This window comes from Paramormyrops kingsleyae, chromosome 8, assembly GCF_048594095.1.
Source record: "Paramormyrops kingsleyae isolate MSU_618 chromosome 8, PKINGS_0.4, whole genome shotgun sequence".
Classification (NCBI taxonomy): domain Eukaryota; kingdom Metazoa; phylum Chordata; class Actinopteri; order Osteoglossiformes; family Mormyridae; genus Paramormyrops; species Paramormyrops kingsleyae.
This window is the reverse complement of record NC_132804.1, coordinates 37,591,828-37,880,185: the sequence shown is the minus strand read 5'-3', so window position 1 is coordinate 37,880,185 and position 288,358 is coordinate 37,591,828. Positions and strand designations below refer to the sequence as shown.

At 44.1% G+C, this 288,358-nt stretch overlaps 3 protein-coding genes and 2 long non-coding RNA genes across 7 annotated transcripts; 1 reads left to right on the top strand and 4 right to left on the bottom strand.

The window, feature by feature from the left end:
• Positions 1-94,779: 94,779 nt before the first annotated feature.
• On the top strand, positions 94,780-99,623 carry LOC111838754 (uncharacterized). Of its 2 annotated transcripts, none has more exons than XR_002836952.2 (3): positions 94,780-94,909; positions 95,084-95,207; positions 98,511-99,623. It is a non-coding gene; the product is annotated as an uncharacterized lncRNA (long non-coding RNA). The 2 variants fall into 2 exon arrangements; XR_002836953.2 differs by having other exon boundaries at positions 98,089-99,623.
• On the bottom strand, positions 95,396-259,842 carry klhdc8a (kelch domain containing 8A). 2 transcript variants are annotated; one of them, XM_072715778.1, is made up of 10 exons: positions 259,243-259,842; positions 258,780-258,836; positions 175,773-176,249; positions 169,956-170,120; positions 141,933-142,151; positions 103,982-104,083; positions 100,231-103,712; positions 99,968-100,122; positions 97,387-97,479; positions 95,396-95,512 (listed from the first exon to the last, which is right to left on the bottom strand). In XM_072715778.1, exons 3-7 carry the CDS (start codon positions 176,146-176,148, stop codon positions 103,510-103,512), a joined length of 1,065 nt encoding a protein of 354 aa, XP_072571879.1. In that variant the 5' UTR covers positions 176,149-176,249; positions 258,780-258,836; positions 259,243-259,842; the 3' UTR covers positions 95,396-95,512; positions 97,387-97,479; positions 99,968-100,122; positions 100,231-103,509. The 2 variants fall into 2 exon arrangements, with proteins under 2 accessions (XP_072571879.1, XP_072571880.1); XM_072715779.1 differs by lacking the exons at positions 258,780-258,836; positions 259,243-259,842 and adding an exon at positions 212,487-212,608.
• On the bottom strand, positions 225,328-231,513 carry LOC140592341 (uncharacterized). Its single transcript, XM_072715776.1, has 2 exons — positions 231,471-231,513; positions 225,328-231,376 (listed from the first exon to the last, which is right to left on the bottom strand). Exon 2 carries the CDS (start codon positions 231,370-231,372, stop codon positions 229,909-229,911), a length of 1,464 nt encoding a protein of 487 aa, XP_072571877.1. The 5' UTR covers positions 231,373-231,376; positions 231,471-231,513; the 3' UTR covers positions 225,328-229,908.
• An 8,047-nt stretch (positions 259,843-267,889) lies between the features above and the next one.
• Positions 267,890-270,573, bottom strand: LOC111833182 (uncharacterized). The gene is made up of 6 exons (XM_072714932.1): positions 270,381-270,573; positions 269,941-270,072; positions 269,188-269,340; positions 268,488-268,616; positions 268,250-268,381; positions 267,890-267,915 (listed from the first exon to the last, which is right to left on the bottom strand). The coding sequence occupies exons 1-6, from the start codon at positions 270,468-270,470 to the stop codon at positions 267,907-267,909; spliced, it is 645 nt and encodes a 214-aa protein (XP_072571033.1). The 5' UTR covers positions 270,471-270,573; the 3' UTR covers positions 267,890-267,906.
• A 4,647-nt stretch (positions 270,574-275,220) lies between these two features.
• On the bottom strand, positions 275,221-276,356 carry LOC111839998 (uncharacterized). The gene is made up of 3 exons (XR_011992497.1): positions 276,079-276,356; positions 275,821-275,951; positions 275,221-275,370 (listed from the first exon to the last, which is right to left on the bottom strand). It is a non-coding gene; the product is annotated as an uncharacterized lncRNA (long non-coding RNA).
• Between the last annotated feature and the right edge of the window lie 12,002 nt (positions 276,357-288,358).

Below are 288,358 nucleotides of genomic sequence, written 5' to 3'. Positions count from 1 at the left end.
GCACCCAGCGGCGCCCCTAGAGGCGCCTGTGCCTCCAGGTCCTGCGGCGCCCCCAGAGGCACCTGTGCTGACGGCGCCTGCAGAACCCCCTGTTGGTCTGGAGCCTGTGGCGCCTGCAGTGCCCCCTGTTGGTCCGCCCCCCGAGGCTCCTGTGGTGCCCCCTGCTGGCGCGCCGCTCGAGACCATTCCCGTGACTCCTGTGCTCCCCGCTCTGGCCCCCGTGACTCTTGTGCCTTTTGCGCCGTCCACAGGTCCCGGCTCCCTCGGCCTCAGTCCCCGTGCCTCCAGTTCCCATGACCCCAATCCCCGAGGAGGTTCCCGAATTCCAGACTACTGCTCCTCCCTCCGTAGTGGAGTTGGAGGAGGAGCTTGAGTGGGACCCCTCGGGGATCTCCTTGACGTCCCCGGCAACTCCCCCTGTGGACCCCTTCAGGACCCCTTCACATCAGCGCGGTGTTTCGCGGCCAGGCTGCCGCCTTTCGGGCTCCCGGAAAGGGAGGGGGCACCAATGCCGGTGTAGGCTCCCGGAGTCCCCCTTCCTTCCCCAAACTCCGGCTAGGCGGTTGGCCCCGGCTTCATCTGGGGCACCTGGGGCCTCATGTATAAACGGTGCTTACGCACAAAAATGTTGCGCACGCCCGTTTCCATGCTCACGTCGAGATGTATAAAAACTAAACTTGGCGTACCGCCACGCACATTCTCACGGCAACCCCAGACAAGGCGTACGCAAGTTTCTGCTCGATTTGGCAAAATGGAGGCACCTACTGGCAAAAGAGTGCTACTGCAGTTTCACTGTGTCAGACTCGCATTCATGACGCGGTCTGCATTAAATACACCAAAATTAATTGGCCATCGGTCACCTGATCGTAATCAATCTGTGACAATAAAACGGTGCAGGGAAAGACAAAAAATATTCCAACCATGGCTGCTCTTGCATTGTTAGAGGACATTGCAAATGGAAGAGTCAGAAGAGAGCGCGTATTCAGGGATCACAGTGATTTCTTGGCTCATGATGATGACTGGCTACTAAGTCGATTCAGATTTCCGAGAGCTATCCTCTTGGAGCTGTGTGCGGACTGGAGCCAGCTTTACGGAGGAAGACTGCAAGAAATTGCGCCTTACCGGTACCTGTACAAGTTCTCTCCACCCTCGGATTTTTAGCCACAGGTGCTTTTCAGCGTGAACTTGCGGACCGATCAGGCATTTCTCAGTCATCACTGAGTCGTGCCATGCCAGCTGTATGGGATGGCATAATCCGCTTGTCATCGAGATATATAAATTTTCCCTACACTGTGGGTGAACAGGCAAACATTAAAGCGCAATTCGCAGCGATGTCCGGTTTTCCAAATGTAATCGGAGCGATCGACTGCACGCACATTGCTATAAAAGCGCCTTCAGAGAATGAAGTTGCATATGTGAATAGAAAGAACTTCCACTCCATCAATGTGCAGATCATATGCAACGTGAAAATGTGTCTCATTAATGTTGTGGCAAGATGGCCTGGCTCAACCCATGATTCCTTCATTCTCAGAAATAGTAGTGTTGGAATCAAACTTGACAATGCTGTGGTGCGTGATGGCTGGCTTCTTGGTAAGAAGACATTTCATATTCTGGGACCAAAATTGTAGGTTGTCTGTACGTTTTAACTATATGACAATTCCTTAGGGGACAGTGGGTACCCACTAAAGACGTGGCTTCTCACTCCGCTCGCACACCCACAGAGTGAACAATAGCGACGTTACAACGACGTTCATTCTCGGGCTCGAGCGGTGGTGGAGCGCACTATAGGGCAGCTTAAAGGTCGTTGGCGCTGCCTGGACAAGACCGGCGGGGTGCTGCTCTATAGTCCACAGAAAGTATGCCGCATTGTGCACGCATGTAGCGTGCTGCATAATGTGGCACAACATCGTGGCTTGCCTGTACCAGAAGAGCTGAGAAATGATGAACCTGACCTCGACCCACCAAATGATCCGGCAAATGGGGCAGCATTACAACTTCGTTTTAATGTAATAGAAAGAATGTAACAACAGGTAATCAAACGCAGAATTTATTTTTTCACTAATTCTTTTAACGTGTGGTTAATGTCACATAGCACAGCATGAATGTTTTTTAGTTCATTTGCAACATCTGTTACAGAGTTTACCATTGCATTTTGTGACTGCAGCACAGCTTCTGTGAGCACACGGCTGGATGGTCGCCCCTCGGTTTCTGAGGCACGGGGGTGTGTGTGGCCAGTGCCCGACGATGTGCTCGGCACAGCAGCGCCTTCCGCGCCAGAAGTGTCATCCACAGCACAGGGGTCACTTCTTGTACTATTCTCTGAAACAGAATAAACATGAGTACTGACGCATGTGATGCCTGCTTGTTCAACTTAACCATGCAAATAAATCAAACAAGTATAGTACGATAGATAGATAAATAAAAACTCACCCGCGCTGATGTCGGAGTCCCCTTCACCCGCTGGCAAGATTCCCGTTAAAACTGTGTCCCCAATAATAGCAGCAACACGCTGCTCAAAAGGTGTGAGCCCCGGAATTCCGCTACCTCCTCCAGTGGTGTTCAGACTCTTACGGTGAGCCGCTACTCGCTTTTTAACGTCGACTTTAATATCCGACCATTTCTTTTTAATTTCAGGAGCTGTGCGACTTTCCAAACTTACATTTTTAAGTGTCTCCACAACGCTGTGCCACTCCATCAGTTTTCTTTTGTTACTGATGCCACTACTTAATCCACCCCGATCGTCCGCTCCTCTTGTGTGCCACGCCCCCTCGTTAACCGCATGTGGACTCCCCGTGTTTACCAGCTGTTCCTGATCGTTGTCAATTAGTCCATTGTATTTAGTCCGCGTTTCTGTTTGTTTCCCCAGTCCGGTCATTGTATTGTCATTATGTTTTATTGCCTGTTGTGGGGGCGGCAGGCAGGAGAGCTGACAGAGTGCGCGACAGGAAATATGTCTGCAAAACATTGAGCTGCTGCAAAAAGCATAGAACAGTCTCACACCTATAACCACGAATGTTCTGCTTGCCCCTTATATGGAATCTTGTTCCGAGAAGTATGTCTGCACCTGTGAACAACAAAGATTCTGAGAACCCAGTAGATATGAGAGACTGCGTAATGGAAATATACCAGCTTGACTTTTATTCTTTTGCTTGTGTGCTACAATGTAACAAGGAAGTAACCCAGAATAATGTAAGTATATAAGACTGCGTAAAGCTTTACCACCCAGAACACGCTGAGCTGACACACTGGGGGTGTGTAGGCAGTCTGTTCCCGAGCCGGCTCGCATTAAAGCAATAAGAGGCATTAACAATAGAATGCCTTACTAAATAAAAGCATCATTTATAATCAAACTGAGAGTCTCCTTTGCGTGTTCCCTTCTCATCCGGACCCGGTGGAGCGGCGTACTCCAACAATTTGGGGGCTCGTCCGGGATGAGAAGGACACCATTATTCGGTTAAACTGGACGAGATTTGACTGGACACGGAAGGATATATGGGCCCAAATATAAAGGTAAGCAGAGCCTGTTTATCGAAATCTGTATATTGAACATACTAAACAAAGTATTCCGAAGTGTCCATTCAGTCTGTCCGTCAGAATTTACGGAGACGTAAAGGGAAGTATTGGAGACGCGGTCATAGACAGTCTCAGAAATAAAAGTGTTGATATCCTTGGTGTGGCAACCCCCCTATTAGTCGACGGGCGGTAGGAACACTGGACGAGGTCCAGTGAGCTGGGTCAGAAGTCCCGGGGGTAGGATCCCCGAAAAGTTTAGGGTTTGAGGCCCTGGTTTAAAGTCTCAAAAGTACTCGGGGGAAGGATCCCCGAAAAGTTTAGGGTTTGAGGCCCTACTTTAAAGTCTCAAAAGTACCAACCGGGTTGGGCTGTCGAACTTTATGAGCAAAGAGACTTGGTAAGTCCAGACAGATTGTGTTGTCGGACTACAGTATAGAACATAGTCGACTGAAAAACGGTGTAAGACTTACAGGTACAATACGTAAGGAAGGAAAATACAGGATTACCAGAAGGGTCAGAAAGAGTAAAATGGACGGTGAATTCGACAGAGAATTAGATGATGGAGGCTGGGGAAATAGCCCCAAACGTCCATGGAAAACTCTGTCAGATCAAATAAAAGTCATGGAGATGACAATATCGAAAGAGGTAGATAAGAAGGGAAGAGAGAAGGCGGTGACAGAGGCTAGAGAAAGAATGTTCGGACTAATTAAATGTGCAGGTTACAATTTGGAAGACAGGCGATCTTTAGGAGAATTGTTCTGGCGAAAAGAGAAAGAACACGGAAGTCAGGCAAAAGAGGCAGCGCGTCAGAAAAATGAAGCAGGGAGACTTAAGAAAGGTAAATGGGAAAAACAGGAGAAAAAACAGGAAGAAGACAGGAGAATATGGTGGAAATTGGCAGTGTTGTGGCAGGGAATAGATCATTTACACAGGGAACCGATCAAAAAGAAAGGGTCGTCAGAGAACGAAACTAAAACGTGTCTGGACGCACCTCCCGCTTACTCTTCTGGGGGAACGGTGCCCACCGCCCCGGTGGCACCGGTCACACATATGTGTCCCCAATTTACCGGGAACTGTCTTGATAGAGTCAGACAGACGGGGACAGGGGCAAATGCATGATGTCTCCCGGAATGGAGAATCAGTAGCAAAGGAAAGAGATGATGTTACAAGGTCACATTCGGGGGAGGAAGAGATAATGAGCGAAGGTCAGGAAACGGACTCTGAGGGAGAGGAGGAGTGTCCAGCATCCACGCCGTTCGGGGCGCGAGTGAAGAGGGCTCAGTTAAAGAAACGTGGGGCCCGGATGTCAGGGAGAGAGAGACTATACCCGCTATTAAACAGACAAGAAAGTTCCAGAGTGGAAGTAGCGGGGGCATTGACGGGGGTCTGGGAAACAGACCCCTCAGCAGACTGCCGCGAAGGGCTAGAGAGGGCCAGAGTCGACATAACAGGCACGTTGTCAGGGATACTGGAGGAAGACCCTCCTTTCAGAGACGATGACCTAGTGAGAGCATGTGAGGCAGAACTCCAGAGACTGCAGGATCAGATCGAACAAAAAGAACGGGCCAGTATAGGTAGGAGAGACACGCGTCAGGAAGGAGGGAGGAAACACCATATGACAACTAGATCTAAGACTCTGGAGGCCATGCAGCTCCCTCTCCTGCGGGAAGCAGGTCAGATGCACGATAGATACAAGCCATTCTCCATAGGGGATGTCCAGGCGCTTACGGATAAATTACCTCCACCCGCAGAGGGGGGACGACAATGGTTAGAGAAATTGGACCAGTTAACAACAGGACAGAACTTAGCCTTAGGAGACTTTCGTGCTGTGGCTGCCAGGTCCATGGGCAAACACACTCTGTTAGAAATAGAGGCAAGAGCAGGAGTTCTTAGGCGAGAGGATAACATAGAACTAACCAGAGTGATAATGAAATTGGGTGACGTCCTGCGCGAGATGTTCCCCGCTCCAAGTGGAGCGGTGGTCCCAAAATTCTTCTGGGACTCCAAATTGCACCCGAGAGAGTATTTGGATGACTGTAAGGAGGACTGGACCCGGCGGACGGGGTGCCATCCGGGACAAAAGGGATATCAGCGAGAGTGGTTCAGGCATGCAGTTCTGGAGGGAGTTCCCGAGGGAGTGAGGAATGCAATGTTAGATAGTCCCGACCTCCCAGGGGCCGAGTCCCAGGTGTGGGACAGACACCTGGTCCACCACTTACAGAGAGCAAAGGAGGAAGTACATAAGGAGGAGAGTGAAGTGAAACAGTTACAGTCGCAGTTATTAAAACTGCAGGTGGGTGAGGCTAGGAAAAAGGCGACGGAGGAGAAAAAGAAGGGACAGAGTAAACAAATGGTGGCGGGGGTACAACCAGAGGGACCCCCATTACAACCTCCCGGCCCGTGGTATGGGCCCCCCACCTACCAACAAGGCGGGTGGGGCCAACAATGGGGTCGAGGCCGAGGGGCTTGGGGCCGGGGATACAGGGGCCGGGGCGGGAGAAGGGGTGCGTTGCAAGGTGGACAGCGGCCCGGAGCCTGTTACAGGTGTGGGGGAACAGGACACTGGTCCCGTGATTGTCTGGTTCCGGCGGGGACTGCAGGTCAGAACGGAAGTGTCCTTCCCGGAGGTCAGGGGCCGGCCGTGGCTCCACAGGTGATAGCACCACACGCACAGGCAGCCCCTACAGCACAGGGCGTGATCACTGCGGGGCAATTCCCTTTCCTGGCCAGTGATGACTGGGATGGGCCTAATCAGGCCTGACGGTGCCCACGGGTGGCCCAGGGAGCGGGGGAGGCAGACCCCATGCTCCCTCTCTTGGTCATGGACAAAGAACTGCTGTTCCTAGTGGACACCGGAGCCACGTATTCCACCCTGATCGTGGCCCCAGGACAACAGTTCCTGTCTACATCTACGGTGACCGTTGTGGGCTTCTCGGGGGAGAAACAGAACCTGCCAGTGACTAAGCCAGTCAAAGTGGTTGTGGGGAAACAGACATTACTCCATCCTTTTCTCGTGTCTCCCTCTGTACCTGTGAATTTGTTGGGGAGAGACATGCTGGTGAAGTTGGGAGCATCAATCCTGTGCAGTGCTGATGGACTGGTTGTCACCTTGCCTGGGGGCACACACATCCGCTGCAGTTCATGGACATGGGGCAAGGGACAGTGTCTGATGCGGCCCGTCCAGGACCAGGCACTAGCTGACATTTACTGGGCACTGATAGAACCCAGCCTGGCGGGCATAGTGGCAGCTTACTCCGCGTGGCGGCCCTGGATCTCGCTCCTAGAGCCCTATGTGCCCCCTCCCGACCCCCTCCATGTGACCCTTTTCTATGACAGGGAGGACACGGAGTGGTATGGAGACCTCTTCGCAGAGCAGCTGGAAGGCCATCAGTGGCAAGTTGTCTCTGAAAATATATATGTGGGTCCTGAAGGGGTCGCCTCAGCCACCAGGTTAACTGCAGAACAGCTTTCCTGGTACCGAATGGACCAGGAGGCCGTCCCTCATGTCTCCCTGGCCCTTCACCCTAAACATCAGGCTAAAGACTTAGGACCGATGGTGAAGAGAGCCAGGGGCGCCGGGGACTGGGTTCCAACCCAGGTCCCACACGTTTCCTTCTCACCCTCCTGCAGCACGTACTGCATTCAGGTTACTGCACAAGACACTGCTCTCCTCCAACACGAACAAATAACTAGGGATCACGGGCGTGAAAAGATGGACCATCCAGAGGCAGCGGCCCTGCTAGCTGCACTGCCCGAGTCCCTATGGTCCACTAGTCCCACGGACGTTGGCCTCATTGCCTGTACCCCGGTGCAGTTTCAGCTGCGCCCTGGGGAAGGTCCCCTGTGGATTAGACAATACCCTCACAAACCAGCGGCAGAGGAGGGGATAGCCGAGACAATAGAAGGCCTGCTGAGAGGAGGGGTGCTGGAGGCGTCCACATCGCAGTGGAACACGCCCATCCTCCCGGTACAGAAAGCAGGCACAGGGAAGTACCGTATGGCACATGACCTGCGCGCCGTGAACGACCTCTTGCTCACTCCCACAGTTCCGGTCCCAAATCCTTATGTGGCCCTTACTAACCTGACCCCGCGGCAGACATGGTTTACATGCATTGATCTGGCTAACGCTTTTTTCTGTCTGCCGCTCGCTGAAGAGTGCAGAGACATTTTCTCCTTTACGTACAGGGGTAGGCAACTGCGCTACACTCGTCTGCCGCAGGGGTTTGCTCTCTCTCCGGGTGTCTTCAATCAGGTGTTGAGACGAGCACTGGAGGGCTGCCCCCTCCCAGAAGGCGTCACCCTGGTACAGTACGTAGATGACCTCCTCATCGCGGACGAGAGCTGTGTTGCTCCAGTTGTCAGACAGAGGATTTAAGGTCAGTAAGGACAAGTTGCAGGTCGCACGGACAATTGTCTCATTTCTAGGTCGAGTGTTGTCCAGCACAGGGACAGGTCTCTCTCCAGCCCATCGGTCCAGTATCCTACAGCACCCACAGCCCACCACAGTGAAGGACATGCTGTCCTTCCTAGGACTTACAGGGTACAGCCGCACATATATACCTGACTACACGGGGCTCACACAGCCCCTCCGACGCCTGGTCCGGGAACACGGCCTTCGCCGTCTTGGGGCTCTCCTCAACTGGGACCAGGCTGCGGAAGAAGCTTTCATTACCCTGAAACAACGCCTCGCCCAGGCAACGGACCTAGCCTTGCCAGACTATTCCCTCCCATTCTACCTTGATGTTTCTGAAACAGGAGAGCTCGTCAACGCCATCCTGTTTCAGAAAAAAGGGGGAGAGAGGAGAGTACTGATGTACCTGAGCATAAAACTCGACACCACAGAAAAGAGACACCCCGCATGCACAAGACACGCAGCAGGAATTGCGAAAATCATTCAAAAAACAGCACACATAGTGATGGGACATGCACTTCATGTCCTAACCTTGCACAGTGTGGTGGCTTACGTGAACTCACAGACCTTCACCATGAAATCGCTCAGACAGCAGAGGCTCAGTAGACTATTGGAAGCACCAAATTTACACTTCTCCCATGAAGGAATTAACATGGCAGACCGAATGGGAGGGGGAGAACCTCACGAGTGCGAACGGAGGGTACAGAAGGAGGAAAAAGTCAGAGGAGATTTGGAAGCAGAAAAGATAGAGGGAACAGAGGAATGGTTCACAGACGGTTGTTGTTTCAGGACAGAGACAGGAAGTTTGCAAGCAGGATATGCGGTAGTAGCAAGACAAGATCAGACATATGTCACCTTAAAAGCCGAAAAGCTAACAGGGGCGCAGTCTGCTCAGAGAGCAGAGGTGGTGACAGTAATTGAAGCTTTGAAACTAGCAGAGGGAAAGGAAGTTACTATTTACTCAGACTCAGCCTACGCAGTAGGAGCGGTGCACGTAGAACTGAGCCAGTGGCTGAGAGCAGGGTTTTTGACAGCAGGAAACAAACCGATCAAGCATGAAACGGAAATGAGAGAACTTGCAGAAGCACTGCTGCTGCCTGCTCGAGTGGCAGTGGTGAAGTGCAAGGGTCACGAGGGTACGGGGACAGCGATCGCCCGAGGTAATCAAGTAGCAGATGCGGAAGCAAAGCGAGTTACAGGATATACAGTGGCCAAACAACTGGTTACGGTGGAAGAAGAGGTTCAGCCGGGACTCCGACTGAACTTGGAGATAGTGAAAGGTGAACAAAAGAAAGCTTCCCCAGAGGAACTGACAATGTGGAAGGAAAAAGGGGGACAGCAGACAGACGGTGTGTGGCAGAACAAAGAGGGAAAGCTAGCGCTCCCAAGCAACCTCCGCCAGGCAGTGTTGGAGGAGGCCCATGGGATGGGGCATGCTGGAGTGAGACAGATGTTGAGTAATTTGGCAGGCTGGTGGCACCCATTCATGAAAGACATGGTAAGAGAGTATGTGAAAAATTGTGCCATTTGCGTGATGTACAACCCGCATCCCACAGTCAAACCGGGACAGGGACAATTTCCCAGGTGTGTCAAATCAGGGGATGAGATAGTCATAGACTACACAGACATGGTGATGGCAGTGAGAGGGTTGAAGTACGTGCTAATGTGCGTGGACGCGTTCTCTGGGTGGCCGGAAGCATGGCCCACCAGAAAGGAGGATGGGGCCTCCGTGGTGAAATTTCTGATCAATCAGTACATACCACGGCACGGATTCCCCAACAGAATCCGGTCGGATAACGGGTCGCACTTTAAAAATGAGGACCTGAGGCGGGTAGAGAAGGCACTGGGGTTAAAACACGCGTTCGGAACGGTATATCACCCACAGTCCCAGGGGAAGGTGGAGCGAATGAACCAAACTATCAAACAGAAATTGGCTAAAATCTGTGCACAGACCAAAATGAATTGGGTCGACGCTTTGCTACTGGCATTGATGTCTGCAAGGTGTTCTGTGAATCGGGGGACTGGTTTCACACCATATGAGCTGCAGACAGGCAGACAGTTTCCGGGCCCGCCGAGAGAGCTGGCCTGGAACCCTGATGAGAAAAGGGGGCCGGGATACAGAGCATACTATGATGGGTTGCAAGTTATCGTTTCAGATTTCTCCCGACAAGTCCAGGCAGCTGCACCAGAGACAGCCGCGGCCAAACCACACACTGGCGAGTGGGTTCTACTGAAAGTCATCAAACGGAAGTGGTCCGAGCCCAGGTGGACCGGCCCCTTCCAGGTCATCGAGAGGACGTCCCACGCCGTGCGGCTGAAAGGAAAAGGAGACACGTGGTTCCATTGGAGCCAGTGCGCCGCGGCTCAGGAGCCAGGACGAACCGTGGGGGAGATCCAGGAGAACCTCACGAAAGGAGAAGAACCGCCTGATTCGGACGAACCAGGCTCAACTCAGGTCACACAAGGGGCAGAATACTCCCCGACCTGAAAAACCGGCAGGGTAGTCTACCCCTGGCCGGTTGAAAAATCAGCAGTCCCCAGCAGTGCAGATCACGATGGGAAGACGGCAGATGAAAAGGGGGACTCTGGGGGGAATGTTATATAGCATATTTAGAACGCTTGTAGTTATATGTGTATGGCTTTCCATGGTCCAAACATGGGGCCCCCGTAAATCATGTGAAGAAAGGTGGGGAATTCTGACGTTGCGGTATATCAAAGGCACCAGTGCCACATTTCTGTTTGATCTCTGTGACGTGATTGATTGCGGAGGCCACAACGCCTCGTATCAAGGGTACAACGTCTGGCTCTGCGTTGAGGCTGAATTCAACAAAGCCTGTAACGGGCGCCAATACCCCGGAACACCGACGTGTGGTTGGCACATGGTGGCTAAGTATACCGGGGCATGGCAGCCGCACGGCCCAGTCTGGGGGGATAATGAGTGGGGGAGGCCCTGGAAGGAGTGGTGGCGCAACGTCACCTTCTCCCGAGAAGGCCACACAGGGGCATTAGGTTGGAATCCACTGGCCCTGTCTTTGGGGCGGTACCTCTCAGGCCCTGATAGGATGCCTTCCCTCTACTTAAGACTGGGAGCGGAGGTTTCCGGGAAAGATCCATGGGGAGTGATCAGGATTGATTTTGTGGATCCTCCCAGAACGGCCGACAGATCTTCTGGGTATTCCGTAAAGGGCCCAGGTCAAACCACAAACGACACCCGAGTAGTGCAGGTAGACTACACCACGTTAAATCCCCTAGACATTTTAGAACTAGCCACAGGATATAAGGACAGTAATCTCTGGTTGAATTGGATGGCCGAGACAGCCCGCGAACAGAATATGGAAGGGTGTGTAGCCTGCGCTTCAGCTCGTCCTCAACTTCTCACAGAGCCAGCCCCAATATTCCCTTTAGACAAGTGGGGGTACGGCTGCATGCTCGGTCTCACCCGGGAGGCCAGTCCTCCTAACTGTACCACTCTGGCGTCTATTTACCCTCCCATAGAAAATAGGACAAAACCAGGACCATTCACCCCTCACAAAGGGGAAGGCAACTACACCTGTTACAACTTCACTGGCGGTATTGAGGTGGGGGACATACCGGTGGACTGGTGTGGTTCCGTCTTCAGTAATGGGACGGCTGGTCACGTAATCGGCCACTGGGCCAGAGCAGGGCTCTATTATTACTGCGGCCAGCAAAGCCTTCGAACAAGGCTCCCACGGGAGGCAAGGGGTCTCTGTGCCCTGGTGCGCCTGGGGGCGCCGCTGATGTTAATAGGAGAATGGGTGGTCCGACCCAGGGCCAGTACCACCTCACCAAGCGCTCTGACCAGGCGGCGTAGGAGACACGTCCTGCGGAAGCGAGACCTTCCGTCTTTTGATCCCACAGTGAATTCCCCCACCTACATAGACGCCATAGGAGTGCCCAGGGGTGTTCCCGATGAATTCAAATTGGCAAACCAGGTAGCAGGGGGGTTTGAGAATATTCCCATACTGTCAGCACTTTTTCCGATCACCCCCAATAAAAACGTGGACCGAATCAATTACGTCCACTGTAACGTGTTAAGTTTATCTAACCTTACCAGAGACGCGATAGAGGGCCTGGCAGAACAGCTGGGGCCTACCTCCTTGATGGCCGTTCAAAACCGATTGGCACTAGATATGTTACTGGCCGAGAAAGGAGGTGTTTGCGCTATGTTTGGAGATGTTTGTTGTACCTACATTCCCAACAATACTGCCCCTGACGGGTCCGTCACCAAAGCTTTAGAGGGGTTGCGAACACTCTCAAAAACCATGCACGAGCAGTCTGGGATTCACAATGTCTGGGATGATTGGCTGACCTCCATGTTTGGACAGTGGAAAGATGTGGTGGCTTCGCTTCTCATATCTATGGCTACATTTGCTGCAATATTAGTCACTTGCGGGTGCTGCTGCATCCCCTGCCTACGTGCTCTGTCAGTCCGCCTGATCTCCTCCGCCATAGAGAAGCTTGAACCCCCAGGATTTCACATGATGCCCCTCCTCGGCTTCGGGCCCGACGAGGACCAGGATGAGACGGTGTTCCAAAAGTGATCTCCTAGCGGAGATCAAAAGGGGGATACCCAAAAATCCCGTAGTCCTAGGGTGATCTCTGGTCAGAGATCAAAAGGGGGAATTGTGGGGGCGGCAGGCAGGAGAGCTGACAGAGTGCGCGACAGGAAATATGTCTGCAAAACATTGAGCTGCTGCAAAAAGCATAGAACAGTCTCACACCTATAACCACGAATGTTCTGCTTGCCCCTTATATGGAATCTTGTTCCGAGAAGTATGTCTGCACCTGTGAACAACAAAGATTCTGAGAACCCAGTAGATATGAGAGACTGCGTAATGGAAATATACCAGCTTGACTTTTATTCTTTTGCTTGTGTGCTACAATGTAACAAGGAAGTAACCCAGAATAATGTAAGTATATAAGACTGCGTAAAGCTTTACCACCCAGAACACGCTGAGCTGACACACTGGGGGTGTGTAGGCAGTCTGTTCCCGAGCCGGCTCGCATTAAAGCAATAAGAGGCATTAACAATAGAATGCCTTACTAAATAAAAGCATCATTTATAATCAAACTGAGAGTCTCCTTTGCGTGTTCCCTTCTCATCCGGACCCGGTGGAGCGGCGTACTCCAACACTGTTGTTCATTGAATTAAACCCAGTGTTCCCCTATTCACGGCTCATCTTGCCTGCTTCCCCGTTTGCCCGCACGATCGCCGTGACATACAGTGCTTTGTGACTGCTTTGTCTGCAAAAGGTGCTTAAGAAATAAAGTTTACTTATTTGCTTACTTACATACTTTATGAGGAAAAACTCACATTCACCTGTATTATCTAATATAAAAAAGTAATGGCTCCACAGACATAATTTTAGAAATGGTGAGGGTAGAATATCTTTTATTTTGCATCCTTATGGTTGTTGAAGTAATCTGAAAGTACTTTTTTATTACTCTTTAACATCAGAAACAAAAGTGAAAATTAAAAGCAGTATTTAGTTTCTGAAGCCTTCATAATGTGCACAACATTACCCACAAACACCCTTGCTTCGTTTGACCCCAGCATGACCAAGTTCAGTACTGCACATCAGTACCAGACCGGCGGTTGAACAAGCACAGGTGCTCCGTAGGATGAATACAGTCATAACAGATGGTAAGGTATCGTTTCTCCGTTTGCGTCCACGCTGTTTGAACAAAAGTAAAAGTTGAAAATCAGTCAAAGGTTTTGTGAGTTTACTGTTTAAAGGGATGTAGTTTGAACACAAACTGCATTCATATCATGCTATTGGTTAATTTATCTGTTAGTGAAAAGGTGGTTTTAGTCATCAGAACAGTTATAAGTATATAAGAATCAGTGAGCTGTAGACATGGACATGTCAGTCAAGTCTTGAAAATCAGTCCGTCATTTCATGGCTTTCTCTGCGCAAGTCAGAGGTTGTGATTGGTCAAGAGACAGATGAAGGCGATTCTAAAGCTATGGCGGTTATACCGTTAGGCTTATGGGCAGGTTTGAAGGGAACTTGTCGTGGTACATGTTTGTTTGTTCCATGTATAGAGAACTTAAAATGACCTTTTACTCCTATTGGATCTACATTTTTAAACTAACATTTCAGGCTGTTAACCTCTTCGTTCCCGAATCCCTTAAAAAAAAGTTCTATTAATATTAGGCTAACCTTAGATAGTTCAGCCCGCAAACAAGCTAGGCTTAAGCGAGCACGACTAATATTTAGGGACCTATCTAGACCCAAACATTTAAGGGAACAAACTGACATTTCTGGAGCATCCAAAACACAAGAAAATTAAAAGCCGACATCATCATTGATTTCTGAACTAGGAAAAAGCCCATCTACAGGCGTGGGGTCAAATATGGTTGCAAATTGGAACTTGGTAGCGTTATTTTGCTAATGTCAATTGTTTAAGGTACAGCTGAGCACAATGACTTTGATGTTACTTTGTTTTAGTAGTGACAACGTTACTAATCGCCTGATTACATCACATTACGTATATTAGTTATAACTAAGCTATTAAGCTACCAGAGGCATTCATGGCCCTCTTACCTATCACAGAGTAATAATGCTCTGTAAATTGAATTCTAAATTAAGAATAGTAACCTAGGATACTAACCTTTCAGCATAGCGAGCTCAAATTTCAAGTTCAAGTACTGGTTTCAGACATTGCTGACTGTCTGACAACTGCCATTTCAGATTTGGAATTCTTTGGGACAAGCTGCCATCTGCATTCATGAAAAAGCTAGAAAAAGGGAAGCAACCAGCCAAGAGAGAGAAACTTGAAATAATCTGACATTGTCTGAAGTGGAGTGTACCTTCCGAGTACACCATGCATTATCCTGTGTGGTAAGTTGGTTTGATGAAGTTTCTTTTTTTCTTATGTTATTATATTACTATCATTGTAGAGTACTGGTAATTTTCAGGCATGTATGGACATCATCTCATGCTATAATCTGATTTATAAAGTAAAATTATTTTAGTAACTGGACAACTGGTCTCAGCTTGACTCAGAAGGTGGTGATACCATCTTGTATTTACTACAGGAATGTCTCATGGCAAAGCAGAGGACTTCATGCTATTTGTGAATGGCCAAATCCCTGTCTTCAGTGATGCTGTTGTTTTGATGTTTGCCTCCTGCTACTGTCTAAACATCTCTTGCCCAGCAGTCCATGGAACAATGTTGGAGTTCTTGCAGAGGTAAGAAAGCAGAAGTCAATTTGATAACATTTTAACCTTATATAGAAATAACAGAAAAATCGTGACTCCTGTACAATGTAATGAAAACTGCCCTGCAATAAACCATAGTTATCAGATTATATAAGAGAGATGTTGATTAATTCTTTGGCAGTTTTAAGCTGTGATTGTGGAAGTAAAATTGGACATTGGTAGGCCCGGGAGGGGAGGAATATTGGGTCTGTTATTTCTTAGGCCTTAGGCAAGAAGAGAGTGTTTTGAATACTGTGTGACCTGGCTTCGTGATAGCTGCCTGTGGTTAGTTCTGCAGACCCTGAAGAGAGATCGGACCTTGGAGAGGCAGACAGCGGAGCAAAGTGGGGGAGAAACCACCTGCAGGAAGAGATTCGAAGCTGCCCCAACTGGTGCACAAAGAGTTATAGCTTTATAAAATAGTTGCAGTAGACAATATATAATATGTTACGCGGTAGTGCAAAAGTATAAGTAATCATGTTAATCATACTAATCATATGTTAATCATGTATTTGCAGTGATTCAGTAACAATACATCAGTGTGTTAATCATTAATCAATGGAACACCCAAACATTAACAGTGATTCAATGCCATATAATCAATATCTATATACATATCTCAAGTAGAGTCTAGAAGCCGAGCCAGATTCCGGTAAATTGAGCAAAATGGGTGAACTTTACCTTGCTACCAATGAGAACCAATGGGGCAGGAGAATTGAGTTTGTTATATGTTTCAGCTAGGTTTGTTGGTGTTTTGTGACCAATCAGGACTTATAAGTCCTTATTGGTAATTGGGAGTTATGATTTATCAACTGGTTGCTCTGTGTGCTGGGTGTGACTTGGTACCGAGTGCCAGAGTGTAATTGGAGCGCTTTGCTGAAATTAGAGATTTTCTTTACTCAGGTCCAGACTTTCATTCTAAGTGACTCTCTGTGAGGTTGATTTATAATTTTTCTACCACAGTTTGGCACCCAACGTGGGGCAGCTGAGTTCTCTGCTTGTTCCAGATGGAGGGATCCTGCAAGAGAAGTGGGTACGGCGTAGCATAGCTTAGAGCCAGACGGGACCAGATCCAGCTGAGATTGAGGACTGGCCCAGTCCCTTATTGAGGAACAATGGAGATCAGGCTGTCCCAGACCTGAACATTCCTGAGACTGATTTAGCCAGACATGTTTTGGTGAGGTAAAGGCTTCTCTGTTTATTCATTTTTTCTGCTGCTTTGCTTGTTGCTGAAGGTTATGTTTTTGGTAGCGTTTGAGTGTGATATGTGAGAGTCTGCTGTGACTGTGGGAATCCAAGCATGGGGAAGCGCTGACCACGGTTAGGAAGGCTGTTGGGAGAGCGCTCATCCACCTGTGATAGGGAAAGGGTGTGGTACAAGTGGAGACTTGAGTGACCTATTACATGATAGGTGGATGCACAGGACCTTGGGAAAGTCTGTGATTTTGGTGGCGCCATTGTATGTTGTACGACGGGGCACCAGGCGGCAGGCAAGCTGTCAACCACAGGGGGGCCAGACACGATGGTGAAGGCTTGGCGCATCAGGGGCAGAGGGCAGGGTGGTGTGTGCACTGTGTGGCGCGGCATGGTATGGTGAAGGCTGAACAGTGAATGCATTGCATGCGGTAGCACAGCACTGCATAACAGGCCAATGACAGGTAAGATTCCTGTGTGAGGACAGGAAAAACCTAAGACAGGCACTGTCGTAGACCCCTGGCACTGGGCTGAGGGACTGTTCGTGGTTTGGCATACTCTCGGTCCCATGGGAGTATAAAGGTGTATGTGATAGGGTATGCATGGAAGGCAAAAGGTGGATGAGTGGGGATGGACAGGTGCAAAGGTACAGTACAAAATAGATCAGTGTGTAGAGGTAAAGAGAAAGGGGGATGTAGAAGGACATAAGGAGAAAGGTGTTGATCCACTCCCAGACTGGTTAGAGGAAGTACCAAATTGCTTGTGGGCAGAAGGAAAAAAATGATTTTGGCAGAATGGTGTCAGCAAATCCTTTAGTTAGTCTGACTTTCGGCCTTACAAGGCCCAGTATCCCTCATTTAGAGAAGCAGAGGAGGAAGCGAGAGAAGTTCATGCAGATCTGGTGAAAAGGAGGGCTATTAAGGAAATAGCCTATTCTCCAGTGAATTCTCCTGTCTTACACTGTGAAAAAGGCAAATGGAGGTTTGTACAAGATTGGAGGGGTGTCACTGCAGCCATACACCCCAGAGCTCCTATTGTACCCAATCCAATTATGATTCTGGCTTCCATACCAGCGGAGGGTAAATGGTTCTATGTCATTGGCTTGGATATGGTACAGTATGTTGGTGATTTGCTGCTTTGCTCTCACATTTGTGAGTCCTGTAAACAGGACACCATAGCTATGTTAGACTTCCTGGCAAAAAATGGGCACAAAGCCTCCAAAGAAAAGTTGCAGCTGGTGTCACAAAGGGTTAAATACCTTGGACATGTGTTGACAAGCGAGGGAAAGTCATTCCGCCAGTGTGGGGAAGCAATAAAAAAGGCGAACAGAATGTTGGGTTATATCTCTAGATGTGTGGAGTTTAAGTCAAGGGAGGTGATGTTACACTTATATAATTCCTTGGTAAGACCCCACCTAGAATACTGTGTGCAGGTTTGGTCACCATACCTCAAGAAGGACATTGCTGCCTTAGAAAAGGTGCAACGAAGAGCTACGAAAATGATTCCTGGTCTTAGAGGAATGTCTTATGAGGAGAGGTTAGCGGAACTGAATCTGTTTAGCCTTGAGCAAGGGAGACTAAGGGGGGATATGATTCAGGTCTATAAGATTCTAACGGGTCTGGATGCTGTTCAGCCAAATGACTATTTCAATATTAGTCTAAATACTAGAACTCGTGGCCATAAGTGGAAATTAGCGGGAGAACATTTTAAAACAAATTTGAGGAAGCACTTCTTTACACAGCGTGTAGTTAGAGTATGGAATAGTCTTCCTGCTAGTGTAGTGGAAGCTAAAACCCTGGGTTCCTTTAAATCAGAGCTAGATAAGATTTTAACAACTCTGAGCTATTAGTTAAGTTCTCCCCAAACGAGCTTGATGGGCCGAATGGCCTCCTCTCGTTTGTAAATTTCTTATGTTCTTATGTTCTTATTAGGACCAGACCAAGAGGCCTCCATACAGGAGATGCTCAAACCATAGACTAAACAGCAATTGCTTTCAGTCCAAGGCATGATTGGCTATTGCAGGCCTTGGATTCAGGACTATGCTTGATTGATTTGACAATTGTGTTAGGTCTGACAGACAGACTGACGTGGATGCCTGAAGCTGAAGACACCCTGATTGATTTAAAACAGGTGTTAATGTCAGCCCCAGCTTTGGGGGTGCCTGACTATAGAAAACCATTTGTGCAGTATGTGGACGAAAAAAAAGGGCTGAGCTAATCCATCCCTCTCCTGTACTATTCATGCCTACTAGCAAATGAATTGTAGTGAAACCCCAGTGATTGGACTCATCTGCCTGAGTTAGATAGAGGATTGGATTGTTCTCAGCAAATTCTTGTCAGCAGCCCAGCCATAATAGACAAGGGTCTAGAGCATGTTTGATTTAGGACTGCCATATCATGATAGGTGTACGGAATCCCGTAGAAGGGCCATGCCGCAGAAGTGTGGGGCATATAATGACAAACCCAGCAGTCTGAAACATTCAGCTCAGCAGTCACTGCTCGGGCCAAAAGCTCCACAGTATTGGATCCAGAACCTGTTGTGGGTTTGGCACTGTTGGAGTACAGCTGGTGACACAGCTGGAAAAAGCAGTTCTCCACCACAATATAGCATTGATCCCAAATATAACTGTCACAATAAAAATGGTTATTATAAAAAGGCAACACAGTTGTGACCCTCTTCGGGGGCCAGTCTCAAAAGAGCCACCAGGGTCGGACACGCGTCCGCAGTGGATTCGATGGACCCAGGCATCGATCCCCTCCACTTTCACTGCTTGAGGGGTCACCATCAGGACCTGATGTGGTCCCCTCCATCTCGGCGTGTTCCATCTCTTCCTCCTCAAGTCATGAACCAACACCCAGCTCCCTAGGTCGAGCGGTGTCACAGCTTGTAGTGGTTCTCCCTCTGGATTCCTCCTATTGGCACGAACCTGGTCCCAGGCTGCAACTATGGCTTGCCGCAAACCTGTAAGATAATTCAGCTAATCCCCATCCACATTCTCCAGTGTAACATATCATAAAGGAGACAAAACACGCATCAGCCTTCCTGTCAACACTTCAAAAGGAGCCAACCCTGTTTGGTGATGTGTCCTGACCCATATGAATAACAAAGCCAGGGTCAGTGCATCAACCCAAGGCAGGCCAGTCGTCTCTGAAATTTTTGCCAATTTCAGTATCAGTCCTCTCCACCATCCCTCCACTCGAGGGGTGATAGGCGCAATAATGCTTCAAATCAATTTGCATCCACTGGGACAATTTAGCCAGGGTCTCTGCAACAAACGCAGGACCATTGTCTGTGGTGATTTTAGATGGAATGCCCCATCGAGGAATCACCTCCTTTAGCAGACATTTAGCCACACTCAGAGCATCAGGGTGGTGGCAAGGGAATGCCTCCACCCATCTGAAAAACATATCTACAATCACCAAACAATACTTGTATCCCCTGCATGGCGTTAGCTCAATGAAATCCATCTGCAGGTGATTGAATGGGCTTTGGGGACTCTGGGTCACTGCAGGGTTGGTTGGAATGCCCTTTCCCATATTGAATTTCATGCACACCATACACTTCCCGCAGAATAGGGCTGCAGCTGCGCCAAACCCAGGGGCATGCCACACCCGAGTCACAGCTGCCATCATCCCATCACGAGACACATGATCCAGGCTATGAACGGCTTTGGCCATCCCTGGATACGCAGATCTAGGGAGACAAGTTCGGTTAGTCCCAGAATGTCGCCACACACCTTCCCCATCACACCGTGCTCCATTCCTTTTCCATCCGCAGAGCTCACCCCTCCGTTGCACCTGTTTGAATCAAAATAAGGTCATTTTCAGCACATAGTTTATCAACATCCTTTGCCAGCAAAACCTTATTCCCAAACCCAGTCCAGTTTAGCCCACTGGTCTGCGAGGTCATTCCCCTGACTGATTTCATCAGTCTGCTTTGTGTGGGCCTGGCACTTCACTATTGCCACCTGTTCGGGTAGCATGAGAGCATCCAGCAATTGTTCCACTAACTGATGATGCGTTTTCCAGTGCTGGTGCAAAAACCTCTTTGCTTCCACAACGCACCATGATCGTGACACACCCCAAAGGTGTATCTTGAGTCTGTGTAGATAGTGTCTTTCAGCCAGTTTGCAGGCCTGTTGCAGTGCAAACAGCTCAGCTGACTGTGTGGACCAATGTCTGGGCAGATGCCCTCCGTCCACAAGTGATCCATATTGCAGCACCACAGCATAGGAGGTCACCGGTGATCCATCCTGTGCTGGTGTTTAATTGTAATGTTTCTTTTTAATATTACAAATTTATCCTGTTCTGCTTTTATTGGTAATATGAAGAGAGTATATTACAGGATATTTCATATTATTGTTGAAATTGTTTTTTTTTATTCACCGGATGCATTTTTAAGTTAAAACCAGATAAGAGATGGAAGAAGTGGAGAAGAAGACTATCAAAAAGCAACTAGCCATCAGTCCAAAGGTCCTTTTCCTGATTACATAAAATGCAGATTATGAATGGAGGGAGTAAAAAGAAATGTTTTGTAAGAGAAAAAAAAAATAACTGAAGCAGGTCTGATGTCTGTTTTAAGTTGTTTACTATGCAGTTTATCAGTCCACAAGTGGTCAGTTGTTCAAGGTCTCTGGCATCAGGCCTTTCTGTGATAATTGTGGTTGTAACTCGAGGGATATGGAAAAAAAAATTTCTTTCCCATATTCATTCATTTTGTATGTATACATCCTTAAAGTCACACAATACATTGAGAGAGAGGCTTGTTTAATTTTAAGACTGAATTTGGCATATTGGAAAATATACTTGCTAGCCAGGGTTGGCCAAAGTTTTTTTTCTGCTTTTCTAGAACCTGCAAATATACTAAAAGCTTGATGGGGCACATTTCTCTGTACAGAAAGTAGTGCTATTGTCATGAACTACTTGTTCATGAGTGGGTCTTTATAATTCTTCACCCCTCTCTCCTTCATATATATACACACACGCACACCTCATGGCTGTGCTTCACGTCCGTTTTGTGGCAATATTTGTAATGGCTGTGTAGTTCAAATTCATCTGATGTCAGTGGCACCAGCTGGCCTTTGCCATTTTCATCATGGTTGTGGCTTAATTTTTGTTATTTTTATTTATGACAATTTCATGTTGATATTTCACTTTAATATTTTGACATAGGCCTATATATTGTATGCAAAAATAGGTATAGGTAAAAAAATGGAGAATGTTAAGGATGTTTTCTTTTCATGTCAATTTAATTCACGTGTGATTGTCACGTCGAAACCACAACACAGACCACATTAGTTCAATGAGATAACATTACAACAACCGGACTGGGGAAACAAACTGAAACACAGACTAAATACATTGAACTAATGACAGCAACAAGAAACAGCTGATAAACACGGGGATTCCACATGGGGTTAAAGAGGGGGCGTGGTACATGGAAGGACCAGACGATTGGGTCATGACAGAACTCCCCCCCTAAGGTGCGCATTCCGGGGAGCGAAGCGACAAGACCGGGGATATGACCGGGGACTCCACGGGACCTGGGAAGACAAAAACAAAAACATTAATGGGGCACTGGGAACAGAACCGACACACAGAACATGCACAAGGACAACAACTGACAAACCGCGGGGAACGCTGACAAACACAGGGGCACCAAAAAAGGACACACAGGGGGAACACCAACTGGAGGAATGAAGGGACCAGGCATGAACACATGAGAAAACAGAGGGACGAGGAGGAAACACAGGGGACAGACAGAACCCCGGCTGGTGAAACGCGGAAGCCGTAGGGGCGACAGGCGACCGCGAGAGCGGAGCCGGCAGGTATGCCGAAGGGGGCGACGAGGAAGGCAGAGGGACAGACGGAGTGGGCTAGGAGGAAGATGGAGGGGACACTACAGGAGGCGAGGAGGGAGGTGAAGCCACGGCAGGCGAAGTCATAGCCACAGCCGGCCAAGGTGCTGGCGATCGAGGAACCGGAGCAGGGGGACCCACAGGCAACCGACGAGTCGTAGCGGGGGGACCCACAGAAGACCGACGAGGCGTAGGAGGTGGAGGACCTGCAGGCATCCGCAGAGCCAGAGCCAGGGGAGACGAAGGCAAGCCAGGGGGCTGGGTGGGTGGGACCTGACCTCTGCGTACGTGTCCCCTCCCTTTGTGGGACACAGAGAGGCGGAGACCCGGCCAGGATCTGCCATGTGGGGGTGTTGGAGGAGGAGTCACTGGTGAAATTAGGGTGATCCTCTCCACTAGGGGAGGAGGAGCGATTGTCTGATAGTCATGGACCTCCTCAGGGACAGGAGTTATGGGAGCAGGGTCATGAGCCAGAGGAACTGAAGCCAGAGGATCTGGAACCACGGGGGCCCAAGCAGGAGGGTCAGGAACCACAGGGGGCGGAGCAGGAACCACAGGCACAGGAACCTCGGCAGCGGCGACGCAGGAACCTCAGACGGACAGGTGGAGCAGGAGCCTCAGGGACAGGTGGAGCAGGAGCCTCAGGGACAGGCGGAGCAGGAACCGCCGGCGCAGGAACCACGGGGGTTGCAGCTGGGGTTTGTGCCTTGGCAGCAAGTGCTGCCCGTTTAAGGAACTTGGGGACCCGCGGGATAGCATCCCCAACAGACCTGGCCCCTTTCAGAGCAAGGTGCATCTCGGTAAAAAGGCAAGCTGCTGATCCCAGCAGTCAAGCGGCAGCAATGTGGACGTTGGGAGCTCACTGGGGTGAAGCGGCGGCAGTAGCGGCGCCAGGCGTGAACACCACCGGATTATGATTTGGGAGGGGTTCTTCCTGATTCCCTGCAGGGGAAGCAGCAGAGATCGTGACAGCCCTCTAGAGGACATCTGGCGCTTCCTCCTGTCATTGGCTCTTCTGCTTCTTTTTTCTTTCCGCTTTTGGCGGAGGCAGGGGCACCTCAGACAGCTGGCCAAAAGGCCATCCGCTGTCCAAAGCTACCCGCCGCATCATTGACTCCGCCACGCCCCTTCGAATGCCGCAGCATGTTTTCTCCTCCAGGATGTCCCTGCTCCAGTTGGCTATAGCCCTAAGGACAGGACTTCGGGATCATTAAGCCAGTGGATGACCTCGTCTGTAATGCTGAGGTATTCTTCCTCCAACAAACGAGGCATCTTCTCTAGGAGTCTGGTCATTCTTTCACGTCGGAACCGGGGAAGCAAGAGCAGGGAGACGAACTGGGGAAACAAACTGAAAAGTGGACTAAATACAATAGCAACAAACAACAGCCGATAAACACGGGGATTGCGCACAGGGTTAACGAGGGGGTGTGGCACACGGAAGGAGCAGACGATCGGGTCATGACAGTGATTGCATAAATAAAGTTTTTCTTTGATCGTCTCATTGGCAGTATATTGTAATTATACTTACCTTTTTATAGCACCATTTGGACATCTCTTTACAGATAAATCTGTTTTTATTATAGGTTTAATCTTTTTCAACCAGAATATTAAATACACAACATTCTATGTTAAATTGTACTTTATATTTATAAACCTACCTCATTATAACAGTATTTTGACTTTTTTTTTTAAAGGTAAATCAAATGCCTTATGATAGCATACAATTTTACTGCATTAAGTATTCATTAAATATAGAAGGTTCTCATTAAATTATTAGTTAATTAAATTTTCTAGTAATATGCAAGGTCATTTTAAGTAAGATTATTGTATTATTGCAGTATTAGTGCAATTTTATGTACTGTATTTTAGGAAATACCTTTAAGCATTTAAGCATACCTTTAAGAGACATAAAATTGGCACAATTTAATGTAAAATTACTGGGAATACTATTTTAATTATGGAAAAATATTGTATTTTTATCAGTCAGTTAATTTCTGTTATTTTACAGTATTTTATTGCCACCCCTGCTTCCAGAATATTTCTGGTTTTTTTTACAGCGTACACTCAGGTTCACTCCCCTGCACAGATTTGTTGTTTTAGTTCTTAGAAATGTGATTTGAAAGCTGCTTCCCTCCTAGGCTATGGACAGTGAGAACCAGTGAGGAATGTAAAGGCATGCTGTCAGCAAGCATATGATTGGCTGGAAATTAAAAGTGAGACTGAATGTACAGTATATGCCCCAAAAGAACAAACGAGAACTGTGAATGAGAGACTCCCTCGCCCAATCCCAAGTCCCTCCTAAGACCTAAGCCCCAAACCCTCAGAGACTTAACTGACATCACATGGTAAATGACTGAGTGTGAGAGGCTGCAAGGGCCAAAACATGTTCCTTACTATTGTGAGTTTGTGATTTTTTTTATTTTAAAATGTGCACTTCATGGCCAAGTCACTTACGAGACCAGCTGCTCTAGTTCAACATGTTCCTGGATCTTGCATTACAGAGAGGTAATTGGATGAGAGGTAATTGTCAAATAATCAATTTACTCCTTTTTGTCAAAACAGCATCATTTAAGCACTCAAGGACTCAAGCGAAGGGGTCAGAGAGGCTTCCAATGGGAAATAGTGTCAGAATCAGGGGCAAGACAAAATTCGAGAAAACCAGTAAACAAACTAGGGTCATACACAGATTGGCAGAAATCACAATAATCAGACAGCAAATGCAAGAGAGAAAGTAAGCAAGCGCTGGTAGTATTGGCGTCGTCAATCCTTTCCTGTGTAGCAGCTCAGAGTAACAACTTCCGCCGAAGGAGACACAGGGGCAGATCATTGGGGCAGAGCTGACAAATCACTGAACCTTACAGCATGTAACCCAAAACCTTACAGCACATACACACAACCTTACAGTATGTGACAATTATTTGACAGTGGGACAGCCTAAGACCCCAATGACTTAGGGGGAACATGGCTTAAAATCTGAGGTTGTGGGTGTGGACGTTGGGATTGGGCCCCACTTTTGCTGACATAATGAATGAGTGGGTGAAGAAGAGACTCTGATAGGCTCTTGGTCATAACTGAGCAAGAGACCCAAAGGACTGAATGAGTTGGTGAGTGAGTGTATGAATGATAGAGTCTCTCAGTCACTCCTTCAGGTCTTCGGGTGTACTGAATAAGACACATGAAGGAATGAAAGAATTACTGAGTGAGTGGGTGAAGGAGAGAGTCTTTCGGTCACTCCTTAGGGTCTTTGGGAAAGAATGAGTTGGTTACATAATCTACTGGTGTAGTATATGCTTGCATGTGCAGCAACTTCCCGTATGCTGCAAATGAATTTTATGGATGCAGCATGTTCACAAGAATTATTTCAACCAAGGCTCATTAGCTGACCAGTCAGCAAAGACTCTCTGCTTGCTAACTGAGAGGAGCAATGCAATCCCAGCTGTGAGCACGCCCCAGGCAGTAGGCTGAGGCTGCTCTCCTTAGTCACAAGGAGGCATGCCGCATGCTGGAGGCATGGCTGGCTCAGGAGTGGCGGGAGTTAGAAGAGCAGTGGTGGTAGAGCCAGCAGGACTGTGAACAGCTGCCCAAAGAGTGGGACAGCTGGGAATGTGAGTGTGGCTGCCAGAAGCAGGAGGCCAAGGCAGTGGAGGTGGCACTACTTGGCTGCGAGACAGCGCTGTTCGGCAGGGAGGAGGCATACTACGCTCTGGAGACCCAGCTGGCCCAGGAGTGCAGCGAGCTGGCGGCACAATGGGAGCAGGGTGAGTGGCTGCGTGAGTCCTTGGAGCGGGGGCGGTGCATCATGGAGAAGCTGCGAGAGCGGCTCCCAGAGTGCGAGCACTTGGGCGAGGCCACTCAAGGCGTGGAGTAAGAGGCTCTCCGGGAGAACCAGCCTTGTAATCAATAGGACCCCCCAAAGTTACAGAATAAGATGAGCCAAGGCCGGGGGAACCTGCACTGTCAGAGTCTGCTGGCAGCGCAGTGCCAGCTAGCAGCCCAGCTCCACCAGCACTCCATAGCTGCTCCGTGCATTGGCTGTCTCCGAGGAGGAGAGATTGGCTGTGGAAGTCGCTGGGTGTGGTGTTCCCTGGGACAGATGACCATTGTGGGGGGGACCTGTCACACCAGCGCCCACCAGCAGCTCAGCCTCGACAGCACTTGGGAGCTGATGGCTTATCCCTGCCCCCTTGTCATTGGAGGTGATGCACCGACGGCTGCCACCAGACCACTTGGATATACTTCAGACCTGAGGTGGGGACTGGGGGTGGTGACAGTCGACCTTTGAAGTGTGCATGTCCCAGCATGCCCCATAAGTAATATAACAATAACCATGTCCCTGTACTTTTTTCCATATAGTATACATGGTGTCACAACTCTAGGATGCCTTCTAGTAGTATTACCATTTGTGGCATGCTTGAGTAATTGACTGAAACTTAATCCACTGTATACATCTGTCATCCTGAATGACTATATGTATTATGTTTTTTATGGTACAGTTCTATGCACTAAGATGTCCCTTCTGCAGCTTATTATTAATCCTATATTATTATATATAGAAAATATTTTGTCTGAAGCACCAAAATAATGCACATCCCTTATTTGTATTCACCGACCTTTAGTACCAGTCTGTCACCACAGACACTTTTGGTATGTGAGCCATTAACTCAGAACCTGTTTGATGGATCTTTTTCAAACTTTGTACAGGCATTGCTTGGGTGAGGAATTAATGAGAAAATATTGAGACATATTGCCCCAAACCTTGAAGCAGTATCACTTAGTGGCAGCAAAGGCAGACATTTAACCACATTAGTGCAATAACTCAAAAAGTATTTGACATCTTTTTTAAAGTTTCTAGACATGTTGAAGATCTTTACCTGTGGCCTGTACTACGAAGCGGGGTTACTGGCTTATCGGGGTATCTTTGCGAGTAACTTGATGACGTGTGGTGTAACTTCGCGATTAACCCGTACTACGAAAGGTGGGTAGGTTTTAGTCGAGACATGTTGCTATGGCAATTTACCCTAAGTCTCAAAACTGCTCGGAGCAGTTTTTGTTCTTGTTTAAGTCAAGGTTTCTGCATAAGCCAGCCCTATATGAGCACTGCCCCTCCCACTACAATTTCTCCGAAAACAATGCCGGCGTACCTGGATGATCCGTACCACATTGGCGTGCGAATCGTGAGGGGCTCTCTCTGTTAATATGTATGAAATGGAGCAATGGCATATAATATGCATTCAATGTATTCATTAATAACTGTTACAGAGAAAGTTATTCTGAAAACCCAAGGGGTGTGCATTGTTCCCTGTTGTCCACTGATCAAAGCACACTTCACTTCACTTCACTTCACTATATGTGCCTGTCTTGTCTAGTTTTAAAGTTATTAACCCATTCATGTATTGTCGACTGCACAGTATACGGATACAAAAATTAATTAAAATTTGCATGTAAAGCAATCTGGGAAACAAAGGGGTGTGCAACAGTCGCCATGAGCCCAAAATACTAAACCACCATATATCATTACAGCTGAAAGGACCTATATTATATTAGCGATTAACATGATTTGGCACAAATCACAAAATGTTTTGAAGCAGAAAAATAATCGGTGTGCATCGATGTCTGTGTACTGGACATCACAATTCTGTCATTAAAAACGGCCACCTTACTTAATTCCGTAAAGATATTAAAGCCAGAAAACTGAATATCGAATATGAGGCTAACTTAACCGTGGTGACAGGTTCCAAGTCGTTTTCTCACTACACATATGCTTCTTTTTTTCGTTTTGTCCTGTTGTAAATCATTTAATTGTTTGTTAAACAGTGGCTCACCTTCTATTAAGTGTCATATTAACAGACACCTTTTATTATTAGCTGTAAAACATAGAAACACGCTATTAGTGAAGGCTAGACACAACAAATCTTTCATAATGAGTAGAAATATAAATACATAGCCCTACCACTTGACATGATGTTTCTATATTGCTGCGACGAATGCTTTCCACTACTATTGCATTTGAAATCGGATCAGTTATTGTTAACATTAGGTTTCATTATGAGTAACATATAGTAATGGAACTTCAGGGAGCATTATATTACTTAGCAGCATATAATAGGTGACTTCTGAATTGTGTCGCATCTGTTAGCCTCTGTATTTATTAACAGTATTTCAATTCTTTTCAGAAAACACTACATTGTCTAATACTCGGTTGTGGGATATTTTAGACCACGTTTTATGACCGTGAAAATGTACGTATGCATTTTCTTCATCGTCAATACATTGCCAACAAGCCTGCCTGCTTTTGTTACCTGCAGTGGTATTGGACTTTCTTTAAAGGGTTGATTTAAACTCCTCATAACGCTGCATAATTAGCATGCAGTCTTCCTCCGTGAAACATATGGAGATCGCGCTATGACTCAAACGGTGCCTTGCGTTGCCGAACGTGCTCCATATATGTGAACGCGCACAAACTCCAATGCAGTTAACACCGATTTAACAAATCAACTTCTTAACTGGCGTCGTAGTACTGATTAGCCCCGATGGAGTCAACATGATTTTGTTAACCTCGCGTTCGCAAATTACCTCGGGGTTAAGTCTGATTTGGTTAAACCCCCTTCGTAGTACAGGCCACTGATCTCATTACACTAAAACATAAGAAGTATTTGCCATGACCTGCTCGTACGATCCTCGTGTGTGCCACGCCCCCCTCGTTACCTCGTGTTAATTCCTGATTGTGTGCACCTGTTTCCTGTGAATCCTGGCTTTTCTTGTATATTTAGTTCGCGTCTCTGTCAGTATCCCTAGATCCGTCATTAACATTAGTCTCCATGTTGTCCTGTCTGCCCTTAATAAAACCCGTTTCTTGGATCTTCAGCTATCTGCCTTGTCATTCCCCGTACCCTGCCTGCTTGCCGGACAGCGCGGCATAACAGAATGACGGATCTCCACAGCGCACCTCCGCAGATCGAGGACCAACGCCTCAATCTGCTCAGCGAGGTGCTTTACTGGCTGAACCTGCCAGAGGTCCATGAGGACCCTGGACTACGGGACCTAGCCAGCAAGAGCGGGACCCTCCTTCAGGAGATGACCTCGCTCACGGGCGCGCATGTAAATCTCTGACGGCTGGTGGAAGGGGAGACAGAGAAGCGGCTCCAACCGCTCGCTCTCTCTGGGGCTTCTCCATCGCAGTCAACCCCAGGTCAGAGAAAAAAGAAGAGCCAGAAGGAGTGGGCACCAGAGGAAGCCCCAACTATCCGCCTGGGAGCCACCTCTCTCTGCCCCGCTTCTCTCCTGGCCAGTGATCCGAGGGAATCCCCGATCACCTCGGACATCAGAGCCGCTTGCGCCCCGCAGGTATTGAAACCCCGCCTCATCGCCACGGAGCAACCACCGCTAGCTGCGTACCGCTTTCGGGTGGCACACCTGGCTAATAAGGGGGCCAGGGCAGTGTGGGATGCTATCCCGCGAGTCGTGGGGACTTTTAAAGGGGCAGCGCCTGCTTGCCCGGTGTTGGAGTACGCCGCTCCACCGGGTCCGGATGAGAAGGGATCACACAGAGAGACTCTCAGTTTAATTCTGAATGATGCTTTTTATTCAGTAATGCCTTCTATTGTTTAATGCCTGTTATTTGACTTTATGCGAACCGGTTCGGGAACAGACTGCCTACACAACCCAGTGTGTCTGCTCAGCATGTTCCGTGTGGTAAAGCTTTACACCGTCTTATATACCTGCATTATTCTTAGTTACTTCCTTGTTATGTTGCCGCACACAAGCAAGAGCAGAAAAGCCGAGCTGGTATATTTCCATCACGCAGTTTCTCGTATCTACTGGGTTCTCGGAATCTTTGTTGTTCAGAGGTGCAGGAGTACTTCTCGGAACAAGATTCCATATATGGTGCAAGCAGAACATTCGTGGTTATATGTGTGAGACTGTTCTATGCTTCTTGCAGCTGCTCAATGTTTTGCAGATATATTTTCCTGTCACGCACTCTGTCAGTTCTCCTGCCCCCCACCCCCACAAATTCCCCCTTTTGATCTCTGACCAGAGATCACCGAAGGACTACGGAAATTTTGGGTATCCCCTTTTGATCTCCGCTAGGAGATCACTTTTGGAACACTGTCTCATCCTGGTCCTTGTCGGGCCCTACGCTGAGGAGGGGCATCATGTGAAGTCCTGGGGGTTCACGCTTCTCTATGGTGGAGGAGATCAGGCGGACCGACAGAGCACAGAGGCAGGGGATGCAGCAACACCCGCAAGTGACTAATATTGCAGCAAATGTAGCCATAGAGATGAGAAGCGAAGCCACTACTGTCCAAACATGGAGGTTACCAAACATTGTTGTGTCCAAACATGGAGGTTACCCAGTCGTCCCAGACGTTGTGAATCCCGGAATGCTCGTGCATGGTCTTTGAGAGTGTTCTCAACAGGTCTAAGGCTTTGGTGACTGACCTGTCGGGGGCAGTATTGTTGGGAATGTAAGTACAACAAACGTCTCCAAACATAGCGCAGACACCTCCTTTCTCGGCCAGCAACATATCTAGTGCCAATCGATTTTGAACGGCCATCAGGGAGGTAGGTCCTAACTGTTCTGCAAGGCCCTCTATAGCGTCTCTGGTAAGGTTAGATAATCGTAATACGTTATAGTGGACGTAATTGATTCGATCAATGTTTTTATTGGGGGTGACCGGAAAGAGGGCTGACAGTATAGGAATATTCTCAAACCCTCCTGCCACCTGGTCTGCCAATTTGAATTCATCGGGGACGCCCCTTGGCACCCCTATGGCGTCTATGTAAGTGGGGGAGTTCACTGTGGGATCGAAAGACGGAAGGTCCCGCCTCCGCGGTACATGTCTCCTACGTCTCCTGGCCAGAGAGCCCGGTGAGGTGGTACTGGGTCGAACCGCCCTTTCTCCTATTAACATTAACGGTGCCCCCAGGCGCACCAGGGCACAGAGGCCCCTGGCCTTCCGTGGGAGCCTTGTCCGAAGGCTTTGCTGACCGCAGTACAAGTAGAGCCCTGCTCTGGCCCAGTGGCCGATTATATGACCCGCCGTCCCATTAATGAAGACGGACCCACACCAGTCCACCGGTATGTTCCCCACCTCAATGTTGCCAGTGAAGTTGTAGTAGGTGTGGTTGCCTTCCCCCTTATGAGGGGTGAAGGGTCCTGGTTTAGTCCTATTGTCTATGGAAGGGTAAATAGACGCCAGAGTGGTACAGTTAGGAGGGCTGGCCTCCCGGATGAGACCGAGCATGCAGCGGTACCCCCACTTGTCTAAAGGGAACAGTGGGGCTGGCTCTGTGAGAAGTTGAGGACGAGCCGAAGCGCAGGCCACACACCCTTCCATATTCTGTTCGCGGGCCGTCTCGGCCATCCAGTTCAACCAGAGGTTACTGTCTTTATACCCTGTGGCTAGTTCTAAAATGTCTAGGGGATTTAGCGTGGTGTAGTCCACCTGCACTACTCGGGTGTCGTTTGTGGTTCGGCCTGGGCCCTTTACAGGAGACTCAGAAGGTTTGTCGGTCGTTCTGGGAGGATCCACAAAATCGATCCTGATCACTCCCGTTGGATCTCTCCCAGAAATCTCAGCTCCCAATTCTAAATATAGGAACGGCTTCCCATCGGGGCCTGAGAAGTTCTGCGCCAACGACAGGGCCAGTGGGTTCAGGCCTGATGTCCCCGTGTACCCTTCTCGGGAGAGAGTGACGTTGTGCCACCACTCCTTCCACACCTTTCCTCTCTGCCCCGTGAATTGTATTGGACCCCACGGCTCCCATGGTCCAGTGTACTTAGCAACCTGATCCCAACCGCACACCGGTACGCTGGAGGGGACTCGGCCCGCATTACAGGCTTCGTTGAACCCGGCTTGGATGCAGAGCCAGACGTCATATCCTCGGTAGGAGGCGTTACGACCTCCGCAGTCAATCGCGTCACATAGGTCGAACAGAAATGTGGTACTGGTGTCTTTGGTGTATCGCAGCTTCAGAACCCCCCACCTTTTTTCACATGGGATAGCGGCGCCGAGGGATGCGGCGCCCCCTACCTGGACAGTGGAAAGCAATACACACATAACTGTAAGCATTCTAACCATTGCGTATACCCCACTCGTTCCCCCTTTTCATCTGCCATTTTCTCATCGTGATCTGCGCTGCTGTGGACTGCTGATTCTTCAACCGGCCAGGGGTAGACTACCCTGACAGTTTTTCAGGTCGGGGAGTATTCTGCCCCTGTTGTGACCTGAGTTGGTCCTGGCTCATCCGAATCAGGCGGTTCTTCTCCTTTCGTGAGGTTCTCCTGGATCTCCCCCACGGTCCGTCCTGGCTCCTGAGCCGCGGCGCACTGGCTCCAATGGAACCACGTGTCTCCTTTTCCTTTCAACCGCACTGCGTGGGACGTCCTCTCGGTGACTTGGAAGGGACCGGTACACCTGGGCTCTGACCACTTTCGTTTGATGACTTTCAGCAGGACCCACTCGCCAGTGTGTGGGGTGACCGCGGCTGTCTCTGGTGCGGCTCCCTGGACTTGTCGGGAGAAATCTGAAACGAGAACTTGCAACCCATCATAGTATGCCCTGTATCCCTGCCCCCCTTTCTCATCAGGGGTCCAGGCCAGCTCTCTCGGCGGGCCCGGAAACTGTCTGCCTGTCTGCAGCTCAAATGGTGTGAACCCAGTCCCCCGGTTCACGGAACACCTTGCAGACATCAATGCCAGTGGCAAAGCGTCGACCCAATTAATTTTGGTCTGTGCACAGATTTTAGCCAATTTCTGTTTGATAGTTTGGTTCATTCGCTCCACCTTCCCCTAGGACTGTGGGTGATAAACCATTCGGAACGCATGTTTTAACCCCAGGGCCTTCTCTACCCGCCTCAGGTCCTCATTTTTAAAGTGTGACCCGTTGTCCGACCGGATTCTGTTGGGGAATCCGTGCCGTGGTATGTACTGGTTGATCAGAAATTTCACCACGGAGGCTCCATCCTCCTTTTTGGTGGGCCATGCTTCTGGTCACCCAGAGAACGTGTCCACGCACATTAGCACGTACTTGAATCCTCTCACTGACATCACCATGTCTGTGTAGTCTATGACTATCTCTTCCCCTGATTTGACACACCTGGGGAATTGTCCCTGTCCCGGTTTGACCGTGGGATGCGGGTTGTACATTACGCAAATGGTACAATTTTTCACATACTCTCTTACCATGTCTTTCATGAATGGGTGCCACCACCCTGCCAAGTTACTCAACATCTGTCTCACTCCCGCATGCCCCATCCCGTGGGCCTCCTCCAACACTGCCTGGCAGAGGTTGCTTGGGAGAGCTAGCTTTCCCTCTTTGTTCTGCCACACACCGTCCTCCTGCTGTCCCCCTCTTTCCTTCCACATTGTCAGTTCCTCTGGGGAAGCTTTCTTTTGTTCGCTTACGGGTAGCAGATACTAATCTAGCAGCAGAGAGGCTCCAACGGGATCTGGATTTAATTAGCGAATGGGCTGATACTTGGCAGATGAAATTTAACACAGATAAATGTAAGGTAATCCATGCAGGGAGCAGAAATATACAGTACAGATATTTTATGGGTTCCACTGAAATAAAGGTAGCTGATTACGAGAAAGATCTCGGTATGTATGTTGATGCTTCCATGTCCCACTCTCGCCAATGTGGGGAAGCAATAAAAAAGGCGAACAGAATGTTGGGTTATATCTCTAGATGTGTGGAGTTTAAGTCAAGGGAGGTGATGTTACACTTATATAATTCCTTGGTAAGACCCCACCTAGAATACTGTGTGCAGGTTTGGTCACCATACCTCAAGAAGGACATTGCTGCCTTAGAAAAGGTGCAACGAAGAGCTACGAGAACTATCTCCAAGTTCAGTCGGAGCCTCGGCTGAACCTCTTCCTCCACCGTGACCAGTTGTTTGGCCACTGTGTATCCTGTAACTGGCTTTGCTTCCGCATCTGCTACTTGATTGCCTCGGGCGATCGCTGTCCCCGTGCCCTCATGACCCTTGCATTTCACCACTGCCACTCGAGCAGGCAGCAACAACGCTTCTGCAAGTTCGCTCATTTCCGTTTCATGCTTGATCGGTTTGTTTCCTGCTGTCAAAAACCCCGCTCTCAGCTCTACGTGCACAGCTCCTACTGCGTAGGCTGAGTCTGAGTAAATGGTAACTTCCTTTCCCTTCAAAGCTTCAATACTGCCACCACCTCTGCTCTCTGGGCAGACTGCGCCCCTGTTAGCTTTTTGGCCTTTAAAGTGACGTATGTCTGATCTTGCCTTGCTACTACCGCATATCCTGCTTGCAAACTTCCTGTTTCTGTCCTGAAACAACAACCGTCTGTGAACCACTCCTCTGTTCCCTCTATCTTTTCTGCTTCCAAATCTCCTCGGACTTTTTCCTCCTTCTGTACCCTTCGTTCGCACACATGAGGTTCTCCCCCTCCCATTCGGTCTGCCATATTAATTCCTTCATGGGAGAAGTGTAAATTTGGTGCTTCCAATAGTCTGCTGAGCCTCTGCTGTCTGAGTGATGTCATGGTGAAGGTCTGTGAGTTCACGTATGCCACCACGCTATGTGAGGTTAGGACATGTAGTGCGTGTCCCATCACTATGTGTGCTGTTTTTTGAATGATTTTCGCAATTCCTGCTGCGTGTCTAGTGCATGCGGGGTGTCTTTTTTCTGTGGTGTCGAGTTTTATGCTCAGGTACATCAGTACTCTCCTCTCTCCCCCTTTTTTCTGAAACAGGATGCCGTTGACGAGCTCTCCTGTTTCAGAAACATCAAGGTAGAAGGGGAGGGAGTAGTCTGGCAGGGCTAGGTCCGTTGCCTGGGCATTGTTTCAGGGTGATGAAAGCCTCTTCCGCAGCCTGGTCCCAGGTGAGGAGGGCCCCAAGACGGCAGAGGCCGTGTTCCCGGACCAGGCGTCGGAGGGGCTGAGTAAGCCCCGTGTAGTCAGGTACGTATGTGTGGCTGTACCCTGTAAGTCCTAGGAAGGACAGCATGTCCTTCATTGTGGTGGGCTTCGGGTGCTGTAGGATACTGGACCGATGGGCTGGAGAGAGACCTGTCCCTGTGCTAGACAGCACTTGACCTAGGAGTGAGACAATTGTCCGTGCGACTTGCAGCTTGTCCTTACTGACCTTAAATCCTCTGTCTGACAACTGGAGCAACACAGCTCTCGTCCCCTGCAGGGCCGCCTCCGCGGACGGCGCCGCGATGAGAAGGTCATCTACGTACCAGGGTGACGCCGTCCGGGAGGGGGCAGCCCTCCAGGGCCCGTCTCAAAACCTGATTGAAGACACCGGGAGAGAGAGCAAACCCCTGTGGCAGGCGAGTGTAGCGCAGTTGCCTTCCCCTGAATGTAAAGGATAAAATGTCTCTGCACTCTTCAGTGAGCGGCAGACAGAAAAAAGCGTTAGCTAGATCAATGCACGTAAACCATGTCTGGTGCGGGGTCAGGTTAGTAAGGGCCACATAAGGATTTGGGACCGGGACGGTGGGAGTGAGCAGGAGGTCGTTCACGGCGCGCAGATCGTGTGCCATACGGTACTTCCCTGTACCTGCTTTTTGTACCGGGAGGATGGGCGTGTTCCATTGCGACGTGGACGCCTCCAACACCCCTCCCCTCAGCAGGCCTTCTATTGTTTCGGCTATCCCCTCCTCTGCCGCTGGTTTGTGAGGGTATTGTGTAATCCACAGGGGGCCTTCCCCAGGGCGCAGTTGAAACTGCACCGGGGTACAGGCGATCAGGCCGACATCCGTGGGACTGGTGGACCATAGGGAATCGGGCAGTGCAGCTAGCAGGGCCGCTGCCTCTGGATGGTCCATCTTTTCACGCCCGTGATCCCTAGTTATTTGTTCGTGTTGCAGGAGAGCAGTGTCTTGGGCAGTAACCTGAATGCAGTACGTGCTGCAGGAGGGCGAGAAGGAAACGTGTGGGACCTGGGTCGGAACCCAGCCCCCGGCTCTTTTCACCATCGGTCCTAAGTCTTTATCCTGATGCTTAGGGTGAAGGGCCAGGGACAAATGATGGACGGCTTCCTGGCCCATTCGGTACCAGGAAAGCTGTTCTGCAGTTAGATTGGTGGCAGAGGCGACCCCTTCAGGACCCACGTATATATTTTCAGAGGCAACTTGCCACTGGCGGCCTTCCAGTTGCTCTGCAAAGAGGTCTCCGTACCACTCTGTGTCATCCCTGTCATAGAAAAGGGTCACATGGGGGGGGTCGGGAGGGGGCACATAGGGCTCTAGGAGCGAGATCCAGGGCCGCCACGCAGAGTAAGCCGCCAATATGCCCGCCAGGCTGGGTCCTATCAGGGCCCAGTAAATGTCAGCCAGTGCCTGGCCTCGGACGGGCCACATCAGACACTGTCCCATGCCCCATGTCCGCGAGCTGCAGCGGATGTGTGTGCCCCCAGGCAAGGTGACAACCAGTCCATCAGCACTGCACAGGATTGATGCTCCCAGCTTCACCAACATGTCTCTCCCCAACAAATTCAGAGGTACAGAGGGAGACACGAGAAAGGGGTGGAGTAACGTGTTTCCCCACGACCACCTTGACTTTCTTAGTCACTGGCAGTCTCTGTTCCTCCCCCGAGAAGCCCACAATGGTCACTGTAGATGTAGACAGGAACTGTTGTCCTGGGGCCACGATGAGGGTGGAATACGTGGCTCCGGTGTCCACTAGGAACGGCAGTTCTTTGTCCATGACCAAGAGAGGGAGCATGGGGTCTGCCCTCCCGGCTCCCTGGGCCGCCCGTGGGTACCGTCAGTCCTGATTGGGCCCCCAGTCCCAGTCGTCGCTGGCCAGGAACGGGAATTGCCCCGCAGTGATCACGCCCTGTGCTGTAGGCGCTGCCTGCGCATGTGGTGCTATCGCCTGTGAGGCCACGGCCGGCCCCTGACCTCCGGGACGGGCACCTCCGTTCTGACCTGCAGTCACCGCAGGAGCAAGACAATCGTGGGCCCAGTGTCCTGTTCCCCCACACTTGTAACAGGCCCCTGGCCGCTGTCCACCTTGCAACGCACCCCTTCTCCCGGCCCCTGTATCCCTGGCTCCAACCCCCTTGGCCTCGACCCCATTGTTGGCCCCACCCGCCTTGTTGGTAGGTGGGGGGCCCATACCACGGGCCGGGTGGTTGGGATTGGGGTCCCTCTGGTTGTACCCCCGCCACCATTTGTTTACTCTGTCCCTTCTTTTTCTCGTCATTCACCTTTTTCCAAGCCTCGCCCACCTGCAGTTTCAATAACTGCGACTGTAACTGTTTTAGTTCACTCTCCTCCTTATGTACTTCCTCCTTTGCTCTCTGTAAGTGATGGACCAGGTGTCTATCCCACACCTGGGACTCGGCCCCTGGGAGGTCGGGACTATCTAACATTATGGTCCTCACTCCCTCAGGAACTCCTTCCAGAACTGCGCGCCTGAACCACTCTCGCTGATATCCCTCTCGTCCCGGATGGCACCACATCCGCCGGGTCCAGTCCTCCTTACACTTATCCAAATTCTCTCTCGGGTGCAATTTGGGGTCCCAGAAAAACTTTGGGACCACCGCTCTACTTGGTGCGGGGAACATCTCTCGCAGGGCGTCACCCAATTTCATTATCACTCTAGTTAGTTCTACGTTATCCTCTCGCCTAAGAATTCCTGCTCTTGCCTCTATCTCTAACAAAGTGTGCTTGCCCATGGACCTGGCAGCCATGGCATGAAAATCTCCTAGGGCCAATTTGAGTTGTCAGCTGGTCCAGTTTCTCTAACCATTGTCCTCCCCCCTCTGCGGGTGGAGGTAATTTATCCGTAAGCGCCTGGACATCCCCTATGGAGAATGGCTTGTATCTATCGCACACCTGACCTGCTTCCCGCAGGAGGGGGAGCTGCGTGGCCTTCAGAGTCTGAGATCTAGTTGTCATATGGTGTTTCCCCCCTCCTTCCTGATCCCGCGTTCTCATGCCTGCACGGACCTGTTGTTCTTGCTCAATCTGTTCCTGCAGTTTCTGGATTTCTTCCTTACATGCTCTCAGTTGACTTTCGCAATATCCTAAAGGAGGGTCCTCCTCCAAAACCCCTGACAGCGTTCCTGCTATCTCGACTCTGTTACCTTCCTGACCTTCGCTGCAGTCTACAGAAGGGTCTGTTTCCCAAACCCCTTTTAATGCCCCCACTAATTCAACCCTGGTGCTTTCCTGTCCGTTTGCTCGTGGGTACAGTGTCTGTTCCCCTGACGTCCGGGCCCTTCGTCTCTCTAACTGAGCCCTTTTCACTCGTGTTCCGATCGGCTTGGATGCTGGACATTCGTCCTCCCCCTCAGAGTCCGTTACCTGACCGTCGCTCACTACCTTTGTTTCCCCCAAATCTGACCTCGCAGAGTCGCCTCTTTCCTTTCCTCCTGATCCTCCGGTTCGGGAGACGTCCTACATTTGTCCCTGTCCCCGCCTCTCTGATTCTATTAAGACTGTTCCCGACGTTATGGTAAATTGAGGACACATATGTGTGACCGGTGCCACTGGGGCGGAGGGCACCGTCCCTCCAGAAGAGTAAGCGGGAGGGGCGTCCAGACACGTTTTAGTTTCCTTTTCTGATGACCCCTTCTGTTCCATCGGCTCCCTGTGTAAATGATCTATCCCCTGCCACAACATTGCCAATTTCCACCATATTCTCCTGTCTTCCTCCTCCATTTTCTCCTGTTTTTCCCATTTCCCTTTCTTAAGTCTCCCCACTTCATTTTTCTGACGTGCTGCCTCCTTTGCCTGACATCCGTGTTCTTTCTCTTTTCGCCAGAACAACTCTCCTAAAGATCGTCTGTCCTCCGGCTTGTACCCTGCACATTTAATTACTCTGAACATTCTTTCTCTGACATCTGTCACCGCCTTCTGTCTTCCCTTTTTATCTACTTCTTTCGATATTGTCGCCTCCATTAGTTTCATTTGATCTGACAGAGTTTTCCATGGACGTTTGGGACTATTCCCCCAGCCTCCATGATCCAATTCTCTGTCGAATTCACCGTCCATTTGACTTTTTCTGACCCCTCCGATAATTCTGTATTTTCTCCCTTACGTTTTTCCACCTGTACTTCTTACTCTGTTTTCCGGTCAACCATGTCCTATATTCCGACACCGCAATCTGTCCGGACTTACCACTTTTTCTCTACTCATAGATATACCTTTCGGGAATTCTTCCACCCGGTTCTTTTGGGATTTTAGCCTCGGGACTCCAACCCACTTGGTACTTTTGGGACTTTAACCCAGGGTCTCCAACCCTATGCCTTTCGGGGATCCTACCCCCGGGACTTTAACCCAGCTCACTGGACCCCGTCCAATGTTACTACCGCCCGTTGACTAGTAGGGGGGTTGCCACACCAAGGATATCACCGTTTTTATTCCTGAGACTGTCTATAACCGCGTCTCGAACACTTTAAGTCTCTGTGAATTCTGACGGACAGACTGAATGGACACATCAGAATACTTTGTTTAGTGTGTTCAATATACAGATTTTGATAAACAGGCTCTGCTTACCTTTTTATTTGGGCTCTTATATCCTTCCGTGTCTAGTCAAATCTCGTCCTGTTTAGCCGAATACTGGTGTCCTTCTCATCCCGGACGAGCCCCCAAATTGTTGGAGTATGCCGCTCCACCGGGTCCGGATGAAAAGGGATCACACAGGGAGACTCTCAGTTTAATTCTGAATGATGCTTTTTATTCAGTAAAGCCTTCTATTGTTTAATGCCTTTTATTTGACTTTATGCGAACCGGTTCGGGAACAGACTGCCTACACAACCCAGTGTGTCCGCTCAGCATGTTCCGTGTGGTAAAGCTTCACACCGTCTTATATACCTGCATTATTCTTAGTTACTTCCTTGTTATGTTGCCGCACACAAGCAAGAGCAGAAAAGCCGAGCTGGTATATTTCCATCACGCAGTTTCTCATATCTACTGGGTTCTCGGAATCTTTGTTGTTCAGAGGTGCAGAAGTACTTCTCGGAACAAGATTCCATATATGGTGCAAGCAGAACATTCGTGGTTATATGTGTGAGACTGTTCTATGCTTCTTGCAGCCGCTCAATGTTTTGCAGATATATTTTCCTGTCGCGCACTCTGTCAGTTCTCCTGCCCCCCACCCCCACACCGGTGCCAACCCTGGCACCAATTTCTGACCTGCCCGTCGTTCCTGACCTGCCCGTCGTTCCTGACCTGCCCGTCGTTCCTGACCTGCCCGTCGTTCCTGACCTGCCTGTGCCTGCTGCCGCGCCTCCTGCTGCCATGAACGAGGCTCCTGCTGGAGCAGTTGCTGCTGTGGCGCACCCTGCTGGTCACGTGTTGGCGGCGCTCGCTGAGGCGCCCCCTGCTGGATCCAAGTTGGCTGTTGCCGCCACGCCAATCCAGCCTACCTTGCCTGTCCCGCCTGTCTTACCGGCGCCCCCTGCTGGCCATGAGGTGACAGTGCCCGCTGTTGCCGCTACGCCTGCTGCAGCCGCGGCGCCCAAGGTCCCGGCGCCGCTTGCTGCAGTGACCCCTGCCACATCCAAAGTAGCTGTGCCTGCCTCCACTCTGCCCGTCCTGCCTGTCGCGGTGGTTGACGCTCCACCGCCGGCTGCGCCTGAGGCTCCTGCTACGGCTCCGCCGGCTGCGGCACCCGTGACCCACTTCTCTGCTGCTGCCGCTACGCCAGCAGCAGTCCCTGCTGAGGCCCTGCCTGCGGCTCCGCCTGTCCTGCCTGTCTCGCCGGCTACGCTTGTCCTGCCTGTCCTGCTTGTTTTGCTGGCTACGCCTGCCGCTCTGCCCGCGGCCCCGCCTGACGCAGCCGCTCTGCCCGTGGCCCCTCCTGTCCTGCCCGCCTGTCCTGCCTGTCCAGCCCTCGGCTCCGCCTGTCTTGCCTGTCTCGTCCGCAGCCCACCTGCCTGCAGCTGTCCCAGCTCTGCCCGCAGCTACGCCTGCCGTCCCAGCTCCGTCCCGCAGCTACGCCTGCTGTCCCAGCTCCGCCCTCGCCAGAAATCCCTACCCAGTCTCTACCTGTCCCAGTCCTAGATGGCTGCGCCGTTGCCTGCTGGGGCTTCCCCTCCCTCCTTGCCATCACCGTGTTCCCCTTCTGCTCCATCCTCGCCTTCACTGGTGCCCCCTCCGGCTCCTGCCTCGCGGTCGCCCGGGGGCCCTCCGGCTTCGGCCGCTCGGTCACCTGCGGCTCCTCCTGCTACCGCCTTTCGCCCCCTGGGCTTCCCTCGGGCTTCCCTGGTTCCTCCTCCATTTCCCTTTCTGCCTCCGGTCTCTGCTCCTTGTCCGTCTGTGCCTCCCGTGTTCTCTCCTTGTCCTTCTGTTCCTCGGTTCTCTGTTCCCCCTGTGTCTCCTTTCCTGGTCTGTCTGCGTTTCCTGTTCTTTGTCAGGTTATGTCTTACTTCCTGTCCTTGTGCTTGTTCTGTGTTTCTGTTCTGTTCCCGGTCCCTCGTTAATGTTTTTGCTTTTGTCTTCCAGGTCCCGTGTCCCCGTTCTCGTCTCGTCCGTCGCCTCCCCTGAGGCGCCCCCGGAGTGCGCGCTTTTTGGGGGGGGGGGGTTCTGTCATGACCTGCTCGTACGATCCTCATGTGTGCCACGCCCCCCTCGTTACCTTGTGTTAATTCCTGATTGTGTGCACCTGTTTCCTGTGAATCCTGGCTTTTCTTGTGTATTTAGTCCGCGTCTGTGTCAGTATCCCTAGATCCGTCATTAACGTTAGTCTACATGTTTTCCTGTCCGCCCTTAATAAAACCTGTTTCTTGGATCTTCAGCTATCTGCCTTGTCATTACCCGCGGCATAACAGTATTTCTTTATGATAGAAAAGTTAATGCCAGTTCAGACACTTGATCTTGTCAGTATAATAGCTAAAAAAATTATTTGGCTGATATTTTCCAAACTGTGCAAGCACATTGTATAATAATAATAATAATAATAATAATAATAATAAATTTAATTTATAATGCACTTTACATTTTACAGAGAAAATCTCAAAGTACATACAGACAATGAGAGAACATTACGTTAAAAACAGCATTAAAAAGAGGAATAAAACATTTAAATAGTTAAGCAATTATTAAAAACATTGGTTAAAAGTGAATTTCCACGCGAAGTTTAATCAACTAGAAACTAGTCTCTGAAAGTGACTATTGTCTGCCTGTGAGAAGCGGCTAGAGTATTTGTGGAAAGTCCTCGGAAAAGAACACTCAGTGGAGAGACTGAGCATAGAAGGGTGCACCTGGCCTCTGGATCAACCCGGCACTGCACTGGGCGACAGTGGGATTCCTTGACCCCAGTACCGGCTGAGAGTAGGAGTGGAGACAACACACCCCAGGGAAATCGTGAGTGTGGTGGTAGTTGATTTTCCTGTGCGCTTGTAGCAGACAAGCGCGAAGCAGCCGTTTTTATTTTTTGGCTACACTGAGCCCACGCTTCAGTACAGGCCTGCAACTTATAGGAGCATTGATTTAATTTATTCAAATCTGCCTTCTTGTGTTTATTTTAGTTTTTTTAAACTTTTAAGGACTTTCTCCCTTTCGGGTTAAAAGGATGGATGAGACTAATATTTGCTCCTGGGATGAAATGTTTTGTACAAAATGGTAAAAATGAGTAAATAGTTGCATTTACTTCTCATTGCATTGCTGTGTTGTATATGTTCTTTAAGGAGAACCGACGGGATAAGTGTATGATGTGTCAAGTACATGTCTGGTACGGTAAATGTGTATACATGGTAAGTTAATTTGGAAGAATTACTTTAATAGCCAACAGCTTTAGAATTAACTGGGTGAGGAGAAGCATTGATAGGTAACCCTAATTATAAAAAAGTACTGAGGAGAAAAGAATTCAGGGTAGCTCCCATGTTGCTATTAGTGCACAAAGGGGCGCTACACCTATATATAATATTCCTGTGCTTGCCCTATTTGTGATGGACGGTAGGGAAATGAGGATTCAAATACGGTGATAGGAGACTGAAGCTTTAATTGGAGCAAGCAAAAATCAGGGTCATATCGACCAGATCTAAAACCAGCCCAGGCACACAGAATCCAAGTCAAAAGGCAAGTCAGAGATCAATGAGACAGGCAGGGGTAAGGCAAAGCACAAACAACAATCAGAACGGGGCAAGGCTACAGAATGGTATCAGGAACCAGAATACAGAACTCAGACTAAACACTTGAATGCTCACACTTGGAAGATCATGCACCACACAGAAGTCTAAGGCACACTAAAATATACTGACTGATTGGGAACTCAATCACAGCTGTAAGGGGGCATGGCTGTAAATGGAAAACCAGTATTTTCCAGTAGCGTCTGGCAACAGAGGAGGGACTGGTGATAGGAACCAGTTGAACAGGTTTTTCAGGTTGGTGTCTTTGTCTCTACTAGTTAGTTTTCACCAAAATGGAGCTGTTGCTGGACTGGTTATCACTTGCTGCATTTTGAAAACCAGTCAGCGTGTCCATCGGTTTCAAAAAAGAAGGTAACAGAGATGTTATGTAGGCGTAAGTGAAAGTAAAGGTTAATCGGTATTTAGTTTTTTGGATTTATTTTGCCGAACCGAAAAAAAAGTTTCCAGAGTATGACTTGTTGCGACCTGTCTCTTGCCTGTATCCACTTTTGTCTCCATAAAGGCCGTATGTGTGTAAGTGAGTTTAATCTTGCTAGCTGTTTTACCTCTGTCGTTTTAGGAATCACACAATAAGAGTGCTAAAAACTAAACTTTGCAGTCTGCCTCATGATCTCTGTCATGCCCCGATCGTCCGCTCCTCTTGTGTGCCACGCCCCCTCGTTAACTGCATGTGGATTCCCCGTGTTTACCAGCTGTTCCTGATCGTTGTCAATTAGTCCATTGTATTTAGTCCGCGTTTCCGTTTGTTTCCCCAGTCCGGTCATTGTATTGTCATTCTGTGTTTTTGCCTACCATTCCTTTAATTAAACCTCGTGTTCCCGATCCCTGGCTTCCTGCCTATTTGTCTGCGCTCCGGGCACTTATGCGTCATGACAGAATGACCGGACTCCCAAACAAGACGCCTCGATTCAACGAAGCGGAATACCTCGACCTTGCGGACAAGGTACTGTATTGGTTAAAACAGCCCGAGGTCCGGGAGGACCCCGGTGCTTATGCCTTGGCTGCTAACGCACGGGAGACCCTGGAGGCGATCACCCCGTCTACAGATCTGCACTTCGCGGAGGAGGTGCGGCACACGCTGCGCAAGCTACGGAGTGGAGTGGGCGAGGTACTGCTGGGACAGATCGCCTTGGACTCCGGCTTACCTCCCGCCCTACCAGCTGACTCAGCCCCGACTCCAACAAAAGCGGCTGGCGCAAAAAAAAGCGGAAGAAATGCAGAGGAACAGATCCCTTGAGGAATTCCCCTCTGCCGGCAGATCCCACTTGCTTCCCCAGGGCCCTTAAAGGGACGGTGCTAAACCCCGCTGTTTTTGTCGCGCCTGAGTCCCCAACCTCCAGTCCCAGCGGGCTGGCTACCAAGGCACCTGATCCTGCTGCACTGGCTCCAGAGAAGCCCCTCCTCCAACCTGCTCCAGAGGCAGAGTTCCAGGTAGGCTCTATTTCCCTCGCCCCAGTTCCCACAGCCCATGCCTTTGTGGGCACACGTCTGACCCGGAAGGGTGCCAGGGCTATAGAGGAGGGGATTCCCCGGGTCCCCAAGTACCCTAAGACGAGGGTACCAGCTCCAACCCCCGTGGTCCCCGCGCCTGATGCTCGCCCGCCTGCAGCTTCACCGTCGTCCACACCTGAGACCCTGGCCAGACGGTTTTTCACCCTCCAGGGTCTGTACTGACGGGTCATGGGGAAACCAGCAGTGCAAGACTCCCCAGGGGCTGCCATGCTCCTGGAGCAGCTGCGGGAGGAGTTCGCTGCGGTCACCCCAGCGTCCCCTTCCCAGCAGCTAGAAAGGGCAGAGGAGATCTTGAAGAGGCTGCTCTGCTTGAGAACAAAGCAGACCACCCCAGCAGAGGATACGACGCCCACACCTGAGGCACACCCCCCTGCTCAGGCCCCCCTGGTTCCTATGGCTTCAGTTGCTGCTGCAGTGCCAGAGATGCCTCTGTGTGCGGCTTCTGCAGTGCCCCCTGTTGGCCCAGAGTCGGTGGTTCCCGTGGTGCCTGCAGCGCCCCCCCAGGTTCCTGCTTTCACCCCCGTTGTTCCTGTGCCTCCTGTTTCGGCGGCTCTGCCCCCTGTGTCTCTGGCTGCGGCAGTGCCCCCTGTTGGCCCGGAGCCTGAGGCGCCTGCTGCGCCCCCTAAGGCTCCTGAGGCGCCTGCTGCGCCTCCCGAGGTGCCGGTGGTTTCGGTTGCTGTAGCGCCCCCTGTTGGCCCGGAGTCGATGGTGCTGGCGGCGGCCCCCGAGGTTCCTGTGGTGCCGGCGGCGCCCCCAAGGTTCCTGTGCCTCCTGCTCCAGTTGCACCACCCCCTGCTGCCCTGGAGTGGGCGCCCCCTGCCCAGTCCCCTGTGCAGCCCCCTCAGCTCCCGGTGACTGCAGTGCTCCCCGTGACTCCAATGCCTGAGCTCCCAGCTCAGTCCCCTGCTGCTGCTGCTACGGCGCCCGCAGCCCCTGCTCAGCCCCCAGAGGTCCCCGTACTGGCCCCTGCTGGCCGTGTGTCGGCGGCGCCCCCTGCTGGCCACACGCCCGAGGTGCCCGCGGTCCTGCCTGAGGCCGCTGCTCTGCCCGCGGCACCGTCTCTGCCCCCTTCCTTCCCCAAACTCCAGCTAGGCGGTTGGCCCCGGCTTCATCTGGGGCACCTGCTCAGTCGGCCACGGCCCGCTTGCTGGCGTCCCCTCCACAGCCTTAGGGTCCCTTGCCCGTGGCTCTCCCCTCAGCTCCCTCCTTGCCACGTCCACCAACCCCATCACCTGCATCCTCACTACCCTCAGCCCCTGTTCCAGTCCCGCAGAGGCCTGCTGCCCCAGAGTGCCCTACTGCCCAAGCCCCGAAAGTCCCCTCTGCTTCCTGTTGCCCCTTGCCCTTAGATCCCTTGACTCCTGTGTTCACTCCCCGTCCTTTGTCACCGTCATTCTCTTCTGGTTCCTTTGTGCCCTCCATGTTTGCTCCTCGTCCTTCCATGTCATTGCTCTCCTCTGGTCCCTTCGGGCCCTCCATGTTTCCCCTTCATCCCTCAGTGCCTTCGTCTTTGGTTGGTCCCTTTGTGCCCCCTGTGGTTCCCCCTCGTCCCTCGGTGTCCTCTAGTCCCTTTGTGGCCCCCACATGTTCTCCTCGTCCTTCTGTGCCTTTGTCCCCTTTCGGTTCCTTTGTGTCTCCTGAGTGTCCTTTTGGTCCATTTGTGCCCATGCCCCCTGTTCGTCCCTGTGTGCCCCCTGGTGTGGTCCCTCCATTGTCCCCTTTAGCGTCCCCGGGTCCCATGTTTCCGTCGTTGGTGTCTTTGTGTTTGTCTGCGTTCCCTGTGGTTTGTGGCTTATTGTTTGAGTTGTCCACCTTGTGCCAGTTCTGTGTGTCCATACTGTTCCCTGTGCCCCGTTGAGGATATTCTTTTTTTTTGTCTCTCCAGGTCCCGTGTTCCCGGTCTTGTCGCGTCCGTCACCTCCTTTGGGGGGGGGGGGGTTCTGTCATGCCCCGATCGTCCGCTCCTCTTGTGTGCCACGCCCCCTCGTTAACACTAGAAAGACTGACTGGGTCAATTGACCCAAATCAAACAAAATCACTGCTATTTCTCATTGAAGTTCTTGCTACAAAAATCTGAAAAAATCTGACTTTTATTTTTTTATCATTCTTGAACAGAACATGGTAACACAAATGAAGTTGCTGGTGAAATTAGTATTTTACAGCAGTATATACCTAGAAAGACTGACTGGGTCAATTGACGTAGTGTCATGCAAATGAATTAGATAACCAAGTCATAATAACAATAACATAATAGTCATAACACCATCACCGACAGGGCAACTTGAGAGAAGAGTCAGCTGTCAAGTCACGGTCGCTTGTAAACGCAACAAAACTGTCACTACCTGTGACACGTGCAAGCATCCTGTTTGCGGCAAATGCTTGGCCAAAATATGCATGAGCTGTCAAACGAAAGCTAACTGAAGCTAACTTTTTTCAGATTTTTGTAGCAAGAACTTCAATGAGAAATAGCAGTGATCGAGCTTCGACGCACGTATGTCCCTATTAGAAATTCTCCATAGGGAATTCCAGGCGATGCGTGAGTCTCTGGAGTTCAGCCAGAAACAGGTGGAGACGCTCGCTAAGGAGAACGCGGCTCTCAGAGAGTCCGTGAAATCCCTCACAGAGGGCCTGGGCCAGCTCTCGTTAGAAAACAAGAAAATCAAAGAAGCGGTTTTGGATCTCCAGGCGAGAAGCATGAGGGACAACCTCGTTTTTGCAGGCATCCCAGAAGCAGCGGACGAAAATCCCGAAACCACGGTGAAGAACTTCATCCATAATCAGCTCAAACTTCCAGCGGAGACCACAAGTAACATCACCTTCCATCGTGTGCACCGCCTTGGAGGTAAAAGACCCGACGGCCATAGACCACGACCCATCGTGGCAAAATTCGAGCACTTCAAGCAAAAGGAGCTGGTTAAAAGCCGAGGCAGGGAACTGAAGGGGACGAACTTCAGTGTCAACGACCAGTTCCCTAAGGAGATCCTGGAGCGACGCCGGGTCCTGTTTCCCGTAAGGAAGCGTCTCATAGACGGAGGTTCCCGAGCGGTCATCACCGTGGACAGGTTGTATGTCAACGGACAACTTTATCGCGATCGGGATACTACCCCCTGGCTATACTAGAGTAAAATAATCCTGGGGACAAAAAAAAAAAAAACCGCTAACTTTTCCAAGGTATGTCTCCGTTAATATAATAACTGCTGGTCTCATAGTATAGCCTGAGGTAAGATGTGCCCACGTCTTACTAGTGACTGCACCCCGCTTTTTCTCTTTCTGTTCTTTAATTTAGCTGTTATTTTCTCTCCTCTTTTCTTCTTCTCTCTTCTCCTATATATAACGTATAACACCATGATTATGCATAAATGCATCACACATAACGTACGCACACAAGCAGCACATAAACAGACCATACACATAGACACATCACACACATATGTACTTCACACGCACATAGAGGTACATAGGCACTTATGCGCACATATAAGCACAGGTGAGCATAGGCACGCACAGACACACACACCTAGCAAGCTCCTCACACCCGGTGAGTTAGTTTAAACATGAGCACAATAAGGTTTGTCACATGGAATGTACGTGGTGTCGGCTCCAGAGTAAAGAGGCTAAAAGTTTTTAATCACCTGAAAGATTTACAAGCAGACATTGTCCTCCTACAAGAGACACATCTGTCCAAAACAGCAGCAGATGCACTCACCTCACCACAGTTCCCTCATGTATATTCAGCTGGATACAACTCAAAACAGAGAGGAGTGGCCATACTGATTAATAAAAAAATACACTTTACTACCATTAACACTATTACAGACCCAGAAGGTAGATTCATTATAGTTAACTTATCTATCCAAAACATGAACATATGTATCGCTAGTATATATGGCCCAAATGTTGACGACTCCTCCTTTTTTCACACTCTTTTCACCTCACTTTCTGATCATTCTGACACCACACTTCTTATAGGAGGGGACTTCAACCTGATTTTTAACCCTGAAATTGATAGGTTTAGTAACGCAGGTAGCTATAGGAACTGGCAATCCCCAGAAATCCTGAAACAATATATGAGGGACCTTGGTCTATGTGATGCTTGGCGTTCTCATCATCCCACTCTTAGAGAATATACTTTTTTCTCGTCTGTACACCGATCATACTCCCGCCTAGACCACTTTCTAATCAGTAGCTCCAAAATGAGGGACACTTCAGCGGTTCAGATCCACCCTATCACTATCAGCGACCACGCCCCAGTCTCCCTCACTCTGACTAACACAAAGGTCACTCCGCCAATCAAACACTGGAGATTTAATACATCATTACTTAAAGATCAAAATTTTATTAATTATTTCAACCAGGAGTGGGCACTATACTTGGAGGACAATGACACACCAGGAATCTCAGCTTGTGTTCTTTGGGAGGCAGGGAAAGCAGTCATGCGAGGTAAGATAATTTCTTATTCCTCACATAAGAAAAGAGTAGAAAATTCACTAATATTAGAACTAGAGCAAAAGATTAAAACTTTAGAAAGTGAATATGTAGCCGCAACCCAGGAATGCATTCTGAATGAATTAAGGAAAACAAAACTTAAATTAAACGAGATTAATGAGAAAAAAACACAGTTCTTGGTACAAAGGCTTAGACTGGAAAATTTCGAACAAATCAACAAATCAGGTAGATTTTTAGCCAACCAATTAAAGCTGAACAAGGAAAAAACAACAATCTCTTCCGTAAAAGACCTATTAGGTAACATTACACATGACCCAGATGAAATAAACAACACCTTTAGAAATTTCTATGAAAATTTATATAAGTCACAGATTGATCCACCACAGGCTGATATTGATGAATTCCTTAACAATATAAATCTTCCAAAATTACAGGAAGATCAGGTAATGGCACTGGAGGCACCCATTTCAGTGGCAGAACTCCATGATGCCCTTCAGCATATGGCCAACAATAAGGCTCCGGGACCAGATGGTTTTCCAGCAGAATTCTATAAAGAATTTTGGACTACGTTAGAGCCCACTTTCCATAGAATGGTATGTCATATTAGAGAAAGCGGCAAATTACCTTTAACTATGAACTCGGCCAATATTAGTTTACTCCTAAAACCAGGTAAGGACCCCACGCTCCCATCTAGTTATCGTCCCATATCACTAATAAACACAGATCTTAAATTAATATGTAAAGCTTTAGCAAAAAAACTGGAGAAAGTCACCCCTTTCATAATACACCCTGATCAAACAGGCTTCATCAAAGGTAGACAGTCGGCAGCCAACACACGCAGGTTAATTAACTTAATGGATTACTCTACCATCAACAAACTAGAAACTACAATTATTTCTTTAGATGCAGAAAAGGCTTTTGACAGGGTAAATTGGAAATTTCTTATAGCAGCACTAAATAAATTTGTGTTTGGATCATCTTTTATTAACTGGATTAAAATTCTATACAGCTCTCCTAATGCATCAGTCAGGACAAACGACCAAACTTCACCAAGCTTTCTTCTCCAGAGGGGTACTAGACAAGGCTGCCCACTCTCCCCCTCTCTCTTCGCTATTTTTATTGAACCTCTAGCAGCCATGATAAGACAAAATAGAGATATTGCAGGTATTCAAATTAAAAATGAGCTTCATAAGATAAGTCTTTATGCAGATGATGTATTAATTTTCCTTCCAAACTCTCAATCCTCCCTATCTCACACAATTTCAGTCATAGAAAGATTTTCATCAATCTCTGAGTATTCCATCAACTGGTCAAAATCCACAGTCCTGCCTATAAACTGCGATTTTCAAAATGCGCCAACTACTACATTACAATCAGGAAATATCAAATATTTAGGTATAAATATTTCCCCCAGGTTGTCAGACCTGCAAAAATTAAACTTTACTCCACTTCTTAAAACAATAGAAGACGATGTTATACGGTGGAAAACCCAGCCCATATCACTCATGGGGAGGGTGGCCTCTATTAAAATGATGGTTCTACCCAAAATTAACTATTTGTTCTCAATGATCCCCTATAAACCCTCTTCTGCCTGGTTCAATTCATTAAATTCACACATTTCCAAATTTCTATGGCAGGATAAACCACCAAGAATTAGTTTAAAAACCTTACAAAAGACTAAACAATGCGGAGGTTTAGATTTGCCAAATTTTTACTACTACAGTACTTTCTTGCCAATAGATTACAATATGTTTTGAAATGGATTAATCCAAGCCCGCTAGACAGACTATGGTTAAATGTAGAACAGGAGTTCTGTGATAATTTAGATATCTACGATTTGCCATTTATCAGCTCTAGTATCAAACACCATAAATGTTTCCTAAGTATTAATATTAGAACATCTCTGACAGCCTGGTGGGACTTTCTTAAATTAAACAAATCCTCGCTAACCCCATGCCAACGAACGCCCATCTGGAACAATCCAGACATCCTACTGAAAAAGAAAGTGTTAAATTTCACTGTATGGAGGGATAAAGGCATACGGTATCTAGAGCATATTATCCAAAATGGACAATTTATTTCATTTGAAGAACTTGTCTCACAATACAATATTCAGAGAAGCAAGTTTCTAGAGTACCACCAACTTAAATATATAATGCGGGTTAAATACGGACATGATGAATTAAATCTACAATTACCTACAAAGGTAACCCAACTACTGAGAATCCATGCGCCTAAAACAATGTCAAAAATATATAGATCAGTGTCAGATTTAAACGACTCAATATCTCTTCCAACCTCAAAATGGGAAATTGATTTATCGATTAATATAGACCAGAACATCTGGACACAAATATGTTTAAATACTTTTAGAATGACCAAAAAACCCAATCTGCAACTCATACAATATAAGACTCTCCATAGAACACACTACACAGGACAAAGGATGTTCAAGATGGGCCTCATAGAATCCGACACCTGCCCTTACTGCACAAATAATACACCAGATAACTATATGCACGCTATGTGGGAATGCACAGCTGTTCACCTATTTTGGCAGAGGGTATGCGAAGACTTATCTACGTGTTTAGGGTATAATATTCCGGCCTCCCCGAGATTATGCTTGCTAGGCGATGTAAGTAATATGGATCTGGAGGGTAGTGCAACACAAATGGTTCTCACCGCCTTGTGTATCGCCAAGAAAACTATTCTTGTGAATTGGAAATCAAAAAACAATCTGAGTATTAATCAGTACAAAGGTCTCTTGTTGGACCACATTAGTATGGAGGGAATGTCTGCTTCCTCCAAGAATCAATTAGCCAATTTCAACTCTCTCTGGTCCCCAATAATTGACTCCATCACTTAGTGGGTGTGTGGGGTCATGGCTTTGCTGTTCCTTGTGTCCCTTGGATGGTGGGGGGGCTCTGGGGGGTGTGGGTGCCGGTGGCTCCGTGGGGCTGGGGGCCTGCGGTTCCTGGGCTGGGGGTTGTGGGTCGCCCCTGGGCTGGCGGGGTGGGGGGGCTGGGGGCGTCTACCCGGTGGGCGCGGGGGGGGCCTGGCGGCCTGGGCGGGGGGCGCCGGCCCTGGCCGGGTGGCTAGGGCCTCGTGGGTGCGGGGTGGAGCGCGGGGTTCCGGGGGGCCCGCTAGTGGGGTGGGGGCCTCGTCAGTGCCGGGGGGGCCGGTCTCCCCCTGGGCGCCCCTTCCCATGTGGGACTGACTAGGGTGTCGCTCTGGGAGCCTCTGGGCATGCTGGCCTCTGGGGGGAGGGCACCGGGGCAGGGTATAGAGGGTATAGGTCCCAGGTCAGTCTGTCTGGTGAGTGTAGGTGTTTGTGTGAGAGCGGCTCGTCAGCGAGGCCTTCGCAGATGAGGCTCCGGATACCCCCCTCGGGTTGGGGCGGGGGTGCTTCGGCGGGGGGGGTACTAGTGACTAGCCACTCACCCCCCTCTGTATTATTTTATTTGCACTTTAGACATACATTCATGTCACACCACTCTTTCACATAGGGCATTGGAGGGTGGGGGGAGCTGTGCAGGTCCTGGGTCGGCTGCTTCGGCAGCCCACAGCTGGACAGCGCGGCTCCCTTCCCCTCTATTTTAACTCCACTTTAGACATTGAGGGCCTGTGGGGGCTGGGGGGGGAGGACCGCAGCTCTGGCTGGGGTATCCATCCCCCACTTGTGTCCCCCCACATTTTAACTGCACCCTAGCTCCACACACACGCCCATTCCCACTGATCAAGGGGGGTGGTGGGCGAACCGGGGGAGTTGGGGGATGGCGGGGGTGGCGGGTGTTTTTGCCGGACGGGCCCGGGTGCGGGGCGGCGGCGTCCGTGGGGGGCTGCCGGCCTTCGGCGGGGGGCCACTAGCCTGCGACCTGGGGGGTGGGGGAACAGCCTCTGGAGCCGACCACTGGACAATTCCAGGGCATCTGCTGTTGGGCCTCGAGATGAGTGTGTGCGTGTGGGCGTGCGTGTCTGTGTGTGTGTGTATCTGGTGAGTGTGTGCGTGTGGGCGTGCGTGTCTGTGTGTGTGTATCTGGTGAGTGTGTGCGTGTGGTCGTGCGTGTCTGTGTGTGTATCTGGTGAGGGTGTGCGTGTTGGGCGTGCGTGTCTGTATGTGTGTATCCGGTGAGTATGCATGCTCTGTTTGTCTGCATGTATGGCCTGGGATGGGGGAGCACATTGGGGTTGGGGTGGTGCGGGTGTGGTGGGGTGCGAGTGTTTGGTGAATGTGGGTATCTGGGTATGAATGGCTCGTCGGCGATGCCGGCGCAGATGAGGCCCCAGACACCTCCTTGGGTTGGGGCGGGGGGGCGCTGCGGCGGGGGGCGGGGGTGCCCCCCTGGGTGTTGGCGCCGTGCGTCCGGGCGTGCCTTGCCTGGCGCCCGCTGCCCTGCGGCACTGTCGACTATCGCCCCACGCCCCCCCTGCCGGCCCGCATCCACCTACACCACACATAGGTAATGGGGGGTGATCAGCTATTCACCCCCCATCTTACACATTAGACGCCACATATAGACATCACACCGCACCACACAGAGGGAAGGGGGGGCGATTAGCCACTCATCCCCCCCTCATTATCTTAACTGCATTTTAGACAATACATCCACGTCACACCACTCCTCCACATAGGGCCTTGGAGGGCGGGGGGAGCTGGGCAGGTCCTGGGTCGGCTGCTTCTGCAGCCCGCAGCTGGACTGCGCAGCTCCCTTCCCCTCTATTTTAACTCCACTTTAGACACTTAGGGCTTGGGGGGGCCGGTGGGTGTCTTTTCCCCATATGCTCCCCCATATCTCAACGACACCTTAGCTCACACACATGTACACCATCAATGATCAAGGTGGGTGGGGGGCGGTTGGGGGGCGGACGGGGTGAGGGGTCCTGGGTGTGGCGGGGGCGGCGGGCGCTGGCGGGGTGCCCGCTCGCCTGCGATCTGGGGGGGTGGGGAACATCCTCTGGGCCGTCCACTGGGCAAGTCCAGGGCATCTGCTGCCGGACATCAAAGACGAGCAGGTGTGACTGGGAGTGTGTGTCTGAGTGTGTGTATGAGTGCATACATGGATCGGTGTGTCTGCATGTTTGTCCTGGTACGGGGAGCACGTGGATGATGGGGCGGTGTGGGGGCGGCAGTGAGGGGACTTGGGGGAGGGAGGGTACGGGGGCTGGGGAGGGAGGGTTGGGATCTGGGCTTGGGGGAGGGGGGGTCGGGGTAGCCAGGGGCGGGTGTGCTTGGTGGCTCTCGGGGCGTCCCCCTGGTCCCCCGGGTGGGGGTTCTTGGGGGGGGGCGGGTCTCCCCGGGGCTGGCGGGGCCCCCACGGGGTGTGTGGGTGCTCCGGGCTCCGGGCTCTATCCGTGCCTGCGTGGCCGGCCCCCGGGGGCCGTGGGGTTCCTGGCTCGTGCTCGCCGGTGGGGGGCGCCCAGTGCCTCCCCCCCTGCCTTCCTTGGGTGGACGCGCAGCCTTCCGGTAGCGGGGGGCCCGGGTACCTGGCCGCTGTGGGGCGGCTGGGTCCATGACCCGTCGGGGCTTTCCCGGCCGTCTGGGGGCTCCGGGGCGGCGTTGTTGTGGCCTCGCACACTCACTGGGAATCATTCCATGTTAACCTGCACACTCATACATACACTCACAACACACAAACATACACACATACACAAATGCGTACACAAACACATACACGTATGCGTACACACACACACATACACGTACATATGCACACGCACACATACACACACTTTCATATCAACACACATACACTTAGAACGCACACACACATAGACATGCACGCACACATACACACAGTAGAGCCTAGGGCTCTCATCCCCTATTTTACCCCTGTTTCTCCTTGTATGGGTGTGTGTGTGAGAGTGTGTGTGAAAGTTGGTGTGTGGCTTCCACTCCCTCCTCTCAGATGCAGATACGGGTACGACGATATTTAGACAGTGTTCCTGGTGGTCTGCTTATGCATATATATTTATTTTGTTTCGTTGGTATTAACGTATTTAATTCCAGGAGCAGATACTGACACAAGCATATTCCCATGTCATAATGGTACCACTGGTTTCTTTGTGTGTATACTGTTTGTGTGTGTCCCTGGATCTTATCTTTCAGATACAGCAGCTGGTGTGATGATACGGTGTAAAGCAGCAAGATGCAGAAGCTGTCCTCTTATTACTCTTTCTTTTTTGTTCTACTGTTTATGTATTATTTCTCTTTCCCTGTCTCTCTCTCTGACCTCCCTCCTTATTTTATTTTTATTTTTATTATGCATTTATTTATTTTTCTACTTCCTCTGTCTCTCACCCCTTTCTCTCCTTTCTCACTTTCTCTCTCTATCTCTTTCCCACTAACCCCCCCTGTCAGCTCCGGCTTTGTGGCGCAATGACATACAACCGATTAATAAAGAGTATACCTCAAGTAACAAGAGGAGCTTAAATCCGAAGCTCCACTTGGCAAAATAAAAGTGTTGGCACAATAAAGCACCCAGACTAACATCCTGCTTGCTAAACTGCCGGACACGACAAGGGGGAAAAAAAAAAAAAAAAAAAAGAGAAATAGCAGTGATTTTGTTTGATTTGGGTCAATTGACCCAGTCAGTCTTTCTAGTGTTAACCGCATGTGGATTCCCGATCGTTGTCAATTAGTCCATTGTATTTAGTCCGCGTTTCCGTTTGTTTCCCCAGTCCGGTCATTGTATTGTCATTCTATGTTTTTGCCTACCATTCCTTTAATTAAACCTCGTGTTCCCGATCCCTGGCTTCCTGCCTATTTGTCTGCGCTCCGGGCGCTTACGCGTCATGACAATCTCTTCTCCCCACAATATTTTAATTATTCAATCTGTGACATATTTATACTTTATTGTTAAATCTGGCCTGCAGATCGATCCTTCATTTTTCACAGAATAAAAAGCATGATATAATGTTTCATCATTTATGTAAATTATACAAGTGTTTTAGTGGAAGTTAATATTTTACGTAAAATATCTTATTTTCAGCAAATACAATCCATACTATTTAAGCTATTTTATGACATTTTGTAGTAAAGGCTGTGTTAGTTTTTTATCACTTGCTGTTTTACTTTTAAAGGATCGTGCAGTAATGTTGAACTCTGCTGTCCGCCTCATCATTTCTTTGTCACTCATATGCCATAATATTTTATTTTTTCGACCTGCAACATATTTATATTTTATTATACATTCTGAGACAAGCTTTTCTGGTAATGTGCTGGAGTCCATGGACATTTTATTGTGGTGAAAATGTGTGGAAACAGTACCGGATTGAGAAAAAGTACCATGTTTGTGGAAATGAAGCTTAAGAGGGAGATGGGGACATGCTCATCAGACCTGCCACCAAGACCCAGATCTGCACGGAGATGTCCTTCCACGGAGATGTACATCCCAAGGAGGCAGCACAGACACATCAGTCAGGGACAGGTGAGGAACTATGGCACTGCCACTTTCTTCGTCATTGTTACTATTAATGCTCTGTGTTAGTTTCCACTCATGGGTTGTTAGTGTTTTCTGTTACTGTTTGCCCAATCTTGGCTGTGTTTAAGTCTGTCCTGGTCCATCCTGAGTTATTCTCCCTGTAGCATTGCCACCCGTCCCATATAATACAAGATCATTCCATATAATACAGCTGTTTATTTTCCAATGTAGGACAATCCTGTATTATAAGGGACGGGTGGCAACCCTACCTTCCTGACTCTTGTTTTGACCCCTTGCAATTCTTTGTTTGTTACCTAGTGTGTGTTCCAGTTATCCCATAAAATCCCCTTCAGGTTATCTTAAGCTGCATTTGGATCATCACTCATTCCCCGAATCCAGTGGTGACAGTACACCATTGCTTCAGTTATGGTGTGATTTGCCACAAAAATTGAAGAGGTTTTCACCTATACAATGAAGGGTTTGTCAATTGTGCCCTTAGCATACTTCGCAGAGAGGACGCTGGCGTTGTGTGTTCGCCGCTTCTCCACCAAAAGAGTAAAAGATCGAGTATAGTAACTTTATTAGTACTTAATGCTCTAGTGCCCTGGACTTTGCCCTGAAACATCCTTACGACTTTGGCTGCTGTAATTGGGAATTGTCGTGCCTTCGTCCTCGGCTAGCGCGATGCTAACCTTCTCGGCTGCAGACCTCCTGAGCCTTAACAACAGCAACGTCTCTGTGGATCCTCTGGATATCCTCACCATCAAGCCGCTGGGTCTCCTTTGCCGACGTCCGTATGTCCACAGAAGTTGCCGGAGAAAGTTTATCCTCCATCAGACAGGGCTCTCCATGCCGGCTATCTGGTCAGCTGGATGTTCTGGCGCGCGGCGATTATGTCATCAGAACACTGCGGCTTCTGGGATTTGTAGTCCCGTTATCACTGCAGCGGCTCCTGTGGTTCTTCGGATGCGGGAAGTAAAACGTGGAGTGGATTTTAATCTTCTCAGGACTTTTAAAAGACATATGGCAGCGTCTCACCTTAAACGTTCAATCCTTGGGTAACAAAGCTTGTCTCATTCAGGAGCATGTCCAGGACAAGGATTTGGATATAATGTGCCTCACAGAGACCTGGCATCAGCCAAATAGTTTCTCTGTCCTCAATGAGGCCTGTCCACCTGGATATAATTATCTTCAAAGAGCACGAAGCTCGGGTTGCGCCGGTGGCTTAGCCGTCATCTTTAAAGGTCATTTGGGCCTTTGTCCTGCTCCTTTGCCTGTGCTGTCCTCCTTTGAATGCTTAGCCTTCTCCTCCAAACCACCGCACTCAATGACAGTACTTCTTATCTACAGGCCCCCTAAATACTGTCCCTCCTTTCTCTCTGAGATGTCAGAGACCTTGTCATCGTTCTGCACCACTTCATCCAATCTGCTTATACTAGGTGATCTCAACATTCATGTTGGTACTCCCACCAATTATCAAACTGCTGAATTCCTCCAACTGCTGAACTGCTTGGACTTGGAACAACATGTCAAATCTCCAACACACTCTAGAGGACACACCTTGGACTTAGTCATCACAAACTCCCTATCTGTGCATCATCTCTCCGTATATGACCTGGGTGTGTCAGATCACAAAGCCATTTACATGGAGTTTCCCTTCCAAAGTTCTCTCATGAAGCCAAAGCAGCAGATTTCCTTTCGAAATCTAAAAGCCATTAACCCTGAACTTCTTTCAGCTGATCTTAAGGACAACATTCCTGTTTCCATGCCAATCTCCACCAATTCAGTAGATTTCTACAACTCCACCCTCTCCACCATCTTGGACCGCCACGCTCCCTTGCCTTTTTGCGCTCAGCTCCATGGTTTACACCAGAGCTAAGAAAACTAAAGGCAGCTGGTCGAGCGCTTGAGAGACGCTTCTCAAAAAAAAGTGGTTTCAGTTCATCTTCATAGACACCTACACGACAACAAAATTCTGGACAAATTTCAATCTGGCTTCCGCTCTGCACACAGCACCGAAACAGCTTTGCTCCGGGTCACAAATGACCTATTGATCACTGCAGACCATGGCTCCTCTTCTCTCCTCATCCTTCTGAATCTGTCAGCAGCCTTCGATACAGTTGACCATGACATCCTCCTCCACCGTTTACAACACCTTTCAGGGTTCACTGGCATTGCCCTGGATTAGTTTAAGTCATACCTCACAGACAGATCTGAGTTCGTCTCCATTGGACACACTAAATCATTGAGCCATCCTGTCACTTGTGGTGTTCCTCAGGGATCAGTATTGGGGCCCATTCTTTTTAATCTGTACATGGCTCCACTTGGGCGCATCATCAGCAACTGCGGGGTCTCATTCCACGGCTACGCTGATGATACCCAGCTCTACTTGAAGCTGGGTAGCAATACATCTGAGGTCCCTTTCACTTCATCAGCCCCTTCGATATCTACTCCCCCCACACTCACCACCTGTCTGGATAAGATAAAGGCATGGATGGAGCAAAATTTCCTTTATCTTAACAGCTCAAAAACTGAAGTGATTCAAATTGGCACTCCACACCAAATTCAACAACAAAAAATCTTCAGTATATCTTTCTCCGGTCAGAACATTTCTCTTTCTAAAACAGTCCCCAACCTTGGTGTTATTTTTGACCCTCATCTTACTTTTGAAAGCCATATCAAGCACATTTGTAAAATCTCCTTTTTCCATCTTAGAAATATTGCTAAACTCCGGCCTACACTTTCCCTTTCTGATGCAGTGCTCCGTTCCATTCTTACTTCTGTTCCATTCACTGGCTTCCCGTTTCTGCCCGGATCACTTACAAAATCTCCCTGCTTACCTTCCAATGTCTGCATGGTAATGTACCTGTATACTTAAAATAACTCCTCACTCCCCACTGTCACCCACGCACTCTCCGCTCCACCAACACACACCTTCTTCTCCTTCCCAGGACTCGCTCCCGTACCACTGGAGATAGAGCCTTTTCCTGCGCTGGCCCACAGCTATGGAATGCCCTACCTCTTCATCTGAGGGCTCCACAGACTGTGACTTGTTTAAAAAAAAAACCTGAAAACGTCCCGCCGGCGGGATCTGACAGAAATTTCGCAAAACCATTTAAATAACTCAGTGAGTTTCTGTCATATACACATTTTAAAAATACCCTCAGAAACCTTGGACGGTCTACTTTTCAAATATATATAGGTAGACACTAAATATATTTTTACAGCTTCATGATACGAATAGAAAGAACAAGAGTGACTGACTTAGTGTCTAAGCACTAAGCAGCTCTGATCGCCCACCCACTTGCAAATCGCGCTATTCGCATGATAATAACATGATAATCCGACAGTTAGTATTGGGTGAAGAAATATGTGAATACGCCCATTGTGACCGAAATAAACAAGAGCACATGTCTGGGTAGTGTTTACACTGATCGGCTACAATATAGCACACGGATACTTCTCTGCCACCGAAGCTTTGCGCCAGTGTTGCCACTTTCAGCAGCGAAGCTCATACCTGTGTTCATGGCTCAGTGGGCTAAGCCTGTGTGCCTGCAATCACGTGGTCGCCGATTCAAATGCAGCGTATTTAGAACGTGAATAGCAATCTTCAGCTGAGAGTGGTCCTACACGCTCCCAATACAAGTAAAACAAAGAAAGGTGACACAATTTGCTTTTTTGCCTATTTAACCTAATTTTAAAAACTTTAATACTTCCGACAATGGAAGTTTTGAAAAGAAGACAGATAACGGATTTAGTCAGTGTTTTTTTCATGATTCTACATAATGATTTCAGCGAGATATAAACTGAAATACACGAGAAAGATATGCGGTCGACGATGCCCTCGTCCCCAGAGCATTAATAATAATCACTGCATCATATTTATCACTTTCTATATTTATATAGTGTTACGGTTGCGGAGAGGCGAGCAGGGAAGCAGGGGAATGGAGCAAGGAAGTCGGGTTGAAACGGGGATTTATTCGGGAAAGACGGGACCGGGGAATCACAACAGGCAACATTAATGACGAGTCTGGGGAAGACTGACTCAGACGAGGACTAAATACAAAAGACAAGCCACGGATAACGAGCCACAGGTGAGAACAATCAGGGCGAAACAGGAGGTAATGAGGTGGGCGTGGCACACATTGGGAGCGGACGGAGCGGGGCGTGACATAACCCCCCCCCCCCAAAGGCGCGCACACCGGGCGCGCCCAAGAGGAGGCGATGGACGGGACGAGGGAACAGGACCTGAAAAACAAGAACAAAACCATCAACGAGACCAGGGAAACAGGAGCGAGACACAAAACAGAAACAAGGACGAAACGAAAGACAGGACACGACAAAGAACAGGGAAGGCGGACAGACAGACCGAGAAGGGAGACACAACAGGCACACCCACAGGCGACACAAAGGGGCCAGGAGTGAACGAAGGAACCAGAGGGGGATGAGGAACAGAGACAGGAGGGACAAAGGGACGAGGAGGGAACGGAGGAGACACAGAGAGAGGAGGAGCAGGGACAGGAGGCAAAACGGGAAAGGGAGGAGGAACCAGGGGAGCCCGAAGGAACCCAGGCGGGCGACGGGCAGTGGCCGGAGGGGCCGCATGCGAGAGGGAGGAGGGAGCAGGAGGGGACCACCCAGGGGCCAAGGGATAGGGGTGAGGGAGTGACGGAGGGGACATGGAGGGAGCAGGAGGGAACACCAGTGAAGGCAGGCAGGAGGGGGAAGCCGCCGGAGCCAGGGAAGGCGCCGTCCGACGCCAAGCCGGAGCAGGGGGGCCCGGAGGCGGCCGACACGGAGCCGGAGGCGGGACCGAGAACCGCCACCGAGGAACCAGGGGGGGGACCCGGAGGAAACCGCCGACCCCGAGCCGGTGGACCCGCAGGCAGCCACCGAGCCAGGGGCCGAACGGGCGAGCCAGGGGGCAGGGCGGGCGGGACCCGGGCCCGACGCCTATGTGCCCGTCCCTTACGGGACACTGAAAGGCGGGGTCCTGGGGGGCGTCGGCTTTGCCGGGGTAAGGGCGAGGGAGTCAGGAGGGAGGACAGAGCCGGGCGGACAATTGTCAGGGCCTCTACAGAGGCAACAGGCGGGGCAGCCGGAGCCTCGGGCGTGGCCGCAGGCGGGGCAACCAGAGCCGCGGGCGTGGCCTCAGGCGGAGCAGCCAGAGCCGCGGGCAGGACAGGAGAGTTGGGCTGGACTCGAGTGTCGGGCTGGACGGGAGAGGCGGCCTCAGGCAGGGCCGCGGGCGTGTGGTCAGCAGGGCGCCGCCATCACTTGGCCAGCAGGGGGCGCCTCAGCAGGCACCTCGGGCACCTTAGTCATGTGGCCAGCAGGGGGCACCTCGGCGTGCACTTCCGTCGTGCGGCCAGCAGGGGGCACCTCGGCGTGCACCTCCGTCGTGCGGATAACGAGCCACAGGTGAGAACAATCAGGGCGAAACAGGAGGTAATGAGGTGGGCGTGGCACACATTGGGAGCGGACAGAGCGGGGCGTGACAATATAATCACAGTTTTTAATTTTTCATTCCATCTACCAATAAACTGTGAAAGGGATTTTATTGTTGCTACTTTTCTTGCATTTCAAACTGCCTTTCCAAAGTGATGGGTGTGGGGTGCAGTGACATTCCAGACTGATGGGCCATTGACAGTATGCAAACTACTACAGGTGTGAGGACACCTATCTCATCAATATTCATTGTGAAGACCACTGACTTTGAGAAAAAGAGTGTCACTCTGAAGTTCTAACACTTTAGTAATCAAACCACATAAAATTTCAGAATGTCACTTTCACCTATGTGTAGCCAACCCCTGTGTCTATAAGCTTCAGAGCTCAAAAGTCTTACCTAGAAATGTCTATAATGTGATTTTTTACAATTTCTCAGCATGTCTGAAAATAGGTTTTTGAAAAGTATATGTTTAAAGTTGATTTTAACAAAAAATAGAATAATAACATTCTAAGAGGTCTCAGATTATTGGTGCTGAGTTTGTGCTGAATAAAAGCAAATGTAACACTTTGGGATAAATGTTTTTTAGATAGGTGAAATATTTTGAAATGTCAAGGCATGTCAGACTACCCCGAAAGTGGAAAAGAAGCCTCAGACCCCAGGGGGTTAACCAGACTCCTTACTACTAGCTTATTCCATCATCTGGTCGACGACATTCGCTAGGTCCTTGAAGTGCATGAACTACCACTTCAGCCGCAACTCTCTGCCATTCCACCTTCTTTCCTCCGCTCTCTTCCCGCGCCTCGCTCAACCTTGACCCTAAACGCTAATTGGACCACACATCACCGAAATGAATACATTAATAAATTATAACATGCCTGCTTTACAATAATACAACATGTAAAGATTTCAACACAGCACATATACAAACACAAGAATTTCTTTTTTTTTCTTTTTATACCACAAAACTTCTACATTTAATACATGAACATAATGAACAAACACAAAAAACAAGAAAAAAGAAAACGGATTAGCAGCAAACGCGAACAAGACAGGGCAGATAGAGACGGATCCTAACTCATACGGTGACAGCAAAGAGAAGGATGAGATGATTAGAGGCTCATCCTTGTGAACAGGATCAAGGTGCTTGTAGGTGCTTTCCCACCTGAGGAACCTTTTTCAGGAACCAGAACCCTTTTCTGTTGCATTCTCACTGCAGGAACTCTGCCCGATTGTAGTTCCTCTGATGTAGTTCCTGAACCATTTTTTTTAGTCCTTACTTCTGAGTAGGTACTTTTTCCTCAACCAAGAACCACTGGGTGGGGCTTATAGTAATAAACTGGTAAACTGCTGACTGGTTGACCAAAAGCACCGGTGGTAACTTAGAAGTTACACGGAAGTGTGGGGAAAGCAATAGAAATATCCATCCATTAACTACCGCTTGTTCGGGTCGAGGGGGTAGCAGCTTCAGGAGAGATACCCAGACCTCCCTCTCCCCAGCTACCTCTACCAGCTCCTCGGGGAGGATACCGAGGCGTTCCCAGGCCAGGCTCAGGACCATAGGTGAGGATAGGGACGAAGATGGACCAGTAGAACGGCTCAGTTCTTTCTTAACCACAATGAACCAGTTAAGCGCCTGCAAAACTGTAGACGCCGCTCCGATTCGTCTGTACATAATGCAGATGTATGGTGAAATGTTTTAAATAATCACCGTCATTAAAGAACGGAACAAATATCTAGCACCATAAAATATTTCACCACAAATTCAAATAACAGGTTTCTCTCCTATTTGACTTTGAAATTGAACATAAAATAGAATATAAATAAAACATAAGTATAAATAATAAACATAAACCTTTTCTTGGTATTATTACCTTGAGTGTAAACAATAATCAAAGTGCAAACAGATGGTCATGTTTTTTTTTCCAAAAATACAAGCATGTCTACGTTTTCTGGCAGCAGTTGAGACCTTCAGGCAGTAACTATTTCTGTTGCAGTTGAAAAGATGCGTTCGCTTGGGACAGAAGTAGCAGGGATGGAAATGTATGCTTTGGCAAGTGGAGACAACAAAGAATACTGAGTGCAATTTTCTCTCCACCAACTTAGAGGGCAGTTATTGAGTGGGATAGGGGCCTCTTTTCTGTAGCATTCAATTTCCCTCTCAATCCGTTCTGATCTGTTGGAGTGTTCTGGCCCAGAGGTGAAAGAGTCCCCTAGCACAGGGTTTCTCAACCCGGTCCTCGGGGACCACCAGACGGTCCATGTTTTTGCTCTCTCCCAATTCCCTGCCAATTGGGAGAGAGCAAAAACGTGGACCGTCTGGTGGTCCCCGAGGACTGGGTTGAGAAACCTTGCCCTAGCAGATCCTCAAGTGCAGTCTTCTTGGAAGCAGGCTTTGTCACTTCCGGATCAATGCCCAGAGCCCCTTCTCTTCTATGTGTGGAACAGTGAGCTCCACCAGCTGCCTCATCTCCCCTCCCATCACTCTCCTCATCCATGGTCTTTAAACAGCAGAATCAATGGCATTAATCTTAATAAACAGCAAAACACCCTTCTCTTGCTCTTGACATTCTGATGATGATTTTTAACACACACACTGATGATCTCATGGGACTGCATGGGAATAGAAACATAAAATAGGTAGGTAGAAAACATTGTTAAACACAAAAGAGAATAAAGCAATTAAAGTGACATATACCTGATTTTGCAGCAACTGTTTCACCTTATTCTGTATCCTCATGAAGATCCTCGCGCTCATTATGGTCTAGCTGCGGTAACTAAGTATTGCGTTCTTCATGTTGGCCAAAGTGGAGGAATCGCCATCGTTTGGTGTCATGCTCTGTTCAGTCAGATTCTTTTATGGCACAATAAGAGATACTGTGGGGCTCTTCTTCTCACATAAGACTGTGGTGGCTGTCTTTAAAGGATTAAGCAGCTTCACAAGGTCTTCGGCATCTCTGATATCGTTGCTGTTCAGTACATCAAAGTATTACTGACAATGAATTGTTTTACTGTTCTTTATCGTGTATCTGTTAGAAACATTTTCTGTAAGTTTCCTTTAAGCGTGCACATTTGAGTCAGAACTCATTAGAGCAGAAGTATGGTTCCTCACGGACTCCTTTTAGTGACACAAAGCAAGAGAAGCATGTGCTTGCCGCGGGTTTTGCTGCGTTTCACCGCCACCTTCAAGCAGGATTCAAGTTTATAAGGAGTCCGTGTCAAGTATTGTGGTGAAGTTAAATACATTTTATGAACAGTTCATTATGAGGTGCGAAGTGCAGCTGTGAAATTGGACTTACTTTCTCCTGTTTGGTTACAGCAGGCATTGAAGTGTGTACAGTGTCTCTCTGTTAAGTGAGTTTCTGTGTTAAAACGTGATAAACAGGCATCTATGTATGTGCATCTACGTATGTAGTTTAAGTCATTTAGCTTTATTGAATATGTGAGACAGTCTAAAGTGAAGCATCATTGTTATGTTTAAGAAATGATGACAACGCTGAGTTATCCTTTTGGTGAGCTTGGAATAAATCATCTGTTGACAAAGAACTTTTCCGCGTAGTGACTGACGGGAGCTACAGTGAGAACTCATACCGTGAGAATCAGGTGTGTTAAACGAGGGTAAACCAAAAACTGTGCAGGGCTCCGGCCCCCCAGGACTGGAGTTTGAGACCCCTGGTCTAGAGGTTCTTAATGACTGCAATGAGAATCAGAAAATCCTCTCCAAGCTTCCTTATTGGCTGACTTCAAGTTAGAACAGAAAGGTCTTAATGATAGAAGAGGAGACTGGCAGATTTCCAAGCTTTAGCCAGTTTGTGCAGTTTCTCATAAAGGAAGCCAGAATTGCATGCAATCCTATGACTTCACTCCATGCCTTGAAACAATATGAAGGGGAAGGGGTAAAACTACAAAGAAAACAGACTCCTGCAGCTAAAGTTCTAACAACAAGTGTTGAGGAGAAGATTAATATCTGCAGTTGTGTATTTTGTGAAGGATCAGGTCACAGTCTGTACAAGTGTAGGAGATTTCTGGAAAGACCAATGTTGGAACGACTCAGGTTTATTCAAGATAATAAGCTGTGTTATGGCTGTCTAAAGCCAGGACACCATTCTAAAGACCGTAAGTGCAGAAGTACTTGCTACATATGCCAGAAAAGACATCCAACGTGCTTACATGAGGATCGAAGAGAAAAACAGAAGTCACGAAGGACTGAAAGAATAAAGCAGGAAGGTAGCTGCAGAGAGAAGTAAGGAATGGCTAGAAGAAAGGGGAGCAAAGGTAATAAATGCAGCAACTTCCAACAGAGCTCAGCATGACAATGCCAACTCTCACACATCCACAATCATTACTGTGTGGGTTTCAACAACGAAAAAGCCTGACAAAGAAACGCTCCTTGATATACAGAGCGATACAACCTTCATCCTGGAAGAGACTGCACATGCTCTAAATGCAAAGGGTGAAGAGGTCAAACTAACGTTATCTACTATGGCCTCTGAAGACACTGTTGTAGCTTGCCAAAGGATCTTTGGGTTGCAAGTTAGAGGTTTTGACTCCGAGAAAAGAATAACTCTTCCTGCAACGTACACAAGAAAGTTTATTCCTTCAAACAGAGACCATATCCCCACATCAGAGACAGCAATGGCATGGCCCTATCTTGAGTACATAGCCAATAAGATAGTTCCTCATCAAAGTTGTAATGTTGGTTTGCTAATAGGTTATAACTGTTCTCAAGCTCTTCTTCCTAGGGAAGTGGTGTCTGGTGAAGAGAATCAGCCATTTTCACAGAGAACAGACTTGGGATGGAGCATTATTGGGTATGGCAGCCCATACGTAGACCGTGGAGATGTTATTGGAGTGAGTCATTAAGCTATCACAAGGTCAGTGACACCATCTCTTCAGCCTTCATCAAGTCTCAAATATGAAGTTCACTATGTCTGCAGAACGCAGATCAAGGAAGTCATCTCACCTGACATAATTAAAGCACTTGAATGTGACTTTAATAAGAGAGTCGCTGAAGACAACCATTTCTCTCAAGATGATCACAACATGGATTACTTTATGAAGTGGCCCAAGGCATATCTGGCTCACCACCAGAGCACCACCAACACAATGGCTAAGTTCCTTGAGGAGTTTCTTTGCAGGTTTGGGGCCCCCGAGGAGCTGCACAGCAAACAGGGGAGGACTTTGAGGTGCAGGTGTTTGGCGCACCACCCCCCTTCACCCTCAGAATGACGGGCTGGTGGAACGGTTTCACTGTACCCTAGCCGCACAACTGGCAGTCCTTGTGGATGAGCACCAGCATGACTGGGATGTCCACCTTCCCCTGGTCCTGTGGGCGTATCACGTGCACGAAAGCACCAACTGCACTCCCACCACCGTAGTGTTTGGCCGTGACCTGCAAACACCATTGGAGCTGGTGTTCCACTCGCCCCCGGAGCTGGACCTGCCAGCAACACTGGGGCTGGACTATCTGCGCCAGCAAGGAGCAGCCATGGCCAGAGAGAAGAAGTCATATGATTTCTGCTGCGAGTGACAGGCCTTCCAGCCCAGGGACCCTGTTTGGATGTCCACCCCATTAGGAAGAAGGTGGCCACTGAAGCTCAACAGTCATTGGAGGGGCCCTGGGGAGGTCCTGGAATGGATCTCCGAGGTGGTGTACAGGGTGTGCATGCTGGAGCAGTACATGACTGTCGTGCTGCACTGCAACCGCCTGGCACCGTACCAGCCCCTGGCCCACTCGGAGCAGCCATCGCCAGGACTGGTGGTGAGTACACCAGCAGCCGAGACTGATCAGGACAGTAGGGGACTCATGGCCACAGAGGAGCCCGGAGCGCTTCCGGGATTTTGTGGGGGCTCCAGGATGGGGGGGCAGTGTAGCGCAGAGGTACCTGTGGGCAGTAAAGCAGGTTGGAAATAGAAATAGTTCTCCGTAGTCGTTTGTGTGCAATGGAATGTTATGTTACATATAGTGTTGAATAGTTATTGCTGTACATAGTGTGTGTGTGTGTGCCCACTGTGCCCATTGCCCCACACACGCACGCACACACACACACACACTATGTACGACAATGTGTTAAACATGGTTAAACATTAATTAAACTTTATGCAATGCTTTCACAAATAATTTTCTTATTGCTGTTGTTGATGTGGCTCTTAGTAAGACTTATTGTGCAGATAATACAAATGTTCCTGGATTGAATGGCACACAGTTCAATTGCAACTTTTGAGTTTCACCAGCGTCGTTAGATTACTTATGTTCCCATCTTAGACATGCCTTCAGGAAAAGAAACACCAGCTACCACCTGTGTGTACCTGTGAGAAAGCATCTTGCCATTGCACTTTGGAGACTAGCTACTAACTGTGAATACAGGATAGTGAGTCACCTTTTCAGGGTTGACAGAAACACAGCACTGAAAACTGTGATTTCTGAAATTATCATTTGCTGACTCTGACAGACTGACTCCAGAGCAGCCTAGATATAATTTCAGAATAAGTAGTGCACAGTCTGTTGTGGAGACTTTTGGGAGTCTTGAAGTTAGATGGAGGTGTCTGTCAAAGAAAATGACTCTAAAGTGAACATGGCAAAGACATTGCAAATGTGTGCAAACATTTCTGAAGAGAATTATGACTTTTTTGTGAAAAACTTCTAGACTGTCATGTCAACATGCAGCCCCCAGTGCACATTTTACTTGAGAATGGCTGGCAAGAAGGAAGTGAAATTCAGGCTCCATTAATGGACTGTCAATGCCCAGAAAAACAGATGCATCCCGAAACTTGTGAAAAATGTGAAAATGACTTATAATGTAGGCATTTTAAATGTTTTAAATAATGTGCTAAATTTGTGATTGGTGAAAATAAAGCTGTTCTCTAAAAGCAATTAATAAATGAATACAGAGATGTAAACAAAATACTGTATTGAAAAGTGCAGAGTGCTACATGCCAATAAATTAGTCATTTTTTGCTATTCTTTCTCTATAGCTGTCACCATCCGCTCCATGAGCCCCAGCACAGCCACTGTCCATTTTGGCAAGGCAGGCAGTCATTGCTCTGCTCTGGTCCAGAAATCTGTCATGAGACCGCTCAAAATGCTCTAACAGCGCCTGTTGCTCCAATTTCCTTTTTCCTGTGAAGAAAAGTGTTGAAAAAAACACTGAATTTACCTCTGCTTTTACATACTTATCCTCACATTCATGATTATAAGACAGCATGATATTAACAACAAAAGGCAGGAAACAAAAGACCACAGTAGTTACTGAAACTCATTAGCAATTTCCTTTCCCTATAAAATATATAAGTTATGTGAAATTTGGTTAGACATATTTGTAGGCCTATGGTAAGTGCCAAAGTTTAGCCGTAGTTGTGCACTCCATTTTGTTTACCTCTTCTGACTTCAGTGCGCCTTGTACTTGGTGCCATCGGCATCACTGCATGATCTGATGATGTAATGCTATCATAAAGATTGTCAACATCTTTAAAAAAATTTAAATAAAATGTATGTACCATGAAGAAGTGCCTTGTCTTTGACACATTTATCGTTGTGTTCATACCATGTGCTGAAATACATAATGCAACGTAATATTACAGTCGACTCTTCCATATCAAGGGGGTTAGGGTTAGGGCTGCGCATCCCCTGTGATCTGGAAAAACGGCCTAATAATGTTTTTCCCCTTGGCGAGCAAGGCATTTTGGATTTTAGTGTAGTTGAGGGCACTAAAATAGCACTAGAAAATATGAGAAACACAAGAAACAATCGCTGAGAGTCTGCAGTAACCGTGATTAGCGTCCTCCAAACCAGCACTGCATATACTGTATATTTTATGCATTTGCGCATTACTGAACATTGAAGTTTAGCATCTGCAACTCTCATAAAACGCCAACAAATTCACGTTTAACTTCTTATGCCGACTCTGCAATAACCCAAGACCATGATGGGGAATACAGCGATGCAGAAGGGTCGCCTGTACTCACAAAGCCTTACTGATACAGTGGTACCTCAGAACTCAAATTTAATCCGTTCAGAACTCCGGATCGAATCCTAAAAAGTTCGAGTTGTGATCGAATTTTCCTCATAAGAAATAATGGAAAACCAATGAATTGGTTCCCGGCCCCAAAAAATTACACCTAAATATGTTTTTTTAGCATTTAAACACAAAATGAACCGGATAAAACAAGAAGAGCATATACTGTACTAAGTCCGGTCATTGTATTGTCCATCTGCGTTTTGCCTGCCTTACATTGTAATTAAACCCCGTATTCCCCGATACCCTGACGTCTGTGCCTTTGTCTCTGTTCCGTCCCCGCTCGGCACAACAATATTATTATAATTAAACATATTAATGGTTTATTATTAATATTAAAATTATGAATAAGAAATCTTTATTTTAAAATTTATTTTATTATATAATAATAATTACTGTTACTGTCTATCATTGTCTAAATATATGTATTCAGCTAGTGTAAACATGCACGGTGCTATCATAGCTAATGTGAGGCTGAGACTGAAGCGTTACCCTTTGTTTCCGCTGAGAGATGTGTTGCGTGACTCATTTCCCCACGTGTACAAGTTATCTTAAGTTGGCGTTCACGGTGTGACTTCTGAGATTCAGATCGAGTTCTAGGTAATTTTTTTTCAAACTGGTTGGTTCGACATTTAAGAAATTCGAGTGCTAATGAGTTTGACAACTGAGGTACCACTGTATGTGTGAAAATGTACAGGACATGAGTATGTGCATGTGTGAAAATTTTACATCTGCTCATAATCAATAATAATGAAAGTGAGTGACCAAAATATGGGGTCTAGTTTAAAATGAGATCAGGTTAGTCAAGTTGTGTGGCCTCATGAATCAAATTTAGAACCTTTTGGATGGCTCTGATATGTATAACGTTTTGCAGTAAAGAACCTCCAATGCATGGAAAATTATGGTAGCAGTACTGCAATATTCTGAATATCCTGCTGTAGGATCACACATGCACATATCACAGGGCCTAAATTCCAGGTGGCCTGAGACAAGGCCGAGCCTGGTACGAGAGGCACCAAAGGGGGGTTACAATCATAAACAAGGGAGGCCAGCACTCCAACTTTTATTGCCCAAAGATTTAGGGACCTACAGACAAGCAGAGTGGACCTAATGGACAGGGGTCCCTCGACTTGGCACACAACCCCCTCCCCATACATTCTGCCTTACATATCACTCACCCAACAGACGAACACCCTAAAAGAAATTTCATTTAAGTTTGGCTTTTGTATACCCTGTATATTGATTTACTCACGACTACTAGTCTCAATATACAGATAGGTTATGTTTGTATGTGTCCTTAGACAATCTTAGTGTTTTGTGTGCCACCCTTATAACCATGTTCACGGAGTATCACCTATTTTACCCTTTTGCACTTGAACACATATAAATTTAAATAAATAGATAGGTATAGCTACCATTGTATATATGTTCTCATGGTATACCAGAAGAATCTGGAAAGTGAGTGTAACCAATGTGTCCTAACTTCTTTGTTAAAAACCCCCCCTTCTCTTCCAACATTCCTTTGTGGACCTTATCTGATCTTGGTGGATGGTTACCAAGTTTCTTTGTTTCTACCATGCTATGTTAAAAGAACTGAATTTAGGTGTATCTTATCCATTCTGGAGAAGATGAATTGGCATAAGCCACACCAAACAAAATATGTTGTTTCCAGATGTGCAACTTATATTGATATTACCACAAACTAACGGCCACGCCTATCTATGGATAAGATGTGCTGTTTGTAATATGAATATTTGATGTAATATCTGCACAAAGTGTAACATCTGTTGAGGTGCAACCCAAAACACCTGTATCCTATACTGATAAAATCACATAGATCACATAGATAAAATAATTAATTGTTTAATCAATAATTGTTTAATTAATTGTTTAATCAATTAATACAGATGATATGAGGTATGTACCTGTGAAGCTGGTATGGCATGTTTGGTGTGAAACTGATTGTTAATCACCCCTGATTCCAAATCTGGTCAGTGATTACCATAAAAGTGGATGTAGCAAAAGTTATAACAGCTTAATGAAAATCATCAGTAAAGGGAGAATCAGTCGGGCCATAAATCCCGAAAGGACTGATACAGACCCCCTTCCGAAAGCCCGCCAAATGGATATCCAGCCATTGGGCCAGGAGTCGAATTCCTGGTCATCCCTATTCATGAACTTTAGACCATAAAAATCTAGCACCTCAGAACAAAGGTGCGCAGAGAATAACCGCCAGCCCGAAGGAGAACATCAGCCGGGGAAAACAGATCATCAAGCGCAGAAAAGACCATCAGCCCGGGAGACGAGAAGCCCACAAGAAACCCTCCGGTGAAGGCCCAGCTGAACAGAGAACAGCACCCAAGACAAAGCTTCACCAGGAGAGAGAATCCAAAAGGGCTCCACTCCACTGCTCCACTGCCTTCCTGAGTGCCATCAACTCAGCAGCTCTGCCATCAACTGCCAAGACCCCCCCCCCCCACTCTTCAACCAAGTAAACCAACTTCCTTTCATTCTAACAACTTAAGCTGTTCTGTTAACCTGCTATAAGACTTTAGGGTCGTGTTCCACAAACTGTGCTTGCTTTGCAGAACAGTATTTTCCATTTAAGTTTACTCATTTAAATCCGGTCATTGCATTTTCATAATTACATCGTTTGTTTTATTCTGTTATTTCGTGTTTGTTGTTTGTGTTAGGTGTAATGTCTGTCTTATGTTAGTTGTAGTGTTAGCTAGGAATAAATGCATGTCTTTTACACAACTTTAGCCTCCGTCATTGAGTGTTCCACACTAAGTTCCTGCCTCTGTGTGATCTTGCTACACGCTCTGAACCTCAAACTCGCGTGAAACATCGCGAGACTCTCTCTCATCGGCCGTGAGGGGAGCTTCGCTACCAATCGTTTACATTACCTGGTGATGCAGCTCGCTGGACGAGCCTTCTAACCCAGGTTACTAAGCGATACTGGTAATTAGTGAATCCCATTTAAGTCTCACATTAACAGACTCACAGGAATACAGCAATCGAGTTTGGAGGAGCCGACCATTCGGCATAACAATTGATTAATAATCAGCATTAAATAATAATTAATTAAACTTTAATTAATTTCAAACATATTGGTGGAGATATTAATGTCACGCCCCGCTCCGTCCACTCCTGATGTGTGCCACGCCCACCTCATTACCTCGTGTGATTCCCTGATTGTTCTCACCTGTGATTCGTTACCCTTAGCCTGTCTCTTGTATTTAGTCCGTGTCTAAGTCAGTGTACCCCAGATCTGTCATTGTATTGTCCGTCGATGTCCGTCTCTTGTGCATTAAACCCAGTTTACCTGAAGTCCTGGCTTGCTCTCCTGCTTCCCTGCTCGCCTCCTTCGCCGATCATGACAGAATGCCGGATCTCCTCGAAAACACAGCGCGGCAGACCGAGCACCAGCGGCTCGGTCTGCTGCAGGAGGCTGTGTACTGGCGCTCCCAGCCTGAGGTACTAGAAGACCCTATCGCCCTGGAGCTGGCCACCCGGGGCGCGGACCTCCTCACAAAGGAGCGCCCGCCCGGACAGCAGTACCCGCTCGAGCGTGCACGCAAGTGCCTACGCCGCCTGCGTGAGCGTCTCACACTGCAGAGAGACGAACGCATTGCCCGTAGCCTGGGCGACGTGTTCGCGACGGCTCCGCCTTCCGCCGCTCGCGGAAAGAAGAAGCGGGGAAAGAAGAGGGCTGAGACGCTGCAAGAAGCCGCCCCGACTCTCTTTCTGGGGGCCTGCACCTTGCTCCCCGCCTGGGATGACCCCGTCGCTACCCACCTGACCAGCGCCCACCCGGAGAAGCAGCCTCCATTTGAGGCGTACAACTACCGGCCGGCGCGCCTGGGGCAAGGTGGGATACGAGCAATTAGGGACGCTATTCCCCGGGTGCCGAGAGCCCTTAAAGGGGCAGCGCCTTCTCGCCCGGCGCCCATGCTGGCGCCCGTCCCGGACCTGCATGTTCCGGACCTGCCAGCAGCGCCTGCTGCTGATGCCGCCGCTCTGCCCGCGGCACCGCCTGCTGCCGATGCCGCCGCTCTGCCCGCGGCAACGCCTGCTGCTGATGCCGCCTCTCTGCCCGCCGCACCACCTGCTGCTGCTGCCGCCGCACTGCCCGCGGCACCGCCTGCTGCTGCTACCGCCGCACTGCCCGCGGCACCGCCTGCTGCTGCTGCCGCCGCACTGCCCGCGGCACCGCCCGCTGTTGCCGCCGCTCTGCCTGCGGCACAGCCTGCTGCTGTTGCAGCCGCGCTGCCAGCAGCACTGCTTGACCCGCCTGTCCTGCTTGACCCGCCTGTCCTGCCTGCAGTCCCTGCAGCTGCCACCACTCTGTCTGCGGCACTGCCAGAGGTGGCCGCGGATGCGCCCCCTGCTGACCGCGTGATGGCGGCACCCGCCGCGGCGCCCCCTGCTGGCCGCGTGATGGCAGCGCCCGCCGCAGCGCCCCCTACTGGCCGCGTGATGATGGTGCCCGCCGGGGCGCCCCCTGCTGGCCAGGAACTGAGGGTGCCCGCTGCAGCTCTGCCCGAGGGCCTGGCTTTGCCTCCGCCTGCATTGGAGGAAGCCGCTCTGCCCGTGGCGCCCCCTGCTGGCCGCACGCCTAAGGTGCCCGCCGAGGCGCCCCCTGCTAGCCGCACGCCTAAGGTGCCCGCCGAGGCGCCCCCCTGCTGGCTGCGTGAGGGCGGTGCCTGCCAAGGCAGCCCCTGCTGGTCGCACGCCAGAGGCACCCGCCGAGGTGCTCCCACCTGAACTGCCTGTCTCGCCTGTCTCACCTGTCCTGCCGGCACCTGAACAGCCCATCCTGCCCGCGGCCCCCTGTGTCTCCTTCGTTCACTCCTGGCCCCTTCATGTCGCCTGTGGGTGTTCCCCCCGTGTCTCCCTTCCTGGTCTGTCTGTCCGCGTTCCCCATCCTTTGTCAGGTCCTGTCTTTCTTTTCGTCCTTGTTCCTGTTCTGTGTCTCTGTCTTGTTTCCGGTTCCCCGTTGATGTCTTGCTTTTGTCTTTCAGGTCCTGTTCCCTCGTCCCGTCCGTCGCCTCCTCTCGGGCGCGCCCGGTGTGCGCGCCTTTGGGGGAGGGTTATGTCACGCCCTGCTCCGTCCGCTCCCGATGTGTGCCACGCCCACCTCATTACCTCGTGTGATTCCCTGATTGTTCTCACCTGTGATTCGTTACCCTTAGCCTGTCTCTTGTATTTAGTCCGTGTCTAAGTCAGTGTACCCCAGATCTGTCATTGTATTGTCCGTCTCTTGTGCATTAAACCCAGTTTACCTGAAGTCCTGGCTTGCTCTCCTGCTTCCCTGCTCGCCTCCTTCGCCGATCGTGACAATTAAAAATTACCTGAGCTAATAATTCCTACACTGCCTTGTTTCTGTAGCTTCTGGGATAAGCTCCAGACCCCTGTGACCCTATGTAAGACAAGTATACAAAAGTATACTTGAGTATACAAAATAGATGGTTGGATACTTGAAAACTAATATTACTACATAAATGGAAAAGAAGGCCAACAGCTGCAGGAAGCATGTATTTTCTGTCATAACTGGTGGCACAATCAATTGATGATGATGATAAGGGGACAATTGCTTATTCACACAGTATTCATAATTTCAGTATAATTCCATTTCACTTTTTCTGTAATTCATCTCGTTGTTCTTTTATTACATATTATCAGCATCAGGATAGGTCCCCATGTTAAACAGGTCTGTCCTTCATTTCCCTAAGGTCCCTGCTCTCCCCAGTTGGCCAGCATTGACCAGTGATGTTGGTGTTTCCTGGTGTGCTTAGTCCAGTCCATGTCTTGATATTCTTCCCGTGCCAATGTCTTTTGTAGTTCTGTGTTTGGCAAGCAGGTGTCGCTGGTCATCCTGTTCTGCTCCTTGTGTTCTCTTAAGTTTTGCCCCAGTCACATCATAATCCTCACAGTTCTTTTTGCTCCCTGGGCCGCTGCATGGCTAAATGGGTTGAGTGTATAGCTGAGAACAATACATCAGAAACTGTTGTGAATTCAGAAACTTTGGACAGTTTTGGTATTTGTGTCCCAGAACTCTTCTTGTAAATCCTATCATATTCATGTTCATTATGTTTATGTACTCCAGTCTACCCTTGCTTGTAGTCTTATTGTTTACCTTGTTTGTGCCCAGTTTGTATCCATGTCCTATATTTCTTGTTCCTTCAGGCTCCTAGCTCCCAATGCCCTTCTTCATTAAAGCTTGCTGTCTTTATGTGATAGCAAGGGCTTAAATTTGGATATGAACAGTAGGGACATGTACCTACCAATATTGTGGGAATACTGTGTGTGTCCGTGGGTGGAGTGGTGGCTCTGGTGGGTGGAGTAGTGGCTCCAAGGCTATGGATTTGTGCCGGCAATTAGAAGGTTGAGTGATTCTTCTCCATTGGACCCTTGAACAAGGTCCATGACCTTCAATTGCTTTGTCCTGGGTATGATCAACATCCAGCCATGCAAGCAGGTCCTTCAACTTCCATGGAAAATGTGGGGGTTAGTGGCAGGATTGGTACACCAGCCACTGGAAAAAACTACCCTCTGGATTGGAAGTTGCCTTATTGCAGGGTGAACATTATGTAACATTTCTCAAAATATATAATAAAATGTACTTATTAGTAAATTGCATCTTAAAATCTTTAACCATGAAGATCATGTCCCACGATAAGGTAACTGAAATCTGTTTCATATGGTGCTGATTTTAAATTAACAACACGGCACTATAATGGTATTGGAGCAGGGCTTATAAGAACGCACTATGCTTCTTCCGGTCTCCAGGCATCCTCTCACAAAGAGAGAGAGAGAGCGAGAGAGAGAGAGATTACATCAGCCAAAGCCTGGTCCTGCCAAGTAGACTTAAGGTGAAGCATTTTCAGTGTGAAAAGAATAGGACTGGAGGTAGTTTATTTTACAAGTGTGCGATTTTTACAAAAAAAAAATCTTTTTTTTTTTGTTATATTGTCATTACATACAGAAATTAACAGAGCCAAATACATGAACAAAATAGATGTTTTAATATCACTTAATACTCTAAAAGCAAAAACAATGTTCCTGGTTCTGTCTTTTTAAAGTGAGTTACAGCTTCTGTGTAAAATTTTTTAATATATTCACGATTCACAACTAACAGGGAAGAAAATAGGTACCACAATTGTAAAACATCAATGTTGTGCTGGGACAGTTTGGTGACTTCACACCCATTGTTCTGTTTTTTTCACCTCAGCATGGACAGGAAGTGACGGGACCCACTACTTGCAGTGGCGAAAGGAGAGAAACGAACTTTCCCTGGCAACATTCAGCAAAGCTGTGCTCCTTGGCAACATCCAGGAGGCTGCTGCCAGTTCTGTCCATGTGATTATTTTCACCAGAAGAATGTCAGGACAGATTTGCACTGCCATGGAGCTGCTTTGAAAGCTTGTCCACTAATCTCAAACCTTCCCCATCAACCTGGAAGAGACCAAACTTGTTCGGCAGAACTAAAAGATTTCCTTCTAATGTAAACAGTTATGTTGCTATAAAATAAATTTTTAATATGTGGATTGAAACATATTTTTATTGATAATATAACAAGCAACAAAGTATTAAGGGATACAGAAAATAGATCCTAGATGAGATTTATGGAACACCTCCAAAAAAAAAAATCTTAGTTGATGAGTATATATGGTACAGATCCAGTACAAATTGAGAAAGTCAGAATCAGCCCTAATGAGTAACATAACAATAGTCAATGCTACAGGAGTTAATTAAAATAAAACACCCTATTATTTGCTATATCTATTAGCTTATTTATATTCACGTATCTTGGCTAAAGTGTGAAAAAATACACATGTACACAAAAACACATGTACACACAAGTACACAAAAGTAAAATTGCACATGTTTATGTTATTACCGTTATAGATACCTAAAATGCTCTTGTCTATGTCTCAGTTGACATTGCAATTGCTGGGAAAGCAGTTGGGCAGCGGTCTTGGAATTTTAATGATGATGAGACATTATGGATTTTAGCTGCTGGATTTTATAGCGTAAAAAACAAAAATGTGCTTAACAAATTGTGATTTTTTTTGAGAACTGTAAAACAAGATTAGGTTTCCAGACTTGACTGCTACTTCTTGGTGTCTGTCATTGAGCTAATCCCAGCCACTGCAGCAGCATCAAGGACTTCAAACTGTTGAATTTTGATGATTCACTGACACAAATCTTTAAGATGAAAGGAATAAAGAGACAGGTAAAACCACCTCATCATAACCAATGAAATTACAGTCTACATATACTGTCTACCTTACCAGTAGTTATTACTCTCTTATTATTGAGCCATCTGCTGTTAAAGATGTGTAACTCCTAAGGTGTCATTAAGTGAAGTGTCAATAAAAGTGCAAATAAAAGGAGAATTTATTTTTAGTGTAAATTGTGTAATGCCTTTTTTGAGTCCACAATCCCTACTGCCCTGTCCATTCAGACCAAGCCCCTCCTCACAAGAGTTTCAGTGACACCAGTTTCACATTTTTTAATTAAACCAGGGGGGAAGATAAGGAACTCCCCTGAAGGAGGCTCTTTGTGAGATAATGAGCTTGCTTGTTATGGAACTGTTTGCTTTCTGTGCTTCCTACTGACCCCTGCTTTTTGAATTCTCACTTGTTTTCTGCATGTGGACAGGCATCACAACCCTGGGTATGCTCCAGCTATCTCTGCCAAGCATGGCCAGTTAATGGTTTGTGTTTAATCTCACCCAACATGGAATCTCATCACTTTATTTATGGTTATGTGAAAAACTTTGTAAACCCATTGGAATTATCTGGATTTCTGCATTATGAAAAATATATGAAATATAAAATTAATCTAAAGCATAATAAAAAAAGAAGCCAGACAGCATTACATTTTACATTGTTGTACCTGTAATGAGGTATGGCATAATAACTGTAATTAATTATTATTAATAATCTGAAATTTACTTTAAGCGTAACAAGTATTACTTGCTATTATATTGGACATTTAATCATTACGAAACTGCATTCACTCTCCTGCTCTGCTCTGTCTATGATAGTTAATGTAATTTAAACAATGCAGTTTTTGCATATGGTATATTTGTAATTTTAAAAAACAATCTATATAGGGTAGTCACTAGTTGTTAACTAGTTGTAACTTCCAGACTGGACTACTGTAATGCCCTCCTGTCTGGTTGCCCGTCTGGATCCTTACATAACCTTCAGCTGGTAAAGAATGCAGCAGCCAGAGTTCTCACAAACACAAAAAAATTTGATCACATTACACCAGTCTTATCCTCCCTTCATTGGTTACCAGTTAAGTCTCGGATTGACTATAAAATACTGCAATTAACCTATAAAGCACTGAATGGCCTTGCACCAGAATACCTTAGTGATCTGTTGACATCATACAACCCCCCGCGCTTGCTTCGTTCTCAAGGCGCGGGATATCTGTTAGTACCTAGGGTAGAAAGAGCTACGGCAGGCTGCAGAGCTTTCTCCTATAGAGCTCCTCAGCTGTGGAATGGTCTTCCACCGGATGTGCGGATTTCAGGCTCACTCTCAATATTCAAGTCTAGACTAAAAACACACCTGTTTAGTTTAGCTTATAGGAACACTACTTCTAACTCTAGCTAACTCCTCATTCCCAGTTAGACCTATAGTGTGAGGTGTAGAGCTGGGTGGGGATCGGTGCCATTGGCTTTGGATAAACTGAATTGACAGTGCTGTCACTCTAGCTTCACAATCGCTTGTGGGATTGGAGTGCTGTCATTTCAGGGACTCCCCATGCCTACATTCCCACCTGCCTCTCCCTCCTACTTATGCTGCCATAGCCATATCTGCCGGAGCTTGCACATTGCACTTCATATTGCACTCATCTAACTTTTAGCACTGCCTATAGTCTCCCCTACTTTGACTAATTGCATATTTTATTTCCCCTACTCCTCCTGGGGGGGGTGCTGCCTGGAGACCCCAATCTATCAAGATGTCCAGCACACCCTGCAACATGTGATGTCGCCACTACCAATGACGTCCGTGCATCCAGCTCACCGTTCTGCCTGTGTCATCTTCCATGTATGACCCGCTGCCTGCCTTCTGGTTGCCTGGCGATTGGAGGGAGCGTTGGCACCGGCTGTCATCTCCCCCCTGCTCCCCGTTTGTGTCTAAAATTTTACTGTATTTGACTCTCCCTGCTGGCCCCTGGAGGATGGGCTCCCCCTTTGAGTCTGGTCCCTCCCAAGGTTTCTTCCTTCTCGGGAGTTTTTCCTTGCCACTGTCGCCTATGGCTTACTCACTGGGGGCTTTGGGTGGGGATGCTGTAAAGCGCTTTGAGAACATAAGAACATAAGAACATAAGAAATTTACAAACGAGAGGAGGCCATTCGGCCCATCAAGCTCGTTTGGGGAGAACTTAGCTAATAGCTCAGAGTTGTTAAAATCTTATCTAGCTCTGATTTAAAGGAACCCATGGTTTTAGCTTCCACTACAATAGCAGGAAGACTATTCCATACTCTGACTACACGCTGTGTAAAGAAGTGCTTCCTCAAATTTGTTTTAAAATGTTCTCCCGCTAATTTCCACTTATGGCCACGAGTTCTAGTATTTAGACTAATATTGAAATAGTCATTTGGCTGAACGGCATCCAGACCCGTTAGAATCTTATAGACCTGAATCATATCCCCCCTTAGCCTCCTTTGCTCAAGGCTGAACAGATTCAGTTCCGCTAACCTCTCCTCGTAAGACATTCCTCTAAGACCAGGAATCATTCTCGTAGCTCTTCGTTGCACCTTTTCTAAGGCAGCAATGTCCTTCTTGAGGTATGGTGACCAAACCTGCACACAGTATTCTAGGTGGGGTCTTACCAAGGAATTATATAAGTGTAACATCACCTCCCTTGACTTAAACTCCACACATCTAGAGATATAACCCAACATTCTGTTCGCCTTTTTTATTGCTTCCCCACATTGGCGAGAGTGGGACATGGAAGCATCAACATACATACCGAGATCTTTCTCGTAATCAGCTACCTTTATTTCAGTGGAACCCATAAAATATCTGTACTGTATATTTCTGCTCCCTGCATGGATTACCTTACATTTATCTGTGTTAAATTTCATCTGCCAAGTATCAGCCCATTCGCTAATTAAATCCAGATCCCGTTGGAGCCTCTCTGCTGCTAGATTAGTATCTGCTACCCCGCCCACCTTAGTGTCGTCTGCAAATTTAACCAGTTTACTGTATGTATTCGTGTCAATATCATTAATGTAAATTAGGAACAATAGTGGTCCTAAAATTGAACCCTGCGGTACCCCACTATAAACGGAGGCCCACTGTGACATAGTGCCTCTAATAACTACTCGCTGCTTCCTATCAGTTAGCCAGTTTTTGATCCAAGCTGCCACAGTTCCTAAAATTCCTGCAGCTTTAAGCTTTAACAAGAGCCGTTTGTGGGGGACAACATCAAAGGCTTTCTGGAAATCTAAGTAAATCACATCATAGGCCTTTTTGTGATCAATTTCACTTGTAGCTTCCTCAAAGAACTCAAGCAGATTCGTTAAGCAGGATCTACCTCTCCTAAATCCATGTTGGCTATCCTTTATAATGTTATTTGCATCTAGGTAATCTACCATTTTCACTTGAATTATAGCTTCCATTATTTTTCCAGTAATGCTAGTTAAACTGATTGGCCTATAGTTTGCCGGATTACTTCTATCCCCTTTTTTGAATATGGGTGTTATATTAGCATGCTTCCAATCTGATGGTACCACACCCGCAGATAACGATTTCTGGAATATTAAAGTCAAAGGTTGGCTAATAATATCCCTCATCTCTTTCAAGACTAAAGGTAAGATGCCATCAGGCCCCTGTGATTTATTTATTTTGAGTTTAGCTAGGCTTAGTATCACATCAACCTCAGTTATACATATATTGGTCATAGACGATGCTGTATTCGTATTAATTGGTGGTAAGTTACTTGTGTTCTCTATTGTGAACACCCTTGAAAAATAATCATTAAACTCATTTACCATATCAATTTCGTTATCAATTATAAGGCCCTTACTATCCTGTAAATTAGTGATTTCAGCTTTTAGTGCTCTCTTGGAGTTAAAATATTGGAAGAAACCTTTACTGTCATGCTTAGCCTCCAATGCAATTTTTCTTTCTACATCCCTCTTTGATAGCCTAATGTCATTTTTTAACTCTGCCTGTAGACTTAGATACTCCTGCTTGATTTTGAAATCATTAGTTATTTTCCAGTTGTGGAACAGAGCCCTTTTCCTCCTGACTTTATTCTTAATTTCCTTAGTAAACCACCTTGGTTGTCGTTTCCTAGATTTAGTTTTGCTGGAAACAGGTATGAAGTCCTCTTGCACTTGCAACAATGTGCTTTTGAAAAATTCCCATGCCTCTTCTACTGTTTTGCTATTTAACTCTGTCCAGTTTACAGTTTCTAATTTCCGTCTCATACCATTAAAGTTAGCCTTCCTAACATTGTATACTTTTAATTTAGACTTTGCTCTTTGGACACTAAAATTAACCTCGAATTTAACCATGTTATGATCACTACCGTACAATGGGTCTAAAACCTCTAATTTTCCAATCCTATCCTGGTTATTACAAAAAACGAGATCAAGAAGGGCTTCTCCCCTGGTAGGAGTATTAACAAACTGAGTAAAAAAACAATCCTGTACTAATTCCACCATCTCAAGTTCATTTACAGAAGAGCCAGAGACTGTGTCCCACTGTATCCCAGGTAAATTAAAATCACCCATAACCACCACATCATTTTTATTACTCATAATCCTGATATCATCATATAATATTCTGCTTTCCTCTACAGCCACATTAGGTGCCCTATAACAAACCCCGACAATTAGGCCATTTGAATCTTTAGCATCAAGTTTGATCCATACAGCTTCTGAATTTTTATTTTTATCAGTGAGATCCCTTGCCTGCAAGTTTTCTTTTACGTATACTGCAACACCACCTCCCTTCTTGCCTATCCGGTCTCTACGGAACAACGTATAACCATCCATATTATATTCATCACCATCATTGTCACTCATCCATGTTTCAGTTATTCCTATAATGTCGTAATTGTCTGAAGAAATTAAAGCCTCTAAGTCGTTAATTTTGTTTCTAATACTCCTAGCATTCAAATACAGACCACTAATGGTAGGCCTTTTACAGTGTCTACTTTTAATTTTTATTTGGGCTTTCCGTCTCTCCCCACATAAATTCTTAACTGACCTCCCTGCCCCCCCAGTCCCTAGTTTAAACATTCCTCAACTATTCTGCACATACGCCTCCCCAATACACTGGTTCCCCTATGGTTCAGATGCAACCCGTCCGGCTTGAACAGGTCCCACCTGTTCCAGAAGGTCTTCCAGTGCCCCATAAACCTGAACCCCTCTTTCCTACACCACCATTTTAGCCACGCATTTAATCCCCTTATCTCAGCTAATTTTGCCTGACTTGCACGTGGCACGGGAAGTATTCCAGAGAATACCACCGTGGATGTTCTGCTTCTGAGCTTATCCGCGACTTCTATAAATTTATCTTGCAGAACAGCCCTTCTGCCCTTTCCTATGTCATTGGTGCCAACATGCACCACGACCACTGGATCCACCCCGGCTGGGGCCAAAAGCCTGTCCACTCGATCTGGAAGGTCCCCTACCTGGGCACCAGGCAGGCAAGACACCGTACGGGACCCTCTATCACGGGTGCACACATAACTATCTACACCTCTTATAATTGAATCCCCAACTACCACAACCTCCCTCCTACTAGGGTTAGGTGGCTCCTTGGTGCCCAAGGGCCCACCTGCCTCCCCAGTCTCTTCCGGCTCTAAAGCTGGAAGCACCTGAAAGCGGTTAGAAACCGTTACTTCAGGTGATGCCGCCTCTGTGAACTGTGTACGTCCTTTTCTACCTCTACGACCTACGTTCACCCAGCTCTCTCGACCTACCTGTTCATCATTCTCCCCCCTCCCCGCTTGTGACGTACACATAGTCTCCCTAGAAGGCGTATTAACTCTCTCCTTTAACTCATTGCTATGCTGGATGAGAGCCAGCCGCTCCTCTAGGTCACGAACCTGGACCATGAGTGAGTCAACTAACCCACATCGCTCGCAGACGAAGTCCGACTGGACGCAAGCATCCAGAAGGGCAAACATCTTGCAAACACAACACTGAGCTGGCCCCATAATTACCTAACTCACTATGTTCCCGTCCTTTACTCCCAGCCCAGTATATTAATAGAGAATATATAAACTTTTAGTTGATCTAATTAACGTATAGTTAAAACAGAGTGCCGAGTACACTAAAACACTAAATTAACACTTGCGTTAAATCGGTACTTTATTATAAATTATCCGGCAGCGTCAGCGATAACAACCTTTAAATTTAACTTTTAAAATAACCAAATTTACAATTACTTACCCGAGATTAACTTCCTGCTGAACCACGTTTAGCTTAAACTAAAGCGAAGTTGCTCTAGGGAGGCCAAAAAACCACAAAAACCCTCTCAAAGCAGGCTACTGCCGGAGCGGGAAAAAAAGTGGAAAATGTCCTCCCGGCCCCGACCGGCGACCGAGCAAAGCTCCGGAGCAACTGACCTTTTAGAGTTAATGTTACCGATGTTCGATAATATTACCCGCGGGTGTTTGATGCGAAGGACGCAAACAGAAACGCCACTCGCGCCCGCGGCTGTCGGTAACACTCACAAGGACAGACAAGTACACACGTAAAAATAAGAGTAAAAAATAAAAACAACAACAACCACCCACGTAACCGTGCTGGCACACAAACGCTCAAATATACTTTACAGATAATTCAAATCAAATCAACCGCTTCAACAGGCACACAACACAACCCGTCTGGCTTGAACAGTACAGCAATCCCAGCAGCCCCAGCAGCCTCTACAGCAATCCCAGCAGCCTCTCAGGAAGAGCCTGAGTATAGCCTGACGATGTAATGTTGTGATAATGCGCTATACAAAAATAAATTTGTTTGTTGTTGCTGTAAGTATGAAAGATGGACGATCCATGCACAGCATGGGAGGCACTGAAGGGGACACAAAATGACACACAAATTTATAAACGAAAGGACCGCGAGGGCTCAAAACCAAAGACAAGGAGGATCCAAAAAGTAGCTAAAAGAAGCATCAACATACACACCAAGGTATCGGCCCAGTCACTAATTAAATCAAGATCCCGCTGTAGTTGCTGAGCCGCTAGTTCAGTATCTGCTACACCACCCACCTTGGTGTCATCTGCAAATTTCACCAGTTTACTGTATATATTGGTGTCTATATCATTTATGTAAATTAGGAACAATAGTGGTCCTAAAATTGAACGCTGCGGTACCCCACTATGAACGCAGGTCCACTGTGACATTGTGCCTCTTATAACTACTCGCTGCTTCCTATCTGTTATCAATCCAGGTCGCTACAGTTTCTAAAATACCTGTCGCTTTGAGTTTAAGTAAGAGCCGTTTGTGGGAGACAACATCAAAGGCCTTCTGGAAATCTTAGTAGATCACGTCGTAGGCCTTTTTGTGATCAATTTCACTTGCAGCTTCCTCAATGAACTCAAGTAGATTCGTTAAACAGGATCTACCTCTCCTAAATCCATGTTGGCTATCCCTCAGAATGTTTTTTGCATCCAGGTAATCTACCATTTTCACTTGGATTATAGCTTCCATTATTTTTCCAGTAATGCTAGTTAAACTGATTGGCCTATATTTTGCTGGATTACTTCTATCCCCTTTTTTGAATATGGGTGTTATATTAGCATGCTTCCAATCTGATGGTACCACACCCGCAGATAACGATTTCTGGAATATTAAAGTTAACGGTTGGTTAATAATATCCCTCATCTCTTTTAAAACTATAGGCAAGATGCCATCAGGATTTATTTATTTTGAGTTTAGCTAGGCTTAGTACCACATCAGCCTCAGTTATACATATATTTGTCATAGACGACACTGTATTCGTACTAATTGGTGGTAAGTTACTTGTGTTCTCTACTGTGAACACCCGTGAAAAATAATCATTAAACTCATTTACTATATCAATTTAATTTTCAATTATAAGGCCCTTACTATCCTGCAAATTAGTGATTTCAGCTTTTAGAGCTCTTTTGGAGTTAAAGTATTGGAAGAAACTTTTATTGTTATCCTTAGCCTCCAATGCAATTTTTCTTTCTACATCCCTCTTGAACAGTCTAATGTTATTTTTTAACTGTACCTGTAGATGTAGATACTCCTGCTTAATTTTGAAATCATTAGTTATTTTCCAATTGTGGAACAGAGCCCTTTTCCTCCTGACTATATTCTTAATTTCCTTAGTAAACCACCTTGGTTGTCGTTTCCTAGATTTAGTTTTGCTGGAAACAGCTATAAAGCCCTCTTGCACTTACAACAATGTTCTTTTAAAAAATTCCCATGCCTCTTCAACTGTTTTGCTATTTAACTCCAGTTTACAGTTTCTAGTTTCCGTCTCATACCATTAAAGTTAGCCTTCCTAACATTGTATACTTTTAATTTCGACTTTGCTCTTCTGACACTAAAATTTACCTCGAATTTAACCATGTTATGATCACTACCGTCCAATGGTTCTAAAACCTCTAATTTTCCAATCCTATCCTGGTTATTAGAGAAAACAAGATCAAGAAGGGCTTCTCCCCTGGTAGGGGTATTAACAAACTGGGTAAAAAAACAATCCTGTACTAATTCCACCATCTCAAGTTCATTTACAGAAGAGCCAGATACAGTCCCACTGTATCCCAGGTAAATTAAAATCACCCATAACCACCACATCATTTTTAGTACTCATAATCCTGATATCATCATATAACATTCTGCTTTCCTCTGCAGCTACATTAGGTGCTGTATAACAAACCCTGACAATTAGGCCATTTGAGTCTTTAGCATCCAGTTTTATCCATACAGCTTCTGTACTTTTATTTTTATCAGTGAGCTCCCTTGCCTGCAAGTTTTCTTTTACGTATACTGCAACACCATCTCCCTTCTTGCCTATCCGGTCTCTACGGAACAACGTATAACAATCCATATTATATTCTTCCCCATCATTGTCACTCATCCATGTTTCAGTTATTCCTATAATGTCGTAAGTGTCCGATGAAATTAACCAGGCAGGCAAGACACCGTACGGGACCCTCTATCACGGCTGCACACATAACTATCTACACCTCTAATAATTGAATCCCCTACTACCACAACCTCCCTCCTCCTGGGGGTAGGTGGTTCCTTGGTGCCCAAGGGCCCACCTGCCTCCCCAGTCTCTTCTGGCTCTAAAGCTGGAAGCACCTGAAAGCGGTTAGACACCGTCACTTCAGGTGATGCCGCCTCTGTGAATTGTGTACGCCCTTTTCTACGTCTACGACCTACGTTCATCCAGCTCTCTCGACCTACCTGTTCATCATCCTCCCCCCTCCCCGCTTGTGACGTACACACAGTCTCCCTAAAAGGCGTGTTAACTCTATCCTTTAACTCATTGTTATGTTGGATGAGAGCCAGTTGCTCCTCGAGGTCACGAACCTGGACCATGAGTGAGTCCACTAACTTACATCGCTCGCAGACGACGTCCGACTGGACGCAAGCATCCAGAAGGGCAAACATCTTGCAAACACAACACTGAGCTGGACCCATAATTACCTAACTCACTATGACCCCGTCCTTTACTCCCAGCCCAGAATATTAATATAGCCTATTTAAACTTTCAGTTGATCTAATTAACGTATAGTTAAAACAATAAAGTACCAAGTACACTAAAACACTAAATTAACACTTGCGTTAATTCTGAACTTTTTTATAAATTATCCGACAGCGTCAGCTATAACAACCTTGAAATTAAACTTTTAAAATAACCAAATTAACAATTACTTACCCAAGACTAACTTCCTGCTGAACCACGTTTAGCTAAACTAAAGCGAAGTTGCTCTAGGGAGGCCGAAAAACCACAAAGAACCCTCTCAAAGCAGGTTACTGCCGGAGTGGGAAAAAAAGTGGAAAATGTCCTCCCGGCCCCGACTGGCGATCGAGCAAAGCTCAGGAGCAACTGTCCTTTCCGAGTTAATGATACCGGCGTTAGATAATATTACCCCGAGGGTGTTTGATGCGATGGTACGCAGACAGAAATGCCGCTCGCACAACGCCTGCAGCTATCGATAACACTCGCGCTGTCAATTGACAAGGACAGACAAGTACTCACTTAGACTGAGAAAAAAATAAAAGATAAAAATGAAACAACAACCACCCACGTAATCATACTGGCACACAAACACTCAAATATACTTCCAGATAATTCCAGTCAACCGCTTCAACAGGCGCAAAACACAACACAAGTGCACACAGGAGGGATCAGCTCCCTGAGCCTTAACCAAGGCTTCCCTTGTGGAGGGAACCTCAGTAGTCAACAATGGGACGAGCAACGGAGGTATCGAAATTACACAATGAAGGGGTATCTGAAGGAGAGTCGGACATAAACGCATCAGCTAGATCTATGTCCGCAAATTTACACCTTTGGGCACGGGTGAGCACACAGGCCGAAAACACCTTGGGATGTTCCACCGCAACACCATCTGAACGCAACATCGGTTCGGGAATGACTTCGGGCAGAGGAACAACTCTTTCTCCCATGATGTCTGTGAGGGACCAAGCAGTAAGGCAACACAAACACAGGAACTTAATTAAAGAAATAGGGCTTTATTAACCCCCAAAATACAAACAATAACAAACTCAAGACCTTAATAACTGGGCCCATAAAAGAGGTCAACAAAAAAATAAACAAAACTTAACATTACAAAGCAAAGTCTTAACTGAAACAAACTGACCTTCTAATAAAGAGACATGAGGGAACATATATAGCGGTTTGGCCAAACCAATTAACACACAAAGGGGTAAACCAAATAATCACTACATATAATTAAACAAAACAAAACACAACTAAACCCCAACTCCCCACTCTTGCCATGGCAGCACATGGTTTGCTCCTGCTCCAGGGGTTGTCCTTTTCAGAGATCTCCGCCCTCAGCCACACCTTTATGCTGCATAGAAAAAACCATTCCCCACAACCAAAGTAACTGCAAACCAAATGATTGTCTAAATTAATCATTGCACACAACCCTACAATATCAAAATATACTACCCCAGCCACAAAAGGCAAAAATCAACTAAGATCTATGAATCACTGTAAATAAAGCAAAAATACAAAATAAATCAACTAAGGATGCAAGCATATATCAGGTCTTACTGTGTGGCTGTAGCCATCACAATGTCATTCCCTAAAATAAATGAAACACCCATAACGGGATGGCGAGTCTGGACTGCAACACGCACAAAACCAGAAAAGTCAGGAGTATTTAGGTAGACATTATGCAGAGGAACAGCTGTCACACACAGATCGATGCCTTGTACAAGCACATACGACATTTCGTCGAGAAGGACAACTCCTTCCATTAGGAATGACTGGGCAGCACCCGTATCCCATAGGATAGTCACGGGGTGTCGCACACCAGTCTCACTGAGCAAAACCGAACTAGAGAACAAAAAGGCAGGCTCCACCACTTGAGATAGGGGTGAAGCACTGTCTATACCAACTACACCCTGCACCTTTTGAGTCATAGCACGGGCTTCCTTTCATTTAAGGGCCAGAACGACCGAAATAAGGTGACCCACCTCATAACAATAAAAGCATTCTCTTTTCTCCACAGGTGGTGGAGACGAAGTGGACGAAGGAGGAGGTGCTACCGGATGGGGATGAACTTTTTGGGGTAGCAGAGTCGGCGTGAACACAGTCCTATGAGTCAACACGAACTCATCAGCGAGGATGGCAGCTTCAGCTAGAGAAGTGACTTCCTGCTCATTTAAGTACATGACAACATGATCTGGAACATAGTTTTTGAACTCTGTTCCTGGTGTGACTTGGGCAGTTGTTGTGGCCATCCTGTACCTGTCACGTAGGTGTGATATTCGGATGTGCATGTTAATTAATTAATTGATTATGGTTAATTGAACATGCATGGAAAACATTGTTTAAACCCTTTACAATGAAGATCTGTAAAGTTATTTGGATTTTTACAACATTATTGTTGAAATACACAGTCCTGAAAAAGGGACGTTTCTTTTTTTGCTGAGTATACATACATTTGTGAATTTCCAAGTGTACATGAGAATGACTTGTCTTCATTATGGGTCATTCTGTAGCTTTCATTTAGGTGTATTATCCGTAATAAACAGCAGCTGTCACTTTGATCAGCTGCAGTTTTGAAAAAAAATCTTACACATTAGGGATGCTTGATTTCCCCTTGAGAAAATGTGATGCTGGTGTCAAATCTTTATGTAAACACCAGACACGTGGCAACAACCATTGAACAGAGCTCTGTGTGTGTGCATGTTTGCTGTTACTGTGAGGTAATTTTACAGCATTAGCATAGACTATGGCTAGAAAGGAATAAAGAAACATATGAAAAGAAATCTCAAATATTAATATAGTTTTTAAAATGTAATTTGTGTTCAACTATTGCTGAAACTTACACTGCCCGGCCAAGTCACAATTTGAATATATATCAACAAATACTTAAGAGCCAATGACTGGATCATTATTACAGCTCAGCAACATTATGCAGCAATAAAGTAAAGTCAGCAGAGTACCTGAATCTACTGAATGGCCAGGTTACACCTTCATCCATCATAAATGGATTTTTTTCTGCTGGCATGGGCATATTCCTGGACAAGAATGCCAAGATTCATTGGGTTCAGGGAGCACAAGGAATCATTTTCACGCATGACTTGGTTACTACAGAGTTGTGACCTTAACCTTATTGAAGGGTTAGGGTTAGGGTTAGGGATGTGCAGAAGGAGGCTTTTTGGAGTGGTTCAACTCATTTGTCAATACAGGATCTTAGTGAGAAATGAATGCAAATCTGGATGAAAATAAAGGAAGAGATGTTGCATAAGCTTGTGGAAACAATGCCATGACAAATGTGCGCCATTATCACAGCTAAAGGTGGTCCAACTAAAAATTCAAATGGCCTCTTTTTTTTGGCCAGCAGTGTATTATATTAATGGGTATGTCCAACTTCTCAAATGTGTGGATTTGCTACTTTTTCATGTACATTTTTCCCTAAATATACCATTTTTGGCTCTGCAAAGTGGAATTAGCATTTTTTTTTTACTATTGTGTAATATTTTATAGAATAAAAAGTTAGTCAGATTTGTCTTAAAATCTCAGGTTTGTTAATAAGAATGCATGACAACATAAATTTCCCAGAAAAAAATAAAAATCTAATGACTAAAATTTTATCTAAAATAATAAACTTTTGTGACAGGTGAATATTATATTACGATGGAATTAACAATAATTAAGAATAAACATACACATTTTGATGCATACAAATTGAGATGTTGGTCTGTGTGAGTGGGTTTTCTGTACATTGTGGTTAGATTTTGGAACAGTGGTGTTGAGGGACAGCTATGGGGCTATTATTGTAGCAAAATTATTTGCAAATGTGTATGGAGAGTTGTGTGACTGTATCTCAATCTATGTGTGCATAATCAGATTTTAAAATCTGTAAAAGAATTTGGAAATGTGTACTAAGATTTGCAAATGTGTAATATGCATCATTGTTGGGTGATTCATTCAATCTCATTGCTACAGGTGTATAAAATCAAGCACTTATCCATGCAATCAGGTTTACACACACTCATGAAATAATGGGTCATTATGAAGAATTGTACTGTCATAGGTTGCCACTTTAACAATAAGTCAGATCCTGATTTTTTTCCCTGCTAGATATTCCACGGTCAACTATAACTGGTATTATTGCGAAGTGGAAGCATTTAGAAACAACAGGAACTCAGCCACAAAATGGCAGACCGCTTTGGAACCATACTCCCACTATGACATAAACGCACAAGTCGTCAAGCACGATGACGTGTTCCAGTTAATGAAAAATTATGACACAGAAGACCTTTTCATCAAAGACAGGTAGTTTTTGAGCATTATGGACTGACACATTCATAAAGACACAAAGAACAACTGGGTAGCTCCCTTGCCATTTAGAATGCCTTGAGAAAGACTGCCGAGCAACTACAAGCAAGCCCTAGAGCGCTTTAACGCTTTAACTTTAAAAAAAAAAAACCCGAGTTGAAAGAGCAATTCGTCACATTTATGGAAAAGATCTTCCATAACTACAATGCTGAACCAGTGACTCCATTGGAACCAGGAAAAGAACACTGGTATTTACCATGTTTTGGCGTGAACCACCCGCATGAAACCTTCGCAAATTAGAGTTGTATTTGACTCCAGTGCGAAATGCGAAGGCCGGTCCTTGAACCAGACACTTTTGTCTGGCCCGGATCTTAACAACAGCCTTGTTGGAGTGCTCCTCCATTTCCGAAGAGACACTATCGCCTTCTCTGTAGAAATACAACAAATGTTCTACAGCTTCAAAGTAAGGGAGGAGGACCACAATCTCCTTTGGTTCTTCTGGTTCAAAGATAACGACCCTGAACAAGAGACGGCAGAGTTCCGCATGAAAGTTCACGTGTTCGGCAACAGCCCTTCACCAGCAGTAGCTATCTACTGCCTTAGACGCGCAGCTCAAGAGGGACAAGCGGAGTATGGAGAAGAAGTACAGCAGTTCGTCACTACAGAGTTCTACGTAGATGACGGACTAAAATCCCTTCCCACGGCGGAGGAAGCCATCAGTCTGTTAAGGAGAACTCAAAATATATTAGCACGCTCCAACCTGAGGCTGCATAAGCTGGTGTCTATTAGCAAGATAGTAATGGAAGCTTTCCCACGCGAAGACCATGCCACGGACTTAAATGATCTGGACTTGGATGCTGACAATTTGCCGTTGGGCTGCAGTGGGATCTTGTGTCAGACTGCTTCACATACAGAGTGAGCCAGGAAAAGAAACCGTACACTCGGAGAGGAGTCCTTTCCACAGTAAACAGTCTGTACGATCCTTTAGGATTCGTTTCCCCTGTCACAATACAAGGGAATGTGTTCCTCTGAGAAATGACAGAGAGCTCTCCTGACTGGGATACTCCACTGCCATTAGGAAAAAAGGAATCATGGATCAACTGGCAAGATTCCCTCCAAGAGCTACAGAGCCTGAGAATTCCAAGGGCTTACACTAATGTGTCGTTATTTTCAGCGGAACGCATAGAGTTGTGTGTCTTCTCAGACGCATCAGAATGGTCAATAGCCGCAGTCGCCTATTTGAAGGTTAAGGACGCACTTGGGAACATCCATACAGGGTTGGTTGCCAGTAAGGCGAGACTAGCACCACATTCAGGACATACCACACCTCACCTTGAACTGTGCAGCGCTGTCCTCGCAGTGACATTGGCTGAGAATATCATATCAGAAATGGATGTCTCTTTCGACACTGTCACCTTCTACACGGACAGTAAGATCATGCTTGGACACATTTTTAACGAAAAAGAGGTGGTTTTATGTGTAAGTCCAGAGAATCAGGAAGAGCACACAACCTAGCCAGTGGAGATACGTGGACATTCGACACAACCCTGCTGACATCGCTGGTCAATCCCAGCAGGCTGTCTAAAGGACACAATTTGGTTAGGGGAAGATGTGAGGTATAGAAGATGGCTGATCTGCCAGCCGACAGACTAAGTTCTGACCCCCCATTTACAAATGTCGGCATGGATGTCTTTGGGCCTTGGAATGTTGCAGCTCGTAGGACAATAGCAGGAAGTGCGGAAAACAAAAGATGGGCTGTACTTTTTACTTGCCTATCTGTGAGGGCCGTGCACATTGAGCTCATCGAGTCCCTAGATGCCTCTAGTTTCATCAACGCGTTCCGCAGGTTTCAGGCCATTCGTGGTCCGGGGAAACACCTGCGTCCGGACAGGGGCACAAACTTTATCAGAGCCTCCATGGATTTGGGAATCCCATCCTCACGCTTTGCATATGGGCGGAGTGTGGGAGAGGATGATCGGAGTGACGTAAGATTTTGGATTCTATGTTTATGCAGATGGGGTCATCCAAGTTCACACAGGAAGTGCTCACTACCTTCCTGGCTGAAGTGACAGCGATCGTGAATAACCGCCCTTTGGTACCTGTGTCAACCGATCCATCAAATCCGTTCACCCTCACTCCTGCGTTCTTACTGACTCAGAAGATTGTGCCATGTCTTCCACCGCCAGGAGAATTCAACCAAATGGATTTGTATAGACAACAATGGCGACGAGTCCAGAGTTTGTCTAATATATTCTGGGACAGGTGCAGGAAGCAGTATCTAGCAACTCTTCAGTCCCGCCGAAAGTGGTCCGCGGAATAGTACATCTCTTTTGAGACTGGTGACTGAGCTGGTGTTACTTGTTTCTCCTGTAGGGTAAACGTGTTTACTTACCTCAAGGGATGATCTCTAGTCATCTTCTTACAGGTGGAATGGACTTTGATCATTAAAAGGGGTATACAGTGTTATTGTTCTGTAGTTGTGTATAATAGCATACAAGTAATATTTGACACCCTTAAGGTGTCAGACAGGGAGTGTTCTGCCCCTTTAGTATTTATGTTCATTGTTGTAATGTCAGAGAAACATGTATGATGCTTGCCTGCCATCTTGTGTCAAAGCACAAGAAGTGCAGGGACACAAGTCGCTACTGGATGACGTCTCCGGGAGGAGACACCGCGCGCAAAAAAGGAATGTCTTTTATCATTCGTTCCTGCCTGTTTATTCTTCTGTATGCATCATCCAGCTCTTTGAGTTGATCTGTGAAGGCATCGCTGGTATGTTTATGTTGTGATGTTATGATAAATAGAAAGGAATAATTATATTAGACTGAGTTAACAAAGTTTTGTAATTTATTAAGTTGGTAAAAGTAGGCTCATTCAGATTTTTGCCTTTATGTGAATAGAGCTCTGTAATAAGTCATACTAAAGGCTATTCTTTGTTTTTTCTAGTGTTACTCTTCTTCCATGGCAATTATATAAAGATCTAAACGGCATTCGGCATCTGCGTGCTTTGTGGGGAACAGTTAACTCACTGTCGACCCTGGCAAGACGCGAGGGAGGGGCAGTACACTGAGTAAGTAAGACTTATGTAGCTTACATTTTTAAGTGAGCACTACTTATTTTTAATTATTAACCTCACTATACTAATTTCAGTAACTGGTTTTCTGGCTCAGTTTACAGACTGCCTTTAAACTGAAGATTACTGTATAATAAGTATTGCAATCTATGTAAGAAATCCATTGAAAAGAATGAAATAAACAGTTTATATGCATCTCATCATTTATTTTAAATGCAACAGTAAACATGCATTGGTATAAAATGTATAACAGTGAGCACACCAACAGTCATCGATGCAATGGCCTCATCTGTCACTGTATCCTGTGAAGACACACAAATGCAAAACAAGTCTTTAGATTTGGTACTCTACAGTTCAGTTGACTGAATTAACTAAGAGCAGTGACCAAAATGCTTCATGTGTTGCTACTGGTGAACAAAGCTGTGGCCTTATCTGTATTAGAAAAAGTCCATATTTCCCTTCCACAAACTGTAAATTTTTTTAGAGTCAAAGGAAGTGAAACTGCCCCAGAGCATCACTGAAACACTAACATGCTTCACTGTAGGCTTGTCGCTTTCATCACATGCCTCATATCTAATTACAGACAAACTGCTGATCCGTGGGCCAAAACAAAACAGGATTCAAATCCAAAACCATGGGGATGTGTCACAAACCTTTAAGGAAAATGCTGGTCATTTTCAACCCATAGCCCTTTTGTTCAAAGTCACTAAAAGAAGCAACCAGAACAGCAGAAACTTGATACAGCATAAACTGAATAGTAGACTGGCAGCTAAAGCCAACCAATGGGGGCAAATTAAGTTTCAATTTCAAGTACTTGCCCCCATAGGTTAATATAGCTACCAGCTTCCTATTGGCTTTATGTTGTATCACATTTTCTAGTTCTTTTACCCACTGACAGCAATCTGTGACCTACCTTGTACAACAAGGCTATGGAATGAAAATTGCTGGAGATTTCCTTACAGGGATTGTGCTCTGTGGATCAATGAAACAGAATTGGAAATGTTTGGCCTATGCTTCAGTAGTATGTCTGAAAGAGTAAGTATGAATCAGACACTGAAAAGCAGGCACGTGCAGAGGGGGTGGGGGCGGAGGGTGCTTGAGCACCCGCCCCTTTCCTCCAGGATGCCTCAAGTGCCCTTTTCTTGGGTTTTTTTTTTTGTTGTTGTTGTTTTTTTTTTTTTGTATGTGCGTATGGAGCCCTGTCTTTGCCCCTCAACAATAAAATGTAACTATTAATCTCAATTTTGCTAAATAAAAGGATCTGGCTTGCATCAGTCACATGACTGCCATTAACCAATGCTCACCCTTGAGGGCAGAGCGCGCTCGTTACGAGCCGGGTACGAGCTCGCAAAGTGCACGCGCATTTTCTGCAGGCTGGGTGGTGCGGAGCTGGAGGAGAAGCAGGCAAATTAATTGGAAGGTGCAGACTGCAACAAAACAGTAAATAGGGTGTACAGCGCACACTATAGTCTATAACAACAAATGAATTTAAATAAATGAGCGTGCTGTTTGTGCAACAGCGCGACAAACATTATCTGTCCTTTTATGAACTGCACAAGTAGTGGTGGTCATTAACTGCTAGCTAACTGGGTAAGGGTGTTACAAGGGGGTCTGTAGCTCTGTCCACCGTTTTAGGGAACATGTTTTGTTTTAAAGTAAGTTACAGGACTTTTCCCTTCTTTTCTGGAGGGCTTTTATTTCACTAAAAACGATCTAATATGGATATCCACATAATTCCATATTAGATTCGTCATGAATGTGAGTTGTTGTTATTCAGCCTGTTCTATCTTTTTTAACTTTGAGCACCCGCCCCTTTAAACGTCTCTGCACGGCCCTGCTGAAAAGTAGACCATGTTTGCACTGATGCATGATGGTTATGGCTCAGTGATCCCCTGGGACTGCATTACTTTCTCTGACAGTGGAAACCTGCAGTGTATGGAGGACAAAGTGAATTCATTTAAATATCAGGGGAACCTTGGAAAAAGTTAACTTTGGCTATGAAATGTCTAATGTCTAACCCCATTACCACCCCAAGATATTGAATGAATAAACAAAGGAAATAAAATGTGATTTTAAAAGTGCATGCAACAAAATCATTGTGAAAGAATTTCTTGTCCTCCATGAGTAGATTTTCATTTAATTTCATTTTCAATAAATATAGATTTAAATTACTTACAAAGGCTGTCTTGTAGAACTCGTTGGAATTGTCCCCGAGTATAATTGGAGTTCCTTTAAGGACAAGGGTGCACTGTGATGTCACATCTGATGTCTAATGATACAGAGAAAAAAGGGTTGAGACATTCATAAGACAAAAACTAAACTGCCAAATGAACAAAGTTGCTTGACTTATACAGAATCCCTCAAATGGTCACTTGTTTTCCATTATACAATAACTTCATAGTCCATGCTGTCCAACACACTATGCCTATGGCTGCCTTTAACAGAGAAATTAGGTGATTTTCAACCCATGGCCATGTTGTTTGAGGTCAACAAGAGCTTTCCATAGGACATATGAGCAAGAAAACTTGGTACAACATATACCAAATAGCAAGCTGGCATCTTAAGTAAGTTAATCTTAAGTAAGGCAACTTAAATGACAATTATAGCCATTTTTAACACTTAGGCCTGTTTCCCTTGGATTCTACATTAAACTGAAAGGGAAATTTAAGTGGCCCCCATAGATTAGCTGTAGCTGCTGTTCTGATGTTCAGACTATATTGTGCCGAATTTTATCACTTTTTCCTACTGACTGTTAGGGCTGCAACAACTAATCGACTGTATAGATAAAATTATATTATTAAAATGATAGATTACAAGAATTAATAATCGATTTGTTGTGTTGTGCTAATACTCGGTCACTCACTATATTGCGGAATAGTTCATTTCACTTCATGGAACGCAGAGCGACCCAAGACGTGGCAGAGGAAGAGCAGAGGCCCCATTTTCCAACAAAAATTAAACAAATAAAACATAAGAGGAGGAGAAAACAGTTCATCTGCAGTCGTCAAAAACGCTAGCTCTGTTTTGAAGTGAGGAGACTTAACGTTAATCTCTCCACTAGCTCATCTGCTGCTGGTGTGTTTCTCTTATTTCAGTTTAATATTGTTTTTGTATAGCACTTCAGCTGTGTTTAAATCTGCTGCATAAATAAACTTTACTTTAACATTGTCATGACCTGCTCGTACGATCCTCCTGTGTGTCACACCCCCTCATTAACCTCATGTGAAACCCTGATTGCTCTGGCCCAGGCTCCACCCATGCCTGACATCCCGGCTCTGCCCACTGTATCTCCTGCTCCAGTCCCCCCAGCTCCAGATCCAGTCCCCAAGGAGGTCCCGGACTATTAGAACACCGCTCTTCCCCCCTTGATGGAGGGAGAGGAGGAGCTTGAGTGAGACCCCTCAGGGACCTCCCTAATGGACCCAATGGACTCGCCCCAGCACGGTGAATCCCGACTGGGTCTCCACCTGTCAGTGTCCCGAAAGGGGAGAGGACACTTGCGCAGGGTTCGGGTCCCGGGCTCGGGGGGCGCCTGCGGGTCCATTGCCTCCTGCTCAGCGGTTTCCTGCGGGTCCCCCTCTGAGGCCTCGTCAGCCGCCCTCAGTCCCACCTCCGACGCCTCGTTGGTCACCTGCGGGTACCCCTGCTTCGACTTCTCGGTCGGCTGTGCCTTCGCCGGCTGTGGCTGCGCCGTCACTCCCCTCCGACTTCCTCCTCGCCTCCCCTGGTGCCCCCTCCGACTTCCTCCTCAACTCCTCCGCCTGTCCCTCTGCCTGCCTCCTCGCCCTCTGCGAGGTCCCCTCCGGCTCTGGTCTCTGGGTCGCCTGCGGCCCCTCCGGCTGCTGCCCGTCATCTGCTGTGGCTCCCTCGGGCTCCCCATTGTCCGCTGTCCTCGATGTTCCTCCCTCCTTCCTTCGTCCCTCCTGTGTCTGCTCCTTGTCCCTCGGTGTCTCCTCTGTTCACTCCTGGTCCTTTTGTTTCTCTGTTCTCTGTGCCCTCTGTATCTCCTTTCCTGGTCTGCCTGTCTGCGTTTCCCGTCTTGTGTCAGGTCTTGTCTTGGCTTTTGCCCTTGTGCTTGTTTTGTGTTTCGGTTCTGTTCCCTGTACCCCGATGATGCTCTTGTCTTGTTTTTCAGGTCCTGTTGTCCCGGTTTCCTCTCATCCTTCACCTCCCATGAGAAGCGCCCGGAGTGCGCGCCTTGGGGGGGTTCTGTCATGACCTGCCTGTACGATTCTCCTGTGTGCCACACCCCCTCATTAACGTGATGTGAAACCCTGATTGTTCCCAGCTGTTTGTTATTTCCGGTATGTCCTGTGTATTTCAGTCCGTGTTCGAGTACGTTTCCCTAGGTCTGTCATTAATGTTGCCTGTGAGTTAAGTCTATTCCCCGTCAATAAACCCTGTTTGCCTGTATTCACGCCTCCACTTGCCTGTTTGCCCGCTCGCCTAAAAGGCGCCGTGACAAACACAAGGTCAGGGTTTGTGCATTTTTTGCTCCATCAGTTTAAATAATGTTCTATTTCTGAATAAACGGGGAAATAAAAATGTCCTTTTTATCTGATTTATTGATTAGTCAAAAAAATAATCGACAGATCAATTGAATATTAAAATAATCGTTAGCTGACTGCACTTGGTAACCTCGATCAACAGGGCTATGTGTTGAAAATGATCTTGACTGTGTGAGAGACCATCTTCTTTACACCACAGTACAAAACACTGACAACACCCTTGAAAAAAAAATCATACTAAATTACTACCCAGTTGATGTTCTGCATGACTTCAGTTAGCTTCTGTCCAACAACCCCTTTTCTTGTCTTGAACAGTTGCAAAAAGGTGGCACAAGCTGGTCCAGCTTCATGAAGAAATCTTCCTAAAGGTTTTTGCTTGTTATTCTGATGAATTCAAAACACGCCTGAAAAATATGTAGGGTGGAGGAAGCGGGGGAAAGCACATGATACATGAAATTTCTTCACCACATAACATAACACATACAGTTGAAGTAGAATAAACAGAAGCTTACCTGGCTTTCAGTGAAGAGTGCTGGCCATCGGTCCACCATGCTCTGTACTGAGAGCGCCTCGCCGACAATCTCTGCCGTCAAATTGGAAACATTCATCTTTTGTAGAATGACAATTTCGTTTAATTCCATTTACTGCACTTCACGTGCTTTGCTTGCTAAAACGATTCAGCTTACAGAATTTTAGTTTTATGCACAGTTTGATACAGACTGAGCAGGTCAGTTAACTTTGCATTTGGTGCCTAGTGTATCTATAACCAACATAAATATAAGGACTAACGTCAGAACTACTGGAACAGTGTTAGCAATGAACGTTACCTAAGTTAGCCTAAGCTAGAATGGCCAGATATCTAGTTAGCGATAGTTCATTAAACATGGTAATTCGTTAGCCAAAATTGAACAAAACTCAAATTGGCATTGAATTACTAAATGAAGAAAGTAAATATTACAAAACACTCACCAAATTAACCTGTAAAATGCTGCAGCGAAGTTAATTCCGCCAAAACAGCTTGAGCTGATGTCTTCCACAAACTTGGGCTTCTCTACTGTCATGTAGTAACGCGTCTTTCGCGAACGAGCAGGCTTTAAGAGCCAATTCTTGGTAGCAAATAAGAAAAAGACAACTCCCGTCGGGGAGAGCTGAATCTTCAGCCGCTCCTGCTCAGCTCTGCCCTGCTGAAAAGAGCCAGACCTCCTAACGGGCATGTATCAGAATGGCTACTGCGCATGCCCAAGTGTGGACTAGTGTGTGATAGAAAATTGAACAGAGAATATATTTTTCTTAAGTAGCTTTTAGATAAACTGATTTTGGAACATATTTTTAATATGTTATTGCAAGAACGCCTGGGTGACAGACAGCTGACACGAGAATTGAGGTTTGAGTGTTGCACTCATGTTTTGGAGCATACTACTTGTTAGAATTGACAAGAAATGCAGACTGGGGACAAAGGCATGAGCATCGAGCGCACATAGCATACATGGCAGGAACACCACAAAGGCCATGCAAAAGCATAGACATCCCCTCACGTGCCCCAGGCCTGCAGCATGCTGATCACGTGAAGTATACATGTTTGAAAGATGCAAACTGCATAAGGCATATGTGTGTTACAAAGTGCACACCCTACTCTAACCAGTTTGATCTGGTTCAGTGGACTGGGGCGCGAACTATGAATGTACCCCTATAAAGGTTATGTTGACCAGAAAATCTTTGGAACATTACCACGAGGGTGGCAGCTGGATGGTTGTTCCCTGAGCTCATTAATGAAGCGAAGTCACATACCAATGTATCAGTCGGTTTTTACTGATACTGTTTTTACGACAAGTGTTTTGCTAGTGACCTGAACTTTTATCTCATTTGGTTTGTACGTTCTCTTATCTTTGCCATGTAGATGGATGAATTTGGGATCTGTGTCACCTCATGTTGTACCCCAGTTAATTAGGAAGTCATGGATGACAATTTGAAGGTTCCTTTTCACTCCAATCAACTCAAAGATGTACAATATACAGGGGAAACATGCTTCATTAAATTGTGTTCACTGTAATTCCCAGGTGTGCCAATAATCGTGGCACATGTGTTTTTATTGAAAGTAATTATTTCTTGACAAAGAATTTAATTTTCTTTGAATAAATTTATTTTATTTTTTTAGTGTGAGATGAAGCTACTTCACTGAAAGGTAGATTTTTTCTAACCCTTTTTACAAATCGTTACAAGGGGTGCCAATAATTGTGGAGGACGCTGTAGCTATCATGGCATCTGTACAGATGATTTTATTTTAAGCCCACTTGTTGACCTTAAATCATTACAGATATGTAATATATAGCCTACTACTATCCAGTGGATAATGGTGTTTCCCCTGACATGAAAACTGATACCCTTTGGAGACATTAAGCACTTTGTGTTTTCAGTCAGGGGTGTGAAATCACAATTCAAAGGTTTTTGAAACTTATTCAGACTAGCCATCAGCAACGAAGCAGTTTGACAAAACACTAAACAAGCAACTTAGCAATTGATCCATATGTCAAAATTCTGTTTATGATTGTGAACTGAATCATGGGCAATCATGACAGTGTTTCCTTCAATTTCTAAGGGAAATATTCTGCAAGTAGATTGTTAGAGCATCCTTGATATTGCAATACAGGTTTTCAGTCTATTGTTTCCATGCCAGAGGTAGGACTTAGTTATTATTATGGTTATTCAAACCAAAGTATGTACAAAATACAGCTGCCATGTGTGACTTTTTCAAATGCCCAGAGCATCAGCAGTTGGCTAACAGTAAAACAATCAATCACGGCAGCATAGTATTTAGACCATCCCTCTTAGCGTGTCAAGGCCACACGGGGGGAGGACATAACAGCTGCAGGCAATTTCCTCTCGTTAGCTCCACTTCTTAAAGCGGATGATTCCTTGCAAACATTGCAAAGTATTGTTGCCATGATTAGGAACATTACCAAGCGTTATTCTGTCTTTTGTCTTCCCTGCTTGCCCTGCCTGCTGCGTCCTGCCTGCTTGTCTCCCTGCCTGCCTGCCCACTCCCACCTGCCTGCCTGTCCTGTCCTGTGCTCCCGACCCATCACCATCGTTCCACCTTCCCCTTCGTCGTCTCGTCCTGTGCCTGTCTGTAGGACTGACGTCCCTGGCTTTTGACCTCCTGCTTCTGTCCCAACCACGAATTTGGATTTCTGACTTGGCTTTCTCTGCATCTGGCTACTTAATAAAGCGCCTGTTCTCCAGCATTACGGGGTCTGCCTCCTGTCTGCTTTCTGGTCATAACATACTGTAGCATCCCTCCAGCTGATCCAATCCAGAACCAACCATGTCTCTATCCTCATAATCCCTTTCAACACAGCTTGCTCTGGGTCATTGATATATGTTGCCATAGATGTTTGCGCGTATGCAAATGAAATCATTGGCTAAAACTTTTCCTCCTTGGAAAGTAGGTTGGATGAGAACAAAATTCCCCAGACAAATTCATTCGTATTTTTAAAAGCAAAATCCCAGAAAATTCTGGGCAGGACAAACATCATTTTGAATGTTCAACTGACCAGTGCCCCCCCATGAGTAATACCTATGTGTGAACGACTCTTGATTATGGCCATAGTGTTTATGGCACAGAAACTCTTGGCTCAGAAAAGACACTAATGTTGTTAGTAACCTATGTTTTGTGTTATGGTGATGCAGGACACATAACAATTTTGAACATTTCCTATTGCCAGTGCTGTCAGGATTCAAAACAGACATAACTTTTATTTCAAGTAGACTGGAGAAAGCAATGTGGCGCTTAGTTAAAGAAGCACATTTTCCTTTACATACAGAATCTCATTGGCAGAGCTGGGGGTTTGGTTAACACCACCAACCACCAGGAGGTGGTCTCGAATTACAATGCTGGAAGCTGAACAGCGAGGCACAGACATGGGAGCAACTCGCTCCCATTTCTTCTTCTCTGGGTGGAAAGCCTCCACTGAATCCAGTACAGAGGGATGATTCCCTATACAGCAGTGCAGAAACAGGAGTATAAATGATTGTTTTGCTTTAAGACAAATACCACGCAGCCCAGCTTTTTGTGCCCTATGTGACCTGGGAAATTCTCCAGCCCCACTCCTCATGACCCGACCAGTATAAGTAATTAGTAAATGGATGGTTGGACTGATAAATGTTTTATGACTGAAATTAAACACAAGCATTTTGGCACAAATTTGGATAGCTCCTGAAAATGCATTAATACTAAGTGATGACTTACTGATTGATATCACCCACCTAATCCTCCTGCAACAATGACCCTTCCATGCAGGGAGGCAGATGCAAAGTCTGCCCGCTTGGTCTTCATGGACGCTGTGTCTTCTGACTTCAACCATAGACCTGAAGGAAAGGGGAAAAAAACAATGAATACAGTACAATTAATTTTACTTATTCTATTTTATTGTATTCTGCAGTCAGGGAATAGATTGCTGTCACTGTTATTGGCAACAGAAGTAACAGTAAAATTTATTGTGGGAGAATTTATTTTGTCACTTAGCTATAGTCCAAGTCAGTGGTGACACATGAAAGAAAAGGCACAGATCTGGTGAATCGAATTGCTCCAAGGACGCCAGATAAATAGCCTGACCCCGCACTTGGATATGAAATACATTTTGTTGACACGCTAACAACGAGTTACACGCTAACAACACACACACATGCTAACTGTGACGCCGGGCTTGCGAGGCGAGTGGGGAAGCAGGCAAGCAAAGCCGTGAATACGACGAAACGCTGTTTATTTTCAGCAAACATGAAACGCACGACAAAACAACAATGACGGATCTGGGAAACAAAGGCAGACGTGGACTAATATACACAAGACAGACTGACTTAAACAAGCAACAGGTGAATACAATCAGGAATTAACACGAGGTAACGAGGGGGGCGTGGCACACACGAGGATCGGACGAGCTGGGCGTCACACTAACAAATCTGACCATGACTACTGCCTATCATGTTTGTTACCTGTCTGCTCTGCAACTGGATTCAATTCAATTTATATTTATATAGCGCCTTTCACAACAGGGTTGTCAATGCCTGGTCCCTGACAGGTCTGTGTTACAATATCGGAGTAAAATAATTTAACCAATAAATTTTTAAAATACCCAGTTACAAGTATAAGCAATACTGGAGCAGGAGCTCAACAACTTCTAACAAGGCAAGAACCAATTAAGAATATTCAATGATCAGAAGTGCAAGATAGGATCTTTCAGGGAACATGGAGGCATCAGTCTAGTAGTGAAATTCATGGAATAAATGGGTCTTGAATTATTTCTTAAAGGTGGAGAAGTAGTCTGATTATCAGAGACTGTTCAGCAGCTCATTCCACCATTGAGGAACCACACAAAAGAACTTTATGTACTGTAGTTACACTTCTTACTTGATATAGAGAGCTCCAAAGAGTGTAGGTTTGCTCACCAAAGAAAACGAAATGGAAGACAGAAAAGGCCTGATCTTCCTGATGTTATACAGAGTAAACCTACAAAATTGAGAGAGCACTTGATCTTGAACACAGTAACTCTAAAAGTACTTGTTGGATCTTTCTCAAATTTCCCTAGAATCATCTGTTGTTCATTTCATTTTCAGACAACTTGCATCAAAATTGAAGCAATGCCAATTAGTAACTGCAAAAGGACAGTGCTGGGAAGAATATGGAGGGGGTGTAGAGATTGTGGGAGTTATGGGAGGAGCAGGGATTTGATGGGGGGATGGAGTGATGGGTATGTCCAGGAAATGAAGCAAAAAAATAGTCATTGACAGTTGTTAATGACCCGATGTTAAGTATGGCTCTTTTCTTTGCGACTTTGAGTTATGTGTTGTGGAAAGGAACATATGTTTGACAACCCTGTTTCTGCCATGTCCTTCATCCAAACATTGATTTACCCAATGAGCAATCAGGAATGATACTAGCATACTACAGTTATAGCTCACCTATGCCATTTAACCGGACTACTGCCCTCATCCCAGTATACATATATGGGAGAGAAATCGATTTATTGACTGAAGTTTGTCCAACTCCACTACAATAGATGGTGATATGGCTACTTTCAACTTGACTTCAGCTGGACTTTTTCCGGTTGACCTATGTCACAGATGTAAAAAATAATAAAATTAACCCTCCGGGGTCTAGGGGTAGGAAACACACTTAATTCATGTCAAATAAATTATTTCTTATATATTTGTTTTGTAATTACACTCCTCTTTTTTTTTTTTCCCCCTGTCGTGTCCGGCAGTTTAGCAAGCAGGATGTTAGTCTGGGTGCCTTATTGTGCCAACACTTTTATTTTAACAAGTGGAGCTTCGGATTTAAGCTCCTCTTGTTACTTGAGGTATACTCTTTATTAATCAGTTATATGTCAATGCGTCACAAAGCCGGAGCTGACAGGGGGGGTTAGTGGGAAAAAATCGAGAGAGAAAGTGAGAAAGGAGAGAAAGGGGTGAGAGACAGTAAAATAAATAAATGCATAATAAAAATAAAATAAGGAGGAGGGTCAGAGAGAGAGAGAGACAGGGAAAGAGAAATAATACATAACAAACAGTAGAACAAAAAGGAAAGAGTAATAAGAGGACAGCTTCTGCATCTTGCTGCTTTACACCGTATCATCACATCAGCTGCTGTATCTGAAAGATAAGATCCAGGGACACACACAAACAGTATACACACAAAGAAACCAGTGGTACCATTATGACATGGGAATGTGCTTGTGCCAGTATCTGCTTCTGGAATTAAATACGTTAATACCAACGAAAGAAAATAAATATATACAGTAGGCACAAGCAGACCACCAGGAACACCGTCCAAACATTGTCGTACCCGCATCCGCATCCGAGAGGAGGGAGTGGAAGCCACACACCAACCCCCACACACACTCTCACACACACACACACACACCCAGACAAGGGGAAAGAGGGATAAAATAGGGGAAGAGAGCCCCAGGCTCTCGTGTGTGTGCGTGTGCGTGCATGTCTATGTGTGTGTGCGTTCTAAGTGTATGTGTGTGCGTGTGCATATGTACATGCATGTGTGTGTGTACGCATATGTGTATGTTTGTGTGTTGTGAGTGTATGTATGAGTGTGCAGGTTAACATGGAATGATTCCCAGTGTGTGTGCGAGGCCACAACAACGCCGCCCCGGGGCCCCCAGACGGCCGGGAGAGCCCCGACGGGTCACGGACCCAGCCGCCCCACAGTGGCCAGGTACCCGGGCCCCCGCCACCGGAAGGCTGCGCGCCCACCCAAGGAAGGCAGGGAAGGAGGCACCGGGCGCCCCCCACCGGCAAGCACGAGGCAGGAACCCCACGGCCCCGCAGGCACGGATAGAGCCCGGAGCCCGGAGCACCCGCACACCCCGTGGGGGCCCCGCCAGCCCCGGGGAGACCCGCCCCCCCCCCAAGAACCCCCACCCGGGGGACCAGGGGGACGCCCCGAGAGCCACCAAGCACACCCGCCCCTGGCTACCCCGACCCCCCCTCCCCCACCCAGATCCCAACCCTCCCTCCCCAGCCCCCGCACCCACACCGCCCCATCATCCACGTGCTCCCCGTACCAGGACAAACATGCAGACACACCGATCCATGCATGCACTCATACACACACTCAGACACACACTCCCAGTCACACCTGCTCGTCTTTGAAGTCCGGCAGCAGATGCCCTGGACTTGCCCAGTGGACGGCCCAGAGGATGTTCCCCACCCCCCCAGATCGCAGGCGAGCGGGCACCCCGCCGGAGACCGGCAGCGCCCCACAGATGCGGCCGCCCCACCCCCGAGCCCACCCGCCGGCGCCCGCCACCCCCGCCACACCCAGGACCCCTCACCCCGCCCCCCCCCCAACCGCCCCCCACCCACCTTGATCATTGATGGTGTACATGTGTGTGAACTAAGGTGTCGTTGAGATATGGGGGAGCATATGGGGAAAAGACACCCATCGCCCCCCCCAAGCCCTAAGTGTCTAATGTGGAGTTAAAATAGAGGGGGAGGGAGCTGTGCAGTCCAGCTGCGGGCTGCAGAAGCAGCCGACCCAGGACCTGCCCAGCTCCCCCCGCCCTCCAAGGCCCTATGTGGAGGAGTGGTGTGACGTGGATGTATGTCTAAAATGCAGTTAAGATAATGAGGGGGGGATGAGTGGCTAATCGCCCCCCCTTCCCTCTGTGTGGTGCGGTGTGATGTCTAGATGTGGCGTCTAATGTGTAAGATAGGGGGTGAATAGCTGATCACCCCCCATTACCTATGTGTGGTGTAGGTGGATGCGGGCCGGCAGGGGGGGCGCGCGGCGATAGTCCACAGTGCCGCAGGGCAGCGGGCGCCAGGCAAGGCACGCCCGGACGCACGGCGCCAACACCCAGGGGGACACCCCCGCCCCCCGCCGCAGCGCCCCACCGCCCCAACCCAAGGAGGTGTCTGGGGCCTCATCTGCGCCGGCATCGCCGACGAGCCATTCATACCCAGATACCCACATTCACCAAACACTCGCACCCCACCACACCCGCACCACCCCAACACCGACGTGCTCCCCCGTCCCAGGCCATACATGCAGACAAACAGAGCATGCATACTCACCGGATACACACATACGCACGCCCAACACGCACACCCTCACCAGATACACACACAGACACGCACGCCCACACGCACACACTCACCAGATACACACGCACAGACACGCACGCCCACACGCACACACACCAGATACACACATAGACACGCACGCCCACACGCACACACTCATCTCGAGGCCCAACAGCAGATGCCCTGGAATTGTCCAGTGGACGGCTCCAGAGGCTGTTCCCCCACCCCCCAGGTCGCAGGCTAGCGGCCCCCCGCCGAAGGCCGGCAGCCCCCCGCGGACGCTGCCGCCCCGCACCCGGGCCCGCCAGCCAACACCCGCCAACACCCGCCGCCCCCGCCATCCCCCAACTCCCCCGGTCCCCGGTTACACTCCTCTTTATTTTAATGTATATTGTAAAAATGTCAGATTTATGTTAAGTCTGTAATTTGATATCAACGTATAGACATTGCAAAATGCAGTTTGGAAAAGAAACATTACAAAAGTACATATTTAGCAATGGTGGCAGTTCTTTTTTTTTAATATTATATTGTAGTGGGTACAAAGAATACGCTGCGCCTTTAAGGGCTCTTGCGAACGCGCCGGAGTGCATGTACGAGCAGTTTTTTATAGAGTTCAAGCGGGGTGGAGCTAGCGGTGCACTCGGGGATTAAAAAAAAGAGTTTTGTCATCGGTTGAAAGGGATGCACTCTTATACAACGCAAATAAGACGCCTGGGAGAGCGTGAGTGTGGGTCTAGTGCTATCGTTACCGCCTTGGTCAGGGTTTCGACGGTGGAAAAGTTTTGTGAGGAGTCCATTTCGCCTCAGGGCCAAGATAAATGTTTTTTTTGTCGGAGAGAGAGGCCAACAGTTTAATCACGTCACCCTCCACCGCCGTAGAGCAACGGCACATGCCGCTAAGAGCCTGAGGTCTCCAGTAAGTAGCCTGCGCTTCGGATCCCAATTCGGCGGCGAGCTCCGCAGTGGGTTTTACCCTGCCAGTCATTCCACATCCACGACGTGATCCCAGCTGGTTGCGAGAATATTCTGAAACCAGCGCAGCTCTATTATGTGAATGTTATGCTGTTTGTACGTCACATAACAAATGTGATATGAGTTGAAATGTACCCATTAACTGGTCAAAAGGGTGAGTTGGCGATATTGTGGCCACAACGGAAAATACCTCTGTCGAAGAGGAGAGGAATATTGATGTTTCAGGTTTTGCTTAATGTTTTCTTTTATTATTAGTGGTTAAAGTAATGAATGTTCATAATATTTAGGTTTCTCAGTGTTGCAGGCTATTCATCCGGGGGTAGGGGCGTCTCACCTGTTTAGTTAGACCCAGGAAATTTATATGTAGTGTAGTACCATATTAATACAGTCATTGTCCGCGCTACATGCATTCCAGGTAGGTTTCGCTGTTATTCCTGCTCCTGATGTCCACTCTACCTGGGCAGGTCTGTACTATGTTTAGGCCGCTAGACAGGGAACGACTTGTTCATACAGCTTGAACATGGAGGTTTTAGGCACTGGGTGTGGGGGACTCAGATCCTTTCCCATTCAGTCCCCCCTGGGCTAAGCCCCACCTAACCCCTATAAGGCGGCGGTAGAGCCCCATCCGCTACAATATTTATTTAAGAAAAGTAAACACACAAACAAACAGGGGGGTATTCCAGAAAGCTTGGTTAACTTACCATTTGGTAAATCTTAACCTCTGGGTTGATATACCCCAAACCCGCATACCATGAGTATGTCGGTTCCAAAACACCTGAGAAGAGTAAGTTCAGTCAACCTCCTATTGCTTACCCAGAGTTAATGCGCGTGCACCGTGCATACATAAAGACGTTTTCAATTGATCGCCGATTTCACGAATCAAAATGGAAAATCAAAGTGAAAAAAAGAGAGCGGCATACTTCACAGAGGCGGAGTTGGACGTTTTAATGCACGCATATGAGGAATTCAAGCCAATAATAATGAAAAAAAGCAATACGGCTGCATCGGCTAAAGAAAGAGAGTTGGCTTGGCAAAAAATAACGGACAGAGTAAATGCGTGTGTATTAAATTGCAAATTTGACATCGCCTCCCCTTTTATTATAATGCAAAATAATTAAACACGTACCCCTCCGCATCCTTTTGACTGTTAAATCACTATGAAAGCATTAACTTTGCCTGCCATTAATTTCTTTAGGTTAAAATAACAATGTATATCGACTAGGAATATATGGTTTCTTATTTAAAAAGGTGTAATCCTTCTGGAGCCAGAAGAACTTTGAGCCAAGTCAAAATGAAACACAAAAACATTCCGCAAAAAGGTAATATTTGATTACACGATCACTGAACTATTTATTAAACACGATTTAGTATATTCTTTCTGTCATGTAGCTAATAGAAAAAAGGCTGAAGCCCGTCTAACTGGCGGGGGCCCACCACCACCTCCCCTCACCCCATCTGAGGGCAACCAGTGGTAACCAGCATTGTACTGTCCTGTAATGATTACCTATAGTTAGTGGAAAAAAGTAATGAGTTTGATGATTTTAACAAGGCAAAAAATTAAGGATACAAAATCAAGTTACCTGCACATTGATACTATGAATAGATTTCCTATTAACATAGTCTCCCTCATTTATTGAAGGAGCTTTAATAGGAATGTAGGTGCCATCAATGCACCCAATTATGAATGAATGAATGAATGCCTTTTATTGTCACTATACATGTATTACATGTATTCCAAATTACATTTGGAAACCCTGAAATAGAAAGTCATATATGGAAGTATCAAGTGTGTGTGTGTGCAGGATGAATACATGTATAGATATAAATAGTATGACTACATATTAAATATGAATCATAGATTTTACTACAAAGGACAAACCTACCACTCTGTGGAATTCCTCTTTAATAACATGCAGAGCTTTATGGACAGGGAACTGTACAAACGTGTGTAAGAAGCGTTAAGTACCAGACATACTGTGCGAATGGCTCTACACACAGTTGCCTTTCCCACATGCTCTGCGTCACCCATATTGTACAAAAAATGCCCTGACGCAAAAAACCGAAGTGCTATGTACAGAATGTTTTCTGTGCTAAGCGCAGACCCGCGGTTTGGGTTTGTGACATTTGCAATATGCGGTTTCAAGAGATGTTAAGTAAATTAACGATTCTTTTGAAAACTGATAACGTTTTTTCAAATAATCATTAGGAAATGAAAAGATATCAATACGTGGTCTTATAACTCTCTCCCGGCGAAAAAAACCTTGTATAATTTGTGCCTCCATGTCCACAGGATCGTCATCAAAAGGGCACGCCATGCTCAGTAACCTTCTGCAACAAACTGACCCTGGAACATAACCTGCTCAGTAGCAGGTTATCTTCAGAGAGTAAGCTGCTATGTTTACGTACATACCCAGAAAGTTAACCTCCGTTTTTGGAACCGAAAGTTGAGGTTATCCACTAACTTACCCTTAAACTTACCCGGGTATGTCACATAACCTGCTTTCTGGAATACCCCCCAGGTGTGCAGGTTTGGTCACCATATCTTAAAAAGGACATTGCGGCCTTAGAAAAGGTGCAGCGTAGGGCCACAAGAATGATTCCTGGTCTTAGAGGAATGTCATACGAGGAAAGGTTAGTTGAGCTAAATCTGTTCAGCCTCAAGCAGAGACTGAGGGGGGACATGATCCAGGTCTATAAGATTCTAACAGGTTTGGATGCTGTTCAATCAAATAGTTACTTCAGCATTAGTTCAAATACAAGAACCCGTGGCCATAGGTGGAAATTAGTGGGAGAACATTTCAAACTGGATTTAAGGAAGCACTTCTTTACACAGCATGTAGTCAGAGTATGGAATAGTCTTCCTGATAATGTAGTGCAAGCTGAATCCTTGGTTTCCTTTAAATCAGAGCTAGATAAGATATTAACAACTCTGAGCTATTAGTTAAGTTCTCCCCAAGCGAGCTCGATGGGCCGAATGGCCTCCTCTCGTTTGTATAGTTCTTATGTTCTTATGTGACAAAAAACAGCGTGTGTTGAGTAAAAGAGACAATAAAAATAAAAACAAAAAAAAATCACGAGGCACTTGACAACCATTACAGTCATATAGTCTGACTAAAGATTACCAATGTTACAGATTTGACAAGACAAGGAACAGAAAGGCTATTAAAGTCACATTTCTGTATAACAATCTAATTCGTTAAGGAATGGGCCCCAAATAAAGTGACATTTATTTTGTGCATTAGACAGGTCATAGCGAATTCCTTCCATCTGAATTGAGCAAATCATCTCATTCAGCCACGTCTGAAATGATGGTGCAACAGGAGACTTCCACAGTCGTAGGATCAATTTTCTTGCTATTATCATACCAAACATTATTGCAAACTCTTCACTATGATTTCTATTATGCAAAATATCAGAGCATCCAAAGAGGGCGATTTTCGGGTTGGGCTGAATATCAGCTTTAAATACTTCACAGTACCACAAAAAAAAAATGAACAACTTAGGGCATTCCCAAAAAAGATGTGAGAGTGTACCCTGTCACTGAACACACCTATCACATAATGCAGATACCTCAGGAAATTTTTTTATTCAGCTTTACTTTGGAGAAGTGAAGATGGTGGACAACTTTGAATTGGATGAGCTGGTGCCTAGCATTTACAGAACAGTCCTGTATTCTTTGCAAACTAAATTCCCATTCTTCCTCAGATATCTGTTTGCCTAACTCCTCAGACCAAGCTTCTTTAATATGAAGTGTGGATGATTCAGTGTTACTAGAGATTGCAGACACAAATTTTGACATGGAATGTTTTGAGTCTGGAGGATCTAATAAAATCTCATATATTTTAGATGAAGCTGGCATTGTAGTATGTTCTGGTAGACGTTTAATGGAAAAATGTCTTTCCTGCAGGTACCTAAGTGATAGGGAGAAGGCCAAATTCATCTTTCAGGTTGTCAAATGAAGGAAATTTTTAATTGATATAAAGATCTTTCAGCGTAACAATCCCCTTCTCTCTCCAAAAAAGAAAAGCACCATCAATCTGACCCAGTGGAAAGTTATGATTTTGATGGATTGGCGAATAAGCCACTGCGTACATGCTTTTTTCCATCTGGTTCCAGATTTTAAGAGTATTTTTACTATAAAAGTTGATTTTGCTATTGTGGTGGCAGACTTTATGTCCAAGCACAATAAAGCCAGGAGGGAAGACCTGTGGCATGCCTGCTCTTCAATATCTACCCATGCTAAACCAGACTGGGAACCCAGGTCTCCAGACCTGGCCTGCCAGTAGATCAAGGCCCTAGCATTCGTGGCCCAATAGTAATGCAGAAATTGGGGGAGACCTAAACCACTCAAATGTTTAGGTTTGACCAAGTGTAATTTGGATATTCTAGCATTCTTGTAACCCCAAATAAAAGGCGTAATAAAAGAATCAAGGGTCTTAAAAATGATTTGGGTAAGAAAAGTGATAAGTTCTGAAAAAAGATACGGAAATCTAGGAAGAGTCACCATTGTGATAGCATTGATGTGCCCAATCATGGACAATGGTAGCAGCTGCCAGTAAGCAATATTCTTTTTAGAGAATCAATCATGGGTAAGAAATTCAATTGGTAAAGTGGTCTGGGATTTTTTGGAACATTTATGCTAAGATATTGAAAAAAGTCTTGAGTAATTTTGAATCGGAAATTATTCAAAAAATGGTTATCAAAATGATCAGTTATGGGCATGAAGCAGCTTTTTCCCCAATTTATGGTGTAACCAGAGTGTCCCAAAATACCTAATCAAATCCAATAATGGTGGGAGAGATGATTCAGCATCAGCCAAATATAATATCACATCATCTGCATATAATGATATCTTATGGATCAGTGATCCTATTTTTATACCTTGTATGAGTTCATGTTTTTTTATGGCCACAGCTAGAGGTTCTATTGCAAGTGCAAACAGTAAGGGTGACAGAGGGCACCCTTGACGTGTGCCCCTCCGAAGTGAAAAATATTGAGACTTGTCTTGGTTCATAAGTACAGATGCTATTGGGTGTATATATAACATTTCAACACTTGAAATGAAACCCTCCCCCAAACCAAATTCCTTTAATACTGCTAGCATATATAGCCACTCAATATGGTCAAATGCCTTTTGGGCGACAAGTGAGAGAACAGCACAGTTATGAGAGGAAGGATGTTGACTATACAAAATATTTATTAATCGACGAACATTTGAAAAAGAAAATCTTTTTGGAATAAAACCGGTCTGATCCTGATGAATAATATGGGATACAAACTTACCCAGTCTATTGGCAAGGAATTTTGTGAAAATTTTAAGGTCAGCATTCAAAAGACTAATGAGTCGATAAGATGTTACATCTAGAGGATCTTTTTCTTTTTTTAAGATAAGTGAGATATTAGCAGCATAGAGTGAAACTGGAAGATTCCCATTTTTGATGGAATAAGTAATCATTGTTAGGAAGAGTGGGGCCAACTGAGAAACTTTTTATAGGATTCTATTACAAACTCATCGAGACCTAAGGCTTTGCCAGATGGGAAGAACAGAATAGCCTGCCTCACTTCCTCAAGGCTGAAGTCCTTGTTTCGTTGTTCTTTGGCCTCATTATCTAATTTCCGAAGATCAAGAGATTCAAGAAATGTATGAATTTCAATAGGCCCAGCTTGAGATTTTGCTGAATATAAAACAATATAATAATCTTTGAAACACTGGTTTAAATCGTTTTCGGTTCCGTTATTACTGCACCTGACTCAGATCTAATCTCGTGAATCACTCTTTCAGCTTGTATTCCTCTCAGTTGCCTGGATAATAGTTTATCTGGTTTGTCAGTCAGTTCAAAATATTTTTGTTTGGTTTTTAGAATTAGCTTCTTAACTTGCTGTGAAAGAATAGTGTTATACTCATATTTTAATTTTAAAATTCCACGTAAAGTGCTGTTAGATTGCGTCTCTGTAGGACTGTTCCAGATCTTCAATTGAAGTGAGTCTATGTGCAACAATCTTTCCCTGTTTGCTCTCTTGATGGAAGATTCGTAAGAAATAATGTGGCCCCTTATCACGACCTTCATGGTCTCCCACAAAACAGAATCAGTAATGACACTAATTGGTATCATTAGTTTCTAAAAAGACCTGTATCAATTTAGTCATATGAGACACAAAGCTGTCATCTGAAGGTAAAGTTGAATTTAACCTCCAGCTGAATGAGCTACGGCAAAGAGGTGTTTTTAAACAGAGTGATACTGGAGAGTGGTCTGATATGAGAATGGGATTGTATTTCACATCGACAACATTTGGAAGCAGTCCTGAATCAATTATACTCTGGAGTAAAATGAATAATCCTTTTGCTATTGGGTTCTGAAGCCTCCAAACATCTTCTAAATTAAATGTCTTTTCTAAATTATTTAGAACTGAAACTCCTTTTAATGCAGGGGGAGGGCGCGATGATAGCCTATCCAAATAGGGACCTAAAAAACAATTAAAGTCCCCCCAACAATCAGGTGTGTATTGTTATTATATGGAAGTAAATCAAAAACCTTACGAAAAAATACGGGGTCATCAAAATTCGGGGCATACAAGTTCAACAATGCTACTGACATAGTGTGAATATGACCAGACAATAGAAAAAAGCGCCTGTTTGGATCACTGGTAATATCTGCAGGTTTAAAAGGTAAGGACTTACGTATTAGAATAGCGACACCTCTTGCCTTTGATGAGAATGACGACTGAAAAATCTGAGAGACCCAATGACACCTCAGCCGTCGTTGCTCTGAGTGCTTAATGTGCATTTCTTGCAGAAAAGCGATATCTCCACTGAGAGATTTTAAATGTGCAAATACTTTCTCTCTTTTACTGGAGTGGCCCCTTCCTTTTACATTCCAAGAGACAAGCTTAATGCTTTCCAATCCTATCTGTTTCACATCACTACTCATTGAGAAATGAAATAGAATGCAAAAGTTAGTGCCTCTTTTCCAAATAAATTGAAGTATCAAACACGCTGTCACAATTAAACACAAAAAACAAACATCCACCATAAACCCACCCACCCCCTGTATGCTTCCCCAAATGAAGTTGTACAGATGTCCCTAGCATCAAATTGAAGGCACTACCTAACCCTAGGAGTAACAAACTAAAACTTGATTTCCACCCCACCTCAAGTATAAAGGATATCAATGAAAAGAGAACGCAAAAGTCTTTGGATATTTTCCACCATGTCCATCACCTGCACGAGTAACATCACATAGGTCACTCTTTCATTTCGCGTTCAACAAAATCCCAAGCCTCTTTGGGAGATGTGAAAATCTTCCAGGCAGTGTCTTGAAAAATTCTCAGTCTCGCAGGAAAAAGAAGGTGATGCTTCAATTTTTTCTTCCTTAACTTTTTAAGAACCTCGCTGAATGCTCGCCGGCACTGCAGTACCTCCGCTGTGTAATCTGGGAAAATTAAAACTTTATCCTCTTTGTATCAGAGGGGAGCTTTCTGTCTTGCCATACATAGTACTTGTTCTTTTTGTTGGAAATAATGCAACCTGGCGATTATAGTGCAGGGTTTTTCCCGTTCCGCGGGCTTAGGACCCAGCGATCAGTGAGCTCTGTCCACAGTGACTGGGTCTGCTAAACTATCACTCCTGAACAGCCCTGCCAGCAATGAGTCAATGAATGGGCGGAAATTTTCGCTGCCTTGGGGAATGCCAAAAAATTTTATATTTTGTCACCGTGCGCGGCCTTCCAGGTCATCCAGTTTAGATTTCAGTGCTTCATTTTGCAGCTTTTTGCAGACCATCTCCACTTCACAAAGATGGTCATCTTGATATTGTACAGCCGTTTCCACACTATCCACTCTCTCCCCGAACTCTCTCAAAGAAGTTTTGACCATGGCCAGAGATGATTCCAGACTGTTGAACCGATTATGCATTAAAGTCTTTATAGCGTCAAGTGCTTCTAAAACATCCGCTGTGGTTGGACTGGGCTCAGTTTCACCCGTAAGGCCTAACGCAGGTGTCCACACATCGGCAACTGCAGCGTTGGCCTTAGCATCTTGATCAGCCGACTTGTCGTCTTTTTTGAAGTACTTGGTTTGGGCATGTTGAGACAGTTATGGCCAAATAAGTTACCTATGCATAATGAATTGGCGTCTGTAAAATACACCTGAACATAGCTTTGTGGATCAAGTGGGGAGAGCTAAAATAAAAGTGTCTACTCCATGCAGAAAAAGCTGCATGACAGAAAAAACTCATGTCACTATTTGTGGTCTCCTTCCATTGAATATTCAGGAGCTCTTATGTGTATGCATGAGCCATTCACACCTGGCCACCCCCCCGTATGGCACTGATGGGGATGTATCTGGATCGCGTTTCACTGTTGCGTTGTTCATCAAATTACCATGTGAATGCGATTTGAATACACAGTAATTTAGAATGCGAATAGCGATCTTCACGCCCCCGATGCAGGTAATACAAAGAAAGGTGACATGGTTTACTTTTTTACTGATTTAACCTAATTTTGAAAACTTTAATACTTCCGACAATGGACGTTTTGAAAAGAAGACAGATTATGGATTTAGCCAGCATTTTTTTTCATGATTCTACATGAAGATTTCAGCAAGATATAAACTGAAATAAATGCAAAAAGTACGCTGCATCGTAGAGGTGGGCGATAAATCGATTTTATCGATTAATTCGAATTTACAGCTCAGGGCGATATGTTTTTATCAAAATCGATTTTATTACTTATTTTACACGCGAGCGCCAAAAACGGAACTAATGCGACGCACCGTTCTTCACAGGTAAATTAGCCTGTGAAGAACGCCACCACCTCACCACTTCCCAGGGCTGAGGGAGATGACCTATCACCATGCCTTCCCTCCACCCTCTCCGGGTTCCCCCTGATGGGGTGCGGCTGTTGCCTGGCACGATTACCGACCGGGCCGTACTGTCCCCAGTGCGGCCCAACCGCGTCGTGCCGCTGTGTGTGGATCACGGCCCACGACCGGCACCAGGGGTCCACGGCGATGTCGACTACCCACCCGACCCGTCTTGAAACGGACCAAGGAGTCTAATGCGTGTGTGAGTCAGAGGATCCCTCGAAACCTCGTGGCATAATGAAGGTGAGGGCTGCCGCATGCTGGCTGAAGTTGGATCCCAGCCCATCCCCTGCAGCAGCCGGGCGCACCACCGGCCCGTCTCGCCCATGCGATATTACCTGAAAGATGGTGAACTATGCCTGGGCAGAGCGAAACCAGAGGAAACTCTGGTGGAGGTCCGCAGCGGTCCTGATGTACAAATCGGTCATCCAACCTGGGTATAGGGGCGAAAGACTAATCGAACCATCTAGTAGCTGGTTCCCTCCGAAGTTTCCCTCGGGATAGCTGGCGCTCGGAAAACTTTTTTATCTGGTAAAGCGAATGACGAGAGGTCTTGGGTCTGAAACGATCTCAACCTATTCTCAAACTTTAAATGGGTAAGAAGCCCAGCTTGCTGGCTTGGAGCTCGGGCACGGAATACGAGCCGCCTAGTGGGCCACTTTTGGCAAGCAGAACTGGCGCTGCAGGATGAACCAAACACCGGGTTAAGGCGCCCGATGCAGATGCTAATCAGACCCCAGAAAATGTGTGGGACGTGGGACGGTGGTGCTTAGTGGCAACACTGGACGTGCGCTGGGCCCTTCTCACGGATCTCCCCGGCTGTGGTGTGTGCCAGCACCATTCGCGCGGGGCCGGCGTCTCGCCTCGGCTGGCACCTAGCAGCTGACTTAAAACTGGTGCGGACCAAGGGAATCCGACTGTTTAATTAACTCTATGGAGGGCACCAGGGGCCCCTTGCATGGGGGGGCATTTCTTCCCTCTTTGGAATAATTACCTTATAACTTCAGATATAAAAGTCACAGACACATGCCTGATACCTAAAATCAAAGTTGACCCCTTTACAATTGATTGTAGGAAGTTCAATAACGAAATGAATAACCTGTGTATAATTTATGGACATGCGAATATAACAAAAACAGCTGGAAAAATACAAAAACCTGTCTTTGTGTCTTGGATTTTTGTAAATATTTCAAAAACTACATGATGGAATAGGTCCAATTTTAAAAATCTGGTTCCCAAACTTGTTTTCTACATGTGTGCCCAATTTCATATCATTTGATGCAGCCCAACAGGTTTTACGGAGGAAAGAGCAAATGGTGCAACTGGGAGCCTTTCCTATCCAAAACCTAACCTAAACTAATCTGAAACTTATCCAAAATGGCAATAGTGTAACTAGCAGTGTTTTTTGGGGTAGCAACTTTCTTTCTAAATGCATTACCACTTATAGGTCAGAAGTAACAATTTGTCACACATCATCACCACACATTTGTAGGAAAATCTATATTTTATTCACACGACTTGTACCAAACTTATCCAAAACCTATCCAAAACCTATCCAAACTGGCCACAGTGTAACTAGCAGTGTTTTTTGGGGTAGCGTCTTTCTTTCTAAATGCATTACCACTTATGGGTCATAAGTAACATTTTGTCACACAAAATCACCACACATTTGTAGGAAAATCTATATTTTATTCACACGACTTGTGCCAAACCTATCCAAAACCTATCCAAAATGGCCGCAGTGTAACTAGCAGTGTTTTGGGATAGCGTCTTTCTTTCTAAATGCATTACCACTTATGGGTCATAAGAAACATTTTGTTTCTAACCCTAACCCTGCATAACTGTGCCCAAACAAAGCCCGACAAGTGCCCCGCATAACTGTGCCCAAACAAAGCCCGACAAGTGCCCCGCATAACTTTGCCCAAACAAAGCCCGACAAGTGCCCCGCATAACTTTGCCCAAACGAAGCTGACAAGTGCCCCGCATAACTTTGCCCAAAAAAAGCCGACAAGTACCGTACATAATGTTGCCCAAACAAAGCCGACAAGTACTGTACATAACTTTGCTCAAACAAGGCCGACAAGTGCCCCGCATAACTTTGCCCAAACAAAGCCCCGCGTAACTTTGCCCAAGTGAAAGCCAAAAGCGCTGCATTACTTTGCACACTTCAAAGCTTGACAAAGGCGATGCGGAACTTTTCCCAATGTACCACAATACAAGTGTTACCAAAGCAAATGTTAATTGTAATTTACTGAATCACGGAATTATAAAAATCTATAGAATAAAAGAGTAAACTGTAAATAAATGTACTTATGTCGAGCGTTGCATCCTCTCCGCGCAAAAAAGCGTCCTCCTCCATCGAATCAATGGATAAAAGCGACACTTTCTTCCCCCGAACCACTCTTCAAAATCATCTTCTGTGCTTTCTCAACAGTGAAAGTCATCCGAGCCATTTTTCTTCAGTCAAAAAAGTTGTTGTCCGAAAATAACTGGGTAAACTCACGGAGACTACGTGCGCAATGCGTAATCGAGACACTCCCACAAATACTGCACCTGCAGATAATAAGTTGCGCATTCATGTCCCCAGCGCGAAAAACAATGCCCAATCAGCACATCCCATACCATTTTGCAAACCTTAGACACACCTCTATTGGATGAAGCAAATGACACTGTAATTTGATGTTCATGTAAAAAGTTTATTATGGTGAAACATAACCATGGGCAAAGGTTCAGTGCGTAAAAAATAATGTGCTAGCAGGGAAGCAGAGCATATATCTGAAAAAATACTTGACAATGAAGGATTACAGTGATTGATTTATGTACATAAGAGATCAAGCTTTCAAACGAGGGTAACTTTGTCATTTTATTCATTGGTTTTCTTCTAAAACTCCGAAGATAATAAACATTGCACGAATGTACAGAATGCCGACTGACATTTTTCCGCGATGAGTGAGCAAGCTATTTCCGAGCATTACAGTCATATTTGTGGAAAAATGCGTGTTTTGTCTTAATACTGTGACGGTTTATGAATTATTGGCCGTGAAAGAAATAGTTTGAAGTGCTTAGTTTTCATTTTATTAACACTTATATTTTACTTCCTGACACTCGACCCGTTTAAAGATGGCTACCATGGTCATTTTATTTTTACTTGTTACAAAAAAACCATGGCACAAAAATTGCGCAACTTTCTACAGATATTATCTGAAAGGTTTTTTGTAGTGTAACAAGCCGTTTTTGGTTGATTTGATACATTTGTTTCTTTTATTGAACGTCTTTTTTTTTTGTTATTGAAAATTTGGACGTATGCGTCCGAACCACTAGGCGGCGACAATGAAAGAGTTAAAACAAAGCATCGCGAGGGCCTGCGGCGGGTGTTGACGCAATGTGATTTCTGCCCAGTGCTCTGAATGTCAAAGTGAAGGAATTCATTGAAGCGTAGCTAAACGGCGGGAGTAACTATGGCATCGCTTCACAGTATCTATGACTCTCTTGCTTCTCCCTTGGGCAAGGAAACTGAGTCATAGTGATGGCTCCACCACTCCGTGGTTACTGCTGGTAACAGCTGAGAGGGCCGCATGCACACATATAACATTGCTCCTACCATGGTGGTGGTCTGCCGGCCAAACAACGTGCTATGGGTGGAAATCCCGAGGTCGGTTCTTCCCATTATGGTTAGACCTCATGAAAACTGGATGGTGGCGAGAGTGTGGTTTATGTCTGTGGGAACACAGACTGAGTATGATGATGCCTCTTTGGAGGCATCGGAATCCACACTAACCAGACGTGACAATCCCAAGGTAGAGGTTTATTCACCCTTTGGAACAGCTCCTTCAAGGAGCTGCGGTTGGCTGAAACTGTAATTGATGGTAATGAGTCTTTGATAGACTGGCTACAGACTGTATAGTCTGTAGAGGACTTGCTGAGTGATGATAATCTGGCGGATGAAGCCCTACTCAGAGCTGGAAGGGGCCAGCTATGCTCTAGAACACTCTCTTCTAGTAAAGAAAGCCGGTGCTTGAGAGTGCAAACACAATGGAGGGCCGAGCGGTGATGATTACTCTGCCGAATGCCAGGATTTGTTGCAAAGTATGTGGGGTGGTGCCAGGAGGCCCAGTTAAGGCACAGGAGCACTTTGTGAGGTTCCATAGAGAGGTCTCCTTGCTTTTTCAATGCGAGAAGTGCGGCAGATCAGACCAGAACCCCAGCTCAATATTGAGCCTATTCAGCGGTCTGTCCCAGCACAAGCGACACCTGCACCCCATGGAACACAATGAAGAGTGGATTGCAGCAGTATCACAACCGAGCAAGAAAAAGGGCAGAACGTTGCAGATCTAGTCCCAGCAGGAAATCAAGAGACTCTCTCAGCTGGAGGCTACCTATGCTGGAAGATGAAACATTAACAAGCTTATTGCCAAAGAGCTCCGCAATAAGAGTCACATCCAGATTGTTGAGAAAAGGAAGCAACTGCGAGAGTCAGCTATTCCCCTTCCTATCACACAGGTTGAGGATGCGGATCCTCTTGCCTTCCTAGACATCGTACCCGAGATGTCCTCGGTCCCATCTGAGGCAGCAGCTACCCTACAACTCTGTGATGGAGCTCAGGACGAGGGGTCACTGCTGGCGATCCTGAAGGAGTGGGTGACCGGCAATTTGCATGTTGACACTAAGGTCGAAGAGGCAACTGCGAAGTTGCTCTCTTCAGCTAACACACGAAGTGACAGGCGGACACTCTGTTTGAGGGGGAAGCGAAACCCAGAGTGCGGAACCCTAGCCTATTACCCATGGATGAGAAGGCGGGCAGTCAACAGAGCTAAGTACGTAAAATACCAGTGCCTGTTTACCAAGGACAGAGCTAGGTTGGCTAAACTGGTTCTCAATGGCTCTGAACGATCTCGATGCCGGATCCCGCTGTCGGAGGTACACAAGGTATACAAGGAGAAGTGGGAATCCTCAACATGATTTAAGGGCTTAGGTGCATTCGTGCCGGGTGGACAGGCCGACAACAGTGTGTTCCACAGCCTGATCACTGAGGCGGAGATCCGGGACAACCTGAAGGCTATGAATCACACCTCAGCCTCAGGTCCCAATCGTATTAATTGGAAGGGCGTGAATGAATTGGTCGAGAGTTCTAAGGCAGTGGAGCTCTTCAACACATGGTGGGTCATGGGAAAGATCCCTATGGCTGTGAAGTGATGCTGGTCGATCCTGCTGCCCAAGACGTTGGACGAGGAACAACTTATGGAAATCAGAAACTGAAGGCCAATTATCATTGGTTCGATGGTCTTGAGACTCTTTTCTAGGATCCTGACAAGAAGGCTGGCTGTAGCATGCCCCTTGCATCCTAGACAGAGAGGATTCATCCATTCCCTGGGTTGTTCTGAGAACCTCATGGTTCTCAAAAACATCATTGAGCAAGCGAAAAGGGAGCGGAAACAGCTTGCGGTGGCATTCATCGATGTTGCGAAGGCCTTTGACTCTGTCTCTCATGACCATATTGTGGAGGTGTTGAGGCATTGAGGGCCGGACGATCATGTGATCAGAGTCATCCAGGACTCATACAGGGCTTGCCACACCTCCTTGGAGGTGGAAGGTGCTGGAACCCCAGATATCGCCATCAAGACTGGGGTCAAGCAGGGTGACCCCATGTCTCCACTACTTTTCAACTTGGCAATTGACCCACTGGTAATGAAGGCGGGATGCTCACAGCCCTTGCATTTGCTGATGATCTGGTGCTATTGAGCGATGGTTGGGATGGTATGAATACCAACCTGTCGATCTTGGAGAAATTCTGTAGTTTAACTGGCCTGACGGCACAGGTTAAGAAATGTCATGGCTTTTTGGTGAATCCAATGCATGACAGTTAACAACTGCCAGCCATGGCAGATTAGCAGGACCAATATGCACATAGTTGGCCTGGAGGAGTCGGAAAAATACCTCGGAGTGCAGGTCGGTCCCTGGCGAGGTATTTTGAAGCTTGACATGGAACATCAACTACAGATATGGATCCAACAAATCGATGAGGCACCACTGAAGCCCTCCCAGAAGGTGATCACCAGACTCGACAGACTGGTCAAGCGGGCTGTCAAAGCTTGGCTGCAGCTTCCTCACTCAACATGTGATGGACTGCTATATTCCTGGAGACGAGATGGCAGATTGGGGATCCAGAAGTTGGCAGATTCCATCCCTTCCATCCAAATACAGCGAATTCTGAGTCGCCCAGTTCAGGGACCCTACCATCAGGTGTCTGATGAGTTCGTCACGTATCCGAAAAGAGCTCGAGAGGGCTTGGGCACGAGCAGGCAGAGTGCCGGGTTCTGCGCCTGCACTGTTTGAGATTCCCATTATACCATCTGTTGATGTGGATAACACCGATGCCAGCCCAATCTTGCCTCCAAAGGTGAGCTAACTAGTCCCACGGGACTGGAGAAGAGATGAGTTCAAGCACTGGTGTACCTTGCCAGTACAAGGCATGGCTATACAATGCTTTCAGGGGGATAAAACTAGTAATCACTGGTTGCAGAACCATCACAGGTTTTGGGAGCGCCACTACATCGCAGTCCTCCAACTGAGAGCCAACATATACTCGACCCAAGAAAGCCTCAACCGAAGCAGAAGTTACAGTGCAGGAAGTGCAGGGTGTGATATGAGTCCTGCTCACATATTCTAGGACAATGCCCGGCTGTCCAGGCTGCCCGGATTGCCCGTCACAATAAGATCTGTGACATCCTAGTGGAAGAGGCTAAGGATTTGACCTGTGAGACCTACTGAGAACCCCGGTTATTCACGGTTGAGGGCGAACTGCGAAAACCGGATCTGATATTCAAGCTGGATAGAGTTGCCATTGTGGTGGAAGTCACTGTGCATTGGGAAAATTAATCAAACTCCTTCACTAAGGTGGCCAGTTAGTCTACTACCAGAACCTGGAAGATCAAGTGCGTAACCACATAGAGACCGATACCATGCACTTCTTTGGCTTTCACGTCGGAGTCAGGGGGAAGTGGCACGAGCCCAAAAACGAGGTCCTACGACTCTTGGGCATGTCAAACCACCGGACACGTCAAGTAGGAAGGCTGCTGAGCCAAAGAACATTGCTCTATTCACTGGACATCTTGCCAATGTTTGGAGGCAGCGGCTTTACCGAAAATACCGATGAAGGCTGGTACTCCCAGTAGGGGCTCCTGGGTCACAATGATCCCCCATCACGACGATAACTGTTGGAGGTTGCACGTTCTCCCCGGATTGACTCTCCCCCTCCCCATTTTTTGTTGCCGTAGGTCCTTTCTATGCCAAATGTTCATCCATAGCAGATGGGCCGCTCACAATAACTCAGAAAAGAAGGTGTAGTTTACATTGCACCATAAGTAAATAATAGGCAAATGCTTTGTCATCTAATTAGTGATGCACATGAATGGATGAACAAGATTCCCACTCTCCCTACCTACAGCCAAGGGAACGGGCTTAGCAGAATCAGCGGGGACAGAAGACCCTGTCGAGCTTGACTCTAGTCTGGCACTGTGAAGAGACATGAGAGGTGTAGAATAAGTGGGAGGCCTCGGCTGCTGGTGAAATACCACTACTCTTATCGTTTCCTCGCTTACCCGGGTAGGCAGGGAGATGAGCCCTGAGCGGGCTCTCACTTCTGGAGTCAAGGCACCGGCATGCGACCTGCTCTAGGGACAGTGGCAGTTGGGGAGTTTGACTGGGGCGGTACACCTGTCAAACGGTAAGTCAAGTGTCCTAAAGGCGTGCTCAGGGAGGACGTAAACCTCCCGTGGAACAGAAGAGCAAAAGCTCGCTTAATTTTGATTTTCAGTATGAATACATACCGTGAAAGCAGGACCTCACAATCCTTCTGGCTTTTTGGGTTTTAAGCAAGAAGTGTCAGAAAAGTTACCACAGGGATAACTGGCTTGTGGCAGCAAAGCGTTCATAGCGACGCTGCTTTTTGATCCTTCGATGTCGGCTCTTCATCTTCATTGAGAAGCAGAATTCACCAAGCATTGGATTGTTCACCCATTAACAGGGAACCTGAACTGGGTTTAGACCATCGTGAGACAGGTTAGTTTTTCCCCCCCAAAGAAGTGTTGTTGCAACAGTAATCCTGCTCAGTACAAGAGGAACCGCAGGGTCAGACATTTGGTGCATGTGCTTGGCTGAGGAGCCAATGGTGTGACGCTACCATCTGTGGGCTTATGACTGAACTATATTTAATTGTCTGGCTAAGTTAGAATCCCCCCTAAACACCACGATACGTTAGTGCTGCGGGTCTGCGGTTAGGCCACGATAGCCAGTCGCCCCTCCTCGGGGGGAGGGGAGGCCGGTGTGGAGAGCCACTCGTGATGGGACTGGAGCGCGGCAGGATGAAGGCCGCCTCTCTCCCAGCCACGGAACTCACATTCGTGGGAGCCGGGTACTAAATCGCTTGCAGACGACCTGATTCTGGGTGAGGGTGTCATATGTAGCAGAGCAGCTCCAATGCTGTGATCTATTGAAAGTCATCCCTCCATCCAAGACTTTGTCGGTGGAAGAGGGTGCCCTCCTACTAGGAAGCTTAATACTTACGTTACGGTAACATCTCTGATGCCTTCATCGCGTGTGTACATCCTCCACTCAGCCACTCTGACCACAATGTTGTCAGACCCGTAAACACCCTCTGCTCGGTTGACAGTAGTCATAGCGACTTCATGCTATTACTGGCACCGTGCTACACATCCCAAAAAAGGCAGAAAACAGGTGCTTTTTGGACAGGTGGGAGGCAGAATATCTGTTTACATATGTAAAAGACAGACCTGTTTGTCTTGTATGTGGAGCCATCTTAGCTATAACCAAAGAGTACAACATTAGACGACACTATGAAATGAAACACCATGACAAGTACAAGGATCTGGACATGACTTCTACTCCTGCCCATGTCCAAGCTCTTTCCTCTGCTCTGTCCTCTCACCCTGATTTTGTTTTTGTGGATTATTTACTCACGGGTTTAACTCAAGGCTTTAAAGTGGGCATTATTGCTGATCTGTCCAAAATTGTCGTTGCGCGAAATCTTCAGTCTGCCATGCAAGACCCTGAAACAGTTTCCTCTCTTCTTAACTCTTTCATTGTCGCCGCCTAGTGGTTCGGACGCATACGTCCAAAATTTCAATAACAAAAAAAAATGACGTTCAATAAAAGAAACAAATGTATCAAATCAACCAAAAATGGCTTGTTACACTACAAAAAACCTTTCAGATAATATCTGTAGAAAGTTGCGCAATTTTTGTGCCATGGTTTTTTTGTAACAAGTAAAAATAAAATGACCATGGTAGCCATCTTTAAACGGGTCGAGTGTCAGGAAGTAAAATATAAGTGTTAATAAAATGAAAACTAAGCACTTCAAACTATTTCTTTCACGGCCAATAATTCATAAACCGTCACAGTATTAAGACAAAACACGCATTTTTCCATAAATATGACTGTAATGCTCTGAAATAGCTTGCTCACTCATCGCGGAAAAATGTCAGTCGGCATTCTGTACATTCGTGCAATGTTTATTATCTTCGGAGTTTTAGAAGAAAACCAATGAATAAAATGACAAAGTTACCCTCGTTTGAAAGCTTGATCTCTTATGTACATAAATCAATCACTGTAATCCTTCATTGTCAAGTATTTTTTCAGATATATGCTCTGCTTCCCTGCTAGCACATTATTTTTTACGCACTGAACCTTTGCCCATGGTTATGTTTCACCATAATAAACTTTTTACATGAACATCAAATTACAGTGTCATTTGCTTCATCCAATAGAGGTGTGTCTAAGGTTTGCAAAATGGTATGGGATGTGCTGATTGGGCATTGTTTTTCGCGCTGGGGACATGAATGCGCAACTTATTATCTGCAGGTGCAGTATTTGTGGGAGTGTCTCGATTACGCATTACGCACGTAGTCTCCGTGAGTTTACCCAGTTATTTTCGGACAACAACTTTTTTGACTGAAGAAAAATGGCTCGGATGACTTTCACTGTTGAGAAAGCACAGAAGATGATTTTGAAGAGTGGTTCGGGGGAAGAAAGTGTCGCTTTTATCCATTGATTCGATGGAGGAGGACGCTTTTTTGCGCGGAGAGGATGCAACGCTCGACATAAGTACATTTATTTACAGTTTACTCTTTTATTCTATAGATTTTTATAATTCCGTGATTCAGTAAATTACAATTAACATTTGCTTTGGTAACACTTGTATTGTGGTACATTGGGAAAAGTTCCGCATCGCCTTTGTCAAGCTTTGAAGTGTGCAAAGTAATGCAGCGCTTTTGGCTTTCACTTGGGCAAAGTTACGCGGGGCTTTGTTTGGGCAAAGTTATGAGGGGCACTTGTCGGCCTTGTTTGAGCAAAGTTATGTACAGTACTTGTCGGCTTTGTTTGGGCAACATTATGTACGGTACTTGTCGGCTTTGTTTGGGCAAAGTTATGCGGGGCACTTGTCAGCTTTGTTTGGGCAAAGTTATGCGGGGCACTTGTCGGGCTTTGTTTGGGCAAAGTTATGCGGGGCACTTGTCGGGCTTTGTTTGGGCACAGTTATGCGGGGCACTTGTCGGGCTTTGTTTGGGCACAGTTATGCAGGGTTAGGGTTAGAAACAAAATGTTTCTTATGACCCATAAGTGGTAATGCATTTAGAAAGAAAGACGCTATCCCAAAACACTGCTAGTTACACTGCGGCCATTTTGGATAGGTTTTGGATAGGTTTGGCACAAGTCGTGTGAATAAAATATAGATTTTCCTACAAATGTGTGGTGATTTTGTGTGACAAAATGTTACTTATGACCCATAAGTGGTAATGCATTTAGAAAGAAAGACGCTACCCCAAAAAACACTGCTAGTTACACTGTGGCCAGTTTGGATAGGTTTTGGATAGGTTTTGGATAAGTTTGGCACAAGTCGTGTGAATAAAATATAGATTTTCCTACAAATGTGTGGTGATGATGTGTGACAAATTGTTACTTATGACCTATAAGTGGTAATGCATTTAGAAAGAAAGTTGCTACCCCAAAAAACACTGCTAGTTACACTATTGCCATTTTGGATAAGTTTCAGATTAGTTTAGGTTAGGTTTTGGATAGGAAAGGCTCCCAGTTGCACCATTTGCTCTTTCCTCCGTAAAACCTGTTGGGCTGCATCAAATGATATGAAATTGGGCACACATGTAGAAAACAAGTTTGGGAACCAGATTTTTAAAATTGGACCTATTCCATCATGTAGTTTTTGAAATATTTACAAAAATCCAAGACACAAAGACAGGTTTTTGTATTTTTCCAGCTGTTTTTGTTATATTCGCATGTCCATAAATTATACACAGGTTATTCATTTCGTTATTGAACTTCCTACAATCAATTGTAAAGGGGTCAACTCTGATTTTAGGTATCAGGCATGTGTCTGTGACTTTTATATCTGAAGTTATAAGGTAATTATTCCAAAGAGGGAAGAAATGCCCCCCCATGCAAGGGGCCCCTGGTGCCCTCCATAGAGTTAATAGGGAAGTTAATAAAGGTTATTTGGTCGGCCCCTTCTTTTCTCCCCCTTTTTCTACTTTTCACACAAGCCCTTTTCGGTGTAGCCACTCTGGAAAAAAAAAAAAAAAAAGCGCTTGATTTTTGACATGTCTAGCCCTCGCTCCGGTTCATGCGCAAGTGTTAACAGCCTCATTCCTCTTCTCCCCTTTTCGCTCTATTATGCTTCGGTTGACGACGCAATAGACTTGATTATGTTAGCGGGTAAAGGCTCTTCGCTCGCTAAAGCCGATATTTCGGATGCTTTTAAAATAATTCCAATCCATCCTTCCCAATAGCCCTTGTTTGGTGTTAAATGGCAATCTCGATTCTATTTTGCGGTCCGGCTCGTTTTCGGTTGTCGGAGCAGCCCGTCTATATTTAATTGTCTGGCTTCTGCCTTATCCTGGATATTGCTGAATAAAGCACAGATCACATTTGTCCTGCACCTCCTCGATGATTTTCTTGTGATCGATCCACCTTCCTCAAAACTCGGCACCTCACTGTCCAAATTAAAACTTATGTTTTCCGAATTAGGCATCCCCTTATCGGAGGAAAAAAACATCGGTCCGCTCACTTCCCTGGAATTTTTGGGTATCATGCTTGACAGTGTAGCCAAGTTAAAAATTGCAACTTATTTAATGTGAACTTCACAAAACTTTCGTGTTGTTTTTGTGCGTTTTATGTTGATTGTATATTGTATTATAAGATGCTGTGTATATAATTATACTGTGCGGAACCACATATGTAGTGTTTGTGTTAGGTGGAGCACGTATTAGCGACACACAAGATGCCTCGTGCCGCGCTGCGACATGTTAGATTAACTTTTGCCGCCAGAGAGGCTGGGTGAATTGTCTCTCGCTCTGCAAATGTGAACACGGGCGAAGGGAGAGACGTTGTGCTGTGCGCAATCTTACATGTGCTATGTGTTTCTGCAGAATAAAAAAACAATCGGGATCATCTTTGTTGTCATCGTTTTAAAAATAATTTAAAAAAAAGCAAAACTACACAACCAGAGTACGACCGCTACATAAAATGGTGCCATGACTCGGATCGACTGGATCAGCCGCAGCCGATCACCGGAGTTGTTCCAGGTTCCCGCCGTTCAAGTGGCCGTCTGCAGAGCAGTGACTAAAGAAAGAAAGAGACTTTTTCTGCAGGTTCTCTACATCATACTGTTAATTCCACCTTACTTTACCTGTCTGGCGTTTTCTGAGGTCAGTTCTTTTTTTTGTGTTTATTTCGTTATTCTGTAAATAAGTATGATGGCTGGGTTTGGGAGAAGTTCCGAAATGGTGACACCTTACCTTGGGAGGGGTAGAGGGTTGTTAGGAGTAGAGGAACGTGTTGTTGGTAACCCTAGAATGTTACATTTTAGTCCGCAATTATCTGAAACTCCAGCAAATCAACCTGTTGGACCGATTACTTCTACTCCTAGCAACGCTTCCGATAATGTTGCACAGCAGTTGCGAGAACTTATTGATGAGATAGGCAGCCAGATAGGGGATTCCATTGCTACCAGGTTGCTAGCTAGTCAAAGCCCAGTCACCCCCCCTAACTCAGTCTCACCTCCAGGACCCCCCAGTACAGATCGGGCTCTCTCCAACGTTAGCTTAATTGTAAAGTCAGATGTTAAAGAACCCCCAATGTTCAGAGGAGATGTGACAGACAGATACACAGTTCAAGAGTGGATAGAGTTAATGGAATTGTACCTCCACAAATCAGGTTGCATGGACAAAGATCAGGTGGATGAGATACTGAGTCACCTACTAGGCAGGGCCAAAAGCATTGTTAAGGTCAGACTCAAAAGTAGCCCTAACGAAGCCATCTCTCCTGGAACCATCTATGATGTGTTATGGCGCTACTATAGTGAGAGTCCCGGGTCATGCCAACCTCTGGCTGACTTTTATGCGACACAGCCCAAACCAAGTGAGTGCCCTGTTGATTACTGGGTTAGGTTAAACATGGCCGCCGAGTTAGCAGATAGTCATTTGCAAAAGCAAGGTGCAAAGTTGGAGAACATGAGCTCAGAAGTCGCGATGATGTTCATCAGGAATTGTCAGGAACCAAGCCTATACAGTATGTTTAGGCGTAAACCTATTAGCAAGTGGACAGTCACAGAAATTCAGGAGGCCATTGATGAACACCAGAGGGATGTTCAGTCCAAGAAATTGCTAGTGACACATGAAGTTAACTCTGTACAAATTAGTGCAGCTAAAGTGTCAGACCCCCCCCCCCCTATTGTTCCAAAGGTAGAGTGTCTGAATCCAGCTGCACCTGCTTATGTCCCTGAAAGTCTATTGAAAGCTGCTGAGCCTGTAACTTCAGAAGCTGGTACTTTTGAGCGTGTTTTGAGTATGCTAGAACGGATGTTGGAGCGTACAAGTCACACCGCTCCTGTTTCACAGCCAAGAACAGCTCAGTGGCGCAGCATGCCTCCATGTAGAGTCTGTGGTGACAGGAACCATTCCACCCGTTCGCATTGTATGAGAGAAAGGAGATGTTTGTCATGTTTGGAGGTTGGGCATCAGCAAAGACAATGTCACAAGGTTGTTAATCCTGCTGCTCCGTCTACTTCTGATCAGTGTACTCAGGGAAACTAATGGACTCACATCTGGGAGGGGACTATGTGAGTGTGCAGCACCAAACCCTCACTAAGAATGATGATCATTTATCTGTTTATGAAGAGTGTCGTAAATCTGTCTCCAGCAATATCATTCTGTTTCAGAACATCACCAAGCTAGAGAAGTCAGATAGTTTGTTCTATACCTCAGTACTCATAAATGATGGTGTCGTAGTCCAAGCACTGTTAGATAGTGGATCTATGGCCTGCACGATCAATGAAGAGACAGAACGTGAATTGTTAAGTAGGGGTATGCCTGCGCAAGTTGATCAGCCACAGTTAGACATTCTTCTCGTTGGGTGTGGTGGTGTTAAAGTTAAACCACGTGGGATGTATCAGTTAAAGATGGATGTGTATGGCAAATTAGTAAGCGTACCTACACTGGTCATGCCAGGACAGAAGGATCAACTAATTTTAGGGACAAATGTCATTAAGTTCCTGCTTTCTCAGATCAAGCAAGATTCAGGCTATTGGAACGTCATGAACCGTCCTGAGACGACTGGAGAACCCGAAATCGAGCAGTTTTTAAACATGCTATCGGGTATTAACAGATGGAAGGGTAACAAGATCCCTGATATAGTGGGCACAGCAAAACTGGCTCAGACTGTCACTCTGTTACCCAAGCAAGAGCACCTTGTATGGGGCAGGCTTCCAGTAAACGCTCCCGTTTCTATGGGTAGCACTATCATGATTGAGCCCCCCAGAGCATAGACCCACAAGAAAAGTATCATGGTGGGAAGAGTTATAGCCTCCATGTCTGGTGATGGATGGGTTCCAGTCAGGATCATAAATCCCCTTGATGAGTCGGTAACGTTGAGAAGGAACTCCAAAATCGCTGATGTTTTCCCTGTTGTGGCAGTCGAGGACCTTGATGCGTATCCTGATCACCAAAGTAAAATAGTGAGTGTGCAGAGTCAAAGTACTATTGGAGATGTTAGTGGTGACAGAGGAAGTTGTTCTGCATCTGATCTCCGTGGAAGCTTGCAGAAATTCAATCTTGGAGATCTAGATATTGACTCGTGTGAAGTGTCTCCTTATTGGAAAAGTCAGCTAGTGCAGCTCATCAAAAGGCATGAGGATGTGTTTTCAAGGCATAAGTTGGATTGTGGAAAGGCCAAGGATTTTGTCCATCGCATCCATCTCTCGGATAATCGTCCCTTCAGGCTTCCTTATCGACGTGTCCCTCCAGCCCAGTATCAGAAATTGAGGAGTGTACGCTCAGAGATGGAGGAACAGGAGATTATTCGCAAGTCTTATAGCGAATGGGCTTCACCACTTGTGCTCGTCTGGAAAAAGACTGGAGATCTTACAGTGTGTGTGGACTACCGTTGGCTGAACACCCGGACTGTTAAGGACGCCCATCCCTTACCTCATCAGGCGGACTGCTTAGCAGCTTTGGGAGGTAATGCCTTCTTTAGCGCGATGGACTTGACCTCCGGGTTTTATAATATCGTCATGTCTGAAGAAGACAGAAAGTTCACTGCCTTTACGACCCCTATGGGCCTATAAGAGTTTAATCGTTTGCCACAGGGGCTTTGTAACAGTCCAGCCAGCTTTATGAGGCTCATGACCAACATCTTTGGGGATCAGAATTTCCTCACATTGCTCTGTTATCTCGACGATCTTCTAGTGTATGCTTCTAATGAAGAGGAAGCCATTAAGAGGCTGGTGCTTGTGTTTACTAGACTCAGAGTACATGGGCTTAAATTGGCCCCTAAGAAATGCCACTTCCTCAGGAGAACTGTAAAATTTCTGGGCCACATTATTGACCGGACTGGGGTGGCAACGGATCCGGATAAAGTTAGTGCCATATCAGCTGTGTCCGAAGCGGACCTCATGATGGCAGATGGAGCAACACCCTCACAAAAAAAAATAAAGTCATTTCTGGGCATGGTGATGTATTACCAGAAGTTTATTCCAAACTGCTCTAGCATTGCAAAGCCTTTGTTCAGTCTAACAGCTGCGCCAAAAGGGGGAAAAGCCTTTCTAAGGGGTGATGCACGTTTTAAAAAACTGAACCCTGGTGACTGGAAGCGGGAACATAGTGAAGCTTTCCAGAAGCTGAAGTCAGTCCTGTTAGAGTCTGTCGTACTGGCTCACCCTGATTTCATTTCATTTTGTCTACAGATGCGTCTTTAGATGGGTTAGGGGCTGTACTCTCACAAGTACCAGACGGTGAAACAAAAGCTCGTCCCATCGCCTTCGCTAGCAAAGCTCTCAGTCGTGCACAGGCTAAGTACCCTGCCCATCGTCTAGAATTTCTGGCGTTGAAGTGGTCAGTCTGCGACAAATTTAGCCATTGGCTGAAAGGTCACCACTTCACTGTCTGAACGGACAATAATCCGTTAACATATATTTTGACCAAGCCCAAACTAGACGCATGCGAGCAGAGGTGGTTGTCTAAGCTGGCCCCATATAACTTTGGTATTCAATATATACCTGGCAGCAAAAATGTTGTCGCTGACGCACTAAGTAGACAACCTTTTGTCCATCAAAGTGTTGCCCAAAGGCTGATGTCAGAGCCATATGTTTCCCTGCTAAAAGAGTCTGAGAATATTCAGGAAGACACCATCCAGGATGCTTTTAGGGCAAGTGCAAATACATGTTATGTTGAACATTTTCCCTCTACAGCTCCAGAACACTGTTCGCTCACCTGCGCTGAAGTGTCAGCTATCTTTGATGTTCACACGCAGTGGGAGGTAGGCGCAAGTGATAGAGCTGTCCAGTGGCTTACTCAGAATACCCATCAGTTGTTGTCTCCAGGGTCTAGTCCACTTCCATTGTTTTCGCTAAGTGAATTGCAAGAGAAGCAGCAAGGTGATAGGGTCATGTCAAGGGTCCTATTCTATGTGAGTAGAGGGAAGAGGCCATCCAGGTGCGAAAGGGCAAAGGAAACATTTGACGTGCTCAAAACACTGAAGCAGTGGGAGAAGCTTAAGATGCTTGATGGAGTATTGTACAGGGTGTCTAAAGATGTCTTGATGGGCAAGAGGAGATGGCAGTATGTTGTTCCAGCTTCCCTTGTAAGACAGGTTCTTCAGGGAATTCATGATGAAGCTGGGCATCAAGGTCAGGGCAGAACTTTGTCCCTTGCAAGACAGAGGTTCTTCTGGGTTAGTTTAGAACGGGATGTGCGAGAGCATGTTAAATGTTGCAAACGATGTGTAGTGAGCAAGACACCAGAGCCGGAAGCGAGAGCTCCCTTGGAGAGCATTAAAACATCATGCCCCTTGGAGTTAGTCTGCATAGACTTTTGGTCTGCAGAGAACTGCACTGGTTGTAATGTAGACGTCCTGGTCATAACTGACCATTTTACTAAGCTGGCTTGTGCTTTCCCATGTAAAAATCAGTCTGCAAAGCAGGTGGCAAAGACGCTCTGGGAAAAGTTCTTCTGTATCTTTGGCTTTCCGGAAAGGATCCATTCGGATCAAGGTGCCAACTTTGAAAGTCAGCTGATACGTGATCTCTTGGAAATTGCCGGTGTTAAAAAGTCCAGAACAATGGCATATCACCCAATGGGCAACGGCCATGTTGAACGATTCAACCGGACCCTGGGTAATATGATAAGGTCATTGCCACCTAGGAGTAAGCAGAAGTGGCTCCAAATGTTGCAAACTTTGACCTTTGCTTACAATTGCACAGCCCATGAGTCAACTGGCTACGCGCCATTCTATCTAATGTATGGCAGAATTCCCAAGCTTCCTGTGGATGTCATGTTCAGTAGTGTAGAAAGGGACTGCGTCATTGCTGATTATAATGAGTATGTGAGACGGGTGAGGGACGACCTGAAGGAAGCTTTGTCTCTTGCTCAAAAGAATGCAGAAGCCAGTCAAAAACGGCAAGCTGAACTGTATAACAAGAAAACTAGGGGATGTAGAATTGAAATTGGCGACCAGGTTTTGCTGGCAAACAAAGGAGAACGTGGTCGGAGAAAGCTTGCAGACAAATGGGAGTCTACACCCTATGTTGTTGTTGGTCTGAACCCTCAATGTCACACTTACCGTATCCGTAATGTAAATACAGGACAAGAAAAAGTTGTCCACAGGAATTTGCTTCTCCAAGCTAACTTCTTGCCAATTGAGGTTGGAGAATTGGAGCCCTTATTTAGTGATGACAGTGCTCCAGACAACACCTGTAGTGAAGCAGCTTTGAGTGATGTTGTAGTACCCATACCATTATGCAGTGATAGGGATCGAACTGCCAGTTGGGTCGCGGAGACCACTCCAGGTGTTGTCTCAAGTAGTGTCCCTTCTGAATCAGAGAGTGTTGTCTCATTGGCAGTGAATCCAGACCCCTCAAAGGTTGATTTTACTGCAGTACAGGATGTATCTGCCTCTTCTGAAAATGTTTCCATCTATTCAATTAATGCAGAGACAGGCTGTGACAACGTAACATCTGAATCAGAGAGAGCTCCAGTCAACAAGGAGGTAATGCCCTCTGAATCTGTAGGTTCATCTTCTAATCAGGTCTCGTCCCAAATCAGAACTTGATTTGGTAGATTTGTGAAGCCTGTCAATAGGCTCATTCAGAACATGACACAAAATGTAAGGACAAGAAGTTCTGTCAGTGGGTTTGCAAAATCTCTGTTGTTATAGGTTGGTTGAATTTATATTAGTGAGTCCCTTTGTGCGTATATATATATATTTTTTTTTTTTGGCCTATTCTCTTTTGGGAAAGGTTTAGAAGGTTACGAATTTTCATATAGTATCCGAAGTCTTTTGTATAATGGTGTTTAAGGCACCTTGTTAGCAAGTTGATTTTAACGGGCCTGATCAACCCGTTTGGATCACTTTCTCTGTTGAGTGGGAAGCATGTGCTGCTGTGACTCGTGTACTAATTGGCAGTTTGAGTTCTGTAAGGGTTACTATAGATGCTCACCCTTAAGAACGAATTTTGTGAAGTTCAGGGGGGAGCATGTAGCCAAGTTAAAAATTGCAACTTATTTAATGTGAACTTCACAAAACTTTCGTGTTGTTTTTGTGCGTTTTATGTTGATTGTATATTGTATTATAAGATGCTGTGTATATAATTATACTGTGCGGAACCACATATGTAGTGTTTGTGTTAGGTGGAGCACGTATTAGCGACACACAAGATGCCTCGTGCCGCGCTGCGACATGTTAGATTAACTTTTGCCGCCAGAGAGGCTGGGTGAATTGTCTCTCGCTCTGCAAATGTGAACACGGGCGAAGGGAGAGATGTTGTGCTGTGCGCCATCTTACATGTGCTATGTGTTTCTGCAGAATTAAAAAAGAATCGGGATCATCTTTGTTGTCATCGTTTTAAAAATAATTAAAAAAAAGAAAAACTACACAACCAGAGTACGACCGCTACAACAGCATTGAAATGAAAGCTTCTCTACCGCTAGACAAATTGAATCGCATTCGCGAAATCTGCCACTCATTCCTGCACTCTTCCTCGGTCTCCAAACGCGAATTGCTTTCCCTTTTGGGGCACTTAAACTTCGCCATGCGCATCATCTCGCAGGGTCGCTCGTTTATATCGCGTCTACTCGATCTGGCTAAATCGGTTTCCGAGTTGCACGACATGCTTATTTTAAACGATGGCTGTCTTTCTGACCTTAAATTCTGGATCGCGTTTCTCGATCACTGGAATGGCATTTCGTTTTTTTACAACAAAATTACAGATACGTCTCACTCTCTATGTTTTTACACGGATGCCGCACCCTCTGTCGGTTTCGGCGGTTATTATCGAGGCTCCTGGTTCGCGTCGCGTTGGCCCGCGGATTTTGTAACTTTATATCCCATGCCAGCGTCCTCTGCCTTCCATGAACTGTATCCCATTGTAGTCGCTTGTGCTATATGGGGAAAAGAATGGTCCCGTAGGAGGATAAAAGTGTTGTGCGATAATGAAGCTGTTGTTTTCATAATTAATAAGGGTCGTTCTAAGGTCATCTCCTTTATGCCCCTTGTACGACGTCTTACTTGGCTCTCACTCTCGCATAACTTTATTCTTACGGCCGAATACATTCCGGGTTTTAAGAATCAAATAGCTGACTCCCTGTCGCGTTTCTGTTTTCAGGAATTCCGTCGGTTGTGCCCAGGCGCCAACACCCTTCCAGATTCATGCCCCTCTCTTTCAGACCTCATACTAATTTAAACCCGCAATACATTCACCTACTGAACTCAACCACTAGGTACATCAGATTAGGTCTCTCTGCTTCTACCCTAAAATCTTACGACTCTGCCTGGAAGGCTTTCACTTCTTTCTGCCGCACCTTTGGCCTACCCGCACTCCCTCTTTCCTCATCTGTTGTTTGCACCTTTCTTACTTACTCTTTTGAGCACAAATGCCTTAGTCCGGCGTCAATTCTCGGTTTGGTGGCAGGTATTCAATTCCACGCCCGATGCTCCAACCCTTCCTTACCCAGTCTGTTTTCGAACCCCTCTGTTCATCTCTTACTAAGAGGCTTTAAGAAATCTTCTCCCACTCCCATTGATAAAAGACTTCCTATCACTTTGGGTATTTTAAAATCTATGATCACCGTTCTTCGTCATGGATGTTTTTCACTCTTCACTGACACTCTGCTAGAAGCTGTTTTTCTTCTTGCTTTTTATGGTCTTATGCGACCCGGGGAATTCACCTACGTCAAATCTCTCCCTAATCGTACTCTTCGCATCTCTGATATTTCTTTTTCAGCCTCATTCTTTTCTGTCTTTCTAAGCAGTACTAAATCAAATTCGGGTGGTGCTGGCTCTACACTCTACATTGCATGCAACAAGACTTCATATTGTCCCTTTGACTCCATGATAAAGTATCTTCGTCTAAGACCTCGTTTAACTCCCTTAATCTCTCTCTTCATAACTCCTAACGGCACACCCATGTCTTACCCCTGGTTCACCATTTAAAGACCCTCTTATTTATTTGTGGACTCCCTCACTCTCATTATTCTGGGCACTCCTTTCGGATTGGAGCGGCATCTGCTGCATCACATCAAGGAGTTCCGCCATCAATATTGAAACTCCTAGGACAATGGTCCTCCTCTGCCTTTGCATCATACGTCCGTGCTGATACCTCCATGATCCTCGAGGCTCAGCGAATCATCGCTGCAGCGGATGTAAGTATCTCTCAGATAGCCGTTGGTGGTGGTTTAAGCAATACCCTTTCGGAAATGTTATGTCTTACCTATATTGCCATCGATCATCGTCGTCTCCTCGATGCTTGCCTCGTCATTCTTAGCGGCTCCATACCGCTGGTAAAGCACTAAGCGTATTCATAACGCTTCGTCGTACCAACAACAACCTCCCCTATACAAGCGCTTGGCGTCTCCATAACGCCCCTGCAGTAACATAGCGGCTCCATACCGCTGGCAAAGCGCTAAAGCATATCCATAATGCTTCGTCATACCAACAACACCCTCCCCTATAAACGCTTGGCGTCTCCATAACGCCTTTTTGTTACACCAGTGGCTCCATACCACTTTCGAAATCATTCAGCATCCCCATACGGTTCTCCATGAAGTCAACGGCTCTGCACTTCTCTCAGGTCGCATAACATATCTCAATAGCCCTTCAACGGTTGTTAAAGATTAAGATCAATTTCTACATTCAATTAGTCCACGTCACTGCTTAAACATTTCTTTCTGTTTCTTCCCGACAGGTCTAGTGCATCGCCTGATAGCCCAAGTGGTACAGTTGTCCTACTTCTCACCTTCTTCACTATATTAACTTTGGGGGTAGGCTCCTTCGCCTCCTGCCTGGTCGCCCAGCCAGATCTGTCAGCTTCAGAGTTGGTAGAACCAATGACCAGGAGACGGGCTTCGCCAAATCACTCTTCTCAGACTCATTTAAAATGTTTAACCAAATAAACAGTCATGTCAACTACCTAAGGTCTCCTTGGTTGAAATGAAAGTGAATACGAAAGTTCAAATTAAGGAGACCTTATGAACGTCGTCATGTCCAATCACAGCGGTCCAAGTTCTATATAAAGAATAAGTCTAACCCACTTCTTTGCCGTTACAGCTATTCGGTTCGCCCACCTCCTCCCCTCCACCACCTTCGGCTCCCCGTCCTGGTCCGAGGGGGTAGGCTCCTTCGCCTCCTGCCTGGTCGCCCAGCCAGATCTGTCGGCTTCAGAGTTGGTAGAACCAACGACCAGGAGACGGGCTTCGCCAAATCACTCTTCTCAGACTCTTTTAAAATGTCATGTCAACTACCTAAGGTCTCCTTGGTTGAATTAAAGTTGTCTCTATGCACTTTTTCTTGCTAGTCCAAGGCATGGGCTTAAATGGTTGCACGTTCATTGAAGGATATTATTATTAGTAAATTGGTTTATTATTGTTATTTTATTTTTTTATTTATTATTAGCCTGTGGAAAAAGATTACTGTTAAAATTTAAATCAGAAGGCTGCAAATAAAAAAGAGACATACGATTTTAATTTAAATTTTAAGAAATGAATGCCACTGATGTGTTTTTTTTTTTTTTATTCGATTTTGCATGTGCGCAATATTAAGTTATATATTATATAGTATTAAGCATTGCTTGTTCCCTATTGTTTTAAGTTGTTTGGGTCCATTTTTTCAATAAATATCAATGTTGGCCTGCGACTTTGTCCAAGTTTAAAATTTTGGCCCACTGTGTATTTGAGTTTGACACCCCTGGTTTAGAAGTTTCTGTATCTGTCAGCCTCAGTCGTATGAATATGCACTTTAACTAGTTTCATAGCTTATCACTATTTTGAAGAGCTCAGGCTGTGAGCTATAGTTGCTTTGGTGGTCAGAGGCTTCCGTAGTGAAGAGGCTACCAAGGTAAATGACATCTATTCAGAAAACTTGAAGGCAAACTGCACCATATGCACTATCCATTATGTGGACACCAGCTTGTTCAGCAACCAAGGATTTGAAGTTGATCCACCCTTGCTATAGCAGCTTGTACTCTTTTAGGAGGTCAACAGTCATAGTGACCTTTAATGCAATGTCACGTGTTTCTGAATAGCTAATGTATAGCAAAGTTATTTACCTTTCATTGTAACTGTATAAATAAATGGCAAACTAATCAATCAATCTCCTAAACATTTATTCACTACAAGATAATGTAGAACCTGAAGCCTATACTAAGCATTACATGGCACAAGGCAGGAGGACATCCTGGATGTGATGCCAGTCCATCACAGGGCACATACACACATATACACATAATGGGTGATTTAGAAAAGCCAGTTTTGTCTAACTGTAGGTCCTATGGAGTGAGAGAGGACACTGGAGTACAAAGAGGAAACCCACACCACATGGAGAGAGAATGTAAATGCACAGGAGTGGGGGCAGAAATCAAACCCCCAACACTGTAGGCGTGAGATAACAGTGTTACCCACAAAAGCACTGTCATCTTTCCACATTAATAAAAAAATGCAATTATTGCTTTTTCTTATGGGAGAAAAGATAATCTAATTTATAAACATGCACATTGCATCTAAGATTTTCTTTAATGATTTCATTCATTGATTGTAGGTGCTGCAAAGTGATTCCATACAATAATGTAAAATATATTTTTCAGATTTTAAACATTATTTTAAACATTAAATATTTAAACAATATTATTTTTCTAAAAACAATGTTGTAGTTCTTAGGGAATGTTAGGTAAATTCCCTCCAAAAATAAGTGCATACAATGAAAGATATTAGGAACCCACCTTTATTTGTGTCAAAGATATTGATGTTCTTGGTGAATTTAGAACTTTGGTGGGAACCCCCTTGCCGGAGTCCTCCCAGCCAGTAGAGTCGTCCCATTTCATCCCACACCACTCCTGAGTAGGATCTTTTGCAAGGCAAACTTGGAAGTGTTGTCCAGGAGCGAGTCTCAAAATCAAAGACCTCATAGGCTTTCACACATCTTTTATTCTGACGTCCCCCTATGGCCAGAAAGAAATGTTATGTTTTTTAGACAAACACAATTAGAAACTCAGTGCCATAAATGATGCCTATTTGTCTTAATTTAACATGACATGCCAATGCAGTTATCAAGTATGAAGTTAGTTACTTCCCATATACATGGAAAATTAGCATGTTTGTTTTGGTCTTTTGGAATGGTTTAAGTATCCCTGTCCAGCCAGCATGTCCATATGGGCCCCATGTGGGTTTTATATGGGTTTAATAATGGGTCCCAATTGGTTGACTCATTTTGGACCGGGCTTGGTCTCTGTATGTGTCACGCCCAGCTCCGTACGATCCTTGTGTGTGCCACGCCCACCTCGTTACCTCGTTTTTATGCCTGATTGTTCTCACCTGTTGCTCGTTAAACTCAGTTTGTCTTGTGTATTTAGTCCACGTCTCGGTTAGTTTCCCCCAGATCTGTCATCGTCGATAGCTTGTGTGAGTACCAGTCCTGTCTGTTTGACCGTAATAAACCCCGTTCTTCCATCAGCCTGGCTGCTCTCGCCTCCATTGCCTGCTCGTTGCTCGCACAGCGTGACAGTATGAGCCCAAAGAGGGGCAGCCCAAGTTGCATATTTATGGGTGTAAGATGGGAACAGTGTGGCGTTATAACTGGAAGGGTTTATATGGGATTTACATTTCCCCCTTTAACTACAGCCCAAGTGTTTTTAAAGGGTATTTATTAGATAAGAAATGGTTGCAATTTGGGGCCATCCCAATGTGTTAAGTGGTTTCAGCTCAGATGGTACACTTTAAGGACACAGAGTAGAGTATTTGATGTACCGGACCAGTTCAGAAAGACTTGTCTCACTGTAGGACTTTTGGTAAACTTGGAATTCAAGAGTTAATTAAAATAAACTGCAGAATTGTAAGTTTTCAAATGAAAATAATACAGTGATAGTGTTTATAAACCTGAGAAATCAAGTGACCATTTATTGCTTTTAATATTTTACATATTTGGTTTATAACATTTAAACAACAATTTAAAAAACAACAAAATAAACTGTTTTACAAAAGTAACTGCAATTTTACGGAAGTCCTGAACCGCATTTGATGAATGTTTTTTCAGAGACAATAAGTCATTATTTCAACATAAGTCATTATAACGAGATATTATCTCGTTATTTTGACACAATAAGTCGTTATAACAAGATATTATCTCGTTATTTTGACATAACTCATGTTAAGCTTTGCACCAATATTAAACAATGCATTAAGTCATGCTGACACACTGTTAACATCAGTAGCTTACTTGGTACACTAACGACCCATGTATTTCTGGGAATTTTACATAGTTTGTGCTTTCATTCCAAGTTAACCCTTACTGATGATAACCTTATATAGACCATTAATATGATCCATATCTTTCTTATCGTTTGTCATAAATCGCCTATAAACTTATCGTGTGTAGCATTTCATAACATTTTATATTCCACTAATTCTTTCTAAAACATTGCCTGGGTAATTCATCTACATCCGAACTGAAAATCAGAATAACATTGACCGATGAGCCAGGACAGAATTACGTCGCACGTTATTATGTTGGTGCAGTTTGACCCGTACGTCTAATTATTGGGCTGCTGTTACAGTTTCTCGATTGCTTAAACACATTTGCCCACTCTGACATCACATTTTCAAAACAGTTAACACACAGGATAAAACTGAAGCTCAATGGCCAAAATGACTCATTTTGTTAGCAAAATGCTCTAACACTCACAAAACATTAAAAACATGCAACATAAGAAAATATTTCCATCAAACACCACAACTTGTGGTCAAATTAATTTATTCTTTCAATCAATCATTACACGATGGATAACAAAATACAGCCATCAATATGCAATATAACACTTTACAAACTCAAATGGATACTGAAAAAAAAAAAAAACACAACTACCAAAGGAAACTTATGGGTGAAAATACCTTTTAAAAAAAATATATATATAGTGTTAAAAGAGATGAGGGATATTATTTGCCGACCCTTAACATTACTGTTTCAAAAATCCTTATCTGAAGGTGTGGTACCTTCTGATTGGAAGCATGCCAACATAACGCCCATTTTCAAAAAAGGGGATAGAAGTAATTTGTCAAACTATAGGCCAATCAGTCTAACTTGTATAACTGGTAAAGTTATGGAGGCTATAATCAAAGAGAAAATGGTAGATTACCTGGACTCAAATAACATTTTGAGGGATAGCCAGCATGGATTTAGGAGAGGTAGATCATGTTTAACAAATCTGTTGGAGTTTTTTGAGGAAGCTACTCAGGAAGTTGATGATAAGAAGGCCTATGATGTCATCTATTTAGATTTCCAAAAGGCTTTTGATGTTGTTCCCCACAAGAGGCTCTCACTTAAACTCAAAGCGACAGGTATTTTAGGAACTGTAGCGACTTGGATTGATAACTGGTTAACGGATAGGAAGCAGCGAGTAGTTATAAGAGGCTCGATGTCACAGTGGGCCTGCGTTCATAGTGGGGTACCGCAGGGTTCAATTTTAGGACCACTTTTGTTCCTAATTTACATAAATGATATAGACACCAATATATACAGTAAACTGGTGAAATTTGCAGATGACACCAAGGTGGGTGGTGTAGCAGATACTGAACTAGCGGCTCAGCAGCTACAGCGGGATCTTAATTTAATTAGTGACTGGGCTGACACCTGGCAGATGAAATTTAACATAGACAAATGTAAGGTACTCCATGTAGGGAGCAGAAATATAAAGTACAGGTATTTTATGGGACCTACTGAAATAAAGGTAGCTGATTATGAGAAAGACCTTGGTGTGTATGTTGATGCTTCCATGTCTCATTCTCGCCAGTGTGGGGAAGCAATAAAAAAGGCCAATAGGATGTTGGGGTACATCTCCAGGTGTGTGGAGTTTAAGTCAAGGGAGGTAATGCTAAGATTATACAATTCCTTGGTGAGACCTCACCTAGAATATTGTGTACAGGTTTGGTCACCATATCTTAAAAAGGACATAGCGGCCTTAGAAAAGGTGCAGCGTAGGGCCACAAGAATGATTCCTGGTCTTAGAGGAATGTCATACGAGGAAAGGTTATTTGAGCTAAATCTGTTCAGCCTCAAGCAAAGGAGACTGAGGGGGGACATGATCCAGGTCTATAAGATTCTAACAGGTTTGGATGCTGTTCAACCGAATAGTTACTTCAGCATTAGTTCAAATACAAGAACTCGTGGCCATAGGTGGAAATTAGCGGGAGAACATTTCAAACTGGATTTAAGGAAGCACTTCTTTACACAGCGTGTAGTCAGAGTATGGAATAGTCTTCCTGATAACGTAGTGCAAGCTGAATCCTTGGGTTCCTTTAAATCAGAGCTAGATAAGATTTTAACAACTCTGAGCTATTAGTTAAGTTCTCCCCAAGCGAGCTCGATGGGCCGAATGGCCTCCTCTCGTTTGTATAGTTCTTATGTTCTTATGTTCTTATATATATTTTATCTTTCGCATTTAGTCCATTCGTTCTTGCCGATTATGCCACAGGTTCTCATCAACATCGCATTGAATGTTTTCCCTTGCAATGCACCGAGGGAAATACCTCCTTGCATGGCGTATCCATCCCTGGCAGTCCTCTGCACCTATTGCCAGGCAACCAGCATTCATTGCCTCCAGGAGGGGCATCTGCTCATATGGCCGGTGATCATACACCTTCCACCTCCAAGCAGAGAAGAACTCCTCGATTGGGTTCAGAAACGGCGAGTATGCAGGGAGGAATTGCATCATAATACGAGGCTCTGCTGCAAACCATTCATTCACAAGGCGAGAGTGGTGGAAAGCCACATTGTCCCAAATTATGACATACTGAGTCATGCCAGGCCTCAACAGCCCTCTCTCTTCGGGTGGAATCAGTATTTCTTTCAATGCATCAAGAAATGTGATGAGGCGTTCTGTATTGTATGGGCCAATAGTTGGTATGTGGCAAAGGACCCCATCATTGGAGATGGCAGCACACATGGTGATATTGGCACCCCTCTGACCTGGCACTGTGACAGTGGCCCTCTGCCCAATGATGTTCCTCCCGCGTCTCCTCACTTTACAGAGGTTGAAGCCAGCTTCATCCACAAAAATGCATTTGTGATGTGCCCCTTCTGCTTCAAGCTCCATTATTCTCTAAGAAAAAGAGCAAATTCACGAAGCAAATTATTCCAGTCGCATGTAACTATGGTAAACAAGGTATTACAATAAAAAATCTGTACCTGCACATACTGGAATCGTGCCTCCTTTACGATGTCAGAGTTTCTTTGAAATGGAACTCTGTACAGCTGCTTCATTCTGACATGGTTTCATTTAAGGACTCGATCTATAGTTGACAAACTCACACTGTTTATATTTCTAAATACTCCCTGATCTGCAATTACTGCTGCCTGGATTTCACGCAGTCTGATTGCATTGTTTGCCACTACCATATCTACAATGGCAGACTCCTGTTCAATACCAAATATCTTTCCTCTGCCACCAGTGTGTGGTAATGTGTGGATTCTATAAAGTAAAAGCAAAAAGCATGTCGAAATTGACATTACTGCATGACAGTCACATAAATAGGATTGATAAAACAGCTGCATTACTGTAGACACAGTTTGTTCTGCTAACAGGGCAATGCAGTAAAGCTGAAATACACAGTGGTATACATTACAGTAACACTGTGAATTACCTGTTCTCATTCCGAAAAAGCCTGACAATAGATGCCACAGTGCTCCGACTCAGAATGGGCTGGACCCTTTGTCCAGCCTCTCTAAAGGACAAGCCATGATTGATGACATGGTCAATAATTGTTGCCCGAATTTCATTTGGAACTTGAGCTCGATTTTGTCCTCTTGCTGCTGCAGCTCCTTCACCACGCATAGGAACTCCTCTTCCTCGGGCCCCTCTGCCATGGCCTCTTACTCTCCTTCCGTGCCTATCGCCTCTTTGATCCATGCTTGCAAATAGCAATACAGAGGTGGCATCTTTTGTAGAGGGATGAGGATTGATTGCTGATTGAAGAGTTGTGCAAACAAGTTTCACACAGGTGCATTGGATATTCATAATTATGCAAGTACATTCTATCAGCTGTTAATAGATGTTTTCCTTTTGTTCAACACAGTGAATCCAATGGAGTTTGGGATCTTTCAATGAGATCTGTGGTGACTGTTTTGACAAAAGGTGTGAAAAATGTGTGAAACAAATGAAAAAGTGTTAAGGCATTTGAAAGAGAAGACTTCTCCTGTGCTAAGAATGTGATGATGAAGATCAAGTGAATCCCAGTTTCACTGAGCGTGTCTTAGCAAATGAGAAAAACTGTAACAGTGCACAGACAGAGGCTACGTTCACACTGCCATGCTGAAGTGACTCAAATCGGATTTTTTGCCTTAATGTGACACTGATATGATCTTTTTCGGGCTGTATGGACACACAAATCTAATCTTTTCAAATCAGATTTATGTCATTTTCATACAGTATGTGGTACAAAATCTGATACGTATCCGATTCGCGGCCATGCGACCTGAATGTGAACGCTCAGATCGGAATTCATGTGGCTTTTTGCTTATATGCATATGCTAACATATGCCTGCACTGGCAGCGCGGGAAGGTAAAAATGGGGGAGAATTGCGATAACAGTCACAAGAAGGATGGAGAAGTTGGGGATTTAATTGATATTTGGAAAGGAACTGGAAGGAACCTATTGTAATAGAATAGTAATTGAAATAATTGCCAAAGAAATGGCACAGCGCGGACACAAACGAACTTGACTACAATGCCAAAGAAAAATAAAGAGCCTGAAGTCAAAGTTTAAGGAGGCAAAAGACTCGAATCAGCGCAACGGTCATGGCCGCACAACGTGTCGATTTTACGACCAGCTTTTTACCCATGTAAAAACGTATCAATGTGCGCATGTGTGACGTTTTAGAGGACCGATGCGTTCACATTACAGTCAGATACAGGTCACTTGTAGTTATGAATGTGAACCATCAAGATAGACAAATTCGATCTGAGCAAAAAATCGGAATTGAACGATGTGGCTGGCAGTGTGAACGTAGCCAGAGTGATTCAGTGGTAAGAACATGAACAGCCTTAACCGCGGCTAATAAACCCTGCATGTAATCGCACTCAGCCGACCCATTAGGAGATACCGTAAGTGTACTGCTCCACCCACATAATGAACTGATGAACAACCAAAATCTGACTTGACCCAAAAAAAGCATTGAATCCTAAGTGATGAAATCTATATCAGTAGATCTTATTTAATCCACGATAAAAAAACTGCAAAAAAGCTGTAACAAAACGATAGCTTATAAGACTATTTTAGACTATTATCATATTAAGTGGTTTACTGTAGAAAATTACAAAAAGAATCCACAGTTCCATGATTAAACTCCTTCCAACGCGCTATGATTGCGACTTCTTGAGCAAAAAGCACGCTCACTGGATATATGCGCTTGATGCTGATGGCACATGGCAGACTATGAATGCATTATAATTTATACCTATCATTATTATGTCGAAATAATGACTATCTCGTTAAAACGACATGTCAAAATAATGACTTACTATCTTGTTATAACGACTTATTATGTCAAAATAACGAGATAATAACTCGTTATAACGACTTATTATGTCAAAATAACGAGATAATAACTCGTTATAACGACTTATTATGTCAAAATAACGACTTATTGTCTCTGGAAAAAAATCATCAAATGCGGTTCAGGGCTTCCGTACAATTTCACTGAAATTCTTTTCAAATAATTGGAACATTTGTTTAGAGAATGTATGAAATAAAATTTAAAATTGCTTTAATAAATCTAGCCTGGACATTCTGAAGTTTCACAACTAAAAGGAATATATCTTTAAATAAAAAATTTCTATAAACACAAATCAGCATAGATTTCAAGTAATTTTGTTTTGTGCAGAATGCTGTGCTCTAAGTGAATGATTACCACCATGGTCACAAACACCACTAATCCACTTGGAGACTGCCTTTTCTGCATCCCTTCAGTTGACTTTGTTGGTTAAAGCTTTCCTCTTCAGGGCACTTTGTTGGGAGAGATTAAAAAACAAAGCAAAGGAAAGCAACACATTACTGCAGTTTTCAGCTAGGGTTTGCACAGTTGTGTGAAATACAACTTATATTTATCATTATCATAGAGACATAACACATGGGGTTGTAACGAACCTTAATGAAAAAAATACTAACATATGTCTAAAGGCCATTTGTAGGTGCTTAGAGGCTATTAGCCTTTTATATTGACTGCTTTCAACTGTATTTCAATCGATTCTCGTAATCATTCACTCCATTTTCCCATATAAACCCACTGATTTGACGTCTACTTCAGTTTTCAAAGTAGAGCCACCAGAAATGGACTAAACTAGTAAAAAGCACTTGACTGCTTTTTATACTGATAGAACCCAAATATCTGACAATTCTGTTCCCGCCATCCCCCCCTAGAAATGAAATGAATGATTGATTGAGTTTCCAAATTAGACAAATAGGATTAACTGTTAAAGTAACTATGTGACTATGGCCATTTAGGAAGAAGGCCAGACATGAGCTTATAATCTGAATCCAAGATTATAATGTTCAGTATGTCCAGAATTAATTAATATAGATTTATATTTACCATTAATATGGTAAAAAAAAAATCTTCTTCACTCAATTTTTGTTCCACAAAAACATCATCTACAGTTTTTAGTGGAAACATTCCCTCAGGAAAAGAAGGGGCAGAGACTTGTCTTGTTGCCAATGAAGCATTTGTAACATTCTTCCTTGTACATTCAGGGTGTCTTTTATGTCTTCAAGCATGGTAGACCAATTCAACATGCTGCACACTTGATGACTTGATGTTGGGTATGTCACTTGATGTTTGCTAGGTAGTTTGGAGTGGTGTCACTGCAGATACAAAAGGCTTTTATTCACATCTTTGTGGGTGGGGAGGGAGCAGTGTCTGTGGTGGAGGTGGTGGCTTGCATGGTTCATATGTTTCTTCTTCAGATTTTAAACTGGAGTATTTTCTTTTTCTATTGTCAAGCAAGGTATAGTTATCAAACTGAGAAATTAATTTATGAATATTCATGTTCTATATATTGTGTAAATGTAGTGTAACATTTATTAGAATATCTGAGCATGACAGAATCAACTGTGGTGATTTTATCCTGCTAACAAACACTGCAATCTATTTATGTGCACCTATGTGCATACTACTGAGTAATATATAAGAATAAATGACTGATAAATCATAATCAGAATACAGATACATACATAAAGATCCCACGCATCCTAGATCATTAAATTACCCCCAGACATCCAAAGAATAACAGGATGTAGATAGATAATAATCTTTCCCGCTACATACTTTCTTTGTCATGATCCTCTCTCCACGTCTGAATCAGTTTGAAGATCGGATTTCAACTCTGCTTTACTTAGTTTTTCCCTGGCCTGTGAATATGTTCCTATAAAACATCTACATTCTTTAAGGTAATTTGTTGTAATAGAGAAGAATTTTGCACACAAGCATACAAGAGCTTCCAAATTAACCTACAGTACCTGTCTCTGCTAAAACCCACACATAGTACTTCTCCCAGTTTTCCTGAGGGTTGGTACAGTTCCTAACAACTTTATCAATGTTTCCAGCTGACCAGTAGCATTCTTTTTTTTCCTTTCCATGGAGCCACTTGCTAAGGCAACTGTTCCACCTTCTCTGAATTCAACCATTGTAAACTTCTGCATTTAGACTTTTCAACATGAAATGCACAAGGGATAAAATACTTGGAAATAAAAATCAAAGTATAGTTTAACAGTAAAGACAAAGCAGTTTGTGTAGCTGAGGAAGAGTGACAAAACAATCTTGGAATGGTAAAATAATAGGTTTTCTGGTGTTCTCTGTTAGAGAGATAACATGTAGCTGACTAGAGAGTCATAAGAACATAAGAAATTTACGAACGAGAGGAGGCCATTCGTTCAATCAAGCTCGTTTGGGGAAAACTCAACTAATAGCTCAGAGGTGTTAAATTCTTATCCAGCTCTGATTTAAAGGAACCCAAGGTTTTAGCTTGCACTGCACTAACAGGAGGACTATTCCATACTCTAACTACACACTGTGTAAAGAAGTTCTTTCTCAAATCCAGTTTAAAATGTTCTCCCACTAATTTCCACCTATGGCATTTCTACCTATGGAGTTATTGTAATCTAACTAATCAACTAATAGTAAAGTAACTATTTGGTTGAAAAGTATCCAGACCTGTTAGAATCATATATACCTGGATAATCCTCCCCTTATTTTCCTTTGCTCAAAGCTGAACAGATTCAGCTCAGCTAACCTCTCCTCATAAGACATTCCTCTAAGACTAATGCCTTGTCCACATGTACACAGGTATTTTTTAAAACGGTGTTTTTCCTCCTCCGTTTTAAAAAAAATCCCCGTCCTCACGAACATTGTCTTCTAAAATATTTCCGTCCACATGAAACCGCTAAAATGCGCTGTCAAGAGCATGTCAAAACAACAGGCGGCATTATAACCATACTGCCATGTTAGCTATTCAGAAGTATAATTGCCAGTCCTGTTAAATTGAAAACCATGGCGCACATTACGACGCCTGTGTTGCTCAATATAATGCAAGAGTGACTCAATATTTATCTGTAGACACATAAGAGAAGTCCTGTCAGCAAGGTTAGTATAAGCACTATTTCAGCTAAGTCCGCCATTGCTCAAACTCGCCTAATGTATACTAGTGGTGGGCGGATCGATCCAAGTATCGATAATATCAATAATAATGTTGGTATTGATATTCATCAATACCAGTTTAATGAGATCGATACTTCAGTTTCAGTTTCTCTCCTGGATGCACTGCGGCTGTCTGTGTTCGCGCTGCTGCTCTCTATTGCCGCTCCTGACTGCCACGTGACTCAGCGGCGCCAGGCAAGCAGACAAGCTCCCCTGCACGCGTGCGCGCACACACACAATATAATATTTATAATAAAGTATTGTAATAGTGGGTTGCTGAGCCATGCTCGCAATAATTAAACAGCAAAGACAGTTCGGGGTTTAATCACCATATGCCATTTATTACACCCGCACCACTGCAATCACATAAACTGCCCACCGTGCTCATTGCCCCGTTTAATTCCTTTTGCCATACACACGGTGGGCGCACGCATACATGCACATACATTACGTACAACAATAAACATTAACCGCTATACACAGCACATTTATAATCACACAAGCGATTACTGAGAACTATTCACAAGCTGACAACATGTGGCGCTGCCCGCCGGTACTTCCGCGCTACGGTATTTATTTACTCATAAACTTTGCCCAAATTCTGCCCTGGGTTTTAACCAATTAATCACAAAAACATTTAATGGTAATGAAAATTAATTCAGCTTTAGCAATTTAATGATGCATCCACATTAATTATTAAAAAGTATCGATATCGGTATCGTATCGGCGATACTTGCCCTATATTTACTTGGTATCGGATCGATACCAAATCTTATAGTATCGTACACCACTATATAAATTAATTGTACACCACAGCAAACAGTGCATGCTCTGATGGACAACGGCGCACAATCTGACGTTTCGAGCCAAAAACTCTGTTTTCCCCGTCTACATGTCGACGCTGAAGACGGAGTTTCTTAAAATCTTCACCCTGGATGGAGTTTTGCAAAAGCTCCGTTTTCAGTGACCTAAGACACCGTATACGTGTGGATAAAAGCCCAAGACGTATAGAAAAAGTTTTAAAAAATACCCGTGTATGTGTGGACAAGGCATAAGAATCATTCTTGTAGCCCTATGTTGAACCCTTTCTAAGGCAGCAATGTCCATTTTAAGGTAAGGTGAGCAAACCTGCACACAATATTCTAGATGGGGTCTTATCAAGGAAATGTATAATCTTAGCATCACCTCCCTTGACTTAAACTCCAGACACCTAGAGATGTAAACCAACATCCTATTGGCCTTTTTAATTGCTTCCCCATACTGGCGAGAGTGGGACATGGAAGCATCAACATACACACCAAGGTCTTTATAATTAGCTACCTTTTTTTCAGTGGAACCCATAAAATATCTATACTTTAAATTTCTGCTCCTTCCATGGATTTCCTTACATTTGTCTACATTAAATTGCATCTGCCAGGTATCAGCTCAGTTACTAATTAAATCAAGATCCCACTATAGCATCTCTGCTGCTAGTTCAGTATCTGCTACACAACCCACCTTTGTGTCGTCTGCGAATTTAACCAGTTTACTGTATATATTGGTGTTTACTATATATACATTTTTGTGATCAATTTCTCTTGTAGCTTCCTCAAAAAACTAGATTAGTTAAACAGGATCTACCTCCCCTAAATCCTTGTTGGCTATCAATCAGAATGTTACTTGAATCCAGGTAATCTACCATTTTTGCTTGGATTATACCTTCCATTACTTTTCCAGCTATGCAAATTAAACTAACTGGTTTATAGTTTGCTGGATTACTTCTATCCCCTTTTTTGAATATGGGCATTATATTAGCATACTTACAATCAGATGGTACCACACCAGCAGATAAGGATGTCTGAAATAGTAAAGTTAAAGGTCAGCAAATAATATCCCTCATTTCTTTTAAAACTATAGGTAAGATGCCATCATGGCCCTGCGATTTATGAATTTTGAGATTAGTTTTGTAGCACATCAGCTTCAGTTATACACATGGGTGTCGCTAGGCCATTTGTACTCAGCCCCTCTAAAAATTCTCCATAAACTTTACTCAAATTGGTGATCGCCCACGTCCCCTTTAAATTTCATATGAAAACAGCGGCAGACTTCGGCTCCGCCCCATCTTTCAGCGCGGTCTTTAACTGATGCATCACAGACTGCGGCATCACAGAGGATTAAGCCAAGGTGTGTGTTTTTCGATAAATTGTTATATCTGCATCAGTGCAGTCCTTTTTCATAAATACAGTTTACAAAAATGTCAAAATTTTCGCTGTGTTACGTCATCACACCAGCTGTTTCCTCTAGCGAAAATGAAGCCCTTAATACATACCCTATTAACCTATAGTCTACTTTATAAAACAATGATGCTGTTGCCATTTTAATTGGATAACCTAACTGTCTATATAAAACATTACACAGTGCATGGCATTAACTGCCATGGAGTTATGCACACAAATGATTAAAAACAGTGACAGACAGCATTCAATGCACTCGTTTTAACTGCATAGCAGTGTGATTTACAGAGATAGAAAAATCCAGTTTTTTTTTTTTTAATAAATATTGTATTGTATTAAAGAATGTCCCAGATCGTGAAAAACATTTATTAGCCTTAGAGTAGGGTTTTTTTGTCACTTTGATTTAGAAAAAGTTACTTTTTTAATGAATAGAAACAAAAAAAGAATGATATAAAAAAGATGTTTTGTTTAATTACATTAAAACAATGTTTGTCTATATTAATGAATTAGAATAAATAGCCTAGTAGATATAAAGTTTTAAGGGGTTGAATGTAGAACCTACTGTCTTATTTATGAAGCTAAAATACTAAATGAAACTAGATAACATGATGATCAAAGTTTTAATATTTATATTTAACTGTAGATGGATATACGAAGGTTTTTCAAGTCACATGGGAGTAGGTCACCAAATGAGCAGCAGTCAGGTAAGAATAGAACGTGGGCAGCCTCTCATGCACATTAATACTGTGTTCCCAACATTGATTGAAGTCATTGCACCAAAAAGCAGCAGTATTGTCAAAGAATAAACATAAATATTTGACATTATTGGCACTAAACAACAAATTATTAATTGTCGTTCACAGTCACACGATGTAGAATTCATGCTTTGGTTTCTCAGAAAAGTTGGTGCAAAAAAAGAGTGAAGATTGAAGAAGGTACAGTAGAGAAAGGGCAAGATCATGATCCAGGTGAGAATGTGAACAGAGTTGGTTTGGATACAGTGTCTGGTCAGGTAAAAAATACAAATGAAGTTACCATATATATTTTTACATGATAGTCACAGTACAGGGACAGAGAGAGCTTGAAGAAGAGGAAGACATAAGTCAGGAGAGAGAGAAGGACATATATGCAGAAAAAGAAATGTACTCCGATAAAGCACAGACAGTAGCTGCATCTTTAGATCAGTTTGACTTGGGTGAAAAGGACACAGGCCCAAAACAGCCAAAATTGCACTATTATCCCCAGGAGCACCTTGGCTTACAAAAAAGATCATTCCAGTCAAACTAGTTTCAGATTTTTGTTTGGCTTGAGTATTCAGAAAAAAAAGATTCTGCCTACTGCTTTGCTTGTTGTGTCTTTGGTAAGAACTTGAGTTGTGAGTAGTGGATTCAAAAACTGGAAAAAGGCACTCAACGCATTTCTCAAGCATGAGGGGACTCAATCACACAAGGACTGTATAGTCTCTTGGAACAGTTAAAAGGCTAGTTCATTACGAGGAAATGTTGTACACCAGATTGAAGCAGCAAGTGCTGATGAAATTAGACAAAGAAGGGAGTACATGCAACGTATTCTGGCTGTGACCTGCATGTTAGGGAAGCAGGGGCTTCCATTCAGGGGTCACAATGAAACAGCAGAAAGTCATAATAAGGGCAACTTCATGGAATGCATGGCGCTTTTGCAGAAGTTTGATCCTTTCTTGCAAAATTACACTCCCCCATCAAACAGCACCTACCTCTCCCCTGTCAGTCAGAACGAAATGATAGACTGCTGCTCAAAAGTGGTGACATCAACAATTATCAAAGAAATGCATGAGGCAAAAATGTTTGCCATTATGGCAGATGAGGCCAGAGATGGACACACTGAACAATTAGCGATCTGTGTGAGATATGTCACTGAGGGAACAGTTAAAGAGAGATTTCTATCCCTGACAGAGATGAGAAGTTTTGATGCCAAGTCAATAACAGAAGCATTAGAGAGGAAATTACAAGAAGGAATTGCTCAGTTGAAGTGTGTTGCTCAGATATATGATGGGGCAGCAGTAATGAGTGGAGCAGCTGGAGGTGTTCAATCTCTTTTCAGGGAGAGGCACCCTGAGGCTATATATGTTCATTGTTATGCCCATGAGTTGAACCTTGTCTTGTGCCACACCTGCAGAGGAATTACTGAGGCCACAGAGTTCTTTAGCCTGCTGAAAAATCTTTACTCATTTTTTAGTTTCTCTTTGGTTAGTCACCACAAGTTTAAAGAAGCACAAACAAAATTGGGATTGCAACCATGTGAACTGGTGCAGCTGTCCAATACACGATGGGCCTGCCAGCTTTGAACAGTGAATGCTGTGCTTGACAATTTGCCTGCCATCATTGAATGCCTGGCTGTCATCAACACGGCTACTGCAGTGGGGTTGAAAACAAAAATCTGCAAATTCTCATTTGTGTATTTGTTGACTCTTTTCAAGGATCTCCTATCTGTAGTGGCAGGCTTGCACAAATACCTCCAAAAAGAGACTATTGATCTTCCCCAAGCATTAGCATACAAAGATGCTGTTTGTGATGCACTAAAACAAAAATGCAGTGATTCCACTGCTGCAGATATGTATGCCACAGCAAAGGCATTGAGTGAAGATAATCATATCATAATTGAGGAGAAACTTCCTGGGCAGAGACAGAAGACAAAAAGAATGGATGATTTTGTTGTTGAATCAGCTTGCGGTGCCCATAGGGGAATCAGAACAGAGGCAGAACAACTCAGAACAAAGTTACTATATCCATGTCTGGATAGAATGGTAACAGAATTGGAGAACCGTTTTTCTGCTGTAAATGCAGCATTGCTTAAAGGAATTCAAGCATGTAGTCCAACATCTGAAAACTTCCTGTCTGATCCACATTTGGCAGAATTTGCACACCACTACAACATTGATCTAAAGACAGAGGAAGTCATGATAGCAAGGCACTTTTTGACACGTAAAACGCAAGCTGGTGCTGCTCCACAGGACATGATTTCAGTGTATAACCTGTTGGATTCTGACATGTTTCCATCACTGAAATCTGTCATCCAGGTTGCCCTCACTGTACCTGTTAGCAGCTGTACGTGTGAGAGGTCTTTCAGTGTTCTTCGTCGTCTCCACATCTGGCTTAGGAGAACAATGGGTCAGTGCAGGCTCCATCAACTGGCAGTTATGGTAATCGAGAAAGAGGTCCTTGAGCAATTGGACCATGATAAAATTATAAATAGATTTGCTACTCTAAAGGAGAGAAGACACAGGTTGATAATGCCCATAAAAAAACAGTAACGGGGCTACAAAAAGAAAACTTTTTTTATTTTATTTTTTTACTTTTGAAAGTTAATAACCGCACCCACATAGTTTATTCCATTGTTTAAATTGCTAATCAATGTAAGTTTAAAGTTATATTCTGTTTTGTGGTTACATTTTTCTGATTTTTTTGAACATAGAAAAAGGTCTGTACTAGAAATGCAAACAATAAAATTTTGTGTTTATACAGTAAACAGCGCGCGTGTGTGTGATCAGGAAGACTCATTTGAGTACTGATTCTGAACAAGCCAAATATGTGTTAGACATCTGTGGGGGCTGAGCCCCCCTTAAATGAAAATCCTAGAAATGCCCCTGGTTATACATATACAGTATTAGTCATAGACAATGCTGGATTAGTAATAAAAGTTATGTTACTCGTGTCCTCTACAATGAATACCTGTGCAAAACAATCATTAAACTCATTAACTGTATCAATTTTATTTTCAATTATAAGACACTATCCTGCAGATTGGTGATTTCAGCTTTTAGAGCTCGTTTGGTCTTAAAATTGTAACGGTTGCATTTCAGGGAAACAGCACAGAAGCCGTGAGGTCGGGTAAATGGGGGTTTATTCGGGGAAAATAACCAAAAAACACAGAACACACACAAGACCGACATAAATGACTGGAAAGGGGTCAGACTGACTTGGAAGCACTTAATACATACGACTAATTAACAACAACTAGACACAGCTGGGAACACTGGGATCTCACACGAGGTAAATGAGGGGGTGTGGCACATCGGAGGATCGGACGAGCAGGCCATGAAAGAACCCTCCCAAAGGCACGCACACAGGAGGGGACACTGAAGGGGGCGGGAAGGAAGGTGGAGGGACTGGAGGAGGCGAGGAGGGAGGCGAAGGCGACACTGGAGGGGGCAAGGAGGGAGCAGAAGCTGTGGCAAGCGAAGGCATAGCCACAGCCGGTGAAGGCGCAAGCAACTGATGAGCCGGAGCTGGGGGACCCGCAGGCAACCGACGAGGTGTCGGGGCTGGAGCAGGAACAGCCACCTGTAGGACTGCAGGTGACTGACAAGTCACCACAAGGGTCACCATAGGCGACCGCCGAGCCGGAGCCAGGGGAACCGCAGGTGACTGCTGAGTCGAAGCAAGGTGGACTGCAGGCGAGCCAAGGGGTGGACACCAGTGCAGGTGTCCTCTCCCTCTGTAGGACACTGAGAGACAGGGGCCTGGCCGGGATCTGCCATGCTGGGGTGGTGGTCGGGGTGACCCACCAGACAGGCTCCTTGGGGCAGTCATCAGGGAAATCCCTGAGGGGTGCCACTCGAGTTCCTCCTCCATCCCCACCAAGGGGGCAGGAGCGGTGGCCCGACAGTCGGGGACCTCCTCGGGGATGGGGGCAAGGGGGCAGGAACCGCTGGGACAGGAATCACAGGGGGCAGAGCAGGAACCGTGAGGGCTGGAGCAGGAACTACCGGGACAGGAATCACGGAGGCTGGAGCAGGAACTACAGGAATCACGGGGGGCTGGATCAGGAACAGCTAGGACAGGAACTGTGGGGGCTGGAGCAGGAACCCTGGCTTCGGGTGCCGACTTGGGAACAGGTGCGACAGCGCAGGCTTTGGGTGCAGATGGCAAAGCAGCGGGCAGACGAACCATGAGAGCAGGCGAAGCGAAAACCACTAGATAGAGTATCGGGAGGGGCTTCTCCCGACATGCCGCAAGGGAAGCAGCGGAGAGAGAGACGGACCCCAGGAAGACACCTGGTGTGTCTTCCCATATGCGGTCTCTCCGCTTTTTCTTCCGGGCAGGTTTTCTCGAAGGCGGGGACACTTCTGTGAGCTCTGCCAGATTTTGGATCGGCTGCGGAGAGAGAGCAGGCCCCCAGGAAGATAGTTGGAGCTTCTTCTGGTCTCCTTTCCTTTCGGTTCTTTTTCCTCCTCTGGCGTGTGGCTGTCAGCGGAAGTTGTGCCGTCTCCGAGCAGATGGATAGCGGGTCGGCAACTTCCACCCTGTGCAGCGCGACTGGTTGGGTCCTCCTCTCCAGCTGCCGGAGGTTTCCGTGCACCTTGCTCATGAGGTGCATGTTCCCGGACGGAGGCATCCCACTGAGGAGAGTCCCACTCCGGCTGGCTAAGTCCAGCGACATGGGATCTTCCTGAAATTTGGGCTGGTTCAGCCAATATATCACCGCTTGAAGCAGACCGAGGCGTTGTCTCTCGGCCCATGGAGGAGAGTCTTCTTGGAGGTCTGTCATTCTGTTGTAATCGCGCGCAGGGAGAGCGAGCGAGGAACGAGGAATCAGGGTTGGGTACTCAGAAATCCAAAAGGCAGGGGTTTTATTACAAGAACGGCACAAAGACACGGTATAGACATCAATGACAGACCTGGGGAAACAGACTTGAACGTGGACTGAAATACACAAGACAAGCCAAAATAACAGGAAACAGCTGGTCACAATCGGGAATAGACACGAGGTAGGGGGCGTGGCACACGGAAGGATCGTACGAGCAGGTCATGACATTATTATGGTTAAATTTGCAACAATCTACTGTAAATTTTAGATAATTTCAAATACATTGAAATTTTACTTGTAATTTTACAAAGAATTCTTGTACATTAACAAACCTTTAATGTTACTAGAGTATGCCCACCTATAAAATAAATGGGTTTATCTTATAAAACATTCCATTAACATTATCAAGCAACAAATTTTGATTATAATTACAGCAAAATTATGTTAATTTTATAGCATATCAAGAGTAAAGCGGGGTCTTATATGTAAATTTACACACATTTCCTGTATAATACATCCATCTTTAATGTAAAAAAGTATACCCATCTGTCCAATTAATGGATTTACCTATTTAAAAATGTCCAGACTGTTCTTAAAACAGTGATTATAATTATAATTACGAGTCGTTACTTTTAGATCAAAAAGGTTAGCGGAACTGAATCTGTTTAGCCTTGAGCAAAGGAGACTAAGGGGGGATATGATTCAGGTTTATAAGATTCTAACGGGTCTGGATGCTGTTCAGCCAAATGACTATTTCAATATTAGTCTAAATACTGGAACTCGTGGCCATAAGTGGAAATTAGCGGGAGAACATTTTAAAACAAATTTGAGGAAGCACTTCTTTACACAGCGTGTAGTTAGAGTATGGAATAGTCTTCCTGCTAGTGTAGCGGAAGCTAAAACCATGGGTTCCTTTAAATCAGAGCTACCTTGTAGATAAGATTTTAACAACTCTGAGCTATTAGTTAAGTTCTCCCCAAACGAGCTTGATGGCCGAATGGCCTCCTCTCGTTTGTAAATTTCTTATGTTCTAAAATTAAGTATAAATACAATGTTTACAGGTATTTTAGCTTTAAATCACTTGTATATCAACTTAAAAAAAATCTACACTGAAAATATTAACCATACATTTTAAAACTTCATAATACTGCTACAATATGATTAACCAACCATATATATTTAAAAATATTCTACTGCTAATTTGAGAATATGTGCAATATTGTGGTTCAATGACATTTTTCTATGAGACAGCTGTACATGAAGCAAGAAACATTCAGTACACACTTATTTCCTGTTCCCAATATTTATTCAGGTCTGTTCATAAGCAGACTCAAAACAGTTGTGCCTCTTACTTACAATCTTGCTTCCAAAACCTGGAATAGCATGCAACTTTGCATGTATTTTTAATGAAAATACTCCCTTAAACTTGCATTAACACTGCGTACGTTAAGCCCCCCTTATCATTAACCAATCATGAAAAAAATAGAATAAAAAAAAATCAAGCAATAATATTCAGAAGTCTGCAGAAAACTGACCACAATTGCAAAAAAGGTACACTAAACTTTCAACAGAACATGGCCAGGCCAGATATCACTTGTTACAGTCTACGTTCAGTTTACAGCAGATGCAGCTAGGGTTCACAGTGAACAAAACTGTTGTTCAAAAATCAAATAAAAAAAAAAAACTACACCACCTACAGGATCCAACAACTGTAATTTTCTGAAGATTTTCTCTTTTATTCCCTCCATTCATAGTCTGCTATTTTTGTTATCAGGGAAAGAACCTTTGGACTGAGCGCCAGCTGCTTTCTGGAAGCTGCCTTCTCCACTTTCGATCCCTTGTCAGGGTTTATCTTGAAAAGGCATCTATAGATTGAAATACAACAACTTCATTAATAAAGTATGGACCAACTGTTACGTAATCTACACTCACCTAAAGGATTATTAGGAACACCATACTAATACGGTGTTTGACCCCCTTTCGCCTTCAGAACTGCCTTAATTCTACGTGGCATTGATTCAACAAGGTGCTGAAAGCATTCTTTAAAAATGTTGGCCCATATTGATAGGATAGCATCTTGCAGTTGATGGAGATTTGTGGGATGCACATCCAGGGCACGAAGCTCCCGTTCCACCACATCCCAAAGATGCTCTATTGGGTTGAGATCTGGTGACTGTGGGGCCCATTTTAGTACAGTGAACTCATTGTCATGTTCAAGAAACCAATTTGAAATGATTCGAGCTTTGTGACATGGTGCATTATCCTGCTGGAAGTAGCCATCAGAGGATGGGTACATGGTGGTCATAAAGGGATGGACATGGTCAGAAACAATGCTCAGGTAGGCCGTGGCATTTAAACGATGCCCAATTGGCACTAAGGGGCCTAAAGTGTGCCAAGAAAACATCCCCCACACCATTACACCACCAGCACCAGCCTGCACAGCGGTAACAAGGCATGATGGATCCCTGTTCTCATTCTGTTTACGCCAAATTCTGACTCTACCATTTGAATGTCTCAACAGAAATCGAGACTCATCAGACCAGGCAACATTTTTCCAGTCTTCAACTGTCCAATTTTGGTGAGCTCGTGCAAATTGTAGCCTCTTTTTCCTATTTGTAGTGGAGATGAGTGGTACCCGGTGGGGTCTTCTGCTGTTGTAGCCCATCCGCCTCAAGGTTGTGCGTGTTGTGGCTTCACAAATGCTTTGCTGCATACCTCAGTTGCATGGGCGTAAATTTCACTTAACAGTAGGGGCGGACAATAAATATCAAATTTCTCATGAGCAATTTTTGAAGGGGACACAAATAATACAGTCAAATTGTACTTATGAAGATATGTCCCCACAATGAAAAACTTTGCTTCTATCATTGTCATTGTAGCATGGAGACTGTGTCATTATGGTCATTTTCAAAGGTTTTCTCAGGTTCAATGACAAAGCAGATTTTTCTTCAAAACTATTTATTGCATTGTTTGTTATGTTGTTTACAGTCAAGCCATCAGCATACAATAAAATTTAAACATGACTTTAAATGCATAATAGAAATTGATTAAACAAAAAAATACAGTGGGGTCAGTTCGGACGTAGCACAGTGCTCATTTAGTAAATGCACAGCTAAATAATATGCTAATTGTGGCCGTTAATGTTAAGTTAACATTATGCCAAGTCGTCACAAATAAAACAATGCATGGGAAACGGCTTTGGTGTGTTAGTTGCAGTGCACTATGCAACAAGCTATTGTAAACAAGCTAACGTTAACTAGATAAGTAATATTTAAATCGCTAATATAGCAGATACATGGAAAATTACATCGGTAATCAGCATTTTTGCCGCAACTAATTTATGAATGAGTCTGCATCAACTATATTAAAGAGAATCGCTTTATTTAAAGTGAATAAAATACCCTACTTACTGGAGTTCAACATTAATTGAGCCACACCCCTGACTCGTGTGCGTGGAGTAGGCGATATGAACTGGGAAAGCAGGCAGTTGGCCAAACCACTGTGAGGAAGGGGAGGGGGAACTTAACTGTTTCTAAATGCATTTTTTGCGTTTGTTTTTTTTTCTACTTACAGAATTATTTTAGATATACATACATATATTTTTCACAATAGTGCGATTTTTTTTTATATATATATATATATATTTTTTTTGGGGGGGACAACTCTTGGATATGGGGGGACATGTCCCCTCTGTCCCCCCCGGGATTTACGCCCATGCTCGGTTGTAACGAGTGGTTATTTCAGTCAAAGTTGCTCTTCTATCAGCTTGAATCAGTCGGCCCATTCTCCTCTGACCTCTAAGCATCAACAAGGCATTTTCGCCCACAGGACTGCCGCATACTGGATGTTTTTCCCTTTGTACACCATTGCACCCTAGAAATGGTTGTGCGTGAAAATCCCAGTAACTGAGCAGATTGTGAAATACTCAGACCGGCCCGTCTGGCACCAACAACCATGCCACGCACAAAATTGCTTAAATCACCTTTCTTTCCCATTCTGACATTCAGTTTGGAGTTCAGGAGATTGTCTTGACCAGGACCACACCCCTAAATGCATTGAAGCAACTGCCATGTGATTGGTTGATTAGATAATTGCATTAATGAGAAATTGAACAGGTGTTCCTAATAATCCTTTAGGTGAGTGTATATTATTTATGATGTAGATAACACCAAAAACACATATTCACATCTGCATTCACCATTAAATTTGTTAATAATTGCAAACACCAAAAAGACATATTTGGTGCAATAGAGCATAAGTGCCAAATTTGGCCCACAGTGTAATTATATTTGGCCCGCGAGGCAATACCAAGTGACTTCTAGAGCTGGCCCGCCTGTATAATACAACGCATGTACCGCTAATACTACAAATCCCAGAATGCTCTGATAGTGTTTTGGCAGACCCGTAAACACCCTCTCCTCGGTTGACAGTAGTCATAGCGACCTCATGCCATTACTGGCACCGTGCTACTCATCCCAAAAATGGCAAAAAGAAAGGCAGAAAACAGGTGCTTTTTGGACAGGTGGGAGGCAGAATATCTGTTTACATATGTAAAAGACAGACCTGTTTGTCTTGTATGTGGAGCCATCTTGGCTATAACCAAAGAGTACAACGTTAGACGACACTATGAAACGAAACACCACAACAAGTACAAGGATCTGGACATGACTCAAAGACACCAGAAATTACAGGAGATGAAAAGAAGTTTGGTTTCAAAACAGACTATGTTCAAAAAAGCCATACTGTATCACAAAGTGAGGCTGCTGTAAAGGCTAGTTTTATTGTGGCAGCAGAGATCGCAAAATCAGCCCGGCCCTTCAGTGAGGGACAGTTTGTGAAAAAGTGCATGATGAAAGTTTGTGACATTGTGTGCCCAGAGAAAAAGCAAGCATTTTCAAATGTGACGTGCCGTATCACACAGAGGTGAGATGGTTAAGCCGAGGAAAAGTACTGAACAGATGTTTTGAGCTGCATGAGGAAATATTTCAGTTTCTGGAATGCAAAGGGAAAGACACAACAGAGCTCCGGGAGCAAAACTTTCTGTGTGAGCTGGCCTTTATGTGTGACATCACGAGCCATCTCGATGTGCTGAACCTGTAGCTTAAGGGGCCTAAAGGGTGGGAGCGTACCATCACAGACATGTACACTGCTGTGAGGGCTTTTAAAACTAAATTGTGCCTGTGGGAGAATCAGAACCTACAAGGAAACCTGGGCCATTTTCCCTGCTGCCAAACAATTAAAATGCAGATCTCTACCGCCGTGTTCCCATGTGCACAGTTTGCTGAAAAATGCACCATGTCCTTTGAACAGACAAGACCAAAGTGGAGATGTCTGGCCATAATGCACAGCACCACGTTTGGTGAAAACCAAGCACAGCATGTCAGCATGAACACCTCATACCAGCTGTCAAGCACAGTGGTGGACGGGTAATGATTTGGGTTTGTTTTGCAGCCATGGGACTCCTTTATATACCCACATATTGTGAAGTCAAATGTGACAAAATCTCTCTGATAGCTAAAGCTTGGCCAAAGTTGAGTCATGCAACAGCACAATCATCCCAAGCACACCAGCAAATCTACATGAGAATGGCTGCAAGAGAAAAGAAGTGTTGCAAATACCTAGTCAAAGTCCAGACTTTAACCTGATTGAAATGCTTTGGCAGGACCTTAAGAGAGCTGTGCATAAATTAATGCCTGCAAATCTCAATGAACTGAACCAATGTTGTAAAGGAGAGTGAGCCAAAATTCCTTCACAATGATGCAAGAGACAGATAAAGTCATACAAAAAATGATTGCTGCTGCTAAAGCTGGTTCTACAAGCTATTGAATCATGGGGTGTACTTTGTTTTTTACATATGTCCTCCATTTTGGCTTCATTTTTGTTAAATATATGATGACACAGTGGAATCTGTTGTGTGTTTCACACTTGAGGTTAGATTTAAATAATTTTAGAACCGGGTAAGGACCAGATCTTTTATTTCCTGATACGTAAAACCATAGAACTGAAAGAGGGTGTACTTTGTTTTCCCCAAGACTGTATATCTACTTAGTGATTTAAGCAAATTAGAGCAGGATAAACCTGGCTTTTAATCATTGCAACCTTGCAAAGTTATATGAATGTTTAATATTAAACAAGTTGCCAAATTATCTATTTTAGGGCACATTCACACTGCATTGGAAATACCATACTTGTCACGATCAGCTCCGAACGATCCTCGTGTGTGCCACGCCCCCTCATTACCTCATGTCAATTCCTGATTGTTCCCACCTGTGTCTAGTTAATTCCAGCCTGTCCTGTGCACTTAGTCCGCGTCTCAGCGGCTCAGCAGCTACAGCGGGATCTTAATTTAATTAGTGACTGGGCCGACACCTGGCAGATGAAATTTAACATAGACAAATGTAAGGTACTCCATGTAGGGAGCAGAAATATAAAGTACAGGTATTTTATGGGACCTACTGAAATAAAGGTAGCTGATTATGAGAAAGACCTTGGTGTGTATGTTGATGCTTCCATGTCTCATTCTCGCTAGTGCGGGGAAGCAATAAAAAAGGCCAATAGGATGTTGGGGTATATCTCCAGGTGTGTGGAGTTTAAGTCAAGGGAGGTAATGCTAAGATTATACAATTCCTTGGTGAGACCTCACCTAGAATATTGTGTGCAGGTTTGGTCACCATATCTTAAAAAGGACATTGCGGCCTTAGAAAAGGTGCAGTGTAGGGCCACAAGAATGATTCCTGGTCTTAGAGGAATATCATACGAGGAAAGGTTAGTTGAGCTAAATCTGTTCAGCCTCAAGCAAAGGAGACTGAGGGGGGACATGATCCAGGTCTATAAGATTCTAACAGGTTTGGATGCTGTTCAACCGAATAGTTACTTCAGCATTAGTTCAAATACAAGAACTCGTGGCCATAGGTGGAAATTAGCGGGAGAACATTTCAAACTGGATTTAAGGAAGCACTTCTTTACACAGCGTGTAGTCAGAGTATGGAATAGTCTTCCTGATAACGTAGTGCAAGCTGAATCCTTGGGTTCCTTTAAATCAGAGCTAGATAAGATTTTAACAACTCTGAGCTATTAGTTAAGTTCTCCCCAAGCGATCTCGATGGGCCGAATGGCCTCCTCTCGTTTGTATAGTTCTTATGTTCTTATGTCCGAGTCCAGTCCCGGCAGATCTGTCATTGACATTTGTGGAAGTCTGTGCCCTGTCTGTCCGTCTGCCCTCAATAAATCCCTTTGCCTTGGATTTACATCTCCTGGACTCTACTTCCCTATGCCCTGCTCGTTCGCCCTTCTCCCGATTCACAACAGAATGACAGATCTCCACGAAGACGCATCGCAGCAGGACGAGAACCTCTGGCTCGTCCTGCTGCATGAGACTGCGTATTGGAGAGAGCAGCCCGAGGTCCAAGAGGACCCCGACTTATCCGCCCTCGCCGGACAGAGCTGGAGCCTCTTGCAAGAGGTTACCCCACGCACCGAGGAGCACGTAATGGTGGAAGCGCGCTCCCTTCTGCAACAACTAGGCGACCGCGTAAGAGAGCGGCAGCTCCAGCCTACAGCTGTCCCAACGGCAACTCCGCCTCCACCTACCTGTCCCGGTCGGAGACGGAAGAAAAGGCACAGGAGAAAAGAGGAAGTGGACCCGATCTTCCTGGGAGCCTGTTCCTTGCTCCCCGCCTGGGAGGACGCCGCTGAAGCCGGTAAGCCTCACGGTGATGAGAAGCCGCTCCCAATGGAGACATACTACTACCGGCCGGCGCCCCTGGACCAGGGAGGGATTTGCGCAGTAAGGGACGCTATTCCCCGGGTCCCTACAGCCCTTAAAGGGGCTGCGCCTGCTCGCCCGGCGCCCATCCTGGCACCCGTTCCGGATCTGCCCGTCGTTCCGAACCTGCTGCTGCTGCCGCCGCTCTGCCCGTGGCACTGCCCGCAGCACCGCCTGAGGTGCCCGCCGAGGCGCCCCCTGCTGGCCGCACGCCCGAGGTGCCCGCCGAGGCACCCCCTGCTGGCCACGTGTTGACGGCGCCCGACGAGGCACCCCCTGCTGGCCGCACGCCTGAGGTGCCCGCCGAGTCCCCCGTCCGTTCCTGTCTGGTCTCCCCTGTCTGCTCCTCCTCCCTTCGTCCTGCCTGTTTCTGCTCCTCGTCCCTCTGTTCCTCCTCCGTTCATTCCTGGCCCTTTCGTGTCACCTGTGGGTGTTCCCTCGGTGTCCCTCGGTGTCTCCCTGTCTGCGTTTCCTGTCCTGTGTCAGGTTTTGTTGTGGCTTTTGCCTCTGTGCCTGTTCTGTGTCTCTGTCTTGTTCCCGGTTCCCCTTTGATGTTCTGCTTTTGTTTTTCAGCTCCTGCCCCTCGTCTCGTCCGTCGGCTCCCCTCGGGCGTGCCCGGTGTGCGCGCCTTTGGGGGGGGTTCTGTCACGATCAGCTCCAAACGATCCTCGTTACCTCATGTCAATTCCTGATTGTTCCCACCTGTGTCTAGTTAATTCCAGCCTGTCCTGTGCACTTAGTCCGCGTCCGAGTCCAGTCCCGGCAGATCTGTCATTGACGTTTGTGGAAGTCTGTTCCCTTTCTGTCCGTCTGCCCTCAATAAATCCCTTTGCCTTGGATTTACGTCTCCTGGACTCTGCTTCCCTACGCCCTGCCTGTTCGCCCTTCTCCCGATTCACAACAATACTAAGGTACATAGATTTTCCTGCCATAATTCAAGACTGTATTTTTCAGTTTGAGTGTATACTTTGTATTTTGCAGGCTTGAAATATTGTCCTTGCACTTAAATTAACTGTGCACAAATCGACTCAGACTCTCAGACAAAACTTGCAAAGGGGTGGAAAATTTCCAGAAACTTTCCATTCCATAGGAAGTTAAGCTGGAGAATTTTGGAAGTATTCCAAGTTGGAAACTTTCCATGTGAATTAACAGGAATATGTGTGAATTAACTGGAAAATTCACAGAATTTTGCAACCCTAGTTCACACTCAGATATACTGTGCTCGCATAGCTCTGATGCTTGGCTAGCACACAGATTTTGGTATGGTCCCGCTTGGATTTTTCTCTGTAATGATGCTGCCAAAAATCCCAGCAAATATAAACGATAAAAAAATATACTGGAGTGACCAGATGTCCCGCTTCAACTGGGGCAGTCCTGATCTCAGGGTTTGCGTCCCAGTGTCCTGACATATATTTGAACTACAACAGTATGTCCAAGTTTTAACATGGTGCCCATATAAAAAGTTGTACAGCAAGCATAATTCAGTTGACACAGCATCAAACGAACTGCTAATTCATCCGATTCTGTTTTTTTTTTTATGGAACTTGAAATGAAAACCCATTTTCATTATGTGTCTAATTCCATCCCTCCACTCCATTGCCTTAAGCAAGCAACACATTACGAAGTAAAATTTTGGGACACACATTAAAAATAAAAAGTCACTCAAGTGCTGATTAAGAATAAAACAACTTACATACAAAATCATTCTGTATTCTGCACAAGTGTGTAAAATGATCTTTTCATTTTTATCCCCCTTGAGGATGTTCTTTACTCTTAGCTGCAAGTTTCCAATGGTTGACAAATTGAATATGGTACACAAACAGTAAGTAAAACCATTCACAGCGCGGTGATATGTGACTGGTTATATTTTAGTCTCACGGGCAAGTGAACTGTAAGTTTCACCAGTCACCGATAAGGCTTAACTGGAAGACAAGAATTAGCCCAGCAACACAATGCCATAATCCCATTACAGTACAATTGTTCAGATTATTATTAGAGTGGTTAGCGTACAGGATTTACATACGTGTGAATTATTAAGCTGTGAGAGTGAAACATCGAGGTAAAGAGAGAATGAATATTTCTGTTTATAATTTGGTTTAGTAATGGAGTTCCACTGTGACCTTAGATATTGCTTTCTGTATACTCATTCCACACACTAAACATTTTTTTTACAAGTTTCATATTGCATGCAAAATGACATAAATTTTATTAAAGTGTCAAAAAGGCTTCTGATGTCATTGTTTACATAATTAAAATGATTATATTTAACCGACAAAAAATAAAGGAAACTTTTAAAATTTGCACCAGAAATGGAAACTTGTGTAAATACAAATTTATGTTTTTTACTTTTACCAGAACAAAACCCATTAAGGGCCCATGTGGGCCTGAAGTGCATAAGTTTTCTGGCCTGCCAATTCAAATCCCATTTATTCTTACGTGGGCAATTTAAACCTATGTAGGTACCCCATGGACATGTTGGCTGGGTGACTGCCATATATATATATATATATATATATCTTACCTGACACATATATCTTGGATCCCCGCAGATGGGCATTGGTGTCATAGCGAGGAGTGGGCATGAGAGGGAGGACGGCCCACACATCTTTTCGAAGGTCATACTGCTGAAGGTGACTTTGGGGGAGGAGATCTGCTCCCATCCCACCCACAGCAAATGCTCTGCCATCTACAAAAAACACAGTTCACTCCCATTTGTACAAAGCATATAGCCATCCAATGTTCCAATTCGTGGTTTGAATTACCTTGTAGACATGTATTCTCGTGTTAACTATTTAGCATGTTTTATATGACATGGATGATTTGTAATTTTAGATGACATGTAAGGCCATATTTGAATCTAAACCTAGGATAAAGCATACCAAGGCAGAGAAATGTAATGATGAATAGACTGAATACAAGCATAGAACAAGGAATGATACAATCCACAATCATATTCCAAAATCCTAGGAAGCAACAATCCAATATCAGAATCAGCAGACAGAAACAGGTGACCTACAGTACATGGTGCTAAACTGGATGTTGGATCTGGATTCCACCGACACACAATGTATACAGACACAGCTTTTGTGTCTAATACCACTGGTTTCACATTTTATTGTGAAAGCAGTGGTATTAATTTGAGGCTGGTCTGCTCTTTGTTGCTGTAATAGCTGCTACTCTTTCCATTAGATGTTAAAACATTGCTAGTAGGATCTGCTGCATTCAAGTTGGATATATCTAGTTCCTTCTGTGAATTTGTGCAACTTGCACACAGATATTTCCACTTCACAACCACTTTATCCATCCATCCATCCATCCATCATCCACTACTTATCCGAGGTCGGGTCATGGGGCAGCAGTCTTTGCAGGGAAACCCAGACTTCCCTCTCCCTGGCCACTTCATCCAGCTCCTCCGAGGGAATCCTGAAGCGTTCCCTGGCAAGCCGAGAGACATAGTCTCTCCAGCATGTCCTGGATCTTCCCTGGGGCCTCCTCCCAGTGGGACATGCCTGGAACACCTTACCAGGGAGGTGTCCAGGAGGCATCCTAAGCAGATGCCCGAGCCACCTCATCTGGCTCCTCTCGATGCGGAGGAGCAGCAGCTCTACTCTGAGTCTCTCCCAAATGACTAAGCTCCTCACCCTATCTCTAAGAGAGAGCCCATCCACCCTGCGGAGGAAACTCATTTTCGCCACTTGTATTCACGATCTCGTTCTTTCAGTCATTACCCATAGCTCATGAGAGTAGCAATGTAGACGGACTGGTAAATTGAGAGCTTTGCCTTTTGGCTCAGTTCTTTCTTCACCCTGACAGACTAATGCAGTGCCCGCATCACTGCTGACGCCTCACCAATCCGCCTGTCGATCTCCTGTTCCATCCCTCCCTCACTCGTGAATAAGACCCCAAGATACTTAAACTCCTCCACTTGGGGAAGGACCCCATCCCTGACCCGGAGAGAGAATTCTACCCTTTTCCGGCTGAGGACCATGGTCTCGGATTTGGAGGTGCTGATTCTCATCCCGGCTGCGAACTGCTCTAGTGAGCGCCGAAGGTCACGGTCCGATGAAGCCCAGAACCACATCATCTGCAAAAAGCAGAGACCTAATCCTGAGGTCACCAAACTGGACACCCTCAACGCCCTGGCTGTGCCTAGAAATTCTGTCCATAAAAGCTATGAACAGAATCAGTGACAGAGGGCAGCCCTGGCAGAGTCCAACCCTCACCGGAAACGAGTCCGACTTACTGCCGACCATGCGGACCAAGCTCTGACACTGGTCATACAGGGACCAAACAGCCCTTATAAGGAAGCCCGGCACCCCATACTCCCAGAGCACTCCCCACAGGACTCCCTGAGGGACACGGTCGAATGCCTTCTCCAAGTCCACAAAGCACTATAGACTGGTTGGGCAAACTCCCATGAACCCTCCAAGACCCTGCTGAGAGTATAGAGCTGGTCCACTGTTCCACGACCAGGGTGAAAACCACACTGCTCCTTCTGAATCCGAGGTTCAACAATCCGACGGACCCTCCTCTCCAGGATCCCCAAATAGACCATACCAGGGAGGCTGAGGAGTGTGATCCCCCTAAGGTTGAAGCACACCCACCACCCCGGTCTGCCAGTCTACAGGCACTGCCCCCGATGGCTATGCGATGCTGCAGATGCGTGTCAACCAGGACAGCCATGCAGGATCCAGAGCCTTAAGGAACTCCGAGCGGATCTCATCCACACCCTAGGGCCCGGCCACTGAGGAGCTTTTTAAGCACCTCAGCAACCTCCGCCCCAGAGAGAGAGGAGTCCACCCCAAGTCCCCAGACTCTGCTTCCTCATTGGAAGGCGTGTCGGTGGGATTGAGGAGGTCTTCGAAGTATTTCCTCCACTGACCCAAAACGTCCCGAGTTGAGGTCAGCAGCGCCCCATCCCCACCATAAACAGTGTTGATGCTGCACTGCTTTCCCACCCTGATCTGCCGGATGGTGGACCAGAATCTCCTCGAAGCCGTCCGGAAGTCGTTCTCCATGGCCACGCCAAACTCCTCCTACACTCAAGTTTTTGCCTCAGCGACTGCCAAAACCGCATTCCACTTGGCCTGCTGGTACCTGTCAGCTGCCTCTGAAGTCCTACAGGCTAAAAAGGCCCGATAGGACTACTCCTTCAGCTTCACGGCATCCCTCACCACCAGTGTCCACCAGCGGGTTCGAGGATTGCCGCCACGACAGGCACCGACCACCTTACGGCCACAGCTCCGGTCAGCCGCCTCACAGTGGAGGCGCGGAATATGGTCCATTCGGACTCAATGTCCCCCGCCTCCCCTGGGATAATGGGAGAAGTTCTGCCGGAGGTAGGAGTTGAAACTCCTTCTGACAGGGGATTTAGCCAGACGTTCCTAGCAGATCCTCATGATACGCTTGGGCCTGCCAGGCTTGACTGGCTTCCTCCCCCACCAGCGGAGCCAATCCACCACCAGGCGGTGATCAGTTGACAGCTTTGCCCCTCTCTTCACCTGAGTGTCCGATACACACGACCACAAAGTCGATCATCGAACTGCGGCCTAGGGTTTGCGTTATGGACAATCCGTGACGAGCACAGAAGTCCAATAACAAAATACCGCTCAAGTTCAGATCGGGGGGGTCGTTCCTCCCAATCACACCACTACAGGTCTCACTGTCATTTCCCACATGAGCATTGAAGTCCCCCAGCAGAACAAGAGAGTCCCCAGGAGGACTGTTCTCCAACACCCCTTCCAAGGACTCCAAAAAGGGTGGGTATTCTGAACTGCCATTTGGCGCATAAGCGCAAACAACAGTCAGGACCCGTCCCCCCACCCGAAGGCGAAGGGAGGCTACCTTCTTGTCCACTGCGGTAAACCCCAATGTACAGGCACTCAGCCAGGGGTTGGATGAATGGAGGTGGACACCAGTAGTAAGGGAATTTGTCAGGCAGAAAAAAGTATGGAATATTATGAAGCATTGTATAACACTTAGTGAATGTAATCCTTAGGACATTCTGTAAAGATGTAACCTGCAGAATATAATGTAACCTTGTGACCTTCAGAGAATATAGACCAATTATTGCTGCACGATGTAACCAAAATAAGTATGAATAAGCATGTTACATGCAGAGCTTGTAGCTGCACTTGTTGTGTGTGTACGTGTGTTTCCCTGCAGCTCACAGACAGCCATGTGTTCCTCCGGTGGCCAATCATCGCACCTCGTTGCCAACATCTGCCTCCATCAGAAAATCGTTTGCCTCAAGGGATGATGTTATGAATCACTTAAAAGTTTTTTAAAAGTTTGCCTGGGAGCTACAGTGGGAGCGTGCAGATATTTGGGACTTTTAGCAAAACTGTTGTGCATGCTACTCAATGTTGTTTATGTTTGATACTTGCTGCCTTTCTTGGTGAGCTGCTACCTGCTACCCATGCTGCCTCTGAGGACTGGACAGGGAAGCTGGGGCGTGCCTATATGTCCCCTCACGTAGGTTGGTTCTATGTTTAGATACATCAAGTACGGGGCGGGCTCCACTTCCTGTATTTATGTTTGCTGGTCAGGTAAGACTTCTTACATTTGTTTTTTTAGAGTAGTGTTACACTTGTGTATTGCCAGCTTAGCGTAGAGGTACGTTTGGTTCTTTTATGTTCTTTCCTTTAGTGCCGTCCACAGTCCAGTCTGTTTTCATGTTATTTATTAATATTATAATATGTTAAATAAAAACTGTTTACTTAAGTGACCCATCTGTCTGCGTTGTGGGCGTTCACTCTTCCACTGTCAGTATAATTGTTACTGGCCATCCCTGTTAGCACCAGATTGGTAACCGGGAGTGCGTAACAAAGCACATTGTGTTAGTTTAGAAGTTTCTATACCTGTTAGCCTCATTCATTTGCCGAAATGAAAGATGAAACCCTATGATGGTGCCAAGTTGAAAGTTACTAACTTCTTCTGTACAAACACCAAGTCTGTTAATATTAATTGCAGCAGTTTACCAGGGTATGTGTTTAATTGTACTATTAAGATATGTCCCTGCCTTGTCCATCATCTCTCCGTTTAGCCAGCAGGTGTGCTAGCCATCCCTTCTTCTCCAATATTTTTTCTCCTCTTATGACTAGAATGTGTGTATTGTTTGTGTGTTTGTCTCTAGCTTTCTATGTGGATGTAATGTTGTAGGGTTTAGTTTCCGCTCATTTTTGCCTGTTTCAGTCCCCCTGCATCCCCCTGTGTTTAGTGTAATCAGTATTAAGTGTTCGTTTGCCTTTGGTTTAGACCTCTCATGGTCCATTTTGGTTTCTGCTTTTGCATAGTCCAGTTTAAAATAAAATCTGTCCTGTTGTCTACCACCCATGGATCATCACTTTTCCTTCACACCCCATCATAACATGTACATCTGTTTCAGCGATGGCTGTGGCATTAATAACCAATTCCTGTAATTAATAGGGGTGTCCACATAGCAGCACCCAACATCCAAAAATATTTTTCTCAGAGACATGGAGTTGGATGTTTTGAGTGTATGTGATAAAAGTCTCCTATGAGACAAGGATTTATATTGTTTCACTGAAGACTATTTCTGACTAGTATGTAGTAACCATATTAAAGGTCATAGAAAAAAAATTGAGAATCATATTTTATTAATTTACCAAGTATTCAGTGCTTGGTTTTATGCCTGAAAATTTTATGGACTTTTTTTTTATAAGACAAAAGGAAGTCAGCAGTGTTGATAAAAATGGCATATCAGTTCATTCAGGAATGGGACATTGGAACTAGTTTTTAAAGTCGGTGACAGCCCATAGTCCTATTCCGTTTTGCATTTTTACTTTTCGTTTTATGCTTTACTCTTAACACATACAAATACTGCTTCATCACTTTTTGTTTAATTGTTGCCTGTTGTTCACTGTTGATTTAGTGTAACTGGAGGCACACATCTACATGCTTGCTTCATAGCCACCTTTTTGTCTGGTTATTCTCGTGGCCAACCCATCAGCTTACCTGCCTGCCATCCCACTAGCTCACCAAACTTACCTGGATCAGCTTTTTATAGGTATGATTCAACATCATTGCCTGAATTAAAGTGTACGCTGTATGAAAAGGCAAACTCTTTGCTCTCTGGGTACAATTGCATACGTTTTTTCCCCTTCATAGGTTCTGTCACCTTCTTTTCTTTTTACAGCTTTTCACAACACAAATCAGCATGTAGATATGTTTTAGAGACTTCCTGCCTCCTGTGTATGACAAATATTGACAAAAAGTACAATTAATATTACAATTGTTCCATTAGAGACTTATTCTGTCAGGAGATCTGAAAATATGAGGCACACGCTCTGAGCACATGCAAGTTTGCCCAACTGACCTTTCACTATGATGGATATGCCCATTGCTGCTTCTCTCAGTGAACTTCTTTTCTTCCACCTTCCCTCTTCTGTGTTGTATATTTCCACTGTCTTCAGAGGGCACTGGTCTTTCCCAACACCCCCCACCACCAACAGCTGCTTCCCAAGGACAGCCACAGCAGCCCCTGCCCGAGGTGTGGGCATAGGGGGCAGATTGACCCATTGGTCTGTCTCAGGACAGTAGAGCTCCAGGGCACTTGTGGGGTGCCCAGTCTCATCATAGCCCCCCATCACATATAGCTGGCCCCTGGCCTCCACTAGAGTGTGATAAACACGCCCACTAGACAGCTGAGCCAGACTCTGCCAGTAGAACTCATGGGAGGCTGGAATTGCCATTCCTCAGGCACCACTATATGGGCACAATTAGACGACGTGAGTCAAAAGCCTGGAAATCACTTCTGGATAGTAGAATTGGTGATTTCAGAGTTGCAACAGCCCTGAAAAACAAGAAATCATTTGTTGTTTTTTAAACATTCTTTAAATAGTATGCAGATAGTTGGGCACCTGTAATCAAAATCCATGTTATGTTGATTTTCTAAGAGAACAGCAGTTAATAGAACATCTGCAGGGAACTTATCCATGACACATTTCATGAAATGAATGAGCAGCTACTGTTTCTTTGCAGACTGGAAAAAATCGATCTTGCAGAACAATCATTGCAAGCGTCGTTTTACATTCTTTGATTTAACAGCTGCGCCACAGGGTAGTGTGGGAGAATGAATCGATCACAGTATCCGTAGTGTCAGGACTGATGGACACCTTTGCGAAGGGGTTGTCAGTGGGGTTGTTGTCAGTGTTCTGTGCAGTTTTTTTTCCAATTGTGGTTCATCTTTGAAGTGTTTCTTTATAGTCCTTTATAGTTTCCTTTATAGTGATTTAAAGCGGGTTGTCCATGCTCGGAAACCAGCAAACCTGACTGAACTGGAGATGTTTTGTAAGGAAGAATGGTGCAAAATACCTTCATCCAGAATCCAGACTCTCATTGGAAGCTATAGGAAGCGTTTAGAGCAGCGGTCACTAACAGGCGGACCGCGGTCCGGGTACGGACCCAGAAGCTGTTCCATACGGACCCAGACCGACAGCCAAAACATTTAGTTATTATTTAAAACCTGACGGGGCGCTTTTATTTTAACTGCCGCAGCGTTTGTAGTCTTTTCGGTAGTGGTTTAGCAGTAGAACCGCCGTTTCCCACGCCAATGAACGTCAAACGCCTTTGACCGCCAAGCAAGACGTATAGTTCGGCGTATGCAGCCCTTTGTTTGCGCTAATGTGCCTTTCGTGTTAATAGCAGCAGTGAAGCTAACACCCGCAAACAAAAAGTGTAATGTTCCTAACAGTGGCTGCGCTCTCCTGAAATCGTAAAGCTGAAAAGTTTTCAAATACAATATGTATTATATAACACGTTGGATAAATAGACGTAGTTTAATGTTGATTCCATGTTCGTTGAAGTTTCTGCATTTTAACATATGTATAAAGTAATGTTATCTGTTATATAAATAAACTTATGTGAAACAAAAAATGTACGTTTTCAGGGTTGCCAAATCTCAAGCATCTGGCATTGTCAGGGATCTGGGCGGCTCGGGCACGGGAACGAGGCATGGTGCACGAAAAAGGGAGGACGACCCACTTGCGGCTCAAGGAACAGAAAAGGGGTTTATTACATAAAACAGAAAACACAACAAAACCAAAAGGACCACGAGGGGTCAAAAAACCAAAGGGAATAAACTAACACTACAAATACAATTAAACCAAACTGGGCAGGTAAACATACGACAGAGCTAACTTAGACAAGCAACAACACACCGGAACACATCATAGACAACAAACCACTAGAGAACAGAACAGAAGCAGGGACTTAAATACAGAAACCAAAACTGGGTAATAAGACTAACACAGGACAGGTGAAACTAATAAACTTAAAGGAACAAAACAGGGAAACTAAGAACTAATCAAGGAAACAGGGATACAGAAACCAACACTAGGGAATTTCAAACAGGGGCACAAGGAACAAAACCAAAATCAACTACAAAATCAGACACAAGAACTAAAGAAACTCAAATGAAACCTTAGGGAGCAAAATACAAAAACAGGAGGTGGGATTCAAACACAAGACAGAAGGGTACACAGACAACCACATGCTCAACACATTGAGCCACAAGACCAGACGTAACAGGGGAAAACAAAGACTAACATAAAGAACTCATGCTGGAAATCTTACAGCAAATCTATATTATTCCATTATAAAACCTAAAATTAGCTACGTCAAAAGTGTATTTACAAGGTTAAATACAAAAGCAGACTATTTACAAGGTAAGAACTGTTACATGTGTGCAGTCATCTTGAATTGAAAATCTCACTCCAGCCAGCTGGCGGAAGTTCTATGTCACCTGACAATAAATAATGTCAAAACGTTTTTGAATTGTACTGAATTAATTTGATTTGACAGTCAGGTACTGATTACATACAATGTTGATGCAACGAATAGGCTACTTAAATATATATCACACTATTAAATAGTTAGACATTATGATCTTCCGGACCTTTGCTTCAAGAATTTTTCTCTAACTGGACCTCTTTAAATTTTAGTTGAATACCCCTGGTTTAGAGGCTGTTATTTATGCAAAAGGAGGATCTACTAAATATTAATGTAATTTTTCTGTTGGGGTGCCCAAATTTATGCACCTGTCTAATAATAATTATTGCACACTTTCTGTAAATCCTATAAACTTCATTTCACTTCTGAAATATCACTGTGTTCGTCTGCTATATTATATATTTAACTGAAATTGCTGATCCAAACAACCAGTGATTCATAAAGGAAAAGCATGAAAATTATCAGGGGTGCCCAAACGTTTTCATACCACTGTAATGTAGCATGTGCAAAGCATATCTCGTTTGGGTTAATCTAAGTCATCCACACATCCAGAGCATAATAAATTCTCTGAGCATTTGAACCTTTCAGGGTTTATAGTCAACAACCATGGAGCATGTGTCACGCCCAGCTCCGTACGATCCTTGTGTGTGCCACGCCCCCTCATTACCTCGTGTCAATTCCTGGTTATGATCACCTGTGTCCTGTTATTTCTGGCTAGTCTTATGTATTTAGAGTATGTCTCGTGAGATCCGTCATTGTATTGTCTTGGTGTTCATGCCTGTCAACCCTCTGTCTATGAATAAACCCTGCTTTGTCCGTCTTCACGGCTCCGCTCACTTTCCCCGCAACCCTGACAGAATGACGGATCTCCGAGACAACTCACCGCAGCAAGCCGAAAGCCAGCGGATTGGCTTGGTGCAAGAGGTGATTTACTGGCTGTCCCAACCCGAGGTCCAGGAGGACCCCGTAGCCCGGGACTTGGCCAGCCGGAGCGGAGACCTCCTGAGTGAGGCACCCCCACCCGGAAACGAGTACCCCCTGCAGGAGGTACGCGAGAATCTGCGGCTGCTGATACAGCAAATTACAGACCGGAGAGCCCAGACAGTCGCGCTGTGCTGCGCTGGGGCTGCTGTACCGCCTCCTGTCACTACAATGACGGCTCAGCTTCCTTCCACCGCCACAAGCGGGAGGAAGAAGAAGAAGAGAGAGCAGAGACAGAAGGAGGACCTGACAATCCTCCTGGGAGCTGCCTCTCTCTCCCCAGCTTCTTCCCCTGCCAGTCATCAGAGGGAAGCCCTGATCGCCCCAGACATCACTGCCACCACGAAGGTACCTTTGCGGGCAGCTTCCCCCTTCCGGGGAACGCGGCTAGCCCTTAAAGGGGCCAGGGTCGTCTGGGATGCGATTCCCCGGATCCCCAAGGCCCTTAAAGGGGCAGCGCCTGCACGCCCGGCGCCGATCCTGGCGCCTATCTCGGACCTGCCTGCCCCGGACTTGCCAGCAGCACCGGCTGCTACTGCCGCCGCCCTGCCCGCAGCAACGCCTGCTACTGCCGCCGCCCTGCCCGCGGCAACGCCTGCTGCTACTGCCGCCGCACTGCCTGAGGCAATGTCTGTCCAGCCTGACCCGCCTGTCCTACCTGCGGTCGCTGCTGCTGCCGCCGCTATGCCCGCGGTGCCTGCTGCGGCGCCCCCTGCTGGCCGCACGCCCGAGGTGCCTGCTGAGGTGCCCGAGGTGCCTGCTGAGGTGCCCCCTGCTGGCCACGTGTCGGCGGCACCCCCTGCTGGCCGCACGCCCGAGGCGCCTGCCGAGGCGCCCCTTGCTGGCTGCACGTCCTCTCCTGTCCTGCCCGCGGCCCTGCCTGAGGCCGCCTTTCCCGTCCTGCCCGCAGCTCCGGCTGCACCGCCTGCTGCAGCTGGTCACATGTCGGCGGCGCCTGCTGAGGCGCCCCCTGCTGGCCACGTGTCGGTGGCGCTTGCTGAGGCGCCCCCTGCTGGCCACGTGTCGGCGGCGCCCCCTGCTAGCCGCATATCCGCGGCGCCCGCCGAGGCGCCCTCTGCTGGCCGCATGTCCGTGGCGCCCGCTGAGGCGCCCCCTGCTGGCCGCATGTCCACAGCACCTCCTGAGGCCCCCGCTCTTCCCGCGGCAGCGCCCGTCCAGCCCGGCTCTCCTGTCCTGCTCGTCCAGCCCGGCTCTCCTGTCCTGCCCGTCCAGCCTGCGGCTCTGGCTGCGGCCATGCCTGCTGCCTCACTGGAGGCCCTGACTCCAGTTCCCCAAGCCCTGGTCCCAGTCCCCGAGGAGGTCCCGGACAGACTAACCACCGCTCCTTCTTCCTTGGAGGAGGAGGAGCTCGAGTGGGACCCCTCAGGGACCTCCCTAATGACTCCTCTTCCCTCACCCCGGCGCAGTCAATCCCGACCGGAACCCTGCCTGTCGGTGTCCCGGAAAGGGAGAGGACATAGGCGCAGGGGTCGGGTCCCACCCGCCCTGCCCCCCGGCTCACCTGCGGTCCCCCGGGCTCCTGCTCGACGGTCACTTGCGGGTCCCCCGCCGTCGCTTCGTCGGCCACTTGTGGTCCCACCTCCGACGCCTCGTCGCTTGCCTGCGGGTCTCCCCGCTCTGGCTCGTCGGTGGACGGCGCCTCCGCCTGCTGTGGCTGTGCCGTCACCTGCTGCGGCTTCCCCTCCCTCCTTGCCTTCGCTGGTGCCCCCTCCAGCTTCCTTTTCTGCCCCATCGTTGTCCCATCTGGCTCCTGCCTCGCGGTGGCCCTCCGGCTTCGGCCGCTCAGTCGCCCGCGGCTCCTCCTGCTGCCGCCTTTCGCCCCCTGGGGTTCCCTTGGGCTCCCCTGGTTCCTCCTCCCTTTCTGCCTCCTGTCTCTGCTCCTCCTCCCTCTGTGTCTCCTCCGTTCCCTCCTCGTCCCTTGGTCCCTCCTGTCTCTGCTCCTCGTTCCCCCTCTGGTTCCTTCATTCACTCCTGGCCCTTTTGTTCTGCCTGTCGGTGTTCCCCCGGTGTCTCCCTTCCTGGTCTGTCTGTCCGCGTTCCCCGTCCTTTGTCGGGTTTTGTCTTGGTTTTTGCCCCTTTGCTTGTTTTGTGTTTCTGTTCTGTTCCCGGTCCCTCGTTGATGTTTTTGCTCTTGTTTTCCAGGTCCTGTCTCGTCCGTCGCCTCCCCTAAGGCGCCTTTGGGGGGGGGGATTCTGTCACGCCCAGCTCCGTATGATCCTTGTGTGTGCCACGCCCCCTAATTACCTCGTGTCAATTCCTGGTTGTGATCACCTGTGTCCTATTATTTCTGGCTAGTCTTATGTATTTAGTCCGTGTCTGAGTATGTCTCGTCAGATCCGTCATTGTAGTGTCAGTGGATGTCCATACCTGTCAACCCCCCATTGCAAATAAACCGTTTGCCCGACTTCACGACTCCGCTCACCTGCTTTCCGGCTCGCCCGCCCCGCGATTCCTGACAGCATGTAGCAAGGTAGTATTTATTTTGTAAAACTGCAAAACAGACTACAGTAAAATCCAGTTATAATGGACTTCAAGGGACCTGGCAAAACAGTCCGTTATATCCAAAGTCTGTTATATCCAGAGTTGCTGTATGCCCAGAACACAACTACAGGACATCGTTTGCTCATGCCACACTAGTGTTGTAGTCAAGACCGCCTAAACCGAGACCAAGACATTGCCGAGACCGGAGGGTATCAAGACCAAGACACTGCCGAGACTTGAGGGTACCAAGACCAAGACCAAGTCCAAGACCAAGACTAAGACACACTAAGGCGAGACCAAGACCAAGACTGGTCGAGACCAAGACCAAGACCGAAAACAGACTAGGGCTAGAATCAACATCACATTACCCAGATCAACTGTAGAGAAAAAAGGCATTGCTGTAAAGTGTCATTACTCGTTAAATCAAATTCATGTTATCTTTTCAATTATATTGTCCGTATGTCCATATGTCTCTCATTTAAAATCTCCCAGATTTGTCATAGTTACGAGACCTGATAGAAAATAATATTCTCAGCAATCCTCTCCTATAACAATTTTATCAGACCTCGTCAAGGGAAAGAGATGGGATGTACCAGAAAGATGTTCATATTAAGTCTCTTATACCAGGGACAGAGGCCTCGGGTAAGTTATGAATACAGCTATGTAATGATCCTTTGCTTTGAATTGAAGAGAATGAGCCTCCAGATTGACTTGCACCTCCAAGACCGTGCTTTCTAATCAATGTAAAATACCTAATTTATTTTAATTATAACTCTGCTATAGACTTTGCGGACATTTTCGGACATTTTTTTGCCGATGTATGATACGATGTGTATGATGTGTGTGGACTGTGAAGCACTGGCAGTATCCGTGGAGAAAATGTATAAATGTAATGTTTTTGAAATGGATGCATCTGACTGGTTGCATTTGAATTGAGGCGCGTAATAAATAATGATACTGTTCTGTGAGGATGTGCAGTTTTCTCTTTTTTTCCCCATCCCATCGAGACCGCTATGTCCGAGACCAAGACAAGACCGAGACCAAATAGAGTCGAGACCAAGACAAGACCGAGACCACAAAAAATTGGTCTCGAGACCGGTCTCGAGACCAAGACCGGTCTCGAGACCGGTCTCGAGACCAAGACCGGTCTCGAGAACTACAACACTATGCCACACCCCAGCAGACACACTTGTAGTATAGATTATTATATTGTACATGTAGTAATCCAACTTTACCTGACCAGACGTGTGACTATTAATAATCCCAACTACATATCTGCGCTGGATATCACCAGCTCGCCACGAGCCTTGTAGGTGGAGCTTGTATGTCCGTTATAGCCGAACAAAACTACAGCTAAAAGTGGCCCTGGGGACCAAATTGTTTGTCCCATATAAGCGAAATTCCGTTATATGCGAGTCTGCTATATCCAATGCTTTTTCTGCATGTTCTTAAAGGCGCACGGTCAGGACCAGTGGACCTGGTCCGTTATAGACAATATTCTGTTATAAGCGATACTATAACGGGATTTTACTGTACTTGGATTATACCCCTAAATTCTGGTTCTGAAATATTCTTTCAGAGAAATCAATGTGAACACATACCTTACTTTGTTTGGTTTTTCTGTAATACTGTAAGGCTGCTGGCTGTGGCAGGAACCTGTGACGTTGGATCTCTTTGGACCTGTGTTGTGTCTCACCCAAAGCAGAACTTCCGAGTTGGCTCTAACAAGACTGGACTCATAAAATTACTATTATCTATCTATCATACCCACTACTCATATAGCTCCCCCAAAGTGAGCAGAGGGTCACAAGACTGTTCCCACAGACCTTCTGATCGTAAATCCCATCCTTTCCTCTAAGGGTGTAGGTTTGTTTTCAACACCGGTAGTGACCAAATTAGCCTGGAATCCCCCTGTCCCACTAAACATAGATGGTATTCCCTATTATATTATTAGGGACACGTCCCCACTGTCCATACCCAAATCTACATCCTTGCTTTTCTTTAGTGATGGGAAGTTCGGCTCAATTAACTGATTCAATTCTTTCGAACTGTCCGTTGTAATGAATTGATTCTAAAACCGATTCTATGATTCACTTTTTTTTTTCCGTCTTTTTTTTGCGCCTGACCATATGACTCAACGAATCATGGGATCGGATAATAAATCTGTCTCAAGGTTATGTTATTTGGACTGGGGTTCAACAAAAATGTTCAGCTTAACTATTCACAATAAAAAAAACAATATATAAAAAGCAGAAAGAGTGTCGATGCTGAATAAACACGCGTGTATATATAGTTTTCTTTACTTAAGCCAAATTCATGTGCATGAGTATCAAGGACTACATCACAGTTAACAACAACTGCAATATTACCAATACAATCACACATACACATACAATGAGCATGAGTAAACTTGCATACGTTGTTGTGTAAACATCAAAGTTAATAAATATCTTAGTTTGTTCTTTGATGAAAGACATATAGTCTTATTATACAGAAATGCAATAATCTACTGTTGTGATAAATGATGAAGAGCTGTGTTTATTTTATTCCTTTTAACAGCGTAACTGCATTTCCGCAGAAAATGCTGCGAGGCCTCTTGGGATCAGTTCACGAACCGTTCGTTTGAGTCACTGACCGAGTGTCCGAAAACACGTAAGTTCGATTCATTCATCAAACAGGTTCTTTTGAGTCACCAAGTGTCTGAAAACCTGTAAGTTCGACTCGTTCATCGAACGGGCTCTCGAAGAGTTGCTGAGAGCGTATATCAATAGACTAATACAGCAAACGGAGTCTTTAACCCACATTTTTGCAGAAAAAACATGTAAATAAATTCGAAGGCATTTGAATTTAAAAGTGTTTTATTTGTCGATTTGTGTTATTGTTTAGTATTACTTTATTATGTTAATATAAAAATACAGGCCTATACTTGTGATCATTTGTTTCTAAAATATTTGCAAGCATATTGTGCACGAGTATAAGTGACTGAACCACAGGTATAATAATAACATTAGCACAAATAAAATATTTATTATAGGACATATGCCTTGTATAAGTATGATTTGTTTTTACATTGTTGATTACATTCAGTCTAGTCTTTGCAACAATTTCACTGGAGAAATATCACACATTTGCACTTTTATTTTAATATAGGAAAAGACATATGCGAGTAATTGGACCCTTGAAATGACATGAAAAGACAAAGTACAGTAATAATACTGTAAGCAGTCACATACAATAGGCACAAATAAACGTGTACAAACAGTTGTATAAACGCCAAATGTAATAAGTGCATTATTTTAATGATTATATATAAATTTTATAACTTACTGCTTTCATAAATCGGCAATAGATGCATTTATTTTACCCTATTTATTATTTTAATTATTTATTTGTGATTTTTTGTCATTGTTGACACACCACAGCACACAGTGCACAACAATGAAATGTGTCCTCTGCATTTAACCCCCTGGGGCCTGAGGCCTTTTTTCCACTTTCGAGGTAGTCTGACATGCCTTGACATTTTAAAATATTTCACCTATCTAAAAAACATTTATCCCAAAGTGATACATTTGCTTTTATTCAGCACAAACTCAGCACCAATAATCTGAGACCTCTTAGAATGTTATTATTCTATTTTTTGTTAAAATCAACTTTAAACATATACTTTTCAAAAACATATTTTCAGACATGCTGAGAAATTGTAAAAAATCACATTATAGACATTTCTAGGTAAGACTTTTGAGCTCTGAAGCTTATAGACACAGGGGTTGGCTACACATAGGTGAAAGCTACATTCAGAAATTTTATATGGTTTGATTACTAAAGTGTTAGAACTTTGGAGTGACACTCTTTTTCTCAAAGTCAGTGGTCTTCACAATGAATATTGATGAGATAGGTGTCCTCACACCTGTAGTAGTTTGCATACTGTCAATGGCCCATCAGTCTGGAATGTCACTGCACCCCACACCCATCACTTTGGAAAGGCAGTTTGAAACGCAAGAAAAGTAGCAACAATAAAATCCCTTTCACTTTATTGATAGATGGAATGAAAAATGAAAAACTGTGACTATATAAATATAGAAAGCGATAAATATGATGCAGTGACTATTATTGACGCTCTGGGGACGAGGGCATCATCGACCGCGTATCTTTCTCGTGTATTTCAGTTTATATCTCGCTGAAATCATTATGTAGAATCATGAAAAAAACACTGACTAAATCCGTTATCTGTCTTCTTTTCAAAACTTCCATTGTCGGAAGTATTAAAGTTTTTAAAATTAGGTTAAATAGGCAAAAAAGCAAATCGTGTCACCTTTCTTTGTTTTACTTGCGTCGGGAGCGTGTAGGACCGCTCTCAGCGGAAGATCGCTATTCACGTTCTAAATACGCTGCGTTTGAATCGGCGACCACGTGATTGCAGGCACACAGGCTTAGCCCACTGAGCTATGAACACAGGTATGAGCTTCGCTGCTGAAAGTGGCAACACTGGCGCAAAGCTTCAGCGGCAGAGACGTATCCGTGTGCTATATTGTAGCCGATCAGTGTAAACACTACCCAGACATGTGCTCTTGTTTATTTCGGTCACAATGGGCGTATTCACATATTTCTTCACCGAATACTAACTGTCGGATTATTATGTTATTATCATGCGAATAGCGCGATTTGCAAGTGGGTGGGTGATCAGAGCCGCTTCGAGACGCAGACGCTTAAGTCAGTCACTCTTGTTCTTTCTATTCGTAGCACGAAGCTGTAAAAATATATTTAGTTTCTACCTATATATATTTGAAAAGTAGACCGTCCAAAGTTTCTGAGGGTATTTTTAAAATGTGTATATGACAAAAACTCGAGGAGTTATTTAAACGGTCTCGCGAGAATTCTGTCAGATCCCGCCGGCGGGATCGCCGGTCCCAGGGGGTTAACCCATATGTGACTTTTGTGACATAGCAGGGGGCAGCTAATTCAGCGCCCGGGGAGCAGTGCTTGGGGGCGGTACCTTGCTCGGGGTACCTTAGTGGTGTCTTGCTGGTCGGGGATTTGAACCTGCAATCTTCCGATTATGAGTGCGCTTCCCTAACCATTAAGCCGCCACTGCGACTGCAACTGCACTGCAATAAATGCCGCAATGGCTCTTGGGATTGGTTTGCAAACGGTTAGTTTGATTCACCAACCGAGTGTCCGAAAACCCGTAAGTTCTGATTCGTTCATCGAACAGGCTCTCGGGTTTTTTGGAGTCAGTAAGTTAGAGACTAGGTACTTGGCTGTTCAGGTGTTCTCGGCCCCAGATGGAAGTCTACGAATGCAAAAGTGATGAATGTAAGTGACGAACATAAGAATAAACCTAAAAGTGATAAGACAAGCGCAGACGGAACATGAAAAATAAATCCGAAATCGCGGGGGATGCTTTTGGATGTTGAATAGCCAAAGATCAGTTTTAAAAACGTTTGAAAATAATTTAAAAAATCAATTCGTTCAGACTTATGAATCGGTTCAATCCGTTCACGAAAAAAACGAGTTAAAAAGAACAATTCCTTCGTGAATCGGCCATCACTACTTTCCTTTCTCCCGTTCCTCTTAGCATTTTATAGACCCAGATTACTGCCTGGATGTGAGAAACATTGTTGTGACTGCAGTTATGAAACATTTTTATACCTGGTTGTGAAACAGGTTATTACTGTATTCAATTAGACTATTTCCATGTCTGATATTTAAGAAGGTGTAGCCAGAACAACAGGGGGTGTATATGTGGATTGATCCTGATTTATCGAGATTCAATTGTTGATGGTTTGTAGGGAGGTAACGATACACTCAACTCACGATTTGATACGATTCACGATTCTGAGTTCACAATACGATTTTCTCACGATTTTTTAGCAGAAATGTATTAAAAAATATTCATTTATTTATCTTTCTAAACTGTGCAAAATGGGTCCTCTACTTAACAGTGCAACTGAAATTGAATAAAATATTGTTTTAAGAAAATCCCAAATCAAAAGCTGAGGGGAGAGCTGCGGGCGAGGGACCCGCAGGCCGTGAAGGGGACGCCGGCAGGCGGGCCGTGGCCGACTGACCAGGTGCCCCAGATGAAGCCGGGGCCAACCACCTAGCCGGAGTTTGGGGAAGGAAGGGGGACTCCGGGAGCCTACCCCGGCGTCGATGCCCCCTCCCTTTCCGGGAGACCGAAAGGCGGCAGCTTGGCCGCGAAACACCGCGCTGATGTGAAGGGGTTCTGAAGGGGTCCACAGGGGGAGTTGCCGGGGATGTCAAGGAGATCCCCGAGGGGTCCCACTTAAGCTCCTCCTCCAACTCCACTACGGAGGGAGGAGCAGTAGTCTGGAATTCAGGGACCTCCTCGGGGACTGAGGTCATGGGAACTGGAGGCACGGGGACTGAGGCCGAGGGAGCCGGGACCGGGGAGACTGAGGCCGAGGGAGCCGGGACCAGGGAGACTGAGGCCTCACGGGTCAGTGCGTCAGGCGCCGGGGCCGGGGGGCACGGGGGCCTTGGGCGCCAGAACAGGAACTGTAGGGAACACTGCAGGGGCCGCTGGGAGTTGAGCGGGGAGCTCAGCGGACTGGGCAGCAACAGGGGCTTCAGGAGCCTCGGGGAGCACAGGAGTCACGGGGACCTGAGCAGGAGTCACAAGGGGCTGAGTGGGGAGCTCAGGAGTCATGGGGACCTCTCGAGGCTGCACACGGGACTGGGTTATAGCAGCAGGGGCCTCGGAGGACACCGCAAAAGGCACAAGAGTCACGGGGGCCTGAGCGGGGAGCAGAGGAGTCACGGGGAGCACAGGAATGATCTCGAGCGGCGCGCCAGCAGGGGGCGCCACAGGAGCCTCGGGGGGCACAGCAGGCGCCACAGGCTCTGGACCAACAGGGGGCACTGCAGGCGCCACAGGCTCCGGACCAACAGGGGGCACTGCAGGCTCTGTCAGCACAGGCGCCTCTGGGGGCGCCGCAGGACCTGGAGGCACAGGGGCCTCTGGGGGCTCCACTGGGTGCACAGCAGGGGGCCCGGCAACCAGAGGGGGCGCAGCTGCCAGCATAGGCGACTCAGCACCAGCAGGGGGTGGTGCGGGGGCCTCTGGGGCCAACGAAATGGGAGGCAGCGCTGCCAGGACCTCGGGTGACGAAGCGAGATCTGCAGGGGGTGCCACGTGTACCACCAACACAGGTACCTCGGGGAACACTGCAGCCACGGGCAGGATGGGCTGGACTGAAGAGCAGGGCAGAGCGGCGGCGTCAGGCAGGGCCACGGGCAGACCGGCGGCATCAGCAGGCAGCGCCTCAGCAGGGGGCGCCTCAGGCGTGCGGCCAGCTGCAGGCACGGGAGTCGCTGGGGACCCAGCTGCAGGCACGGGAGTCGCTGGGGACCCAGCTGCAGGCACGGGAGTCACTGGGGGTGCAGCTGCAGGCACGGAAGTCACTGGGGGCGCAGCTGCAGGTACGGAAGTCACTGGGGGCGCTGCCCGGTTCGGGAACTTTGGGACCCGCGGGATAGCGTCCCACACGGGCCTGGCCCCTTTAAGGCCCGAAAAGGGGCACGTTGCCGATGAAGGCAGCAAAGCGGCTGGCGAAATGTCGGGGTAAGCTGCAGCCGGCGTGAATACCGCTGGTTTAAGCACCGGGAGGCAGTCCTCCCGACACGCAGTAGGGCAGGCAACGGAGAGCAAGACAGCACCCAGGTAGACTTCTGCCGTGTCTTCCTGTCTCCGTTTTCTCCGTTTCTTTCTGCATTCTACTTTTGCCATTGTCGCGGGCACTTCTGGCAGCTCCGACAGCTGACCGTAAGCCAATCCAAGGGACGCGGCTTCATGTTTTACTTTGGCTTCCGCCACCCCGCGTCTTAGCCGCCTCAGATTTTCGCGCACCTCCCCTGTTAAGTGCGCATCTCCGGGCAGGGACAGCTCTTCTAGACTATCCCTGCAGCGGTAGGCTAGAGCCCCAGCCCGAAGCAGGGGATCATCCCGGACTTCGGGCTGATTGAGCCAACGCATTACCTCGTCGACGCAGCAGAGGTATTCTTCCTCCGACATCCGAGGCATCGTCTTCTTCTTTGGGAGTCCGGTCATTCTGTCACGTCACAGGGCGGAAGCAAGCAAGGGACTCCAGGAATAGGGGAACACCGGGTTTAATTCCACATGAGGCAGGTGAAAACACAGAATGACAATACAATGACCGGACTGGGGAAACAAACAGAAACGCGGACTAAATACAATGGACTAATTGACAACGATCAGGAACAGCTGGTAAACACGGGGAATCCACATGCGGTTAACGAGGGGGCGTGGCACACAAGAGGAGCGGACGATCGGGGCATGACAACTATAGACCTATCTCTAAACTTCCTTTCCTTTCAAAGATCATGGAAAAGGTTGTAGTTCGTCAGTTGTCTTCTTTCCTACAAAAAAAATAATACTAATGAATTATATCAGTCTGCCTTTAGACCAAACCATAGCACAGAAACTGCTCTAGTCAAAGTAATGAATGATTTTCTTATGGCTTCTGACTGGCTGTATATCCCTGTTGGTATTACTAGATTTAACTGCAGCATTCGATACTGTGGACCATTATATCCTCTTGGACCGGTTAGAAGGTATAGTTGGCATTAAGGGAAAGCACTCTCTTGGTTCCGCTCATATTTAACTGATCGCTATCAGTATGCCCATGTGAACAATGAATCATCCAAGGCCACCAAAGTTAAATATGGTGTCCCACAGGGATCAGTACTGGGCCCGCTACTGTTTACCCTATACATGCTACCTCTTGGTAACATTATTAGAAATCATGGTGTTGGGTTTCATTGTTATGCAGATGATACACAGTTGTATATATCTGTTAACCCTGATGATACATCACTGGTATCTCGGTCAGAAGACTGTCTATTAGATATCCGGTGCTGGATGGCAAAACATTTCCTTATGTTAAACACAAAAAAAACAGAAGTACTGGTAATTGGTCCCAAGGCTGCAAGAAATAAGTTTCACCACCTCAACATTGGTGGCCTTCCTACACAACCTAACACGGTGGTTAGAAATCTTGGTCTTCTCCTCAGATCTATGTTTTGATGCTCACATAAGTAGTATTACTAGAACTGCATTTTATCATCTACGGAACATAGTCAAGCTTTGTAAGATGCTCTCACTTCATGATGCAGAAAAATGAATACATGCCTTTGTAACTTCCAGACTGGACTACTGTAATGCCCTCCTTTCTGGTTGCCCATCTGGATACTTACATAAACTTCAGCTGGTACAGTATGCAGCAGCCAGAGTTTTAACAAACACTAAAAAATTTGATTGCATTACACCGGTCTTATCCTCCCTTTATTGGCTACCAGTTAAGTCTTGCATTGACTATAAAATATTGCTATTAACTTATAAAGCACTGAATAGCCTTGCACCAGAATACCTTAGTGATCTGCTGAACTCATACAACCCTCTGCGCTTGCTTCGCTCTCAAGGCGCAGGATATCTGTTAGTACCTAGGGTAGAAAGAGCTACAGCAGGCTGCAAAGCTTTCTCCTATAGAGCTCCTCAGCTGTGGAATGGTCTTCCACCGGATGTTACTGATTCAGGCTCACTCTCAAAATTCAAGTCTAGACTAAAAACAGACCTGTTTAGTTTAGCTTATAGGGACTCTAGTTCTAACTCTAGCTAACTAATCACTCCCAGTTAGACCTATAGTGTGAGGTGTAGAGCTGGGTGGGGATCGGTGCCATTGGCTTTGGATAAACTGAATTGACAGTGCTGTCACTCTAGCTTCACAATCGCTTGTGGGATTGCTGACATTTCAGGGACTCCCCATGCCTGCATTCCCACTTGCATTGGTCCCCACAATGTCAAAATAACAGGTTTTTATTGTGGAGAATACACACACACACACGCACATCACACACACACACACATTTGTGTGTGGAAATGAATATCTGATTTTAAATCCATTTGGTAACTTGTTGAACTTCTCTGACAGACAGAAATGCATGGTTTTATATTTTTATTTTCCTATTTATTTCTTTATAACATCTGAAATAAATTAAAATAGAAAATCATTGTTTAATTTATGATTCACTGGATAAACACATACATAACAGATGGTTTTAGAGACTAATGTTGACTGTTTATCACTATTGTTTTATCACTATGTTTGGTAAAGTGAAATCTGAGAATGAAACTTTTAGTCAGCATTTTTGTCTCAAACAACAAACCAATGCTGTAGCATGTCATTCTGTTTACATGAAGGTGGTGTTCCAGTTACACGATTCTATGCACGTTCTATTTCAACTGTTTTGATAGAGCTCGACATTAAACATTGATATACAAACTTTTGTGAATAAATATTGCGAAAATATCAAGTAATTGTCTTCCTAATAAATAGAATGCTGCGTTGTTATTTGTTGCTATTCATAGAAGAACTCCAGCCAATTTTTGAGTTTTTTCTATCCCTTTATTTATTGGCTTATAATAAACAAATTACAATTTTTATTCCCAGAAAGATGGATCATATAATGTGGATAATTTCAATGTTTTATGGATTATTAGGGGTGACTTTTCATGTAAAATATAACCTATACCTCATTGCGCAAAGGATTACTCTGGAATATTGTAGCGCACAATGTTGCAACTTGGATGACCAAATCGAGTAAGTTCTCTCAACTGCAAAGATATGTGATTCATGTCTGATGAGATTGATGAGATTAATGGATGCAAAAATCAACACATTTTGCATTCAGCAGATTCTAAGGGTTAAACTGATGAATAGTAAGCCATTGTAATAAATATTCAGGTGTTTCTGAGTGGTCTGGCCTTTACGACTGAGACCGACTTGGTCCCCACATAATCCACACACAGCTTATCCAAATTCAGAGTTATTTTAACATGAATAGATGTACTCTGAGGCTGAGGTGGCCGCGGCGGTTAAACAACTCCGTGGTGGCCGGGCCCCGGGGGTGGACGAGATCCGCCCGGAGTACCTGAAGGCTCTAGATGTTGTGGGGCTGTCGTGGCTGACACGCCTTCTCAACAGTGCGTGGAGGTCAGGGACAGTGCCGCTGGATTGGCAGACCGGGGTGGTGGTCCCCTTATTTAAGAAAGGGGACCGGAGGGTGTGTTCCAACTACAGGGGGATCACACTTCTCAGCCTCCCTGGGAAGGTCTATTCCAGGGTACTGGAGAGGAGGGTGAGATCGATAGTCGAATCTCGGATTCAGGAGGAACAATGCGGTTTTCGTCCTGGTCGTGGAACACTGGACCAGCTTTATACCCTTGCAGGGGTACTGGAGGGGGCCTGGGAGTTTGCCTATCCAGTCTACATGTGTTTTGTGGATTTGGAAAAGGCTTATGACCGGGTTCCCCGAGGTGCTCTGTGGGGGGTGCTTCGGGAGTATGGGGTCCGGGGTCCACTGTTGTGGGCGATCCGGTCCCTGTACGAACGCAGCAGAAGCTTGGTCCGCATTGCCGGCAATAAGTCGGACGTGTTCCAGGTGCGTGTTGGGCTCCGCCAGGGCTGCCCTTTGTCATCGGTCCTGTTTATCATATTTATGGACAGGATTTGTAGGCACAGCCAAGGCGTCGAGGGTGTCCAGTTTGGTGACCTCAGGATTGCCTCGCTGCTTTTTGCAGACGATGTCGTCCTGTTGGCTTCATCTGCTGGGGATCTCCAGCAGGCACTGGGGCGGTTCGCAGCCGAGTGCGAAGCGGCAGGGATGAGGATTAGCACCTCCAAGTCCGAGACCATGGTTGTCAGCCGGAAACGGGTGGTTTGCCCTCTTCGGGTTGGGGAAGACGTACTGCCTCAAGTGGAGGAGTTTAAGTATCTCGGGGTCTTGTTCACGAGTGAGGGTAGGCGGGATCGGGAGTTGGATAGACGGATCGGAGCGGCGTCTGCAGTTCTGCAGGCGCTTAACCGATCCGTCGTGGCTAAGAAAGAACTGAGCCAGAAAGCCAAACTCTCGATCTATTGGTCCATCTTTGTCCCTACCCTCACCTATGGTCATGAGCTATGGGTAATGACCGAAAGAACGAGATCGCGAATACAAGCGGCCGAAATGAGGTTTCTCCGCAGGGTGTCTGGGCTCTCCCTTAGGGATAGGGTGAGAAGTTCGGATATCCGGGAGGGCCTCGGAGTAGAACCGCTGCTTCTTCACGTCGAAAGGAGCCAGTTGAGGTGGTTTGGACATCTGGTGCGGATGCCTCCTGGGCGGCTACCCGGAGAGGTTTTCCGTGCCTGTCCTACAGGGAGGAGGCCCCGAGGCAGGCCCAGGACTCGCTGGAGGGATTATATCTCTCGGCTGGCCTGGGAACGCCTCGGTGTCCCCCCCGAGGAGCTGGTGGGGTTAGCTGGGGAGAGGGAGGCCTGGGTGCCTCTACTGAAGCTGCTACCCCCGCGACCCGAACCCCGGACAAGCGGAAGATGATGGATGGATGATGGATGGATGGATAGATGTACTTTAACATATTTCATCAGTGAAAGCTATGTCACAAAATGGTTTAAATAAGAAATTTTAAGAAGACCTGCAATCACAATTAGAGAACACTTTGTTATACTTGACAGTTTTTGGATCCAATCTGAAATATCGTGAAATATCTGACAACCACAACCTATTTGGCAATAATGGTAGGCATTTTGCAAGATGGTGGACCTCTCCAAGGTGATTGAAACCTTGTGACATCAGGTTGTTCAGATTAAGGCAGATGAGATGATCCTCGTTCCCGCTGGAAGTGATCTTAATCATTCCAAGAGCTCCATTTCTTGAACATTGAAGCTGTACAATAAAACGTTTTTCAACTCCCGAACAAGGCTGGTTGCCCACATATGACAAAGTAAACAGGATGATAGGGAGATTCTCAATGGGGATTGGCTCAACAGCTGGAATTGCTTGCCAAGTTGGTTCTGGGCAGGGCATGGTCATGACATCTGGAACAGTATGGACTGAAAGCCCACTTCTTAGTCACTAAACCACTCACCAGCAAGAACAATGAAAAGGCTAGACCAGCCCATTGCGGAGGAGCATGTTGTATGGAGAGATGAAAACTGTTCTTCATTGATGAAAGCAAGTTCAGTTTAGTTGGTTCAGATGGGAAACATTATTGGTGGCTTTGAATCGAAGATAGACTCCACCAAAAGTGTGTGAAGAAGTCAGAAAAGTTGGGAGGGATAAGTGCCATGATAAGTGGTATGTTATCTGCTGCAGGAGTCAGGCCTCTCATATGGCTACATGGCAAGGTGTATGCTAATGAGTATCAGAACCGCCTTCAGAAACATGTGGTTTCTGCTCTGTGAGCATCACCCAGTCAGCCAGTTATTTTTAAGCAAGACAATGCCCCTTACCACACTGCACAAAGGGTGAAGCAATTCTTTGAAGCTGAGAACATCAAGGTGATGAAATGGCCAGCCCAGAGTCCTGATCTGACCCCTATCAAGAATCTCTGGAAGGCAACTGGTGACAAAATTATGGTAAACAAACCCACTACAGTTACAAAATTGTGGAAGATACTGAAAGAGGAGAGGAACAAAAACAATTCAGACCAGTGTGAGAAACTGGTTATGTCCTGTGGGTGCTGATGTGCCAATAATTGAAAGCAATGGTCTCTATGCTTCCTCTTAATTTCTGAAAGTTGTTATGATCAAAAAAAAGTTGACAGAATTCATTTGTAGATTTCCTCCACAAATTTTTTTAACCGTTCTCTACTTTTGATCTCCATTGTGGGACCGCAACATGATGTCTGCAGTGTGGAAATATTTTACACTGACAAATGAGAGCTGTACAACTGCAACTTGTACTGTCTGTAAATTGAGCATTTCACAAGGAGGTAGTAATAGATCTTCATTTAATACCACAAATTTGATCAGACATATAAAGTTAAAACACGCGGCTGAGTACAGTGAATTCACTCTGCTCACTCGGGGAAAGGCTACGTCGAAGCAACACACACTGGAGGAAACTTTCAAAAAAAATAAGTAGGTTTTCACACGACAGCAATAAAGCAAAAAGGATTACAGAGCGATAGAGTTCATTGCTCTTGATGACCAACTATTCATTTTTACTTTATCTTAATTTTATTATTACAATTATTATTTTTTAAAATAAACCCATGCTATGTGAAAGTTCCAAATTTTTTTAAATTTTTTTTACCATGTTGATAAAAACAACTGCATTTAAAAAGTTTGTTTTTCTTGCAGCACTGCAGACCTACTCAGTTGTGAAGCATATACGCCATAGATTTGAATAATTTTAATGTACTTATGGTCTATAGTTTGCACTGTGTTCTGTTGGAAAATACATGTATCGGTTTGAGACTTGGTATCAGCCGATACATAATCTTAAATGACTCGGATTCGGATCGGTATCGGGGACAAAAAATCTTGATCGGGACATCCATTATATATATATATATATATATATATATATATATATATATATATATATATATATATATATATATACACACACACACACACACGTAAGAAGTCAGTGTGATATATAGGCTAGTCAGTGTCCACTGGAGTGCACAATTATCTGGCATGATTTGATCCAGCTTGGTAAATCCAGTTTTCCTGTGGCTTTGAAGAACTGAAATAGCTGGATAACCGTATCCACAATTAGATGATTTGGGATGAGTCCTCTATATTACATGTACAAAAAATACCTCCTTCTATGCTGCGTTCTAGACAAATGGGAGCTTTATTATCAATACATAACACAGAATAGACCACGAGAGTTGAAGTACGTAAAGGCAGATAAACAACACTGGAACAAACTTGGACCAAGGACCTACTGCCAGGACCAAGACCAACAATGTACACAATACTCAAGAGTTTTTGCTGTCAACACATCCATGTACTGGCAGTTTTTGAGGCTGGGGGTTTGACTACAGGGGGCAGTGTTGATCCTTGGGGGGCAGTATGGTATTGAAAAGTCTGACTGCCTGGGGGATGAAACTGTTGTTGTATCTAGCAAAGACAGTTTTGATACTCCGAAACCTTCTGTCAGATGCAGTTCAACAGTCAGCAATGTAGCAGTTCCTGAACCAGATGGTGATACAACAGCAGAAGTTTTCTACAGTCCCTTGGTAGAATGAGATAAAGATAGAAGGGAGGCTGGCCTTCAGCCGCTGTAGGAATTGGAGATGCTGCTGAGCTTTCTTTGTCATGAAGGTGGTGGGCAGGATCCAGGAACGTTTGTCTGACATATGCACTCTCTGCTAACTGTCTTAACAGAGGAACCATTGATGTTCAAAAGAGAGACCAAGAGTTCTACCTGGAGTAAAAAACCATTTAATCTTCTCAACATTTAGAAACATGCTGTTGTCCTGACACCAGTCTACTAGATGTTCGACCTCCACTCAGTTGGGGCTGGGTATCGCCACTGACTTCCCAAATCGATTTAATTCAATTTACAAATTGATTTGATTTCCAATTCCACTACATTTGATTCCATTTCAACTGTGATGCCCAAAAATGAGCATCACTGTCATGACCTGCTCGTCCGATCCTACTGTGTGCCACGCCCCCTTGTTACCGCATGTGGAATCCTAGTGTTTTCAGCTGTGTCTAGTTGTTGTTAATTGATTATGTGTATTTAGTGCTACTGTGTCCGTCTTACCCCTGTCCGGTCATTGACATCCCTGCTTGCGCTGTGTCCTGTGTTTTTTATAATTTCTAAGTAAATCCCTGTTTACCCGATTTTCACGATGTCTGTGCTGCTTTCCCGGACGCAATCCCTGACAGAATGACCGGACCAAGAACGAAGACACCTCCCCTCAGCGAGGTGGAACACCTTGATCTTTTGGACGAGGTAAATTACTGGCTTGGACAGCCTGAGATAAAGGAGGACCCCGCAGCGCGAGCCATCGCTCGCCAGTCGAGGAAAATCCTAGATCAGATCTCCCCTTTCGAGGATCCGCACCTCGCAGAAGAAGTGCAGATGCATTTGATCCGACTTAGAAGCTGGCATAGCTGAGGATATGCTCCGGCAGGCGACCGCAGATTGTGGATCCTTTCTTCCCTTGCCTGTGAACTGCCGAACCTCGCAGCCCCTGCTCGCTGGAAAAAGAAATGGAGAGAGACGGGAGGACGTGCTGAGCGTTTCTCTAGGGGCCATATCAATCTCCACCATATCCCCTACGGCATGCTGAGAGGAGTCCGGCCTGGCGGTGTTTGCACATGACGCCCGTCTGCCTGCTGCTGCTTCACTTGCGCTCGAAGCCCGCCTGCCCGTTGTGTCTGCTCCACCCACTGTGGTTCCTGGTCCCCTGGACCCTGCCCTTGTCCCCGAGGAGATCCCGGACCATCGGGCCAACACTCCTCCTTCATCTCCAGGGGGAGAGGAGCTTGAGTGGGACCCCTCGGGGATATCCCTGGTGACTGCCCCGGTGAGCCCCTTTGGTGGGTTGCCCTGATGACTACCCCAGCATGGCAGATCCCAACCTGGACCTTGACTCTCTGTGTCCAGAAGGGGGAGAGGACACTTACGTAGGGGTCGGGTCCCTGCTCCCTGCCTCACCTTCAGTCCCCCTGGCTTTGGCTCAGAGGTCACCTGCGGTCCCCCTGGCTCCAGCTCAGCGGTCGCCTGTGGTGCCTCCTGCGGCATCTCATCGGCTGCCTTCGGTCCTGCCTCCAGCATATCAGCGGTCACCTGCGGTGCCCCCTGCTTCAGCTTGGCGGTCACCTGCAGTGCCCCCTGCTCTGACTCGTCGGTCGCCAGCACCTTCACCAGTTGTGGCCGCGGCTTCTGCTCCCTTCTCGCCTCCGGTGTCCCTTTCTGCTCCCTTTTCACCTCATTTGGTGTTCCCTTCGCCTCCCTTCTCGTCTTCTTCATCTGTCCCTCCATCTTTCTCTACGCCCCCTTCGTCGTCCCCTCTGGCTCCTACCTCACGGTCGCCTACGGTCCCTCCTGCTCTGGCCTTGTGGTCGCCTGCTGCCCCTCTGTCTCCCGCCTTCTGCCAGCTGGGGTTCCAACCAGCTCCCTGCTTCCTGCCACCCTTTGCTTCCCTGCCCCCTGTTTGCTCCGCCCTTGATCCCTCCTGGTCCCTTTGCTCCTCCTGTTGTCCCTCCATTGGTTCCCTGTTCCTGTTTTTGGTGTGCCTGTGTCTTTCTGCGTTCCCTCTGGTTTGTATGTCTTGGTTGTTGTCTTGGTCCCTGGTTGTTGTTTCAGTGCTTGCATTGTGTCCTGTGGTTTTTGTAATTTCTAAATAAATCCCCGTTTACCCGATTATCACGAAGTCTATGCTGCTTTCCCAGACGCAATCCCTGACAGGAACACAGAAATAAATAAGTAAATAAAATAATGATTACAAACAATTGTCGAGTTGGTCAGCCTTACTTATAGATTAAGAAAAGGTTTAGAGCTTGACAGCTCATTAGCATGCAGGAGGAAGAAATAAGTAAATTAATAAATAAATGTTTGGTAGAAATGAATGAATGAAACAATAAATAATCTTTGAAGGAAATAAATATATAAATCTTTGTCATAAACACATATAAAGATATATCGTATTTATTTATTTCTTTATTGCACCAATTAATTTATTCATTCATTTATTTATGCCAAGGACTGATTAATGCAGAACATTTATTTATACCGAACATTTATTTATTTATGTATTGTTTGTATTTTGTTTTTAGGTCACATTTCTTCCTCCATTCTATTTGGCTATGGTTTATTTTTTCCCCCTTTTCTCTTATCTGCCCACCACCACTCCCCCTCTTCGGAGGACAACTTTATTTTACATTAAATTCAAGAGCATAGAGTGTGGCCGCTCCGAACTTACCTGTCCTTATACCGTGAAGGAAAAAAAAAAAAGGGGGGGGGGGATACAGAAACAACCATCGTAACAATAACAGACATTAATCACCATGGTGAGAGGGGGAGAGAAAAAAAAAAAGGAAAACAAAGGTATACAGAAATGGAGAAAATGGTTGAAATAGTTGGAATGGAGAAAATTAAGTGTAGGGGAATACAGAATACAAACAACCATAAGAAACATAACAATCATTACAAGGACATCAAACAACAAAAATTATAACAACAATATCAATAATAATAATTATGTTACAAATAGGTATTATATATATGTATTATATATATGTAGCATACGCACACGTGATCCTACCCATATACATGTATATTTCAATTCCTATATCTATAGCACATGCTAAAAAGTAATAATAATAATGATATTGATCGCTCAACCATTGTTGTACGTGCAAGTGTAGGTGTGAACTGATTTGTCATTGGATGTGCTGGCATTTGATGCTGTCAGGGGAACCGACAGCTCCCCCCCCCTCCAGGCCCAAGGTGAAGGCAGGGGAGACCAGGCAACTGAGGCCACCCTGCCACCCCCCGGCACAAGGGCTCACGGCCATGCGTCCCTGAGACAACCAACCCAGGAGGCAGCCCACGAGGGACTAAGGGGTCGCCCAACCCCTGTACAGGGAGGCCCACACAACGGAGGGGCCCCATCCCCCGGCAGGACGAACCGCCGCCCACCGCAGCGACCCGGCACGACTATGGTTTATTTTGGGTAAATTTAGTCTCGTTTTATAGAAAGGGAGTGTGCAATATTAAGTGTGAATATTTAAAATAATCACAATGTGATACTGTGCAGCTCTAACTTCAGTGGAGTAGCTCTCACCAAGTTTATTTGTTATTGTCTGCCAGATCTCATTGTGTGAGGCTGGCCATGCAAGACTAACACGGCTAATTCTTCTTCCATGAGAGAAGACTATGGACTTTAGAAGGCATATATTAAAAAATTGATCTTGGGTTTTTATGAATCAGTATCAGATGATGCACCCTACACTGTATGCAGACACATCAAGTTGCTGTTGAGCCCCACCACTGTTGTGTCATCTGCGAACTTGATGGTGTGGTTTGAACTATGATGGACAGTTCAGTCATGCATCAGCAGAGTAAACAGCTGTTGGTTGAGCAAACAGCCCTGGGGGGCACCTGTACTCAGACTGAGGACCCTGAAGGTATTTTTTTCCTTCAGTGACAGACTGAGGTCTGTCAGTCAGGATCCAGTTACAGAGTGTTCATGCCCAGTAGGTTCCAGTAGTGTGAGAGTGCATATGTCAGACAAGTCTTGTTTGAGGAATATGTTGAACTAAGAAAGATGCTGTTTCCATGACAGAAATTGAGACCCAAATATTATTACCTTCTTCACTATGCCGACTTGACTATGAAGTTTGGTCCACTTATACACACCTGGACGATGCATTTTGAAAGTAAGCACAGCAACTTTAAATATTGCATTAGGTCAAGCAAAAACATGAAAAATGTTACAGACACTTGCTGAAAGATATCAGTCATCATGAGCTGTGGTAGCATGTTTAGTCCTGAGGTCAGTACCATTGTCCTTGGTAAGTTTTGCTTCAGTTTTGTGTTTTGGTTAGATAGGCTTGAATATGCACTGTATGAAATAGAGATCGAACAGCAAGTGATATAACAACAGCAACATTTTACACTGAAATGGCCTGTTTTAAGACTTCATTAATTCCTGTCCTAAAAATAAAGCTTTTAAAGACATAATATTAGTGACCACAGATCATTTAAAATTAGCTCAGTATCACTGAGAATATACACTGAACAAAAATATAAACGCAACACTCTTGTTTTTGCTACCATTTTTCATGAGCTGAACTCAAACATCGGAAAATTTTTCTACATACACAAAATACCCATTTCTCTCAAATATTGTTCACAAATCTGTCTAAATCTGTGTTAGTGAGCACTTCTCCTTTGCCAAGATAATCCATCCCACCTCACAGGTGTGGCATATCAAGGTGCTGATTGGACAGCATCAATATTGCACAGGTGTGCCTTAGACTGCCCACAATAAAAGGCCACCCTGAAATGTGCAGTTTGATCAAACAGCACAATGCCACAGATGTCGCAACCTTTGAGGGAGCGTGCAATTGGCATGCTGACTGCAGGAATGTCTACCAGATGTCAGGGTCGGCCTCCCGCTGTGGTCCTTCCGTGCCCCTTCCCCGTTTGACCAGCAGGTGGTGCTGGTCATTCCGTCCTTCACGTCAGTCCTTGTTCTCCCCTATCTCCTGTCTGGTCTCGTGGCTCAATGTATTAAGCATATGCTGTCTGTTTGCCCCTTGGTCCTGAATTCCCTCTTGTCTTGTGTTCGAATCCCACCTCCTCTGTTTTTGTATTTAGCTCCCTGGTTTTTTCCTTTGTACTTGTTTAACCCTGGTGTCTGATTTAGTAATCGGTTTTGGTTTTGTTTCTTGTTCCCCTGCCTGTGTTATTCCTATGTACTTCCCTAGTGTTATATGCATTCTTGGTTAGTTCTTAGTTTCCCTGATTGTTAGTTTCTTTGAGTTAATTGGTTTCACCTGTGTCTTGTTTCCCTAGTCCTTGTTAATCAGTCTCACCTGCCCTGTGTTAGTCATTACCCCTTGTAGTATATTAGTTCCTGCCTTTGTTCTGTTCCCCGCTGGTTCATCGTGTCTAAGCTATTGTCTAAGCTCGTGTCTCTGATGTCTACGTTTGTCTGTGGTATGCCCTTGTCTCTGGTTTCCCCCATGGTTGTATTTTACTTCAGTGTCTTGCTTTTCTAGTTAGTTAGTTTTTTCATGTGTGTTATTTAGTCTGGTTTATTCCTCCCTGTTTAGTTTTGACCCCTCGTGGTCTTTTGGTTTTCTTTAGTTATCTGTTTGATTTAATAAACCCTGTTTTGTTTGCCGGAGCCGCAAGTGGGTCGTCTGCCCCTTATTTGTGCACCATGCCCCGTTCCCGTGCCCGAGATGCCCGCAAACCTGACACCAGAGCTGTTGCCCGTGAAATTAATGTTCATTTTTCTACCATAAGCCGTCTCCAAAAGCGTTTCAGAGAATTTGGCAGTACATCCAACCAGCCTCACAACCGCAGACCACGTGTGACCACGTGTAACCACACCAGCCCAGGACCTTCACATCCAGCATGTTCACCTCCAGGATCGCCTGAGACCAGCCACCCGGACAGCTTCAGCAACAATCGGTTTGCATAACTAAAGAATTTCTGCACAAACTGTCAGAAACCGTCTCAGGGAAGCTCATCTGCATGCTCGTCGTCCTCATCGGGGTCTGGACCTGACTGCAGTTCATCGTCGTAACCGACTTGAGTGGGCAAACACTCACATTCGATGGTGTTTGGCACGTTGGAGAGGCGTTCTGTTCACAGATGAGTCCCGGTTTTCACTGTTTAGGACAGATGGCAGACAGCGTGTGTGGCGTCGTGTGGGTGAGCAGTTTGCTGATGTCAATGTTGTGGATTGAGTGGCCCATGGTGGCGGTGGGGTTCTGGTATGGGCAGGCGTACTGTATGTTATGGACAACGAACACAGAGCATTTTATTGATGGCATTTTGAATGCACAGAGGTACCGTGACGAGATCCTGAGGCCCATTGTTGTGCCATTCATCCACGACCATCACCTCATGTTGCAGCATGATAACGCACGGCCCCATATTGCAAGGATCTGTACACAATTCCTGGAAGCTGAAAACATCCCAGTTCTTGCATGGCCAGCATACTCACCAGACATGTCACCCATTGAGCATGTTTGGGATGCTCTGGATCGGCGTATATGACAGCGTGTTCCAGTTCCTGCCAATATTCAGCAACTTCGCACAGCTATTGAAGAGGAGTGGACCAACATTCCACAGGCCACAATCAACAACCTGATCAACTCTATGCGACGGAGATGTGTTGCCCTGCGTGAGGCAAATGGTGGCCACACCAGATACTGACTGGTTTTCTGCCCCACCACCCCCCCCATAAAGCAAAACTGTGCACATTTCAGAGTGCCCTTTTATTGTGGGCAGTCTAAGGCACACCTGTGCAATATTGATGCTGTCTAATCAGCACCTTGACATGCCACACCTGAGGTGGGATGGATTGTCTTGGCAAAGGAGAAGTGCTCACTAACACAGATTTAGACAGATTTGTGAAGAATATTTGAGAGAAATGGGTGTTTTGTGTATGTAGAAAAATTTTCCGATGTTTGAGTTCAGCTCATGAAAAATGGGAGCAAAAACAAGAGTGTTGCGTTTATATTTTTGTTCAGTGTATATGTACAAAAAGACAAGTTACTTATACTCCATATAAGAACATAAGAAATTTACAAACGAGAGGAGGCCATTCGGCCCATCAAGCTTGTTTGGGGAGAACTTAACTAATAGCTCAGAGTTGTTAAAATCTTATCAAGCTCTGATTTAAAGGAACCCAGGGTTTTAGCTTGCGCTACAATAGTAGGAAGACTATTCCATACTCTAACTACACGCTGTGTAAAGAAGTGCTTCCTCAAATTCGTTTTAAAATGTTCTCCCACTAATTTCCACTTATGGCCATGAGTTCTAGTATTTAAACTAATATTGAAATAGCCATTTGGCTGAACAGCATCCAGACCAGTTAGAATCTTATAGACCTGGATCATGTCCCCCCCTTAATCACCTTTGCTTGAGACTAAACAGATTCAGCTCAGCTAACCTCTCCTCATAAGATATTCCTCTAAGACCAGGAATCATTCATGTACCCTTACGTTGTACCTTTTCCAAGGCAGCAATGTCCTTCTTATGGTATGGTGACCAAACCTGCACACAATGTTCTAGGTAGGGTCTTACCAAGGAATTATATAATCGTAGCATCACTTCCCTTGACTTAAACTCCACACACCTAGAGATTAGGGGTGTAACGGTTCACAAAAATCACGGTTCGGTTCGATACGACACAGTGGTGTCATGGTTTGCTATGTTTTCGATGCAGCAAAAATAAAAAAAAAAAGCCAGATAATTTCTTTGATTTTTTTCACTTTTTTATTTATTAAAACATCAAAAAAGTATGATCTTGTTTTTTTCTTTTACTTTAAACAATGATGAAGCTATCCTTCACCCATCTTCTGAGGTTTCTTTTTAGCAGCAAATAAAACAAAACCTCCTTTATAATCAAAACCAAAAAGCTCCTGATAAAATTTTTTTATGTAATTTTGTAGTAGTTATAAACTAATAGAAAGAAAAGAAATATTTTGTTTTTATATGGAACTCAGTTTCAATAAATTTTTAAGTTTTTTTTCCAGAAAGATGAGTGTGTGCACATTTTATCCACCACTCTCTTGCCATCACCCTCATAACTTACAGGGAAACCAAAGTGCTCCCAAACTCCAGAACTGTTGGTTATAGGAGGGTCCTCTATTTCTGGTCTGATAATTGCATTAACGTTACTAGCCATTTTGCAACGAGCTAGTGCAGCAAATGCCTGACTGACTGGAGTAGTGTTTGGGGGTGGGAGGGGCAGTCAACACGTTGCCTGTCACGTCGTTTGGGCTGCCTTGTTGAGCGTAGTAGCACTGAAAACATTATATTTTACACACTTTATTCTCTTTTATTTTTTTCAAATATAACCCTCTAGAGTCTAGGGGTAGGGAACACACTTTCACTGACTGGGGCATGATCACACATTTCATTCAATATCATAAACTTAATTCATGGCAAATAAATTATTTCTTATATATTTGTTTTGGCATTAAAGTCATCTTAATCTTAGTCTACTTTGTAAATATGTCAGATTTATGTAAAGTTTGTAATTTGACATCAAAGTATAGACATTGCAAAATGCAGCTTGGAATAATTGCAGACACATAATAAAAGTATATAGTAAGCAATGCTGGCAGTTTGTTTTGATCCAAGATATCTGATCAACAAAGTCTTGGCTACATGAAGATGACTAAATGGTATAGTTGCAACATTCAGTTGGATTTATAAATAAGAAAAACCGAACTCATGTCACTATTTCTGGCTCCTTTCATTGAATATGTAGCAACTTTCATGTGTATGAATGAGCCATTGTCACCTGGCCACGTCCCTCCCCCCCTTTTATGGCTCTGACTGGAATGTTTCTGGATTGCGTTTCACTGTTGCGCTGTTAATAAAATTACCATGCAAATGCGATTTGAATACGCGCTAATGCCGCTATTTAGAATGTGAATAGCGATCTTCGGGTGAGAGCGGTACTACACGCCCCCGATGCAGGTAAAACAAAGTAAGGTGACATGGTTTACTTTCTTGCCGATTTAACCTAATTTTAAAAACTTTAATACTTCCGACAATGGACGTTTTGAAAAGAAGACCGATTACGGATTTAGTCAGTGTTTTTTTCATGTTTCTATAATAAGATTTCAGCGAGTTATGAACTGAAATAGACAAGAAAGATACTCGGCATCGCTGACGATGCCGTCGACTCCAGAGGGATAAAAGTATTTTTCTGAATCGTTCGGTTTGTAATGCGTACCGAACCGAAAGCCTCGTACCGAACGGTTCAATACGAATACGCGTATCGTTACACCTCTACTAGAGATGTAACCCAACATTTTATTGGCCTTTTTTATTGCTATTGGAAGCATCAACATACACACCCGTGAATTCTCTGCTGTTTTTATCACCGCTGTCTATGTACACCCCCGTGCTAATGCTAAGATAGCCATGGTGAAGCTGCATGATGCCATCTGTAAGCAACAAAAAAAACCATTAAAACACTTTGGATCAGGTCTATGTTAACATTCCTGGAGCCTATAAGGTGCAAGCTGCACCTCATTTGGGACTATCTGACCACCTTTCTCTGCTCTTGATCCCAGCCTACAAGCCCCTGGCCAGTAGAACCAAACCTCAGTTTAAAACAGTGCAGGTATTGACTGCAGAAGCCTGTACAGCCCTACAGAACTGCTTTTACAGGTCTTTGAACACCCAGACATTGGGCACTATACCACTACAGTCCTCTCCTACATCAATTTCTGCACTGATGATGTAACAACTGAAAAACAAATCAGAGTGTTCCCTAACCAGAAGCCCTGGTTCAATAACAGGGTGAGAGAGCTGCTCAAAGCCCGGGACATGGCACTACGATCATGAGACAAAGTGGAGTATAGGAGAATGAGGGCCAATTTACATAAAGGCATCACACTGGCAAAGAGGGAGTATAAACAGCGCATTCATGATAACTTCAATAACAACAAACCCCGTGCCATGTGGAAAGGAATAAAAAGCATTACAAACTACAAGCAGAACAACAGTATGCAATCCTCACCTGACCCCTCTCTCCCAGATCAATTAAATTTTTAGAAACATTTTACAAACATTTTTTGCCCGTTTTGAAGACTGCTCCAACTTAAACTGAGGACCAGATCCGGACAGCAACACCACTCCCCTAGAGAGTGACCAGCCACTGACTCTCCAGACCTATCAGGTAAAAAGGGCAAATAAACTCTAAAAAAGCAACAGGACCAGATGGTGTTTCAGGACGAGTGCTGAAGGCCTGTGCAGAACAGCTCAGTACAGTTTTTACAAAAAATTTTAACATGTCACTACTGCAAGCCACAGTTCCCGTCTGTTTAAAAACTGCTACAATCATCCCCATACCTAAAACCTCAGCTATCACAAGCTTGAATGATTACCGGCCTGTTGCTGTCACACCAGTAGTCATGAAATGCTTTGAGAGTCTGGTATTGCCTTACATTAACCCCTTGGGACCGGCGGTCCCGCCGGCGGGATCTGACAGAATTCTCGCGAGACCGTTTAAATAACTCCGCGAGTTTTTGTCATATACACATTTTAAAAATACCCTCAGAAACTTTGGACAGTCTACTTTTCAAATATATATAGGTAGAAACTAAATATATTTTTACAGCTTCGTGATACGAATAGAAAGAACAAGAGTGACTGACTTAAGCGTCTGCGTCTCGAAGCGGCTCTGATCACCCACCCACTTGCAAATCGCGCTATTTGCATGATAATAACATGATAATCCGACAGTTAGTATTGGGTGAAGAAATATGTGAATACGCCCATTGTGACCGAAATAAACAAGAGCACATGTCTGGGTAGTGTTTACACTGATCGGCTACAATATAGCACACGGATACGTCTCTGCCGCTGAAGCTTTGCGCCAGTGTTGCCACTTTCAGCAGCGAAGCTCATACCTGTGTTCATAGCTCAGTGGGCTAAGCCTGTGTGCCTGTAATCACGTGGTCGCCGATTCAAACGCAGCGTATTTAGAACGTGAATAGCGATCTTCCGCTGAGAGCGGTCCTAAATGCTCCCGACGCAAGTAAAACAAAGAAAGGTGACACGATTGGCTTTTTTGCCTAATTTTAAAAACTTTAATACTTCTGACAATGGAAGTTTTGAAAAGAAGACATATAACGGATTTAGTCAGTGTTTTTTTCATGATTCTACATAATGATTTCAGCGAGATATAAACTGAAATACACGAGAAAGATACGCGGTCGATGATGCCCTCGTCCCCAGAGCGTTAATAATAGCCACTGCATCATATTTATCGCTTTCTATATTTATATAGTCACAGTTTTTCATTTTTCATTCCATCTATCAATAAACTGTGAAAGGGATTTTATTGGGCAGGAGGTGGAGAGGGTAAACAGCTTCAAATTTCTGGGGGTACACATAGCGGAGGACCTGACTTGGAGCTTGAACACCTCCCACTTCATTAAAAAAGCTCAGAAGAGGATGTTCTTTCCAGGGCTGTGGAGTCGGAGTCGAGGAGTCGGAGTCGAGGAGTCGGAGTCGGAGACAATTTTGGGTACCTGGAGTCGGAGTCGGCAAAAAGTTAACCGACTCCGACTCCGACTCCTACTAAATTTAAATGGGAATTAAAAAAGTAAGTTGAAATGTCCCAATTCACAAACAGTCATAATGAACTACTTCTCTGATGTAAGAATAAAGCCCAATGCATGCAGTGCATAATGTTACCACAAAACGAACATGTCAAGTAACCATGAAGCATGCTTTTCATTGACTGTATGCGTCACTATATGGGATGTAATGCACAGGTAAGGTGCGGCACTGCTTTCCATTGTGTCGTGTTCCACTGTTACAGGGAACTGTGAACCTAGCCTAAAGCCCCCCATACATTTACAGATGCACTGGCGATTTTTCGGCCGTTCAACGAGTCATCATGCGTCAAACGCCTGAAAAATCATCTGGTGTGTTCTCAGCTCCGTCGGCTCCCCTTCGCTATGCGCTAGTGAAGGGGGCCGAAGGAACCGAGAACACAGATCTCCCTACCTGTCTCCAGCAGAGGCTCGTTCTGCTGATCAGCTGGCCGGTGAGTGACACAATGCACTAAACTTCCGGCTGGCTGACAGAGGAGACAGCCACTGCAGCAGACAGAGGCATCACATTACTTTGGATGGGGGCGGTGGTCGAGATTTTCGGCAAGCTGGATCTGCCCGTCCATGTGGACACCCTCAATCTGCGGCCGCCAATCAATTGCCGCGATTGTACACGCACATCGGTCGGTGGCAAAATCCTTGTTTTCATTGTGTTTGTCTTTAACCTGCCATTATAGTAGAGTGTTGGCTTCCTAGCCAGTAGTTCTGTGGTGAAATGACATGTATGTTGCCTTCCTTTCCTTCAATGGATGTAGAAAATACATTAGCATAGTATATACATACAGAGGAGTCGGGGAGTCGGAGTCGGAAGATTTAGAAACTGAGGAGTCGGAGTCGGAGCATTTATCTACCGACTCCACAGCCCTGGTTCTTTCTGAGGACCCTCAAGTGTAATAATCTGCCTCGGGAAGTTCTCATAAACTTCTATCATTGCACTATTGAAAGCATCCTCACTTACTGCTGCACGGTGTGAATTTCCAGCTGCACCACTGCAGAAAAAAAGGACCTGCAGCGGGTTGTCAAGACAGCTGAGAGGATTATCGGCTTCTCATGGCCAAGCCTGAGTGACATTTACTGGGACCGCCTTTTTATACAGGCCACAAAAATAATGAAAGACCCCTCACACCCAGGATACTCCTTTTTTACCACTCTCCCCTCAGGCCGATTAAGAACCATCAGGACTCGTACCAATCGGCTGTATAACAGCTTTTTTCCTAGAGCGGTGGACAGATTGCAGAAAGCATAATGGCCCCCCACTTTTTCCCAACACATACAGACATGTGTATCCCTTACTGTCTTCTTCATGGACTTTGTGCAATAACTCATATTTTACTGCCATGGACCTGTGTAATACTTTACTCCTATGTGCAATATTGTTGTTTTTATACTAATTCTTGCCATAATATGTGCATATGTAGTTAATTAAATTTTGTAGATATTTACAGTAGGAATGAATGTGTGAAGAGTATGAGTGAATGTTTTTCTGAATTATGTTTTAAGAACCTGCTAATGGGATTGCACCAAACAGAGTTTCATTGTATGACATACAATGACAATAAAGAATCTATCTTTATCAGCTACCTTTATTTCGGTGGAACCCATCAAGGTTATAATAGTTTTGGATTTTTCATTATACTGTAGTTTAGTTTTATTTCGTTTTGACCTTTTTTCCCTCTAATTTAGTTAGCTTTAATTAGTTTTTAGAGCAGGTTTGCTAGTTTTAGTTAGTTTTAATTTTTTCTAAATGCTAAGTTTTAGTTTAGTTTTTATTAGTTTTAGTATTAGTTTTTGTTTTTTCATACTTTGGGTTATTTGTCAGGTGCAGGATTCAAAAAGATCAGTAAATATTGTATAATAAAACTCAACAAATGATACATTTTAAAAAATGTATTCAGTTACTTTTGAACAACCAATCATCCACAACAACCAACAGTCTACAAGATAGCAGCTTAAGTGCATAGTCGTGTAGACATCCCAGTCTCAATAAACATGTTTACCAATGCATCCTCCCGCTTGTGGTGTTTCTGCATATTTACTAACCAGCAGCTGTTTGGTCATCGGTGAAAGCAGTCCATTATAGTTGTCTCCTCCTTCCCGGTGCTACCTGGCCGGGATGTTCCTTCTCTTTCGGGGAAGCTAATCAAAGAGGCTACTTGGTCAAGGTACTCGCGATTAGCCGTCTAATGCAAGCTTCTCAAGTGGACTTTCAGATTTGTGGGTTTTTTTCCCTTGAGAAGTATCCCACATATTTTGTCACCTGTTTCTACAATGCACCTGCTCTTATCTGTCTCGCTGTCATAGTCAAAGAAATTCCAGATAGGACTCTGCCGCCTTCTCCCAACTTTTGTCGTCGCCATTTTTCCAGGTAACGCCGACTGTAAAGAAGAAGTGATGGACAGAGAGGTGCCGTACGGTGCCGCCAGCTCACGTAAAACTGCTAGAGCGAAATAAATCGATTTCATATCAATCCAAAAGGCTTATAAATAAATTGACAAAGACGAAAACGAAGGACATTTCATCTATAATTTCAGTACGTTTTAGTTAGTTTTGTCAACGCACAATACAGTTTGTTAGTTATCATTTTTTCTTTTAATTGTGGTTTTTACTTATTTCAGTTAAAGAAAATCTTTTTTCAATTCTAGTTTTCATTATTTCATTCGTTTTCGTTGATGATAATAACCTTGGAACCCATAAAATATCTGTAGTTTTTATTTCTGCTCCCTGCATGGATTACCTTACATTTATCTATGTTAAATTTCATCTGCCAGGTATCAGCCCAGTCGCTAATTAAATCCAGATCCCATTGTAGCCTCTCCGCTGCTAGATCAGTATCTGATACACTACCCACCTTGGTGTCATCTGCAAATTTAACCAGTTTACCGTATGCATTGGTATCAATATCATTAATGTAAATAGGAACAATAGTGGTTCCTAAAATTGAACCCTGCGGTACCCCACTATGAACGCAAGCCCATTGTGACATTGTGCCTCTAATAACTACTCGCTGCTTCCTGTCAGTTAACCAGTTTTTGATCCAAGCTGCTACAGTTACTAAAATCCCTGCAGCTTTGAGCTTAAGCAAGAGCCATTTGTGGGGGACAACATCAAAGGCCTTTTGGAAATCTAAGTAGATCACATCGTAGGCCTTTTTGTGATCAATTTCTCTTGTAGCTTCCTCAAAGAACTCAAGTAGATTAATTAAACAGGATCTACCTCTCCCAAATCCATGTTGGCTATCCCTCAGAATGTTATTTGAATCCAGGTAATCTACCATTTTCACTTGGTTTATAGCTTCCATTATTTTTCCAGTAATGTTAGTTAAACTGATTGGCCTATAGTTTGCTGGATTACTTCTGTTCCCTTTTTTGAATATGGGCGTTATATTAGCATGCTTCCAATCAGAAGGTACCACACCTGCAGATAACGATTTCTGGAATATTAACGTTAAAGGTTGGCTAATAATATCCCTCATCTCTTTTAAAACTATAAGTAAGATATGCCATCAGGGCCCTGCGATTTATTTATTTTGAGCTTAGCTAGGCTTAGTACCACATCAGCCTCAGTTATAAATATATTGGTCAAAGACGACGCTATATTAATACTAAATGGTGGTACGTTACTCATGTTCTCTACTGTGAACACCCGTGTAAAATAATCATTAAACTCATTTATTATATCAATTTCATTTTTAATTATAAGGCCCTTACTATCCTGCAAATTAGTGATTTCAGCTTTTAGAGCTCTTTTGCAGTTAAAATATTGGAAGAAACTTTTATTGTCATCCTTAGCCTCCAGAGAGATGGATAATACCGCTTCTTTCAAAAAGATTTATGACCCAAAGGTCAAAAAGGTCACGGGTCAAAAGTTCACTGGATGGGCGGGTCTGGGGCGTGACGTCACCTGGCTGTGAGCCAGCAACGACCAGTGACGTTGGGAGAGGTTTAATTATTAATTATTATTTATTTATTATGATTAAATAATTACTTATTAATATTATATTTATTTATAATTAATTATTATTATTTTATTTTTATTTGAGGAGAGTGAATTGTGTGCTTATGAGTGGGGTTTGTGGGAATAGCCCCGTGCTACGAGGGTGCCGAGGACGGAGCTGAGGACGGGGGGCTGAGTGGGTCGGTTACCTGATGGAGTGTGAGCGTACGGTGCCTGTGGAGCGGTACCTTGGGAAGGTCCCAGTCGGTCCAGCGGAGCGTGTACTTGGGCATAGCGCAAAGGACTCGGAGGGGGTGCCTGTGGAGCGGTACCTTGGGAAGGTCCCGGGCTTTGGAGAATCCGCAAAGGACTCAGAGGGGGTGCCTGTGGAGCGGTACCTTGGGAAGGTCCCGGGCTTTGGAGAATCCGCAAAGGACTTGGAGAGAGCGATGCTGGAGAGCTGTGAGCTGAGAGTTGTGCTGCGCGAGACTGAAAGAAACCCTGTGAGAATGAACAAGTTGGAGCTAAGAATGAGAGGAGGAGGAGGAGGGTCTGGGTCTGACGCTATCCTCCTCCAATGAATGCTTAGCGGCAGTTTGGGGGTTTGTGTGTTGACACCCCGTGCAGCAGCAGCAACAGCTTGGCCTTGTGTGGTAGCGGTTTTCAAGTTTGTGTTTTTCATCATGCAGCCGTTGTATTACATCAGCATAGTTCAAATCCCGGTCAAACTGTAATTTGGGCCACACATCAAATTGGACATTTTGTATTTCAGTAAATTTTGTTTGAAGTTTTGGTTTTTCCCATGCACCTGTTATATACATCCCCGTAGGTCATCCATAATAATTTGGGCCACACATCAAATTGGACAGTTTGTATTTCAGTAAATTTTGTTTGAAGTTTTGTTTTTTCCCCGACTCGCCCGTTATGTACATCGTCTGTGCAGTTAAAAGAAATAGACTTAAGAAAATCAGATAAATCTTGACAGGCCGTATATTTCTCCTTAAAGAATCCTAAGAAGTAACCAACCGCAGAAATTTTTAGTATGCCGAGCAGGGTTTCCCTCCTTTGGTAAAGAGACACAAGTACCCCCCAAGTATCATTAAGGTCTTACCCCCACTGGAAAGAGAAAACTACACGGGACTTGCATAGTTTACCTCCTTTGGTAAAGAAGCACAAGTACCCCAAGTATCATCAAGGCCTTACCCTGTGTGTCACGCCCCACCAGCAGGCCGAGGAGAATATAGTGAGCTTCGCGCGCTAAGCCCAACACTAATTTTTAAAAAACACAGACATGTCTGGCACTAGCGAAATGAAAGATTCAGCCTCACCACCTAAGATTCAGCAGGAGCAGGAGGAGGCTGTTATGCGGCCTCCGGGGGCTCCCAAGAAGCAGATTCCTACGAGGCATAGACGGGTACTTTTGATGCAGCCGTCTGGAGACCTGAGAGTTACCTGGGAGCTGCCCAACGGAGATAAAGTGGTCTGCCTCTTTGACAATGTTGCGGAGGAACTACGCATCTTTCAGGTCACCGGAGATGCCGCAGACCCGGGGAAAGATGACGCGCATCTGGCGTGTTTTTCTGAAACGAAATGGGGAAACTTGAAGACTATCGTTATCCCGATGATGAAGGAGAGCACCGACCCCGACTTTCAGACAGACACCGGCAGAATGGAGATGCACTATAGAGATGCTGCCAGTGGTAAACATCGGAGCACCTTTATGAAGTGGGACGCGACCGGGGAGCTGGACAAGAGAATGGTGAATATATGGCAGCTGCCTAAATGCGACTGTTGTGGAATGAAAATTCCGTACATGATTTGGATGCGGCTGATTGAAGAAAAGAGCGATTACTTCCAAGCGCTGTTCAAGGACAGTCAGGCACGTAAGGAGATGCAAAAACCTGCACCGTAAGGATCACCCCCCTCCCCTCACCCTCCGCCTGTATATAAGTGGACGCCTTTACAAGCCCTTTCACAAACACCATCATCACCATCATCATGGCAGCAGCAAATTACAGCAACAAAGTATTCTCCGACAACGACGAAAGCAGGGAGAATGAGGCCTTTTCACCCCCTTCACCAGCAGCAGCATCACAGGCCTCTGATGCTGGAGAGCTCCCTCCGACCCCTCCACCGACACCGGCCTCTGATCCTGGAGAGGTCCCTCCGACCCCTGAGATCTGCACGCTTCTCTCCAGACCCGCTTTGTGCAGAGGGATGCTCAACTGCATAAAAGCCATGATAGTGGGCCTTTTAGCCTCAGTCATCAGGAAGCATCAACAGAAAAACTGCTACGGCTGCGAGGTGGATCATCCCAGTCAAAGACAGCACCCTTGCCTGTTTCCCGCGGGCAGGAATTACTTTTACATACACTTTGACTCTGTGCTGAGTGACCTCTGGACCGACCGGCTGACACCCGCCTTGATTCACGTTCTGGCGACCCTGGGCATCCAAGCTTCCATCGGCAGGTTGGAGGGGACCGTGGAAGCTATCCTGTATGATCTACGCGAGGCCCGCGACGGAATGCTGGAAATCAGTCGACTGGAACAGGATCTGTTTGAACAGAACCCAGCGCTTAAGCAGATCCTGGAAGAAGAATTTCTGACTCGTTGGGAGGCCCAAGACTAAAACAAAAAGCAATTTGTAATGGGGAACGGTATCGGCTGCGCTTTACGGCGGTTTATGTTAAATGTTTTTTTAGAAAAAGTTAGTCCACTGTTGTTGCATGCTATCGATAAAAAGAATAGCGATTGTCGGGATGATTATACTTGTTGCTGCTTTCATAGACTGATATTTGAGATTGCTCAAGTCGGAGAACATTATCAGCGGGGAATAGTTTTACTTACTCAGCCGATGGCAGAGAGAGAAGGACAATCGTCAGAAAGTCTCATACGCGTGTGTCTATCTTGTATTCCCGACGATGAATTTGACTGTAATCACATTTTTGTATTTTATGCTTTAATCGTAGATGTAGTTGCCTTTAAATTTCATAATAAGCAGCCTTTCGATGTTAATCAGATGCTTTCTACTCTGCATACATGCATCGCTGAAAAGGCCTCTATACGGACCTTACTGCATGTGACATCGCTAATCTACCTCAACAACTGTCACGGGTGTAACTAATTGTATGCCCTTGTAATAACGTTTTTAAACTATATCTTTCACAAAATGTGTGCCCTTGTAATAGCGTTTTTAAACTATATCTTTCACAAAATGTATACCCCTTGTAATAGCGTTTTTAAACTATATCTTTCACAAAATGTATACCCCTTGTAATACAGTTTTTAAACTATATCTTTCACTAAATGTATGCCCTTGCAATAAAAGTGAGTTGAATAGCTTTGCAATAGTCTTTTTACTCTTTTCTAAACTCTACACATATGGGTTAAATGCAGAAAACACAATTTCATTAATGTGTTCACTCACTGTCTGTCAACAATGACAATAAAACCCCCCTCCCCAGACAGCTATAAAACGCAGCATCCTCGCTCTCACCCCCCACTCGCTGTGTGAAAAGCATGTCTGTTGCCAAGACTAAAGCTCGTGTCTTGAGCTGTACGTACTATGACCCCAGCCACCCGGGGTCATACGGGGGTGCCTCCAGACTGCAGAGAGCCGTGGAGGATGATACTGGGAAAAAAGTGGCTACTGATGATATCAGAGAGTGGCTGTCTACGCAAGACAGTTATACTTTACATAAGCCGGCTAAAAAGAATTTCCTGAGGAACAGAGTGTTTGTACCGAGAGCCATGTATCAGTGGCAGGCCGATTTATGCGACATGCAAGGGCTGGCCACGTACAACGACGGGTTAAAATACCTCCTTACGGTGATTGATGTTCTTTCTAAAAAGGCCTTTGCGCGTGTGATAAGAAACAAGACGGGGGTGGCCGTAACGGAGGCCTATGATTCTATTTTAACCGAGGGGGGTGTGTCCCTCAAGTTACAGACGGATGCCGGTAAGGAGTTTTTAAATGGGACTTTTCAGAAACTTTTAAAAAGTCATAAAATCACCCATTTCACCACGGGTAGTGAACTTAAAGCTTCAGTCGCAGAGAGATTTAACCGAACGTTAAAAGAGAGGATGTACAGGTACTTTACGGCTAAAAACACTCGACGATACATGGATGTGTTGGACGATCTAATAAAGGGGTACAACCAGTCATTTCACAGCGCTATTAAAATGAAACCTTCCGAGGTCACGACCGATAATGCTCATCTAGTATTTGATAATCTATACGGTCCTCTGAAGAAGAAAAAAAGCAGACGGCCACGTTTTAAGTTTAACATAGGGGACACTGTGAGAGTCTCCAAGCACAGTCAGATATTTGACAAAAAGTACGAGCAGACATTTACTGACGAGTACTTTGTCATATGCGAACGTGTACCCAGATCGCCGCCAGTGTATAAATTGAGGGATGTGCGCGGTGAAATACTCAAGGGGACATTCTATGAAGCTGAGCTGCAGAAAGTAAAAATATCTCTGCGTTCAAGGTCGAGAAGGTTATAGGCTCAAAGACCAACGAAAAGGGGAAAAAGTGGATTTTAGTACGCTGGCAGGGTTGGCCCTCGAGGTTTGATTCGTGGATACCGCAGTCGGACTTGATACAGATTTAATTTTTAATTTTTAAAAGAAAAGGAAAAAAAAAAATGGAGGATCGCCCCTCTTTTTACCTCACGCTACCGTCAAACTCTTGTCTCTCCATCTTCCCCGATAACCAGTGTTCGGATTACACTGTCATGCTCTCGCGACCTATAGAGCTACGGGGGCCTTACGAAGTAGGACTGGCTGAAATCATGTATTGTTACACGTGGCGAAATATTACATACCCCGAAAATACTTTTGAATTGCGGGATACGGAGGTGGAGGCAAGAAGAGACGCCAATCCTCTAGTGGATTTGCCTTACCTGTTCCCTCGGAAAATTAAAGTCGGATATTATGAATCCGTTTCACAGATTGTGTCAGAAATCAACGCTTCGTTGAAAAAATTAGGTACGGAAGTTTTCTTCACGTACAACGAGATTACGCAAAGGGTTAATATAACCGGACATCAGAAATACAAGATCAAATTTAAACCTACTTTGGCCTACATGCTCGGCTTTGAGCCGGGTGGCTGGTATAACGTAGGAGGTACCATGCCAACCTCACCCTACCCGGCCGACATTCACGCTGGATTCTATAATATGTACGTCTACTGTAACATCGTGGATCCGCAGCACGTGGGGGAATTTGTAGTGCCGCTCCTGAGAACCGTTAAAATAGACGGTGGGTTCGGCGATGTAGTCACTTTGCCGTTCCACAAGCTGCACTACGTACCGGTGAACAAGCAGAGCCTCCAGAATTTGCATATTGAGATAAAGAACGATCAGAATACTCTGATTAATTTCTCCTACGGAAAAACGATCGTCAAGCTACACTTTCGCCCCGTGCCAAAGATCCCCGTTTAAAAAAGAGAGAAAGCAGGGGGGGTGGGGGAGCATGCCGTACCACAATTCGCAGAGATTTATTCAGTATTACACCAGTCAGGCAGGACATGGGCTTCCCCGTGATGTACGGGCGTGGGTTGGGCTCCATGCTCAGTAGGGCGTACGGCGCCCCCCTGGTTGACGCTGACCCCTGCGGTATTATACAGAACCTACTAAACTGTATATTCTCTCAGCTCAACTGACTCTCGTCTGAACGACGTCCTGATCAGTTCCTCATCGGCCACGCACCCCTATAGGTCATCCATAGAGACCCTGCTCAATTTTTCTACGGATACGCTAGAGAGTCAGTTTTCGGCAGGGCTCTGGTACAAAGATGGCGGAGCCGACTTGGATAGCATGGACATCACCCCCCAGGGCCCTAACGTGGGGTTGCAGAAGCGAGCTGCCTTCTGTAGAAACTCTCTGGAATTCTCTCTGATAGGCCCTATACACGCTGATATTTTTTTCAGCGAACGAATGCTGTTAAACAATGTGGATATACGCTTAAAGTTTGTAAAGGCTAAAAGCGATTTTAGTCTCGTGTAGAAATGACGCCGATTATGAACTGAAAATACTGAGGGCCAGCCTGTTTGTGAAAAAAGTGGACGTCTCCCCGGCGGTGTCACTGGGTCACTCGGCTGCTCTCATGAAAGCAAATGCCCTGTACCCTATAAGCAGGGTAGTCGTTAAAAATTACACGCTGCCGGCGCAGTCGCGGGTCTGCCCGCAGGACAATCTTTTCCTGGGCAACTTACCGCGCTACATCGTTTTGGGGATCGTGGACCACACCGCGTTCGTGGGCACGCGAAACAGAAACCCATTCAGGTTTCAGCATTGTGACCTGGAATTTCTGGGTGATGATATGGGTCTCTCTGTAAACGGCCGACACATACCCAGCAAACCGTTCCAGCCCGATTTTAACGCGAAGCAGTCGGTCAGAGAGTTTTACAACCTTTTCCTGGCTACAAACAGGCATTTAAGGGATTCGGCGCTATGCATTAACCGTGAGGATTTTGAAAACAGATACTCGCTATTTGCTCTCAATCTCTCCCGAGACGACAAGCAGGACGGAGGTGTCCTGTCACCCGTCAACAGCGGCACGTGCCATCTGGATTTAAGGTTCAGAGCCCCGCTATCTCGAACAATGAGTCTCATCGTCTACGCCTGCTTCGACACCGTGATTGAAATAAACTCCAAGAGACAGGTTTTGGTGGACTTTTAACCATGAACACTCACCAGCTGGAATGCCTTTTACGACCCCTGCTGGGGGATGCTTTTGGAGGTGTGTGGCCTAGCGATTTATTACCCACCAGCGTAGAGACGAGGCCCACTTTTCTGGTCGCAAACACGCACGACCGCAATAGAGAGGGTGAACACTGGATCGGGATAATTTTGGAGCCCCAAGAGGGGAAAGCCTCCTTCTTTGATTCTTATGGGTATCCCCCCGATTCCCCTTACTACCCTAAAAGTTTTATGCGCTTCTTGGGGAGGCACGCTAGCGAAATAAGGTATAATACGCGTCAAGTTCAACACGATTTTTCCTCCACGTGCGGGGCCCACGTCTCCTTTTTCCTCTACCAGCGCTTCAAGGGACTTTCATTTCAAGAGACTATGATACTGTACTCTGATGACTTGAGGAAAAACGACACTCTAGTATCCAAGTTTATCAAGAAATATTCAAAGTGTATTAGCCGTGTTAATGCCGATAAACTTTCAAAGCCGCAAAATGTATGTTCCTTAAAACTATTTAAAGATTGTTATTGTTGTTAGATTATTGTCGGGGAAAAAAAAAAAAAACCGTGACACCTTTTATTCAATAAATTCAACATTTTATTAACCATCTTTTTCGTTGTTACAGGCGTTTTTTTTTCACACGCATAAAACACTTAATCGCTGTAATCCAAAGGTCACTAACAGGTGGACCGCGGGCTGGGTCCGGACCCAGACCCAGAAACTGTCCCATACGGACCCGGACCGATAGCCAAAACATTAAGTTATTATTTAAAACCTGACGGGACGCATCTATTTTAACCGGCGCAGCGTTTGTTGTCTTTTCGGTAGTGGTTTAGCAGTAGAGCCGCCATTTCCCATGCCAATGAACGTCAAACGCCTTAGACCGCCAAGCAAGACGTAGTTCGGCGTATGCAGCCCTTTGTCTGCGCTAATGTGCCGTTAGAGTTAGTAGCAGCATCGAAGCTAAAACCACAACCAAAAAGCCGTAATGTTCCAAACAGAGTGACTGGTCTGTCCTGAAATCGTAAAGCTGAACAGTTTTCAAATACAGTATGTATAACATATTGAATAAATAGACGTAGTTTTATTGTTGATTTCATGTTAAAAAGTTTCTGCTTTTTAACATATGTATAAAGTAATGTTATCTGTTATATAAATAAACTCGGGTGAAACAAAAAAGGTATTTTAATGGCTGCCAAATCTCAAGCATCTGGCATGACACTCACGCTTTCAGACTCACGCTGGAAATCTTACGGCAAATCTGTATTATTTCATTATAAAACCTAAAATTAGCTACGTCAAAAGTGTATTTACACGGTTAAATACAAAAGCAGACTATTTACAAGGTAAGAATTAAGCTGTTACATGTGTGCAGACATCTCGAATTGAAAATCTCACTTCAGCCAGCTGGCCGAAGTTCTTTGTCACGTGACAATGAATATTGTCAAAACGTTTTTGAATTGTACTGAATTAATTTGATTTGACAGTCAGGTACTGATTACATGCAACGTTGGTACAACTAATAGGCTACTTAAATGTAGATCACACTAAATAGTTAGACATTATGATCTTCCGGACCTTTGCTTCAAGAAGTTTTCTCTAACTGGACCTCTTTAAATTTTAGTTGAATACCCCTGCTGTAATCTATCCACGGAGAATAAGGGGTACCCTTTAAAGGCCATAAACGATATTCAGGGGAGGAATCACGTGGCGTGTGAGGGGTACCCACATGCGGAGAGTCGTCCGTACTAAATTTTGCACATCTCTTGCGCTTCTTTTTCACAGGAGGGGAGGAGGGTGGCGGGGGACCCCTCACCGTGGCGTTTCCAGCGCCGTAATCTTTAAGATGGCTTAGGGCTTTCCTAGCTTGAATGTTACCGACGGTCGTGAGGGGGATGTTTAATTTGGATATTACGTTTAAAAAGGGTTCCCAGCCTTTAGGATATCCGACGGCCTGGGATTTCGGCTGGGATAAAGTTTTCATCAAATCCAAAATATGGGAACCTTTAATGGGTCTATCTCTGATGATGAGTTCACCCGACTGGGTCCAACGTACTGCCCCGTCGGAATCGAGCAGTTTCTGCATGATGTACCCCACGTTCTTTCTAGCCCTGGGCGCCACTTGCTGGACAACTTCCTGTACAGATTTGTCCCTAGTCGCGCCGCCGGGCTGTCTCTCCTCCTCCTCCTCCCCCGGCACATCTCTTTCCTCATCCGTTTTTTCTTTCCGCTCGGTAAGGATAATTTCTCGCCCCTGATTTTCCTCTTTTCAGACTAAATTCAGATACCTCTGTAGCAATTGGTTGTATCTCTTTACTTTTTCGTGCGAGTTCATACCCGGCTGATTTAATAAACCGTGCATCTGGTTTTCAAGTTCACCCAGGGCCGATTCCCCGATGATGGTATGCGGGGTCGCCCTCTGGGTCAGCATACGGAGTTGTTGGGGGCTCAACAGGAACATTTTTTTTACCTCGCTCATGCTGGTGGTGGAAAAAACAAAAAAAGCTAGTTAGCCATCTTACTGGTGAACAGGCTTGTGATGAATGGCAGAGCCACTGACAGCAGCGGTAATAAAAATCCTCCTTTCTGAAGCATGGCCTTACGTTTCCTCGCGACGCTGTTTTTCTTACAGGCGAAAAGCTTAATCAGCCTTTTCTGCTTCTTAACCCTATGGAGTGAACCAGGGGCCCCTTGCATGGGGGGGCATTTCTTCCCTCTTTGGAATAATTACCTTATAACTTCAGATATAAAAGTCACAGACACATGCCTGATACCTAAAATCAAAGTTGACCCCTTTACAATTGATTGTAGGAAGTTCAATAACGAAATGAATAACCTGTGTATAATTTATGGACATGCGAATATAACAAAAACAGCTGGAAAAATACAAAATCTGTCTTTGTGTCTTGGATTTTTGTAAATATTTCAAAAACTACATGATGGAATAGGTCCAATTTTAAAAATCTGGTTCCCAAACTTGTTTTCTACATGTGTGCCCAATTTCATATCATTTGATGCAGCCCAACAGGTTTTACGGAGGAAAGAGCAAATGGTGCAACTGGGAGCCTTTCCTATCCAAAACCTAACCTAAACTAATCTGAAACCTATCCAAAATGGCAATAGTGTAACTAGCAGTGTTTTTTGGGGTAGCAACTTTCTTTCTAAATGCATTACCACTTATAGGTCATAAGTAACAATTTGTCACACATCATCACCACATATTTGTAGGAAAATCTATATTTTATTCACACGACTTGTGCCAAACTTATCCAAAACCTATCCAAAACCTATCCAAACTGGCCACAGTGTAACTAGCAGTGTTTTTTGGGGTAGCGTCTTTCTTTCGAAATGCATTACCACTTATGGGTCATAAGTAACATTTTGTCACACAACATCACCACACATTTGTAGGAAAATCTATATTTTATTCACACGACTTGTGCCAAACCTATCCAAAACCTATCCAAAATGGCCGCAGTGTAACTAGCAGTGTTTTGGGATAGCGTCTTTCTTTCTAAATGCATTACCACTTATGGGTCATAAGAAACATTTTGTTTCTAACCCTAACCCTGCATAACTGTGCCCAAACAAAGCCCGACAAGTGCCCCGCATAACTGTGCCCAAACAAAGCCCGACAAGTGCCCCGCATAACTGTGCCCAAACAAAGCCCGACAAGTGCCCCGCATAACTTTGCCCAAACAAAGCCGACAAGTGCCCCGCATAACTTTGCCCAAACAAAGCCGACAAGTACCGTACATAATGTTGCCCAAACAAAGCCGACAAGTACTGTACATAACTTTGCTCAAACAAGGCCGACAAGTGCCCCGTATAACTTTGCCCAAACAAAGCCCCGCGTAACTTTGCCCAAGTGAAAGCCAAAAGCGCTGCATTACTTTGCACACTTCAAAGCTTGACAAAGGCGATGCAGAACTTTTCCCAATGTACCACAATACAAGTGTTACCAAAGCAAATGTTAATTGTAATTTGCTGAATCACGGAATTATAAAAATCTATAGAATAAAAGAGTAAAATGTAAACTGTAAATAAATGTACTTATGTCGAGCGTTGCATCCTCTCCGCGCAAAAAAGCGTCCTCCTCCATCGAATCAATGGATAAAAGCGACACTTTTTTCCCCCGAACCACTCTTCAAAATCATCTTCTGTGCTTTCTCAACAGTGAAAGTCATCCGAGCCATTTTTCTTCAGTCAAAAAAGTTGTTGTCCGAAAATAACTGGGTAAACTCACGGAGACTACGTGCGCAATGCATAATCGAGACACTCCCACAAATACTGCACCTGCAGAGAATAAGTTGCGCATTCATGTCCCCAGCGCGAAAAACAATGCCCAATCAGCACATCCCATACCATTTTGCAAACCTTAGACACACCTCTATTGGATGAAGCAAATGACACTGTAATTTGATGTTCATGTAAAAAGTTTATTATGGTGAAACATAACCATGGGCAAAGGTTCAGTGCGTAAAAAATAATGTGCTAGCAGGGAAGCAGAGCATATATCTGAAAAAATACTTGACAATGAAGGATTACAGTGATTGATTTATGTACATAAGAGATCAAGCTTTCAAACGAGGGTAACTTTGTCATTTTATTCATTGGTTTTCTTCTAAAACTCCGAAGATAAAAAACATTGCACGAATGTACAGAATGCCGACTGACATTTTTCCGCGATGAGTGAGCAAGCTATTTGAGAGCATTACAGTGATATTTATGTTTTGTCTTAATACTGTGACGGTTTATGAAGTATTGGCCGTGAAAGAAATAGTTTGAAGTGCTTAGTTTTCATTTTATTAACACTTATATTTTACTTCCTGACACTCGACCTGTTTAAAGATGGCTACCATGGTCATTTTATTTTTACTTGTTACAAAAAAACCATGGCACAAAAATTGCGCAACTTTCTACAGATATTATCTGAAAGGTTTTTTGTAGTGTAACAAGCCGTTTTTGGTTGATTTGATACATTTGTTTCTTTTATTGAACGTCATTTTTTTTTGTTATTGAAAATTTGGACGTATGCGTCCGAACCACTAGGCGGCGACAGTGAAAGAGTTAAGCTTGTTAAATTGAGCTACGGATAAAGGTATCTTATAAGATTGAGACAGATTTCGGAGAGAGCCAAAATTATGTTATTAGATGGGTCCGAAAGAATCTTTTTACGTTTCACCCCCCTCATCCTCTGTAAAACTTTAAGGGTCGGCAGGTGTTTCCTGAGATGCTCGGACATGGCTCAGTAATGTTAAATCAATCAATCAATGGCTCGCTGGTAGAAAGAGGACGGGGAGCGACCCCGGTAATAAACCGGTCCTGAGTCGGAACTCTTCTGGGCACGTGGCTCTTAAATCGACCAATAAATACCCGTGCGCAGGTCGAGTGGCCTCTTCATAGGCATCTAGAAAAAACTTTTTCTGCCAAGGAAACATTTGCTGAGCTAAAATTTTGATTTGCATTCTGTCCCGCACATTCTTAAACAGACAATAATAAGTAGTATTTAGGGCTATAGTCCTACTGTACTTGCCCTGATGAAATACGTTCTGCACTAGGTATATGACTGAGATTTGTAGGTGATGTCTGAATCTCGTGAACGCTTCTGCCACGAGTTTATTTTCGGACGCGCTGTCCATCAAATCATCGATGATTATCAAGGAGCCGGAGGGGAACTGCTCCTCATCTTCCCAGCTTTTAGGCAGCCCTTGTATAAATTCAATTTTGCTGATCCGATCACACAATTCATCATAAAGCGGCTGATGGGAAGCGTAACACCACACAATTTTTTTAACGGGTCCCCCTATGAAACAGTGACTCTGATTTAAAAACAAATCTTTAGTAAAATAGGTTTTCCCCGAAGAACTTGCCCCGGCGATTATCGCCGTAAACGGCAATTCTAAACGGTGATCAAAGTCGACCTCTCTCACGCCGCTACCCATCATCTTCCAAAAAACACTGATGAAATGGTAAACACTACCCTAATCTTTTAAATCTTTTCCACACACACACACACACACACACAATCCCAAAATGTGTGTATAAAAGTTTTTATAAACTCCTGTGATATATGTACAAAACATTTTCGTACAAGTTACATTTTAAAACAAGTGTACATCTTTGAAAAAAAACTTTCACTTTAAAACATCTTACTTTCATGATACATTTTAAAAAACATCTTACTTTGAAAAACTTTCATTTTAAAACAAATGTACATCTTACTTTGAAAAACTTTCATTTTAAAACATCTTTGAAAAAAATTGTTACATTTTAAAACAAATGTACATCTTTGAAAAAACTTTTAAAACATCTTACTTTCATGATACATTAACAAATTCATTCGATGAAATAGCCTTCAGGTGTCACCCACCCTAGTTAGAGTCCAAGCTAGGTCCGTTCTCAGAACTCACCCTAGACGAGGTCCTGCTCAAAAGTTGTAATGACTGCCTGAGGTACCTGTCAGCCTTGCCCTTAATGAGTCAGCGGGTGCAGCCGGGCTGGCGCGCTTTTGGGCATCCAATTGCTGAGAACTCCCCTTCGGTTCTGACAAACTGTACGATCGTAAGCAGTGACAGCAGAGCCACAGGCAAGCTCAACCAACAGAGACCGAATGGTAAGCACCCAGCACAGGAAAAGCTCAACCGGTCACGTCCAAAACCTCAATGACTCCCTGATGTGATTGTATATGTAACTGGTTTACTGTTATTAATAATGGTTGAACTTCTATGCAATTCTCCTTGTTGGGGGAGAGGGAGTGAATGAAAGCATAAAATGAAATAAAACCTAAAATAAATCAAAAAGGTAAAACAGAAATCAAACCAAATTAATTGTTTCTTATTGTTTAATTGTAAACATCAATTAGTTATGCAGCAATAACCTAATTAAATATTAATGTGTTGTGATCTAATCGATTTGGTCTGTGAAGTTGATTCCTGCTTTCAGGCAAGAACCTGTGTGTCCAATTATGTGTGTTGGTATTACCGGTGTTGACCACTAGAGACCCAACTCAGATGTTGTTACACTACTATGGCTGACCACTAGAGACGCAATTTCGAAATGGAGTGGTAGTTCCATGCCTGACCACTAGAGGCGCACTTTTGAAATGGAGTGGTAGTTCTATGCCTGACCACTAGAGGCGCAATTTCGAAATGGAGTGGTAGTCCAATGCCTGACCACTAGAGGCGCAATTTCGAAATGGAGTGGTAGTTCTATGCCTGACCACTAGAGGCGCACTTTTGAAATGGAGTGGTAGTTCTATGCCTGACCACTAGAGGCTCAATGGGACGTTGCTCCCTTTGTGGGGGGGGGGGGTCCCAGGTACGTGAGCCTAAGGGGTGGGGTCACTGGTGACCCAGGAGAAAAAAAAACAAATGGCGTCAGGCAAGCCTTCAGGGCTCTGTCCTTTAAGTGGTTAGAGTGGCGTTCGCTGACTGCACTCGTAACCAAGACGGTTGCTAGGCGATTGCCGACACTAGATGAGTGACATACACTTTTAACGTATGCACACGCCGCTTGCGGCTACTTCTGTGTCTTGCGCAGTTTAAAACCCCTTAAAACAATTGCTGAAGCGAGACAGCGCTCGCGTTACGGCGACAGATCTAAATAGCGAGTGCACTATATCTTCTCGCAAATGGTGCTTAACCACGGCGGGTCTCAAGCACTGGAGACTCCCAAATTCTAAATAACACACACACTTGGCTCACAGCGCAAAGCGGTGTTAAACTTGCTTTGTCTAAAGCAGGCACACACATACGAGTAAGATCCTGATAGGTAGCTAAGCTATCGGCCTTATCTCAGGGAGTCCTAGCGCAACAGAATTCAGGTTAGAACTCGATCGTAACAAGAATTCCTGTTCGCTAATAGAGAGAGAGATCTCTGCCAGGATTTATAGAAACGGAGAAACTCGTCCGAATCTATCCTGGAAACAACGCGCTATACCTGAGAATCTCGTCAGATATAGGGTTTAAGTTTACTGCAGTCTAAAACGAATGAAACCTAAAATAAAATAACCGAAAATAAAACAAAAGTAAATAACTACTAATAATAGAAATAAAAATAATAAGCCCGTATAATCCCGTTTAAATGCCTTCGGACTGCCGTGAGTGCAATTAATCCTCAACTTTGCAACCTGTTCACAGTAGCGCTTATTCAACTGCACGTTCGGTCATAAAAAGTTTAAATTGTGTGCTCACAAAAAGTTTGAACCTTGTGCCCACGTTCTCCACCAATTAATGTAGGAATTATTAGCTCAGGTAAATTTTAATATCTCCACCAATATGTTTGAATTAATTAAAGTTTAATTAATTATTATTTAATGCTGATTATTAATCAATTGTTATGCCGAATGGTCGGCTCCTCCAAACTCGATTGTGTTATCCCCGTGAGTCTGTTAATGTGAGACTTAAATGGGATTCACTAATTACCAATATCACTTAGTAACCTGGGTTAGAAGGCTCGTCCACCGCGCTGCGTCACCAGGTAATGTAAACAATTGGTAGCGGAGCCCCCCCTCACGGCCAATGAGAGAGAGTCTTGCGATGTTTCAGGCGAGTTTGTGGTTCAGAGCGTGTAGCAAGATCGCACAGAGGCAGGGACTTAGTGTGAGTACTTAATGACGGAGGCTGAAGTTGTGTAAAAGACATGCATTTATTCCTAGCTAACACTACAACTAACATAAGACAGACATTACACCTAACACAAACAACAAACACGAAATAACGGAATAAAACAAACAATGTAATTATGAAAATGCAATGACCGGATTTAAATGAGTAACCTTAAATGGGAAATACTGTTCTGCAAAGCAAGCACAGTTTGTGGAAACACGACCCTAAAGTCTTATAGCAGGTTAACAGAACAGCTTAAGTTGTTAGAATGAAAGGAAGTTGGTTTACTTGGTTGAAGAGTGGGGGGGGTCTTGGCAGTTGATGGCAGAGCTGCTGAGCTGATGGCACTCAGGAAGGCGCGGCGTTTGGAGCAGTGGAGTGGAGTCCCTTTAGATTCTCTCTCCTGGTGAAGCTTTGTCTTGGGTGCTGTTCTCTGTTCAGCTGGGCCTTCACCGGAGGGTTCTTGTGGGCTTCTCTTCTCCCGGGCTGATGGTCTTTTCTGCGCTTGATGATCTGTTTGCCCCGGCTGATGTTCTCTTTCGGGCTGGCGGTTATTCTCTGCGCACCTTTGTTCTGAGGTGCTAGATTTTTATGATCTAAAGTTCATGAATAGGGATGACCAGGAATTCGACTCCTGGCCCAATGGCTGGCCATACATTTGGCGGGCTTTTGGAAGGGGGTCTGTATCAGTCCTTTTTGGATTTATGGCCCGACTGATTCTCCCTTTACTGATGATTTTCATTAAGCTGTTATAACTTTTGATACATCCACTTTTATGGTAATCACTGACCAGATTTGGAATTAGGGGTGATTAACAATCAGTTTGACACCAAACATGCCATACCAGCTAATTATTTTATCTATGTGACTGATTCACACCAGTATAGGATACAGGTGTTTTGGGTTGCACCTCAACAGATGTTACACTTTGTGCAGATATTACATCAAATATTCATATTACAAACAGCACATCTTATCCATAGATAGGCGTGGCCGTTAGTTTGAGGTAATATCAATATAAGTTGCACATCTGGAAACAACATATTTTGTTTGGTGTGGCTTATGCCAATTCATCTTCTCCAGAATGGATAAGATACACCTAAATTCAGTTCTTTTAACATAGCATGGTAGAAACAAAGAAACTTGGTAACCGTCCACCAAGATCAGATAAGGACCACAAAGGAATGTTGGAAGAGAAGGGGGGGTTTTTAACAAAGAAGACTCTCTAAAAGTTAGAATTTGGTTACACTCACTTTCCAGATTCTTCCGGTATACAATGGTAGCTATACCTATCTATTTATTTAAATTTATATGTGTTCAAGTGCAAAAGGGTAAAATAGGTGATACTCCGTGAACATGGTTATAAGGGTGGCACACAAAACACTAAGATTGTCTAAGGACACATACAAACATAACCTATCTGTATATTGAGACTAGTAGTCGTGAGTAAATCAATATACAGGGTATACAAAAGCCAAACTTAAATGAAATTTCCTTTAGGGTGTTCGTCTGTTGGGTGAGTGAGATGTAAGGCAGAGTGTATGTGGAGGGGGGTTGTGTGCCAAGTCAAGGGCAATAAAAGTTGGAGTACTGGCCTCCTTGGTTATCTGTGTGTGTGTGTTTATGTGTGTAACCCCCCTTTGGTGCCTCTCGTACCAGGCTCGGCCTTGTCTCAGGCCACCTGAAATTTAGGCCCTGTGATATGTGCATGTGTGATCCTACACTTAGAAAGGAGTGACTGTCGATGTACCTTTGCTCAAACACGCTGAGAATGATTTTATTCCCCTGTGACACCACACGCGGTTCCACCCCTTCCTTCACCATAGCGTTCAGTATTATGTAATTATCGAACGCCTTTCCATAGTGACTAATGAAACACGTCCCTGTATAGTAGGGCGTCCTGAAATGTCTGAGGAAGTGCAGCGCGCAGTCAGGCCCCTCGGCGGTCATTGTCTCATTCTGATCGGAGATGGCGCACACGTAAACGGGGATATGGGTACCCGAGCTCTGGGATGTTTCAAAGTCAAAAAACACATATTTGGGGGGCTTTTTACTGCCCTCACCACTTTGGGCGACCCGTTTCCCTTTGTTAGGCTTCTCCGGTGGATTTAAATAGCAGAGATGTGGGGTGGATATGTCGGATTCTGCTGACTGGAGCTTAGCGTCGCATATATTACATTTTACTGTTTTACACGAGTGTGGTTTTGGGTTCTCGGGACTTAGGTAGAAGTTGAGCCCGCAAGCTTTGCATTTTTTGAACTTGTCACAGGGGCTAGCAATCTCCCCCCTAACGGGGCAGACCCTCGGCGTACGGTGACGCTCGAATCACATGTTATTTAAGCATCTGAGATTACACCGCTCACACACTATCCCCGGTGTGATTTCACCTTCTCTACAATTAGTCTGACAGACGTTGCAAAATTTTTTGCAGCGATGAGTGTGAGGCGAGTCGTACCCTTTGAAACAGCTTGTGCAAACGTAGCCGGCCCCTAAGAAACCCTTGACGCTTTTAATGCCGTAAAAATGCTGATTGTGTAAAAAGAAATACATCACCCGTCTAATGCCAGTAGGTGTGGGTGTCTGGTAAATCTGGAGATTGTTTGAATACGGTTGTTGATAATACACCACTGCTTTGCAATCAATGAATTTCTCAAAATTGATTATGTCATTTAAACAGACAGCATGATCGTGGGTGAAACCCGCTTTCTCCTGTAACTCCAGGCCGAGCTTTTCACCCTCGGCGTCAGTGAGGTTTCCGTGGAGCATATGCGCCAAGTTTATGGCGAAACACACTCTGCTGTCGTTTTGTTTAATGATAAACATGTGTTTGGCTTTTTTAGAAATTATTTCTGAAGCTAGCATGGTCTGTAGTTTTCGTTTGTTCCCACCGCCGCTGCGTGGGATATTTATTACGTCTACGATTACTTCTAGGTTGGAATCGTTTAAAATCTCTTGATTAGACTGAACCAGGCGATCCAGCAGTTGCTGCAAGTCTGTCAGCTCCCCTTCCCCATACTGTACAATTTGTGACAGCTCGTCGTTTAAAAAGTCACCGCGCAGGGTGACTTGTATATAAGCTCCCCATGCGGTGTAAGGTATCGCCTCATTCACAATATTTTGAAACCCCCCGATTACATTTTCGTAGTACTCGGGGAAATTGGCTTCGTTTCTAGGTTGCGGAATATTTAGAATCCGCCTAATCTGTACATTATTGAATCTGCGGCGATGCACGACCCCGTCAGGCTGGGGATCCACGTCACCAACACCGGCACCTTCCTGTTCAACATCGGCATTTTCAAATTGTCCCAGTCCCAAGTCATTTTCAATCTCCTCAACATTGAGAAGAAATTCTACGTCTGACAAGGCTTCCCACAATTCAGAATCCGCGGGGGACCATGCGGCCTTGCCGTCGGGCAGCACCGCTTCTGGTTCAGAGCCCCTTTCATTTAACATGCTTATTAATGTCTCAAACGATGGTAGGAAACAGGGCTCTTGGGCCGTCGCTTCACCAGACGCTGCGGGTGGCGAGTCGTGTTGAGCAAAGTAAACCGCATCATTTTCATCATTATTAGCGTTGTTGATGTTGTCTATTTCATTTAGTAACGGTTCGGGTATAGGAGGGGGTTGCGAGTCGTGTTGAGCAAAGTAAACCGCATCATTTTCATTATTACCGTTGTTGATGTTGTCTATTTCATTTAATAGCGCTTCGGGTATAGGAGGGGATGTTGCTCCATCCATACCTGCTGATTCAGGTCTCGCGTAGATTTTCTCTTGACCGGTCCGCACCATCTCTCTTGTACATAAAAAACAGAGAATACCTATTATTAGAATAAGTTATTTTTAATGTATAGCGTTTATCACATGTATAAATGAAATAATATACTCACTATATGGAGTTTTCTATCTGCAGCGTCTCCCGTAGAAAAAAAAAACCCAGAATAGCTGAATCTCTAAAATAATAAATAAATAAATAAATAATTTAAAAATTATAGTTATATTAATGTATAGCATTTATCATAAAACGTGTATAAAAGAAATAATATACTCACTCTATGCATGTCCCATGTAGTTTTCTCTTTCCAGTGGGTTACTTGTATCTCTTTACCAAAGGAGGGAAACCCTGCTCGGCATACTAAAAATTTCTGCAGTTGGTTACTTCTTAGGATTCTTTAAGGAGAAATATACGGCCTGTCAAGATTTATCTGATTTTCTTAAGTCTATTTCGATGTACGTTTTTTCTTTTAACTGCACAGACGATGTACATAACGGGCGAGTCGGGGAAAAAACAAAACTTCAAACAAAATTTACTGAAATACAAAATGTCCAATTTGATGTGTGGCCCAAATTATTACGGATGACCTACGGGGATGTACATAACAGGTGCATGGGAAAAACCAAAACTTCAAACAAAATTTACTGAAATACAAAATGTCCAATTTGATGTGTGGCCCAAATTACAGTTTGATCGGGATTTGAACTACGCTGATGTAATACAACGGCTGCATGACGAAAAACACAAACTTGAAAACCGCTACCACACCACACAAGGCCAAGCTGTTGCTGCTGCTGCATGGGGTGTCAACACACACACACACCCAAACTGCCGCTAAGCGTTCATTGGAGGAGGATAGCGTCAGACCCAGACCCTCCTCCTCCTCCTCTCATTCTTAGCTCCAACTTGTTCATTCTCACAGGGTTTGTTTCAGTCTCGCGCAGCACAACTCTCAGCTCACAGCTCTCCAGCATCGCTCTCTGAAAAGTCCTTTGTGGATTCTCCAAAGCCCGGGACCTTCCCAAGGTACCGCTCCACAGGCACCCCCTCCGAGTCCTTTGCGCTATGCCCAAGTACACGCTCCGCTGGACCGACTGGGACCTTCCCAAGGTACCGCTCCACAGGCACCGTACGCTCACACTCCATCAGGTAACCGACCCACTCAGCCCCCCGTCCTCAGCTCCGTCCTCGGCACCCTCGTAGCACGGGGCTATTCCCACAAACCCCACTCATAAGCACACAATTCACTCTCCTCAAATAAAAATAAATAATAATAAAAGAATAATAATTAATAATAAATAAATATTATAATAATAAATAATTTATTAATAATAAATAAATACATAATAATTAATAATTAAACCTCTCCCAACGTCACTGGTCGTTGCTGCCTCACAGCCAGGTGACGTCACGCCCCAGACCCGCCCATCCAGTGAACTTTTGACCCGTGACCTTTTTGACCTTTGGGTCATAAATCTTTCGGAAAGAAGCGGTATTATCCATCTCTCTGCCTCCAATGCAATTTTTCTTTCTACATTCCTCTTAGAGAGTCTCATGTTGTTTTTTAACTCAACCTGTAGACTTAGATACTCCTGCATTGTTTTGAAATCATTAGTTAATTTCAATTTGTGGAACAGAGCCCCTTTCCTCCTGACTAAATTGTTAATTTCTTTAGTAAACCACCTTGGTTGTAGTTTCCTAGATTTAGTTTTGCTGGAAACAGGTATCAAGTCCTCTTGCACTTGCAACAATGTGCTTTTAAAAAACTCCCATGCCTCTTCAACCATTTTGCTATTTAACTCCATCCAGTTTACAGTCTCATACCATTAAAGTTAGCCTGCCTAACACTGTATACTTTTGTTTTGGACTTCGCTCTTCAGACACTAAAATGAACCTCAAATTTAACCATGATCACTATCGTCCAATGGTTCTAAAACCTCTAATTTTCCAATCCTATCCTGGTTATTAGAGAAAACAAGATCAAGAAGGGCTTCTCCCCTGGTAGGGGTATTAACAAACTGGGTAAAAAAACAATCCTGTACTAATTCCACCATCTCAAGTTCATTTACAGAAGAGCCAGAGACTGTGTCCCAGGTAAATTAAAATCACCTATAACCACCACATCATTTTTATTACGCATAATCCTGATATCGTCATATAACATTCTGCTTTCCTCTGCAGCTACATTAGGTGCAGACCCCAACAAAGCCTGACAATTAGTAATTTGAGTTTTTAGTATCTAGTTTTATCCATACAGCTTCTGTACTTTTATTTTAATCAGTGAGCTCCCTTGCCTTTGCTCTTTTACGTATACTGCAACACCACCTTCCTTCTTGACTATCCGGTCTCTATGGAACAATGTATAACCATCCATATTATACAGTATTCTTCACCATCATTGTCACTCATCCATGCTTCAGTTATTCCTATAATGTCATAAGTGTCTGATGAAATTAAGGCCTCTAAATCATGAATTTTGTTTCTAATACTCCTAGCACTTAAATACAGACCGCAAAAGGTAGACCTTTTACAGTGCCCACTTTTAATATTTATTGGGGCTTTCTGTCTCTCCCCACCTAAATTCTTAACTAACCTCCCTGCCCCCGAGTCCCTAGTTTAGACATTCCTCAACTACTCTACACATATGCTTCCCCAATACACTGGTTCCCCTTTGGTTCAGGTGCAACCCGCCCGGCTTCAACAGGTCCCACCTGTTCCAGAAGGTTTTCCAGTGCCCCATGAACCTAATCCCCTCTTTCCTACACCACCATTTTACCCACGCATTTAATCCCCTTATCTCAGCTAATTTAGCCTGGTTTGCACGTGGCACAGGAAGTATTTATCCTGCAATGTACAATTTTCTTAGGTACAACTGTTAAATGTATCTACAATTTTATTTGTGGCTTATATTAATTGTTTTTCAAACAAAAAAAACTGGTTAAGGTAAAACTGCTTTAAAGTTGCAGTGGACCAGACTGCGACTGCTGCCCAACTCCACTCTCCTTTGGTGGCTGTAAGCTACATGTCTAGCATATTTTACATGCTGAACATAAAATATCCAAAGGAAGCAGCCCTTTCACTGGAGTTTATTCAAAGGCAAGTACAAGACAAGGGATAATTGCAGTTTGGCACATTTTGCTGTTGCTTTTTTAAGTTTTTCTTTGCTCTTTGCTTTTCTTTGGTTTTTTGCTTTTCTTTGCTCATCACTTACCCAGCTCAAAAAGAACTTGTTAATTAATGACTTGAAGTGGGTGTGCAGGCTGATTGTGTTATAATAAGTAGAATTATGCATTTAAGAACAGGGACATTATTTCAGTATGCAGGGTCCTGAAAGATTTGAATTGCCCATCCATGGACTACAGTCAGAGAGAAAGAGAGAGACAGGTAGTGATAGTGTTAACTTCACTAGTGTTATTTCTCTGGTTACCTATCAATGATTAATCATCCATTTCAGCAAAGCAAAGTTTTAGTAATACTACATGATAATAATAACTGTAAGCTGTAACACCTGCAAACTGTAACTTTGGACACCAAATGTACTCATAGCATTATTTAAAAATGAAGACTATAAAGCCAATTCTCTCTCATACACACACAGTTTGTGCACAAAACTGTAGTTTTGTACACAAATGACACATAACTCTATAGCAGGGTTCTTCAAATCTGGACCTCGATTCCAAATCCAGGCCTTGTTTTCAGTTCTTCCAGGTAGTTAGTTTAATAATTACTGACTCTGATTGGTCAGAGGCTTCACACCTGGCTCACAGGTAAAGGAAGGCTGGAAAACCAGCAGTGCTCAGACCTCGAGGACCTGTTTCTGTATTTAGTAGCGTAATCAGTGGATATAAAGCCCCCAAGAAAGCTGACACATGGAAAGATATCACCTTCTCTGTGAACGCTGTGTGCCAAATAAATCTAAATGATCTTCAAACATGCGTTCCCTTTTCAGAGCACGATTGGCAGGAGCAGAAGGCTAATATTATTATGCATGTTTTAAGTCTGACTGAATAGAATAAGTCTTGCAATAATATCCTATGTTGAGCATTTGCACACTTATGGCCCAGATACTATTTAGTGAAGATGTGTCTCTAATAATTTTTTATCATTTTAAAATTGTATTGTAGCACCGGCGGGGCGAATGTCCCAGCATGCCCCGCATGCAAGTTGTAAATAGCCCTTGTATTGTTGTTGGTGTTATTGTTGGTTATATTCCTTATTGTCGCGAGTGTGTTTGCCCGTGTCTTGCGTGTACCCTGTCCGATCCTCGTGTGTAATTAGCTTCCGTAAATCTCCCACCATGTGCGTATCTTAGAGTTCAGCGTCAAACAACCCTGTGTTTCTTATACGTAATCGGTTCGGTGCTCGTAGAGTGCCTGATGTAGTCTTTTTTCAGGACTAGCAATAAAGAGCGTGTTCTCCCCGGTAAGCAAGTGTCCATCTCTCTTTCTGCTCCCGCGATGCCTCAGTTGGCCCATCGCCACAGTATTAATTCTAACTTTTCTAACTTTTTTCTTATTTTACGTTTTCTGTTTTATTTCACCATTGTTATTACACACATCCAAAAACATTGTCATTGTTAACTCTGACTGCGTGCAAGCTTACGTGTAGGCAACCCCCCCCCCCCCCCCCACTTGCTCTCTCTCTCTCTCTCTCACTCACACATACACACACACACACTCCAGCCCTTTGCACTCCCTACATGAAACATCCCTCTTAATTAACATTTCGGCTACTTTTTACCGGGCTGGACAGTAGCTAATCTGACCTCTTTCTCAATATTTCCCTGGGCCAAATCTCTCTCATCCTCCGCCTCCAACATATCTCCCTGAATTGCTAATTCTGCCTCCTCCTCTGGCCCTGCACCAGCTGCTGCAGCAATAAAATTTGTGGTGCTAAACATAGTTTTGCGCATTTTGCTGCATCCACTTGAAGGCTTTTTTGCCTTTTTTCTCTGAGCTTTTCTGCACTCCCCTTGCACTTTTTTGGTTTGTCCATAGCCACTCCTCTCCAACTCCAGTTAGCTCAAATGGCAAAATTTGATAACCTTGGTTAAAAAGGGGATGGAGGGGTGGGCTGAGGAGGGCTGAGAGATTTCATTGGATTAGCCCAATGTCCTTCAAGAAAATCAATCAATGGGACGTCGCAGTCGATAAAAATTATTCGTAATATACTTTTTTGGGTAAATTATGACAGCCCCGGGCCGGGCCAAAAATGTGCGTCGGACCACCAGGCATTGCCCGGTATGCCAGATGGCCAGTCCAGCCCTGACTACAGTGTCTTCAAAGCAATTTCTCCTCCTCAAATTCTAAGCTAGTGGTGTGGAAGGGAAATTCCAGTTGGGCCGGGAGGAGTGTGTAGTAAGAGTACTGTCAATGTCTTAGGCCAGGCCTATTCGACTAGCAGCCCACGGGCCGGAAACGGCTCTTTTGAAATTTTTTATGGCCCACAAGACTGCCAGTAAATCACAGTGTGTCATATAATAAAATTATGGTATAACAGTATCGCTGATCTACTTCAACAACGGTTCCGATCCGTCACGTTACACTACGCACCTATGCCCGACAGGCATGCGCTGTGATTGGTTGCTACACTCCCTCTGCACTTGCACTCAGCTCGTGGGTGAGAGGTGAAGAGGTCAGAGTCAGCTAAGCTAACACCGCTTTACAACATGTCGCTCTCAAAACCCAAAAAACAAAAAATTGATTTGGAAAACAGACAGTTCCAGAGCGAATGGATGGACAAATACTTATTTGTTTTGCCTGCCGTGATGAGTAATAAATTGGTCTGTTTACTGTGCAACAAATGCATATCTGTCATGAAAGAATACAACGTGAAGAGGCACTACAAGTCAAATCACGGCTCGTTTTCTGCCAGTTTTCCAGAGGGCTCGGAGGAACGGAGAGGCAAAGTACAGCGTCTGCTAGCGTCTTTTCAACAGTGTAAAGTTGCCCTCGGTCGCTTTTGCACAAAAATGTTTTTGGTCTGATGACATTGTTTTGTTCATCTTGAATGTAGCAAAATATAAATATGGACCTTGGTTAAAAAGCTCCTTATGTGAAAGTATTAAAGTTAAGTAAAATGGATATGTCTCATTCGTTCATACTAATATAATATCTATTATCATCAAGAGTACTTTTTTTAGCCATTAGTTGACAAATATTCTGTGTGGCCCACGAACCCCCAGTGATGTTCATATTCGGCCCATTTGTTATTGAAGTTGAATAGCCCTGCCTTAGACCTTAGCCAAGAAGACTGTGTGTGTGTGTTGCGCTGACCATAAAACTGGAAGCTGAAACTTCCGGTTTGCAACGATAACTGGAGACTCCTTTGCCTTGCTGAGAGAACGGGACGTATTACATAGGCTGCTCAATGCTGCAGAAGAAGATAATGGGGAAGCAGTCAGAAATATCTAATAGAGAAACAGGCGTCTATTCTTATGTAGTCTCAAGGATGTAAAATTAGCATAGACACGGGGGACATGTCCCCACCAATATCCAGCAATTATTGAATTGTCCCCACCAATAATTCGATTCGCTCCAAAAATATATACAGTGGTACCTCAGTTCTCAGACTCATTAGAACTCGAATTTCTTAAAAGTTGAACCAACCAGTTAGAAAAAAAATTACCTAGAGCTCGATCTGAATCTCAGAATTCAAACCGTGAACGTCGACCTAAGATATAGAAGTCGCGGATAAGCTTAGAAGCAGAACATCCACGGTGGTATTCTCTGGAATACTTCCCGTGCCACGTGCAAGTCAGGCAAAATTAGCTGAGATAAGGGGATTAAATGCGTGGCTAAAATGGTGGTGTAGGAAAGAGGGGTTCAGGTTTATGGGGCACTGGATGACCTTCTGGAACAGGTGGGACCTGTTCAAGCCGGACGGGTTGCATCTGAACCATAGGGGAACCAGTGTATTGGGGAGGCGTATGTGCAGAATAGTTGAGGAATGTTTAAACTAGGGACTGGGGGGGCAGGGAGGTCACTTAAGAATTTATGTGGGGAGAGACGGAAAGCCCAAATAAATATGAAAAGTAGACACTGTAAAAGGCCTACCATTAGTGGTCTGTATTTCAATGCTAGGAGTATTAGAAACAAAATTAATGACTTAGAGGCTTTAATTTCTTCAGACAATTACGACATTATAGGAATAACTGAAACATGGATGAGTGACAATGATGGTGATGAATATAATATGGATGGTTATACGTTGTTCCGTAGAGACCGGATAGGCAAGAAGGGAGGTGGTGTTGCAGTATACGTAAAAGAAAACTTGCAGGCAAGGGATCTCACTGATAAAAATAAAAATTCAGAAGCTGTATGGATCAAACTCGATGCTAAAGATTCAAATGGCCTTATTGTCGGGGTTTGTTATAGGGCACCTAATGTAGCTGTAGAGGAAAGCAGAATATTATATGATGATATCAGGATTATGAGTAATAAAAATGATGTGGTGGTTATGGGTGATTTTAATTTACCTGGGATACAGTGGGACACAGTCTCTGGCTCTTCTGTAAATGAACTTGAGATGGTGGAATTAGTACAGGATTGTTTTTTTACTCAGTTTGTTAATACTCCTACCAGGGGAGAAGCCCTTCTTGATCTCGTTTTTTGTAATAACCAGGATAGGATTGGAAAATTAGAGGTTTTAGACCCATTGTACGGTAGTGATCATAACATGGTTAAATTCGAGGTTAATTTTAGTGTCCGAAGAGCAAAGTCTAAATTAAAAGTATACAATGTTAGGAAGGCTAACTTTAATGGTATGAGACGGAAATTAGAAACTGTAAACTGGACAGAGTTAAATAGCAAAACAGTTGAAGAGGCATGGGAATTTTTCAAAAGCACATTGTTGCAAGTGCAAGAGGACTTCATACCTGTTTCCAGCAAAACTAAATCTAGGAAACGACAACCAAGGTGGTTTACTAAGGAAATTAAGAATAAAGTCAGGAGGAAAAGGGCTCTGTTCCACAACTGGAAAATAACTAATGATTTCAAAATCAAGCAGGAGTATCTAAGTCTACAGGCAGAGTTAAAAAATGACATTAGGCTATCAAAGAGGGATGTAGAAAGAAAAATTGCATTGGAGGCTAAGCATGACAGTAAAGGTTTCTTCCAATATTTTAACTCCAAGAGAGCACTAAAAGCTGAAATCACTAATTTGCAGGATAGTAAGGGCCTTATAATTGATAACGAAATTGATATGGTAAACGAGTTTAATGATTATTTTTCAAGGGTGTTCACAATAGAGAACACAAGTAACTTACCACCAATTAATACGAATACAGCATCATCTATGACCAATATATGTATAACTGAGGTTGATGTGATACTAAGCCTAGCTAAACTCAAAATAAATAAATCGCAGGGGCCTGATGGCATCTTACCTTTAGTCTTGAAAGAGATGAGGGATATTATTAGCCAACCTTTGACTTTAATATTCCAGAAATCGTTATCTGCGGGTGTGGTACCATCAGATTGGAAGCATGCTAATATAACACCCATATTCAAAAAAGGGGATAGAAGTAATCCAGCAAACTATAGGCCAATCAGTTTAACTAGCATTACTGGAAAAATAATGGAAGCTATAATTCAAGTGAAAATGGTAGATTACCTAGATGCAAATAACATTATAAAGGATAGCCAACATGGATTTAGGAGAGGTAGATCCTGCTTAACGAATCTGCTTGAGTTCTTTGAGGAAGCTACAAGTGAAATTGATCACAAAAAGGCCTATGATGTGATTTACTTAGATTTCCAGAAAGCCTTTGATGTTGTCCCCCACAAACGGCTCTTGTTAAAGCTTAAAGCTGCAGGAATTTTAGGAACTGTGGCAGCTTGGATCAAAAACTGGCTAACTGATAGGAAGCAGCGAGTAGTTATTAGAGGCACTATGTCACAGTGGGCCTCCGTTTATAGTGGGGTACCGCAGGGTTCAATTTTAGGACCACTATTGTTCCTAATTTACATTAATGATATTGACACGAATACATACAGTAAACTGGTTAAATTTGCAGACGACACTAAGGTGGGCGGGGTAGCAGATACTAATCTAGCAGCAGAGAGGCTTCAACGGGATCTGGATTTAATTAGCGAATGGGCTGATACCTGGCAGATGAAATTTAACACAGATAAATGTAAGGTAATCCATGCAGGGAGCAGAAATATACAGTACAGATATTTTATGGGTTCCACTGAAATAAAGGTAGCTGATTACGAGAAAGATCTCGGTATGTATGTTGATGCTTCCATGTCCCACTCTCGCCAATGTGGGGAAGCAATAAAAAAGGCGAACAGAATGTTGGGTTATATCTCTAGATGTGTGGAGTTTAAGTCAAGGGAGGTGATGTTACACTTATATAATTCCTTGGTAAGACCCCACCTAGAATATTGTGTGCAGGTTTGGTCACCATACCTCAAGAAGGACATTGCTGCCTTAGAAAAGGTGCAACGAAGAGCTACGAGAATGATTCCTGGTCTTAGAGGAATGTCTTACGAGGAGAGGTTAACGGAACTGAATCTGTTCAGCCTTGAGCAAAGGAGACTAAGGGGGGATATGATTCAGGTCTATAAGATTCTAACGGGTCTGGATGCTGTTCAGCCAAATGACTATTTCAATATTAGTCTAAATACTAGAACTCGTGGCCATAAGTGGAAATTAGCGGGAGAACATTTTAAAACAAATTTGAGGAAGCACTTCTTTACACAGCGTGTAGTCAGAGTATGGAATAGTCTTCCTGATAACGTAGTGCAAGCTGAATCCTTGGGTTCCTTTAAATCAGAGCTAGATAAGATTTTAACAACTCTGAGCTATTAGTTAAGTTCTCCCCAAGCGAGCTCGATGGGCCGAATGGCCTCCTCTCGTTTGTATATTTCTTATGTTCTTATGTTCTTAATTGTGTTGTGCAGTCTAACAAATGGCGCTTAAGCCATGAACAGTAGTGAATGTAGTGAATTACTATGTTCTCACATTACTTTTTGTAGTTTTGTGAACAACACAATTTATTAAACAAATAAATATGCATTGGCAGAATGAAGAATTACAAATGAAAATAAACTATTATTTAAGAAATATTCCTTGGAACAACAAATTTTCATGGATTTTCATGCTGCCAGATTACTAACAAAGTCGGCTGCAGTCACAGAGCACTTGTAAAGATTCTACAAAAGAAGAAAGTGAGTTTGGTGGCAGACACGCCTCGGTCTGGTCATCCACAAGCATGACAATCATGCTAGGATCATGCACTTTGACGCATTCCATTGAGCAATCGCAAGTTGACCTCACCTCAGCTACTGCGTGAGTGGTCAGACAGCTGCCATGTCAGTGTCACCTCATCAACAGTTTTGTCGCCGGTGCCCGCAGTTTGGCCTGTGCGGTTGCAAGGCACGCAACAAGCCACTGATGACTGATGTCCAAAGGTGCAACCGGGTTGACTGGACACGGAAGAACTCACGCTGGACATGTGAAAGGTCCATGTGAAAAGGTGCTTTCCGGCGATGAAAGCACTTTCTGCCTGTTTGGTAGCCAGGCAGACACCTATGTGAGGAGGTTTCCTGGAGAGGAGTTCAAGCCTGAGTGCCTCAACCTCACTGTGAAGCATCCTTTGAAGGTCATGGTCTGGGGCTGCATGGCTGCCAGTGGCGTCGGACGTCTGCACATCGTTGACGGCATGGTCAGTGGGACCAAGTACATCACAGCACTGCAAAAGTGTATGGTGCCGTCAGTGCAGCAGCTGTTTACAAGCTGGTTCCTGTTCCAAGATGACAATGCACCGTGCCATTGCTCCAAACAGGTGATCAACTGGAAGCGTCAGAACAACATCGATCAATTGAGTGGCTTGCCCAATCTCCCGATCTGAATCCGATTGAGAACTTGTGGCACAAGGTGGCTTTGGAGATATCCAAGAGACATCCAAAATCAAAACATGAGTTGATTGAGTCACTCAATGCAGCCTGGAATCATTTTATCAGCCATGATCACCTCATCAAACTGGTTCACTCAATGCCGACACGGTGCAGGCAGGTGATGAAGAACAAAGTGTGGCCCACCAGATACTGAGCCATCACTGAGACACAAAAAGTCCTTTATCAAGGCCACCTACACGAACATGAAGAAAGCTTGACGCATGTCTGTTCTACTATATATGAAGTATACACATTTATTTTGCACCTTTGGCCGTATGGGTTTCTAAATTGTGTTTGGGGCAGGATTTGTAATTATCCATTTTGTCCTATACACTGTAACAATAGGGAAGCTGCCCTACATAATCTAAAAGTCCACAGAAGTGGCATGTAGAAATGAGGCCCCAGAACATGTGATATATTGCCAGGAAGGTCAGAATTTGTACTTTACAAAAATTTAAGATTGAAGATTCAAAAGGTTTATTCGTCATGTACACAGTTGTACACACACAACATGTAGTGGAATGTAACCCTGGTCACTCTGAGCAGCTGTGCATGATAAGAGAGTAACAAAATATAGAAAAAAATAAGAAAAATAATATGATAAAAAATATATGAAATGTTCAGCTGTACATAATCTATACATAAGTGATAGGTAAGAGGTATTTTGCTGTGCAATGTGCAAGAGGCCTGAGGTATGTGCCAATGATTTGGACAGTGTGAAGCAGTACTTGGAGGCATTGAGTATTGTCCTTATTTAGGAGCATTATGACCTGGGGGAAAAAGCTCCTCTTTAACCTTTCCGTTCTGGGATGCATTTCCATAGTGGAGCAACACTGTTGTAAAGTTGCGTAGTTTGAACTACAGTTCTTGAGCTGTAGTTAGAAGCTTAGTCCCGGGTAAATACATCAGCGATGGTGGAAAATGCAGTCTAATAAGGGTATAGTCACCGTGTAAGTAAGAAATTTAATAATCTTTAATACCTAATAAGAAATAATTTAGCTCTACGATCACATATAATGTGAAGTTGTCTGAAAATGTAGTTTGAAACGTAATTGTTGTGTGGGTCTCTGGTCATAAGTACGGTAACTGTCTGTAGTGAGCAAATCTCAGACTGCAAAGTATTAATTAGCACAGGGGTGGCTAATTTTATCCAGTAAGAGCAGAATGACACTACAGCGGCCAGATACGAATCCATGCCTTTGTTCTCGGGAAATTACGTCTGTAATGTTTGGTTATTACACCCACCTGTGTATTCCAGTCAGCCAGTATAACAATATTCTGTAAGCGACAACGTCGGAATAAAAGTTATTCTGTTTATCACTCCAAGGAGCGTCGCATTATTTTTCCGCGATTGCTAATTTTCATTTTATTGGCGTTATGTGACTGACAGAAATTGATGTCACAAATAAATATACATGTGTGTGTGATTATTATATATTTTATACAGTTCGCGAGTGTTTGTACGCGACCGGCTGTGAAAGTGCGTTGTTAGTTGTTGCGCACGACTTGCCGTGAGTCTGACCAATCAGCGCTGGAACCATTGTGGTTTAAACTACTGTAGGTTAGCCGTGAGTCTGACCAATCAGCGCTGGAACCACTGTAGTTCCAACTACATAAGTCCTAACTAACTAACTAACTAACTAACGTAGTTCGAACAACTGTGGTACGACGGTTTCGAGAAACAGTCGTTGGTCAGATGTTGGTTAGTTTGAACTACCATAGTACGAGGCATCGTTAATTGCTAACTTCCGTCGTTGTTCGAGAAACGCACCCCAGAACAGGCACCCACAAACTGTGACGTTCATGGTAGCTGAACGTCCAAATGCAAATTATACGCGACTAGAGAACGCTCAACAAATTATATATTTTCAATTTTTTTTTTCAAAAAAACCAACAATTAAATAATTGTTAAACATTAACAACAATAAGGATTTCGGACAATCGTATTGTACTCTGTAATATGGATGACAAAATTGCACTGGCTGACCGCGCAGCTGCTGCGCCTTGCTGAGCTCCTTGAATACCCCTATGTTTACATCCAGCGTATACTCCACCCCTGCAGCCGACGGCAGATCGCGCTCCACGTCACGTCAGCTGCAGACACACCTCGAACGCACCCCGTGATTAGGTAACGTCGTATGGGTTTCTTTCTATGCCACGTGATCTGTCTACGCGGCGTGCGTCTTTTGCGACACGTCTGTTTATAAACACGGAATCCGCTGTTTGTAAACGGTCCGCATTTTACCCTCACCCGTAAGCCCCACCTGTCCCAAATCGTCCCCAACAAAATTGTAATAAACTGGGCTTTAAGTTTAACTGTTCAAATTTATTGAAATAACATTACATTTTAAAACCGTAACTTCATATAACAGCATTAAAATCTTTCACACATGGAACCTATATAAAACATATAATAAAAGTACAAATAAATGCAGTGATCTTGTCTGCTAGGTGAGGTAGGTGCTTGTCTTTGCCTTGAAGCTGAAGATTTAATTCGTTTAGCTTTCCAAATACATCGCTAAGATAGGCCAGTTTCATTAGAAATTGTTCATCCCTGAACTTGCCTGAAATGTCATACACACGTTCCGCTTCCAAGAAAGCCAGAATCTCCGCTCTAAGCTCAAAAACTCGCGACAACACTTTGCCGCGGGACAGCCACCTTGCATCGCTGTGAAATAACACGGCTGTATGATCAGCTCCCATCTCCTCACAAAGTGCGGAGAACAGTCGCGCTTTCAGCCTTATACCTGCAACTGTGTACCGCTTCTCCACATTTAATTATTCCGCTTCAATTACTCCGACGTAAAATCACTGTCGTAAAGTACTGTGGTTCCACGTGACATTTTCAATGCCATTCGTTCGCTGATGTTGTTTTAATTTAGGATTACGTTTAAATGTGTCTTTGTTTTGTTTTGGGTGTATGGTAATTAAATAAATGAATTAATAGATTTAATAACACATATGAAAAAAAAAATGAGTAAACAAAAAAGTCCCCCTGTATTTCGCGCCCCACTTGTCACGTCTCTGTTCCCCACCAGAGGGGCGCGCCCCACACTTTAAGAAACACTGAATTACAGGAATCACAAGGGGATTCCACACGAGGTTAACGAGGGGGGGTGGCACACGGAAGGAGCGGACGATCGGGGCAGGACACATTGGGTTTGTTTAACTTTACACATTGTTTGGATACATGTATTTTCTTACGTTACAAATTGCTGTTTTGATAAATGTGCTTAGATGTGTTTAGTACAGTATATGCTCATCTTGTATCCGGTTCATTTTGTGTTTAAATGCTAAAAAACATTTAATTTAAGTGTAATTTTTTGGGACCGGGAACCAATTAGTTGATTTTCCATTATTTCTTATGGGGAAAATTCGATCAGAACTCGAACTTTTTAGGATTCGATCTGGAGTTCTGAATGAATTAAGTTCGAGTTCTGAGGTACCACTGTATATATAAAAATAACGCTTTCTCAAAGTCTTAACCTAGATGTGCAGAAAGAGTTAAATCCTGTTCTCTACTCGAGTCCTCCCGCCCCAAACACATACGGGCCAGTGTGATTGGCTGTGTCTTTCCCTGCTGTCATGTGACGGGCTGTAGCACGTATGGTTGTTAATAGCGCCAAAACTGCAAGGAAATGAACTTTCCAGTTCTGTGCAAGACTCAGGTGCGACGTGGGTGAAAAGAGAGTGAGGAGAGCAGCAAAAAAAAGGAAGGTGGACATTAGGAGCTGTTTTTTAAAGAAAAGTGTAAGTCACTTGAAATCAGATTTGTTAATGAATGAGTCCATCATAATAATGTTAATGCTAGTTGAAACTATATGTCAGAGAAAAACTGCAGCCTTGTGCAAAAAAAATTATTAGACTGCAGAGCCTGTTATATTGACATACCTAGAGTTTTGGTGACACACAATAACTTTTCATTCTGATGGCACTGACGTGTTTATTGGGATACATTTCTTATGAGACATAAGCTAAGTAGCCTGTTTTGAGCAAGTTATGTGCTTTTGCAGGTAATCCACTGTGCAGTGCAGTTGGCACAAATTGTTTTAAAAATGCACTCACTTACTTACAGTACAGCGAAGGAGAGACAGGGTCACAGGTGAAGGTGAATGATGACTTGGTGGTGTTGTCCGAACAGCTGAGTCACTGAATGTCTTCAAAAGACGACTTAAAACACACCTTTTCCAGAAATAGCTGAATTAGCACTTCTGGCATTATACTCAGTTTTTTCCTTTTATAAAAAAAAAATTAAAAATACGTACTTTCCCAACAAAGTATTAGATCGATGGTATTCATAGCCTTGGTTTTATTGAGCTAGTATCCGGAAAAATTCATTGTAGAGTCTTAAAGCACTTACAGTATGTAAGTCGCTCTGGCTAAGGGCATCTGCCAAATGCTGTAAATGTAAATGTAAATGTCCTGAGATTTAACATTGTGACCAATGATAGGCTGATGAAGGTTCATCACTGTATTTGAGGCATGTGCTGTGTCGCTGCTCATATGGAATGCCTCACTGTTATTTATCATGTGACAGAAGCAGCTCAGCCATGATGTAGCTCAGACAGAGGTGAAGAGGCAAGGTTACAGGTGAATCTGAATGTTGGTTTGGTGCTATAGGCTATTAATATTTAGCAAGACAAATGTTGGGCTGATGATGTAAAGTGATTCATTAGTGTATGTTGACAAAAGTTTTGAATTGACATGTTGTCTCACTTTTTGTATGGCACGCATCAATGTGATATTTTATCAGGTGACAATCCTGCCAGGTACTAGTGCAGTCAGAGGGGAAGAGTCAGGGTCAAAGGTGAGGTCTATTAAGCACATAATCATGGTTTTAATGCGGGGATAAAAAATATCCCAGCAATGGCTGGGATTGCTGTAGAGGCTGCTGGGATTGCTGTACTGTTCGGGAGTGGTGTAGTCGCTGTGTGCACTTGTGTTGTGCGCCTGTTGAAGCGGTTGATTTGAATTATCTGTAAAGTATATTTGAGTGTTTGTGTGCCAGCACGGTTACGAGGGTGGTTGTTGTTTCATTTTTAACTTTTATTTTTACGTGTGTAATTGTCTGTCCTTGTTAATTGACAGCGCGAGCGGCGTTTCTGTCTGCGTCCTTCGCATCAAACACCTGCAGGTAATATTATCGAACATCGGTAACATTAACTTTAAAAGGACAGTTGCTCCGGAGCTTTGCTCGGTCGCCGGTCGGGGCCGGGAGGACATTTTCCACTTTTTTTCCCGCTCCGGCAGTAGCCTGCTTTGAGAGGGTTTTTTGTGGTTTTTTGGCCTCCCTAGAGCAACTTCGCTTTAGTTTAGCTAAACGTGGTTCAGCAGGAAGTTAATCTCGGGTAAGTAATTGTAAATTTGGTTATTTTAAAAGTTTAATTTAAAGGTTGTTATCGCTGACGCTGCCGGATAATTTATAATAAAGTTCCGATTTAACGCAAGTGTTAATTTAGTGTTTTAGTGTACGCGGCACTTTGTTTTAACTATACGTTAATTAGATCAACTAAAAGTTTTAATATTCTCTATTAATATACTGGGCTGGGAGTAAAGGACGGGGACATAGTGAGTTAGGTAATTATGGGGCCAGCTCAGTTTTGTGTTTGCAAGATGTTTGCCCTTCTGGATGCTTGCGTCCAGTCGGATTTCGTCTGCGAGCGATGTAGGTTAGTTGACTCACTCATGGTTCAGGTTCATGACCTAGAGGAGCGACTGGCTCTCATCCAACATAACAATGAGTTAAACAAGAGAGTTAATACGCCTTCTAGGGAGACTGTGTGTACGTCACAAGCGGGGAGGGGGGAGAATGATGAACAGGTAGGTCGAGAGAGCTGGGTGAACGTAGGCCGTAGACGTAGAAAAGGGCGTACACAATTCACAGAGGCGGCATCACCTGAAGTAGCGGTGTCTAACCACTTTCAGGTGCTTCCAGCTTTAGAGCCGGAAGAGACTGTGGAGGCAGGTGAGCCCTTGGGCACCAAGGAGCCACCTAACCCCAGTAGGAGGGAGGTTGTGGTAGTAGGGGATTCAATTATAAGAGGTGTAGATAGTTATGTGTGCACCCGTGATAGAGGGTCCCGTACGGTGTCTTGCCTGCCTGGTGCCCAGGTAGGGGACCTTCCAGATCGAGTGGACAGGCTTTTGGCCCCAGCCGGGGTGGATCCAGTGGTCGTGGTGCATGTTGGCACCAATGACATAGGAAAGGGAAGAAGGGCTGTTCTGCAAGATAAATTTATAGAAGTCGCGGATAAGCTTAGAAGCAGAACATCCACGGTGGTATTCTCTGGAATACTTCCCGTGCCACGTGCAAGTAAGGCAAAGTTAGCTGAGATAAGGGGATTAAATGCGTGGCTAAAATGGTGGTGTAGGAAAGAGGGGTTCAGGTTTATGGGGCACTGGCAGACCTGGAACAGGTGGGACCTGTTCAAGCCGGACGGGTTACACCTGAACCATAGGGGAACCAGTGTATTGGGGAGGCGTATGTGCAGAATAGTTGAGGAATGTTTAAACTAGGGACTGGGGGGGCAGGGAGGTCAGTTAAGAATTTATGTGGGGAGAGACGGAATGCCCAAATAAATATTAAAAGTAGACACTGTAAAAGGCCTACCATTAGTGGTCTGTATTTGAATGCTAGGAGTATTAGAAACAAAATTACTGACTTAGAGGCTTTAATTTCTTCAGACAATTATGACATTATAGGAATAACTGAAACATGGATGAGTGACAATGATGGTGATGAATATAATATGGATGGTTATACGTTGTTCCGTAGAGACCGGATAGGCAAGAAGGGAGGTGGTGTTGCAGTATACGTAAAAGAATACTTGCAGGCAAGGAATCTCACTGATAAAAATAAAAATTCAGAAGCTGTATGGATAAAACTTGATGCTAAAGATTCAAATGGCCTAATTGTCGGGGTTTGTTATAGAGCACCTAATGTAGCTGTAGAGGAAAGCAGAATATTATATGATGATATCAGGATTATGAGTAATAAAAATGATGTGGTGGTTATGGGTGATTTTAATTTACCTGGGATACAGTGGGACACAATCTCTGGCTCTTCTGTAAATGAACTTGAGATGGTGGAATTAGTACAGGATTGTTTTTTTACTCAGTTTGTTAATACTCCTACCAGGGGAGAAGCCCTTCTTGATCTGGTTTTCTGTAATAACCAGGATAGGATTGGAAAATTAGAGGTTTTAGACCCATTGTACGGTAGTGATCATAACATGGTTAAATTCGAGGTTAATTTTAGTGTCCGAAGAGCAAAGTCGAAATTAAAAGTATACAATGTTAGGAAGGCTAACTTTAATGGTATGAGACGGAAATTAGAAACTGTAAACTGGACATAGTTAAATAGCAAAACAGCAGAAGAAGCATGGGAATTTTTCAAAAGCACATTGTTGCAAGTGCAAGAGGACTTCATACCTGTTTCCAGCAAAACTAAATCTAGGAAACGACAACCAAGGTGGTTTACTAAGGAAATTAAGAATAAAGTCAGGAGGAAAAGGGCTCTGTTCCAAAAATGGAAAATAACTAATGATTTCAAAATTAAGCAGGAGTATCTAAGTCTACAGGCAGAGTTAAAAAATGACATTAGGCTATCCAAGAGGGATGTAGAAAGAAAAATTGCATTGGAGGCTAAGCATGACAGTAAAGGTTTCTTCCAATATTTTAACTCCAAGAGAGCACTAAAAGCTGAAATCACTAATTTGCAGGATAGTAAGGGACTTATAATTGATAATGAAATTGATATGGTAAATGAGTTTAATGATTATTTTTCAAGGGTGTTCACAATAGAGAACACAAGTAACTTACCACCAATTAATACGAATACAGCATCGTCTATGACCAATATATGTATAACTGAGGTTGATGTGATACTAAGCCTAGCTAAACTCAAAATAAATAAATCGCAGGGGCCTGATGGCATCTTACCAATAGTCTTAAAAGAGATGAGGGATATTATTAGCCAACCTTTAACTTTAATATTCCAGAAATCGTTATCTGCGGGTGTGGTACCATTAGATTGGAAGCATGCTAATATAACACCCATATTCAAAAAAGGGGATAGAAGTAATCCAGCAAACTATAGGCCAATCAGGTTAACTAGCATTACTGGAAAAATAATGGAAGCTATAATTCAAGTGAAAATGGTAGATTACCTAGATGCAAATAACATCATAAAGGATAGCCAACATGGATTTAGGAGAGGTAGATCCTGCTTAACGAATCTACTTGAGTTCTTTGAGGAAGCTACAAGTGAAATTGATCACAAAAAGGCCTATGATGTGATTTACTTAGATTTCCAGAAGGCCTTTGATGTTGTCCCCCACAAACGTCTCTTGCTAAAGCTTAAAGCTGCAGGGATTTTAGGAACTGTGGCAACTTGGATCAAAAACTGGCTAACTGACAGGAAGCAGCGAGTAGTTATGTTAAAAAGGCAGACCCTGCATTCTCCTCAAAGGGGTTTATTAACTGGAAGAATGCTCTTGAAAGATTTGAATTCCATCAAAATACTAAATCCCATCATCATGCAGTCACAGTTAGTGCTCAAGAAGCAGCTCCAATAGATTCACAACTCTCAAGTGCCTGGTCAAAACAACAAGAAAATGACAGGCACTGCTTACAACGCATTGTAGGTTCAATACAGTACCTTACTAGGCAGGGTTTGGCTCTGCGGGGCCATTGGCAAAGAATATGGTAACCTGTTTCAACATTTAAAATATAAAACCAAGGATGATGCCTGTCTTTCTGAATGGCTGTTCCGTTGTCATGACTATACCTCTCCACCAGTGTAAAATGAGATTTTGCAGTTGTTAGGAATCTGCGTTGTCAGAAACTATCCAGTCTCTATCTGTCCTGCAGTAATCAATCATTATAGATGGTACTCAAGATATCTCAGGTACAGAGCAAGTGTCCATATGTTTTAGATATGTGGATGAGGACCTGGTTCCACATGAGCTTTTTATTGGCTTATATGAGGTCCTAGGAACTACTGGAGTGGAGATTGCTAGAGTGGCTGTAGATGTGCTTTTGAGGCTGAATATTTCGGTGACATGTTTAAGAGGTCAGACCTATGATGGTGCTGCTAACATATCTGTACCATATTCAGGTGCTCAGGCAGAAGTGAAGAGATGTCAGCCATTGGCATTATATGTGCACTGTGGGACTCACTGCCTTAACTTAATTACACAGGTTGCATGCCAAGCTAGTTCTTTAATACATGATGCTTTAGAGTGGGTGCATGATCTAGGGTCATTAAGCAAACAGTCTGGAAAATTCAAAGCTATGTTTTCAGCCATAGAAGCAGATTCAGAAGGACCATCAGCATCACTCAGACCACTCTGCCTAACCAGGTGGACAGTAAGGGGAATTGCTATCAAAGCAGTGCTGTCTCAGTATGAAAGTGTTTTGACTAGCTTAGAGGGGATGGCAGCAACTGGATCTAGCCTAGGTGCTAGGGCAAATGGACTGCATGAGAGGTTTGAAAAGGGTAAAACTGTGCTTGGGCTTCTTTTGGAATTAGAAGTTATTGAGGAACTAGAATTTCTGAACAAAGTACTTGCAAAAACGGACTGCAACTATTGCAGGAATGAGAAGTTTAATAGAGTGTGTCAGATCCACACTACAGTTAAAAAGAAATGAAGAAAGATTTCAGAAGATTTTTAATAAAGCGGTGAAAATGGTGGACTCCCTTGGCATTGAGCCCATTCATATTCCCCACCAAAGACGGCCACCAAAAAGATACACTGGTGGGGCTATCCAGCACAGTCCCAAGTCACCTGAGGAGTATTACAGAGCAGAGTTTTACAAAGTGCTGGACAGTATTGATGTTCAGTTTCAGGAGAGGTTCAACCAACCAGATCTAGGTGTCTTGCAGAAGCTGGAAGACAATATGCTCACATGAGAGGTGGATGGCGTTGTTCATCTGTACCCAGAACTTAACAGTGAGACTCTAAAAGTTCAGCTACCCATGTTCAGGTCCAAATATACTTTCAAATCTAGTACAGAAGTGGCTGCTATCATGAGAGGAATGCCAGTGGAGGTGAGGGGTCTATTTAATCAAGTTGAAACCCTTGTCAGACTGCTTTTATCATCCCAGTGTCATCAGCTAAAGCTGAAGACTAAAAACTTGGCTCAGATCAACAATGACACAAATAAGATTGAACAGTGCTGCTGTATGCCATATCCACCATGACAGACTGGACTTTGTATTGCAAGGAAAACATACTAGTTATTCCTTTATTTATAATAAGCCTAATCTTTCACTTAAAGACCAAATGACCAGAGAGAAACTGCCTTATTTTACGATGAGGAACCAGCTTCCCAAAAGCCTAAGGCCTGAGATCCAAATGGAGAGTTTGTGGGTTTAATGAATCATACTGTAGGATAACAGATACAGAATGTAATCGAAGAATCATATGGCAAAAGGGTTAAAACAATCCAGAGCAAAATGTATACGAAATTCAGATCGTAATCAGAGTCAGAAGGCAGTTAAAATTCTATGTAGAAACCCATTGTAGTCAAGTAGAATCTTAGACTTAACATAATTAAACAAGAAACAAGCTGACAAAAGTTCTCACCCTTACCGTGCGTTCACACCGCCGGCGGCGAGAGCGTCAAAATTCGCCCTGGCCGCCCTGCCAACGACGCTGTAATGACGTAGATTGAATGCTTGTCTTGTATTTAAAGGGGCCGCAAATCAAACAAGCTTGTTAATCTTGTGCAGACTGACCACAAGGAGGGTATAAGATAACCTCATGAAATATATTGAATGTGAAAGTAAGAAATTGATCGATGGAAAGAACTTTTTTGTATGTTTTCTTTCAATTAAAAGCCATTTGTGTGGTGTGTAATTTTTATGTTCATGGTTAAGTGCTAGTCTAATTTCAATATTATAGTAGACATGTACTAGTCTTGGTCTTTAACATTAATTAATTAATTAATTAATAATCCAATATGTTTTGATATGTCAGAATATTCTGCAGCAGTAACAGCTTTGCATGCTCTGGCGCTAAAGTCAGCTTGAAATTCCCGCTTATTTTCAGAAAATACATAACGTTAATGCACATTAGAAACTCACCAGGAACCCCAACAATCTCGGACACCTTGGTCCATGCATCATTTTTTTTATTTATGTCCCTGTATGCAAACAGGGACACGTCGTAAATTACTGGGAAACCCGCCACAGCAATTATTAACCTCTCCTCCATTCTGCATGGGATCTTCTTCTTTGTTGCTTGATGGCGGTCGGCCATGGGAACTAATGTGGTCGGAACCAAAGTTTACAGGACTGCGTTATCTGGAATCTGCTCAAGCGGTGGACTTCTACATTTCGATTGGTTGCCGCCTAACCGCGTCATAGCTCATTACCATAAAGTTGACCTGATTTCAACTCTCCTTGACGCACTCGCCGTCCAAGACGCGCCGCGCCGCTGCTCGCCGCATCTCGCCGCCGGCTCACATTGAAAATGAATGACTTCCGGCCACTTTGACGCTCTCGCCACCGGCGGTGTTAACGCACGGTTAGTATAATTAAGGAATATACTAAAGATGTGTTTAATACTCTGGTGAGGCTGAGTGTTGTCTGGTCTATGTACTAAACAATGAAAATAAATGTGAAATTATACTAAAGTATTCCATCAATTGTGATTGGGTAAGGGGGCAAGTCTGTGGAGAGTGAAAGGGAAATGCCCTCACTCATACTGCTGTGTGCATTTAATCAGCTTCTTGAGTTTGCCTTATGGGTGAACATTACTGAATGAGTGTCTTTAAATCAGGCAATGGTGATGTCTTGGCACGAGATCAGTTTCAATCCCCAACTGGCCTGACCACATTGGCTTTCCCCCAACCCCTTCATTGTGCATGCAGCCTTCCTGAAGGGCATCTGGAGGAAAGCTTCTCCGGCAGAGAGAGAAAAAGCATACTTTACCTGTGCATACTCCCCAGTCTGATCTGACCTGAACTATCTTTAAATATGGTAATTTAGTATTCAAGGATTTTTATTTGTCACATGCATGGTGTATATGCAGACTGTAACATTCCGTGAAATAAAAGATAATCAACTTGGCCATAATAAAAACAGTAATATCAATTAAAAAATAAAAAGTAATATAATAAATTATGAATAAAAAGTGACATTGAAAAAGAACAAAAAAAAAGAAAAACCAAAGGGAAAATAAACAGGAAAAAAAAGACATAGCTCAAATAAAGTGTGGGGTTTATGTGTAAGTTGCGAGTGTTATATTATACCTGTTTAGGAATTCAATAGTCTGATGGCCTGAGGGCAGAAGCTCCTTCAGAACTTCTGCAGAATGTGCTTTCCAGACCTCAGCCTACACAGTAAAAACTAAAAATACCTCAAATATCCAATAGTGTACCCAAGGAACTTCAAAATTTATTTGAGGTGCCTCGAGAAGCCCTTTACATGTGAAGAGGTTACTCAAATATACAACTCAAAGAACTTAAAATTACACTGAAGATAATTCAACTTACTATTCCATAGGATGGGGTTCCTGGAAGAACCCTCGACAACCTACTGTATAAGCTCCTGCATGAACCTCTGACCCCACAGTGGGTTCCAGCAAGAAGACTCAAGAATGACCAAATGTCCCCCACAATGCTATAAAAACCTGGGCCGGTATGCATAAAACTTCCTAAGAATGGTCTTAAGAATAGTTCTACACTTGAACTTAAGAGTTAAAAAAAATCTTAGCAAAAAGTAAGACCTAAGAGCATTGTATAAAGCTACTAAAAGTAACTTTTTCTAAGCCCAATTCCTAAGTGCTGACGGCGCCAGGATTTAAGTGTCGTGAAATGAGGACTACAAATAAAATCCTGCCCCAAATACTGAGTTCAACCAATAGAGGAGCTGCACGGTGAATATATTAGTGACATTAAACCGTTAATATAGAGCTTCATACAACTTACCTTTCTGTGATCATACCTTTAATTGGTTGTACGAAAATCCACCTACAGTAGCACATCACCAATCAATTTCCACTAATAGATGCAGATGTTGTATAAATTATGGGTCAAACGCAAAACTCATAGCAAGACATTGGATTCTAAAAGAAAACCAAACTGGATGACAAACAAAAGGGTTCTTTTGGCACAGTTGGTGCTTAAATGGAAGGAGGTCGTGCGAGGAAAGTGGAGAAGGGTCTGGCTGCTCTGCAGCCAGACTCTATTGGGGGGCCCAGCTGTTACAAGCACAGACAAAAAAAGCTTAGGAAGCTACTGCAAGCTCCGTAAATGCTGCGTCACCTCGGACAAGGGGTTCAGCAGAGGAATGTGAAAAAAGGTGGTATAATGTTCTATCGACCTCGTGAAAGGAAATCACAGTTTATAAAGCAAGCATGCAAGCTACAGGTTTGTGTCATTACTTATATTGCTCTTATGACCCTCGCTATAATAGATGATGATGATAATAATAATAATTATTATTATATTTTTCCAGTTGCCAAAAACGTAGCATCATTATCATCTTCAGTTCAACTGTAAGTGCATTTTTAGGTGACGTAGGAGATTGTATCCGGTTCCTAATTAGGTCGGTAACAAAAATAATGCCTTCACGATCAAGCCTGTATCTTTTTATCAACTCGTTATCATTGTAAATCCGCAGTATGTCCTTTCTTTCATGGAAAGTGCGGGGCCTCCGTCTGGGTGCGCGTAGTGCAGCTGCCATCATTCAACTCGTAACTGGCTTAGGAGTCCTCTCCAGCTCTCTTAAATAATTTAGGAGCTGAGACCAAGTCTTAACACTTAAGAATGTTTATGCATTCCACTTATTCTTAAGTCTGGGAGTAGGAGCAAAATCATGTCACTTTTAGAATTGTGACGCATTTAAGAGTGAAATTTTACTCTGAGAAGTTTTATGCATACCGGCCCTGTTTTTTTGACGACCATCCAAAAGTTGGCATTAACTCTACATGCTTAATCTAATTGCAGCTTCAATTGGCTGTTTTCATAGCTATTAACAACATTACACACAAACAGTGAAAGGGCTCAAATCACAAAAATGATCAGTGTTGATCACTGTGTACTGGACATCAAGAATCTGTGATTAAAAACTGCCTGGCTTACTGTTGTTAAAATATATTACAGCTGGAAAACTTAATATCGAATATGAGGCTAACTCTATCAGTGGTGTAACAAGAATGTCTTTGTAAAATATTGCAAGACTGAAGTAGAATTTAATGAGCTGTGTTCGCCACTCCATGTCGACATAAGTGTGCTCAATACACTGATTATCTAGCTCTCTCAAGATAATACCTTATGCGCATAATATAAAAACATCATTTTGTAAGTTGGGGTTTCATACAATAAGAACACAATAGACCAAGGCTATTGCCTAATGTTGGCAAAACTACTCACTGTCACTCGGCATCTACATCACCCAACATAGGTGATCTATCTAGTGATTACTCCCACCAAAGCATGAATTGTTTCATCTCGCATGAACAAATCAAAAACACTCCTCAATCCAAACAGCTGAAAACAAGTAGAGAAGGTTGGCGTTTCTTTCGATCTCTGAAGGTCAGTAATGTCATGAAAATACTCTTCTCATATCAAAAAAGTTATGGACCAGACTAACATTATTTCTCTGTTGACGTTGGAGCACAATTTTAAGTTCTGAATTGTTATTTAGCGTATTAGCTTTTGAAATGTATGCTACTTAAGTCTAATGTTAGCTAACTGTTATGAGACAAAATGACAACTGAAAATTTCTTCTTGTCAATTTAATGCTTTACAATCATATTGTAGTTCTCTGCTGTCTTATTGTAGTCTGAAAAACATTTCAGTGTAACTCTGTATGGTTCACTTGTGTACATTTCAGTTTATCTCCAGTTTATGACTTTATGCTAATGTTAGGCACTAGCAAGGTAATTTGGACCCATGTGTTGGAGTGTCAGAACCTCTGCAAGCTACAGAGGAGAAACTGACGGTGTAGCTATGGCAACTTTTTCAGGCAGAATAAAAAATGGACCGTCATTGAATTATGTAACCTTAAATTTGACAACAAAGTAAGGTGTTAGTTGGCAGGCCAGGTGTATTAATGACTGGGCAGGTGTGTGTGTGTGTGTGTGTGTGTGTGTGTATGTATATATATATATATACATTAGGCTACTAGACACAAACATAATGTACTGTTCCACCTCATTTGTACATGTTGTTTTAAGCATTTTTGAGGCATTTGCAGTTTAGTTTCATTATTCTTACAGTGTAAGAAGCAGTGAGTATGAAAATGACAAAAAAATAGACCAATGTGGTGATGTTACACATTAAAGACAGTGATTAGTTAAAGAACTGAAACACTAGCTCCTCCCTTGTTGACCCAGGGACCTGCTGAACTCGGGAAAATCAAGATATCTGTTAAATTATAGACATAAAACAAAATTATGAAACATCAATGAAGCAAGAGGTAGGTTGAGAAGTTATGGCTCCTTTGTTAATGGGTCATTTCAAACCATTTCTGCTGACATGATATTTCTTTGATTGATACACAAGAAATAAAAACTTTTATTAGATAAATCTGTCCCTTTTATTTCTGAGGTTCTGGTTTATTATGCCAATTAACTTACAACTGAATCTGTTTCAACAGATCATTTCCATAGCAACCCAGGCAGAATATGGTGATCTAAATAATAATGACACAAGATCGACACAGAGGTTAAATTATTTTAAAGATAAATGGGCCCTGTGCAATAAATGATGAAAAAAAACCAGCAGAATTTCCTCATACATAAAGTTACCCCAAGTATATGTGGAATGTCAATTATACTGGGCCAATGGAACAATAATTTGATATCAGTGATGCCTATCCCATGACTCTGAAAGGATCATAAGACAAGAACAAAATTCTTAAAAAAAACGCCTGTGGAGTTGAACTGTTTTTTTTCTCAAACAGTAATACATTATTATTTCACAGCTCCTTGTAATTCTGAAAAACACTGAATACCGAACAGCAGACCTTTTGTAGGTTTCAAATGGTATGATTACATATTTCCATTAGTATTGCATTTGAAAAAGCTGTAAAGTCAAGATTTGAGCTCCAGATGGATAATATATACTTGTTGTTTTCAACATGAAGATTACACAACCACTACCGAAGCATAGTAGGCATACTAGTGCTATTGGAATATCAATGTGACCCAAAGCGTTCGTAATTCTGTTTCGAAATTATATTCTATACGTTATCCACTTTTCCATGTAAAAACACGCTTAATTATTTTTGGAACAGGCCTATATGGAAGCATCCTGTATGTTTAAAGTGAGTACACAATATCGTGTGACACTTAAACAATGATACCGGTGATCTTAAGATAAATTCTGAACTAATCAAGAGAAATGGATTTGTTTATTTTAAAATCTACAATATAATAGCATAATAACACAATAGCACAATAAACGATTTCATAGGAAGACTGAATTGCCAATACGTACGTGACAAAGCAGCACCTGCAACAACAACAACAACAACAATAATAACAATAAACCATTTAAGTACTTACGTCAAGAACGCGCTTTTCTAAGTGGCTGAACGTGACAGCAAGTAGGCGTAATATTTGCTGTGTGAGAAAACAAGGAAATATAAACAGCAATATAGACACTCCCTTTGTAGTCCAATAACAATGGAATAGTAAATCAGCTGCTCGACTATGCGAGACATCCGGTAATCTAATCCTCGGAGGATGCAGTAACAAGTGATCGATTTTCTGTTCATTTTTACTTAATCTGTGTAGCATTTGGAACATTTATATTCCCTCTAAATAATAATTCTCAGGAATTATTTAGAGAAAATAATGAGCGACATCCTGGTAACCCAAGTGTCAGAGGCAGTCATGGAAATAGATATTGCGGCCAAAACATTTGATGGTTAAAATTTAATACGTTTTAGGCTCCTAAACTATATATCTCGATCGCATATCGCTAATTCTTAATATTGCAATATAATATACATAGTATTGCTCTTACCTTGTCAGCAGCAAACATTCACAGTGAAGTGCATTCTACCAATGAAGGAACTATATTACAAAAACTATGTTTGGTCTGCCTTGTGTCACGGTAATATTTTCCTTATTCATACACACACGTAAGTTCAGTTTCCATATCGACATGTACAATATCTTGAAAATAATAATAATCGCGGAAAATAATTAAGACTACCAGGGGAAACAAAAAAAAAATTCTAATTAAAATAAATGCGTGTCAGTACAATAACCTAGTCGCTAGTAATTATAGCCTGAGGAAGCCTGAGTTTTCAGATTATTAGGTCGAGCCTTGCTGGAACGTCATCTATTCTCACTATACGGTGAAATACCATCCACGAGCCTGTGAATGCTCTGCACTGCAGTATGCCGGACGTGGGGAATGGAGCTGCCAGTATTCTCCAGGAATTCATGCACCGTGTCATCATATTGACCAAATGCAAACACATTGACAGTCGATGGTAGCTTTGCTGTTTGTATTTCCACTTAAGATATACTGTATTGCAGTTTTTCTGTATTGCTTTGGCACATTTCTCGCACCAAAAACACCGTCTTAACAGCTGTTCATCAAATCCTCAGCAATAATTAAGGCATGTCCCTTACAAAAATGTCCAGTGGTAATCCTGTGGTACTGCAACAGTACAACATAAATTTACCACATAACAAATGAGCGTAGCTAAATATGAAAGGATTACCACAGCATTTTCTGTTGTACAGTATAACAAGAATTTACCATTAAATGCCGTATGTGGTTTTTCTGTTGTTCTTTTATGGTAATACCAACACAAGCTAAATATGACAGGATTACCATAGCACTTTTTGTTGTATACTATCACAGGAATTTACTGTTTTTTTTTGTTTTTTGTATGGTATACGAAAATATTGAAGCAGAGATAATTATGATAGGATTACTACTGCACTTTTTGTTGTATACTATCACAGAAATTTACCATTAGATTGTGTGTGTGTGTGTGTGTGTGTGTGCAGGTAATACCAAAAGTGTTGGAGCAGAGCTATTTATGACAGGATTACCACAGCACATTCTATATCACATATTTACTGTAAGAAATGCATTTTGTGGTAATTCTTGTTTTCTCTCTCTTCTGTGTGTGTGTGTAGTATTTCAAAAACAATGACCCTGAGAAAAATTATGTGATACAATAAAACTGAATTTAATATACAATTTAAAAAATTTTGCTAAGGCACAATAAAATTTACTGTAATTCATGACAGTTTTTTGATGCCTATATAGCAGTAAACAAAATTATAAACAAAAAGCTCAATTATTACACACAAAAGATTATATTATACACACCATGCCTGGGTTCCTTAGTCAGATTCTACTGTGTTCACAATGGGAACAACAAATAAACCATTCTTGCATGAAATCAAAAGGCACTTTCTTTTCAGGTCTTTTGCAAATTTAGCTCTAATTTCATTTCCAAAGGAAACTCTGTGTGTAAATCCTGCAGAGCTGAAGCCAATCTGAGCATCTCTGAAAAATACATGTGAATCAGTGTGCAGGCTTGAATATAGAACCATTAAAGAAGTACTGCAGTCACACTGACAAAACTCTCCACAAGTCACACATTTTGGTGCAAGAATGTGTTTTAAAATGCCAAATGTGCCATCATAAAATTCAGCCACACAATTGCATCTCCGATCTGACGGGGAACTGTTCTCCACTGCAAACAAGTTATGACCAATTAATACTTTGCTGTAGTAAATGCCTTGGTCAACACCTTTCCCCAGGAGCCGTTTTGAAGCCAGCATATGTTGTACAGGCAACTGTTTCGCTACATCTTTACAGAAAAAGGTGAAGATATCCCTTCTGAAAGATTTCTGTGGGAGAACACTGCTGCAGTTCCAAAGTTTCTCAGTGTAGCTGACCACAGTTGGTGATGCATCATTCGCTGCTTTTAGCATTTTGGGGATTCTTCTCCATAGCAAAAAGGACTTTGCTATTTGAATGGGTACATGTTGAGTTCCATGGAAGAAACTCAGCAATTTCCTGTTGTTGGCCTCAAAAGAAAAGGCAGATGCAGCCCAAATGGGTCCCCAGCTATTCACACTGCTGGCTAAATGTGTCAGCTGATGCACATTAAATGAGATGTGCTGTTTGCCATAAAGCGTTTCAGCAAATATGACAAATTTTTTCAGCATCAAGTCAGCTTTTTCAATCAGATGTTTTGGTACTCTGGGCTGCAACAGAATGTGGAGAGAAAACACCAGAAGACACCAGTGTTGATAGAATTTTGTGGGAAGCACACCCATAAGAACAAAAAGGGAGTAGTACAAAAGGAAAGACTTCCACTCTGTGGCTTTCCAGAACTTTCTCTCTGACAATGAGCGTGGTGCCCGGCTTATCTCCCTTGGAGGTTTCATCTCGAGTAGCCTGGAGTCAAGAATTTGTGTGTGTCTACCAAGGTACCATGGACACTGATTGTATTGTGGATCGAACCATAGAGTGGCCCACTGCCTAACCACACCTAGCAGCACGGAATGCATGTAGTCAGGCACAAAACCTTTCACTATGTTGAACAATGGCAAGAACAAAAGCTGACAAGGCCCACGGACACCATTTACGGGAGTACTATTTGCAGCAATAGCATCATCTTCCCACTTGTCTTGTGTCCTTGGCTCAGGCTCAGGGAGATTTAATGGATATACACGCACCAACCCAGCTCCCTTCTCAACCATTTCACCAGGATGGAGACACCAATCACAACCAAATTTTCCATTAAACTGAATGGAATTTTTCAGCCTTGGCCGTGCAGCTGCATCACAAGCACTAGTGAGTAGAAATGCTCGGGAAGTAGCAGGTGTATTTGTGACAGGATTTTGCCAGGTAAAGCCCTGTGTGGAAAGCATCTTGGCTTCCTCAATGACAGGAGTGAACATTGTTGTCATATTTGGTGATGACCGTCCAAACCATAATGCCATGCAAAGGACATGTTTTTTCCGGCTTTCAGGAGGCAGTTCATTGACAACGCATTGTAATGGCCAGATAGAATACCCTGATGACTCAAAAACTGGAACACCATCACAGTTCCAAAGAAGAGTTAGATCTGACTCGCTTATGTTGTTTTCGAGTATTGTTTGCTGCATTTCACTACCATCAAAAATGTCAGAGACTGCATCATCACTTGTAACTCCACTGTGGCACCTTCCGAGCTTTGAGAAAATTTCAGAATTTTCTAAGAGGTCTCTTAGTTGTGATGCCAGTGGTAAATAGATGAAGAAGTTTCAATTTTTTTTGCAAGTAGTCAAATCATACTTGAATTGGCAGTCAGTATTCCTACACACACCCTCCCCAGTTTCTCCAATATACTCAGTGCAAGATGGACAATAGAAATGCAGTTCCATTTCACCATGTGCGCTTATTAGAGTTTGCTCAAACAGGTAGCGAGTATGGGGTGCTACACCAGGCATCAGTTCATTCAGAAGAGAAAGGAGATCTTGAAGAGCAGCTCCTGTAATCTTGTGGCGGAGAATAAATGCTGTAATCATCAGATTTGCCTGTCCTGCATTTATATGGGATCCACAAATTGACAGACTATTTTCCTAGGGGGAAAAAAGAGCTTAATCATCATCAGGAATTCACATTAATGCACCAGCAACAGCATCAAATAGACAGTAGATACATTTTAAGTAAAAAGTAAGGTATGGTAAAAAATAATATTTATTGATAACAAACAAACAAAAAGTTTAGCTTCTTTGGGAAAAATGGGAACTAATTAATCATGTTCTAAAACATGCTAAATAGGATCAGTTCTGTTTTATATGAACTTTAATATCTCTATCAATAAAAATACACAATATTTTGTTTATTACAAATACCACTATTTATTATTATTTATATTAATTGAACGTTTACATAGCTTTATTTAAAACATAACTTGGATATGGGGACTCTTGATTTTTGACTCATCAAAATTTCTGAATAGTAAGTAGTTCAAAACATACACATGTATATAAAGGTTTTAGATTTAAAAAAAGTATTTACATTTTTGTCAGTAAAGAGTCATATGATGACAAGCTAAAGGTACACTTATAACACTTTTTGTTTCTGATAATACCCCCTCTCTCAACTGAAATGTACCTCATTGTTCCCAGTAAAATGCACTGTTTCCAGGTCTTCTGTAATCAGCTCCTCAGCATTACAGTCATCCTGAAAGTGAAACATAACAATACAGATAATGTAACATAACACAGTGATGGCATATAAGCTGCCAAAAACTGTATACTAGAATGAACAAATGGTTTGTTACCTCATTTGAGCCATCTCCAGTCACTTCTGAATTCTAAAAAAAAAAGTTTAATACTTATTTATTAATAATATATATTTTTGTTTACTTTAACATACGGTTATTATTGGTGATTTAAATACTTTATTAATTAGGCTAGACAAAGAGGTGTATTTTTCTTTGTTTTATCACATGATACAAACGGTTAAACTCTCCATGTGAGACATCACATTTTTATCATTTTATTGTCTTTAATTAGATTTCAAGGAGCATATACATGTCTGTCAATAAGAGATAAAGGCCAAGCTATACACATATACATTTTCATATGTGAATAAATAATCTGTAAGGAATTAGCTTAGCTAACTCATAGACACTGGTTGATATACCTCATTATAAAGGATGTCAATAAAGCTGTCACATTCTGAACTCTCAGCTATCATTCCTTCCTCCTTTCCCCCAGAACCCTATTGAATAGACACTGTTTAGTCCAGAGGTTTTTAGCCAGCCTTACTCTTTAAAGTAAGTTTCAATACAAACAAAGAAAATTAAACATTATGTTAAAGAAGATCTACATTTCTCAATTACATTCATAAAAAATTGCTCAATTTAGTGTAGGATTGTGTAGGAAAAAACACTTTTCAAATTAAAACAACATGAAATTTAAACTAAAGCTACAAGGTGGCTGCAAAGGACCACCCATTGGTTCATCTGACATTTTCATATACATCTTGTTTTTAGATTTATATTTCAAAGACAAAATAAAATCAGTTAAATAAATAAATACTATTTGTTAAAGTTTAGCAAATTTTTGTACTGAAGAATAAGTTGCAATTATGCCACATTACAATCAAACCAGGCACAGTTGCCTGTATGTATGTGCACACATGTCTGCATTTGTTCTCTGTGTTATGGATTCATCACATTTCTGTGTATTGGATAAAATACACCTAATACCCCACAAGGATTGATTATTATATTAATCTAAAACAACAAACACAAAAAAGGGGGTATTGCAAATGGATACAGAAGCCCAGAGGCCTTATTTGATTTTATAAGTATTTTCACTTAAAACAAACAAACAAACAATGGATAAATAAATAAATAAACTTACCCATGTTAATTCTTGTTTATTCCAGTTGTGTTTTGTCTGTCTGGGAACAGGTATACCTGAATCCTTAATATATTGTTTGTACCGCCCCCTCTTTCTGGGAGGCTCCATTTTTGTTTGTTATGTCTCTGTATGTAAAGTTTGTGTTAAAAAAGTAAATAAACGAATTAATCAATAAATCTACATTATTATTATTGTTGTTTTTATTATTGTATTTATCATTAATTGTATTGTAATTATCACCTCCCTTCGCTAGCCGGCAGCAACTCGAATTCATGTTATTATAACAACAGCTACTTCTCTGATTGGTGGATCTTGCTTAAGGCGCGCTTTTACGTCACAGCGTTTCTTCAACTGCCATCAGCGAGCTAGTTTTGCAAAGATGATGCGTTTCTGTTTATTTGATTTTTTTGAGGAAAACACGGTAGAAATAGGGCTTTCGAGATACATTGATGAAACAGGCATTCACGTCGAAACCTTAAATAACGATGAGTGGGACTTCTCTAAAGCAGTACTGGTTAACTGGCCCACTGGGAGAAACCAGACGTCCCAGTACGTTGCCAGAGTCGTATGTTTTGCTGGTGAGTAGCAACTTTACATTACTTAACGTCAAATGCTTCTGCAATACTTTTATATGCGCATTTGTGCTAACTGAGTTGTATTTGTGAGTTTAATTTTCAACGCGACAATATATTGCTCTCTTTATATGCACAAGAGAAAAAACATTGCCCATATACAAAACTTGATTTAATTTTGAGATCGACAATTCTAAAAGCAATTTTAAAAAAGACTGTTCATGAATTGGAAATTGGATTTTTCCAAAAAGGCCCACTAGACAAGCCATGGGTGAGTATAAAACGTTAGTATCCCTTAGCAAAAAGTAGTTTATTCAAGTGTACTATGAGTATACTTATTTTATACTAAAACTGAGGCAGTATACCTGAAGTTTACTTTTTATATACTATATTTTATATACTTAAGAATAGTATAGTGAAGTATACCTGACTTATACTGATAAGTATAAAGATAAGTCTAAGACTAAGTACATTAATACTTACACTTGTACTTTAATACTAAAGCTTATACTTTTCTGCCACAAAGTACTAATACTTAGTGTTACGTGTGGCATGTGGGTGCAATACTGCACACTGCCTGTGGGAGTGTTTTCTCTGTATCTCGCTCTCTCTGCCTTTCTTTGTAGGAATGAAGCACCTGGATCCATTCATTTTCCAGGAGAGAAAAGGGGGAACCTGAGGGGGAGGGGGGGTATCTCTCTCACACCTGCCCTGACAGCAGCAGCAGCAGCTTCTGGGGAATTTTTCCCTTTCTTTTTGTAATTTTCTTCTGAACATGATTTAGAGTGTTTGGTTTTATTTTACTTTGTTGTTTCAGTTTGGGTTGGAGATTACTAGTGGTCTAGTTTAAAGGTTTGATTCTTGATTAGTAGGTTGAGTACATTTTTCTTTTAATAGGTAGGGGAATGAGCTGGGTGTGATGGCCCATGGCGTGGCTGGCCCAGTAACTTCCCATCTTTTGTTCTTTTTGGCTGGGATCTCCATCTCCTTTTGTCTGTTTTTCATTACCCTTTAAGTATGGTTAAGTGGTTGGAAATAATAAATGTTAAACCAGAGGTCTTGGCGTCTTTGTTATGTTTCGGGGAGCCTTTGTTTGGTGAGGCCGTAACATTTAGTATATCTTGATCCAAGTACAGAATATGGTCAAGCCATTGACTCATGCTTACATTTAATTTAGCATGATAAAAACATTTTTCACTACACACATTTGCTTTGAGGTATTACCCCTGTTATAAACTTACATGTCATATAGTGCTGGAGTAAGTTTACAGTAAAAAGTATGTGTGCTCAATTGCATTATCTTTATGTACCTTAAAAACATGCACACAAATAGAGAAACATTTGACTTGACTTTATTGATCACGTTCTAGTCCCTTTCATAAGGGTTTGGCAATGGTGTTATGTACAGAGTGTCATCTGTCTCAACAAGAACACATTTTGTTTTAATCACGTCAGGCCACACAGCATTAACAGTTTCAGTTTTTTTAACCTCATATATGAAAGTACTTTGTACATTGATCTGTGAATCTTTACATACAGGCCTGTCTGATTTAGTAAGTACCTCAACTAAAACACAACATAGTTTGGCACATGAACAAAAAGCAGAAATTTGATGTGAACACGTTTGTTTAAAAATAACCAAGTCATTAATTAAACAAAATGTACCATCTTTCAAGCACACAGCACTGTTGTATCTCTTCTTTAGTCTGTCATAGATTTGACTGTGATACAGAACTCCATCTACCAAAAAACGGTTGTAAGACCAGAAGCAGTTGCTTAGATTTCCACACAACTTTGCAATGGCAAGCCTATATGACATTTTAATACTTTTTTGCACCGGGGGATGACCAAAACCTCTGACACGTTCATGTAGTATTTTACAATATTCTGTTTTTCTTTTACTAAAGTAAAGTTCTTCAACAAAAGATTGAACCTTTTCATGTTCTGGGTGGATAGTGTTCTTGGCCCTTTCTGGCAATTCTCTCCACAACAGAAATGTTCTGACTATTTGTGAGGGGACATACTGTGTTCCATGGAAATACTTCTTGAGAGTGCCCATATTGGATTCAAATGAAAAGGTTGATGTAGCCCATAATGGCCCCCATTGTTTGACACTTTGAGCAGTGTGTGTTAGCAAGTGTATATTAAAAGTCATGTTGTTTTTCCCATACAGTCTTTGGAACACAATGACAATTTTTTTTAGAGCTAGCTCTGCCATCAGGATGCTTTCAGTCTTTATGGTATCCTGTAATAATGTATATATGCCAAACACTAGTAGGAACAAATGGTTCCAAAATCTTGCAGGGAGTATGCCTTTCAATGTAGGTAGAGAATAGAAAAGGAGAAATGCTCGCCACTCTGAAGCTTTCCAGAACTTCCTTTCAGTCAGTGACCTTGGTGTCCTAGTAATCTCAACAGGTGGTTTGATTTTTACAAGTCGCCTATCAACTTCATCAATCTCTTTACCGATGTACCAGGGGGAATCACTGTTTGTTGTATCAAACCACAGTGTAGAGAGTTGCCGAGTGACTCCAAGGCACACATTGTGTTGATATTCAGGAATGAAGCCATTTATCATTTGGAAGTGTTGAAGTTGCATTAAAGGAGATGGCCCTTTGACTCCATACACTGGCTCATCAGTTGTACCTGACATTGCATGACTGAAATGATCCCTCTCATTTCTAAGTGGGGGTTCAGGTTGTTCGTATGGATACGATTTACCACCTCTGTGCAAGCAAAAATCACAGCCGTAAAAACCATTGAACTGTTTAGTGTTGCGAAGCAATGGACGAGCCACAGAATCAGAGCTACAGATCAGCACAAACACTTTGGAAACATGACCGTGTCCTTGTCTGTCTTGCCAGTCAATACCTTCAGTCTCTAATAATGAAGCTTCTTTAACAAATGGTGTCAGCAATGTAAACATGGATGGTTTAGTTGGCCCAAACCATAATGCTGACATCAAAATGTGCCTTTTTTATATTATTAGCAATTAGCAAATTATATTATTAGTAATTTTATTATTACTAGCAATGTGTTATTGAACCACTGTCTACATACCACTGGAAATTCGGGTGCCTTTTCTCTAGCACTATTACCCTCCATCACGTCTTCATCGTCAGCATGGTTTTCACCTTCATTACTGGCAGCATCAATCAAGTCCTCTTCAGAATGTGACAGGGCTTCCTCATTCTACAGGTTGACAAGGGAAAAAGATTACTTGAAGTAATTAATTAAAAGAGTAAACATTTACACAAAGAAAACGTATATATACTACCACATAGAATGGTGCATTTACCTCTGAAATGTCCACATCCAACTGGCTTGTGGTAGGGTTCTCAGTGTTGATTTCATCATCTTCATATTCACTGTTGGAAGTGTTACTCCAGTGTTCTCCTGTGTTGATTTGGTTATCTTTATTATAATTCTACATGCGAACAAAGGAAAGAGAATGAAAGATGTAGTTAATAAAACAATGATTGAAATTGTGCAGGCGGTTTGCTGTAGTTTTTGCTTTTTGCTGACAATGTTGTCACTCGTCTACACATGGGTTAGGAGTAGCCAATCTTATCCGCAAAGGGTCTCTGTGTACTGTATGCGGGTTTTCGCAGCAACTCCCTAATTAGATTACTAACTAGAGGACTGATTGGCTGAAGAGTCCTCACACCTGGGTTTGAACAGCTTACCTACTGGTTATCCCAAAAACCAGCATACACACCGGCCCTTTGCGGGTAAGATTGGCTACCCCTGGGCTATAGGATAGGTCAAAATGTACCACAATTAAGCTAAATTGTCCATTATGTCTTATGAATGCTCTCAACTACTACAGCAAACCTCTCACTACATGTACTGTAAAACGTGTGCACTGTTGACACTTTGGTGAGGGTGTCACTGAAGCCCTCTGAAGAGTATTACATGATAACAAAGTTGGCCTAGTGTATTGCCCCACCCCAAAACAAAACATGCCAATGAGGCTAAAACTGTTATTACAAGTGTACCTCTTGAATGTCCATATCCAACAGGCTGGTTGTGGAAGAGTTCTCATTATTGAGTTCATCTTCACTGCTGGAATTGTTGAGTTCTTCCTCGTCATTGGTCGAAGTGTTACTCATGTGAACATCTGTGTTGATGTCATCATCATAATTGGTATTCTACAGATTAACAAGAGAAAGACAATGAACAATTGAATGAATTAACTCCTTTTCTGTCAAGTCCAATCACCAAATCATAAGACAACTTAAAAGTGCTTTAGCCTCCTGAGACCCAAGGAAAAAAGTGTCCTTCAATTGTAGGTTATTTGTCTTTGGAGGAAATAAGACATCTTACAATTTAGATCTTTTCAAATTTATATTTATTTTTAATTTCACAGCATGTCCTCTTTAGTGTACAACAGGAATAAATATATTTCCTTACATCAGTGAAAAGATAAATGCAAAAACAAAATGTCCACTACAATGGACATAAATGAATAGGTGGGGTCTCAGGAGGATAGACCTCAACTACTTGTAGTGTTATGGGAGAAGAATAAATCAGTGACGTGGCATATGCCATGTGAATGATTAGACCTACTTGGGCAGCTGACAGCACAGTTTAGGGAAGATTCTCAAAATTGAATCAAGCAGGATAAGAAAGTTACCCAGATACATGGGGGATGTATCCTGGCAACAGAAGAGGTCCTGACATATTTCAAGATATGATGCCTGTAATAACTTGGACATAAAACAATTCCACTTAGACTAAAACTGTGTCACCTGTTGAAAGGCAGTGTCCAAAATCCTAGGTGTGGAGGTGCTCCGACTGTTGACATCATCTCTAACTTCTCTGTGGGAAGCAATAGGCCAACTCGTGTGATGCTGTGTGTTGTCCTGTATTTCTGCCCTGTCCTGGAAAGGTGGGGTGTTCAGATATAAATGTGAATTATTACTCAAGTCATTTCATTTCTCATGGATATACTGAGTGCATTTATAACATAAAATCATCCCAATATTTTTTGGGAAGATGCCTCCAAATGAGACTGTACATAGTGCATGGGTAGCAATCGCCTTTAAAAACAAAACCAGATTCAACATTTCTCCTTAAAATTTTACTATAAATATTAGGGGTGTAAATCACAGCTTTCCTTGCAATACGATACAATATCGAACATGAAATCATAGTCTTAATCAGTCTTAATTCATTATCTGTTACTTACTTTTACTTTCCATCTGTACTTGGTAGTCCTTGGAATCTCTGCTGTGTGACACTCCAAATACCTCTTGTAAGGTCCACGACGTTTCGCCATGTTAACTCTGATGAGCTAATTCAGAAGGCTCCTTCCCCGCTCTTGCTGCCTCTGTGTCGCGCACATAGACTGTGTGGTCGCTAATTGCACTTCCCGCCCATGTTCTGGCCGCCCTACCTGGCAGCCAATGGGAGCCCAGTTTCAAATTGGCGCCCACCCGCCAGTTAACGGTCGTATTCAAAAAAAAAAAACGGTTCTGCTCTCAACAAGAAAAGAAGGAGGAAAAAACATACTTAAAACCTAAGTTTAGCATTAACATACCACAATGGCATTTGCCATTTATTATTTCAAGGACAAGACTGTGGAAGTTGGGAAGATTTCATGGATGAGTACTCAAGACCAGCAACAGTGTCCAAAATTAATCACCCAGTGCCCCAGTCTCGAAGATGAAGACGGGTGGATGAAGGTAAAGTGGAACATTAAAGGCATAAAAAAGTCAGACGGTCCAGCCTTTTTCCCAGCAAAGGTTTTAATGCTTGGTGGTAAGTTGTTGAATTTTATTGCTTTCCAGTTAGCTTGATAGCAAATTTAGCGAAGCATTTGAAAGACCATTACTCCGAATTATACGTATACGCAGAGTTTCGAGAGGGGAGTAAAGTTGTTGTTCAGACGTAATATGAATATTTTAAGTCAAGCACTGTCAGGCAATACTGTTGAAGTAAGTTAACTATATAAGAATGGCTGTCTTCGCTTCTCTCATCGCCTTTGACAGTTATCTAATTGCACAACGCGCATATATTTTCACTGCTGCGCCATGCGAAGCCAGGAGTGCTTTTTTTTAGTTTGGCTCAGAAACATTAAAATACATTTCTTTCATTTATTAGATTATTTATTTATTCTTTTATTTTTATTTATTTATCTATTTATTTATTTACATATGAATGTATTCTTTCATTTATTTGTTCATTCATTTATTTATTTATCTATTTATTTTTGGGCCTTATTTGCTCCCCGAGAAGGGCCAGACTCACAGAAGAACATGTTAACATGTTAGCGTTTCTGGCAAAAAAATTACAACTTGCCAAAAACCATAAAGTGTAATGTGGTTGCCATGTGCTACATAGTAGTAAGTGCTACTGCAATGTCTTAAACTTACAGTAGGCAGTTACTGGAGCATATTATGTTTAAAGTTTTTTATATATTGTGCTAACTTTATCCTCATAAGAATATCTGTATACTGTATCTTTGCACAAGCTAATAGAGGTTGATGATATTTCATTTATTTTACAATGTTAATGGCCTTTTTTCTGTTTATTAGGTTTATTTTTCCATTGTATTGTTTGGCCTTTAATTTTTTTGGTCGTGTTCTGACTTTATAAAAAAAAAAAGTTCCTGTGCTTGTTTTTTCTTCCCCTATACTGGCCTATAGTATCGAAAATAGTATCGCGTATGGAGCTTCATCCTTAGTATCGGTATTGAGTTTGAAATTTCAGTATCGTGACTAGCCTAACACACACACACACACACACACACACACACACACACACACACATATATATATATATATATATATATATGTATAATCTCAAATGAGATCCCACCGTCAACCTTTTAATTTGATCACATTTCTTACACAGACAACTACAGTGATCTCTGCAAGAAGAGACAGGAATTCATAAAGGGTGAAGACATCTGGCACGAAGCACCCAAGAGGAAGAGTAAGCCGAACAGCAAGTGGAAAGATGTGGAAGAGAAGGATTATGAAGTTCCACCAAAAAAGGTAGTTGCCAGGATAAATAACACCGTATGACACCAGTCGATTGCAATTCAGAACAGAAGTGACATTTCTTTATCATTCCTAATGTGCATAAAACCTGTATAGAAATGCTCTTGTTTAAAACAGTAGTGCCTATCCTGTTTTTACCCACTGTTAGATAAATCTGTGAATCTTAGTTATTCCTTTTTTTGTAAATCCTTCATTAAAGAATAATGTCTTGTTATCAATTACATAAATTTTTTAAAATGCTAAGACCCTCTGAGTCTCTTTAGGCCTGATTAGTAACAGCAGATAATTAAATACATTTAATAATTGGCCAAGTCCATAGTTAAATGATTTTTGTTTTGATTTTTTGCACACTTCTGAATCTAGGTATGATCCATCAATGATGCAGTTGATTCTGTAACTATTACTAAATCATCATTAACATGGATGTTATTACATATGGCTGTTATAAAAATACAAAACTGAATTATAATTTTGACAGAAGACAAAAAGAGCAACCTGTACAGAAAAAGAGTCAGCAAACCAAATGATAGAAGAGCTGAAGAAGCAGCTGGCAAACAAAGCTTCTTCAGAGGTAAAATATTTGAATATTTTTAATTGTGGTACTTTGAGTTGATGCAATAATTGAGGTGTGAATTTTGCCGCCACAGAGAAGGATGATTCTTTGATTTCATGTGTTTTGGTGTAGTTAACTAACTCAAATGAGGAGTCATCGGATGAGGAGCAGCTGCCCAGAAACTGGAGTGCGGCACAGCAGAAACTGAAAGAGCTTCAGAGGGAAATCAAGACCCTGAAAAAAGACCATGTAAAAGTAATACTAGATGCCATGAGAGGTATGCAAGTCAGGCACAATAAACTGCACGAGATCCAGAAATCCAGAACATTAATTCGTTTTATTTTCTTTGTCAATGTGACAAGGTGGTAGGCTGACAATAATCAATTATCTGAATATGCCATCCCTCAAAACCTTCCTTCATCTGAATAGAAACAGATAAATATAATTATTTAAAAATCTTCCCAAATACAAAAGAAATGACCACCTACTTCCTGTTCATCCTTAATCAGCTCCACCTCCACCCATGCTCTTCACAACACAAATGACTAATGTAATGTTTTAAAATGGTCTCAAAGCACAGTAATGATACAAAGCTTTTATCCCCTTATTTTCATTCCCTTTACAGAGCTTCCAGCAGTAGTGACACAGCTGAAAGATATCATTGAAAAAATCACAGTTCTGATCTCAACTCCTGCATCCACCGGGTCAACACCTACACCATCTGTAGACCCACCAGTTTCTGCACCCACCTCTCTTCATGTGTTGTCTGACCCTGATGATATGGTAAATACCTCAAAATGCATGGATACTGTATGTTATTTATCCATGTGGGGAAAGGTTTGTGATAGTTTCCCTCTACATCTTTTGATTGTATGCATAAGCTAGAAAGAAAGTATATATTCATCATAATAATGATGGATTAAGAAATGGTATGATGACGCCCCCAGATTTCTCATGTTATGGAGTTAGTCTGTATACTATAGGCCTATGCATATTCACTGCACAGATGAATAGATACAGTAGATTTGCAAGGAATACTGTATGTAATTGTTTAAACATTATTAGGAGAGTAACATTCAAATGCTTTGCAGGTGGCTCTTGTGCCAGGCTATGATGTACAAGTCCCAAGACGAAAGCTGAAGTCTCTGTGGACGTCAAGTTCAGCATTGTACATTGGGGATCTTGCGGTGCTCATCTACGGTAGAGAAACACTGGCCAGTTCAAGTTTGACTGGGAGGCAGTCAGGGGCTCACAAAGATGTGGAGTCAAAGCCACAACTGGATCACACAAAGCTTGATGCTATACTTGGTGAGTGCATTTAATTTAAGACAAAACTCATTCTAAAATAAATCCATACATATTGTTTTCCCCCTTCTTTTATAATTTGCAAATGACTGTAATGTTCCATGTAGTGTAATGTTGGAGATTATATTGATTCAATTACTGTCACTTTTAATATGGAAAGACATACAATTATAATGACATACACTCACATACACTATCAGTACTACAAATAAAATGATTCTAAAAAAAACAACTAATACTAATGCTTCTTTATGATGGTAAACAATACATAATGTTTTCAGTTGTCATAAATTATAGAGGGTTCGCACGTGATGTCACCACCGGCAGGTTGCTCATTGTTTTGCCCCTCAGTTACCACTCTGTCGTATTCAGTCTAGCGGATTGGGGTGTGATGTATGTGCAATCCCTCTTTTACGGTGGCCCTGAAGGGCAAAACACAACGACATTTCAAAAAACACAACGACATTACAGAAAACACAACGACATTTCCAAAAACACGACATTTCAAAAAACACAACGACATTACAGAAAACACAACGACATTTCCAAAAACACAACGACATTTCAAAAAACACAACGACATTTCCAAAAACACAACGACATTACAGAAAACACAACGACATTTCAAAAAACACAACGACATTTCAGAAAACGGAAAGGGTAGGACTAAACTTCTTGTTCGTGATTGGACAGTATCCTTGGAGTGACATGGGTACTGTCCAATCACGAACACGAAGTGTGGTCCTACCCTTTTCCTGATTGCGATTGAAGAACTCAAACACGTCTTAGACAATTTGGACTGAATAGACGGAGCGGGTACTCCTCAGAAACTGATATTAGAAGGGCTATTTTATCGGAGCTGCGTGGACCTGGACAGATGTTTGGATATAGAACTATGTGGATGACTTTAAAGATGAAACATGGTCTCTGTGTTAAGAGGGAGACTGTAATGCAGATGCTTCGTGAACTGAACCCACGTGGAACCTTTGCACGGATACGTAGATTTATTAGGCGCATGTACCATTCTATGGGCGCAAATTACTTATGGCACGTAGACGGTTATGATAAATTTAAACCGTTTGGTTTTGCTATATCTGGGTGTATAGATGGGTTCTCCCGCAGAATCATGTGGCTAAAATGTGGGCCAACGAACAACAACCCAGAAGTAATAAAAGACAACTTTATTAACTGTATTGCTAGTGTTGGCGTCATTCCCATGAGACTGCGAACAGACTGCGGAACAGAGAATGGGTCAATAGCTGCAATCCAGTGCACTCTTCGTCATCATCTTGAAGGCGCATGACTCCAATATTTGTCTGTACAAAGAAAATCAGGTGTCAATCGGTACATAACTCATACATAAAATATTGTGCAGTGCTAATAACCTGAAGTGTACAATACTTACAGGGGCGGTTCTGGGGGGTGGGTTTGCAGGGGACTGAACCTGGTTCTGTCCCAATTTGACGGATCACCCCAATTAAATCATATGGACATCATGATAAAGCTATTCTCCTATCCATACTTATATTTTAACAAACATTATTGCTTTGTTGGTACTTAGGAAATGTGTAGATGAATCATTATTGTATTTATCTTTTGACTTTTTATTAACTGATATTATGAGGTGGCTATAGTATGGAAGGTGTTAGGGCTCAGTGAGAAACCAGTATCTATTTGTGTTCTATTTAATTGTATATAATGTGCATATAACAAGGGCATCCGCACGAATGTAAAATAACTACAGCTAATAGCGCTACGCTGCTTACCTGTACTTTTTTCTGCTCCTTCTTCTTAATACTTTTCTTATGGCAAGAGAAATTTAGCCTCTCCTTCGACTTCATATTCCTGTACTCAAGGAAGGTTTTGAGGGATGGCATATTCAGAGCTGCTGCCGCAGCTACAGAGAAAAGAGTGTGTTGTATTTTTGCGATATACGTTTTATGAGGTTTAATTGAAGAAGAAGCAGCTTATCGGCGGAAACATAAATCTAAGTAAAAACCTATACAGTTTAACGTTTGATCGACCTGAAGTTGGGCCAGTGGTGTCCTCTTCATGTCCACTTTCCTTTAAGAAGGTCAGTGATTTCCCATACTCGTCGCAGAATCTTGGCAGTGACTGAAACCTCTTCCCACAATACGGACAATACATAATCTATTTATCTCCGCTAACACTCGCACAAAAACAAAGTACAAACAAGAAATGAACAGTCGTGAGTGACATGGGTAGGGTCCAATCGCAATCAGGAAAAGGGTAGGACCACACTTCATGTTCGTGATTGGACAGTACCCATGTCACTCCAAGGATACTGTCCAATCACGAACAAGAAGTTTGGTCCTACCCTTTCCGTTTTTTGAAATGTCGTTGTGTTTTTGGAAATGTCGTTGTGTTTTTTGAAATGTCGTTGTGTTTTTGAAAATGTCGTTGTGTTTTCTGTAATGTCGTCGTGTTTTTGGAAATGTCGTTGTGTTTTGTGTTTTTTTAAATGTCGTTGTGTTTTTTGAAACGTCGTTGTGTTTTTGGAAATGTCGTTGTGTTTTGCCCTTCAGGGCCACCGTACTCTTTAGCGGTTTTTGCTGATTGCATTTAAGTACAGAAATGTACCTGATAAACCATCCTTCATGTCTCTTTGGCATGTGTGTTAATTGTGGATGGTGAATAAAAATAACATTGAAGTAATGTTTTGTTTTGTATGTGTGTTTTCACAGTCCATGCCCAGGCGAAGTTCCCTGACATCACCATGCAAGATATAAGACGAATCATAAGAAAGAAATGCAACAATATAAGCTACGCCAAGCAAGTGACTGAAAAGAAGTCATAAAAGTAGCGTTTTTGTTTCTATCGAGTTATTTATTTTTGGATCCAAAGATGTATGTGCAGTTTTCTTTTACCTTTTTTTTTTTTTGATAAGTAACAACTTCAGTTCTCAGTTTTTGTTTACATTTTTACAAGCAAATGCACTTTTTCCTTACCATTTTTTACAAAGAAGGGCTTGATCTTGGAGAGACTATTATGTTTACATTTTTACATGCAAATGTGCACTTCTTCCTTTCATTTCCTCAGCAAAGAAGGACTTGATTTCATTGAGGCTTTTTGTTTTTGAAATGCATATGTATGTTGAAAAATGTTATATAAATATATCAAACTTGTTCTCAACGTTCTGTCTTGTGATTTTGTAAATACAATGCAGTCTAGTGTACATACAGTATGAGTTAAATTTAAGAATACTTTAAGAAGTATATAAGTATACTTCTTCAAGTATATAAATGGTATGCTACAAGTAATATGCCAAACAAACTTACAAGTATACTTAAAGTGTAACAACTAGTAAAATAGCAAAAATATATATTTTTCAGTTTTAGTAATTGTAACTTCATAAAAGTATACTTCAAATGTACTTCAATAAACTAAAAATGTGGACTAGAAGTATATAACTAGTACAATGGCAGTATATAGAAAAGTGTATCTGTGGTATATTTTTAATACACTTAAACTAAAATGTGGACTAGAAGTATATACCTCGTACACTAGTAGTATATATAGACGAGAGTACTTGTATACTTGAAAGTATACCTTTGTAAAATTAAAATGACATTATAAAGTATACTTTTATAAACTTAAAAATGTTCCAATTTAGTCCGAAGAAGTATTAAATTGGTATACTTTCTAGTAAGTTACAAGTACATGGTCCGTAGTAAACTTGCTATACTTATACTTATACTCAAGCATACTTAATAACATGAACTTAAAGTATTAAGTACTTTTTACTAAGGGATAGCATGTTTTCACTATGGAATCTTTATACTGAGCATTTACTATATATTACATTGTATTTATCAGTTAAATGAATAAAAATGTGCTGCTGAAGAAATCTATTTTGTCTCCTTTTGTACTTAAATGTAAGTACTGTAAATGTAATTTTATGACAAGTGTCATCCACATAGATTGTCTATTCCAGTTCTTGATTGATACTTTAACATTGTTGTAACTTAATTTATATTAATGATACAAAACCATGATAAGATATGTCATCCCTATTGTTGATATGTATTTTTAATATTATAGAGTCATGCCTGAATGAAAATCTTCTCAAAGAAAGAGACAGATTAATTGGGAGGATTAAACCTTGTGCTGATATGTCTGGCAAAAGAAGAATTGTAAAGCCAAAAAAACTGACAGATGACGTGAATGAAATTCCTGTTAGCTCAGGCCTGGTAAGTACACTCATTTTGCTGGTCCACTATAGGCTATCCACCATATTTTGCAATGTGAAAGCATTGCAGTATAAAGCAGCTTAATGGACTGTTTTTGTACATGCAAAATAACTGGAAGCGAATGACATCAGAAACCAAACACATTAAAACTTGCCCTGTGTCTTGTGAAAAATAATGTGAATATTTTTAAACAACATTTGTTCCACACAGTGACATAATTAGTATTTAGGATTTTGTTTAATATTTCGATTATATATTTTTACTTTTTTTTCTTTAGCCAGCAAAAGTAAGGAAAACTGAATCAAAACCTGGACAGCATTTGATGGAGCAATTAATTAAACAGAGGTCTGAGAAAACAGGCAAGTATAAAATGCTACTATTATGAGTTCCAGAAACATTTGGGCAAGGGTGCCCCAACTCGGTCCTTGGAGGGTTGGAGTGTCCTGCAGAGTTGAGCTCTAACCCCAATAAGACCTGAACCAGCTAATCAAGCTCTTACTTGGCATACTAGAAACATAAATTGTCTTACTACCGTTTGAATGTTAGTCACGTGGTACTATATCGTTTCGCGTCGGGTCCTGATCACACTGTCGGGGCTTATTTCTGCGATAACTACCGGCTGCCTGTACATTATCCCTTACTTAAGCATTTGATGAACAGTTTGCGGCCACACCAATGTACTAATGGTACAACTCACAGCACAAATTGTAAGATAAAAAAAATGGAACAAAAGAAAATCGTTTCGATTTATTTTATATTGTTTTATGTATTCAAATGATCGTTTATAAAGTCACAATTTAGCAGAAGCAAAATTGAAAAAAGAGAAAATTAAGTAAATGAAAATGAATGTTTTGGTGCCATTTTTGCATTTGCACCATATGGTCTGAAACGTGAATTGTGAAGCAATACATAGACCAAAATAATGAATACAAATTAAAATGAAGTGCAAAGAAGCCAATTTTCATAGGACAGACATTGCTTTTGGAAAACCCTGTATTCAAAAACTGTAAATATGTGTATTACTTATGCATCTTTAAAGGCACCTGTAAATGAATCAATAAATGACATGCAGAGAAGAATGAAGGAGCTTCAGGATGACAACAAACAGCTCAAAGAGGAGCTTGAAAACTGCAGGAGACAAATGAATGCACATAGATCCTTTGAGTCACTTCTTGCAGGTATTTACATTTATTACAAGTTCATTTATAATCCACCAAATGTTATAAAACAAACAAGTGCAATAGATGGTAGACATTTAATTTCAGAAAATTATTATTAAAATGTGGTTGCTTTTCAAGGTGCACTGTTATAACAAGGAAAACACTGTGTCAAAATCTTGTTACAGAGATTCCTGGTCTTCTTAATGATATAAAAAATCTGAGGGAGTCACAACCTCAAACTGAGCCTGAGGTAATTAATAACTTCATTTATGAAAAAGTTTTTGTTCTCAAATTTGATTTGTCAAGGTTGATTCGATTGCATGTTGAATGTTTTTTTCGGAATGGCCACCTGAAGGTAAAAAAAAAAAAATATATATATATAGCTTCCTGCCATTGACCGCCAGGTTTGTAGTGAGTAACTAATGTATTGAGATAGTGATATTAAAAGACCCAATTCAATGTACCTTACTGATGATGCATTCTATGTTTGGCCCAGAGTATAAATACAACATGCATTGTTATTAAGTGTTTTTTTTTCTCCATAGAAAACCATTATAATGCATTAGTTATTTAAATATTATATGCATTATTAGTAGACCTTGAATTCAGTTAGGAGTCATTCAGTTCATGACCCTCTTAAAATGTCTTGCCAAATACACATGGCTGCCTGTTCAACCAAAAATAAAAATTAGCCCATTATTTACTGACCCTCCAGGCATCTTAGTTGTATATGACTTCCTTCTTTCAGACGAATCCAATTGGAGTTATAATGAAAATTGTTCTGGCTCTCACAAGCTTTATTATGGCAATGGGTGGGTGTTTCTCTTCATCAGTCCAAAACAAATCCAATAAAGCGCATCCATCTATACTAAAAAGTGTCTCGCACAGCTCCATGGGGTGAATAAAGGCCTCCTATAGCGAATCTATGTGTTTTTGTAAACAGAATATCCATATTAAAATAGTAATCCATAGTAATCCATAGTAATCACTTCAATCTAGCTTGTACTTGCTTACAGGAGGCAAAGGAAGCAAAGTCTCCTTACTTTAGCAAAGGAAATCCAGTCTCCTCTTGGCTTATATCGAAATCCTCCTTGTTTTGTACTTGTAATTCGCGAGCATTGTTTTGTTTTGGTCTCTCCGCTGCGCGTCCGCATTTGTCACTTCTCAGCGTCATCCGCCCAGAACAGCTTAAAGATTAAAGTGATTATTACATTTTAAATATGGATATTTTTCTTACAAGAAGCATTAACTCGCTACAGGAGGCCTTTATTCACCCCCCGGAGCCATGTGAGACAGTTTTTATTACAGATGGATGCACTTTATTATTGGACTCCAGACTAATGAAGAGAAGCACCCACCCACTGCCATGATAAAGCTTGGGAGAGCCAGAACAGTTTTCAATATAACTCTATATTCGTCTGAAAGAAGGAAGTCATTTACACCTAGGATGCCTGGAGGGTGAGTAAATAATGGACACATTTTCATTTTTAAGTGAACTATCCCTTTAAAATACTTCTCACCCAAGTCTATATTTTAGAAGCACTGTGATTAATAGTATCTTTCATAGTTAAATTAATAGTTCACCCAAAAATGAAAATTCTCTCAATTTACTAACCCTCGCACCAGGTTTTACTAAAAGTTTTACTAAAGTTGTGTTTGTTAACATTAGTTAATGAACTAGCATGAACAATGACTGTTTTTATTGACTAAAATTAACAAAATTAAGATAATTAAATATTGTAATAAATGTATTGTTTATTGTTCGTTCATGTTATTTAATACATTAATGTTAACAAATTACACATTATTGTAAAGTGTTACCAACAATACTGATTTGGCAACCTTTTGTTTAATTTATTAACTAACTTTACTGGAATTTCATTGCAGCTCTCACGCAAAGTATTTCAGTCTTGGGCGAAAACACCACAGCGCATGCTACAAGACTTCATGTCCCAGTCCTTCACTCGGACGGAGATGGCTGAGCATTCACTAACAGGAAAGAAATCTAATGCAAATGGAAGTCTGCCCTCAAGACCACAGTTAGATCCAGAAAAAATGGAACAATTATTCAGTGAGTTTTTTATATATTATACAAGAGATTTTGCCTCAGGACTGTCAAAACACATTAACACATGCAATTAATTTTGATAATTTTAACGTGAGTGAAACTGAATGCAGTCGACGCAGCATTTCTGTCATCCCATTCTTATCAAAACAATACTCAAGTGACTTGACTACTCGTGGTTCATTCTGCTGTAAATGGAAACACATGAAATAGTTCTTACCAGTTGTCATGCCCCGCTCCGTCCGATCCTAATGTGTGCCACGCCCCCTCGTTAACCTCATGTGGAATCCCAGTGTTTTACAGCTGTTTCGGCTGGTTGTCATTAGTTCAGTGTATTTAGTCCGCGTTCCTGTTTGTATCCCCAGTCCGGTCATTGACGTTGTGATGTTACGTTGTACTGTTCTCTGTGTTTTGGATTAAACTCCGTATTCCCCGATCCCTGGCTTCCGTTCGCCTGATTCCCCGATCCGTGCTGCACGTACCATAACACCAGTGTTGCGCAAGTTACTCTGAAAATGTAATTAAATTACTGATTACTCCTTTTAAAAGTAATCAAATTACTGTTCTGATTACTTTATTTCAAAGTAATTAGTTACATTACTTTTTTCTGTACATCCACAAAATTTACGTGAAATAGTAAGTTTGTGTGTTGCCTAACATCCCAGCATAAACGCTCCCGATAAAATATGTGCTATTAAAGCATCAACATTCATCAACAAACTACTGTTATTTTAACTAAAGGCTGCTGTGTACGTGTTGCAGAATGCACGGCATTTCAAGCGGTGGATTCTCTGATTGTCCGTCGCATTCCAGCACAATTGATCGTCTTTAGCTAATTCACAACTGTAAGATCATTGTCACTGATTAACAATAAATTTCACCCTTTAGGGCTCCACACTATGACTAATCTCATTTTGTTAGCTTTTTTCCTGCCAGTGTGACTACATTTTGTTAGAGGTTGGACTGATGTGACCACAACATTGCCCAACTGTTAAACTTGACATTTCATATGCATATGAGAACCATCAAATAGCCTACTCTTGCACACAATGCAACCAGCTGATTAGCCCCCAACTTTCACCATACAGCTAAGCTGTCCAATTTTCTCTTGCAGGAAAGGTGAGATGTTCTTTCCCTGATGTGGACACAAGATCTTTAAAAGAAGCAGCTCGCAACAAGCTCTCAAATGAGCGCAAGCTTAGCAGCCGTGGGATGTACTAATTTTATTTGTTGTTTTTATTGTTTATTTTATTTTTTTGCATTTGCTTTGTCATTGTTCTTTTCCCTGGTTTGTAAGGTAAGAAAATGTTTGTGAACACTGATGGTATGTGTTACAAATAAAATGTGTTAAACTGTAATACGACAAGTGTTTTATGGTATGTCACATTCTAACATCCAACTGTAGTACTTTATCATCTTGGGCTCATTTATAAAATTCTTATGACATGCATACACCTCTCTTTCAGCTGTAAAATCTGTAAATTGCAAGTGATTATGAAAATGGATGCAGCTAATTGGTTTCAGATCACCACCTTAAAATGACACCTAATTAATGTCATTAACATATAGAATAGCACCACTCAACATCAAAATCATTTACTTTAGAATAGCAAGCGGCAAGAATGGCTTAAATTTACAAAAACCTGCTGGATTTAATAATCAAAAGTACATACATCTGTTTTCATGTTAAAGACCATTTTTATAAATATTAATGTTGCTGTGGACTTTAGTGTACACACATTCTAAGATCAAATTTGTGCATGTACACACTTTATAAATGAGGCTGTGTATATCATCTCATGATCACTAAAGTCTTGTCTTGCATGTTTACTACTGTTTGTTAGCAAATGTAATACCACAGGACATTTTTGTAAGGGGTGGTCACCACACATTCAGATTTCTCATTGTTTTCTCACGAACTGCAAATGCCAAGGCACTCATTGTGGTGCATTTCTTACAAGTTTTTCTCAATTGTTTTGGCACATTTCAGGGTTGCCAACTTTGGTCAGCTGGCTGGTGTGAGATTTTCAATTCGAGACAAGTCTGAACACAAATTTATATGTATGTATAAGAATTTTATTATCTTGTAAATATTCTGGGCTGTATATTCTGAAAATATAGATTTGCTGTAAGATTTCTTAAAAAAATGAAATCTCGCTATTGCTGGTGTTAATTCTTTTTTTTTTTTGTTGGATTTATAAAAAAAACTAGTTTTCTAAGATGTAATTAAGTCAGTTGCTTCATTTCAAATAAGATGAGCTTAACACGACGACTTTTCATTGAATCAATTTAACCTTACTAAATAAAACGCTTTACACGTAACTCTAAAAACGTTTGTCCTTCTGCTGACGCCGTACCTCCACGAGTTGCCGCGCAAAGAAGTCGGTCTGGACATTCTGTCACTTCGACTGAAGATTCTGATAATACAAGGTATGTGTTTTCTGGTCTATGTAGTTTAATTGTTAGTTACACACAACACACACCTAATGTTAGTGTGATAATGTAGGGCTACATGCCATCTCACAGTTCTTGCGCTGTTACTTTGTATATGGCGTTAGTTTTGTGTCGAAGGTTTGATACTCGGCTTTCTCATGCACTGGACTCTGCCTGCACGCTCCTCTTAGACTTGGCAGTGCGTTTTAGAAATGCGTCATATGGAAGCGTGATAGAAAAAATATGACTTGGTTATCTAAAAATAACGACATAATAACTCGATATTTCGACTTAGTTACCTCAAAAATAATGAGAAACTCGCAGTCACATGCTGCCGTCAGAAGCACCCCTAAGTGGGTGTCCATTCTGCTCAGTTCTTGTCATTCTGCTCAGACAAAGAGAAATTGTGCCTTTGCAAGAATCGCCCAGTTTATGGAAATTGTGGAACGCTTCATGAGTTAAAATAGATCTGCTTCATCTATTCATATATTTAAAACCACTCAAGACTCATTTGTTTTCAAATGCCTTTAACTGTTTATGACTGATATTTGAATTTTACTGTGTTTTTAGTTTTAGGGGATCTATTAGGTTAAAGTTTGATTTGTCAAGAATAATTTACATTTTAAAAATCTAAGTGATTTGATGTTTTATTATAGTCACTAATTGTTGTTTTAACTTTGTTTAATATACTAGTTTATCTTTGTTTCACAGATTTCCATATGGCAATGCAAACAGTGCAAGACAGTACTGTCATCTAGGTCTCTCTTGTTAAAGCATTACGGGTTAGCTCATGGCCACTTTGGCTGCCGACACCACTACCCATGTGCATATTCTCATTGCCCCTGTGTGTTCAAAACATGGAATGCTTTTCACAGTCACTTAAGCAGATCTCATGCTAATTAAACTGTGCAAAACTGTGAGTGTGGTTACCTTTATCTGCCATTTATGTTCATGCAACGACATAACTTCAGTGCAAGACTATTTCTGTCACATCAACAACCACGTACCTTAAGAGTCATGAAACAGTGCGTTGTATGTTTCAGGGCTGTAATTTTCAGACAAATGTATGTGGTACTTTTAAGTCACATAAAAATAGGAAGCACAATTTGTATACTCAAAATTTTTTTATAATCGGCATTGTAAAATCAAGTGAAATTCAATATTCACCTGATGGCGGAGTAGACGATAGACTCTCAGAAGTTGGTAACAGTAATGCAGATTCTGATAGGGAGATTGAAATTTACACACCTCTTCAGAATTTACCAAAAACAGAACTGGAATTTGCATCTCTCTTACTGAAATTGGAAAACTGTTTCCACATTCCAAGTACAACAATTGATGAACTTTTCTTACAGAAAAATCACAACTTGTTTGTAGATCCGTTGGTCATTAAAGAACTGACCAATGCATTATCATACTTTAACCTGTTGTTAAAAGCTGTAGCAAAAAACAGGCCACTAGGTACTGCTTTCAAACAGGGACAGTATTATAGAGAGCATTTTGGCATTGTTGATCCAGTTGAATACATACTTGAGTCTGAAACAAATGAGATTTTTCAGTATATCCCCATTTTGAAATCTTTACAACAACTACTCAAACAGAAGGATGTAGTAAAAGTTGTTGATGATTATGCAGGGTTATGTGTAGTACATTGGGAGCAATATCAATCTTATCGTGATGGTTATCATTTTCTGAACAATGCTTTTCTACCTGGTGAGGAATTTAGAATCTGCGTCTCTATATAGATGATTTTGAAATCTGCAACAAATTGGGGACCTCAAGTAAAAAGCATGTTCAGTTTATTGAGTTTTAGCAAACCTGCCACCAGGTTCTCATTAATCTCTCTCCTCTATTTATCTTGCGTTGTTATGTAAAAGTGATCATGTAAAGACCTTTGGCTATCAGAAAATATTCCAGCCCCTTTTACATGACCTTGTCACTTTAGAGCAGCCAGGTGTGTTCATTGATCATCTAGGAACATTCATTAAAGGCACAGTCCAGTGTGTAGTGGCAGATAGTCTTGGAGCTCACGGATTGGCCGGTTTTGTGGAAAGATTTTCTGGGGAGTATATCTGTAGATTTTTGTACTGCCACATGCTCAGAGATGCAGACAAAAGAGGTGAAAACTGGTGTATTTCCACTCAGGACTGAAGAGAACCATTATGTACATGTAACTAGGGCACTAGGAAGGAATACCCTGTTATGGTGTGAAAACTTCATGTGTTTTAGCTGAGAGTATGGAATATTATTTAACATTATGTAACGTAGAATATAAGTATTATGATATTATTAAAAAGTATGCCAGATATCCATGATGTAATCATTACAATGTAAACATTATAATGTAATCAACACCATGTAATCGACTGAGTATGTATTTGCACCTTGTATTAACCTAAGAGTTTTTGTTAGCTACTTTATGTTAGTCCTGAATCTATGAATATGCACTTTTATTAACGTATATTTTATCACTATGTTAAAGGACAAATATATTATCAACCCTCTAGTTAGACAATGTGCAACAGGCTGAAGCTGATAGGGTTAACAGCTGAAGGAAGGTATTCGCCTGAGTTCACCAGAAGTTCACGGCTGAGCATTTTTAAAAAACAAAGTGGAGATGATCGCGCCACCATTATGTTCGGCCGAGGGACCAAACAGTAAAAGAAATGATGGACAAACTTATCACCCAGGGGTGGGGATTAAGGGAGAAAAAAATTATTGTGAATGGTTGAAGGAATGATGATGCTTAAGTGACGAGATATTGTTAAATGATAAGAACTTGTATAAAAATTGGTGTAAAACAGTATTGGACACACTTGTAAGTGTCCAGCCTTGGTTGTAACTTCATTGTTGCAATATAGACTGAATTTGGATGTACACCAGCGGCTTCTGACTTCTGATTTGGTGGAGAAGGAAAAAACCACAAAATAAACTGGCGCCACGAACAGGATTGGAGAAGAGACCTGGGGAGGCGACCACCTGGCGGAGAACCGGGGGGCACCCGTCTGCATTAAAGAGGTGCGCCCTAAAGATAGGTAAGGAAAGGTTTTTATTATTGTTTAAAAGAATAGGAAAATAGAATAGGGAGACGGAGACGGGGGTGTCTCGGGGGACATACGCCGCCAGGCAGGGCCTCCTGGTAAGGGCACCCGCCGATTAAAAGAACTAAAGATAAGAGAGCCGCTTGTGTAGTATTCAGTGGGCCCAGTGTGTGTGTGATGTGAGAGAAAGGAAGGGTCACGTGTGGATATTCCCTCAGAGATAAGCGCCCTGAAAGAGGGGTCAGTTTACCCTGAGGGCTTGGGAAACTGCTTCGAGGTTTAGAGGCCTTGAAGGTTTAAAAGTGATTTAAAGGTACTGACCTAAGAGAGGGCCATTGTTTGTGTTGCAGGTTCTTGGATCAGTGTGAGTTGGAGACATCGCCCTAAGAGAGGGGGGTCTCGTTGTTCTGATAAAGTAAAGGCTGGGTTACCCTAAGGAAGGGGTCCGTGTGTTTTACGTTATGGGAAAAAGTGCTGTTATGTTGTGATGTAAAGATATTGTTAAGTTGCAAAGGAAATGTTTTAAGTGAAGGTGCTGTTGAATTGCAAACAAAATATTGGTAAAGTGATAAAGCTAGAGAGAGCCTAATGTAGGATCACACATGCACATATCACAGAGCTTAAATTCCAGGTGGCCTGAGACCAGGTCCTAGCCTGGTACGAGAGGTACACATTGGCCTAGGCAGCAGAGGGGGGTTAGTGACCCCACACACATAAACACACACACACAGACACACACACACACAGATAACAAGGGAGGCCAGCACTCCAACTTCTATTGCCCAAAGATTTAGGGACCTACAGACAGCAGAGTGGACCTCAAGGACAGGGGTCCCTCGACTTTTTACTCAACCCCCTCCTCAGACATCCTGCCTTACATACCACTCACCCAACAGACTAACACCCTAAAGAAAGTTTTATTTAAGCTTGGCTTTTGTATACCTTGTATATTGATTTACTCATGACTACTAGTCTCAATATACAGATAGGTTATATTTGTATGTGTCCTTAGACAATCTTAGTGTTTTGTGTGCCACCCTTATAACCATGTTCACGGAGTATCACCTATTACCCCTTTACACTTGAACACATATAAATTTTTATAAATAAATAGGTATTAGCTACCACTGCATATATGTTCTCATGGTTATACCAGAAGAAAAATTAAATAGTGTAACCAGTGTGTTCTAACTTTCAGAGAGTCTTCTTTCTTTGTTTAACAACCCTTTCACATTCCTTGGTGGTCCTTATCTGATCTTTGTGGTCAGTTAGTAAGCTTTCTGTGTTCTACCATGCTATATTAAAAGAACTGAATTAAGGTGTACATTATCCATTCTGGAGAAGATCAATTGGGTTAAGCCACACCAACCAAAATATATTGTTTCCAGATGTGC

Bases quoted from the DNA above. Each gene is read 5' to 3' on its own strand.
- klhdc8a (XM_072715778.1), bottom strand. From the start codon at position 176,148: ATGGCAATTCCAGCCTCCCATGAGTTCTACTGGCAGAGTCTGGCTCAG. The intron at 170,121-175,772 runs GTCAGTTGGGCA...TGTTTTTTGTAG, and splicing joins CATATCCATCATAGTGAAAG to ATGGCAGAGCATTTGCTGTG. The intron at 103,713-103,981 runs GTGGGTGATATC...ACTGCTGTATAG, and splicing joins CATTGTTGCAGGAGGATTAG to GGAATCATCCCTCTGTACTG.
- LOC140592341 (XM_072715776.1), bottom strand. From the start codon at position 231,372: ATGGTGCGGACCGGTCAAGAGAAAATCTACGCGAGACCTGAATCAGCA.
- LOC111833182 (XM_072714932.1), bottom strand. From the start codon at position 270,470: ATGGCGAAACGTCGTGGACCTTACAAGAGGTATTTGGAGTGTCACACA. The intron at 270,073-270,380 runs GTAAGTAACAGA...CCACCTTTCCAG, and splicing joins AGTACAGATGGAAAGTAAAA to GACAGGGCAGAAATACAGGA. The intron at 269,341-269,940 runs GTGACACAGTTT...GTTAATCTGTAG, and splicing joins TGGACACTGCCTTTCAACAG to AATACCAATTATGATGATGA.